This window comes from Rhipicephalus microplus, chromosome 8 (genome assembly GCF_043290135.1).
Source record: "Rhipicephalus microplus isolate Deutch F79 chromosome 8, USDA_Rmic, whole genome shotgun sequence".
In the NCBI taxonomy this organism is placed as follows: Eukaryota; Metazoa; Arthropoda; class Arachnida; order Ixodida; family Ixodidae; genus Rhipicephalus; species Rhipicephalus microplus.
In genome coordinates this window covers 17,033,914-17,322,271 of record NC_134707.1, presented here as the reverse complement: position 1 = coordinate 17,322,271, position 288,358 = coordinate 17,033,914, and the positions used below count along the sequence as shown (strand labels likewise).

Sequence of the window (288,358 nt, the reverse complement as noted above, 5' to 3'; positions counted from 1 at the left end):
TCACAAAATTCAGCTGCCGCAGCCGGGATTCAATCCCGCGACCTGCGCGTCAGCAGTTGAGTACCTTAGACACTAGACCACCACGGCGAACCGAACGTCACAGGTTGATCTCAGCCGTGGTGGTCGCATTTTGGTGAGGGTTAACTGGTAGAGGTCCCTGCACTGTGAGATGTGAGAGCATGTTAAATAACACCAGATGGCCAAAATTTCCAGTACCCCCCCCCCCCCCCCCCCTACGGCGTCCTCCATAACCATAAGATGGTTTTGGGACATTAAACCCCAATATTCTGAACCACAAACCTTGAAGAAAAGCTTTTTTTAAGTTCTTGAAAATGATAAATAAGCCAGACTGACCCAAAGAGGTAAGCTTCATACAAACGTAAACTTGTCCAGGTAATGTGCGTGTTTGATCTCGCACGCGTACTTTAATGGAAGGTGAAGTTTCATCTTCTGAGCTTTATTATCTACATCCATAATAAATTGCAGGTAAGGAGCTGCAGATGCACATAAGACGGCCTTCGCACTCTACCGGTGCAGAACAGGTGCCTGGTAAGAGATGATGTCAAAATATACAAACATTGCTGGTCAACAGACGCAGTGCCCACGTTGCATGCCTCAACGACTATATACTTGCACGTTTGGCTAACATCTTTATTTTTTTGGTTTTTAAAACATTCCCAGTGGTCTGCGCAAAATGATTAGTTGCTTGAATTTGATATCATTCTCAACAAGAGGTTATCACCCCACCCCCTTTTCTTTCATTGAAAACGAAAGCAATCTTGTCACTACTTGAGGACTGCCGACACCAACTATTTCACGATGCTACAGAAGACGTAATTTCACTGTTTTGATTCTTATAGTTGAAGAGAGGTCATGTGATAACAGACAATGCGGCCGCCTGCAACTTAGCAGATAAGCTTGCGGTGGCTTGCTCAGTATTTTTTTATTTCACTCTACCTACGCGTTTGATTTGCTCCTAGCTTATAAAGGTAGGTGATTGCAGGTGGAATTTCACGAAAGCCTCTATTGAATTTTCCGGGACCTGGAAGTGTTACTGCAGAATGTGTGGTCAATCATTGTAGCTCAGATCTATCGTAGGTGAATTCAAATTGAAAAGAAATTAGATTCTGATGTTCTTTGGAGCAAGAGATGTGAGCGGCCTTTGCGAAAACCACAGGGGTCAATTTTGGGAAACAGCTCTAAGTGTTCTCGGCATTCCCATTCTGGCACTTATATTTTGTTTTTATTATTTTTGTCGTTGTTGTTCCAGTTTTTGTTCGATGCAAAGGGCAAAGCGTTACTTTTTCCGAAATACCTAAGTGGGATTCAGAATTCAAACCAGATCCTGCGTTGTTCGAAAATAGTTGTTGTACCGAGGATAGAACCAGAAGCAGGCACTCGTAATGGTTGCTGTAGTTGCAGTTCTTGCTGTTGTGCTTGTTGTTTTCAGGTGTAAAGGGCGAAGCATTGGGTTTTCCAAAATACCTACCTGGCAATCACAATCGAAATAAGCTGCGGGCTTGATTTGAAAATATTTGTTATAGAGTCGACAAAAGCACCAAGCAGGCAACAATCGCCATGTTTCGCCACCAAATACAAATTCAATTTTCTTGCACTGATGGTATATTTGTCCCACACAACGAAATGTCCTTGCTAGATAGATAAAACGGAATAGAAATCTGTCTACAATCTATATTGGAACAGGAAGAAAAGAATACTGGCATAAAATTACTCAAAATATTAACCTTTGAATGTGAGGAGTGAGGATAAAAAAGTAGCTGCGGAGTAAAATTTAACAGCCGATCACCTGAGTAGTAACCATCTGTTCTATATATTTGAAGGTATCACTTGGATGCAAAATACCTTCAGACCTGTTATTATAACAGAGTTTTTTTTTACTTGTTCACCATAGTTTACTATGGAGCGTTGAGTAGAAGGAAGGAAGAAATTATCTCCTGTTTCTTGTGTTTTTTTTTACCTAACAGCATTCGTTTCTGCCTTCCTGCCAATTGAGCATAAAGCAGTGGGAAGTCCCCGGTGCCTTTGTGCTGTCACTTTTTGCGAATTATGCAGTAGAGAGTATAGGAAGAAATGTATGAAATGTCAAAAGACGTCTTCATAAATTTGAAAGATTTTTGGTCAGTCCAAACATTTCGAAAAAACAAAGAAAGAGAATGTTAATAAATAATGCACTATCAGATTATACGACTAAATTACATGTTGCTTACTACATAGTGAATAAATATGCGTTTTGTTTGTTTATGATGACCTGCATAGCATTTATTTAGAAACACGTCTGTCCTAAATTTTTAGAAGTTTTTATTTATTGAAGTTTATTTGTTTATTTATTTAGACACCAATATTCTGCTTAAAAAATTTTTTAGCTTGTATGCTCTTGTTCAAATTTGTTTATTTCTTTGCAAAGGAATGTTTTGGTCACTAGGTATAAGGAGCTGTGAACTTACCGAGCTTTAGGGATGAATAACTTTAGGGTTTAGGCTTGTCCATTCTGTTGTTTGTTGTCAATGTCCGTCGATGACGATGACCCTGAAGATGATGAAAAATGAGAGTGTTTCGGATTACACAATTCTCTTTTTGCCATCATGGCACCGCGAATGCAAGATACCCACTGTGGGTCATCATGATGACGAAGATGCTGACGACGATGAAGAATAGGGGCGTTTGAGAAGAATCAGAAACTATTGAACAGTTTTTGGCTCATGTCGGAACTATGCAATAATTTGAAAAATACTTCTAGCTATTTCATTTGTGAAGCTAGGTTTAAGTTTAACCACAGAAAATTCTCTAAATTTTGGTGCCTCTGTTTTGGGAAATTGCCACAGAAATGCATTCGATGCGGTGTGTGATTTCATTCAAAACTCTAAATGTTTTTCAACATAAAGCCCACGTTAACAAATACTGAAAAAATAGCGGTTCGAGAAAAAATTTCTGAAATGTTGTTAAATCAGCGACATACCAAATTAATCAGGTTTGGCAAAACCAGCTGTCTGGTCGGCTCACAAAATCAAGGTATAGTTATTAGAGTCTATTTTGTCGAGTTTTTTCTGACTCTCCGAATATTTTTTTTAATATGCTGTCTTCATTCTACAACTTTTTTTCTTTTTTGTTGTAAGCAATAGTTCAATTATCGTTCATATGAGACTATATGTTGTTTTGGTCAATCCCCTAGAGTGGGTATGAGCCATGGATTAGAGGCTACAAACAAACAAACAAACAAACAAACAAACAAACAAACAAACAAACAAACAAACAAACAAACAAACAAACAAACAAACAATCAAACAAACAAACAAACAAACAAACAAACAAACAAACCACACATTATCCTTACACCATGAAGGAAAACGATAGAGCAAGCGCGCTCATTCACGAAAGGCAAAGCGGCAACGCCGACAATTCTCTCTGCTGGGAATGATGGTTGGTACATAATTTGCCGAATCTTCGTTGCTTTGGCTCGATTTAGTATTGCGTGGCCTGAAAACGCTTTGCCTTGAGACAAAACTCAGCAAATTTTCAGTGATTTGCACCTCACCATCTTAACCTTTTAGGCTTATTCATTCAAATCGGGTCAAGAAATTCACAGCGGTCCGTTCCTTTATTAGAGACAAAACTAAAATACAGGAATAAACAATGCCACAATTGCGTTGTAAGGCCACAAGTACGAAGACTTGGCTATGGTGTGCGTGACCCATAAATCCCATGGAGGGTGAACGATCATATCACCAGAATCCCCTTCACCTAATTTTAGGAAGCTCAATGCTTTCTGCACCTCAACTTGTTTTACACTGCCTCCGGAAACCACCCACCGTTAACCAGGCAATGATGTAGTGCGATGACATCATCATGTGTCTCGAAATGATGTTACGATGATGTCACAGATATTTAGAATCTGCGGTGTCGTGATGGTGACGTAATCACGACGCCATGTTACGTCACGACATGTTGACGTCACATGAAAAATCACGACATAACGGCTTCACTTGATTACGTCAGATGGTGCTGTAAATACTTGACGTCACCAGTTTTGCATTACTGACGTTGACACCACTGACGCGGGACGCACACTGATATTGGCGTTTGATGAGGCATATATTACTTTTGCTGCACAGGTAAGTTGAACCTCGCTCACGACCAACCACGATTAACCGGGTGGAACCACGACAAGTGCCAACCACGGTTCGCCGATGTTACCCTGCGCAAAAGCGTCTTCGGTTAAGGCGGCTAACCCATCCTCCACGGACGCCACAATTTCCTCGGTTCCCCACCATACCGAGGTTGCCGAGCTCGGTTTCCTACAACCGTAGTTACTTGCATATGCACGATTTCACGTGCCGTGTAACATACGCAAACCACGGTTACACCTAACCACGGTTGCGTTAACATCGGTATAGGTGGCTTGTCTAGCAAGGGTATGATGCGTTCGCCTTAAAAAGGTCTTCAGGCTTACTCGGACGTGTCAATGCGGTCAGGATAATACTTTAAAATATTCTTCTGCGTTTCCGCCTACAACGATTATAGAGGTTGACTGTACAAGGGTAGATGCCTCCATGACCAGGATTTAAGAGATGCGGACGGAGCGCCACCTATTGTCGGCTGCAACGGTAGCTTGCCGTAACTGAATGGGATATAGGCGAATAAAGAAGCTATCTGACGAAAACAGCTAGGTATCAAAATCAACTCCCGGTTTTATACAGCAGACGCTTATTTGAAGACGCTGGAAGAGTTAGTGCTGCACTACAAACTGCGTGGATTTCCACAGCGTTCAATATTTAACAACGGATCCAACGGGTTTTTATGGGCGGTGTTCAATTGTCCTGCGAAGCTACACACTTTGTCATGCGATGCTGCGATTTCACCAGAATGTACTAGGGGGTCTCTTCTACACATTAAACGGAGCCATTTTTGATATCTAGCTCTTTTCAAGAGATATGATTTTACTCACCTATTTCCCATTCAGTTATGACAGGCCCCCGTTCCTGAAGCCGAGAGATGGAGCCACGTACGTTTAGATGTCCCCGATTCCTGGGAATGAAATCAACCGGCTTGTTCCTGTTCACACAATCGCTCTAATGGAATGTTTTCTATCGCGTTAAGGCTTGATCTTGAGGCATTTACTCTTCGTTTATGTGTATAGGATTTGCAATGGGACTTGTTGCATGCGTATTTAAGCAGTCTCTCGTGGAATTAGCCATTATGTATCCAGTGGGAATAGCTGTTCGTGACTCGTGTCACTGATGTGGTTTGGCTAGCTTGCAGCTCCCATTGTTAGTTCGAACAATGTTAATGGATTGATCAATAAAGCCGGTAGCCCACATGACATGCCAAAAATGAAAGCTTTAGTTTTACAACCTCTTCTTTGGAAGAAAAATTGAAAATGTTGACAATGACTCCTACATGTCCTTAAACTGATTTATTTGAGAGTTCATGAGATCTTTAACGCTGTGCTTGCCGCGATGTAATAAATTTTTTGTCGCAAGTTTGCGCGGTCCACCACTTACATTAGCATTATGACTTGGAAAAGCAATGCAATAAAGATACGCATTCGCACATATCACTCACCTTTAATTGTTCATATTTGTTACTATTTTAGTAGGAAACGGAGCTAATGTAATGCATGGACAATGAATAAGTAATTGAACGTGTTTACTTTGTCGAGGATATTGCCATAGACTGATTGCTTAAGCGTGCGATGAATTGCAGTGACGGCTTATTGGAGCATGCTGCCGTTGCATTTTTTTCCGCTACGTATTGACTCTCTAAAGACGTAAAAGAAGTCATTCATTGCTGTATAGGAGGGCTCATATATATGACAAAAGTTGCTGCACCGCATCATTAGGGGGCTCTATCAAGGCATTGTGGTGGCAATATCTTTCACTAAGCTGCAGCTGAAGAACTTTGAGGTTAGACAAAAAAAAAATAGATGTCTCCTAATCAGCACAAAATTGAGAGCACAACACGTCACAGGGATATCGAAACAGAAACTGCATGGAATAATACGATCACCAGCTGATTAAGAAAGCCGCGTGAAAAGCAGCACAAGGAACTATATGAAAAGAAAAGCAAAAATTAAAATGATAAAGTGTAGGCTTTGTCGAGTTCATGGTTTAATATAGACGTGATTGCACAGCGTAAATAAAACAGGAAGGAAAGACAGGAGGCAGCAAGAATCAAATATTGAAGAGTAAAAGTAAGAGGCTAGGAGCCAAAAATGGAGAAGAAAACGTGTGAGAATGGCAGAAAACATGTGAGAGAGACACCTCACAATTAGTAGCTTTTGTAGATATTGTTGGCCAAGCTGTTTTTATAACCTCAATTCCTCTCATGAGTCTTCCCTGAGATGCTAGGATACAATCAAGGAGAATGACAAAAGATTCGTTAAAAATGAACAACTATTTTCCTTTAGAATAAGAAAGCAGCATTGACTGAGAGTTTCTCACGGGGGCTCACAAGTTGGTTTAGCATAGCGTTCAGACAAAATGTTTGAGAGGATGTTGAAGATTTACTGCCCGAAGATCATTAAAAGCCATAAAGTTGTGCATAATAGCCTGCCCGACAAGATTTATGTGCCACGGTGAAATCTATACCGTTTTCAGGTAATGTTGTTCGAGACAGTATGGTTCAATCAAATGCATTAGGTTTGCGCTTGTCTGTGGTCGAATTTTTAAAGGTCATATATGATTCATCTTGTTGATAAATTGACGGAATGTAAGAAAAACCCAGACAATTTTTCTTCTATAATGAGAAAACGAACGTGATGGAAAAGCCGATCGAGAATTCACTGTCGCTGATAAAACATTTACGTCTTCTTAAATGAGTACTCTTGGTCTTTGTTTTTGTTTTTCTTCGGGTCTGAAATATTGAAGTACGCGCAGGAATTCAAGATGATTTTTGTTGTAACAAAAATTTGCAAGCAAAAAAAAAAAAAGTCCCGATGCGTAGATGTTTTCTGTTCGTACATTGGTTCAAAGCGGTGTTGTCCTTACACTGAGATACATTGAAATACATATACTGGACGCCAATTAACAAAATTTTATTTCAATAATTATCTATTTTTAAGTTTACTTTGTTCATCATATTGTTCCATACTTTAGAAACGCTCATGGATATATTTTGGGCAAGCGCACTAGATTCTTTCAGTTTCTTCGTTCGTGGAATAATATTTGACTATTATTATATATCTGCTTCATTTATTTATACACAGGTATTGTGCAACATTTTCTGTTGCCAATTGTGCTTCATTTATATATTTTTGTTTTAAATTGCTGTGTTTGTTCGTTAGTTTCAAGCCTACACTCATTATTCTTCCACACCCCTACTTACAACATATTAATAATTAGCGAAGGCCTCGCTACAGTCTTTGACTATGGGGTCATGGTGTGTACACTAACTGTATGTAAATCAATCCATTAAAATAGCAGAAAAGCATTTAGAAACTTTGAAAGAATAAAAACTCACAAGAACAAGGCTGCAAAAAGTGCGTGTAACTAAGTGCATTATTCTTTATATCATCCACTAAAATAAACATCAGAACAATAACGGGGTTTGAGCAGGCTTTAGGGGATGATAATCATCGCTGGACTTGGCATTTCACTGGAGCCACTGTAAGGAATAGATCTTAGCGCAACCTAGATGCAAATACTTAACCGAGTTAAAAACAACAACAAATCTCACTGTGAGAACACCACAAACTGATGCCGTGACAACAAGATTTCTGTGTTCTGGCTACTGATTACTGATGCAGCAATGAACTTTTCGGCTTTTCAAAATACAGCATAAAATATTTCTATAATAATTTGTAGTGCAAGGCTACATTTTGTCATTTCTTTGTTCCCCGTCGCAACAACAACAACAACAACAACAACAACAACAACAACAACAACAACAACAACAACAACAACAACAACAACAACAACAACAACAACAACAACAACAACAACAACAACAACAACAACAACAACAAAAAATAAATAACGACTTAATGCATGATAAGCGATGATAAAGCTCGCCAACGGTACGTTGTAGAAACGACGATACGATATAGAAAAAAGCAACCTACTCGCAGAAGACTCACAATAGCTTCGCCAGAGCTATTCAGATGCTATTACGAAATACATCCACGCATGCCGGCAAAACAAAACCCGAAATAGACAGTGTGTTTACGCGGCGAAGCCAGAGTCACTAAGTGTGTTTACATGTTAATGCGTGCTCTTCCATTACCGTGCTTATCGCGACGGCTTACGGGGATCACGTCGTATCTGGACGATCCTCAAGCGTCATTAGGTGCTCATGTCGAGCGACGGCATTCGGCAGCGGGGACGTCGCCAAGCGTTTTTGTATGTACGTACGTACATGAACTCTCAAGAGAGATAATGTTTGCCGAAGGATCCGTTGTTCGGAGAAGATTGCGTAGATACGGGACGTGGCGGTGCGTTTGTAGGTGCAACGCGCGTGCCATCTTCGAGTGCGTTCATCTTTGTGGGTGATCCTCGTATGATACAGTGAGTAGCCAGTAATTATTGAGAGCGCCCGTCCTGAAATACACTTAAAAGGTGAAGATATGAGTGCGAACGAAAGGCTCAATTCGGCCCTTGTTCTATATGTGAGCGGGAAACTGCGAGCCCATTAGACTGGCCTTTAGGGCACATTAGGGTACGCTCAGCGTTGATTCTGGCTTGCGGTGCAGTCCGCTTACCCAAGTAAAACGAAGTGATTTTGTTCCTGTCAAGATAGCACGTTCATAAAAACTCCCGTAATGAAGGTCAAACTACCACTGTGGTACAAAATATACCCTGCCTGCATAAAAAAGCTTTCATATATTTACATCGTGAGCATATGTTTGTATTGTTCTTCTTTTCACTATATGGTGCTGCTATTTATGTATGGAGTCAGTCATGTATATGGTATGATACAATGGTACAGTGGCTACGAATATGGAACTAAGGCAGGGTATGGTATGATATGGTGTGCTTTCGTATAGTGCAGTGTACTGATTAATTTTGCAAATGCTATACTGTTAACTGATGCAGTTAGGAACATGGAAAACGTCTGCGACATTTAAAAGTCACAATGGAGTTGCGAATTTAGACACTTAAGTCAAACTCGCGTGAAGGTAGGCCTCTGGGTGTAAAGAAAAAAATACTTACTCCTGACATGGGCAGACGAAGGGGTTTGTGCGAATACACAATTATTGTACCGATGCTGGGGGATACAAATTACTTTGAAGCCATCGTATAATAAAACGTTTCAAAATATGACCACGAATAAAGTCAGAAAGACAATTATCATGCGTGTTCATGGTCATTTGAAATTTAGGAGCCTAATTAGGTTTGCCCATTGAGACAAACTTATTGAATGACATTCATCTAGTAAGACCGCAAAAGTTCTAGAAAATATATGTTTTTTGCTTCTACCTTATGGTTTTCTCAAATATTGTTGATATCTGAAGTTTAATGCCCGGAACTTTGATAGGATTATGAGGCATGCCTGAGTAGACGGCTCCGAAAATTTAGACCATAGTGTGTTTTTTAACGTGCACCAATAACACGCAGTACACAGATCTCTAGAACTTCGCCTCGATCGGAATGCGACCGCAACGGCCATGAATTCAATTTTTCGATTTCAATTTAAACTTCAATTAAAAATATTTTATTGTTTTCTTGTCCAAGAAACAAAAGGATGTTGGGGCTAAAGGCATGACAATCCCCCTACTCAACCTGCTATCCGGATCAAACCTGCTACGTTAGGGTCGGCAGCCCAGCACCGTGACCAGTATTATACCGAATCGGACAGCTTACTCAACTGTGAAGAGGGATTGCACATGCTATGTACTATGTGTATATATAGAATTAAGCAACATTCCCGCAGCAAATTTCGTGTTCACTGTAAGTGAATGCCAAGAAAGCACTTACTCTATTCGTGTGCTTTCTTCGTACGCCACTGATTAGTCTCCACTCATGCAGAAGGGGAGGCACTATGCTGTTGCAAAAAAATACTGCGGAGTTCAGAAGTCCCTTGACGTTAGTCTTGGTGAACCATTTCGAAGTTTCTGGGAGCATATTTTCATACTCCCTAAGATGCCTGCATATGAATTCGTGAAACGCAAGGAAGGTTAGCCTATAGCAGCAATTAGCTAGTGTAGATTCAAAGGTGCTGGTTTAAGCTTTGACGAGCCTTGAAGTATGAAAGAGGATTCCTACTGCAATAATTGATTGACCAATTAGGCTGCGCGGCTCCTGAATTGGGCGACAAAAGCTCGTACGCCTGTGCACTAATTACGCGTTTTTAAAAAAATATTGAATTCATTACCTCTGGAGGTCTAATTAGTCTGCTTGGCATTCTGAAAATGTGGACGAATATGTCGGCTTTGAAGCTTCTTCCACCTCTGTCAGGGTGCGGTACAGAAAAAAATTATTTAGGTCTGTCGGGGCCTGAACTAGCACGTAGATGGCTGCTCCCATGTACGGACAGATAGGTTGTCTATACGCCACGTCGTGGGCTGGTTCGACTGCTTATAGTTGTCTCATCTATCTCTGCAATTGATCCGAACAATCTCATCCAGCTAAATACTCGGGTTGCAGTTAAATATAGTGCTCTAGACAGCAGTTAAAACACAGTTAATTACTTTAGTTAAAAGGTATAGTGAGATATAGTGCTCTGAATGCAAAGCCTGAAGTTTTGAAACCTATGCCTACCCTTTCTAAGTACATATTTTTTGGCTTCATCTCGCTCGTAGCTGTATACGTAAGTTGCAGTTAAATAATGTACCCTTGGCTGTAGCTAAATACCGCCGTTATACCCACGTGGTTGAGTTGTGTTTGGAGTTCTTAGATTCTTACCCTAAAGCAGCGGGTTCTGTCCCAAACATGACGATCACGTTGCGATGTAGGCAAAACGCTATATTGTCGTTTACTTCGAAATCTCAAAGCACGTTAAAGAACACCAGATGGTCTATATTCTGAATCCGTCTACTATACGGCGTCTTCCATACCTCTATCGTAGTTTTGGAAGTGAAACACCCGATAATGTTTTGAAGTACCATTGTTAAGTACTTTACGTAAAGACTGTAGAGAGGTGTAGTTCTGGGAGTGGAAAAGCTAAGGTAGTTTTCAACTTAAACTTACGTAGAGTGAGGAAATTGCGCACAGGTGGTTTTCTAACGCAATGGAGGTACTGGGGAAGATAAAGTATTGAAGAAAAAAGTGTTCAAGAATAGAAAGTTGGTAGACTAACAAGCAAAAAACAGTTTGTGTCCAAGGTATATTTAGAATATTGAAAATGAGGGCTCATTGGTCTCACCCTGTGAATAAGAAACAGTGCCCATGACATGACTAGAACACATATTAAGGAACTGAGATATAAGGAAAGCAGAGCCCTCCTTCCAACCCTAATGTTTTCTACAATATTTACTAAATAGAACAGTGGCACTGTGATCGTTCAGCCTCCATAAGTAGAATAGGTAGCACGTGGATTTGCCTATCTTTCGTGCTTGCGGCTTCGCACCCACTAGTGGCTTTGTTTATTATTATGTTGTGGCATTCGTTTCCAAAAATAAAATATTCATTGCGAACATTGCGGCCCGATTTGTACTAGTAAGCATAATTAAAGGTCGTGGTGTTGAGATGAAACTCCTGAACGTCGTCTTGGGACAAAGCACCTGCAGGGGCCATGGAGCTGGGCTGAGTCGAGAGAAGAAAGCTTAGAGAAATCCATGTGCTAATAGTCATTCCCGTACTCGCTCAGCTGCTATGCGTTGCTGCTCCCATTTACATCAGTGCCACATTTCCCTCTAGCTCATTATTAGGGCGGCTTTATTACTTTCCCAAATCTGGTTGCTGGCTGCGCTCACAGTGCGACTGGCAGCCGAAGACCGGCCATGATGTCGTGAGCCATTGCCGTAGCCAGGGGGGGGGGGAGGCGCAGGGTTCATGTTTCTACCCAAATTTTATTTCTTCATATCATACAGGGCTTAAAATTACCCTCGACAACATTTGCCTACCAGGCCTCATTTTGATATCAAAACGAACCCCCCGCCCCCACCCAAAAAAGGTGTGCCTACGCCCCTGTCAGGGACCTTCTGGACGTCCTGTAGTTGACCGTGGGGATTGCTGGTCTTTCTTGATGGGTGAAGAGGCGCTAAGGGCTCGGCACAACTAGACATCAAAAGCGCAGGAGGAATGACCATATTTGGGACATGATCGTGAGTGAACAGTGTTTGGACCGACGTGTGGGGTTCGAATGGTTTTGCAGATTTCCGAGTGCACAATATCGAAATAAAATATCGTGCCATACCTGTGGTGGTGGCGTTCCTTCTAGTCTACGTCGTTAATGTGCTGTGGCTTTGTTAACGGGGCAGCTCTTTAAGCTCACCGTAATTCGTACGTGGGAAACCATCTTCAGTCCGAAAACTGTCAGAAACCATCTTTATGAACCATCGTGTGTGCTCTTGAATCTTATTCTTCCCAGAAAACGTGCGCCGATGTCCACTTCGCGAAATACGGTTACTGTGATGGACAAGCTAACGAGCTCCAGAGACACGAAAAGATAGTGAAAAAATTTTCGGCGAAGGGTTCACCGAAGGTTACGATATTTCCAAATGCGATAAGCGAGCGCAGTTTGATGTTGGGGCAAGGTCATCTGGGTTTGTAGCTTCGGCTTTCCACAGGGTGTCGATGGCACCACCAATCACACTTTTAGTTTAGTAGGACAGCACCGACTACGCCATAGTTGGTCTCTGAGCGGATAAGCAAGGCGCCCGCTGGGAGACATCCGTAAGATATTAAGTGCACTTTGTTGATGTTGCATGCAGTTGATGAGGATGAAGAGTTATAAATGAACACTTTGCAATGAGTAAGAATCATCAGACAGAACACTCGTTGTGCAATTAGCATTGCGTAATGACTAGTGGGTGTTCTGCTCCTCTTTCATGTTAGTTTAACTTGCCTACATCTGTATAGGGTCTTATTAAAAATGAGTCTCTGTCACCAACATCAGTTATTGGCAAAATACTCTACATCCTGCAGAAGTGTCGAGTTCAAATCCCATTTATTCCTCTGTACTTTTTTCATTTTATTTCTTGTGTTCATCGATTACGTTTTCATGAGCCACCAGAGACCTTTGCTCTAAATATTTATTCACGACACAGCATTTGAACTAAAGTGCTTGTGATCCAATTGCCTACCCGCCAATTCCCCACATCGTCAAGCCAACAGATCATAGCATATTCTTGTACAGCGCAGTGCAGCAAGTGGGTCAGAAAGAGAAATAAAGACGAGGAGCAAAAATGTGATGGTGAGGAGGAGGTAAATTAGAATCACCTCGAGTTAATGAGAAAAAGAGATATAGAAAGAAATTCCAAAATAGAAAGAGATAATGAAAGAACATTCGAAAAAGAAAGCGATGAAAGAGGAGATAAAATAGAAACAGAGAGAAACAAAAATAAAGAGACAAATCAATAAACAGAAAAGAAGGATCCGGCACACGCCTGACCATGCGGTAAAAGAATGACAAATTACGGAAAAAGGACCCAGAAGATACAAAGATAAGCGGAAAAAAATACAGGAGGAACTATACATCAAACTTTTAACACTTAACAAAACAGCCAAAGCTAGGACTCGATAAACGCTACGGCTGGTCTAAAAGAAAAAAAAAACAACAACATCGAAACCGGTGAGACAAGCAAGACTTTCCAGAGGTGCAGCGCACATGCGATCGATAATTGGCGATGATAATTGCGGCTCACGCGAGTATGTATTGCTTATCTCAGCGCCTGTTTTATAAATCTCCAGTTTTTTCAGGAAACCAATTTCTTTCGTATGATAAACATCTTGAAAACACACTGCCGCCGTGTACTTCTTTTGTTGCGGTCTAGTTTTGGGCCTCTGCTACACAAGGTGTTTGGCCACAAAAAGCAGCGATTTCTACAGACAAGCTTGATTTTGATTTATTCATTTTCATGCACACAAACTTCTAAACTTGCACGAAAGAGCGGCAAATGAAGCTGAATGAAGGAAAAAGAAAACAATAGGCCTGCGTGGACAGCGCATCACTGTCGCAGCGAAAGCTAGAAAAGTGGCATTTCTGAGCACCATCATTGAATCTCTCGGGCCCATGATACAACGGCGATTGTGAGGTGATTATTACGCTACAAATTATAATCTTGTCAAATCGGAAGCACCACACTATGCCACTATTGGTACTTATGCGGAGAAGTGCATTTGCAAAGCCTTCTGTGCAATTTGCTAATGCGGTGACGGATGTCTGAAAGACTTTGTCTGAGCCTTTTGTAATAGACATGAAGCGTACGAAGACCAACTCGTTATAATATTCCTATTTCGTAACGCCCAGTTACGTAACCGGCAGTGTGTGACGCCTGGTTGTTATTTAAATCGTCTGCCACGCTGTATAACGCATATTATGGCAGGTTTCATGCCGACATAATGCCTGTATAGCGTGCGTTACAGAGAAAGCTTTATGAATTTACTCGAGGGGTATCTTAGATGTGCGCTGCCGCCATCGCCGCCCGAGTTTGTAACTGCTATCGCGAGGAACGAAAAATAATGCCCAGGATAAAACGGGGTTGGAACCGGGGTCCTGTCCGTGCGAGTCTACTATTTTACACAAATAGCTCCATTGGAGCAGGCCACCGTTATCTGGCCCTTTAATACGGACCCCTTAAAATATACGCAATGAGTAATGACGCAAGTATAAAAGTAGGAAGATTATTTTCTGGGACGTTTCCACAGGGGACTTATACCTTTTAAACAAAGACAGCCTCAACCGCGGTTCGCGCATGTTACAGGTTACGCGATACCATGGTTACGCCATTAACAGTGGTTGTAAAAAATCGAGCTTGGCAACCTCGGTTTAGCGGGGAACCGAGGAAATGGCGGCGTGCATTAAGGATGGTTAAGCCGCCTTAACCGAGGACGCTTTTGTGCTATGTAACACCGGCTAATCCTGGTTGACGCTAACCACGGTTTTACCGGGTTAACCGTGGTTGGTCGTAACCACCGTTGTCCTGCGCGTGTAACATACTCCCATGTGTTGCTTTTGTAAACATCTAGACTTACACTTTTCATTATATATAAATATACGCTCTTCCTTTGGTTATGATTCTGTTTATATACATATATGTAATGTAGGCCTAAGCTATGTATAAGTGCCAATGCGCCATATGCACCCAATCTTTCTTTACAGCTTTTCTCTAGAGGCACAGCTAGATTAATGTGTGTGTGTGTTTGTGTGTGTGTGCGTGTGTGTGTGTGCGCGCGTGCGTGTATGTGTGTGTGCATGTGCGTTCGTGCGTACACACACAGCATTGCGTAATGAATTGTTTATCAATGAAGAATACCTTGCACTATCTATCTATCTATCTATCTATCTATCTATCTATCTATCTATCTATCTATCTATCTATCTATCTATCTATCTATCTATCTATCTATCTATCTATCTATCTATCTATCTATCTATCTATCTATCTATCTATCTATCTATCTATCTATCTATCTATCTATCTATCTATCTATCTATCTATCTATCTATCTATCTATCTATCTATCTATCTATCTATCTATCTATCTATCTATCTATCTATCTATCTATCTATCTATCTATCTATCTATCTATCTATCTATCTATCTATCTATCTATCTATCTATCTATCTATCTATCTATCTATCTATCTATGTGCGTTCGTGCGTACGTACGGGTGAATCAGTGTTTGTGCATGTGTAAGTGTGTGTATGTAATTGAATTACAAGTGATAGCATGCTAATAGGATTAGTAGCGTTTTCTTGTTTGTGACGAATGTGGCGCGACATGAATACGGTGTCGGTTGTGAAAGTAATCAGGTTAGTGCGACCTTTTTGATAGTCGCTGATTTCATAGTTACGCATTACCCTGCACTATCAACTTCCGTGCTTTTACAATGACGATGTATATGACTAAATTGGTTGTATTTAGAATGAAAGTGCCAGAAAAAAATCCCGGAAGAGTATTGACTTTCTTTGCTTGCGTACAGTGCCAAAGAAAGAAAAATATCAAGTGTCATCCTCCTAACTATGACCTGTAACTTTTTCAACTATCTCAATAAAAGCTTTTGCTTCTACTGTTCAGATAGTCACCATAGGGTCCTCTCATAACACTTGCAGTTTAAGGTCTTCGTGAAGATTTTAAATCTTTCACGAAACCGACACTGGTTGCTTGGTGCAGTTCATCAAGGGACCACCTTACCAAACTTTCTGTTTACTCTTTCTTTAAAGCACCACAAATGGCTCTCTTTTCGTGCTATACTTCATTTTGGTGTAATGTTGGAAATCATGTCAGGAATTCGCAAACAAGTTCGGTGCTCTAACTATTTATACGAGCTGTCGCGTGCCCTCGTGGCATCATAAAAATTAGATAATGGAGGACTGAAGATTAGTAGCAATCTAAAAAAAAGAATTGCGATTAGCGTAGAGTTTGTTAATCCACGCTTTGTACTAATTGCTCTTCTTCTCTCTCTAAATTAAAAAAATAGATTTTTCGTCCGCGGTTGCGTAGGTCTGGCACGTATACGCATATTACAAAGACCTACTTTGTCGGCGTCAGCTTTTAGTAAAGATTAGCACCCCACAAAACAAAGGATTAGGATGAGCTTAAAGCACGCCAGTCATACGGCGCTTCATGCTAATCACCCTATAGCCCTGCGTACCTTCAACTTTCACGAATTGAATTGTTTACCAATGAAGAATACCTTGCACGTGCCGTATCGAAAGCTAGGTGCGTGGGCGCTCGCTGTAAAATGCGTTTCTGTTTTCCTCCAAATTAGCTTGTCGGGTGTTTGCATAGCGTCGTTCGGATATACTATAGGTAGTTGGGTATGCGAGACCATGGAGTATTCGTTTAAATAATGAAAAATCGTGTGCGGAAGTGTGGGATGAATTGACAAGAAGCGTCCCATGAATTTAACGTTGCGCCATTCGATAATTACCGCACTTCGTTCGCGAAAGTGCGTGATTGGGGTAAATATACGTGTATTTCAACTTCCTGAAGTAAAGACGGAGTTAAGATAAGAAAAAGTGAAACCTCACTTATTAGCAGAATGGGTAGAATCCTATTCAAAATAAACTAAGCGAACAATGGTTATTCGACCAAGAGATAATACTTTAAAAATGCGACTTTCAGCTAAATATGGCCGCATTATATAAATAGAACTATGTCTTCTTACAATACATAATACAAGGCCAGATGTAGAGAGACTTCAATTATTACGCCAGAGGAAACACTGGCACTAGCATCTATGGGAGCTGTGACGCATGGCGCTTCATCATAGATAAGATTGGTAGGTAGTAAAAGGATGTGTCTAATTTTCATTATTTCTGGTACACTTGGCTCCATGTGGCCTGCATCTGCTTTTTCGCAAGACGAAGTTCAGGAAGCGTTCAAAAGTTCTACCTCTCCACCTTTGCCTCTTTAGGCCCACCGGTCCAAATTGACTGATGGAGTTGGAAACAATTCATCCCTTCAACGACAACACAACAATAAACAAAGCCACAAGTGCGTTCGAAGGCTTCAAGCACGAATATAGGGCAAATATGTGCACTACCTATAATTCTATCTATCTATCTATCTATCTATCTATCTATCTATCTATCTATCTATCTATCTATCTATCTATCTATCTATCTATCTATCTATCTATCTATCTATCTATCTATCTATCTATCTATCTATCTATCTATCTATCTATCTATCTATCTATCTATCTATCTATCTATCTATCTATCTATCTATCTATCTATCTATCTATCTATCTCCAGCCACTTCCTTCTGGGCGCTCTCGTGGTCATACATGTACTTCGCATGCACTAAAATATGCATGGAAGAGAATTAGTGTATGGCGAATACGATTGCAGAACAGATAATTACATGAATAGCGTGAGATACTGCTTGCGTTCGTCATGAAGCCCTTTCTGTCAGTCACGTGTGGCTCATACTCACATACCACGGCTCAAGAAATTCGTCTACGGGCCATGCCCGACTCTTGGCCCCTCTCCATAAGGGGGCTGGTGCCAATATACCAAAGTCATTATCATCTGATTATTTACAGTTTGTACCAAACTGAAAATGACGAAAACAAACTTCGAAAAGACTTCGCGTGATTGCAGCATGGAGCTTGAATTGCAAATGATGCAGGCGCAGACCACGTTGTCGGCGAAAGAAAAATCGTAGGAACAGAAAAAAATAAGTAACTCCATTATCTAAAATTGAGTCTATGACTTCTCAGTCGTAGGTTCAAAAGCTGGTCCTATGAGCCTAAAGGGCAATAGGCTTATAGGGTCCTATGAGCCCCTTCCACCTCCAGCGGGTTGCTTCTTCCAATAGGCACATTGCTCAGATAGTTGAAGCCCTCATCAAGGGGTTTCTTGTGGAAGATTGGATAGATTGGTGAATGAATTAACTTTATTGGGCACTTGGGAACATGCCTTAGCATATTTCGGGCCACTCCCGCGGGTCGAAACAGAAAGAGATGTGTCGTTGACCCATTGACTGCCCATAACTGTAGTTCGAGTCTGGAGCTGTTAATAGCACTTTCCCATTTGGACGGCGGGATGACTTCTCCACAGCATAACGTGGAGCACAGCTAGAGCATGTGTTAATTAAACATTTCATGCTACGGGCGTGCCTACGTCATACACGCAACTACTCGAAATACACAAAAGTACCTTCACAACTGCATAACGCGGGGCACCGCCAGAGCATGTGTTACTAAATATTTAATGCAACGGGCCTATCACGTCATACGCGCAACTACTCAAAATTCCCAAAAGTGTCTATCCAACTCGAGATGCTTGGCTCAAAGATATAAAAAAAATGTTATATAGGGCACTACTTGCCTGCTTCTTCGAAATACATTGACTCCCAAAATGAGTGGGATTGGCTGCATTAATCTGTGTAAGTTAGCAAGGACACACATGAAAAAGCAAACAAACGTACAGTCATCAAGAGTTTCAGAGACCACTAATTATCAGGAAAAACGAAATATTCCTGTTGCTTTGACAGGCAGCCTTCAATTATGTTTTCTAGGGTGTTAAAAACATGCTGAGCACAGTTTGACTGAGCACCATCTAAAATCGTTCATAAGTTTAGAGTTATCTTAAACTTAGTAGTCTCTAAACCTTGAATGCCAACCGTAAACCCATCGGCAAAAAAATTGGGACACGTGGGTGGTGACTGCAATCAAATGAAACTGCATCGCCACACCGTCTTTAGCTGGGCGTTTGATGTCGACATATCACAGTGCGCGTGCACATCCTTTCGCACTCGCAGGCATGTTTTGTTATTTGCTTGTTGCAGGCTAGCTGATCACATGCAGCGTTTTGTAATACGGGTTGCTTTTGTCGTTCAATAGGTCGCATGCTCAATTCGACGTTGCGTGCTGGTGGTGAACGATACGCCCCTCGCTTCATCTCTATTGGACATAGATACTAGCTGCCGGACCTTCTTATCTTATGAAAGTAATCTGAAGATTATTCTTTTCACCTCTACACCTCCAAGGTTGCGTTGGTTTCGTTCGTGTTTTCAGACCTCACGCTGCCTTTTCACCAGATAGAAGATGCCCAGAAAGCCACTAATGATGACTATGAGAACGCTTCATCACTGCGGCAGAGTCAACCCTAATCGAGTGAAGCGAGCAACGTACGATTCACGCCAACCGTAGCCCTGTCGAATGGAAGGCGTGACGCACTGAGAAAAGAAAGTTCTACTTGTAGCTGGCACGCTGGCGGCAAGTGAAAAAAACATGGCCGCAGGCGTGAAAGCACGCGCATGCGCACTGAGGTGTCTTCTCAACACACGCTCAACGTTACACGACGCAGCGACGCGGTTTTATCTGTGGTCGCACCTCGCACATCCCGACTTACTTTGCCTACGGGTGTACATTAACGAGCTAATAAACAAATACAAGTGGACCTCAGTGTCAATATTCAAGCGTAGGAGGTTGTACAAAGATCTCGCAGGTTTAAATATACGTGTGTTGTAAAAAAGTCCTCATGACTTCTGCAAGGATTATGAAATTTTTTTATATTAATTTCACAATAGGTTCATTAGTACAAGAAGCAAATAAATTTCATAAATGAAGTAAATGAAACCTAAGACAATTATTGAAGAATAATGTTTAGGCAAAAAACTGCCTATTCGGACTAATTCACCATCTCCAACAATATCACCATAGCTAAACAGCAGGTTGGCTTCTCCGCAGTAAGGATGCAATTGCAGTGGTGCACGCTCTACAGGCAAACCAACCACCAGAGTGTGCCGAGTGCAATAGTGTAAGATTACCTTCGATGTCAACAACAAGCTACTACTACTATTAATACTGCTATATTTAATAATAATAATAATAATAATAATAATAATAATAATAATAATAATAATAATAATAATAATAATAATAATAATAATAATAATAATAATAATAATAATAATAATAATAATTTTAATAATAATAATAATAATAATAATATTAATAATAATAATAATAATAATAATAATAATAAGAATAATAATAATAATAATAATAATAATAATAATAATAATAATAATAATAATAATAATAATAGTATTAATAATAATAATAATAATAATAATAATAATAATAATAATAATAATAATAATAATAATAATAATAATATATTTCCTGGTACTGAAACATCCTGGTCGTTAGCACCAGACGTGCCAGAGTGCCATTCAGGCACTTACCCCTTTTTATAAACCTTTCCATAGCTAATGCATGGTACGTCTTGCCAACGAGGGGCCAGAAGGTTTTGGTCACGCGGCAAGTTTAGAAATGCGTGTTTTGCTCCTTGCAGTGCAGGCACTGCTTCGAGCGGCGTATTGCCATCTTCACGATGGAAATCCACGCTTATTTATGAAATAAATGCAGAATATGGGATGGTGCAATGTGCATCAAATCATGAATCCCGACTTTCTACTTTGTTTTTGTTACCCGCCTTTTGTTTGGGTCTTGTTAACCTTTTGTTTTGTAATGTACTTTAATAGTTCGGTGGTTGAATGTCGCTGCTTTTCCGTTGTTGTATTCTTTTATTTTGTTTGTTCTTGTTAACAACCGTTCGTTAACTTTTTTATTTACGAAAGCCTCGGTTTTGATATCTGCTGTGGACCCGGTGCGGCGATTACTGGACGGAGGGACATTGCGCGTTTAAGATGCTTCGCCCCTATTAATAGCGCATACCAATACGCATGATACTGGCGCATCACCGGGGACTGCCTTTCTGCACTTTTACTGGTACCGCTCTTTTTCGCGTAAGACGCCGACATTTATGAGTCATAAAGGCTTAGCCTAAAAAAGAAGCCTTTAACCTTATTTGCTCCATTACGCAACATGTTCTACAGCTAAACACACACGCAGCGCACATTACGTGAGAGATACGTGCTCATCAACTTTCCATAGGTGGCTATACTGGCAATACAAGATGAATGCTGTACGGGCCATCAAATTCAGATCCTCCATTCCATCGAGGCTTATTGGGCAAGCGATCAGCCGTCTTGTGTACACGTGTTTCCCGAATGGCTGTCCTATGTGGGGCTAACCGAATTACCTGCACGACCGTCGGAACGTTCCTATGGGAGCTTTGCGGAGGGAATGCAATACAACGGGGATCTAATCGCCTCATGCGAGGGATCCGTATGGATAGCCTTTTCTATAGCAGCCCAAATGCGAGAGTGACTTCGGGGCGAGATTAAAAGACAATAACATTAACGTTCCGAGGCGTTTTATGGCTTCTTATTTCGCACACTGAGCTTACGCACGTGCTCTACCTACAATTATTTTCATGAAGGCAAACGTCCGCCTCGGTGGATCAGCGGCTAGGCTGCACGGCTGCCTACCCGAAGGTCGTGGGTTCGATTCACGTCTCTGGGGTTGCATTTCGATGTAGGAAAAATGGTTGAGGCTCATGTACCTACTGTGTGCTGTTAGTGCATGTTAAGAAAGTAAACATGATCGAAAATTTCTGGAGTCCTCCACTCTTATATTTTATCATGGTTTGCGGACGTGAAACCCCACAGAAACCAGAAAGAAAGGAGTCTGAAAAAGCGACATGAGAAACGAAGATTATTTTGCAAGCACTTGAAGGCAGACTGTTATTAGTCCGGTATATAAATGGCAACCTTTTGTCATTTACAGCCCGAACCCATGACATGGTTATGTGGCACGCAGTATTGAAGGGCTCCGGAAATTTCGTTCATCTATTTTACAACATAAATAGCATTGGAATCGAAGTACACGGACGTCTATAGCTACAGCCTATCGCCTTCATTTACATGTCACAGCCGCGGTCTAAATTGTACCCACGTCTTTCCAGTAAGCAGCCGAGCTGCGTACCCGTAGATATAAGGGATTAAGGCCTGATAATATAGACCGAAAATTAAGGAAAGTTCCTGGTCAGCGCAATGCAGCAGGCGTATACTTAATTTTAACGGAGACTCAGCGCAATGGCAGCAATGTTGCGAAGGTAATGCCACATTATCAATTCTTTCGATGTTGATAAAACTGTGCTCACTACCATGCCGACCTTATTGTGCAACTAACTGAAACACTCTGAAAGCAATTGATGGCGTATCTGCGTGGTTTGTTGGCAAAGGTCGTCGCATGACAATAGTATTCTGTCTGGCAGGGAGAATAAAATGTTTATTTGACGCTTTGTGTGAGAAAATTGGTGTGGTGGCACTGCGTGATAGATGGATGCCCTCAAGCAGTATTTGAGAAAACGAAGTTCTTGTAGAACGCAAAATCAATGGCCACATGCAGCATTATGTAGTTCTAATTAAGCGTAGGAAACATTCGTTTTTTGTTCAGTCATAGGGTCGCATTTCCAGCGCCGCGTAATAAGCACTGTGGTCTTTAAAACAACGTGTCTATGCACTTTACAAATAAAGTAACACACAACCTAAAGACCCCGTACTGACGTTGTGCCAAAATATGCATAGTATTTTTTTTCCTGGTTGACAATGTCATCACGTATGAACGCAGAAATCAGATCAAGAAAGCTGGTCGCCTAGGAAGAGGTTAAACAGGTGACAGACAGAAAAGGAAGAGAAACAAAGCTACAAACACGCAGATATAGATACACACAGACAGGCCGAAAGTTCTGCGTTGAGGTATCCCGAGAATGACTATCGTCTTTAAAATCATGAAAGGCACTCACAGAAAGCACAACTGTGATCCTCAAAAGGACTGAGGGCTCACCAAAACTGTCGCCTAAGCAAGAAAACGTAGGCAACAAAACAGTAACACCATCAGAAAGCGTTGCCCCTGGGATTGTATAAACCTAGCCCCTGAGGCAATTACCCAGAGCCCCCTTTGATGAACGGGCAGTCCTGGATGTCTTCGATGCAAGATGATCAATGTTATGGTCTCAAGAGGGTACTGCAGTAGCCAAGTGCTGCCGCAGGCAAAGCTTTATTGATGCCCCACTGGCTTCTGACAGTGTGGCGCTTAGCTTTCGGATGCATTAATGTCATCTTCTGTATACCTTGGTATGCGTTGGTGTTTCTAAGTGGGAGAGGACGGCACGGGAGTTGTGTTGCCTGCAACACCATTGCCTAACTTAAGTGGTTGAGAAACATGCTTTGACACTAAAGCATGACGCTATACGAGGGCTCACTGATGTGATTCTGGACGATCAATGCTGAAGTTGTTGCCTTTGTGCATTTTTGATTTGGTTTGACTCCTGTACCCGCTGGAGAATGACGAATTACTCAATATCTGAACTTATAAATACGAGAAGGCCATTGACCTCTACCTGCAGCTGTTAATAGCGAAAAAAGGTGACATCAATTCCATCTGTCAAAGTAGTCTCTCGCAAAACAAACTTTGAAAACAATGAGGCAATAGACGCGACATTGTCCATAATGGCTTGCACAATGCAATTTTTATACTTATGAAGTATTTCACGCCATCTAAATCGACACTGCTAAGATCAAGGTAAGCACCTAGCCCCATTTTAAGAGGGTGTTATTGCTAGAAGTTTGTACACCCTAAAGACATCTTAGAGAACAATGTATTTATTAATTATGTGGACAGAAATTTTGAAAGAAATTATCGAAGGATTCCTGCGAATAGACAGAAACATGAAAGAGACATCAGTGTCGAAGTTTGTTTGGTACTGAAATTATATCTTGCTGCACCTCACTGGGTAATGGGAGGTGGCAAATATAAATAGTATAATATTAAAAAATTTTCTTTGTGCTCAGTGAGCTGAGAAAAGCTGGGAGAAGCTGAAGTTCGTTAGATTTATCGGTTATTGCTGTAAAGGTTGTAAGTGTTGAGTTACGTTCTCCTGTCCCGATACCGCTGGTCTTAAACAATTACAGTAAAACTTTTCGTTGCGTATGGCTTACTTTATATAAACCATACGCGTTAATATAGTCAGGAGTGTGGACGAAGTATCCCCTCATTCCCCCCCTCTTTCTTTTTGTGCAACATGAAAGACAACCGGTGGAGAAATGTTAATGAAGCGATGACATGCTTCTATTATTGGCCTACTCTCAGTTCCTGGCTTCCCGGAATCACAAACTGGACAAATAAGTAGTTCAAATGCAAGATCAGGGACATTTGGTCGCCATTAATCTCCAAACCTCGCGTCGCCAAAGTTTGCTCTCTAAAAATGACAGCATGGTTTCGATGAAGCAAATTTATCGGGCAGGTTTTGAACTCTTTCCTCCCATTGAGGTGATGAGAGGAGAGGGATATGTCGCCACCCGTCTCTCCTTCCGGTGCGTTAATCTAGGACTATGTTGGTTAGTGCGGGTTTTTGATATTACAGCTCGCAGCTTGAATTGTTCTTGACAGTGTTTCATAATAATTTTTATTTGTGAAGCTGCTAGGCAAATCATTCCTTGTGAGTTGATAACAAAGAACCATCTTAATCTTAACGAGAATAGACCACTGTGTGGCCTAGCAGAAAAACGATCATCACAAATGGGTGTGTGTGATAAAAAGTAGGTAATGTACACTACTAACTACCGATCCACTAAAAGGGAAAAAGGCAATAATTAGACCAATAACAAATGGCTGCACAGACTCATCGTCGAGAGTACGCAGCACATGATGACGCTATGCAAGGGGAAACGCAACTGCGATTATGAGAAGACTTTGTAGTGATGGAAGGCCGGCGCGACCCATGACGTAGCCGTAAACTTCCGAGAGTGGCGAACGTTCGGTTTCAGTGCGAGTTTCTGCCTCTCAAGCGTGGACAACCGTGTTGTGCCCGTTGCTGTGTGTTGTTTAACCCCGACCTCCGTGCGCTGCGAATAAACGTCGACACGACCTAGAATCACCCAGCCAAAGCCCAGCAACAACTGAGGAGCAACCAGATTAGGTTTTAGGATTTCCCAGATTCGCCGTTGCAAACTTTGCGCAGATTGGTAAGCTTCGTCATTTTTTTTTTCGTCCAAGAACTTTGGCCTTCAGTGCTCGCATATTATGGGTGACGTCTTTTTCGTCTTTTTACGCATGTATACAGGAAAATTATATCTCAGTATGTGACCTATGTAGAGCCTGCCATCTTAAACCTAAGAATGGCTGACACAGAAAACTCCGGGGTATATATATGGTAAATCAATAAAAGTTCTCTGGTTTACGGTGTAGGCATCGAGTTCTTTGTTATAGACAGGAAACTTTGAAAATTGAATAGATTTTAGGATACTTCACGCCTTAGGTCACATCCTAATCGAATTTCCATCATGTACCTTCATACAGCTATAATGATTGCCAGCTCAAACTGCTCCAGACTTCAACTTTTTCGCAGAACCCAAGCTACGCAACACTCTGGCGCCAACGATAGCTTACGCAAAAAATTGTGCTAACATTAACCCGTACACACACAAAAAAAAAACTTCTACCGACAATTTTTCTAGACAAAGGCATTCCCTGCTTTCATCAAGCTCAACTTGATGACTGTAATAAAGGGAAGTATAAAGACGTTTCTCGGAATGGAAACTGTACGGAATATACCCTGAATCTGGAAGCCTGAGGCGGTGGTTTCGAAACATTGAGACATACCGCGTAACTTTTTCTGTTTAGCCATGTTGTGAAAGTTTTCTTGTGCAGCACTGAACGAGAAAGCGGGGCTACAGCTTTTCTTGCGCCATGGTTTGAGTGCTCATAATATATGTTTTTATAACAGATTGGGGGTGGGGGGTCTACAGCAAAGTTGATAGAAATGTGGCGCAGCTGGCTTGAGCTTGGGCATACAGAAAACGTAATGCTGAGGTAGCCTGAGAGAACATTAAGTAGAAGATGAATTCATGCAGCCTCCCAACTCGATAATTTAAGGGCCATTGATTTCGCCCTTACTGTTTGATGCTTTAATAATAATAAACTCGTGGATTTTATGACAGTGCATGTAAGTTGCACAGCGTCGCATAATTTATGGTTTTTTTGTCTTTGCAACTTCTCCATTTTGATCTTGTTTTATTTAAATCGTCTTTTCGCCTACTGCAGTTTGTTCTCATCTATATCGCCATTACTCATATATATTTAAACCATGCAGTTAACGTCCCCTACTCCTTCCCTTGCTTAAGTATCTGTTGGCTTCCATTAAGAAGAAAGCAGAATGGGTCAGGCAATGAACACGTGTGAAGGACGTCTCAGTCGAAGCCAAGAAGAAATTGGCATCGGCAAGGCAAGATGACAAGAAGGCAAGATAACCACTGGTCATTAGGAGTAAAAGAGTGGACTCCATGAGAAGGCAAGTGCACAAGTAGGAGGCAGGGAGCTTTGTTGAAAGATGAAGTAATGAAGCGTGCGGCGATTAAGTAGTGGCAGGAAGAGCGGCACCAATTTAATTGGGGAAACGTTGGAGGTATATTTACCATGCTATGTGCACAGCCAGGCTGATGCTGCTGATTATGATGATGATGATTGTTTCCTCTTCGTAATTTTGTAGCCTTTCTTTTCCTGCCCCATGCTAATTTAGGGGTTGGTGAACTAGTTATTATCAACCAATTGCAAGCTAGCATCGCTCTTTGAGTAACACCAGTCTCTGCAAGACCTTGGAAATGTGGAGCTTCTTCTTTTGTTAGTGATATCAAGTTTTTCTTTTATTAGCCAGTAGAGATGGTGTGTAATGATTTTAATTTTTTCTTTTATAGGTAAGGGCTAGTCGGTGGTCGTGACTAGGCAATACTTGGCGTTAGCGCTGTGTGGTATTTTTAATATTTTGCATATTTTTTTCGGATACTCAGGGACCGTAGATCATATTCAGACGAGCGAAAGGGATTTTGCATAAGTCCCAGAGGCAGACTGCCAGTACCAAATTCATGACTTGGGGTTACATTATTGAACATTAATTACTTTTGCCATATGCGTAACATAGAATGGTAGTCACTTAGATTTTCAGTCTTTTCATTGAAAACACGCAATCGTTTACATGGAGAATCAGGGAGTGTGTTCAAATAAAATCTGATAATGAACGAAAGCTAGGAAATTACCGGCAGGGAACTGCGTTTCGTAGAGAATAGTGAAATAGGTCACTGGGGATCACAAACCACTTGCTCAGCCTGCAGAACAAAGATTGACCAAACGATCAATAGATCTATCAATCAACCACTGAGTCAATCTGATGAATTACGTAACATTTAATTTACAAGGCACAACATAATAAAAAGTGGGCGAGGATACTGCAATTGGTGGCAGTGTTCAAGCAAAGTAGTTGTTTGCAATCTTTAAAAGGTCTTCTGTTACGATGACTGTATGTTCATTAACAATCGTACAGAACGTCAAATGTCTTGTTTGTTTTTTTGTGGTGCCTCGACCAGCCGCAAGTACGTCTAGAAATTCCGGGAATCAAAAAGAAAAGCGATCACTCCAGAGTAGCATTGAAGCAAGCAACACTGCTATTATTACATGAGTTGTACTTAGACCGAACGCAGATATACACTGATGGGTCCATCTCGTCCAGCAGCTCATCAGGTGCCACTGTAATTCCGGCTGCAGCAATGACAATCAAGTTTAAGTTGTCGCATATGACTACATCTACGGCATCAGAGCTTGCTGCTATAAGGGCTGCTTTACAATATCTCGTTCAAGAACGTCCAGGAAAATGGGTCATATTCTGTGATTCGAAGGCAGCGCTTCAGAGTTTGCAGTCTGCCATGCGTAGGAGGAGTCATGACCAATTGGTACAAGAAATAAGACATTGCCATCATGAAGCTCTAGCACGAGGGCATGATATTATATATCAATGGCTGCCTGGACATATCGGTATTACCGGAAATCAATTAGCCGATGATGCAGCCCGCTCAGCCCATGAAGGAACCCATGTGGTCCCGATTCCTCTATCAAGGAATGATGCAGCAAGACAACTTTACCTGCTGGCTCGAGATCTCACACGTACGTTCTGGTCGTCTACCAGCTTCCAAAGGTGTCAATTTTATGAACTGGATCCTTCGCTCAAGCTAAAGCTACCATCACAACTTTCCCGCTCCGATGCGACACTGTTATGCCGCCTTTGGTTGGGTGTTGCATTTACAAAGGTGTACTCCTTTCGCATTGGTATGGCAGACACCTCTACATGCGACTTCTGCGGAGCTGAAGAGACCATCGAACACGTCCTGTGCAGCTGCGCTTGCTACGACACACAGCGATGCCAGCTCCGGATGGTTTTGAATCAACTTGACCCCGGACCATTTTGTGTGCAGAAGATACTAGGACCTTGGGCATCCGCCTCAGTTGCGCAGAAAGCAACTAAAGCACTGCTACTTTACCTAAAGTCAACAAACCTGAGCGACCGCCTGTAGACTGTGTGTGCTCCCCGAGTGTGCTCCTGATTGTGTGTACCTTCTCATCTCTCTGCAACCTCTTTTCTCCCCTTTATCCCTTCCCCAGTGCTGGGTAGCAAACCGGATGCGCGTCTGGTTAACCTCCCTGCCTTTCCTTGCATCTTTATCTCTCTCTCTCTCTTTCCTTTCTTTCTGTAAAAGAAGCATAAGAAGCACAACAGAGGACCCGGACACACATTGTTATATTATTCGAGAAGTGTTATTACGCTTTTTCTTCAGTATACTCATACACATCTCCGTATTTCTCTCGTATCGTAGAAAAAAGACAAAAGCTATGTGACTTGACACTGAGTTTCGTCATCTGAAAAAGCTTGTCAACACCGCCTCAGACGGAAGTCTTGTGCGTATGTCAAAGACGTGTTTCTCCGAAGCTTCAAACTAAATGTGGGATGAGAAAAGAGGAGGACTTTTTACACAGTGTCTACCTGTCTTACAGGAAACGTTTTGCTGAACAAGTGAAAGTTTGACATGTACCTATGTATACCTACATTTGTGTAGGCAAAAATAGTTTTCAACATATTCCGATTGCGCAAAACACCTGAAAATGAAACGGTGGAGACATACCTTTCATTGCAGCTCGGAAACGAGCAGCTGTGATATTGACAAGTGACGCTGCGCGCTCGGTACACTTTCGAAAGGTTAACGACGCTCACACAACCGTCTCTACGTAGAAGTTACAAAAACACAGCAATCGCCGTGTTTTACCGCATTTTTGTTGTTTCGAGAGCCCAGCAAACAGAAACGAAAAGTGTGCAGCCCGTTGATGATCAAGTCCACAAATGACAAGGGGCTGTGGCGACCGCATTGATTTGCAGATCTAGGAAATTCTAGGATCTAGGAATAGGATTTGCAGATCTAGGATCTAGGATCTAGATCTAGGATCTAGGAAATCTTTCATGTTTGCTTGTGCCCCTAATGTTTTCAATCAAGATAATAGTTCTCGCGCTGGACGAGCGAGAAAGATTGTGTGCCATGCAAGAGTAATGGTGCTCGCTGTGTGAGAAGTAATGGACATCGTGTTTACAATCAAGCTCCTATTTGAGGCATGCGACAATGGGGTTAATGATGGCTTGTTCGGTTCTTTTTGTCTGGACCATGGCCGCTCATGTTCCGGAAGCTCCAGTGAACGGGCTTGCCTTAGTTTACAATAGAGAAAGAATATGGCGTGGTTGGAGTCGTCCTTTCTGGGCAGACTGAGGTAAAAACTGAGACCCGACATGAGATGGGCATCCTTAGAGAACAGTGTCCGGCGTTAATCTCATCGGCTCCAATTGAAAAAAAAAGGAGGTGATAAAGCTAAGAAAGAAAAACGGGAGAAGTTTGCACGACCCGTTCAGTGGTTCAGAAAGAGCGAAGCCGGTTGTTCTTACGGGCTGAACAAGCCATTCTTAGCTGATGCTATAGGCCTTTCATTGTAGTAGACACAATCTAGTGTTACCAAGTCCGTCACAGACCACGCGAGAACGTTAAAACACCGGAACTAGGGCTAATGTGCAAAGCTGGTTTTGACACCTCCGGTAAAAGAGCAGGCCTTTAGTCAATCGTACCCGGCTCGCCCGGTTGGCAAGCCCGGTGCAGTGGCTGCGCACGCTGTCTCCGTTGACAGAAGCAGCTGCTAAGCCATGCTGCAGAGAGTTCTTAGCTTTACCTCGACTTCTGTTGGATGTAGTAAGCAAGAACGTGCCCGCCAGTACCTCCACGGCTGTGCCTGCGACTTGGAACTGGTCCCATGGGTCGCTGCATGACAGTGTGTCTCTCCACGATAGAAGTGAAGCTGTGACCACAAGATTGAATGGGACAACACATTCCCCGTTTTTAAGAAATATGGGAGAGGTAGGCTGTTTCTCTCAAAATAAAGAAGGGATGCTAATAACGACAGCCTAAACAAAAAATGAACAAAGAAATACCGACGATTGGCTTGAGAGTTTGCACTATCGTTGCAGTATATGGCGCCGAGTCAATACAACGGACAACTCAATACAAAAAAATGTTAATATCCACAAAAAAAGCGATAATAAGAGCATAAATGTAGTGGAACGTGTAAGCGCTTGCAATGAACACTGCTGACACGAGTACATTAATACATACGCAAGGTGTACCATGAAATATATTAGTAAGGCATGAGCATTGGTAATAACGACGATAGTATTTCACAATAGAAGTACTTTAGCAAACACATAAAAAACAATGAGCGTAAATAGTGCGCGCTGGAAAAGAGAATTTATGAGGATTATCCTTTCATTATATTCTTACTCCTATGTACATAAATGTTCACCTTATATTTTGATTCACCTTCCTTACAGGGCCGCAGCAGTCACCTTAGATATGGTTACTTCAGTAAAACTTTATTATAAGATGAAAGTGACGCTGTATATATATTGGGGTCAAGGGGTGGTGCCATAGTAAAAAAAAAACGTGAAATGGTTTACTGCGCCCCAAATGGGTTAACCCTGGAATGTCTAGGTAGTAAAATACATAGCTGCAGTATTTTTTTTTGGTGGTAACTTATTTTTTTTCTGTCGTTATTTTTGTTAATGATGGCATTACCATTTCAAGGATGCATAATTCTTGCCCGCTGTGACTCGGGTCATTTTGTAAGACCCTTGTTTGCCGTGGGTGGTGGGAAAATCTCTCCGTCATCATTAAGGCGGCATTTTCATGATCTTCCAATGGGGTTGTGCATAGCGCACAGAAACGGAAGGTCACCATAAGTTTACACAGATAGTGGGGCTCCGTGAAAGTAATGAATAAAAATGGGAACGTCTGTCCGCCTTTCAAGATGCAAACAAAAAAAATACTGAAACAGTGTATGTGTGTGGCCTTTCTTTAACACACAGAAGGTTTCCTTTTTTTAAAAGTTGGCCTGAAACTTTGTCTGCTTCGAATAAATATATCGCATTATAAAAAGAAGTGTAAATTTAAAGACCACCTCCTTGAATATTACGGCAGTGTTTGAGTACCCCCCCACCCTCAAATTTATTTTTATTAGTTTTTTCTGGTTTTCTCGAAACTAAATACCCTTACCGTATATTCCTCATTTCTAACGCAGGCGTGTTCAGCTTTTGGTTGTTGTCTCTAAAACTCAAGGCATCAAGTAGGCTCATGCCCAGACGTACATGTGGGCGGATATCTCCCCACTCAATCAGAACGTGCTCCATGATTTCCTTATCTGCCCCAGTCTTGCTTGGCCCCAACTCCTACTGTCGGCTACGTTTACAAACATTCGTCCCTTCTTTCATACTGGTAAGTTCCTCCATGTTGTTTCGGTTAAGCGTTTCAATGGTAGCCGGATCGGCATTTCGATCGTTGTATCTATTCGCCAGCTACAGACGCGAAAATTGCAACTTCGTCATTGGAGAATGACAAGAGGAAAGAAGCGCATGATGTCAAACTTCGACATCACTTGCGAAAGCCATTTTGTACACGCGTGAACCAGGAACGCCGAGGCCTTAACGACATTCACTATGAATTCCGTCTGCTCCGAATAATACCGTATGTACCGCGTGACTGATACAGTTGTATCACGTGTTGGTTAAATATATATACTTGGAACAATCAATATGCATGTTACACACCGTGACACTTTTGGTATCACATGAGAGTATGTAATCATGGGCCACAACGTTTTGCTAAACCTAGTGAAGTGCAGCGTGAGCAACACGCAGTATATTTTCTTGCTTGTATCAGTTTTTCAGCTGAAATTTATGAACACTTTGATCTCTTACTGATATGGAAGCTACCGCTATTTATTAAACGCACACACACACACACACACACACACACACACACCCACACACACACACACACACACACACACACACACACACACACACACACACACACGCGCGCGCGCGCACACACACACACACACATACACACACACACACACACACACACACACACACACACACACATATATATATATATATATAGTTTTCAAACACACACGTACCAAACAATTTTTTTAGTTCAATGTTCAAAATATAAAAAAAGGTCTTTAGATAGCTAGTAACTAAATTTTATTTGCTTAAAGTTAACGTTAAGCACGACGCCGTGAAAAGGAATTCGTGAAATTCGGAAGCCCTCGATCCTGACAAATCGCCCTTCACGCAAAGCAGTTCGACCAATAGATGCGTGCATCTTTGCCCGAGAAAGAGTCATCATTTAAGGTCACCGCCATGAACGAAGTGAACAGAATTTATTCTTTTAAAGCATCGGTTACAATAGGCATACGAATGAGTGTCCGTTTATTCAAGCACTTTCTACAGCTGCATATCCTCCCCCCCCCCAAAAAAAAACGTAGAAGTAGCATCAGCAGCAGCAACGAATGAGGAAGAGGGGGGGGGGACAGGCATAATAATAAGCAGACCTTTATTCTGCTGAATTCAGAGCCTGACGATTTTCATCACTTGGGTGAGCAGTCGACGCTGTTGTTATCCTTTGGCGCCGATCCAGACGAGTCAGGTGGTGAAAGAAAAAGAAGGGGATGAGTGAAAGCTGGATTGGTTAGCACATAAGCAGCAGAAAAGGCAGTGCCACAGCTCTGCATATGCAGAGAGAATTACGCTTGAGTACTTGGTTGGAGTTGTCTGTTCATAAAATTGCCTGAACATAGCTTTTACGTTCCACTCTAACTTCAACAAAAAGGAAGGGTAAGTGCTGGAGTGACTGCAGATGTACAGCCGGCCCGACCTATCATCTGCAGCGGCCACTTTTGCATCGGTCAGAGAGATCTGATGAACGAATTTGTAAAATATTGTTTTGTGGACATGTGCTTTGTGAGCATGCACTTGTCCTCACCATTTTTGGAACTTAATTCCATTATATGGCAAAGATACTTAGAAAGATCTGCCCTTCGTGCACGATAGTTTCGCCCACTGTACAGTACAGATTTCGCCCACTGTACAGTATGTAGTTACACAAGATGTAATATAATTCATCAAGGTTTGTGCCGCATGCCTGAGCATTGGTGTATTTGTTTTTTTTTTGTCATGCCGTACGGGAGGCTTGATGTGGTGGTACACGCTTAAAAGAACATATCTATGAATTGCTCATGAGAGGCGTTTTTCCAAGTGACAATGTACAACAGAGCCCGTGAGAAAAAAACCGATGATATGCACCTTTAGCTTTCAGAAAAATGAAAACTATTACTCTAGATAGACATGAGGAATTAATACAAGAAAATTGTTCGAGGCTTGTGCGATGAGAAAAATAACCATATAGGTGAACTAGTCTCCACTTCATTGGTTTTAATTGTTTAGTGGGAGACAGAGTCACGCGCCGACATGGTTGTGAAAGCAGCGTAAACACAAACTTGGGATGTCCACGGAGCTAACGGCGTTTTTTTTTTTTGAACTGTATTCAGTACGCCATCTAGAGCCCAATCAAATGCAGTTTTTTTTGTCACGCCTTTTACGCTTGTTGCTTCTAGTTTGGCTTAGTAAAATCTTTTCTTTTTCAAGGTAAGTATCTATACACAATCACGTTGTGGTGCTTTACAGGTTTAACATCCAAAAGAATAATATACCTTACCAAACGCGTAAATCAACCTTCGGTATCAAAACAAGTACTACAAAAGGTAATCATGGTAATACGGCGTCATATGCCGTCATCGTGGCGTAACAAACTACTATAGTTTGTGACCGCATGATGGCGCATTCATAAGCTTTTACAAAGTGCGATGTCAATGAAGATGTCGTTATATGACATCGTCGCTTGCTCAAAGGTGGGCCGACTTCTACGACAGAGTGGAACAAGGTGAGCTGTAGAAAGTTGGGTTGTTTACGAGCCCTGAAGCTTTCACTCTAAAGTTGTCTTAGACAGATGCATAAAGGATTCTTTGGTTCGAAGCTCCTTGCGCCCGCACACCGCAGTCGCCGCCAACGACACGTTTTCGGGTGCACCCACTCTCAAATATGTCCTTCTCCTTCCTTATTCGCGTCTGCCTTCTCCCCTCGAACCAGTGAACACGCGAAACCATCGCTGGGCCCTGTCGTCCGAGCAGTGGTTGGTCCGTTGCCTGGGTTGGCTCGCACCTCACACTCACTCGCTCACTCCTTCCCGTCAACGAGCGCAGCAGACGCTCTCCCCATCCGCTCTCCCCATCCACTCTCTCCATCCGCTCTCCGCCCTACCACCTTCGTGAAAGCCAGCAGCGAGTTCAGGCGCAGAGCCGTTTGCGTCTCATTTCTAAGGAGCTCTGCTACTCAGTTCTATTTGCACCTAGAACTGGTAATTTTTGCAACGAAAGCTGTTATGGGATCAGAACACAGCCCACATGCAGCGCCGTAGTTGTCCGCTGCCGCCGCTACCGCCACCGGTGTCCGTAACAATATCGCAAGAAACTCAGTAAATAAAGACCACAAAGGACACCATTGGTTTCGAACCCGGGTCCGCTGCGTGCCAGCACAGTAATCTACCACGGAGCCATGTCAGCGCTTCAAACTCATTCCAAAACTGGCCTTGGGCAGGCTTGATGTCGGGAAAGAAATCGTGCCAATATGAGTGGTAAAGCGTTTTAGAACATCAAGGGAACACTCAGGCATCACACATTGCGAATTGCGTAAAGAAGGGCTCGTGCAATGGTCCAACCCGTTACGTAAGCTTGTTCTTGTTCACCCGTCATTTGTGGCGCATACCCACTTCTGGCCGAAATCGTCGTCAGCCACTGCATGAAAATATTGCACATTATTGCTAGCAAGTGTGCAGCGGGCACCACGCTTTTCCTACGAATGACGAAGGATTCCTTAGTGAATGCCTGCATACAGACAAAAGTTATAATTATTTATGATGTAGTAAGTACCCAACAAGTGTGCTTGTAGCAATTACTTAAACAGTGCTAAGAGAGGCTCCGAAAGGCCCTTCCGTGATTTCGCTGTGACATTACTGGGCGTTCAGCGCAGGCCTAGCGTTTTTTTGTAAGCACTGGGTAATAGTGAGAATGATAATATTATTGGCAAATAATAATAATAATAATAATAATAATAATAATAATAATAATAATAATAATAATAATAATAATAATAATAATAATAATAATAATAATAATAATAATAATAATAATAATAATAATAATAATAATAATAATAATAATAATAATAAAGTAGGATTCAAGTGGTGAGGTTTCACATAATAAAACAACGTATGATATGAGAGATGCCGTAGTTGAAGCCTCCTAAAATTTTGGCTTTCCGGGGTTCTTTAACGTGCACATAAATCGTGGAGCAATATCTTTCTGGCTTGCTTCTCTTGAACATTACGACCAGTGGGTAGGTAGCTTAGTGTCCAAAATGGTTAGCCACTGACACAATGACGATGCCCATGCATCGCTCGGCAGGCGCATCTAGACTCAATAAATGCGAGGCCCGTAAACTTTATCGCACCCAAAAAAGCGCGGGCTAACTTAACGAGCCAGTTTGATGACTGAAAGGCAACCGACACCGTACGGGAAACAGCCAGCACTACAATGTTAGCCCCGCCGTTACTGGGCATTTCTTGCAGCTCGCCTTGTTGCCTGCATAAGAGGTCAGATCCTTTATTGCGTACTTTTACCGTGGAAGACTATGCACACTTGTATTTGCCGAGAAGTGAAGCATCACAAGCGCATAAGCTGTTCTTCATCATCTGCTTCGTGCTCAGTTCATGCGTTTCACACATAACGTACGCTCCTTGCTGAATAACTCATAAAGCCGCGTTAAAGTTAATTACATCCCTAGGTTGTATTTTCCTCTGTTCCTTTACTGGTTGGCTTCATCCACGCGAAGGCAAAATGTTAATTCTGGTATCTCTCGCAGCAGTCAGAGTTAATAGAGCCGGGAATGAAGAGGCCTGCATGGTTACGCAGTACGCTTGCAGCCTAACTTTTTTTTCTCTCGGGGAGATCAAAGGCGTTCTCCAGCGTTGCCGAGCGTTTCGCTTTGCTGAAGCAGCTCCAAGCTGCACTAGAGTTATAGAACTTAATCGTGGCACGAATTGAAGTCACCGGATCAGCTGCGTGTTTTGCTGCTGTTCTTGTTCCAGTGATGGTTCGTTACGATACTTCTAAGTGATGAAAGTGAACTCTTCCCCCCTCAGCTCAACCTATATTTGATGGTTTCACTAAATACACGAGCTTTGCACACCGTTCATTGTATGCTGCTACTGTGGAACCCAGTCATCATGTTCTGCACCGTAGGTAGAGCTGTAATAGGAAAAGAAGCTTATGGTAGCTGATAGTAAGTGCACGAAAGTTGACGCTTGTTTTGTGTGTTAAGCGACTGTAGGTAGCGGGGTTTTAACCCGACTGCTCTGTTGTGCATTTTAAAGACGATAGCTTTTGTTGAGATATGTGGACGTAGAACTTTTGGTCTGTCTGTCTGTCTGTCTGTCTGTCTGTCTGTCTGTCTGTCTGTCTGTCTGTCTGTCTGTCTGTCTGTCTGTCTGTCTGTCTGTCTGTCTGTCCGTCCGTCCGTCCGTCCGTCCGTCCGTCTGTCTGTCTGTCTGTCTGTCTGTCTGTCTGTCTGTCTGTCTGTCTGTCTGTCTGTCTGTCTGTCTGTCTGTCTGTGTACACACACACTAAACGCACACACTAAAACACACAGTCACCAACAATGTTGTGGCGTGTTCTGAAGTATATCGCTGTTGTTAGCGCATCTTCGTTGTAGATTACATGTCTTTTATAGTGGTTAACACATTGCTGTAGTGGTTAACAAATAGTACGTTTGTCGTAGTAAACACGATATTGCTATGTGCAAAGAGAAAACGCTTTGAACAAATAAGATGACGTGTGTAGGAAATTCATGCACCTAAACACTGAAGATTTATGATCATTTTCAATGATGTTCTCGAAGAAGTTAATCTGGTTTATCGCAAATTGCGGGATTGAATCCCGGCTGTGGCAGCTGCGTTTTCGATGGAGGCGAAAAATACTGTAGGCCCGTGTGCTCATATTTGGGAGAACGTTAAAGAACCCGAGGAAGTCGAAATTTCCAAACCTTTCACTACGACGTCTCTCACAATTATATGGTGATTTTGAAACGTTGCTCGTCCAGGTGTTGAGTGATGACTATGTTGTACACAATGAACACTTAAACTCACAAGTAATCTGTGCAAATTTCATGCTATAGAATATTACCCACACATAGAAAAAAAAGAAACGAAGTGTGAGATAGAGAGAAACAAATAAATAAAAAGGAGAAGGGAGCAAGGTTTACCTGGTAGAAGTGCCGGCTTGCTACCATGCACAGATGCGGGGAGAAAAAATATTTTGCTGCATAAAGAAAATGTGAGAAAAGTGTGGCACTGGCGAAGGTGCAAAAAATAACACAAATGGAAGAAAGAAAAGGATCATGGTAAAGAAACAGAGCGGAAAAAAAGGACACACATAAAAACAAAATATATTCATAGAATTTGAACTGTGATCAAATGTGACGCATAATGTCGTTCTTACAAGACATAAAATTATATGTTCATTCAATATATACCTTACAAACGTGAACATGAATCATCCAAGCCATCTATTCTATTCCCATTAGCATTTTTATTACATTTTGCCAAGGTTTATCCAAAAATGATGCCATTCTTAGTGTCATGCGGGATATAGATTTGTGTATGGTGGTATTGTTGAGGCTCTGGGATAGGTTTCACCATAAATCTGGCTTGCCTGTGTGAGATTCATATTGTGGCACACGTTTTGAAGTTGTGTGCAGCGTTGGGGTTCAAGTGGGGGAAATAAAGGTGTTTTATTTCTGTCTCATTGGGTTTTTTTAGATCAAAATGTCGGCACTGTGCTTATATCGGTGCGAAAATTTTGAGTCGTAGTTGTTCGGCATTGCCTTTGGCAATTTGTTGAACAAATACAACGAATCGAAAACATTTCGCTTTTGTATGAGTAGTGGCGTTGATAAAGAATATAAATTGTTCGTATTGGTCAGTCGTATTCAGAGATGCGAAGGCTAAGAAACGTGTCATCTATCGAAAGGTTCATAAATTAGCTAATGAACTGCCAAAAAATCTGCTCGGTGATGCGTATTACTGTGGCAATGCTAAGAGAATTAACACAGGTGGTACTATGGGAACCAAAAACAAAGTGTCTAACACATTGTTTAACTAATGGTTTTTTGCTTAACTAAATATTTATATCTTACAAGCAAAAGCGAGCTCTTCAATGTACAGTTCTTTCCTTGATACAAGCTGCACTTGTGCTATCAGACGATCATTACAGTTCACACAATTAATAAGCACTCTGAAATGTACATGCGCGTTTACGTAATGTCTAGGATAATGAAATTAAAAGCAGGTGCTAAATAAGTTGTAGGGGTCTCGAGCAGTTCATTCCTAGAACACTGCACGCTGTCCCCGGCAAACTGATATTCTACTGCCTGTTGCGATTTCAGCAAATCCTTTCATGACGTTGCGTAAGACTGTCGTATGATTTCATTCTAATAGTTATATACATTGTTCCATACCTAAGTTTTATTGTCATTTCAGTCTACATTACATCGAAACAATGCGGATCTCATTATTTCGCATGACCGACGGAACATGTCTGCTTGAAAGCAGTCTCTCTAACATGCGCGTCTGTTTGAGCTGCATTGGCCGCACAAGCCTAATACCCATAAAATATCTCGTCCGAGAAGTGTCACATGTCACCCACTCACTCACTCACTCACTCACTCACTCAATTAATCAATCAATCAATCAATCAATCAATCAATCAATCAATCAATCCGTCAATGAACGTTTCATTTCTGCATCAATCAATGCCGCTCTGTGGGTAAGGACAAAAAGTCATTAGGTGTCAGAGGATCTCTACTTTAGACCTTAGTTGTGGCAGACAACTATTGGTACAGAGTTAAACGAAGCACATATATTCACGAAGGTCCCTGGAAGGTCATAAATGGGTTGGTAATAGAAAACTTGTAATCAGAGAGATGTGAAAGCATCAATCAATAAAAAAAATGCACGCACAAAATAGTACAGCAGCTTCTCACTAGTGGGGCCAAGCCTGACGAAAAAAAAAAAAAAGGCAACTGGGTGGCATTCCTAGTTTGTCTAGTTTCTTTCTTCTCGTTTTTTTCTCTCTTTAATCTTTTTCTTGTATGTGCTTATTTCTATTTATTTCTTTTTAACCCCTTTCTATCATTATTATTTTTTGTTTTTTGTCTTTTTCTTTGTCGTTCTTCGGTTTCTCTTTGCTGCTTTCTTCCTTTCTTTTTCTGCATTGAACTTTTTTGTTCTCTTTTTAGTGTCTCTTTCTCGTTTTCTCTCTCCGTGCTCTTCGGTGTTTTTACCTTTTTGGCCTTCATTCTCTTTGATGCTCTATCATTTTCACTTTTTATTTCTTTCTATCACTTTCTCTACTTTCTAGCTGTCTCCTCCTACCTCTTTCTCAATCTTAATTTTATGTGCCTATTTTCGTGACACTCATACCTACTGTACATGGTAGTGATGCTTGCCTGATACGTGTGATGCATATCCCCTTGACAATTTTTTAACAGGACTGTAAAGAAAATGAAGCGAAGACGTGCCTGTTCATGTTTGTTTTAATTTTTTATCGCGGGCTACAAGTTATCAATAGTTTGAACAGCTTTGATTAAAAAAAGTAGCCACTTTTACAATTGAAAGGGGATCTCAAACACGCCGCTCGAAGACCACCTCTAGTGGTCTGACCCACACATGACTGTCTCCGATCTATACTTTTTTTTTCTTATTAAGCGTGCTCATGTGTTACACACAGATGACTCATGTCAATCATTTCTTTCGCGATACACTTTAAGCGATCCTCACGTGTTAAATCCCAACTGTGCAACGCGAACCCCATATTTCAGATTCACCGTCAAAATTTTAGTAGTTCTGGAGATTAGTGTTGACATGTTTTTCGATTGCGGGCTTCATATCTCCTTTGCGAGTTTTTCATGTGGGAAAGGCCTTCAGACATCTCTCGGGCCTTTTGCTGCGTCTCCCAAGGCCATTCTAAATTGTATTGAATAAAGCCTGAATAAACAAACGAACAAATGATCGAAATAAATGAAAATCTTAGGTTACACTTCATTCACCCCCCTTCCTTTACTATCTAACCTTCTTTACTTTACTGGTCCTTGCAGGAGACCGAATTTATTACTGTGCCAAATTAGCCGAAGTAAGTTTGAAATTTCTTTAAAAAAATGTTGATTGAAATGTACTAAACATCGTCTGCTCTACCTGTTTGCTGATACATGTTTGTATAACACGAACGAAGCTAAGCTGCCCAATTTCATGTAATAGGCATTGATGGCGTAGGGCGAACTCATGCAACAGCAACAAAAGAAAAACATGACGTCAGAAGGTGCGAATAGATGCCTGATACGCGCAATGAAAAGGATAACAACAGCAACAATACCATCCGCATACTGAAATAGACTTTTGGCAATGTCACACACACACACACACACACACACACACACACACACACACACACACACACACACACACACACACACACACACACACGCGCACACGCACACACACACACACACACACACACACACACACACGCACACACGCACGCACGCACGCACGCACGCACACACACACACACACACACACACACACACACACACACACACACACACACACACACACAAAAGCCTCCGCAAAACCACAAGAGCTTCGAGTCGTCCTACACACTGCACGAATTTCCCATTATCTTCGTCCATCTTTCCACCCCGAGCAGGAAACGACAAACCCCTACGTGACTGGGTTGGTCTCGCTTCAATCTTCTCATTTTTATGAGCATTTACTCGCGAGGCGTGAATGGGCTCTCTTCTTATCTTATCTTTCTCTTTCCCTCCTGTCTGGCCCTTTATGTGATCTCCTCGCAAGATGCCTTGGGCACTTTTTATTTTCTCACAGACGCCCACTAATACCTCGGTTCTGTTTTTTTTTTCTTGTGGTAGGTCTGGCACTGATCCCCTACTTTTTCCTTTTTTTCCCATCCAGAACTCATGTTCATAGCGGTTTTTGGAGAGGCCATCAGGCACAACCTACAGCTTTACTGCGCCTTCTCTCATACCCTTCTCTCAACCCACATAATTAATTTTCTTTACTTCGCACACGAGAGAATTCAAGGAGCTGAATTAGGCTAGCCACTTTAAGTTATTTTTCGTCATTACAGGTTCGTATTGGTACTAGTATACCACAGGCTAGTACCAAGGCCTGACGTGACGAGAAAAAGGACATAAAAAATAGCAGTTAGCGATATATTAAGCGTCAATGAAAACAAATGATATAGAAACACAGACACTTTATAAACTTTTCTTCTTATGTCTTCTTGTCTTGTCTACATGTGATAGTTCAAGTGTCGGACGTATTTGATGTATTAACTCAGAAATATTTCATCATCTCATCTACTTCTCGTATTAAATCAGAAATAGAATCAGTGCGTATAATGTATTGGATGTATGTCATCAGCAGTATTTGAAGCGCGTTATGTACTCGATAGACTCCATCAAGAATATTTGTCGTATCAAATGCATATTTAGAGCATAAAGTGTAATGAATGCGTGTCATTCACAATATTTGGAATATCTGACGTATTTGGGTTATGGTATTAGTAAATGTTCAATTTCTGATGCAGTTGATATGTTCTATAGGTAGTGTCGAATGCATTTGATTTATTGCACCCATAGCGATATCTAGACAACCTCTTATGATCGTATGTATTCCATAAGCGGTATTCATAGTATATTCCTGTATTACATGAATAAAAGTAGAGAATGTGACGTGTTTGTCAAATTCCAACGTAAGATTTTCATTGTTTATTGTATTACATTTGTACTACTTTTGAGTACTTGATGCCTTCCACTTGTCCGCCTCGGCGGATCAGCGGCTAAGGTGATCGGCTGCTAACCCGAAGGTCACGAGTTCAATCCCAGCGGCAGAGGTCACATTTTGATGGAAGCGAAATGGTAGAATCCCGAGTATCACGTGATGTCATGACACAATTAGGAACACCAGATGGACAAAATTTCTGGAGTCCTCCACAACGGTGTCTCTAATAATCATATCGTGTTTTGGGACGTGAAGCCCTAAATATTATCATAACAATGCCTTCCTTCAGTGATCTGAGTACCTAATATATTTGTCGCATTGTCCAGCAGCACGCAGAAGATAAATTGAGTATTGCGAACCCCCGGCGCACAATAGCACCGAAAATAAAAATGAAAAACACCCTGCAGCGCTCAACTTACATCCAGTTTGCAATAAAGTCCCGCACCGTGGTGTGTCCTTCGATGTCGTGGTTCTGTGTGCATCGTACCTACGTCACTCTCCCCTTTCATTATTTACGAACCCTTCGCAGTTACTTCTGCTGCCTTCCGGGTCATACCTAACTTCCCCTATGCAACTTCCTGTGCGCTACCTGATATTCGTCTAAACCCATCAGGTCATTCGTGCAACCTGGCTTTCCCTTGGGGTCATAAATTTAGTTCTAGGTCAGTCTTACTGTAATAAACAGATGTGGTCCGCAACTCGCGAGCACTGTTCGTTGTCCTGTGTTGGCATTTGACTCCAATTCGTCTTATAAATAGCTTCCGGCTAAAGCCTGGCCGGAAAAGAGTTTTGCATGATTAGCCAGAGAATTAATGCGCAAAGAGACGAGGATGAAGGATGCACTGGCAGAGCACTTTTTATTCAGTGTGCCACACTCATAAGCGCTCGTTCAGGCAACTGTGTCTCCATCGGCTTTTCATTTTCTGGCTGTAATCCCACGCTACTTGTGCACGAACTCACCCAAATAAATATCTTACTTGTACACAAGACCACCTCTACTGGTTCAGTCTGCGCTACTTGATATTGATCCATGAGTTGAAGCAGTGTGGATGGATCCCGCACTTCAAAGATCTATTAGCCTTGACCACGCACTGAAATTGCTCGAGGAGCTCATGCACACTCTTAGGAGATCAGTCTTAGGCGCAGGCTGTCGAGGCGTACGTCCAGCTGCTCCTTCCTGCTCATACTAAATGCGTCAGTAGGCGGGGGAGAGGGTGAAAAGGGAAGGCTTGCCGTAACCTCACCTTGGAGGGTATAGATTTCTTGAAGAACCAAACAGGGCATTTGTGGCCGCACAATGATCTACTGCGTTAAGGTCATGAACGACACGTTTACTTCCAAAAAAATGAGTGAGGAGAAACGTGAAGCTGTCGAAGAAATGAATTGAAAATGAAGGCATTCATAGAAAGTTAACAATAACTGTACTTTGCCATTTTTCACCACTCTATGAGTCTCACAATAAAACAAAGCAGCCTTGATTTCAGCGAGACTAAAGATAAGATTATCGGTAAAGTGAAGAACTACTTTTTGACACGGTAGCAGGAATGCTCTTCGGTTCTGCAGCTTCCACAGTGCTGTGAAGAGAAGTTGTTGCTGAGTACATCATGACTGTCTGAGAAAAGAAATGGACAGGTCCGTCACGGTTTTGTGGATGAAGCTGGCACTTTTTCTTGTGAACTATTCGAGCGTAACGTGTTTTTTTGTTAGCCATCATGTTTTATTATATATTTATCGAGGGTGGGTTATATTATATATTTATCAAGGGTGTTTCAAAGAGTTCCCGCTGTAGATTGGAGCTAAGCTCCAACCCACAGCGGGAACTCTTTGAAACATCAAACAACCTCAGGCGTCACAGACTGGTCATTTTGGAGTACTTACATTGTCCGATTTTCAAGAGTTACATGCACCTTCGTTGTGCTTACCAAGCTAGCCAGGGCATTACCCAACTCATGTGCGCACCGAGTGGCCGACTGAAATGCATTCAGCGATTTTCCATTAAGGTTGCCAATGGCGAATCCAGCTCATACGTACCATGTTGGTCAGTGCAGCCGCGGCCTTAATGCCGTGTATGTTAATTAGAGTGTGCTTTCCCACGTGACCCTGTTCTTAGGAAAAACACCACCGGGGTTCATGGGTCTTTACTAGCCGGAAGCCTAGTCTGAAGTGACGAGCGACGTACTTCCATTATTTCAAAGACCACTGCGCTGTCGGGTAAATGAGTTTGTATACAAGAGGAAAGAGTGCGGGTTGGAATATATGTATAGCAATTCACCATGTTTACCCTCACAGACAACCGCATTTAACGTGCGTGAGACGAGCTATGGTTTCATAATTACCTCTGTTTTCAGGTAATCAAAGTGTGAAAGTTTGTGCAGCATAATGTAAGTCACGCGAGGCTGTGTCACCGCAGAGTTGGTTGGAACTTATCTGCTCCTGGCATAGCTAAGCTTTCTCCTTCTCACCTAGCTTTTTCCTTAATCTTGCTTAGCTGTAATATACGTAGTTATACGAGACCATAATATACATAATATACATAGTTGAAATCAAGAAGACGAAATGGACATGGTCCGGGCATGTAGCGCGTAGACAGAATAACCGCTGGTAATTAAGGGTAACTAACTGGATTCCCAGAGAAGGCAAGCGGGTTAGGGGGAGACAGAAGGTTAGGTGGGCATATGAGATTAAGAAGTTTGCGGGTATAAATTGGCAGCAGCAAGCACAGGACCGGGTTAACTGGCGGAACATGGGAGAGGCACTTGTCCTGCAGTGGACGCAGTCAGGCTGATCATTATTATTATTATTATTATTATTATTATTATTATTATTATTATTATTATTATTATTATTATTATTATTATTATTATTATTATTATTATTATTATTATTATTATGACATAGTTACGTTTTTTATAGTGTTATTGTTTCTTTATTGTCTGTTTACTTTTACCTGCTTCTCCCAGTCTATGTCTTTCTTTTTCTATCTCATTCGTTCTATTTACTTTTTTCATTGCTGTGATTCTCTTTCCCTCTCTGTTTTCTTTCATTTTTTTCGCTCTAGTTTTCTCTTTCTCTTCCTTTTCGGTGGTCTGCATTACTCCCTCCAATCACCCATTCCCACCCTTTTTGCCGTACATCTCACTTCTATGTCAATTGTATTGCCCATCCACTTGCTATGCAATGCTATCCTATACAAGGTTATGCTTACACCGCTAGCGTGCCCAGATAGCCTAGTGGTTCGGACGCTGGCCCACTAATATTAGGTTCACGGATACGAATCTCACTTGCCAAGAAACTTTTTCCAGAATGTTTTTTTTATCTCTTTCTCAGTGTCTCATCTTTCCCTCTTTCTCACCTTTCTCATATTTCCCTCTTTCTCATCTTTCTCATCTTTCCCTCTTTCTCATCTTTCTCATCTTTCCCTCTTACTTTTTCTCTGATGCTCCTCCTCTCACCCATCAGCATTATCACATCTCACGCTTAAAATCTTCATCTTCTGCTTCGATGGTGGTGAAGGAAATGAAGATTAAGAAAAGGAATGAGACGAAAAGTAGACGTGCCTGTTCGTGAAGATAATAATTTTAGCTCTACGGCACACACCGAATCTCAAGCGTGTAAAGCTCTGCTGAAAAAAACAAAAGTAATCATACGTGTCACGCTTGTCAAATCAGCCAAATATTATCCTGAGTCATCTGCAGTATATCGTAACAAAATAAATGTGAGGCATTTGTAGTGAACCAGAAAAAGTCAGTGTCATCTATCTATCTATCTATCTATCTATCTATCTATCTATCTATCTATCTATCTATCTATCTATCTATCTATCTATCTATCTATCTATCTATCTATCTATCTATCTATCTATCTATCTATCTATCTATCTATCTATCTATCTATCTATCTATCTATCTATCTATCTATCTATCTATCTATCTATCTATCTATCTATCTGTCTATCTGTCTGTCTGTCTGTCTGTCTGTCTATCTATCTATCTATCCATCTATCTATCTATCTATCTATCTATCTATCTATCTATCTATCTATCTATCTATCTATCTATCTATCTATCTATCTATCTATCTATCTGTCTGTCTGTCTGTCTGTCTGTCTGTCTGTCTGTCTGTCTGTCTGTCTGTCTGTCTGTCTGTCTGTCTGTCTGTCTGTCTGTCTGTCTGTCTATCTATCTATCTATCTATCTATCTATCTATCTATATATCTATCTATCTATCTATCTATCTATCTATCTATCTATCTATCTATCTATCTATCTATCTATCTATCTATCTATCTATCTATCTATCTATCTATCTATCTATCTATCTATCTATCTATCTATCTATCTATCTATCTATCTATCTATCTATCTATCTATCTTTCTATCTGTCTGTCTGTCTGTCTGTCTATCTATCTATCTATCTATCTATCTATCTATCTATCTATCTATCTATCTATCTATCTATCTATCTATCTATCTATCTATCTATCTATCTATCTATCTATCTATCTATCTATCTATCTATCTATCTATCTATCTATCTATCTATCTATCTATCTATCTAAATATCATTCTGTCTGTCAGTCTGTTTGTCTGTCTGTCTCACTAAGCAATCCCAAGATTCTGCACCCAGTCACAGAACTGTACTGTCAAGTAACAGCTTTTTTTTTGCATAAAAAACTAAAATTGACGTAGACATGCTCGCCTTTCAAAGGGCTTGTGATCCAACCAACAATAAATTTTGAATTCCTCTGACCCTTCAGTTTGGGTGATGTGAGGAAATGCTTGCGAAAGCACCTCTGTTCTGCTGGAAAGCAACTTTCCTTGTCCAGAACTTCAACAAATTGCCGAGTATGTTTCCTATTTATCTCTATTTTTTACGAAGGGGCTTCTCCACGTCTCCTTCTGAGATTGACATGCGTATTCAGCAAACGCCACTCCGCTGTTTTCGTTTTTCTGACTTGCTCAGAAAGGGCGGAAAAAGGGAATACCAAGCACTGTCGTCACTCGCTTTGGGATTATCGGGGTACAGGTGCGAGCAGAATGGTTGTGGAAAACTTTCTCTGACAGGTAGACAGAAGCTGCATTGAACGTGCTTCGATTACAAAGAGGTGAAAAAAGTAAAAGTTCAAAAACAAGAACGAGACGTGTTTGCGTGAATTGCATGTGCGTCTGCTTATTCAATATTCAGTGATATGGTGCCATTCTTGTTTTATTTGCGACCTCGAGTAAAGTTTAAACATAAAATTAAAAACCAGCGAGGCAGGCGAAGTCTAAGAACGCACGCTTTCAAAGAACCTTTTGCTAGAGAGAGAGAGAGAGAGAGAGAGAGAGAGAGAGAGAGAGAAAGAGAGAGAGAGAAAGAGAGAGAGAAAAGAAAAGGAAGACAGGAAAGGCAGTGATGTTAACTAGACTATGTCCTGTTCTTTACCCTATTCGTTGGGAAATATGAGGGGGGGGGGGGGGTAAAAGAGTGTGAAAAAAAAGCATGAATACCTACGAGCCACACCACACATGTACAGCGTGCACAGAAAGTTTGTACACCAAGTAAAAAAACACGAAAAAACGAAATATTCTCGCTGATGTGTCAAGAAGCATCGTATTAACGTCTTTATCCTTTTCGAGAACACTCTAGCTACATACATTGTGCAGTTCGACAAAATACAATTAATATTGATGATAAGTGCTAAGTTTATTTAAAACCTATACCGGTGTCTAAAATCTTGATACTCGAGCGTAGAGCGGCCTTTAGCCGGAAATTCGAAATGCTAGTCGAGAAGGCGCTAGCTAGGATCACCCAGTACGGAATTATTGTTGCAAAACTAAGGCATCGCTTATCCGCATACCTTAACAGTTAGCCCAGTGATCCTGAAACGGTGCCCGTGAAATCATATTTGGTATCACGCGAAACCCATCCTCGAACACCTAACAACCACAAAAATCTTGTTGAAGCAATAATTTCTTTTTTGCAGACTAGTTGGCTCATACTTGAAAAATCGACTTGCTGCGCAAACATAAAGGAAAACGAGAAGAGAGACAGAAAAAGCACAGTTTGATGTGCTGTTTTTTGCCTTCCTTCTCGTTTTTCTTCAAGTCTGCGCAACTTCCCTAGCCGTCACTTATTCCTTCCTAAGTTGAAAGCTTTCGCTGATAACTTCTCATCTACATAAAGTTGATACGAAAGCTTTACAAGATAAGATCCTGCACCCGTGGTGTGGGAAGAGGAGCATGTTAATCTGACTCGGTGTATTTTAGGTCCCGTGTGCCATCGGCGTGGTTTATACCATCGCGCTTTCATGTGGCAAGACCTGCATCGGCCCAACAGGAAGATGCGTCAACGAGCAGCTCGGGGAACACCCACAAAAGGTTAACAAGAATGCTGATAAAGGAGCCAATCTTGTGACCCATGTTAACTTTCGCAGCAGTTGTGACACGCGTTTTGAACGCATGTCAATCTTAGGCAGGAGCCACAATTGGCATGCACGGCTGGCTTTAGGTTTCCATTATATGAAAATACACCACCTCAGATTCAGCAGGAGAATCTATAGCTGGGCCTGTTGGTACATACTTGAAGAAACAGGGAAACCAGCTTAAGGACACGTTCACAAGAGGAAAAGACGACACGCACACGCTGGAACTTGCAACAAGGTTTAATGAAACCAAAACACATAAACTACGCAGGAAAACCAATCGCGCATGCGTCGTACAAAAAGTAAACAAACACATGATGCACCAGAAAAGAGAATGAACATCAGTACTCAATTTTAGGGGCGAAGCTCTTTATAGCGGCACCCGTTCGTCTCCCGTAGTATGTAACAAGTATAACATTTTGACCTCCAAGGTGGTGCCGGTGAGAGACTTCTGTGCGTTGTTGAACAATAAAAAAATAGTGCTCAATGTACATGTCAATGGCTGCTAATGGGGAATGAGAGACAGGAGCATTCGGCTTTTAGTTAACGCGCAGGCTGCGATCACCCTTAGCAGCCATTGGCATGTACATTGAGCACTATCTGACAAGAAAGGGTTGCTACGTTATACTCGCTGGGTGTAACCTCCTTAGCTTTAGAAAGGTTTAGCGAGCGTTGAGCCGCAGTGCCATGAATACAATGAACTTGTATATACCATGAATGAACTCGAGGTGGTTAAAAATGGGAAGTAGATACGAAGCGCAAGCCGTAAGAAAGTAAAAGCCGAATTCTCCGCCTCTCATTTCTCATTAGCAGCCATTGGCATGTACATTGAGCACTATCTGACTACTGAAAAAGTTTGCTACGTCATACTCGCTGGGCGTAACCTCCTTGGTTTTCGAAAGGTTTAGCAAGCGTTCGGCCGCAGTGCCATGAATACAGTGAACTAGTATATACCATGAACTCGAGGTGGTTAAAGGTGGGAAGTGGACCCGAAGCGCAAGCCGTAAAAAAGTGTGCGTGTGCCACCCCTCGTTTAGTCCTTGGAATGTCCGCTGGATGGCGGTGCTTCTATATGGGGAATATATGATGAAAAGATGCGAGATGGTGGTACTTGGAGTGTTGAATAGATGGACGAACGGACACATAGACAGATGCATGGATGGACGCATGAACGGACGCAGGGACGGACGCACGAACAGACGCACGCACGGACGGGCTGGTGGACGCATGGACGGGCACACTGACGGACGCATGGACGGACGGAAGCAAGAACGAATGGACGGACGAATTCTTCGCCCCACTCTCCATCATTCACTTCGTGGATATGCTGCCATTTTTTTAAAATAAGTAATCTCTTTCTTTTAGAGTGGCAGGAATGGTACACTAATGCATTTTTTAGCCATGTTGCCAAATATAATACGCTTCAATCACTTCACGTTCGCATTGCGTAGTTCCTTTACCTATTATTTGCGTACCTTTCTTGTGATCCCGGTTGTTCTCCTGATCTGAAAAGTATGCAAATAATAGGCAAAGGAACTATGCAATATGAACTTGATGTGATTGAAGCGCATCATATTTGGCAACATGGCTCAAAAAATGCATTTGTGTGCCTTCACTGTCAGTGTCAAAAAAAGAGATTGCTTATTTAGAAAAATGTGGGTACTGATGTTCATTCTTTTCTCTAGTGCAACACGTGTTTTTTGTTTTGTACGACGCATGCGCGATTGGTTTTCCTGTGAACTTCGTGTTTTGGTTTCTTTAAGCCTTGTTCGAAATTACAGCGTGTGTTTGTCGTTTTCTCCTTTTGTGAACGTGTCCTTTAGCTGGTTTCTCCGTTTCTTCAGATTTAGGGATACCTTTTTGTCCCAGAGCTAATATGAATACTCTTTCTTGTTTCGAATATTTAATATCTGATGTCACATCACCGTGGTTTCACCTGTTTAAAAGTTTAGTTGTGTACGCACGTGCGGTAAAGCTGTCTTGGACTTATATATGCATCGACAAGGGAAATAATCAAGAGGCTTATAGTCAGTGCTCGTATATGCGATGTCTTTTGTATGTGGGGCCTCTCGTGTGTTTGCATTGTGGGTTTTCAGTTCAGGAGTATAAAAAAAAAAGTCATGGCTTAGTCAGTCGTATGGCCATATGCTTTTGCCAAACACAATTTGTAATTTACATAGTGTCCTTAAATTTTCACATCACTTCGCCTCGTTAGAGCTTGCGTTTTTAACAACATTTTGTTCTTTGTGTTTTTGCTGCTATTTGTTGCCACCGCGATACATAGATGGCGCTGATTAGCACTGTGTGGCTACTTAAGTGTGAAAAGGGGTATCAAGAGGGAAGCATCTCTGGACAATTATAGAGGAAGCGATTTATTGTTTGAAATGAGTTCGGGTTGCCTTTGAGCGCATAGGCACAAAGCGATATTCAGTAAAGAAAAAGAACAATGCGTATGCTACGGGAAAGCTTAGGACATAGAGCATGCAGCTTGTTCTGATTTAATGTGGAGATATCCACCCAGCTGTGCGTTTGGGCACGAACGTACAGGTGCAGCCTTATGTTCTTGAGACCACAATAGAAAGCCGGATACGTCCAAGATATAATTATTATTCCAAGACACATTATTAGGAAAACTGCAGTGTTATGGAATTCGTGGTGTAGCCTTAAATCTGATCGAAAGCTACCTAACAGACAGACACCAGTGTGTATCTATAAACAGGGAAATTTCGTCCGTGCAAACTGTTAAAGATGGTGTTCCCTAAGGCAGCATATTGGCTCCCCTTTTGTTCATTATATTTATAAACGATATTGTACATATTGACCCTTCAGCCCAATACGTAATTTACACAGACGATACGAGCTTATTTTTTTCAGGTACGAATGTTAGTCATCTAGTAAATACTGCTAACTCAACGTCACAAAAGATATACAGCTGGACCCCTGAAAATTCTTTACTTATAGATTGTCTAAAAACAAAAGCTGTTCTTTTTCGTGCCAAATCTCCCCTCAATGAAACCACTGAATCCTACAATCTCATGTTAAATAGCAGCATAATCGAATTTTCTTCCACCGTGAAGTCTATGGGCGTTGTTTTCCATGAACACATGAAATGGGATTATCACACGGAATTTTTATACAATAAGCTTTGCAAAGTCTTGGGTGTCTTGAGAAAATGTCAGGGTTTATTGCCAGTTCCTCAAAAACTTCTGATATTTAATGCGCTCTTTACATCACATCTGAGTTACTGCAACCTAATTTGGGGTAATGGAACAAAGCAATCTATTAGTAATCTTATTATCTTACAAAAAAAGGCGCCACGATCTGTTGCTAACCTTCCTTTTAATGCCCATACTTCACAATTATTTGCTAAATACAAAATAATCAAATTAAACCTGCTCTACGAATATTCTTTAGCAGTCTCTTTTAGATCTGATACCATAAAAAGTCGTGGTTATATACGTAGTTTAGCTAACTTGCAATTAAATCCTTCAACCCGCCTAAACCGACACTCAGAATATTGGCATGTGCCGAGACCGCGCAAAAATAAATAAAAAATAAATTCAATCATAAATAAATTAAATTAAATAAATAAAATTATTTTCTAAATAAATGAGGAAATAATTATGAAATGTTCGTGAGCTCTCTAATATTTTTATTTTAAATATGCTTTATTGATTTGTGTGTACTTTTATTTTTTGTTTGATTACTTCTTTCGATGTATAGCATGTGCGTTTTTCGGTTAGTATAGTTTGTTTAATTTTTTTGTTCTGATGCAAAGCGTATGCATTGCTGGTTGAAACTGTCCTGTCTTTAATTTGATTTTGCCGTTTTTGTTGCCACAGTTGCCATGGGGATATGGGGCTTTGTGAAGCTGTTTTATACAGTTTTTTTTCCTCTGTCTCAGCCACTTACTGTACACCTGTGCGTGGTAAATAAACTAAACTCAAACTCAAACTCAACTCATAAATAGGTAAGGTACAATTAGAGTATTGGCCACAGAAGAAAAGCGAGAGAGGGCGAAATAAACAGTGGGCAAAGTAAGAACATATGCCGGCGTAAAGACTACAAAACTTACGTTTCTTTATATAACAGTTCATTAATGCTACGTGAACGATGTCATTAAACCAGTATAAAAAGAAGACGTTTTTTTTTGTCGAACCTTCTGTTACACACATCACCCTCTCGTTATAGAAAGGAAGTTTCTAGCATTCCTCGATCTATTGACACGTTCTTGACACATAGGCTGTTATAAATGCTTCACTGCCAGTTGACGTATAACTTGTTATAGCTCCGGTGGGCGCTTAGTTGATCTGCACTTTCACCATTTTTCGTGCACGTGCACGCATCTTCCTGTACTTTCGTTCCGAAATGCTTCTTTTCCGTCCTGACCAGTGTTTCAGCAATGCAACGAAACTACCGAAGGCGCACTACGTGGGTTGAGAGTGGCATCAATTCCAGAAGCAAAACTTCGGGGCAAAGGTGTTCTCAACCGAATGAAAGGCAAGCATGTTTTCAATGCTGTTAATATTATCAATAACAAATCTTGGTGTTCACCATCAGGGAACTGCGGTGTCACATGATAGACGCTGTAGTGAAAGGGCTACGCAAAATTTCGACCACGTGGGGTGCTTTACGTGAACTTTAAGATAAGTACGCTGGGCTCAACAAGTTTCGCCTCTATCACACCTGCTGGCTTGGGTTTTATACCGTGGCCAGCGCGTTAGCACTCTTGCATCATGCCCACTAGACGCAGTCGCTTTCGTATGCCGATTGAAATGGCTTGCCAAAGGGCACCTCTTCTATAGTGGAGAGAGCAAAATATGTTGTGGTTGTCGGATTGTTCAACAGACGCCTGCTCCGTTCTCAACAATAAAAAAAAACGCCCCTTTGAAACGTGCCCCTTCACGGGCAAGTAAGACACAAGATTTATCTGAGATTACACTTTTAAACGTGCACGTAAGCACTACCTTTTGCCAGCATTGAAGTGCAGGACCCGCTATCATCACGGTTAGCAATCGTAGTGGCAAATCACGGTAAAGTGAACTAACGTTTGCGTTCTTCCTGCTTCCTTTACGCAAGTTAGACGCGCTCAGTATACATAGCGTCACTAGAATCGACTGGTTTGGCGTCAACCAAAACAAAAGGGATCGCTTAGATGATTTGGGTGTCTTGCACAGCATCTGTGCCGCGTCGCCAAAGCGTGCCTCACCGGATCTTCTTGTGCTGGCAACGCACTATAGGAGGTGCGCGTACTAGCAAACAATTTCGTTCGGCACACGAAAAGGTGCGAGCCTCAACGCGCCACGATGACAGTGGGGTGAACTGCAGGCGGGCTCGTTGGCGACCAGAAGGAGTCATTCTACCGCGTGGATGTTCTCTCACTCGCTCCATTCCGCAATGCAACACCTTGGTTCCACCAGCACCCTCGAGTGGCGCTGCATGTACCGGCGGCCTAGAGGCTTTACGGCGGCCACGTGGCCCGAGTGTCCGATTTGAATCATACAGTGCTGTACGGTCTGGATGACACATAATAAGAGTGGTTGTTTGAGCCACCAGTGCTTTTTTTTGCAAAATTACAGACAGAACGACATCGTAATGATTCTAGTCGTAGTCACAACACATGCTAAGTTTTAGTGCGATCATTGTGTGGCCATCAGCCTTTCAAAATTTTCAAAGCTTTTCAAATCTGTCATATGTTTCGTCAGTGCCTCCAAAATAGGGGCCATGGACCTCTTCAATCTTCAAGCCTTGTTGGCTTTCTGTTAATGGTCCGCAACATTCTTTGGGCGAATGATGAAATATTTTGTTTGGTATTTCACCTCATAATTCAAGCATAAAAGAAAGCTTTTAGCTCATGCGAGGTTGCGCGCACAGACGATGTAAGCGTCCGAAACAGTGCAGGTGACCACTCCAGAAAAGTCTCATTTAGATTTTACGTAGTACCTACTCATGACGTCACGAACTCAACTCTCTACTGAGATGGTATTACGACATCATGACTTGAATGACGTCGGTGCAGGTCACTTGTTCGAATATCTTTACATCACGACACACCGAGCTCAGTATGTGCTGTTACATTTAAAATGCGCATCGCGCCATTTTTGGCAAGCGCGGCGAAGTAACATCCTGAACTGCCAGGTGAATAGACGCTCCACAAACCAAATGCGAAACTTGACAACCCGAGTCCGACTGTATAAAAGTTTCGCATTCTTGCACTGCTGGAACTTGGTGCTACTTTCCCGTCAAACGTTGAGAAGACCTACGTCGACGGTCCGGAATGTCTACAACAGATGAATTGCCGACTGTGGAAACAGCTTCATCAGGTATATACAATTGCGATGGCCCCACCACGGTGGTATAGTGGCTAAGGTACTCTGCTGCTGACCTCTAGGTCGCGGTATCAAATCCCGGCTGCGGCGGCTGCATTTACGATGGAGGCGGAAGTAGTGTAGGCCCGTGTGCTCAGATTTGGGTGCACGTTAAAGAACCCCAGGTGGTCAAAATTTCCGGAGCCCTCCACTGTGGCGTCTCTCATATTCATGGTGGTTTCGGAACGTTAAACCCCACATATCATCATCATATTATTGTGATAGAAGCAAACGGGAACAGGAGAAGGCGTTGCTTTCGACAAAGTTCAACTGTGGCATACCTTGGCTGTGGCAAGGTAAAACGTGTGCCGTAAGACATCGTCATGATAACGCTGGAACCCCGCTCTGGCACTCATACACAGCATGTGTTTATTATGTGCAAATCATGCCTGACACTCGCAACACACGCGATACGAAAGCTCAAGCCAGAGCAAGATTTTATAGTGCTATGGCAACGCCGGTTGAAATCACAGATTGGCCTAGCGGCAGTCAAGGCATGTCGCAGGTCATCCGAGTCAAAAGCCACGCTTTCCGGGGTTCACGCTTCTTTGCATCGTGTAGTGCGCCGTTACAATTGTACTAAACGTGCGCAGAGCGTGCATTCACGTGCGGCTCATAATATATCATCTTAGCATGCGGCGAGCTAAAGAGTACGCCAACGATTTAATTCCACATACTACAGATATATTGCACAAAAACACTGCTGCAAAGCAATACATTTGGCGTCACTCTTGAATAGATACAGGAAGTGCACTTAGTCGTACGCTTTTACTGGGCTTGTAATTTTTTCTTTTGATTGCAATTATGCACTGGTGGCGGAGCAGAAGCTCTGATCCGAGCAATACCAAATTTCTCCGCATACTTTCATTTGGTGCGATTGAAATGTTCTTTATTGAACAGTTCCAAGTTAGGCTGGCAAAAGGAGGCACAGTTTGTGACAGAAGGACTGAGGCGGACAGTTCACCTTAAAGAGCGAACAAAAACATTCGGGGAAACTAAAGCTTCACTTTTAGGAGTTGAACGTGATAGTGACATCATGTGCCTAGTGCGTATTTCAAAAACATAGTGCAGGAAATCTTTTCGAATTGGCTATGCACCCTCTATACGTGGCTTTAGGGAGTAGGCACAGTAGCGTGTGAGCTGGTGCTGGCTTTCAACCGCAGAGCCTTTATGATAATTACATATTCTGACTACCATCGGCAAGTGACGCTTTTACCATGTCATGTCGTTGATGCTTTTGCTATGTTTTACTTATGTCATAATGCATTGTGAACCATGTATACAGGACGCGTGTGTTTTTGAAACATGAAACCTACTTTCACCGCATTTCCAAGAAAAGGAAGTTCTTTTCATAATTTAACAGGGAGAGGTGTGGCCGTGTGGTAGAACATCCGCTTGCCACGAAAACACGCCGGGTTCAATCTCCACTTAAGCCCAAACAACCCTGGCTCGCTCTCCACTGGAATCCAGGATTCTTTTATCATTCATTTATTTCATTTGCATCGTTCTAGATTTTTCGGTAATGCATAAGATGATGATATTTCACTCACAACCAACGACACTGGCGCCGACAGCAGAATTTCTGCGAAACAAGCCTTTTAACGCTATCGCGTTAAAATGGGGCACAAGAAATAGCTGATGGGATGAGTGCTACTTGAAACTGATGTTTATTCAGAACAATCGAAGCTCAAGTTTCAACTGGATACACACTCTTTCTACCAGAAATTGAACACAGATGAAGTCCCGAAGCTTACAGGAAAAAAGGCAAAAAACTTTGAAGCCCGCTTCAGCTTCACCTACAAGGGTAGGTCCCACCGCCTAACCGGGACTCGCGCACATCGCCTTCTGGACCGCTAATCTGCTTCACGTCTCGGTGCATGTCTCAGCCATGATGCAAGGGAACAAACACATGTGCACGTAACAGTGGTCATATTAGAGTAACGTTGGGAAGTTGCCACTGCGCCATAATTATTACTTTTGCGAATAAGTGAAGGACCTGCTACGCCGCCATGGAGCAACAGGCCAACCTACGCAGATGTTCACTTTGCTGATGATTCTGTGGCTGTCGATGAAGAAATATGACATAGTACTTTGTAATAACTGGGCTTTCGAAACATCCACGCATTGCTCAATTGACATGTTTTGACGTCTGATCTAATTCTACGCTTCTGCGACACAATTTATGATCCGTTAAACAGACTCTTTGCATTATATGACAATGAAATAGTGCTGCTTTTTTCTTCAAATTACTTTCAAAATTTGGGTAGTTCTGCGCTAATGCACCTGCATTCTTTGCAGGCGGCTTTGGCTTGACACTCACAGGGACCCAAAATGTATATATATTTATTTCATTTGCATCTCTCTCAAAATGTTGGTCATAGACAACATAATTTTTTCCTTACAACCACCGACTCCGACGCCAACACCTATTCAGACGCGGCAATTTCTGTGAAACAAGCTTTTTTGCGCTGCCGCGTTAAAAGAACTTAAACGGGAGCATTTACAAGCAAACATTTTGAAAACACCTCCCTCCACTTCTTCCTCCTCGATGCACTTGAGTGAATTCCTAGCGTGCTCCTGTTTCATTTTTTGGCTAGTCTTCAAGATTGATACATCATGCTCTCTTCCTTTCTTTGAATTGTAGCTAGAGAATATAAGCCGTGGTGACAGGTAGTGCAAGCAGAATAATTGCTGAGATTAGTGACAATTGGTTGTCGTTACTGAGGTACATGATTTAGGAATTCAAAAGTACCATACTTTCTTTCATTGCGTAGCGCTGCTTCGAAGCTAGATTCTCATTTGCCGCCATCTTGAATTTTGCTCTATCGGCCGAACAAAACGCCCATATCTTGCATGATGACATTTTCTGTGAAAGTGGTGGGGGTGCTACTGCGGCACTTTACAGTAATGTTGAAAATAACTGACATACACACGTGACTTATTCTATTCTGTGAAAGCACATCTTTTTTCGGAACTTCACAAAATGTGCAAAGAAACTGTGACACAACAGTAATGTCTGCAATATTTGAAGATCTATTTACTTGTTACCCTTAAAAACTCAAACTGGAATATTACGTTCGTAAGGTCCACAACGTACCTTCAAGAACAGGCCTATGAGACATTCCGCTGCGAATACTACGACTGCGACCAGCTGCAGAAAAACGTAATGCTTCACGAATTCTCCAAGCTCGGCTCTATGCTCATTGGATGCTCTGAAATGGGTTTGGCAAGAAAAATTCTCGTCTCTTATCAAGGATCCTTCACGGACCGCAAAGAGCAGCTTCCTTAGGGCCGGAAGGTAGGCGAACCCGTGTCTTACAGGAATCCCGTACGGCACTGTTGTCATGGGTTGCTCGAACGGCTGTATTCCTGCGGAGAACTTCTGTACAGTGCAGCGTGGAAGGAGATATAAATAGCAGACCCTGTCTCGTCGCCCAGCCGCCAGAATACAGTCTGTGGGCGTTGGTACGACTAGCTGTTCTCCCTGGTGCTGTTTGTAGACTGCGCTGAGCTTTCGTAGCAGCGAGTAAGGGTGATCGGCTCCCCCTTTCAGGTTGGCATGATTCCACGTGCTTTCAGCGACCACTGGGGCGACACGTCCAGCATCCACAGCGTCTTCTAGCTCATCCAGGGTGTCCAGATGATTGGCGGGTTTCGTCGCTGTGACCAACGCTGTCATCTGGCTGCGAATGTAGACGGAGAGTGACAATATAGTGGCCATCCAGGAAACGTAAATGAGCCGCCGTGTCCAAGGATGCTGGCGATGCCACGGTTCGGGTGTCGAGGTGGCCAGAATTGATGCCATCAGAAATAAACTTTCTCTAGCTGCGCTCTGCAGAAAAGCCTTGGAGATTCCGGCTGAGTTGAGCGAAGTCAAAACAAGGGTGCACGTGAGCATGGACAGGAGAGTCAAGGCCAAGCCCCAGGTAGAGTAGGACAAAACAGTGAACATCGAGACGGAAGTGGTGTCATTTGCCAAAGCATAGAAAGTATCGTAATGGATGTCCGTGTCGGCAAAGGAAAAAGCATCCACGATTTCGTCGCCAAGGTGTGTCCGGCTTGGAAAAATGTCAGCTTTCCCACCTACGAGGAACGTCGTGGCGCTCTTAACGCTCACATGGTGAGTGTATACCAGCGAAACGTTCTTGTGTTTCAAGAACCGTCGCAGGTAAATGAAGCGTCTTTCGTTGCAGAGAGATAGCCTTCGTGCTATTCCATGTCCCGACGAATTCCCATTGACAACGAAGTGTAAACAAACAACTACGAGGCTTTCTCTTGTGAATTCCTTCTGTCCGGGTCTCCAGAATAAATCTACCAGTGAGCCACGGTCGAGAAGCTCTGACGCGCTGAAAGGCACAGGATTTCGCGACCGGTCCGAGTAGATGAGCGCGCTACCTACGCCGCGTTTACATCGACCGATAATGGAAACCTTGGCTGCAGGCGATATCTTCGCGAACAATGCCATTTCGTCATTGATCACCGCATCGTCTCGAACAAGGACCCAGTAGACGGCGACGTGGTACGACAAGTTGCTTCTCACTAACTTGAGAAAGTGGTCCGCGTCTATCTTTAGGCTTGGCACAATGGCCAATGTCTGCATTCCTTCCCTCGCGTTGACTCTCAGAAAACTACGCAAGCCGTCGTTGGAAAAATGCCAAAAAGTCGTTTTATACTTGAGTACTCTGGACCACGCTAGGTCCTCTTCGTCCCAGTGAGACTGGAAGGACACCACTGCGACGTTTGTTTCTCTCGAGTACAATCGGTGAAGCACTTCTTCGTTTTTCACGTACGGAGTACATCTTTCAAAACTACTCCGAAGAAGTGTGCACTGAAAACAGAAGCAGAGAACTGCAAATGATCGACGGATATGTGACATCTCACACTGTGTCATCCGTTTTGCCCAATGCAATGTTCAGGGTTCCTATGTGCTGCGTAATTTGGGTAGAGGCTGGGCTATCAACGTGGTGTTGCTAAGGCTCTGTCAAGAACAGTACTGAGCACTGTCTTCATAGAAGGTAGTAAGTAATAATGGCGTCACCACACTTTAATGAAGAGTGATTGCCACTTGATTTTGTGTTGTTGTGGCAACGTGGTGCCACTCTGTAGTAGTAGATGCCGCGATAGCAAGATTGAAGCATTTCTTAAAAATGAAAAACTGCCGTTTATGTAATTAGCCAGCGTTGCTGTAAGGACCCATAATAAATGAGAACGGGGGATGTTTGTCATCTATGCTTTTGTCAGGCAACATATGAAGCGAAGCCCAATTAGTCTGTCTTTTGAGAACATAAAAGCAGTGACTTGCTTCTGGGTGCTTTCTTCAAGGTGTGCATGGATTAAGCGTCCAACAGAGGGCATAACCACTCTGCACAACAGTTAAATAAAAGATACAGCCACATGTTTTTCATTACCCGGGCAAATAAGGCTGGAATTAATCAGCGCCATCAACTGAAAATTTCTGCTTAGCCTTTTTAGAAGCAACTCAACAGTTGCACAAGTGCACGTGGATCAATATATTCGACTCTCGAGATCTACACAACCAATAGTGGCACGATGTGGTTCAGAAAGTGGAAAGCATGAGACGTCGACCAAGGTTTCGAATTCAGAAAAGAGTAACTCCTTATACCTTCAAAAAACATGTGGGGCATTTTGCATTCGTCGTACATGACTCCAAAAAGAGCACTATCTGCTTTCTTTTCTAAGTCGGTTGTCTTGATTTTACCCCGATGAAGATCGTTGCACCTAAGGGAATTTTACATTGCCACTGAGATCAAAGTCGTTTTGATTTCTCTGAAGCTCATGTCATCTTCGAGGGCCTACTGGATCGACTTATATTTGAAAGCGCGATGACGTACTTAGGGGAGTAAACGTTAGAATAATTTTGGCAATAAACATCCATAACGAAGATATATAACGCCATCAAAAACATTTTTATACATTACGGAAAGAAATAGCCGTGGTGCCATTTCACGTTTGAAGGGACATCTGAAGCTGTCTCTTTAATGCCAAAAAAGCGCCCGATAACGTCAAAGTGAATGAAGATTGAAGAACTACCTTGGAGACGATCGAGAAAACTCGTGAATTCTGCGTACAAATTGCTGTACCGTAATATGAAGACGTAACCACGAATCTTCCGCACAAACTCCTCTACCCTCATAAAGACGTGACCATGCTGTTATTTATATATACAAAATATTTACACCATGTTTATATATTTACTTTTTGAAGCAGTATATACGGGACCTCAATGCCGTACACCTTAATAACACTTGGCATCACTTCATATAGTATCTGTCTATCCATCAAGAGAGAGAGAGAGAGATAAAGATACAAGGAAACGCAGGGAGGTTAATCAGACGCACATCTGGTTTGCTACCCTGCACTGGGGAAGGGATAAAGGGGAGAAAAGAGGTTGCACAAAATTTATTCATCCTTCTACCGGCGAGAAGAATGCTCGCCAAAAGCGAGTGATTTATATAGGCGAGTGTTTATATATGATTAACATGCAGAGCAAGTGGCAATGTCTAGGGCATCTGAAGAGGACCATCTACAGGAAGTAACAATACAGCCCGCTAATTTTCAAAATTAGTCGCTGAGGGCACGAAATAGATAAACGGTATTCACCTGATGGAGGTTGGCTAAGGACAGAGAAGGGCTTTCCGGAGGCAATACATGAGGCGTACAATTGAAACATTTCGCACAAGGTGGGTTTATTTAACCCAAAACGTTATTTAAATACAGGAGACGTGTGGGCTCTTGCAGAAATACCGCTTCACTTTTTACAACAGAGCCACTTTTTTCTTCCTGGACGTAGCGAAGAAAGATGCGTCATGGTGACAGCTAAAGCAAAGCAAGATAATCGTGGGGTTCAGTAAGAATGAGCAGGCGTTAGGGCACTCCGTGATTTAGGAATTGAAGAATAACATGCTTTGTCCGACTACGTAGTACTGCCTCGAAGTGAGCTTTTCATTGGTCGCCATCTTAGCTTTTGTCGTACCAAGCGAATAAAGAACCAATATCTCGCAATAGATACACACTTGACTTATTCTGTATACTTTTTGAAGATTTGAAGAGTTACGCAGCATCTCCGGCGTGATCGAGTACAGCGAAGTAGGGAATGTTCGCTGTTTGTTCAAAGCAAGGCGATGCAATGTCTATGTGGAACGTGACATAGAACGCAGCATGGCAAAGGGAAGCTGATTCCAGTCGACGCACGAAAAGATTAAATATATCTGTCCTCCTTTTAAAAAGTATCTGCACTGTGTCAAACGAAAACCTCTAGAAGGAAGGAAGAAAAATAGAAAGAAAAGAACGGCGGGGAGGTTAACCAGTCTATAGGCAGCCGGTTGGCTACCCTGCGCATGAAAGGGGAATGGGGGAGACGAAAGATAGAGAACAGAGAGGGAAGAGAGATAAACACAGCACATTCGGAAGCACACGCGCGCACACTGAAGTCTTGTCTTTCGCGGTGTGTGACATTGCTGTTACAGCCGCTTGTTTCAAGTCCGTGTCGCGTAGGAATTGCAACAGAGCTTTTGTCCCCTTCTATTGCAATGTCTTCTCTCAGGCACTTGACAGAATATGTTTGTCTGAGACATCCTCCGCCGCTCATCTGCGCTCCCGAGGCACGCCGCTTACCTTCGAGTTGATTCGAAACATGCGTCATCGGCTCCTTCTCTAGAGGTCTTCTCGGCAGGTTTGCGGATGGCAGCGCACCTGGTTGCAAGTCGCCTACTTATAGCCTGCCTGCAATAGGTATTTAAAGCACTGGCTAGACCCTCGAAAAATACGCCAGGCCTGTGCGGAACGCGCGACACACACCGAAAGCTCGAAGAGCGGCCTTTCAAAGCCTTTTCTAACCACTCGTTGGTATTGATACAAGCACACTGCCGGCACCCTCTGCGCCATAAGTGATCACAAATTTTGTGTTGTATGTAGACGTAGATCCTAAATTTTTTACTCTCGCCCACCCCGCGGGACTGGCCAAGAATTGGGTAGCATTCACAAAGCCACCCTTTGTCAGTCTTTGGAGAGGCGCGGTATCCGCTGCACACATGATGGCAATTCTGTGCAGTCTTTCTATGCAGTGGCTGACGACGACGAAGAAATATGCCGGGAGTGGGTATGCGCCAAAGTTAATAGGTAATAGAGAACAAGTTTTCTATTGGATTTGATGCTTTACGCAATTCACATTGTGTGGCGCCTGGCTGTTTTTTTTTGATGTTCTAAAATGCTTTATTACTCATAATATAGTGATTCCTTTCCCGACATCAAGCCTGCTTAAGGCTAGTTTAGAAACAAGTTACATGCACTGGTATCGCTCAGTGTTACAATACTGGGCTGGCACGCAGCGGAACGAGGTTGTAATTTTATTGTGTCATTGGTGTTCTTATTTACTGAGTTTCAAGCACTGGCGGGGCTCAGTGGTGAAATACGCGGCTAGCACGCAGTGAACTCGGATCTTAATCCTATCCTATCTTAATCCTTAGTCTTAATCCTATTGCGTCATTGGTCCATTGGTCATTGGTCCGTCATTGGTCCTTAATCCTATTGCGCCACGCGGTACCTGTGTTCTGATCACATGACAGCTTTTGCTGTAAAACATTCACAACCTCACACAAGAGTGGTGCGTACGTTGGATAGAGGAAGTCACTGTCAGTGAAGTGCTGCTGAAGGCTTAATATGCTTTCCCATTCTAAGCTTGCTTATCCACCATTTCTTCAGCTTGAGGTCCTTAGTATAGTTGTGGAAACTAACGCCCTTTTCACGAGTAGACAAAGTACGATGAGGCGAAAACCTTCATACTGCCGCACGCGTCGCTGAGACCAGCGACCGCAGTTCTAGAAAAAAAAAATAAATAGATTTGATTCTAAAAAGAACATCGAAAGCGGGAACAAGAAGAGCAAACATGAATTGCATCATTGCATAAGCGCACGTCGTCATGTTTGGCATTTTGTGTTTTTAATAATAGCAATCTTTCTTGGCGTACTTCAGCGCAGAAATTTTGTCTGTTTAGAAAAAGTGGGCAACGAATAATCATTTAAAGTACTAGGTACTCTACTATGGGAGAGCTTAAAGCCGCCCCGCGGACTTCACATTTGAAGAATTCACCTTGTCACGTAAATGTGTGCCTACAATTTTTGTCTGTCTGTCTGTCTTTACCACAAAATGCCTTAGCGAATGGGTCAAAGTTTAAGTTGTCGCTGAATGCCTAGCGTCCTTGAACTTGTGACTGTGCTCATAAATGTGAACCTAGTCGAGGAAAAAGCAATGTTTACGCACACCTGATGCACAAAGTTAGTACACAACCATTATGTGGTGTTTAACTTCACGAGAAAATACGTAAATACGTGATTATAAACCTCTTAGGGCTTCTTTTGCTGTGCTGAAAAAGCGACGCTGCGCACGGATGAAGTTTGGTAGCAAACTATTGTCATTCGACGACATTTGCAGTGGAGCACGCAGACACGTGGACAATTTTTTTTGTGGACAAGCGGCTTACGTCAGTGTACTCGCGAGTGAGAGCACGAGCACCTGGGGCCATCTATCTGGTAGCATTCGCGATAACCCTACATATCACAATACTCAAATCATCCTATGTCCGCAAACATTGTGTTTACAACGTGGTCTTTTTGGGGATGTGGCAACATATGTCCAGGGAAAATAGATATTTTAAGCTGGCTTTCAGTATTATTGGTCCATTCCAGGTCGCGTATTGCATGGGAATGTTTCGGTTGCGTGTATTCAGAACCGTCGGCTGCCGACTAACTTGCAGAGCAGGTGGTGATGTCTGGGGCATCTAATGAGAGCAGCTTACAGAAAGTATCGATAAAATCTGCTAATTTCATAAATAGGTTGTAGAGGGAGCGAAATAAATAAACGGTGTTCGCTTGATAAAGGTTGGCTTGTTGCAGAAAATGAAGTACCTACGTAACTCATGGGGCGTAGAATTGAAAGAGTTAAGCTAATATGAACAAGGTGGGCGTATTTTTAGACAGTTTCTTTTCAAAAATACACAAGACTTGCCTGCTCTTGCAGGACTACCACTTCATTTTTTAATGGGAAGCCGTTTTCTTCCCTGGGTGCAGCTAAGGAACATAAGTCGCCGTTACAGGTAATACAGTTAGGATAATCACGGGGTTCAGTGATGGTGACTATAGCTGTTAGTGCACTCCGCCCTCATTCAGAATTTGAAGAATAATATGATTTATTAGATTTCGTAGCGTTACTTCTATGCGACCTTTTTGTTGGCCGCAATCGTGAATTTTGTTTTATCAACCAGACAAACGACAATATATATATAGAGAGAGATAAAGATACAAGGAAAGGCAGGGAGGTTAACCAGACGCACATCCGGTTTGCTACCCTGCACTGGGGAAGGAATAAAGGGGAGAAAAGAGGTTGCAGAAAGATGAGAAGGTACACACAATCACGAGCACACTCGGGGAGCACACAAAGTTTACAGGCGGTCGCTCAGGTTTGTTGAATTAAGGTAAAGTAGCAGTGCTTTAGTTGCTTTCTGCGCAACTGAGGCAGATGCCCAAGGTCCTAGTATCTTCTGCACACAAAATGGTCCGGGGTCAAGTCGATTCAAAACCATCCGTAGCTAGCATCGCTATGTGTCGTAGCAAGCGCAGCTGCACAGGACGTGTTCGATGGTCTCTTCATCTCCGCAGTAGTCACATGTAGGAGTGTCTGCCATACCAATGCGAAAGGAGTACGCCTTTGTGAATGCAACACCCAACCAAAGGTGGCATAACAGTGTCGCATCGGAGCGGGAAAGTTGTGATGGTAGCTTTAGCTTGAGCGAAGGATACAGTTAATAAAATTCACACCTTTGGAAGCTGGTAGACGACCAGAACGTGCGTGTGAGATCTCGAGCCAGCAGGTAAAGTTGTCTTGCTGCATCATTCCTTGATAGAGGAATCGGGACTACACGGGTTTCTTCATGGGCTGAGTGGGCTGCATCATCGGCTAATTGATTTCCGGTAATACCGATATGTCCAGGCAGCCATTGATATATAATATCATGCCCTCGTGTTAGAGCTTCATGATGGCAATGTCTTATTTCTTGTACCAGTTGGTCATGGCTCCTCCAAGGCATGGCAGACTGCAAACTCTGAAGCGCTGCCTTCGAATCACAGAATATGACCCATTTTCCTGGACGTTCCTGAACGAGATATTGTAAAGCAGCCCTTATAGCAGCAAGCTCTGATGCCGTAGATGTAGTCATATGCGACAACTTAATCTTGATTGTCATTTCTGCAGAAATACCACGTTTTCAGTGAAGGTGGTGCGAATTTTCTGCGGTATGGTTTACGGTAATGTCAAATATAATTGACACACTTATTTTCTAAGCAAGCGCAGTCCCTTGGCAGAGCTTCAAAAATGCGCGACAAAACTATGACAAGAAAAAAGGTTAGCACGTTTTGAAGACATATTAACTACTGACCCTCAAGAGGAAATCAAAACGACATCTTCTATTCATAAGGTGCATGACATACCTTCAAGTACAGACCTACCAGACATTCTACTGCGAATACTACGAGTGCAACTACCTGCAGAAGAAAGTAATGCTTCATAAATTCCCCAAGCTCGACGCTATGCTCATTGGATGTTGTAAGATTGCTTTTGCAAGAAACGTCGACGTCCCTTATCAACGATCCTTCACGGACCTCAAAGAGCAGCTTCCGCAGGGCTGGTAGGTACGTGAATCCGCGTCGAAGAGGAATGTCGTGCGGCATCGTGGTCATGGGTTCCTGGAATGGCTGTATTCCTGGGGCGAACTCGCGGACGGCACAGCGTGGAAGGACGTAAGAATAGCAGACCCTGTCGCGTCTTCCAGCGCTAAGAATACAGTGTGCCGGCGTTGGTACGACTAGCTCTCCTCGCGGGTGCTGTTCGTAGACTGCGTTGAGTTTTCGTAGCAGTGAGTAAGGGTGATCGGCTCCTCGTTTTAGGTTGGCATGATTCCACGTGCTTTCAGCAACCACTGGGGCGACACGTCCAGCGTCCACAGCGTCTTCCAGCTCTTCCAGGGTGTCCAGATGATCAGCAGGTTTCGTTGCTGTGACTAAAGCTGCCATCTTACTTCGGAAGAAGACGGAGAGTGACAGCATAGTAGCCATCCAGCAAGCGTAAACGGCGCGTCGTCTCCAAAAGCACCTGTGATGTCTAAGTTCTGGTGTCGAGGTGGCCAGAAGTGATGCCATCAGAAATATAGTCTCCCGCACTGCGCTCTCCAGGAAAGTCCTGAAGGTGTCTGCGGAGTTAAGCAAGGTCAAAACAAGAGTGCATGTGAGCATGGACAGGACAGTCAAAGTTAAGCCCCATGTAGAGTGGGACAGAACGGCAAACACCGAGACGGAACGAGTGTCGTTTGCACGGGCGTAGAAGGTGTCGTGGTGGAGGTCCGTGTCGGCAAAGGAAAAGATGTCCACTATTTTGTCGTCAAGGTTGGTGCGGCTAGGAAGAATATCAACCTTCCCGCCTATGACGAAGGACACGGCTTTGTTAACGCTGAAGTAGTGGGCGTATATGAGCGAAACGTTCTTGTGTTTCAAAAAACGGCGCAGGTTAACGATGCGCCTTTCGTTGCACAGAGATTGCAATCTCGCTGTCTTCTCTCTCGGAGACTTCTTGTACATAACAAAGCGTAAACAAGCAACTACAATGTCTTCTCCAGTGAACTGCTGCTGTCCGGGTCTCCACATTACGTCTACCAGTGAGCCACGGTCAAGCAGCTCTGACGCACCGAAAAGCACTGGACTCCGTGATTGGTCGGAGTAGATGAGGGCGCTACCTACGCCACCTTGACAGCGGCCGAGGATAGAAATCTTGGCCGGAGGCGATATGGTCTCGTATAACGTCATTTCATCATTGATAAGGGTGTGATTGCGTACAAGGACCCAGTAGACGGCGATGTGGTATGCAAAGCTGCTGTTCACTAACTCCAGAAAGTGGTGCGGTTCTATCTTCAGACTTGGCACCACGACCAGCGTCTGTATTCCTTCCCTCGCGCTGGCTTTCAGAAAACTTCGCAGGCCGTCGTTGGGAAAATGCCAAAACGTCTTTCTGTACTTGAGTGCTCGGGACCACGCTAGGTCCTCTTCGTCCCAGTGAGACTGGAAGGACACCACTGCGACGTTCGTTTTTCTCGAATACAGTCGGTGAAGCACTTCTTCGTTTCCCACGTATGAAGAGCATCGTTCGAAATCACCCTGAAGAAGTGTGCACTGCAAACACAAGCAGAGAACTGCAAATGATCGACGGATATGTGACATCTCACGCTGTGTCGTTCGTCTTCGCTTGAGGCAATGTTCAGGAGGCTTATCTCTTTAGCAGTTTGGGTAGAATCAGGGCTGTCGACGCGGTGTTGCTAAGGCTCTGTGAATAACGATATTTCGCACTCTCTTCATATAAGGTGGTAAGTAGTCATGGCGTACACGCAGTTTAATGAAGAGTGATTGCCGGTTAACTTTACGCTCTGTAGAAGAACCAGGGCCCTGCGGCAGTTATAAATACCGTGACTGCGAGATTAGAACATTTATTTTAAAAATAAAAGTCGTTCATGTAACGAGCTAGCGTTCTTGTAACGACCCATATTAAATGAACACAGAGGATGTTTGTCCTCCATGCTTTTTTTCACACTTTCTTCAGACAACGCATGAACCGAAGCCAAATTAGTTTTCCTTTTCGGGACTCAAAAACAGCGACTTGCTTCTAGGTGCTTTATTAGGAGCTTGCGTGGAAGAAGTGCCCAACACAGGGCATAATCACACTGCACGACGTTTGAATTAGAAGACACACCCAAACATTTCTAATTATGTGGGCAAATAGGGTAAGTAATATTCAGCGCACATCTGGTTCAAGTGGAAAGTTCCGCTTAGCCTTTCTGAGAAACAACTAAGCAGTTGCCGAAGTGGACGCGGTTCAATATATTCGATTGCCTACGCATGCAAAATTACCACGTTGTGGTTTGAAGTGTGGAAACGAATCGACGTCAATCGAGGTATTTAATCTACAAAGCAGTAACACCTCATATCATAAAATGTACACATGGTGCTTTAGGCTTTCGCCTAAAACGACTGACTCCAAGGGATACGCTATCTCCTTTCAATGCTAAGTCGATTGTCTTATTTTCCGCCAAGAATGTTTTTTTTTTCACTTAAGGGAGTGTTACACTGCTCCGAAATCAGAGGTGTTGCTTACGCTTTCTGTACTCTCATACCCCACCACGGTAGTCCTGTGGCTAAAGTACTCGGCTCCTGACCCGCAGGTCGCGGGATCGAATGCCGGCATTGGCGGCTGCATTTTTGATGGAGGCGAAAATGCTGTAGGCCCGTGTGCTCACATATGGGTGCACGTTAAAGAGCCCCAGGTGGTCGAAATTTCCGGAGCCCTCCACTACGACGTCTCTCATATATATATATGGTGGTTTTGGGACGTTGAACCCCACATATCAATCAATGCATTCTCATGTAATCCTGGAGCACCTCCGGGATCAGCCTACATCACCAGGAGGGCAACAGTGACGTAAATAATATTAGTGATATCTGCAATCGCGATGATGGCACGTGACGTCCGCACAAGACAATTTTATCTATTATTTCGTGTTGACGACGCTGACGCCGACAGTGCCTTACCAGTTTTAATGAGGAATGTGAAGTGGTTGCCTTTAAAGCGGAATTCGCGTTTAGAGTAACAAATTTGAGAGTTAGAACGATCTATGCTTACGAGGTGTTAAGAATAGCCTCCTACTCGACGACTTTCTGGTGACGATTGTAACAATCTCAGACGCTGGGGTTCGAACAAACACCCTTTTAAAATGAACAAATCGGAGTACCTCATGGCTACGTAAAAATGAAATGGTAAGTTCAAGACCTTTTTTTTTTCTGGTATTACGCACAGTATTATGAGAACAAACAGATATTGATGCCAAGTAAAGTATACGGAGTGTTATTGGCTGTAAATGTAAGATAATTGTGACGCTCGCCGTCATGGCTGCTAGCGGCACTGACTGACATTCACTGGTATAAATGCACGCGTACACTGCATAAATAAGCAGGGGGCGGGGGGTAGATGCTTTTAGTCCCCTTATCTTTTCTCACGTTTACCTCACAGTCGCTAGTGATAGTATCCCCAAGATTTCTTTTTTTGTCATCGTTGTTTGTTAATTCTCATTTACTTATACCAGCGTTATTGTGGCTTTCCTTCACTTGTCGTCGTCGTCGTCGTCGTCGTCATCATCATCATCATCATCATCATCATCATCATCATCATCATCATCATCATCATCATCATCATCATCATCAGCATCATCATCATCATCATCATCATCATCATCATCATCATCATCAGCAGCAGCAGCAGCAGCAGCAGCAGCAGCAGCAGCAGCAGCAGCAGCAGCAGCAGCAGCAGCAGCAGCAGCCGCCGCCGCCGCCGCCGCCGCCGCCGCTGCCGCCGCCTAACTACTGATGTAGTCAAGCTGATGTTGTCGCTTGTTGAGTCACTTGTTGTAGATTAACGTTGTTCCACTATCATGTACTTTAAAATGCAAAATCTTTCAATAATTCTTTAGCGTGCACTTCACTGCGGCTTTTCCTGTTCATATTAATGAACTTTACCTTTAGTGTGCAGTGTTTTAATTTAAACACTTCATAACACCTCACAAGGCTGAACTATGTTAGAGAAGCCGTAGATAACCGTTTCTTTGGCTGCTTTCACTGGCATATGGCCAGGTTCCTGTCGCCCTTAATATTAATAAGTGGTGCTTTACGTCCCAAAACCACGACATTATGAGAGACGTTGTTATGGAGTGAGCTGGAAGTTTCGACCATTTGGTGTTCTTTAACGTGCACTGACCTGGCACAGTACATGAGCATATACCATTGCGCCTCGATTGAAATAATGCGACAACCACGGCCAGAATCGAACCCGTGACTTTTGAGTTAACAGATGAGCACTGTAACCCCTACACCGCCGCAGAGAACCTCCTGTGGACCTTCGAAAAGCTTATTCTGGCAGCCTACGCAACGATGCGCTGCGGAGTGGACGTCTATAAAAAGGCCTATTTCACAGCATGGTGTGCCTATACGATGGTTCCAACGTGATTGGGCAACAGGCCCCACCGCGGTGGTCTAGTGGATAAGGTACTCGGCTCCTGACCCACAGGTCGCGGGATCAAATTCCGTCTGCGGCGGCTGCATTTCCGACGGAGGCGGAAATGTTGTAGGTCCGTGTGCTCAGATTTAGGTGCACGTTGAAGAACCCCAGGTGGTCAAAATTTCTGGAGCCCTCCACTACGGCGTCTATCATAGTCACATGGTGGTTTTGGGATGTTAAACCCCACATATGAAGCAGTCAATGATGGGGCAACAGGGTGTTTTTTACCTGTTGCATTGTCATTTTGGTATGCCGCTGAACCATGCATGTTATTATACAAAGCACTTTGGCACACCCAAGTGCCATATTCAGACAATAAAATAGGCCTGCTTATCAAATCCTCCTTTTGGGTCTTCTTGTTATCTCGCATGCGGATATCGGAGAGCCTTCAATACACGAAAAAAAAGGAAGTTCTCATGAATATTGAAAGCAAGTAGAACAGAAGTCTCTTCAAATCATATTGAACAACTTCGCGTCCTTACCGCTTTTCGTACTGACCTATTATTTTTGTTCTTCGTGTTTTGGCTGCTGTTAGTTGTCCCCAGGATATGTAGATGGCGCCGATAACCGCTAGTCGCCACTTTCTTGGCACGTGAGCTTCTGTGAAAGCGTCACTGCCAGTTGACATACCTAGTTATACTTTCTATCGACTGCTGGGTTCATCCACGTTAGGTGGCGTAGCCATAGGGCGGGGCATCTGCCCCGTGCTCCCCTCTTCTCCTCTATTTTTTCTTCCGCCGTGGCCTGCAAAGCCCGAAATGACACCCAACCACATCAGCCAGCCCAGCCACCAATTCAGGAAATTTTTGTCTTTGCCCCTGTTAGGGTTCTGCCGTTTGCCGAGTACAGAGGTGAACAACTCTCGTGTCTATAACGACGGAGCATCGCTCGTGATACAGCCTGAGCGACAGCTGCTGTCGCAAATACGCCGCATCTGAGCATGCGTGGTGCCAGCGATCCACCTGCCTGATTGTTTCCAACCTTTTTTACCTCCGCGGTCGTGATGACTGCTTTGGCCGTCGAACCACTGCCAATATTATAGCACCGAAAAAAAAAAAAACAGCAACTGCCGGGATAGTCACCTTTTATACTCTAAATGTATTCTCACTTCCTGGTATAACATCACGGCGAGGACAGTTCACTTCCCTTTTTTTTGTGCTCACTTTTTGTTTTTTCACTATATCATTCAGAGCGCTTTCGACGGCCAATGCAGTCATCGTGGCCACGGAGATAAAAAAGGGTGAGAACTGCAAGGCAGGCAAATTACTGGCACTGCGCATGCTAAGGCGTAGCGTCTTTGCGGCTGCAAATGTCACTCGAGCTGTTCCGCACGCAACGCTCCGTAGTTCTAGACACGAGAGTTGACCACTGTACGGGCGCACTTACCCTCCGACTGTGGACCCAGAATGTTTGGTTTCTTTACCGACTGGCGCTCCAGCAAAGAGGTGGAACTACCGAAGGCGCACTTCACGGTTTGAGCATTGCGCCCACTCCAGATGGAGAACGATGGGACAAAAGTGTTTCTGGTCGAACGAAAGGTGAGCGTGCTTGTATAATGCAGTTGCTAAGATTATAATGACATATGGCCTCCTAAAGCAGTGGCATACTAACATAGTGGTTACGATGGCGTTAACAGAACGCACTGCGGTTGGGCACCCCGCTTCTATGTCACTACCCTACGTGTGAGAGTAGCGGCAGAACACACGTACGATGGACAGTCTATCACAAAAGTTTATGAATCACGTGAGAGTTAGCCACACTATAGTTACTGTTTACGCTATTTTTAGGTAGCATACAAAAGGATCTATGCACAGGTACTCAAAAACTGCGCTGTTCGCTCAGACTTAGCGGGAACAGAACTCGGTCAGCTTTTTTTTTACTATATTATACAGCGTTGGTGTTATAGCGCCCCATTAAACAGTGTCGGATCAGTCTGTAAGGTATTTGAAAATAATAAAAACAGGTTTAGACGCGTACGGCCTCACGTTTGTAAGACTAAATTGTAGATAGTTTTTAAAAGTAGTTTTCTGATTGGTAGGACACAGTATCATCATGCTCCGAACGTGCCCCATGTTTAGGCGACGGGTCCACCACGGTGTTGCAGTGTTTATGGCACTCGGTAACCGAACCGAAGGTCACGGCTTCGATCCCTGTAGTAGCGGTCGCATTTAGATGGGGGAAGAATGGTAGAGACCCGCATGCTGTGCGTTGTGAGTGCGCGTTAAGGAACCACAAATATTCGAAATTTTCGTTACCTTACATATTTCACATATTTGCACAGCGCATGACTACGAGTAGTTACGACGTAACTACAGAAGAAGAGGCAAGGACAGAAAGGGCGCTCCTTCTGTCCTTGTCTCTTCTTCTGTAGCCACGTCGTAACTTCTAGTAGTCATGCGCTATGCAAATATGTTGATTCCCAATCACCAACTAGCCCAAGCATATGTCTTATCACGGAACCCTACTCAACGGCGTCTCTCATATTCACACCTTGGTCTTGGGACTCGAAACCCCGGATATTGTTATGTTTAAGGCGGGCAGTGCCCGTAGCGGGCAGACGATGTCGGCCATCAGATGACGCTGACGCAGATGCTTCCAAGGCATGTTCCAGACACCAGCGTGCTAAAAAAGGCTGCGAATGACTACTCGGGTGCGGAAGTGTGTTCACCGACCGAACGCGGATGATTAACGCCTCCCTAGTTAGCGCGTTAGTTACGGGCCACAAATTTGCTTCGACTGCTCTGGACGTCATCTTCATATATTCTCAGCTGTTTGTCTTTCTTTCTTCTTTCTTTCTTTCTTTCTTTCTTTCTTTCTTTCTTTCTTTCTTTCTTTCTTTCTTTCTTTCTTTCTTTCTTTCTTTCTTTCTTTCTTTCTTTCTTTCTTTCTTTCTTTCTTTCCTTCTTTCTTTTCTTTCTTTCTTTCTTTCTTTCTTTTCTCTTCTTTTTTCTTTTCTTTTTTGTTTATATCTGTTATTCGGCCAGTGTCTGATTTAATGGCTGTGACGAGTAACTGTTTTGGCTAGTAGCGTCGTTTTTCGAGATAACGAAAAGATATTTTTAGCAGAATTTGAGAATTCATTCATAACTTCAGACCGCTTGCTGCGCTATACTCTTTGGCTCGCGTGGTCTGAGGAGCCTCGACTAGCGATCGGCAGCGTTTTGTGGCCGTGCTCAAACAGTGTTGTAGGGCCCCTTTAAGAAGTCTTGGGCGGCAAAAACTCACACAGCCCTGCCCTATACGGCGTGTTTTATAATTAAACTTCGTTTTACAGACCCAGTATCTCGGACGATCCTCCCATATTTTAGTTCAATTCGTGGAGCATCGGGGGCATCATTCAAAAGTCGTGGGTTTGATTCCTGCCGACTCAAAGTAATTTCTTCATCCTGTTCACTATATTTACGTTTGTGTCATAATTAGCACAATATAGAATACGAAATATTTACCTCTTGAGGAATATAAATAAGACCCCCTATACTGTCCTTCGCTTTATTGTCCACTGGATTTGATTATCATTGTGTCACTTTTTATTGCGTAGTTTTTTTACATTCTTTCTTGAGTAGCGCACCGTATTTGCTCGATCGCAACGCGGTCACAATTGTAACGTTAGGGGTAACTTTTCATTACGCCCAAGAAGAAAAACAACGAGACAAATTAAAAGGAGGAGGACGAGGAAGAAACTTTATTCAGAAAAAAAAAATTGAAATGCAGGCAGTTTGGTCGGGCCCTCAGTCCAGGGCTCCGCTGGCACGAGCGGCTCGCTGGACCTGGTCAAGCAAAGCTATTTGGCTCTGCCTGTCCTCGTCCGCAAGCCATGCCTCCCACTGCCTGTGAAACATGTGTGGTTGCTTCGTGATGTGTGGGCTGTCGAAATTAAAAGGATTGTGCCCAATGTTCTACGTCCTAAGATAGCTTAACTTCTGGCATTATACATTAGTGCGAGGGTCGCGTCATGCAAGCAAAAATCTGGAACACAAAATTCTCGTTATTTAGAGTTAATATACGTATGCTAATTAAAGAAAAATAACCTGCAAGACACATTCATGATGAAGACCGTGCTAGATTTTTATCACAGACTGCGTTGAAGGATTAAGACACAGGCGTCGAAGAGAGAGAGAAACAACTCTATTGATAGCACAATAAGGTCATTGCACTTAGCGGGCCGGTGTTTCGAAGGGTGGTGGCCAGTAGCTCGCCACGAGCTTTTCGGCCCAGCTAATGACTTCGGCCTCCATACGGTGGCCATTCGGTGACAGGAGCGACAACCCCATTTCGAGGGAGGAAGCTGGAAGTATTGCTTTGTCGACAAGGGTTGGCGTCCCTTAGATGGGAAGCCACGGCTCGAGTAACTTCCCTCTCACGATGCGTGTATCTTGCCAGAAGCTAACGCATTGTTATAAAGAGCACACATAAGAAAGGCGATTGCGCGGGAGAAGGTGGTCTTGGTCTTGTTTAAGAAACACATTGTTTCTCAAGCATGTCGGGAGCATCCACACAAAAGTGCTTGTAGGCTTAGCGCAGGCTGTAAACAATGCATTATTAAAGCGCGCGTGAGCTTCGCGCCTGGCCGACTCTTGGCACGCCTGTTTCCGACTCTGGAAAAGAGAGGTTGCAGCATTTGGAGACATCGCGAACTTTATTTAACAATTCGTAACTGCGAACGTATCTCTTCGTATGTTTTATGCGTTCGTGAAAGCAAGGACAGCAATGTTAGGCCTAATGAGCAAAGTTGGACCCAAAGAGGAGCTCACATTGGAGCTGACGTCGAGGTGAATGGCAGGCGGTGTTTCAATGTCGCTGAAGCTGCAATGGAAAGCTTCATATGCGGTTATTCGCTGCAGTTTTAGAGCCGTTGTGAGAATGCCGTTTGTTTGTCTATTTATTTACTTGTGCTTTTTTTTCAATACTATTGCCTATCTCACTTCAAATCCTTGAAGGAGGAGCACGTTGTAATGTGTCACACTCAAAAGGTCATAAAAAAAAGAGTGCTAAACACAAATTGAGTAGTACACTGAAAATTGGTTAGAACAGGATAACCAATGGACTGCTGAAAGAGCTTCACAATAGCATCCGTGGAAAACAGCAGCAGCGCGGGCAACAGCGAAAATAAAAGTATCTCGTGCGATTTTGTGCGTATTATTTTGCATACAAAAAGTACAAAAAAGTTTATTCAGTTCCAGCTGGCTCACAAATACAGTAAAACATATTTTTCTTATTATCGCAACTCGTTAATAAAAAGCATCCTCGATGCATGCTAGTGTGGTGCAGATGAATTGTGAGCAGTGAATTGCACTATTACGGCTAGCTTTTTAATGGCCGACGTTCAAGAAGATATTGTGTACGGGGGAAAGTACGCTATTGCAGGTTTAGGGAAGTACTTCCAATGCCACTATTACACAGCCTCTGTCCTCCTGACTGAAACATTGTCGGTCATGGTGCCATTGCAGCCATGGTTGTCGACTGCTAAGCCGTAGGTCACGGAATCAAATCACTGGCGTGGCGGCAATCAAAATTCAAGATGGGAGGCGAAAGATGTAAAAACGCAGTGGGAAAATCAGGGTGAACTGTGGAAGTGCCACAGACAGGCTGGCCAACGTTTCGATTGGAAGACCTATCTTTGTCAAAGGCGCCTTGTCATCTTTGGCGTGTTAGTTTTAAAGGGGTTAAAATGACACGCTAAGAATGGCAAGGATCCTTCGACAAAGATAGGTCCTCCTATGCAAACGTCAGCCAGCCTGTCGCAGGCACTTCCACTTTGCACCTTGTCATCTTTGGCGTGTTAGTTTTAAAGGGGTTAAAATGACACGCTGAGAATGGCAAGGCTCCTTCGACAAAGATAGGTCCTCCTATCGAAACGTTGGCCAGCCTGTCTCAGGCACTTCCACTGTTCACGTTTATTATCCCACGACGCGGCGGCAGGATTTTCACCTGAAGCCAGAATGCTTGAGACCTGTGCACTTGATTTCGGTGGACGTGAAAGAACGCCAGGTGGTCAGAATTTCCGGAGCTCTCCGCTATAGCGTACCTCATCCGCATGTCGTGCTTTTGGGACGTTGAACCTCATCAATCGACAGTTTAATAATAAACAAGGGGGCTTCTACGCGCTCATGTTAACCCTACTAAAGGCTGCGCTTCGCCTGCTTCAAGTGGAGATGAAACCGTACTTGCACGTGCTGGGGCAAGTCTGTTATGCGTGTTTATGTCGAAAGAGCTGAATGTACATTTTTTTTCTACGTCATAGCGCAACTCTGCGCATGAATGCACCATGTGCTGTTATTGGCTAGCCGCCATTAGTTTGGCGAATCACATAGCTGGATAGCCAGCTTCGAAATCATCAAAGAGGTATCTGATTGTTGTCATAGCACTTCTGGCTCCCCAAACACATGTAAAACTGACGAGTGATTGTTTACAATTTGAACAGTTGTGCTCTACCACTCTTGACTAGACAGAAGTTGAAGAAAAAATTGAGGGTTTGAGTTATGGAAAAGTTCTAGAATAGTCAACGCCCCTGAATTTGACATTTTGAATGACTGCACTTCGTAAGAACCGCACATCTTAACACGAGATTCGCCTACGTACATGCAGTAATGTTTGGGCGTTTCAACAACAGCGAAAATATTCCAGCAGAAAACAACCTAGCATCGCGTAGCTACAGCTTAATGACAACGTAAAAGCAACTTGAAAACAACTTAGCATCACCAAGTCAAGCAGAAACCTACAAAAACTGTCAACAAACCTAGCATTTTCTATCTAAACCCTAGCAACAACCTAAAATAAAGTGAAAAACAACCTAACAACGTCTAGCTTAAGCTCACCAAAAACCTAGGTGCAGCTTAGAAACACAATAACATCACTTAGCTAAAGCCTAGCAACAGCCTAAAAGCAACTTAAAAGCAACCTATCATTAATATCCTGAAGCCTAACAACAGCATATAATTAAACCACTATGAGACTTCAGAATCGTCCCGTCTCTCTGCTTAAAGTTTAGCGTGATACAGAGGAAGCTTCACCATTCTGTGAAAGTGCCTCCCTCATGGAAAACCTCCAGCGTCAATCGATGCGCTGCACTTCCTTCGACAATGAAAACTTCGCGTCAGTCTTTTAGACACCCTTCGAGCGCATGTGATTCGCTTACTTGAGCTTTTCGAATCAAACCGAGGGACACCTGAAAGGAAAGTTCTGACTTTGCTCCATGTTTCAAGACCCGCACTCAGTGGCACGGCCGCTCACCGGGACTGCCAGAATAGCAAGCGCTTCCTATCACTATGAGAATACACACAAGAAAAAAAAATATGCTTGATGTACTGAACTGGGCTGATGAACATGGCAGTACACCTGATTGTCCATTTGTGCGCTTCCCTGTTGATTTATTTATTTATTTGTATATTTATATGTTTGTTTTCTTCTCAGTGTGCTTGTTTATTTGCTTGCTTGTGTATCTAAGCTTTTTTAATGTTTTTGTTTGTTTCTCAGTCTAATGTTAATTTGTTGTCTTGCCTCATTGTTTTCCAGTCTGCCCCACTGCCTGATTTGCGGCTTTCTTGCTAGTTTGTTTTTCTTTTATTTTTTTTGTTGGTTCTCTTGCTTGTTGGTCTGTCTGTCTTACATTGCAACGCAGCTCTCGTTCGTACCAACAGATGCCCGCTTTTCAGAGAACGGCACGTAACAAAGAAAAGCCTATTTTTAAGGCCCCTAGTCAGACGAACCAATGAAAAAATTTCCGCTCAGCCCGGGTCTTTCGTTGCGACAACATTGGCTTGGAGTGCACGAGAGATTGGGACACCCGTTTCCGTCGTTATGACCGGGACTTCGCTGGGCTGTCGCTTTCACAGCGGGACCCGCTTGCACAGCAGGTTGGCGGGTAACCGCTTTTAACTCCATTTGTACCTGTTAGGGGGGCTATGTTGAGATGTTTTTCGCCAACGACCTCACTTCAACCTCCGCAGTGCGTCCCCACATCTTCAGATTTGAACGTGCTTCAAGTTTCGCTTGCAGTCATCGCCAGCGTGGGTCGGTAAGAAGATAGTTTCGTAAAATTAACTAGAGAGTACTCAGGCGCTGCGAACGTTCGGACACCTTGGCGATGATGGGTAGTTCGCAGGGTTTTTTCTAGTCTTGGTGCTTGCGAACTTTCACCGCACTTTTGCCTTTGTTTCTTATTGTGGTACAGCTGCGCAGGTCCGCATGTCACCATCAAGACGTGTAGTGAGAACCTCGTCCGCTCGCAGAAGGAGGAATTGTGGCGTGAGGGGAACTCCACCATGGCACTAGGCGTTCTAGAATAGTTTGAAAGGGCAACACTGCAGACGCATAGACATCACTTTCCTTGCAGTAGAAACACCAGATGGTAATCATTTCCACAGCCCTGCACTGCGGCACCCGTCTTAATCACATGGCAGTTTTGAGACGTACTGCTACAGGTAGCATACCATATTCATTTCCTTGCACCACCTTTACGTGCGTACAAAACGTCGAAGCTAGATTACCGATTGAGAAAGCGATTCGGATGGTTTCGCTAAGCTAACATGTAATACTCTTCATGAAAAAACTGAACCTTCCTAGGAGTTCCCTATAGAGACCCACCGTGCTTGACTACTGACCCGCATGTTGGCCGATCGAATCCAAGCCGTGGTGGCCACTTTTAATTCGAGGCGGAGTGGTATACAGGTGCGCGTGAAGGGGCACCAGATGACCGCCATTTCAGGAGGCCTCTATTGCAGCGTCTCTTATAATTTTATTCTCGTTTTCAGACGTAAACTCACAACAATTCGTAAAAGTATTGCTTTGTCAAGCGCAACTGTACGTACGTTATTTACGAAGTGTTTTGCCAGGTCGCAGTGGTTGCATGAAATGAGTGCTTGCTCAACGCTTCACTAAAAACACTTTAATATTTATTTTTGTTTTTATTTTGATTAGAGTGTAACTGTGAATACATTAGAAGTTAGCGGCACCGCTTTCTACAATTAACGCAGTGTTATAGGACTGCGTATGGCTCATTCTGCGACATCTGAAAAACAAAAACTAAAAAAATAGATCCCTCCTTGTCGCATCAAAAATTCGAACCAGGGACCCTATTGAACCGAACCTTTTCAGTTTTTGTAACAACTAGAAGTTACATCGCTCCAAAAGCCTGAGGTGACACGAAGTTGTTCCGCGTGCAATTGACGTCACCCTACAGTTCATCCTGAAGGCAACGCTACACAAACGCAACCCTGGTTATTCAATGACGACCAAACGATCTGGCAATCACTTGGTGCCCGCCTAATTTATGCAAATGCTGTTGTACGTATGCAGATAAGGGCCGAGAATGACTGGTTTCTTTGTCTCCAGAATAAATTATGCCCGCAAGGTACCCCGTTATGGGAGAATGCCAGTCTACCTCACCTGCCAAGCCGGATGTAACAGTTGTGCCCCACATTCGCGTGATCACGCCCGCACAGTCATTGCGCTCGATCTGTGGGCGCGCTATCGAGCAATCTTTTTCACCAACATCGCGTTGTTCCGAGGGCGGAACACTTCAGCGGGACGGGCTGTCGTGGGCGGCGATCGCATGCGGTCGTCATCGCTTGGCATACCACGGCAAAGCCACATAGAAGATAGCCGTAAGAGCGCCTGCTAACGCCAAGGATAAGTCGTCTTCCTTTTGGAAATCCTTGACGATTATATCAAGTGCTGAGTACATCAGGAGCCCGAGCTGTCGTATGCTGTTGTATACTGCAGTGGCTTAGCCTAATGCATGAATACAAAATAAAATGGAAGGAAGCTAGATATGAAGAGAATGTAAGAAAAAAATAGGAAAAAAATAAAAATAAAGCAAGAAGAAAAAAAAACTACAGAAGTTTAAAAAAAGAGAGACGAGGAAAGAATGAAAGAACAAAAGAGAGTCAAAGAAGACAGCCCGGCTTCACCCATCTTGCAGACTTCGCACCTCTAAGTCGAAGGTGGCTTAATTTTGCAAGCGATCTTTTTGTTGCTAACAAATTTCGGTGCCGTACGTGAAAAGCCCGGTGCCGGTGAATGTTCAGAAACCGTCTTGTGCCGTGCACATTTGTATACATTTTTTTCAAGCCTTAACAATATTACCGGATGTTTCACGTCCCCAAAACCACGATACATTGATGAGGGGCGCCATAGTGGGAGGCCCCGGTTATTTCGTCCACCCGGAGTTCTTTAGCGTGCACTGACGGTCCACAGTACGCGGGCATCTACCATTTTGCCTCTACCAAAATGCGACCGTCGAGGCTGAAATCGAACCCACCACCTTCGCGTCAGAAGCTGACCACCCGCAATCGCTGGTCCACAGTGGTGCACAACCGATTTTTTAATAATTGATACTCCCCCGATTGTGGGCTCGTCGGAGGTCATCCGCTTCCAATATGGCAATCTCATCTTTTTTCCGTGGTGGATCGCCATTTGATGTTGGCACGATGCACTGTTGCCTGACGATCAACACGTGACCGTCGTTACTGCCCGTAACAACGCTTTTGCTTCGCTAAGCACGTGTACGACAGTCTGACTTCTGGTATGAATGAAGGAAACAGTTGGGAGAGACGATGTTCTAATGCCAGAGAACAAAGATAGATATATGGATAGATAGATACATAGATAGATAGATACATAGATAGATAGACAGACAGACAGACAGACAGACAGACAGACAGACAGACAGACAGACAGACAGACAGACAGACAGACAGATAGATAGATAGATAGATAGATAGATAGATAGATAGATAGATAGATAGATAGACAGACAGACAGACAGACAGACAGACAGACAGATAGACAGATAGACAGATAGATAGATAGATAGATAGATAGATAGATAGATAGATAGATAGATAGTAAGATAGATAGATAGATAGATAGTAAGATAGATAGATAGATAGATAGATAGATAGATAGATAGATAGATAGATAGATAGATAGATAGATAGAAACACTCGAAGTGTGCCTACATGAAACAAAAAAAGTGAAAAGCAGCACTTCCGGCACGCACACGTCAAGCTTCGCTTGACCCCCGTTTCTCGGCCACGTCAATGGCTCCTGAACAGTGAAAGCTAGTAATTCATTCACTTCATCATTTTCTGGAATAGGCACAAGTTTGAATTCATATCTTGTGAAACTGCGCATGAACTGTCCCCAAAGTCTGAATAAATTGAACTCGATTCGTTTCGTGTCCTGCTCTCGTGATGTTAGGCATTTCGGTAGACCGTTCATTGGGTGCCAAGTTTCCTTGCATATCGAGTCAACTAGATCCCCAACAAACAAATTTGTAGCCGGAGTTTACTCGGAAAACGTCGTCCACTGAACTCAGCAAACACTGCGAATACCCTGGCCTTGAGTCGACACGCTTACGCCAGAGGGCTTGTTGGCTCACAACGTACCGGCAGCATGCGATGCTCCATTGCGCCAAATAAACGATCTGGCGTGTCCATCTGTTTACTGAGTTCAGTCATTGAAAACAGCGCAGTGTTTTCTATGATTGAACGACGATAGTTTGCGGAAAGATTGGTACTCTGGCCAATAAGATTGCCCACACGTTTTTGACACGCCAGAGTGCCAGTGGAAGCCGTGATGCAATTTATGATTCAGCTAAATGCGAATTGTACAATGTTTACATGCTTTTCACGCCTAGTTTCAGTAATATCAGTTTGGACTGATGTCTCTAATATTTCAAAGTCCCTAAACAACTTCTAACCTAATGGCGAGGAAGCGGTTTTTTTTCCCTGGCATCACTGCCCTTCCTACAAGAGATATCTTGGCCTCTCCACGTATTTCTTCATAAAACACGTGAACAATGTAAGTTCTGAGCATCGAGACTATCAGGTTTACATGCTTATCAGCTACACGCTGATATTTCTGTTCGCGCAGTTGAAAACGCATGAAATGAATTGAAAGTTGATATAGCACACGACTGGGATGGGAGACAAGGTAGAACTAGCGCGCGAATGCAGGGCGAAGAAGTGTGGGAGACGACCCACTCCTGTTGTGCCTCGTACTTGGTACACTTGAAAGCTAACTCCTTCATGACGTCACGTGAACTCAGTCGTGGTGTCATGGGTTGTACCGAAACGACAGAGACGCCAAGAGATGGAAACGCGTTCGTTTTTTCTTTGTACTTGGGAGTTTTTGGTGGCCCTTAAAAGGACACTAAAGACAAATAAGAATCAGTTTAGACAAACTCTACTCTTTAAAAACTCTGGGTACTCTAATGTGGTTATTTAGGCATAACATGGTGATTGTTAGAGGATAAAATGAAGTTCACTGACACGTCCTAAAATTTAGCACCACAATAGCCACGTGTGGCGCCAGGAATTTCAAAGTGTGTTGTACTTTGGTGCCCTTTCTTTTACGAAATTTCATCATGTCTGGCTTGTTAGGTCTATGGCCACATCAGAGGACAATGTACTTAACTTTTACTGGTTAGAATCTACATATGCCCTAGCAGGCATTGTGAAAATACATGACGTCATGGTGAATGATGCGGAAATTTCAAACTGGTGTCACCACCCACGTTTTGCTTTTGTGCGTTTTCTAGCTTACCAAGAACAGCCACAAGCGTGCTGTTCTTGGCATTGTGAAAGGCTAGTTCACTAATACGACAAAAATAGTTTTGCTCTTTACTGCCCCTTTATGCTCAGACCAACTCTTTAACGCTGGGACTCAGCATGAGGTGGACTTACCTGTTTAGGTCATTCCTTTACTTAACGCCTTTGTAACTCCGTGTTCTGATAGCTCGCATTACTATCTTTTAACGTGTACGCTTGACGTCTCTCTGCAAAGGTCTGTGGAACGTTACTTGCCGGTTTCCTTTCTTTTTTTGTGTGGTGTTCTACGCCTATATGCTTCCTTGAATAGCAGTAGTTATGTTGTGATAGAGGTTGCTTTTTTGAAAATATTAACACTATTGCTGCCTCCTCTAGTTTCAGATGAGTTAAGTTTGGGGATGTAGAACATTTGACCTCCTGCAGTGCAGGCAGAAGGGCAGATGACAAGTGCAGAAAAAGAGGACAAGTCAATAAAGCAAAAAAAAAATCTTAAGGTGTGAGTCGAACCCGGGTGCCCACAATGAGAAGGAGAACGTTGTAACATCACGGCTGAAGAAGGATTTATGGGAGCCATAATATAACGTTTTTGTGAGCGAGACAACTAGAACGTAATAGAGAGAAGTAAAACGTATGATATAAACAATGAAGGAAATATCTAGAGTGAGATAAAAAGAAAGAGATAGAAGGAGAAAGGGTGGGAGAAAAAGCATATCATAGCTAAGCAAGGGGATGAGAAAGGGAAGTGATAGGAACTTCGAGGAAAGCGTGACTTAGCCATGTATATTGCGCTACAGAATATTGGTAGGAAACGTAGATAGAGGTGATGGTGAGGGAAATGGGAAGGGCGAGGCCTCAAGATAGTGCTTAGTCAGCCGAATTTTTTCGCTGACTAGAAATTATTGATGTGTTGTGCTAAATGCAGGCATTTCATACTGTTTCGACGAAAAAGCAGACAAGTGACAAGCTCTTCAACACATGATAAGACATTTTATTTCCTTTTATCAACTTCGCCATCGTGTGTGCGACGAAAAAAATGGTCAGAGACATTGTTTTCATGAACAAATGAACACAAGCATGTACATATGTATTGACACTTACTGCTACGTATTGATAAGTACCTCTCACGTTTTCCACGAAATTTCCTTCTCATCATAGATGCGTGTTCAATTCACATGGCTTGCATTTGATCATTTTTGAATTTTACAAAAAGTGTTCAAAACAAGTGACAAAGGCCGAAAGCGTCAATTAAACAATATGCAATTGCATCAACCGAACACACTGCGGTCACATCCGGGATCACACTGAAAAAAAATAGCCAGCAAAAGGAAAGATCAAGCGCTTCATTGTAACTTTGTAGAAGTTCAAATCAGTAAGCTTCTTCAGTGTGCCTAATAAAAATTTTCAGCACGAATTATCTCTTCATGCATAGGCGGGGGCATTGTTTGGGTGTAGGCGGAAAACACAAGGATAAATACGTCCATAGATTTTGTAATGTATTTTGTTATTGGCCACAGTTTAGAGCCATTGTAAAATCATTTAAATGGTAAACAAAAATTACGTGTTCGTGTCAGAAAAAGGAATGCAGCTTTGTTTCTGAATAACTGCGAATTTACTTAGGCAAGATAAACACCGTAAATCGAATAATCTGTTGGCACAACGTAAAATGTGGCATATTTGATCGTTGGATCAGTGATGAAAACAAATTTCTCGGTGAACACGAAAAAAATTGTCTGCCTTGCGTTCGTTGATGCTTCACGTTCATAGAGCCTTTAGGGTTTCTTCACTCTCAATATTGAAGATGGCTTCATAGAAACACACTACGAAGGGTTATGTTGCTGAGTCTACCATCACTAAGGAACAAATACTTTAAATTAATTGGTATTTTTTATATATTTAGAATGTCTCATCTGATGCTTTCCTAAATGAGCATTTCTTTACTTCTTGTTCTACTCAGAATGGTTTCACAATGTAGGAATACAGTAGCTACATTCTGGGTGTTCTGGAATAGCGGCAAAGCCAACGCAATATACAGTACACTCTATTTACAAAGGAGTAAGAAGTGCAACCGGAAGGTATACAACTGTCTGCAAGTGAAGCGCACATCCAACATTCATATAAAGTGGAATCTCGTTAACTCGATTCTGTCCGTATAATAGATTATCTAGGCTTTTTTTTGCCAGCCGATGTGCCATAAAAAGAAGGCGCTTTCATGCGGTTAATTTATTGGCTGTTTTCTGGGAATTTTGAAAATGCGACTGATGAAGAGGCTTTTAAACGTATTTTTAAATGTCATAGCTTTTTGTTTGAATAAAGCGCTATATGACGGTAATGACAGCTTCTTTAACTTCCCAAGCAGCTCTTTCAAGGACACGGAAATTAAATAATTTGAGCTCAAAATAGTCATTTGAGCATTGCTAATAAAAGCACGCTAGGTGTGGTTCATAAAACGTTGAGTCAAGCTGCTCCACATCATATGCGTATACTCGAGCTTTTTGTAGCTTGCGTCAGATACTACGAATTCTGACGAACATGATACTACTTTTCGGTTTCCTTGTAGAATAAATCTACGAGATTCCACTCCACTGGCAACCTTGGCGCCATTTAGGCCTAATTTCTTCCTCTAACCGTCTTCTCGCAACGTGCTAACTGGAAAGCAACTTTCGTCCCTGGTGACGTCATATCCGGAAGCATGGGCTAAGTAAGAATGGAAAGGTACAGACAAAAACGAGAAAGTAACGTCACCACACACGGAATATACACACGCACACGAAACACCAGGGGGATTCTGGCGTCGCCATTTTTCTGCGTTGTCATGACGACGCCATCTCCGTCCCCTCCTGATTGGGCGAGAAGTGATTGTCCGTGACAGTAGCGTAGCGAGGCAGCGAGGCCAGCAATACAGAGAGGGTTAGTAGTGAACATTATGAGAGGGCTAAACAACACGTGTTAATACGAAGATTATAATAGTAAGAGTGCGAAGCATGGCGTATTATTCAATAAAATCGATAACTTGTCTGGTACAAACTGGAATTCAGCTGACCAGTGAGAGATTCTTGAAGTTTATTTGGTGTCAAGAGCAAGGCTTGCACTCCACAGATCTTACTGAGCCATAGCATTGGAGCTCTTTTTTCCAGATTCTACGAGAATATATGGATCCGTTAACCGAACTTCTTAAGTAGGGTTAGTGGTAATTCTTGGTTCCCTTCTATCTTGGCCATGAGCAACGTTAAGCTTACAATTGTCAGTGTAACGTGACTGGTAATGAAATTCCAATGGTTTTCTTGTGCCTGAAGACAAAGCCAGTTAGCACAGCATGTTTTAAGCTTTGTTCTGTTCAGCTCATTCACACCACACTTTCTGGTCCTACAAAGCAGTTATTTCACACTGAAAATAAAAATAAATATTTATGGTATATCATGTGATACGCTTCATAAAACCAGCCTGACATTTCGCTTTTCCAGCTCAATGCACACTGAATATTCGGAATCACAGTTTAATGGGAACACGCATCTTGTCTACCAACTTGAACACTGGGTAAATTCAACAAACTGCTACCGAAACTGACCATAATGCGATCAATAAGTTCACTACACAGCTGTACATAATTGTGGTTATTATACTTACTTGAATCAGAGTGGTTGACATCAGTGCAGCAAAAAACTACAGAATTATGAATTATACTTGACATGCAATAAGTGCGCACGCAGTAAGATCTCTTCTCAATTCGCCTAGGGGCTCCAGTTTGAGGCAAGCAGCTGATCTGCTGCTAAATTTTGTTTTCATGTTTACTACTATTGATTGACAACGTATAGCTCTGATTTGTCAATGCAGTAAGATTGTTTTTTTCCGAAATTCACAATGAGATAAAGGATAGTTTCTTAACGGACACAACGTTTTTATATTGTTCAATGCATATATGCGTGATTCTTAAAAAATAATAACATTATTTCTGAAAGACTATCCGTGTATATTGAAAGTCTGGTGGGTTGATTGTCCTTCATTTTGGGGAGAGAAATATTTGAAAAAAATGTAGGGAGATGGACCACGTCTCCGGAAATTGCAACACTGGGGGATTCACCAAAACATGACTAATTATAAAACATAGTTCTACTATTTTAACATAAGATGCTCCAAGTGGCCATGTCTTGTAAAAATGAAAGAGAACGCGAACTTCCATGCCTCCGGATACAACGTCAATTCACTTAAATATAATTTCTTGCTTATTTCGACAATTTCGTTACAAGATATAATGAAGTAATCAGCATTTTATGCAAAACAGCAACAGTCCTTAAGTTGAAATATTCGCCTTTGTGCGTGAACTACAGAAAAACAGCAGAGTGGACAAAAATTGTTGATAGAAGATATTACAAGTAAAATTATAATGAATGTTTTTGTTTACTTCAGTATTGTAACTACTTATTTGAAGAATCAATACTACGTTATCTTGTTATCTTGTGAGAGCACAGTCAACCAGATAAGAAAGAATATATAGGAAAATATGCGTTGATGCAATAGTTCAACACACCTTTCTTTTCGTTATCACCCGATGCTTGATAAGCTTCTTAATTCTCTAAACATGAACAACTGCTGATATATAGCCTCTGATAGAACTGTAATCGCACCATAAACGTTATCACAAAGCAGCAGAATGCAATGTTTCGTTTAATACCACTCACAAGTGCTTCCGTCAATAATTGTACAAAAATATACAGACTCGGCGTGATGTGAGAAACATGGACCATTTAATAAGTTTTTCTCAGCTTATCAGTAATACAAGCTTTCATTGGGCCGCATAATATTAATTAAGCAGTGATCTCCACGCGCGCCAGCTTTTGCATTTTACTAGCACAATTTATTTGACTAGATATTCGCTAGATGCCTTCCAAGCTACACGTACCTAAACATTACTTATTGTCTTGCCAATCAATATACCTGTAAAGTATTTCTTTGTGTTTTGGCTTATATTTCAGCTTAAAAAGCGATTTCTCGGCCGCTATTACAGAGCAGCCAAAGATATTAGAAGACTTACACGCCGAAGAAAAAGTTCGTTCTTCAATTCCCAGAGTATGAAATTAAGCTTTAGTAACGCAATAATTGTTTTGGCCCTCATCTTCAGATTTGAGTTGTGCGTGCCGTAATGGAGTTTCAAGCGGGGACCGCCTTCCGCGAACTTCAGCAAATATTGCTGCGTTTGATATCAAAACAGAGTGTGTAGATTTATAAAGTGTCGAAGAATAGGTGATGAAGTGCTCATAAGTAAACACCGCTTACACGTTGAGGAAGCCTGTTTACTCAAGACTTCTATCTTTCTACGTGGTTTTACAAACGTTGCTGATCAAGCATTAGAATGTTTGGACAAGGCCTGTTATAGAGCTGACTTGCCGACGAAAGTGTATGCCGGTGTATTGTTGTTTATAGCACAGCATTCACTATTAGATAAGATAGCCATTAACATTTGCCAGTGAAAGTGGGCGAATTAAACAGTGTAGCAATGAAGAATTATTGCATGCTCACATAAAAATTATGAAACGCAAAAGGGCGATGTTGTTTCCTAACTGTCGAAACTGTGGAATAGCCATCATACTATTTCGCTCGACAAGCATGTTGGGGCAAAAGGTTTTTTAATACTTCGCAAACCTACATTGAAACAAGCGCGATACACAAAGTGTTGATGGCAAAATATTCACAACATTGACCGTTAGCTTCCTTGCAGGTAATCAATGTGTGTTACTTGCAGATATACCATTCTTTGGGCTGTGAGTCAACAGACACAACAAATAGTTTTATGCGAGGACAGTTTACTTTCTCGTAATATTTATCTGTAGACATTCGTTTTCTACACGTTTCCTATTGTTTTTTACGACAGTATCACTACAATACTAAAGTAGTAGATAATACAAAATCCCATTGTCGACAAACATACAACGGTACAGATTTCTCGGAAAACAAGCCTTCCGGTAACAAAATTGTGTTCTGACAGTCGATAGCATTGTAAACACATTTTCATTCTGCGCACTTATTTCAAGGTTTCCTTAACATCGCCTCTTCAGCAAAAAAAAAAAAAAAAAACTCGACGAAAATTGAGCTCCTGAACAAGCAGAATAGTATGAATAAGTAAGAAGCACAGCATGTTCTCCAGCTGCAACCAGCAATTTTTTTTTCCTGTTATGTGGAATCGCCAATTCTCACGTGTTATGGTACACGGGAGCTTTCAGCGAATTTTTTGCCCGAATTGATAGTTTTGTTCAGCTCATCAACATGCCACAACACAACATATTTGCACTGCATTGAAAATGATTCGCTTTCCTTCCGGTTCCTTGTTTAGTTTCCTCATACCATACCAAACAAATAAAAGAAAGCATACCACGCACTCATCTCAGCAGGTCAGTGTCGCTGTTGATTATGCCACCATAGAGAACAGCTATGCAAAAGAGAGAGCACTCAAAAAGCGGACGTGCCTACATTTTCATCCCAAGTGGCACGGGGAACATTTCCAGCTTATGCCACCTTTTCTCCTTGTCGTGCATACATTATCGCTCCACAACCAACTCAAGTTGGTAATGTGTAAAGTATTTCCCGTCTTACACTACCACTAGAGATACGAACATCAAAACACCTTTTCTTCACATGAATAATTTTAAAGCCATTTTTTAGTTACAGTGGGAACGACGTACAAATAGCCGGTCACAACCTGAGCAGAAAACAAACAAACAAACAAACAAACAAACACAACCATGTTTGCTTTGCTCAGATCCAAGCGTTTCTTCTACGAATAGTATTTTCACCCGTGATTTATCCAATCACTTCTACTCTGTTTGTGGCGTTACGATAGCTGGTTTTTGCAGTATCATTTTTCTCTTGTTTTGTTTCAGCATCACTCCGAGGCAAGTTTGTGTAGCAAAATTTTAGTCTAGAAATTGGACGTCTATGTCTAGGTGTATCGTACTTTAGACTGAAACAACGTTCTTTTATTTTTTGATGTGTTTGATATATACAGCTGGCGATATAAACTGTCTCCCGAAACAGGCATCTGTTGTCAGTATTCTTTTGCAAAACACAAGGCCAGTCTCGCCAATTTTCTCTGCGGAAGGAGCCAAGTTGATTTGCTAGGTCGTAACCGGGTATTCGTAGAAAAACTGCATGCTGTGCAGATATCCCTGTTGATGGCACTGTCATGGCATGGCGGAGACGCGAACGTAACAGAAGTACGAACAAATGAAACTCAAGTCTTATGAAAGGTTGGCGTAATGGCGAAAGGTAGAGCAGAATGAAGAAGGGGAAGGCCTCAAAATTTGCCGCGCTTGGTAACGAACGGGTGTGGCAATATGGACGAGGGATCTTTGGATGATGGGATTCTGTGTTCAGTCGAGCGGCGTTCTTTAATCCATGAATCCCGTGGCAACGAGTTTGTCGAGGAAAAACTTGACGTCCGCCAGCTCGGAGTCCCGGATGCCGAGAGAACGCAGCAGGCTGATGTCCCCACTCTCGACGGCCATGAAGACGCTGCGAAGGTGCTCCAGGTCGGAACGCATCAGGTGTAAAGCTTTGCCAAAGTCTTCAAGCGTCTCACCCTCTGCGAATGCGTTCACAAAGACACACACACACACAAAAGAAATTGAGCCTGTCTCTTTTAACGTTCTTCACTTTTCACTATACACCCTGACCAGACACATTTATCTCTTTTGATTTTGAACTGATACGTCACTGATGTGTGTTCATTGCATGACGCACGCTGGATAGCTATTCTAGAAATGTTCATTTCTGAAATGTACAAAAGATACAGTTGCGCAAACAAGATAGAGGCCAAAGGAAGACATCACGACGCACTTACCGCAAACTACCAGCCGTGTCTATGATTTCATCCTTTATTCCCTGCCTTGCCTGCGCGATTGAATACTTTGAATCATGAATCAACATTGCTAATCGTCAGCTATGTTGATTCCCGTTCAGTGGACTGTTCGTTTTGGCAGCTGCTGATTGCTCGAAGCTATAAGACCAGTAGCATGATCCCTGATTCGGGTTCTTCTTCCGAATCTTCACTTTGACTTCACGGAGCATTTACAAGTTTTACCTCAATCAGAAAAAAAAAACGGAGCGTTCATCGTGGTGAACGCTGTTTCTAAAATACCCTTTCGCCCGCGCAAATCTCGAAGGCCTTGCATTAAATCTGACTTTGCGACCGCCTTAGTCCTCGAATGAAGTTTGTGTGGCCTCCCATTTGAAGCCCTGGTGAAAGTCGATACGCATTCCTGGAGTCGTTCGCAAGCATCTAGAACCGGCTCATACGCAAGGATCGACTTATAAAAGCTTGCGTATGCTCTCTTTGACTGTGCAGTTTGCCCTCTCTTGCCGTTCGACACTGTGAGCGTGCTGTTCAGATTCAGTGCAGCGACGTGGTCAAGAGTGCGATGACGTAATGGGTCCCCGGTTTCTCAATCAAGTATATGTGCTCTGTCGAAACGAACATGCCCACTAAACGGTTCCTCGAGAATTGCTCCAGTGATCTCCATCTTCACCCCCCTCTTTTTTATTCAACTCGGTCAAAGATATTTCGGAGCCTGTGTACGGCTCCGGGTAATCTTATTCCCATACATGGTAATGTGCACCTTCTCAGTTAGCGTTACACTTATACATTTTTCTTGCTTAACACAAAGTTCTGTTGAACACGCCTAACGAAACTCCTAACAATCCACCTGAGGAACATCATTGCAACGAAGAACCGCTAAAGATTAATCACACACACCATCTCCACAAAAAATGCTAAGGGCACTCTGAAGCTTGCCACACCGCTCTTCGAAGAAATGGTGATGTCTATTCGTTATGTGCTAAAAATAATATTATATTTTATGGGTGAAGTTCTTTAAGGCACGGGTCGTGCGTCTTCTGTAAGTAGTAGCCGCCTCTCGTTTTAGTCCTTGTAATGTCCGCTGGATGGCGGTACTTGTATATGGTGAATATACGTTGAAAATATGGGAGATGAACGTACATGGAGTGTTCACTAGAGGGACGGACGGATGGATGGACAGAAATACAGACATACAGACTGCCTAGCTGCAGTGGTCTGGTGGCTGAGGTAGTCGGCTAAGGTACTTGGTTGGTGACCAGCAGGTCGCGGGATTTAATCCCGGCTGCGACCTTAAACAGACGGACGGACGGACGGACGGACGGACGGACGGATAGACAGGCAGATAGACGGACGGACGGACATGCGGACGCGGCCAGCGGACGAATCACAGTTTTCGCGTAAGACCATGCGAAGCTTCACACCACTCATCATCAGTCACTCCGTAAACATGCTGCGATTTTTTTTTCTGACTTCGTGCTTTGCATGCCTCAAGCTCAGCCCTTTCGAGCATGCATCCAGCGCCGGGCCGATGACACCACGGCAAAAGAGGGTCATCGCTTGTTTTTCTGGCAATTAACGGGGCATCGAAGGAAGGCTTCCTAATTAGGAACACGCAACAAAGGTTATAAAAAAGAAAAAAAGAATGACAAGCTTCTTATCCAGTGAAAATATGTCGGGCGGCGTCCCTGTGACGCCCGCACGTGCCTAATCATAAATATGCCAAGCTCAGCGACTAGTGCCGGAATTAAGATTAACGAGATTTCGGTTGCCGGGGTCCCGCTTAGCTCAAACGAGACCGTTCAGGTTTTTTTCGTTCTATACATTTTGTTATAATATCGGGATGTCGGACCAGCCGATGCTGTTTAGTGCGCTTTCAAAAAAGCTCATTCGTCGGTGTTTCTTTCAGTTCTCTTTTATTTCGTTTCTTTTTTTTTTGTAGTCCACCATCGGTAAATTAAGGGCAATGGTGATCGACTGCTTAACGGAAGATCACCTGCTCGATCCCGGTGGCAGCAGTGGAATTTCGGTGAAGGGGAAATAGTTGAAGATCTATTCTGAAGGAGGTCACTGTAACCTAAAGAGCACCAGATGGTAAAAACTTATGGCGCCCTCCATGACGTCATCTCTAGAAAGCATATCGTGGTTTCCGGAAGTACAAATTCAGACATTATTTCTTCGTTTTGTTTATCTCCTCCTATACACGCATGTCGCGGTAGCTTAGTGAGTAGGTTCGTTGCTTCAAGTACGCAGCAACTTAACTAATCTAACTCGTGTCCATTATGATCGAAGGCGCAGCTTTTATTACCTGTCATTGTGGCCGCACGTAGTTGATGGTGAAAATAAGAAAAACCCCTGGAATTACGCATAATTTCACGTTAAGAAACCTCAACTGGTCGAGATTAGTTCGAAGTGACCACTGCGACATTCCTCATAATCACGTCTTGCTTTTTGCAAATAAAAAACACCGAAAAAAATCAATGCCTAAGCTCTCTTTGCAAATGGTTAACCAGCTAAAGCTGAAGCATGAGGCCCCTGTGCTTATCAGTGGGTCACCGTTCCACCCGACATGGCACTGAAGCATTTCAGAATTATTTGTTACACGTTTGTGGTTCCTAATGACGTTAGACACACGTTTGGCTTGGGCTCATACCAAAGAGCTATGGAGCGTTGGCGAGCAAGCATCCGGAGCCTCCTAGCAGCGTCCGTCCTTGAGAGAGGTATTGACTGGTCGTTGTCTTTTGTATGGGCTGAACGGGCAGCTTGATCAGCTCGTTCGTTACCGATAATTCCACAGTGCCTCTCTTTACGCATGCTGGATTACGACCCCTTGATCCAACGTTAAGCATGCAGCTTCCAACAAAAATTCGACGAGGCGACGCTACTGCTCTGTACAGACTATTGTTGGGAGTCGCGTTTACCCGTGCGTACGCGTTCCGCATAGGTATGGCCGACACCACCGACTGTGCACACTGCGGAGATGAAAAAAACAATTCGACATATCCTGTGCGACTGCCCGAAATACAACCTGGAAAGACCACACCTTTCTAATAAACTAAACAGGTTAGATGACCAGCCACTGTCAGAAGAAAGTGTACTGCGCCATTGTCATGACTCATCGTCACAGAAGAAAGCCGTGCAAGCGCTACTGGGATTCTTACGAACTACTGGCCTGTCGGAACGCCTCTGAGTGGACTAATTTTGTGTGTGCGTGTGTGTCGGTGTTTTTTTCTCTTGTTTATTTTTTAACTCTCCCTTTCTCTTTCAACCCCCTATTCCCCAACCCCAGTGTAGGGTAGCATACCGGATACTAGCATCAGGTTAACCTCTCCGCCTTCCTTTTTTTCTCGTTTTTCTCTTTTTCTCTTGGCTTGGGCCTACCACAGTGTTTATTTCACATTCCCCACATTGTGCCTCGCACAGTCACGGTCATGGAGGAATGTAATGAGTGGTTAAGCGCATTTTGCAATGCCTTAAACACAGAGGTTGTTCTGGAACTACAGGCGGCCACAGACGTCGGATCTTGAGCCAATGTGCTGCTGGAGAAATTTCTGGCGAAAGTGGCGTTCGCACTGGCGAACGCGCTCCCACAATCATCACATTGACGCCGCAACGCCGCGTTGTTGCAAGCGTCTGACATCACGAGTCAATTAGACGGGGAAGTCTCAACAGACGCTGTTGTGCGCGGGCTCAGCACCAGGGCTGGGATGACGTCATTCGCAATGGAGCCAATAGCACGCGTGCACGGGACCGATGTAACTGATAACATAACCGATTGAGACCACTCATGCCACCGCTGCCAAAGGGATTTCCGTTTCTCGTTGTCATATACAGATTTCGCATGTAGTTGTCTCGGAAGAAGCCTGGCGAACTCATAGGTGCACTATCCTCATAATGTCGCTAACAGGCACTGGCGTTGCGGGTGCCTGACTCTCGACATATTATTGGCAACTGGCATATTACGTCCCTATAATCCGTGGTGAGGCTATGAGGTACACTGTGGTGCGGGGTTACGGAAATCTTGGTCATATGGTGTTCTTTAATCTGCAATGAAATCGCACGGTGTACGGGCCTCTACCTTTTGACCTCCACTGAAATGCAGCCGCCGAAGCCGCTATCCAACCCACGACGTTGGGGTCAGCAGCCGAGTGCCTTGATTGATTTGTGGGGTTTAACGTCCCAAAACCACCATATGATTATGAGAGACGCTGTAGTGGAGGGCTCCGGGAATTTCGACCACCTGGGGTTCTTTAACGTGCACCCAAAGCTGAGCACACGGGCCTACAACATTTCCGCCTCCATCGGAAATGCAGCCGCCGCAGCCGGGATTCGAACCCGCGACCTGCCAGTCAGCAGCCGAGTACCTTAGCCACTAGACCACCGCGGCGGGGCAGCAGCCGAGTGCCTAAACCACTTGGTATAGAAGGTCGCATTTCATAAGTGACAGTGAACAGGATTACAGCATATTATTATTATTATTATTATTATTATTATTATTATTATTATTATTATTATTATTATTATTATTATTATTATTATTAGGAGCAGTAGTAGTAGCAGTAGTTATTTTTGTTGCTGTTGTTTTATTATTTTACCGATGATTTTTTAGCGGAGGTATTGTATAACAAGCTGAGGACCCATGATGATCTTCTTAATGTCACTGGTTTGAAATTGACAAGGAAAAAAACGAGACCGTTCACTTACCAGACAGTGCAACGGCTACTTTTTGCACGCCTCCTAGTGGTGCCAGCGCGTCTCGTGCCTTGGGTCCGAACAGTTTTTCCAGGTAGTTGGGCCCGTGGTTGCTCAGCAATGTGTGCAAGAAGTTCGCAGTCTCCTCCACTGGGGGCCGCTTCGCTGCGCGTAAAAAATTTGAAAAAAAATGCAATCACTACGTTTACAAATTTCACCCTACCCGTGCTTTCCACTCTTTTAGTATTCGCGAAATAACTGTATTGTCATCTTAATTTTGCTCAGGCGAAAGTCTATGGACACAGTCGGCCAAATTTTTAGCCATCGTGCATGTGTGGCAGTTTTTTTGTGTGTGTATCTTTGCCATACAACTGAATTAAGTTTCAATTGATTAAAGGAATAGCGTATGCCCATAAAGGGCATGCCGATGAAGCAATTTTTTCTAACTTCATTCGATAATATGGTACTGACAGATAAAAAAGTCGCTGCTGCACACAATGCTGACTGTGCCTCATCAATCGTGAAAAAATTGTCTCTCAGCGCTTTGAAGGTTTGGCGAGATCTAACGGCACTTCGCGAGACCGGTATCGGAGACAACGAGTAATGGCTTCATCATGGAGTTTTCTGAAATTACCTAGAGGGAACTCTGGCGCAGCGATTGTTCAGTCCCCATGAGAATGATGGGTAGTACAAGAATTTGCCTATTCTTTGTGATTTCGGGCTTCAAACGCACTTGTAGCTTTGTTTATTGATGTATTTTGGTTATATTGGGAATCAAAGAACCGCTCATTGTGAACTAGATTTGACTTGGTGAGTCTAAAAGTCAAGATGGGAAAACGTAGCTGCTAAAGCTTTTCAGAAATTCGTCGTGCGGAAAACCTTACTCAGGCTCACGGAGCTAAACGATGCCAAAACAACGAATAATAGACAAATTGATCTATTACCCACCATTCCCATACTGGTTGCAGAGAGTCGCGTGTTGCAGCTTCCGTAGATGCTAACTTCAAAGTTCACTCTAGTGCATTTATATGAAACTTGATGGGTTTGATGACGCCACCCTATGACGACTTCTTAGCGTCACCGAACGCCAAATTGTGTATGGCATATTATGACGTAATCACATGACGTCAATCCTTAGTCATAGGTGGACCATTGTGAAGGCACTTGAGGTGTTGAGAACTTTCGAAAGACTAATGGAACTGGCTCAGAAACACGAGTATTTTGCCTGCGACTGATTTTAGGCGAATGTATGAAAGATAACGTGGTTTTTTTTAAACCCGGAACTGTTTCACGCCTGATTCCACCAAATATCTATTGTCACTTCCGTAACGGTAATGATGACGTCATTATGGCGTCAGTGCGAGGGCACCTTAGTCTTCTGCATCTATGTAAGACGTCTTCTAAGTTGTTCCTGTTTTTTTTTTACAGGTAACTTTGCGCACTCTTGCTTTGAACTTCCAGTAATTTTGATGTTCATATCTGGTTTCCTGTTTTACTTCAGGCTTCTAGTTGCAATGTTGCTATAACGCAAATTCTTGTAGTTAAAAAGAAGTTCGACAAACATGTCTCAATTTTTCAGCTGCCCCCGTTTGTAATTAGAAATGTGTAAGTACAGACGTTTTACAGGGTCGACGTCTTTTAACAATGTAACGTAACATTAGTGCACGAAACCCGCACTCGGTCGCTCTCAAAGCACCGCCTATTTGATTTTTTGATTTTGGCTACATGCGGCTTACAGCTTCCAAATTATAAGTGAGGAATAATCCATCAACGAAGATTTCGGCATGCGCCAATTCTTCAATAAGTGGGTCTTTTCTTTATCAAGACAACTTACTATCTTAGCGTGTGCATGCGTTTTTAACGATCCACGTGTTTAGATTTGCCGTCAACAGTGAAACCGAATTATGTTATCGGGCCCCGTGAGCCAAGTGCCAGCTTGGCTTTGGTTCTTGGCGTGTGCCTCAAGCGTACCGTAAACAAATGAATGACAGTACACGTAACATTAGCCATTTCAAGCCATTCTAGAATGCTTGACGCAGGTACAGTTCTTCATTTTGCGAATCATGAAAGGGTCCACTACGCTTCCGTAAAGAAACGCACGAGCCAGCACAGCTGCTTATTTCGTTAGAGCTTATGCAGCTGATGATCATTAATTAAGTCTCAGCACTTTGTCAGTGGTGGGCATTTAAAACACCCACCCGTTGCACAATTCGGGTGTTTTGATGCTGGGCACAGTTCTGCGCCTCCATCCCGCTAAATTACATTTGTTATAGATTCTCCTTCCCATCACCGCATGACATTATTATTGTTTTTGTTTGTTTGTTTGTTTTTTTGAAGCAGTTTCTCGCAATATCGTCGCCTTGTTCTAGGACAGCTGTCTGCCCCGTTTACGGCTGTGGTTCGATTCTCAGTCGGAACAAAAATGTGTATAATTTGTTTGCATCTTGCTAGACATTTCGCACTCATACAAGATTACGATTTTATTTTTGCTGTCAACCAACGACGCCGATGCCAACTACGGAATTTGTGCGAAACGTGCCCTTTAGCGCAACTGCGATAAAATCCTTAAAGGTGCTAGCTCTTGATAACTCAAAACGCAGTATTCATGAAGCGCAAGTCTGAACGCCTTACCCAGCGACATTTCTAGCAAGAAACATGTGTATCGTTATTAACCGAAGTCAGTTAGCCAGATTTTTTTTGCTTAGTATAAAAATAAGAGGACATATATCACGGATGCACGTTCCCAAAAGGGCAACCCACTGATGTAAACTAGATGCGCTTTCTGTAGATTTTTTTTTTTCAGCACACGAACTTTCAATATCACTAAAAAAGGCAAGGCTGCTTTCCGAAACGTAAGAAGTTCGACATCGCTTACACTATGAGTGGTGATGCCAGGCGCACATCTCAAACCAGCACAAGTTGATTGGTGCCTGATTTAGCAGCAGGCACAGCTTTCCTGTCCCTCCTTATAAATAATTAATAAACCCCTGGCTTGTCATTCGAAGCAACGGGAAATTTTTTTAAATTTAAGTGTGAACGATTCCGATTTTTAATTTTTTGCCATGCGGGTTCATTGAATGAATTTACACTGCGCGCCAACAGACCTGGCCACCTGTTTATGGACGGTCTTTTTTTATTATTTTTATTTATGTTTTTTTCACTCATACTTGTCTAAGTCTTCGTCATTTTTTCTTTACTTCCTCATCTTCTTTCCTCTTTCTCTCCTCTTATCTTTGCTTCCTCTTTTTCATCCCTCCTCCCGAAAGAGTGAGCAAAAGTTGTGCCCCTCCAGGTGGCACTTGCCAGCTTGCTCTCTCCCTCTTTCATCTGTGTCCTTGTGTATATGTGTAGGCAAATCAAATAATAATAATAATAATAATAATAATAATAATAATAATAATAATAATAATAATAATAATAATAATAATAATAATAATAATAATAATAATAATAATAATACTTTTTATAACAGGCAAACGTGGCACATCGTTATGCGACTCTATTTCTGTATCGTCAGTAACAAAATCTGACGAAAAAATGCTGCTCCAAAACACGGCGAAAACAAAATGCCTAGCGGCATGGTGCGAAGATTGATAATTTATACTTGAGGCAAAACACGACGCCATTTGACCTTCCTCGTTGAAATTGCATTATCATTTTTCACCCCGGTCTCTGCTGCGCTAACATAGGAGTTCCTAAAATACGAAGCCGAGAAGATGTACATTTTTGTGCTGCTCTTCTAGTGTTACATCCGCTTTGAAATCTCGTTTGTTTTGTAATGTATTGCTTCGTTTACAGCAGTCGTCGCCTTTTTTTTTTTGGCTCTACTCTCAAAAGAAAGCGCTTCGCCAATCGAGAAAAAATATTAAAGTGAAGTTACAAAATCAAAGTTATTTGCCAGTTCTAATGAGAAACATTTATTTTGGGTGCTATTACACCTTTGACAAAATTTTGAAATGTCTCTGAAGACGCAGATCAGAAAAGCAAATTTTCCCGATGAGCCAGAGTAATGTTATTTTATTTTCTTTCAAGTAACTGTGCAAATAAAATTTTAGGAGTGCCTGTTAAGTTCATTTGTGACCATAAATATATCAATAACTTCAAAGTGCCATTGTTGATTGTAAGACAGCATTGAGCAGAAGCCTCTGACTGCTTTACACACCATAAATAACCGTAAAGTTTATCGCTTTAAATTCAGTATATCTACTTCAACGCTCGTAGGTGCGGCTGTGCGACCAAGTAGCAAATGATTTGCATAAATTTACAACGTAATTAACTCTGGTCTTTTACATTGCGAAACCATGGTATGACTGTGAAGCAAGGCGTAGTTTAAGGCACCGAAAATTTCAACCATGGCGTGTTCTTTACCATGCGTTCGCATCGAAGAGTACACGTGCCTTGATCACTTCGCTTCCTCCCAACTGCGCCCACAGCAGCGGGAATCAAACCCACAACTTTCAGGTCAGCAGCTGAGCATTGTAAGCACTGTACTACCAAGGCCGATCCCTTTCGGGCTTTAGCAGGATACGCATCTTGCCAGGTTGGTCCATGATATCCGTGGAAAGAACAGTGCCTCTCCTTTTTCTTCGGGCCTCCTTCGTATTTTCGAGTGTACGTATAGGTAAGTAGAACAAATATTTATTGAATGGAAGTTAACTTCTAATATGTCTGTCTGATTTCTTCATTCTGTCGTTTCTGCGCTCTTCTCTATCAGTAAACGTTTGGTTTATCAGGAGAGGATATTATTGCACATATTGCTTGTGTGGCACTTCGCTTTTCACAAGACAAGCATGCGATCCGATGAGAAATAAAAAAGCAATATCAACCTGGCATTGCGTACTTAGTCACACGTTTCGTACTCAGTCATTGCGTTTCGTACTTAGTCATTGCATACTTAGTCACACTTGGCAACTTATAACTAACAAACTCTCGGGTTCGAAACTTACCTTTGAGTTAGAATACGGTATTCTGAAAGATTAGTTAGTCTTTATAGGTATTGCCCCAGTCACCATAACGGTTTATTTGTCATTTCTTTGCCAGGTTTAAATTAGGCGTTCCCGTTTCGTGGATGAGCGTTAACAATGGCTCGTCATATGGTGTGTCCCAACGGTTGTCGCAGTTGTGCTAACGAGTTTTAGTCCTGTGTCTCCAAGGTAGGTGTAGCTGTGAACTTCTAAAAATGTTTTAGTAGAAAGAAGTCCATATGCTTGCAAAATTACCATGTTTTCAACATGACCTACAAAAAAAAAGTTGGTTAGAGTGATGATTTAGCCTTGTTGGTATATGGTAGCATGATAATTGATGATGTCCTAACGTACCTTCGTTGTTACATGTAATTAGTCGGCGCTACTGTGAATTATCAAGGCGTTTCTCATAATCATATGATGGTTTTGGGACGTCAAACCCCAGATATCAATCAATCATCAATTATCATGCTACTAGATGGGTAATCGCCTGCATATCTCGCTAGGCTGCGTCTCCCTGTGATCTGGAATATCAATGTTCTCCTCCTCCTAAACTGACAATAACCGTTATATATGCGTTCCTTTTACGCCTTGATTAGAGTTAAGGCGCAGATTTTGCGTTATTGCTAACGCACATATCATTACGGTGATACAGAACTTATGTCGTTCATTGCAGACTTCAACAAGGCTCATCCCACCATCTCTTTTTCAGAATCATACTCAAGCACAGCAATAAATTTTCTTGACGGCACGGTTGCTATACTTGCTAATAAAGTGACGACTAAACTCTTTAGAAAACCTACGGATAGGCAGTCATACCTACATTTCAATAGTTCACGTACAAAGCACTGCAAAACGGCAATCCCATATGGTCAAGCACTGCGTTTTAGGAAAATATATTCAAACAATTCAGATTTTACAGACAACTGCACCAAACTTCGGGAGGCCCTACAGAAACAAAAATATCCACCACAAATCAATAACGATGCTATTAAACGGGCTGAGGACATTGACCGTAAGGAACGTTTTATTCACAAGAAGCAGGCCGCACCCTCAAGCACGAGCCTGTTTATAACACACTCCGCATCAGCACCATATCAACAGCATCGTTCAGAAGCATTAGAACGTACTAATACAGAGTGATCACCTTGAAAAAATCTTTCCTGATCCCCCACGTGTGGTATATCGCAGATCGAAGAACTTCCGTGGCATACTAATCTCACTAATCTCATCAAGGATTAACCGCCACCACTTTTTCTGGTTGTCAACCATGCAACAAACCCCGTTGCAAAGTTTGTAACCATATGACGATGACCACTTTGGGTGAGGGTACAGCATCAAACTTTCATCTAAAAATTAAAGGGGATTTCGACTGTGACACAAGCAACATTGTGTACATGCTTGAATGTTCTGTGTGCAAACTCCAATACATCGGACATACTGAATCGCTTTTTAGACTGCGATTTAATAACCATGAGTCACATGCCACAAGCCTACCCAATCTACCTTTGTCTAAGCACGTTAACACTCCTGGTCACTCATTCAATAAACTAAAAGCTACTAAACTGGAATCAGGTTTCCCTTCACACTATGATAGGGAACTGCGGGAGTCATTTCTGATACACAAGCTCAACGCGATCTTATCTGGTATAAATGAAGATCCAGGCAAACTGACGTTTCTTTCGGCGCAGAACTAAGTTCTAGTTTCATCACAGTCTGTTCATAATCACTGTACACGCAGATGTGTACTACACGTTTTCGGTGCAGTGAATTTCTTGACTTTGTGTTATCAATTCTGTTTGTGCCCCATGAAATTCTTAATTACGCATCTTGTTCCATATGAACGTTTTCTGCTATACTTTTTTTGTCTTTTTTGTGCGTGTAATTTGCTGTATGGGTTTGATAGTTTTGTTTGTAGATATTACTGTACTTTTCAAACTGCTATTCATGTGATGTACTTGACGTAAACACCGTTGATGCATTCTCATAATCTTTCTTTGGCATTGCTTTGACATTCTCTGCTGTTCATTACTCGCCACGTCGCAGTAGATAGTGTATGATAGTGATAGTTCACGTGTCAGGGGCCCTTGATACTATGCCTACTTAAGAAAAGCGCATTTTTGTATCGTGTTTTTTCTGATGAAGGCCGGTTTCCGGCTCAAACGTAGGAAAAATGAGAAGTTTTCGTTTTGGCCGTCCTCCATTTTTTGGTATTTTTCCAGTGAATTCAAAGACACCTTCCTTCTTTTTCATATATATATATATATATATATATATATATATATATATATATATATATATATATATATATATATATATATATATATATATATATATATATATATATATATATATATATATATATATATATACAAAAAGAGAGAGAGAGCACCAAATGAATGTTGTGTGCAATGTGTACGCTTGCAGCTTTAAATATGGTGCCAAAGCACGCTACGGGAGCCACGAAAGAAAGCTGCTGCGAAGTACGCAAGAAACGCTAACCCTAAGCACTAACAAGTACAGATGCGAAAGAGGTGTCTGCTCAGCGCGATCGTGTTCCATGCCACACCACTAAGAGGACGCCCGGGCAGGCTACACACATACACACCTGCGTTTCATCGATTCACCCTAAGTGGAAGCGTCTGGGGACGCCTTGGTAATCCTCGCTTACTTCGCAAAGTAGGTTCTACCGAGGCAACACAACCAGCCGTGCAAGCCGAGCCACTTGAGTGCGGTGCTTATAATATCGTGCCCGAAAGCTGTTTCATTATCTTGTTCTCGGTACCTTCCTTGTTGGGCCGAAAACGAAAAGCACTTCCCATGTAACGTTAGCCACATATCTAGACCAAGCATAAGTCAAGCCAAGCCGAACGGTGTTCTCAAGCAGCGTGCAATAATATCTACTTTTACTGGGCAAAGAAAAGTGTGGAATAAGCTCCCGACAACCAGAGCATACTTAAGTGCAAGTGGATGCGTTAGGGAGGATCCTATAGCTAGCCCTGTGAGATGTCAGTGGTGCGGGAGGCTATTTTTGGTGTGGGCGCGTATGAAAACATAGACCACGCAGATGAAAAGCATTATGCTCGAAAGCAATCCTGGAAAAGCAGGACTAAAAACAACAAGTTTAATAACGTGGTGGCATTCTCGAACAATTCTTCCAACAGTAGCGATGAACGAAAGGGCAACTATTGTAATTATTAATTGGAACTAAACCTTCTACGGTTACACCTAACTTCAAATGGTTAGAAGGTAAGAGAAACGCAGTAAAACTTGGACAGACGCTAAATTCATGCTGCATTGCTCCGAGCAAGAATGGGCTTACCCAAGTCAAGTTAATATTGGAACAGTTAGTGCAAGAGAATAATTGCCAATGCATGGTAGACACAGCTGAGGACTGCCGTATTGGGCCGAGTGAATAAATCTACAACTAAAACTTCATTCGTAAGATGGAAAAAGCCTGCGTGAGGCATCGCTTTTTGAAGATCGTTAGGAAAGCTGTTCGCCCGGCACTTGAGACAAAATAGGCTGATGATGAGGTTGGTGGCGGTGATGAGTTATGGTGATGAATTATCAAGCGAAGTTTGATATGTGTTGAACCGGTGTCTTTTCGTTGTGATACCGATTGCTTGCTTTCTCTCAAAGAGTTTTGTCAGGACCCTTGGCGTTTGTGTCACCATTGTCATCATTTTCAGCATGTCTTTATTATTAGCTTCACCTCATGCATCGTATGCTATATGCGCTAGAGTGAAAGTTCGCGAGCAGTGGGGATGAACATGTCTGAAGCAGAGACGAAACGAGCTGCCAGTCTGCGTCGCACGGAGGGCACCCGCGATGACTATACCCGACATGCGAGGCCTGTCATCGCTAGAAAGCATAGAAGAAGCACGTTTTTCGTAAGAAGCGTGAAGTGACGAGAGGGGTTGGGGTGGAGGGCTGCATTGCCCGAAGCGTTTCGTCGCTGGTGCGCGAGCTATTTCGGTAGGCAACAAGAGACTTCTCTTAGACTTGCTGGGCTCCAGAAACTCGCTTCACGTTTTGGGAACTGACAGCATGAAATTCGGTTTGGTCCCTAGAGCAGCCGCGTTTCCTTAAACCAGGGTTCGATTGAGTTACAGAAAATCGAATCCAATTAAGCTAGGTTTACGTCGTATAGCATTATATTTCTCGAGGTTGTATCGATTTCTCTGGTCCTAATAGAAACAGATTTTATTCCCTCAGTTGTGTCACGCCTTGCTCTCTACTGATTTTCACTTGACTCTGTTGGGGGAAAGCAGAGAAAAACGGGATAAAATGGTAAACCATTTCCAGCAACAACATTGTGGACGTGTCATCACTGATGATAACATGATTAGCAGCTGTTAGAGAGACTCCCACTTTGGGCGCCATCGGCGACCTGCTCGGTGATGCGGCACACCAGATTTTCTAAGTAAGGCAAGCGGAACGTCGGGCGAGGCAATGAGAAAGCGTATATAACCCGTTTTTCTCGCTAACTCAGTCGCGAGGCAACCGATGGTACCACGTGTGCCTGAGAAAGACGCCACCGACTCATTTGGTTAAGCTTGTCAGCAGCCCACTCTGGAACTTTTAGGGTTCCAAACCCCAGATTGTGGATAAACAGGATAGATACTCTGTATAAGTGTTTCTCGGGGGAATTCTAAAGCTTCAAGCTTTGCTTCTGAGGCACTGTGTTTATTTCATTTACTTTTTTTTCTAGTAAAAGCTGTTGTGAGGTTCTAAGAACCGTTGATTTTGTGGTGTAGTTTTCTTTCGCCACTGCCGTTGGCCATATCCACTATCGCTTGAAAGAAGACAAAAGATATCCCGTATGGGGCTCCATTCGGCCTGGACAGCCAGCGTCGCATTTGAGTATTCTACCACATAGCCATGCCAGGACATGAATCTTATCGCAAAAAAAACCCCGCGGTCATATCGGTAGAGGCATCACGTTAGAAGGTGTTAGTATAGAAAGGTAGAACAGTGTAATGACAAACAGGCGTCGCACGATGCTAATCACGCAACTAGTGGGTCGTTTAAAACGTCCCAGCTATTACAACGTGCTCAGTCATTCTCTTTCATCGTCATCAGACATAGCACCAACAGAGCGCACGTAATGCCGTGTAGATGTGTAGCACACTCCTCGCTTCTTTGCAGCATAGGAAATATTTGTATGGTGAGGGGCTTCCCCCTCTTCGCGAGAACTTGCCAGAGCCAAAGACGGAACTTGTGACCCTAGAACTCAAAGATCGCAAGTTTGGTCGCTGGCTGTGACCAGTGATCTCTCTCACTTTTTTCTTCTCAAGTCGGTTATAGCTAATAAACATTCGTTTTTATTTACTTGTTCGTAATACTGCAAAGACCTCTGTTTAGGGGTCTTACACTTAACATCTCCGTAATTTCCTTGCCATCATCGCCTGGTAATTCTCATCGACACTTTGTCTGACAGAAAAACGAGCCCTCAAGTTTTCATTTTTTATTCATTCGTATATACGTCATCACACCTGACGAGTATCATACATTTGTTGCTTGTACGAATAAGCCCTCATAATTCCTTTACGTATTTTAAAAAAATTCCGCGTGAAACAGTTTTGAATGTAAGGTAGACGCACCTGCAGTGCAGAGCCTGGGGTCTTCGTCGTAACCGTCGGGACAGTCGGGCGCCCCGTCGCACAGGTATTGGATGGAGATGCACACAGTCGTCGACGCTGGACACCGGAACGGCTGCGTCGGATGGCACCTCTCGGTATCCACTGCGCATGCGCAAAAAAGAGGAAGCGTTTAAGCATCTTCATCACAAATACCGCTGATCGATCATTCATTTAGTCAATATTTTGATTACATATAGGGTGCTGCAGGGAACTTGAGCCTGGTGATACAAAAACAAACATGCATTGTGCGAGCATTGCTCCGAGTCATGCTCCGCCTGTCGGTATAATCTTGCCCGTAAGGCGACCTGGCGAATCAACAATTATTTCTCAAATACATGTCTGAATTACAACTTTTAGTGAGAAGTATATATTGAAAAGGCTGTATGAATCGTTCTGAAGCGTCTGAATATTTCATATACGCTAAAATATCTGCCAATTCGATAAGCCTAGTGACTGACCATGAATTCTGAGCTAATATTTTAAAAGGTAACTCTAACAAAAATATTTCAGTATAAAATTTGTAACGTTCGTTAGCAACTTCTCATTATTTCTTCTATGCTTAGAAAACCGATCTGTTTAGGAGACTCCAGAAGACTCTTTCTTGTTAGAATATTGCCGCGTCACTGGCAGATTATCCCTGTTTAAATTTTCCCCCAGGTTAAAGTGCGCAAAATAAGAAAGTATGATTGCCGCAAGCTAGCGTAAAGCTACCAGTATAAGAATCTCGGTACTGTGGGTAGAAGAAATGAAAAAAAAAAACGCGGATACGTGGCTTATTAAAAGAATGCAAAAACATAACAGCTGTTGCCAGACGACATTGTTAATATTGATAACTATCGGGAAGAGAATAGTTAAGCCTAATTACCAGCAGTGATTATCGGTAGTAAAGTAGTGGGCAATTAAGAAGACTGTGATAAATGCAAGAAGCATCAGGAGAGCGCTGGAATGCAGATGACTCATAATTGCAAAAATGATTATCAGATTGATTGAGAATTAAAAAAAAATTGACAGTCTAGCTGGCAGCGTCGTTATCCTTGTATCACCTCAAAATGTTTCATAATGTTTGCATTCTTAACGTTATCGTTAACGTTAACGTAAATGGTTAAAATGTCGCCGTTGCTTTTTCGTGTTTTTTTATTTCAATAAAGAGTAGCATAAAAGGAAGAATTAAATTAATAAGCGTCACTGTCCGGGTTTTACATCAAAAGCCACGTTAGGGTTAAGAGAAGAGAGGGAGAGAGAACAAAATAGGGGAAAGGCAGGGAGGTTAACCAGAAATTGGAGCATCCGGTTTGCTACCCTGCAATAAGGGAAGAGAGAATGAGGAATAAAGATGGTAAATAAAGTGAAGAACGAAATAGACGCGCGAAAAGAAAAAAAAGTGAGCTGGTGTACTATAGGCTATTCATTAGGCCACTACCACGCAAAATGTTCAAAAAGGCCTTCACTGATTTTCTATGCGAAGACAGATTATGTTGCCTTTCAAGCATTGACTGTTCTGAGAAAGGTCTGTCCTCAAGGCGAACTAACGCAGCAGCTAGTTGCCGTCTTTGCACGCTGTAACAAGGGCAGTGACAGAGAACGTGCTCTATCGTTTCATCGCTGCCACAATGATCGCAAACAGCGCTGTCTTTTATGGCGATTCGGAAGGTGAAAACTCTGGTGAAAGCGACACAAAGCCACAGTCAGCAAAACATCGCTGTCTCAAGTCGTGAGAGTCCGGATGGAGGCCGAAGTCGACGAGACGTGTCCAGCCTTCGCAGTCGCGTGAGCCGTAAGCACTTGGTGTTCCAGAGGGATTTTACTTCTTCATTAGCAATTTTAAGATTTCTATTGCAGCATTAGTCCCTGAAAAAGGAATAGATTCTTTTTCACCACCTCCGTATACTGATCGAGCAGCTGCATCGGCATGTTCGTTGCCCAATGTACCGCAGTGACTTGTAAGCCACTGAAACATGATTTCGTGTCCTTCGTTGAAGAGGCGGTGAAGCAGCTTTCTAATTTACAGCACTAGTAGTTCATGAGGTCCCCAGCGTAAGGTGAACACCGAACACTCTAGTGCTGCCTTGGAGTCCGTGAACACGCTCTATTTATAGGCTTCTTGGTGTTTAATGACAACTTGCGCAACGTAAAAAAGCAAGTTCTGAAGCTGTCGATGACGTCTGGTGAGGCAACCAAATTTTCGTCGTTGTCGCTGTTGGAGAAAAGGTCACCTACCCTGCCGACCCATTTACTTTAGTGGATGCGTCAGTACATAGATGGTTATGCTCACTGTACTTCACATACAACAAGAGTTAAGAAAGCTGCTCTGGCGCTGGAGACGAGAGCAGGGCTTTCGACCATATGCCTGGAACCATAAGTTCAACATGTAGATGAGTCATACACCATACGGGAGTTGCAAGTCTGGGCGAAGTTGTATATCCCGTGGGTGTGCGTGTGTGATATGACAAGACTTTCGGGCAAAATGATGCACGAGGTCGGTCTTCTGGCAGTGAAGCTAGATAATGGGCAGGGGCACGAGTAAGATACCTGACGTGTGCTCGGAACACTTCCATTAGGATATTGAGTATTGAGTGGGTAGCCATTTGCAATCGCAATTGTCTCAGCTATTGACGAACATCGCGGTAGCCCCACACAAACTCCCAGAGCCGTAGCTTGGATACTTTCGAGAGTGCGAATGCTGGTTCTGCAGGTATTGCTCAACACAGGCAAGCTGCATCGCAAATAGCCGAGAAAAGTGTCGTGTAGAATTGCATCATTGCATGTACTGAAGTCCCCCAGGTTTTTCCTCCAAGATACTTGAATACGTTAGCAGTGTCTGTCAGCCTCTTCTTCAAGTGGGCCCCATGTGGGCCCCAGCAGAAGTCTCTATCAATGAATACGCCTAAAAATCTGTTGTCCTGACATGTGGCATGTCTTGGCCCTTGATAGATATAGCGTATTGTCTCATTGGCTTTCGACTAAACGAAATCAATGCGCATTTCGCTGGCGAGATCTTCATACCCTGTTAATTGAGGTACACTGATACCAACGTCGCAGCTTTCTGAAGTCTTACGCGTACCTGAGGTCTTGTCACGCCAGATGCCCAGAAACAGATGTCGTCAGCGTACATAGATAGCTTAACCACACTGCGTAGTCGTTCCACAAGAACAACCAGAACGAGGTTGAAGAGGGTTTGACTCAAGGCGTCACCTTGCGGAACTACGCAATAAGTGGGGTGTTGGGAGGTTAGACCATCTGCAGTGTTCACAAATAAGGTCCAGCCTTGTAAATAACTGCGCGTCTAACAACCCAGTTGTACACCTAGGCCCACTGACTCAATGGCTTTGAGGATGGCATTATGCAGAACATTGTCATATGCTCATTTTACATCAAGAAACGTGGCAGCAGATAATCGTTTACAAGCTTTTTGATGCTGGACATACGTCACAAGTGGGGAAGGCTCGGGAAATTCTAACCATCTGGCACTATTTAGCGGGCACACATATCTATGTAAACAGGCCTCAAGCACAGCTCCTTCCTCGAAATGGGGCCGCCGCGACTATGATTCGGTCTCGCGACCTTCACGTAAGCGGCGGAGCTTCTTAGAAGCAAGTGGAAAATTGTAGTGATGATGATAATATATGCAAGCTAGCGGGAAGTTATGCCTGCTGCTGAAGTTTTGTGGGTACTGCGCCTACAAAGTTTAATTGCTTTTACACACAGCTCACTGTAACGAGAATAATTCAGTGTGCCCTTCACCTCAATCATAAAAAACAAAAGAACATCGCGTACGTGCAAAAATGTAGAAGAACTTCATGATTTATAAACATAAAACTCTTACAGTGTGCAGTTCTGGTTTCGCAATCCACAGACGTCAATGAGAAAGCCTGTGTTTTCGCTGGCTGTACGCAGCCGAGCAAGGCACCGTCACGAAATGAACCGCACACACCCTGGCGTTCTCTACAGGATCCCCGTCCTTTATTATTAATTACTCGCCATTAAGTGTTTCTTTCTCTTTTCCCTACGCGAAGTACCACGGGGTTAATGACGTCACGCATCAGCTGCCAGACTTCAGCCAACACTGGTTGACAAACGAGCGTGCGCGCATGCGTAACCACCAATTCATGGGTTGCGCAAGACTTCTCTGTAAGCGGGTTGACATGCGCAGCTGGTTATTAGGCAAATGCGCCCACCATACACTGTCTCAAAGCGGTGGCGAAAATGAGAACCAGGTCAGAGTCGAGAAACGTGGTGCAGCAACTTTCGATTTGTTGTTGTTGTCGCTGGCAACAAAATAGTGTACGAGATTCGCTGGCATGCATGGCCTCATGGCTGAAAGAAGTACTGACTTATACTCCCAGTGGTATAAAGACATAAATACCCGATATTGTGGGCAGGAAAGGGGCTGTCAGATCAGTTTGTAGGAAATCGGATGCTTCATCTGAAGGTTGTAGGTTCTCTGTAACTTGCGAAAATTTGTTTTTCATCCACTTCATATCACTTGTAACTATGTCATATTTACTCAAATACAATTATAAAATGGCCTTGAAAATCATGAAGATGATGTTTTAGTGTGTACATCAGCACGCTTACAGTTTCACCACCGCACGTTTGTCACAGTGTGAAACTGGCTGCATTCTCGTTTAACACCATGTTTTTTGGGCGACTACTTATCTTTAACAAATGCCACCAGCCTTCGTTAATTATACTTGTCCTCATGTATTCCTGCGAGTACCGCAGCACTTGTTCTCAGCTTTATGCGCCAGTTGCGACATGTGGCGTGAATTATTTAATACAAGCCCCATTCGACTCAAGGTGACACCCTGGTTAGCGCGTTATGGCTGACTACGGCGCTAACAGAGCGTTCGAGTGCTAGGGTGCTTGCAGCTCACCCGCATCAATTTCCTTCCGTGGGAGAGGCGCCACGTAGAAGGCATTTGTTTTCAAAACATTCTGAACTGCGTTGGGTTCAAGCGAAAAAAATGGGGGCAGCTTTGTACTAGGTGTGCTAAGACTAAGAAAACTGCGATGCTGGTGGCCTTTTCCTACACCTTTACCTCATTCTTCCCCTTTCACCGCTATTGCTAACCCATTATTTTTTCCACGCCGCCTTGCTATGCTATTCCACGCATAGCTCTGCTATACTTCGCGTTTCCTCTGGTTCTTGATCTCCTCCAAACCCTTAGTTCAGACCTTACCCTCACTTCCCTTTACAATACACTTTCTATACTATACCATACAAAGCCATGCCGCCCCCTTGTTGTATTATACCCTGCATATAGATGGTCATACTCACTTTACTTCGCATACAACAAGAGCAGAGCTGCCTTAGCACTGGAGACGAGAGCCGGGCTTTCGACCGTGTGCCTGGAACCGTTAGTTCGACATGTGGATGAGTCATACACTCTGGGGGAGTTGGAAGTCTGTACGGAGTTGTATATCCTGTAGGTATGCGTGTATGATATATCAAGACTGTCTTGCAAAATGACGCAAGAGGTCGTTCTTGTGGCAGTGAAGCTAGATAATGGGCAAGGGCGCGAGTAAGATACCTGACGTGTGCTCGGAGCACTTCCATTAGGATATGAGTCTTGAGCGGGTAGCCATTTGCGATCGCAATTGTATCAGCTGTTGACGAACATCGCGGTAGCCCCAGACAAACTCCCAGAGCCATAGCCTGGATGCTTTCGAGAGTGCGAGTGCTGGTTCTGCAGGTATTAGTCAACACAGGCAAGCTGCATAGCAAATAGCCGAGAAAAATGTCTTGTAGAATTGCATCATTGCATGTACTGAAGTCCCCCAGGTTTTTTCTCCAAGATACTTGAATAAGTTAGCAGTGTCTGTCGGCCTCTTCTTCAAGTGAGCCCCATGTGGGCCCCAGCAGAAGTCTCTATCAATGAATTCGCCTGAAAATCTGTTGTCCCGACATGTGGCATGTCTTGGCCGTCGATAGATATAGCGTATGCTCTCATTGGTTTTCGACCAAAGGCAATCAATGCGTATTTCGCTGGCGAGATATCCACATACCCAGTCTATGGCACATAAGCTATGCTACACAATCATATAACATGATTTATTCTCTCTCCTGCTTCTTTCTTTCCTCCTCTACTTCATTTCTCTTTTCCACCCCCCTTGTATACTTTACTCTGCATGTCTATGCTGTGCTAGGTGTGGCGACCACTATTGTGGCGCATACTCATTGACAGCGAAAGACCTTGTATTTGAAATAAACCAACTTTTTACTCGCATCATGCGCTGCTGCAATGATGATATTCCCCCCCTCTCTTTATGCCCAGTTTAAAAATATATTAGTGTGTTCTGACAGTCTTACAAAGCAGTCGGCAGCCAATGCTGGTGATGTGTGTACTTTTCCATGCTTAATAATACATTTGAAATAATACGTCTGAAATTCGTACGTTTTGTTTAAAAAGCACAAGGAAAACAAATAACACAATTGCAGACATACGAGAGGAAGACCGTCTTGTGGGTGATAAAAAGGGGTGTACAAAACTCTTCTGTGCATGTTGAGGAATGACTGAGCCTTGCATCAATACGGCACTTTGTTGCATCTACCCGAAATACATTTGCTGAGACGTGGCATTTCTGATGACATGTTCGTCATGACGCATGTGATGGAACAGTCGCGACATTACCATGACAGCCCGGCGACGGCACTAATCTGTCTATAGCTTCCATGCAGTCGCTGTCGCAGTAACGGAATCAATATTCAATAGCCACCTTCTTCGCAAGTCAACCATTCAGAGACCATACGAGAATAGCGCAATCATATTGTAAACACAAACACCGGAACAGCGGTAAATTAGATGGTGGCGGGAAACCCCAGCCACATACATGCAGCAGAAAAGAGACCCTTGCTGGGCTCCTTGTCGTGATTGGAAATCTATTATTCAGAAGGGACTTGCTCTTCTTGCCTTTGATCTTCTCTTCGCGTTCCCTGTTCGGAAATAAACACCCCAAAAAGAACTACGAAATTACCGGTTCGTTGAAAGAACCACAGATTGTTTCCTCCACTCAACGCCCTAATTGATGGGTGGCTGAATAAATATACACGATATTGTTCGTGTGCTCTCTTCGTTGTAGGGCGGGTCGGATGGTGGGCATCCAGGGTAAGGCGTTCGACTACCTACAGCGATGTGGGCAATCGAATGCGCACAGCAAATCAGAGCACTGACAATGTAGAGCCATAGTCACTAAGTGGCAATGCAGTAACACAACAGGACGAAAGTTATATGCGGACAAACTGGTGCCAGAATAGACGAGACAAAGTGATAATGTGGAGACATAGGACAAGTGACAGTCTTGTGATAGAGAAGAATTGGCAAAGTACCAATGTGGAATGGCAGTTGTGTCCACTACAAGTGTGTGTTGGAGGCCAGTTGGGGAGGAATAAGTGCACGTGTTGGGGTCCAGTTGTTAAGACATAATTTGTAAACTTAAACTGTGCTACCAATGATACAGGCAGAATGAGCCCAATTGTTGCTCTGTGTTCGTCCTGTCTGCTTTTACTCTGGCACATCATCCTTAGCGCAGTCTAAGTTAAAAAAAAGAAAGTAATGTAAGAACAACGTAGCCATAGCGATGAAGTAGTAAAGTGACGATCCTGCGGAAAAGGAAAAATCACAATCAAGTCACAAATAAAGTGATCTAGTGGCAATATAGGATCACCGTACTGATTGAGCAGAAATGCATTATTTAACATATAGTGAGAAAATACCTTTAAAAGTGACAATCTAGTGACGACGTAGTCATGGAGTATAAGCACCAAAGTGTCAATCTGGGCACAGAGAAATAATGACAATGTGGTGACTTAAAATGACTAAGTCAGTGTAGTGGCAAGACAAAGTGACTAGCTACTGATGAAGTAGAACATTGCCTAATCTCCTCGTAAGAAACTAGAGATCACTAAAGAGTAAGGCGTCCAAATACTGGCTAAACATAAATTTGACAAAGACAAAGGAAACCAATGGCTTTGTCACGCGTTTCGTGCAGCCGTATTTTGACTCTTTTTGGGTGCTGTAAGAGAGCTTTACTTCTTACTGTTTTCTATATTGTTAATGTTATGAATACTAAATTCTGTCACGATGACGAAGCAGGAATGGTCCTGACTTAATAAAGACAACGAATACTGCCGCCGTGCCAACTAGGAAGATTCGCAGGTGAAGCGGGCATCATTTTTTAGACGCCCATTGAAGAAACGGAGTGGCCCGTGTACTCAGATTTGGGTGCACGTTAAAGAACCCTAGGTGGTCAAAATTTCCGGAGCCCTCCACTACGGCGTCTCTCATAATCAAATGGTGGTTTTGGGACGTTAAACCCCACAAATCAATCAATCAATCAATCAAGAAACGGAGTTCTTCAAATGTAGTTGGAATCTAGTTTTTCATTGTTACATCTCTCCAGGTGACTGTTTTGGACTATTATTGTTGAATAGGTTGCGGATCAGTAAGGAATAAATCAGTCAAAACGCTTAATAAAACAAATCAGATTTTCACAAAAATTCTCTGCAGCAATGACCATCATATTATGGTGAAGCTCTTGCATAGCTCAGTTAATCATTCAATCTTTCAATCAGAAATTTAATAACAAGAAAACAGGTATTTGTGATAAAATTTTGTGGATGGATGTCATTGGGATCTTGCATCACTCAATCAATCGATTGGTCAATAAGGGAGTCTAAAAAGTAGAAAAAATGATTTTCAACATTATGACAGGCATTGATAGCATTGGAGTAGTTATGAAGATCTTGAATCAATCAATCAATCAGTCGTCGATCAGTTAGAAATTCTAAAACTAGAAAAAACGGTTTGCACTAAACGTCTTACATCGATATAGTGGTATTTTAATAAGATTTTTGTACCTATCAGTCAACAAATCAATTAATTAGTCAATTGATCGACCTGGAAATAATAGACCTGGATAATTGTGTGTATTCGTCTTTTTGATGGTGATGAGACTTTTGTATGATCTGAACTGGGGCCTATACACACACGCTAACATCCCATCTATTTTTGGTCTGCTTCATGTTTGATGAAGTCGTTTGCGAGAAAACGTTCACTCGACTTGGGCAATGCTTTAAAGAAAGAAAATTGATTCCTTTTCCTTGTGTATTTGAGAACACGTGTGTTTTTCTGAGTCTCTGATAGCTCACCATATCAAGCTAATTAAGGCATTTAAATGCTTCTTTTTCCTTTTTTACCAAGATCAAGATAATCACCTAGCCTACTCTAATTGACCTAACTCTTAACGATCTTGTATTTCTCCCAACAAACAAGCAACTTCTTCTATATTGAATGACTCCCACTGATTACGAGGGCATTGTTCGTTCCTCGTTCGCTAATTTCCAGTTTGAACAATCCCTGTTGCCCGAACTATTATCATAAAACTTGTAATCTTACTTCGCTTCTCTGTGCTTGTTCGCCCCTTATAACCGTAATTCGATAGTAGCAATTAAAAGACTTTATGCAATAAACGCTTTTTCGCAGGCATATTTTAGGCGTAGTCCTTTCACTTAGACGCCGCGCGCTATCTCACAACAAGAATGGTCTCGTGAGACAGAAAAAAAAGCTGCGCAGAAGAGAGTGAAGATACCGAAATGTGCTATGTAATAGCCATTCATAGGAGACATGTACATTTACTTTTTATGTTATGTTATTTACTTTTATGTTTTTATGTTAGGCTATCTTATACTAGCGAAAAACATAATTATCGAAGAAAACTTACCCAAATGTAAGCACCTTCTTTTACCAATCTAGGAAATTACTTCCCGAGCATGGTTTACAAATTTTCTATTCGTTTTGATTCGTCATTAGAGGCCGTAGATAGCTCTTGCTGTAGTTGCAAGAGGCAGAGTTTTCTTCTACTCAAGGAGCAAAAAAAGTGTCCATTCGTGTTTGGAATACGGCCATCTACGTAAATGGTGGTAGCGGAACGTTTTATTTTACTCTTTTTTTCTGTTTTGGCAAACTCATGTTCTCCAGCGAGTCGCTGCCTTGCTCCACAAGAAGCCCATTAAAATTTCGAGTGTGGATTAAGATTTCCATTGCTTATTTTTTCGCCTCACTGGAAGCACATTGACTTTCGCCTCACTAGAAGCACATTGACTTTACTTTCGACTCTCCAATCGGCTTCTTTTTCAGCCCAACATAACAGTTTTCCTCCGGTATGTGACTTTAAAAGCTATACGCTACAGCTAAATAAGCTTATCATTTTAATTGGAAAGCAACGCACGTGTACGCAAAGCTACAAATAACTTCGAGAAACAGCATCGTTTCGGGACTACGTGGTCGCTTCAAGAAGGGTGGCCTATCCTCGCTAATGTGATGCATTTAGGGCATACATCGTTTGGCACTCGCTGTTCCGATTCCGAAAATTGGCGTGCGCAATCGGTTATGGTGTGTCAGGTTCGCTATCGTGTTTTATCGGCGTAGCTTCGTATTCGATATTCTTAGTGGAATTAGCATTCACACGAACGTTATCCCCTTAAGGAGTAAGTAAGTAGTTTGAGCGAACGTTCTGAAAGATATACGCCGTGTAATCAGCGAAGGTTTCACTCGAAGATATGGATTCGATTCTCGGTGGCAGTGGGTACATTTTAATGGGCGAAATGCAAAGACTACCCGTTTATCCAGAATTAGGTGCACGTTAGAGAACGCCAACTGGTCAAAATTTAATCTGAATTTCCCCGATTCGGCTGCCTAATAATCATTTTGTAGTTTCAACCGGCAAAAGCCCAGCAACTAACTACTCCATCCGGGAATTTCAAAGGTGGTGCTCTGTTTGTAGGTTTTAGGGAAGGGAATTCTCGAGGGGTTTTTTCTTTCTTTGAGAAGTGCACCAAGCAGAGACATAAGGTTAGATGGGTCGATGAGACGAAAAAGCTCGCACTTATAACGTGGCAGGAGAAATCACAATATCGGGTTAGTTGGGTGATCATGGGAGATGTCTTTGCCCTGCAGTAGGCGTAGTCAGGCTGGTGATGATAATGATGATGATGATGATGATACTTTTCCCGGCTACCTTTTCTACTGGTTTGTCATTACTCAGTCTGTAAGTGTTACTGACAATCGTTTGCCTAACAAGCTTCACACATTTAGGATCAAGAGCCTTTTTTCGATTCACCCTTTTTATAATGAGCCACTCTAAATGTCCCAGTTTTTTGGTGTTTTGCACCGTTATGATTTCTGCGCTAAAAGAGTATTCTGATCTCTCTCTGCTTTTTTTCATTTTCGTGGTGATCCATCTCCCACGTATATCAAACTTCCATTTCATCAGCCCTAGGTGATACTTCAAAATATATATGTAGCCTTATATAACGTTAACGACACGTCATTAGAGGGCTTAACGAGCTCCGTGACATTGTGAACAACTGCTTGAACTTCAAAGATGTTATTCTAAACAAACTGCTCCAGCTGTCGCAGTATTACCTAAACCCCTCCATTATGACACTTCCTTGTTTATGCGAGATATCAGTGATCAACCTATCTATCTATCTATCTATCTATCTATCTATCTATCTATCTATCTATCTATCTATCTATCTATCTATCTATCTATCTATCTATCTATCTATCTATCTATCTATCTATCTATCTATCTATCTATCTATCTATCTATCTATCTATCTATCTATCTATCTATCTATCTATCTATCTATCTATCTATCTATCTATCTATCTATCTATCTATCTATCTATCTATCTATCTATCTATCTATCTATCTATCTATCTATCTATCTATCTATCTATCTATCTATCTATCTATCTATCTATCTATCTATCTATCTATCTATCTATCTATCTATCTATCTATCTATCTATCTATCTATCTATCTATCTATCATCTATCTATTATCTATCTATCTATCTATCTATCTATCTATCTATCTATCTATCTATCTATCTATCTATCTATCTAATCTCTGTGTCGGTATTTCATAAGCATTTCTAGCGAAAGCTGCGCGCGTAACCTGTCTCGATCAGTGGACCCGCCACCCTTAAAGCCTTAAAGGAGACATCACATCACTCACTTCCCATAAATAAGACCCCCTCGTTTACCAACCTCCTCGATCCCTTTAACGCCTCTCTTTTTTCCTCTCCTTCTTTTGCATTCAGGTCATCCGAGATCTCGAGGCGCCAACAAGCGAACGCCTTCACCTCCGGCACTTCTCAGGTGAGCCGGTGCGACGCAGGCCACCTGTTCAGCGCCCAAATAAACCCCTTTCTTCAGTCACGCGCGAAACAAGCGCTTTCCTCTTTGGTGCGGGCGTCTCTCTAACAGGCTCGCGCCCAGTCGACGGCGCGCTCTCGGCGTAGAACACATACGTTAACGGTGTGGCGGCTCGGCCGTCGGCAGCGTCATCGAGATGGAAGGCCATCGATCGCACCTTCCCGGGGAAACCATGGCAACAGCCGTACATAACTGCAACATTTACGGGGAGGGGGGGGGGGTGCATCAATCGTCAACCACACCGGCCTGTACATTTGATCACAGTGAGGCCTTCAGGGACAAGGGTGTTGGATGAAGAAGCAGTCGGATGGAGCGTGACAGGGAGAGCTGGATAAAAGTCTCGATTGGGCTCCTATTATTTTTGCGCTGCACTTGCCTGTTTAGTCGTAGAGTTAACGATAATTTCACTAAAGCAAGCTACGGTGCTACTGTCTATGGTAACTGCAATGCCTGGCCTTTCAGCCAGCATGGGAATAATGGGTATAACGCGGATTTGTCTAAACTTCGTTCTTTAGTCTCCGTTTGGCTACCCGTGGCATGCAAACGATTTGTTGCAAGACGAAGTTCTGCAAACGTTGGGCAGTTCCGCTTCGCCATCTTGACCTTTTAGTCTCGCCAACTAGAGTCAACTCTCAATTTTCCCAACGAGCGTTTCTTTTATACGAAACAAACGCCAGATAGCAGCAATAAACAGCCCCACTTGTGCTCTCGAAGCCACAAGCAGAAACACTAGGCAGATCCACGTACTACGCATCATTCCAATGGTGGCTGGATGATCTCAGCTCCGGAGTTCCCTCTTGTAAATATTGTAGGGAATTCAAATGGTCCACTGAGATTTGTTGATTGGGGTGCGAACAAGTTTTCATCTGTGCGCTTTTCCATCCTTCGTGCTGTTTGTTTTAAACATATAAGAATGATTGTTGTGTGGCCCGAATCCCGGAAATATTAAAAATTGGAGGAACTAGCCAAAAAGTAGAATTTCAGTTTATGAGCCAAAAACCTTGTCAAAAAGTGTCACACGTGTTTGAGAACTGTGAATTTTTTTAATTGACCGGAAAAATTATCCTATAGTGGAAATATATATATATATATATATATATATATATATACAGCAAGAACACACTTTAAAACAGCATTTGCCGAGATTGAAGTACAAATTATAGGTTGTAGGAAGGATTTCGTCCAGAATGGCGAAGTTCCATAAGCCTTTTCAAAAAGGACCCACCCTTCCTGCATCTTGCGTGTAGATGTACCAGCCTAATAGTGACAATAATTATGAACGCTGCGTGAGCGTGCTTGAAGTTCATGGTGTCTGAGATTGAAACATAAATTAAAATCGCTCTTGAAATAGTTTCCCGCGTGACAGCGTAGTCTGAGAAGTTTATGTTCTTAAGTATAGTCTGTAGCAAACCATGAAAGTAACAAAGACTTCATTGAAATGGAAAGAAAACATCGCAACAAACGGAACACAGTAAAACAAGACAAAATGAGAAGCTCAGGCTTCTTATTTTCCTTAATCAATCAGCAGCAGGCGTTGCCATTTTTGAAATGCTTTTAATAATGTACATGTATAACACTTAGCAAAAGGCACGTTGAACGAGATGTGGAGTGCATGCCCGGGGCGATTTTGTTTTACCTGGCTTTGACCTTGAATTTCAGGCAGAAGGAACTCATTACAATCACACAATCTTTTCAAGTTCAAATCGAAAGCAAAAGGCTTTGTGATTGCGAATGCTCACCCTTTTTTCTTTTTTTTCACGCGCTTCATACGTGTCAAGCTTTCTTTTCGCGGAAATACTTACCACGGGGGTAGGTGCTAGAACAGAAAATGTATACGAGTGGCAGATGTGGCGCGAAGGAACAGTTTAAATAGCTATCCTGCCAGATCTAAGAACAGCTATGTTCCTTTTGTTTAAGGAACGATGTGGTCTGGCCTTATGTTGTGAAAACCACCACTCCAGATTTTTTTAAAGAATAACTGTAGTTTTCAGTTACCGAAAAGGACCACATCTGAGTTTTCTGGAAGGGGGGGTGAGGCGCACTTTAATTATAATGAATATGTGCCCACCCTCCGGAAAACTCAGACGTGGTCGTTTCACGAAGAACTCTATAGAGGCCTCCGAGAAAAAGAAGCAGCCTAATCATGATGGACATTGCAATGGCACGTATTCGATTCCACGAACGCAATTAAGTGCTCTAAAAACCGCCCCTGACAGCTTAGTGTAAGACTTCCCTCTATATCCTTATGTATGAGAACGAGGATATCAGGCATTACATGGTGACTTTAGCAGAAGTCGTGAATAATACGAAACGAAGAACTTGTAGAAAAGCCAGAAAAAGCGCGAGACATGAGAAAGAAAGAGACGCACCTACTCGTGCGTCTTGTCCCGTGCTTTTGCTGAATTTTCTTCAAGTAACATGAATTGACCGGCCCAGATACCAACTCTTATTGAAGGAGAATCCGCAGCCGGACAGACGCGTTAAGGTAAAAAGAAACGAAATATTGTGTCTGGACTGAAGGAATCCTTTCTCCACTGATCTGAAGCTTTCATGAAAAACAGCGACCGGTCGTCCTGTATTGTTGACACCGGTTGCTTCCAGAGGAAGCCGCTTCTCCAATTGGATCTTGGGAATGCTGGCATAAAAAGGCATCTCGGTGAAACTCTTTTGAATGCTTTTCTCACGGAGCCATCGCTGTCCGGTTTCTATCTGGTAATGCTGTCGGAGACGCCCTCTAATAACGAGTTTACCTCCACGAGGTTGCTGGAGTTTACTTGATTATAAACCCGCGAAAAGTCGACTGTTTACTGAGCCTTTGTATCGTTATCGGATTAAAGGTTTACATGTCTGGATTACAAAGTCCGAAACCCTAAGCTGGCTTTGGGTATCATGTGCAAGTTTGTGGGTGGAAAGGTCTGGATGACATATCCCTTATCACCCTGTAACTTAACAATGTCACGCGCCATGTCATGGGGAGTGAATAATATGCAAGAAAAAACGCAAGCTTTTATTTGCAGCTGTCTTTGAATGTCCTCGTCTTCGTGTGGGAGGACATATCTGGAGTACACGAGCCTTCTTGGCACGGAAACTTGTTAGGCCCACAATTGTATGAAGTTCTAAGGCGATATTCTTAAGTGCCTCACCAAACGTTAACACTTACTGTCAGCGTCCTTCCGTTTCAGCGTTAACCTGAAGTGTGCAAAAATATGAAGTTCTAACTTTTTTGCCACATCAATGCAAAACATACGTTAACAGCAAGGATGGAGGGATAAAAGCCTCACTGGTCCCACTTCCTCGTACGATAACAACCGCAGCGTGACGAGAATTCTTAGCGAGTACAGTTGCTGCAATATCAAACTGGAAATACACAAAACGAACTGATAAAGCTCGTCAAGAAACCCACATTTTTTTGGAATACAAAAGTAAGGTAAACGAATTAACAGCCAAAATCGTACCGTAACAACAACATTCCGTACAATCATCGTGTTTCTCATAGCGGATATCCCCCCATCGAATCAGAAGGTGACAGACGCATATGGGAAGGGGAATCCTAGATTGGTATGAACAAATTATTATATTAAGGCAATAAAACTATACATTCCAATAAAAATACGCCATCTGGCCACGCACTGCCAGAAATATTTTGTGGCTCAAAACGATCAAATGCATGAACCACTAAATATTATTCAAACTTTTTCCAGTGGACGAAAGGAGCGGCAGGCGACAGTCGTCAGAAACGTAGCTTAAGTGTATAGCTATGAAGGTATATTACAAACCTGATGGGACAGCATATGATCCTCCCAATATAACACAACTCTAACATAAAAATCTGACACTATAAGCACACCGAAAATAAAGAAAAAATGATACATTTTGCTAAATTGCATTATCAAAGCATGACTTAAGTTTTTGGTGCTTAGCTCAGCACATATTGCATTGAGGCTACAGCATAATATTAGGTAGTCATTCCATGTGTGATAAATTATGAAAATTGATTCATTTATTGGTTAACGGACTTCAGAAGATATTAAAATAAACAAAGTAAAAAAGACTAGGTTTTAATGTCGTGTTGGTTATACGAATTGCCAGCTCTTCTGCAGTGCTTGCTAAAGAAAGTTTCGGCTTCATGACCAAGCCTTGCGACATGTTTGAACTGGGAAAAAGTATTTTAACTCCAGCCAAAGTAAAGTACTGGAAAATACGTGTGAACCTGACATTTTGGAACCAACTTGGTTCCTTCCCTAGGGTGAAGTGTGGCGGCGTTGCAGCGGCGTCTTGGTGGCACTCGTGAAGGATTTAATGACCCCCCGTTTTGCCACAGAGCATAGCCCGTGTGCATACAACGAGGGAAGAGTTCCGAGAGAACGGTTTATGTTTCGGGCCTTTCTCTGTATATGCCATGGCTCTAGCAGTAGCTTTCTCCTACAGTTAGTCTTGCTTTCCAAGATGGTCGTTGCGCTTATTTTTATCTGGTGGGCAAACGTCTCATAATCTTTGGTGACGACGCTGCACTCTTCGTTCAACTTCCGAACGTCGTTGGAGTGTTGATTAGGTGATGCCGCTAGGTTTTTCGTCACGCTAGTATACGAAGAAGGGCACTCGGTGCACGGGGTTTCGTAAATGACACCGAGCTTCTACACATTGTTTCCCGGTCTTTTGGGCGGGGGAAAAGGTGGCCCAGCGTGCATGAAGGCACGTGCGCGAAGCACATCTCTTCTTTTTAGAAGATCCAGGGCAACATCTCGCTGGTGTCTTGGACGGAGGACTGCCAGTTAATCCTGATCGGGGCCATTCTATTCCCTGTTGCTCTGCGCGGCGGGTGGCGGATTGTATGAAGTTTTTCGGGTATCTGATTTTTCTGAGGTCCGCAATAACACGAGCCTCTTCTTTCTTGCGTTCCGTGTTATTGGAGCTTATGTTCTTGACTCTCTGGAGTAACGTGATTTCAACCGAGGGCTCGAGGATGGTGGGTTGAGATGAATCATGTTGACGGCATCGTCGGTGTGCGTTGGCTTCTTGTAGACGAAGAACTCCAAGCCGTCGCGCTTTCTTGCCACCTGAACGTCAAGAAAGGGCGAGCGCTGCAGCCTCGTTCACAATCAGCACTGAATTGCATCGTCGAGTGCACGGGATTGAAGTTTTGTCTTTAAGTTTTCAATTTCGAACGTCTTATTGATACAAAAGCAATCGTACATGTAACGAAAGAAGAGCTTGGATCGTAGCGAGAAGGAGCTGAGTGCTTGCTCTTCTATGAGCTTTATAGAAGGGAATGCTACGGCGATGTTGCCACAGTCTCCCCCCCCCCTCCCCCCTTCTTGAGGAAGGAACCAAGTCGGTTCCGAAACGTAGGGTTCTTAAGCATTTTCGCTTACTTTATTTTGGTCGGAGTTGAATAGTTTTCCGAGTTTGCCTACCCAACTAGGCAGACATCTGTCGAATGTTCACATTCAAACATGTTTGAATTAACTGGACACTTGATGTGGTGGAAACACAAGTGCAGCATCCCCCTAGAAGTATAGCGTGTGCGATCCTGCTAGAACTACAAAATAAAAAAGACAATCAGAAGATGACGGCACGCCACAGCTACTCATCATTTTTTCACACCCATTTTTTCAAAATCAGAGGATTATCACCTTGCAAGGTACGCGAAACTATCCAAAGAGTGGACTGGACCAAGTTTGAATCTCTCATGGAAGAACGCTGTCAAGAGAACACCTCATTTGACTTAGAAGAGGTGATCAAGTCCACAGTGCAAGGCACAGTGTGCCTCATGTGCTCTTCGAGAGTAACCGAATTTGATGTGGAATTAGAACGACTTCGGGCTCTCCGACGGCGTGCGGAACGAAGGTACCGACGCACGAAAGCAGTCGACGATTTATGAATCGCTAGACGTCTTCAGAAGAAGATACAACGCCGCATAGACAAGCTAGAGTCACAACGTTGGGCAGCCTTCTGTGCTTCGTTAGATCCTCGCAAGCCTTTATCACAATTGTGGAGGACAATAAGAGGGCTCCGGACAGCTCCCATTCAGTGGTCTCCATTCAAGGCTCTAGCCCTCTCTCAACAGAGATCTGAGGTCCACGTGGCAGAAGAGTTCTGTGCCAACTTATCTGGTCAACTCGCAGATCCCAACATCTCCACGCTCTCACGTGGTGGCACGACATCACACGATCACCACATGGACCAATTTTTTTCTATTCATTAGCTTAAAGCAGCACTGGCTTTGTGTAGACGGACATCAGCACCCGGGCCTGATGGAATATAATACAGAGCACTGTGTCACCTTGGTGAGTGTGCGAGGAGTGCCCTCCTCGAGATATAGAACGATTCGTGGCGAGAGGGCACACTCACAGTTAACTGAAAGATCAGCCGTTTGGTTCCATTACTGAAGCCTGGCAAGTCACCATTGGTGCTCACATCATACCGCCCGATTGCACTGGCTAGTTGCTTGGGCAAAGTGATGGAGAGGATGGTACTTTGACGGCTAGAATGGTTCCTGGAGCATCACAACATCTACCCGGACGCTATGACGGGATTTCGCCGTGGCCGGTCATCAATTGATAGCGTCATAGACCTGGTCAGCTAACACGAAAAAGGCCGTAAGCGTCTCTGCGCTTCTTTATTTCTTGATGTTAAAGGGGCGTACGATAACGTCACACATGAAGCGGTCCTCACCGCTCTCAAGGAGGTAGGAGTGGGTGGTCGGATGTTTCAGTGGCTACGCAGCTATCTCTCGGAGCGATCCTTTTTCGTGAGAACCAAGGATGGTGACACTTCGCTACATTACAGCCACCGTGGTGTTCCCCAGGGTGGCATACTTAGCCCTGTACTATTCAACCTGACGCTAATAGCTCTCAATGAGCATCTGCCAAGTACTGTCAGATTGTCAATGTACGCGGACGACATCTGCGTTTGGACGTCTGCAGTAACACGTCTACAGCTGCGAGCGCGAATTCAGAGAGCTGCCACTCAAGTTGCTATTTACCTCCGTCAACGAGGTCTGGAAATTTCCTCTGAGAAATGTGCACTTGTGGCATTTACGCGCAAACCAATGCAGAACTACAGCGTTCTGATAAACAGCGAAAGGATACGTCACCTCCGATCATACAAGTTCCTAGGTGTTATAATTGACAGAGACCTCTCATGGAGCTCACATGTATCATACATGAAAAGGCGATTGACAGCCATCTGTCATTTGTTCAAGTTCTTCGCTGGAAAGAACTGGGGAATGTCCACAACTGCTATGTTGCGACTATACAGGATTTTTTTTCCTTGGATTCCTTCGGTACAGCCTACCAGTGTTAACCAACGCAAGTAAAACAAACATACGAATGCTTCAAAGTGTCCAGGCTCAAGCACTCCGGATATGTTTAGGCTTGCCCCAAAGTGCGTCAACAGCGGCAACTATCGCCATCACAAGGGACAACCTCATCAAGACCCACATTAATGTGGAAGTGCTGAGCACACATATACGACACCTTGCTCGAGCCCCTCGACATCACCTAGCCTCTCTACCAGTGGTCCGACCATGCACATCTTACTGCAAAACAGTGACCGCACATGGTGAGTCGATCCCAACTTCGTTCTCTCCTGTCGCTAGACCTGTGACTCCGCCATGGTGCCTCGTTCAACCAATGATTAATACTAACATACCTGGCGTCCAGAAAAAGGCCAATTTGTCGTCACCGGCTCTCAAACAGCTCACACTACTTCTCTTGTATGAGAAATATCAAGACTCCACACATATATACACTGACGGATCGGTTCAGCTGGACAGCTCTACAGGAGCAGTAGTGATACCAAGGTTGGCCACGACAATTAAATTCAAGACATCTCACGCAACAACATCAACGGCAGCAGAATTGGCAGCACTTCGTGCCGCATTGCAATTTGTAGTTGATCAACCTACACGCAAGTGGACTATTTTCTGCGACTCGAAGGCGGCACTGCAGTCTCTACTATCAGCCTTACGCCGTGGACCACACGAGCAGCTGGTACTAGAGAGAGCAGAGGTTATACACCACCTGACTGAAAAAGGGCACCAAATTACATTTCAGTGGTTGCCCAGTCACTGCGGAATCATCGGCAATGAACGGGCCGATCAAGCTGCCCGCTCAGCCCACACAGAAGATCATAAACTGCGACTACCACTTTCTAGGACAGATGCTGCACGAAAGCTCCGCAGGCTTGCTCGCCAGCAAACCACATCACAATGGAATCAGCCTCACTTCAAGCATGCCCGACTGTACTCGCTTGAGCCTACGCTAAGTCTTCAAGTCCCGTCGAGGCTTTGCCGAGCAGACCAGACCCTGTTATGTAGGCTGTGGTTGGGCGTTGCGTTTACCAACGCCTACGCTTTCCGCATTGGGATGGCCGACACCGCAGCCTGTGGCCACTGTGGCAAAGAGGAAACAATCCAACATATTCTTTGTGACTGCATAGCGTATAGTAAACAACGACTATGCCTTCGCAAGGAACTCAACAAATTAGATGATCAACCTCTGTCGGAGCAGGGAATTCTGCAGTATCGTCAGGATGAGACTTCACAGAAGAGGGCCCTGAAAGCGCTACTACACTTTTTGCGATCGACCAGCCTTACTGAACGGTTGTAGCTAGGACGCCTTTCCTGTGTGTGTGTTTTTTTTTGTGAGTGCGCGCGCGTTTTTTTTTCCTCTATCTACCCCCTCTTTCTTGCCCCTACTTCCCCGCCCCCAGCGCTGGGTAGCAAACCAGATGCCAATATCTGGTTAACCTCCCGGCTTTTCCTTTCTCACTCTCTCTCTCTCACACCCTGCCATTTCGTTAGGAGGCAAGTGCAATCCCCGATTGATCCTATAGCTTTTTTTATTCGGGCAGGATCACGAAACACCCGACAATGGCGTATTCTTTTGTCGTTTTTTTCCCCGAATACAGAGCGTAGGCTAACGGAATTAGCGGGAATACTCGCGTGGTATCCCATAACTTTCCTTTGGGCCAAACGAATGAGAACTTTCCCTCATTACTCTGAAGGAAAACAGATAAGTCACGACGAAATTGGAGGACATCTCTGCAACGTTGTTGTATGGCTTGCGTATATCGATCCACATCGTATAGGATGTGGTGAGGGGAAAAATAAGTTTGTGAGGTGGGCGCGAACATTTATATCCATTTGACATATGTCCCAGTAAGCCAAAACCAATCTGCAGGTTTCAGGTGTTTGATTATTGCAAGCGGTTTTTACGAATGTAGGCCATGACACCCATTTTTTTTCTCATAATCCGGGAGATGGAGGTTAGTCTTTGTGCGTTCACAAACAAGCTGTCTAAGCTTCAGCGCGTTTGACCAAGCACTTATAATATAGCTGAATATTTTCGAAAACTTGAAGACGCAAGTAGCGTGTCGAGTGTCGTAGTATTTGTATGCACGTATAGATGGATATATAATTAGGAAAGCAGACCCCGCCGCGGTGGTCTAGTGGCTAAGGTACTCGGCTGCTGACCCGCAGGGCGCGGGTTCGAATCCCGGCTGCGGCGGCTGCATTTCCGATGGAGGCGGAAATGTTGTAGGCCCGTGTGCTCAGATTTGGGTGCACGTTAAAGAACCCCAGGTAGTCTAAATTTCCGGAGCCCTCCACTACGGCGTCTCTCATAATCATATAGTGGTTTTGGGACGTTAAACCCCACATATCAATCAATTAGGAAAGCAGGAGGTAAATGCAACTAAGAAAGCTTGTTTATGACGAGGATAATGGCTATTCGCGCTACCCGGTGAATTAAATGGCTTAGTGAGTTTCACTTAAAAGAAAGATAGCTTTATTTTCTAGCAATTTTAGGTAAATGCATAAAGAAGCCCTGTGAGGTTTTTTTTATAGTTTGTTTGGCACTGTCACCTTATGCGCAGAAGTATCCGAGATAGCATAGAACATGTCATCAAAATTTAATTTCGTCCGATGAGGGGTATGGCGGCTAATCAAGTGTACTAACCTCCTACGTCAATCCACAGTTAGAAAACCAGAGAGCTCTTCTTATGTTAGTCAGTGATTTTCGGACCGATTCGAGCGCAGTCAGGCCAGTTAGATATCCCCCTGGGAGTTCATATCAGCTGGCTAACCGCACCTCCGGAATATTTTTCTTCTGTTTTTTATATATCCATCATATGGCATACACCAAGAATGGCTATAAACACTATAGACGCATACGTGAATATTTTGCGTCGCAGTGACTTCTAATGTGCAAATATCACAAGCTAAAATATTCAAAGCAAAACAAAACTGCAGTTCCTTGGTTTCTGGAAGCCAAAAAAAAAAAACATACACGACCGAGTTGATAAGCACTCTTTGTTATACTAATAAGCAACACTGCTTAGTCTCGCTATGTCAGTCCAAATCACTGAAGCGAACGAGCATACAGTAATCGTGTCAGTAACTGGACCAATGCCATTGGAAGCTTTAAATGTGCTGACTCGGAATAATGAGTGGGCATTTCTACATCACGGTCATAATGGGCGTAAACCTGGCAAGTACATATGAGCACGAGCACTTACACGTCAATGTGGACTCCAAGGCAATTACTAGGAGCGTTCCTTTGAGAAGGAAGGCCCTGAAATCTTACCGATATAGCCCTGAAATTCAGAATCTAGATTGGAGCCGACAGAAGCAAACACGTAGTGGGATAATCAGGGGAAACAGTAAGGTGCCTCAGACAAGCTGGTCGACGTTTCGATAGTACTTATCATTGTCAAAGGCACCTTTTTATTCTTGGCGTGTTAGTTTTGATTGGGTTAGTAGTTTTAAGGAGGTTAGTAGTAGTTACTACTAACCCGCTTATAAATAACGCGTGAAGGATGACAAGGTGCCTTCGACAAAAATGGGTCCTCCTATCGAAACGTCGGTCAGCCTGTCTGAGGCACTTCCACTGCTCACCCTGATTATCTCACTACTATATAGCACTCAGAAACTTGGTTGCGTAAATGCAGACCAGCTGGAGTAGGCAAGCAACCTTCACTAATGTACATATAGCTTTGCTTATGATGAATCGACCATGTCATTGGCTTTGGATGGTTCATGTCGTTAGTGCACGCGTGCATGTGTGTTGTGTGCATGAGTGAGTGAGTGATTGAGTGAGTAAATAAATAAAATGCCGCATACGCTGGTTCAGTGCTTAACCGATTCGCTGCTCTTTTAATCATGGCCGACCATCCTTGCACTTTTGATAGTGCCGGAATGAGTTCTTCACAATGTGGGATGGCTTCGGAATAGAGAGTTTATGGTGTGGTGTCAAAGGCAACGCAATTACCCCTTAATAAGGAAAACAAGAAAAATGGAAAGTCATCAGCCTGAATAGAGCTAGCTCTAGAAGCATCTGACGTTCCTGGCTTCTGACCTCGAAGTGTTGTTCTAGGCACTTTAGAAAGAGAAAGTGCTAGAGCTTGGGATAATTAGGAAAATAATAGCATGCGGGGCGAACTCAGTTCCTTAAGGCCCACGTAGGAGCCTACAACTACATGCTGTTAAATATAACGCGTGGAGATAGGATGTTTTTTTGGTGTTAACTCGGTTTGAAGACTTTTTTTTCGCGAGAGCCCTCAAGTGCCATTAGTCAAATAGCCTATTAGCCTCAACTATTCTGCACTCTTCATTGCCTTTGTTATCTGAGATGGACGACTTCTAGCGAAATTTACTATGGACCCCCTGTGCCCTCATGGCAACCACATTAACCGTGATGTGCGAGCTTACCAGGGCAGGTTCTCTCTTTCTTAGCGCCTTGGCTAAATATAATTGCATCACTCGGCGCAATTGCTTTGACACATGTAATCACATTTATGGAAGTAATTCTCTCTTGATTAAGAAATATGGTGATGAACTGTTTACAAGAGTATGGCACGCCACGAGAACATGTTGATATTGTCACGGGGTCGTGGCAATATACAAAGCCTTGATAGCATAAACTACTGTAGCAGTATTTAGTTAAAATGGTTTGGTATTGACACATTTTAATTGACAGATACGGTGACGTAAGTACAAAATTCGAAGATCCCACGTAGCTGGGAATAGACGTAATGGGAAGCATGCAGAGGGAAGGTAACCGTGTTGTCAATTTTTTTTAGTGAGCGACACGGCATGAATTGAGAGTAAATATATGTACAAATGTTGCGCGCACAGACATATGTTGAAGAGTTGCAGATGTTTATATAACCAGTTGTTTGCACTTGCGCAACGATGCCAACTGGAACATGCGTATTACAACACCAGAAGCTGATATGAAGCGCTCGTGCTCGCGAGGATGCTGGCCCTGGACACTGCTACAATAAATCAACTTCAAACCGACGTGAAGGCTGTATCAAAGGAGTTCATATGGAATGTTTATAAAATTGGGCAGGCAGCACTGCAACCACTATCAACGTTTCGCGAAGATTAGCGTCCATTTGAAAAGCAGTTCCGAGACGTGGCGTAGCTCTGTGGTAGAACGCTTCATTGCCACGCTGAAGGCTCGGGTTTGATTCCATCTGGGGTTCGAACATATACACATTGCATTCGTCGGGTCGACGCTACCGATGTCGGGTGTTTCTTAACGCTCATGCGTTCAAATCACCCACGTGTGTTCTCGTTGTTCCTGGGTAGATACTAATTGTCAATCACTTGTGGCACATACTCGCATACCAGTGGCACATACCAACCCGTGGGTACGTTTTACCGTCTGGCGGGAAGTGTTGGACGATGTACATGACGGGATTGTGTCATGTTTCATTGGTTGACCAGTGCGTTATATTCATCAAACCATCTTACACCTCCCATGCTAATTTTGGCTCACGCTCTCGTGGGGGACCTCGAAAGCACCCAAACGCAAGCGACTAGATAAGAGATAGACCGATAGATACGCTCAAAGTCACTGAAGTTCACTAAAAAATGCTTCGCATTAATATAAACTTAAACAAGTGAGAAGATAGATAGATAGATAGATAGATAGATAGATAGATAGATAGATAGATAGATAGATAGATAGATAGATAGATAGATAGATAGATAGATAGATAGATAGATAGATAGATAGATAGATAGATAGATAGATAGATAGATAGAATCTTGCATTTGGCGACTTCCGAAGTTCTAGTCTTAGCATTGCCCACACACAAGCACGACGCATAATTTCGATGTAATTTCCTCAACGCACATCACAAATGTTAGCTGTCCTGCAAGAACTGTTGAAGCAGTTTCAGTGGTCGAATTGATTGGTTGGTGGATTGAATGATTGGTTGATTGATTAGGTGATTTCATTCACGAATTCATTATTCTGTAATTGATTCAGTCGTGCATTCGTAACGTAACGCAGTATGAGGCCGTGAAAGCGACAAAAAGGTACCTAAATATCTCTACAAAAGCGACAACGTTTCGGTCACTATGGAGTGGTTTCCACTAGGGCTATGAAGAAAACGAGCTTCACGCTCTGAAACGATGACGAAACTAAAAAGAGCATTTTCTGTGTGTGCTTCTTTCATCGGGGTATCACAAAACATGAGCCATGGCATGCCCGGTGGTAGTATTGAATATGCGAACATTGTATAGGCGGCGCCAGTTGCTTCTTGATAGTCACGCAACTAAAGCATCACATTGTGATGGCCAGCTCGTGACCGTCTCATGCAAACAGGATAGAAGATTATGCCGTGGGCAGCACGCTCGTGATATTTTTCTCTTCAAGTTCCATGAAGTGAACGAAAACATCACGGAGAAATGTTCCGCTGAGTAAAAATGAATTCGCATGGCACCAAAACAATTGAGCCCAGCTACGTCATTCGGTTTAGTTCCTTTCAACCACTACTGGAGTATCACTGCAACTGGTTGTTGCACGCAGTTTTTATTAAGTGTATCATTCTTTTTCTCAAGAAACACAGGGATGAAAAATGAGATGGAAGAGGTATGAAGACATGCAACCCTTCAAAATGCAACTCACTAATAGAAACAACACTCATAAATGAAAGTTTATTTTGAAGAAACACGAATATATATTCACAATCACGACTGTTCACCCTGCTTCATACCAGGGGTTCTTGCGTATGATTTCATGCAATTTTCTAACAAGCTTTCACTTGTGACATGTGTCTTCTGTGTGTTTTTTGTCTTCTTAATTTAGCACTCCTCACTGCCTTTTTTTTAATGTCACCAAGCACCAAATCTGCTGAGTTTCCATTTTGTTGAATGTTGGGACATGCTCCACTCAAATTCTAAAGACGATACCTGCGTGATCAGGTTGTTCTTAAACATTGATTTTTTTTTCAGTCGAGCTTGTTGCAAGTGTGACCACACTTCACTGCCAATTTTCGCCTAAGACTGTGATTGTCGAAGGAGCTGCAAGTCGGCAGTGACAAAGCAGCAAATCAGGTGCGACCTCCTGTTGGCCAAGAAATAATATATATATATATATATATATAATATATATATATATATATATATATATATATATATATATGAGTTATAGGTAAAATTAGGGCCGAGGCACAGCAACCACACCCTGTAGTTTAGTCACCCTGTTTAACCATTACCACAATATTTGAGCTGTTAAATTACTCACTTTTTGCGAAAGAAGCATCCCGTATATTGACTAACACGTACCACCGGCGTTATTAATACGTTTAAATATTATTTTTACGCTGAGATTCGAGTGAAGAAAAAAAATTGCTTGACAATGTAAAACTGAAGATGAGACGAACTAGTTCATCCTCCAAAACGTAGCCGAAGTATTGTCTCACACCACAGGGTATTTATGTTCATGCCTAACGCATAAACTGCCCCGCGTTTTGACCATTTCGTAATCGATAAAAATCAAAATGCATTGATTGCAGACGCTGATGTCACTGCTAATTAATCAAAAAAGAAAAACGGCAACGAAACTTCACTTCAAACTGCAAAAAATTACTTTATAAACAAAGCAGGAAACCGCAAATGTGCCACAACCAGCAGTCATCCCCAAATTTTCGGTTTCGCCGTATCCGCTCGTAGGGTAACCGGCAAAACTCGATGACGTCAAACCGTCTTTCAATCCGACCCATTTCACTGAACTTTTGTTGCGGGCCCCCTTTTCGTGCGAATCCGCCAGTGCGTCAGTCACTGCGTGTTGTGTTGTTATTTCGATGGATTTGCAACGCCGAAGCATTGAATGTGAAGCATTGAAGCATAGAGCCTTGAATAATGCATAACCTGCTCACCTATAGAGCACGATTTTAGTGCACCAAAACGGCCGCCCCGACAAAAGAACGTGATACAGGGTTCCGCTCACAAAGTGCGTGGTCTAATAATCTGACTGACTCGACTACAATAGGTGCCCTTTGCGAAATTGGTGCACGTTTGGGTGTTATGCAACACGTTATAACTTCTCAGGATTGGTAGGCATTGCGCAAAGCCGAAGCGAAAGAACCAGCCGCTACTGAATGCGTTGCGCCGAATTATCTTTAGCGTGAAAGGAAAGTATTCAAGCTTTTCGTTGAGACTATCGTGGAATAATGCACCTATATGTATCACTGCTGCTGAACAAAACGGTCAAAAGTATTCATAAACAGGCTTTTGTTGCGTCCTGAGACTCATGAAAGGAAATGAACATTCATTTCAATTAAGGTGACATAAACGTACAAAAGAATAGTACAGATTCTCAGATAGAAAAAAAAATAATAATAAAACTTTCAGGTTGAGGGCGAACTTATCGCAAGACATAGCTGCTAGCAACATGCTTGCGTGACTGAGCATGACAGAGATTGTGAATGACACCTAGGTATAAAGGGCAATCTGATATCGCAAGTATTTGTTTCAAGTATGTTGCATTATTTCAAATGCGTTGTCGTTTCAAGTGTGTATGTATCGCAGTTTTCCATAATGAAATGAAGGAGAAAGTTATAATTGTACACGAGTCGCACACCGAATGCTTATGAATACGTTCTTTTGAGGGCAAAAAAAAACAATTTTACAACCGGGGTTTTGGAGTTGTGTTTTCGAGCAACAATTCCGCGTATTTCCATCAAAACTACCATGACCAGGATTACATGCCGGAACCTTCGCGTCGACAGTGATGAACCGTAAGCACTAGGCCGCAGCGGTGGTTTTTTTTTTATGTCTCGCTTATAGAGAAAGCTTCGATGGCGTCTACGGATAAATGGTAGTTCAAGAATCGTGAACAAGCGTGTGCCTCTGACAGGTGCCGTTCATCAGCTCTTGCCCCTGCACTTTTGCAAAGTACACTTCTGGAACCTCCTTGGTCATTGCAGTGTTAGAACTTAGCTGCCCAAAGATTGATTGTTTTCGATAGGCGAGAGACGAATCTCTCAGCACGTCATCTGTCTCCTGAAAACAAACATGGACAAATGGAAACCCATTCCTGCGCACTATCCAGAGAGCCCAAGACATGGCCGAGGAGATGCATCTCCTCGTCCCGTACTAGGTGCGATCCGCCGATGTCGCCCCCTAATGGGGAGTGAGCATAGTCTCCGGATCAAATAAAGTTCTTTGCCTGCCTGCCTGTCCTGCGCAATATGGGTTGGACAAAGGATGCTGACTACCCTTTGTGAAATGCGGGAATGTTTATGACGTGTCAGAGCCTCTTCAAACAATGCCACTTCATCGGGCCCCACCCGCTGCACTACCGGCATCGTATGTCTTCGCTGCTTCCTTGGTTTGGACATTTCCCAAATGAATGGGTGCCTCTATGATGGAATAGAAGCCTTGACAACCGTCCTCTAGTATCTAGTTTTTCTTTCTGGTCCTTACGTGCATTCATGTTTTCACAGCGCAGAACTGGCTGTCTGCGGGACTGGGACACGTGGGAGTTCCCCAGTCTTCTCGATAAGGAGTGTCTCTGTGATGGAATACAAGCCTCGATAACAACTTCTCTACCAAATTTTGCCATACGTCCTGAGGTACATTGATATTTCGCCGTTACCAGGGAATCGACCATCTGTAGAATAGGAAACCCCAACCAGATTCTTAGTCTTCTTGATATAGGACAATCCTTGAGAACACATCCCCATACGCAGCCTTAAGCTGAGTACCTTCCATCTGTTTTGTCTTTATGATAGGTAAGTCCTTCTGGGGAAACAAACTAGTTTTTTCCCGTGATTGCGTTGTTTTTGTTTTTGGTGCTGCAAACATGCTCCAACAATGATGTGCTCTACTAGATCCTTCGCGCAATAACTCACCAGCACGGGTCCGCGCCATCCCTCTGACACCTCGATAACGAAGGGTCATAACGGTGAACCACCTGAGTGATTATGTGCGCAGTTGTATAGAAATTATGGTGGCAATATCCAGTCTTCGTGTTGTTCTGTTCACTTTTCTTGATGGGTTTTTTGACAATGTACTAACGTAATCAATCATGGAGAACTGGTACGTGTGGGGAATTTCCACCTGTGTTATCGGGAACAACACACTTCTCTTCTCGTGAGCAATTTCTTTCGACGGGCACCCTGTACTAGACTAATGCTACTCATCTCACTTATCGATCAATCTGTATTGTTTTCACCGGCAGTCCAGCCATAAACTTTACCTTTTTTACATTTAACATTGCTGGTAACCTCCAATCATAACAAAACTGGGATTGCACATCACGTGAAACTTCAAGGCGACACGTTGACACTATAGCATCTGTAATAACAACTAGGCAAGTGATGCTTACGAAGTTAAGTTTCACAAACACTTCCTGAACTAACGGGCTAGGCCGAGTGAGCCATTGGAGATATTATTTGAGTTTTAAGCTGTATTGTAAATACCACCTAAGTCGAAATCACCATAAAGTGAACAAAAAAGTACTGTTTTTTATGTTTTTGAGCTCCCAACTGTCAAAATACGCATTCGATCTTGTACCATGTGAGCTACATTAGAGAACAATCACTAATGCACATTGTTCGTAGTATACGTGTGCGTTTAACCATTGGGACTGTTGGACAGCGCCACTGGTAGTAAATGTGGAGATTGTGGAACAATTTTTTTGTCACAGGGTGGTCTACTAATTGAGTTGCGGTCGAGGACAATCACTCATCTAGATTGTTGGTTCTGTATGTGAGTTTATTCATTAGATGTGTTAGCCATCACCACTCGTAGCCAATGTGCCGATTCTGGCACCGCCTTTTTGGCCAATGGACGGCATGTGGTTGTTATCTTTGGATATAGTAGCCGCTGACTAATAAAGCCTCGCGTAATTAAAAAGGCTTTTTTTTCGGATTCTAGCGACAGAAAGAGTGGTTTTGCGTCCTCTTTAATTTATTTTATTAGAGGTGTCATATCTATCAAACTAAAATTGAAGGCAAGAAATGTCTCGTAGGCTTTACTTCTACCTATTTTTGATGATTTCGTTGGTTGTTTCTAAGGAATAAATACGTCCCTCGTGCAATCACCATTTTTCGTGCAGAAAGCTTGTGGAAGACTATTGCAGCACTTGTGTTTCTTCACTGGTGCTTCATTCACAACAGCAGAATTCTTACCATGAAGGATGTCTTCCGCGAATTTTGATCTGATATCTTCAGTAACACGATTACTAAGACCGATACTTTATTCATTGAACAATTACGCGATTATTTCGCACATTATTTTCGGGCAAGAGCACCAAAAATGTAACTAGAAAAGATACTTTGGTGTCACTACCCATGTAACAAATAAAAAACTGCCATGAAATTAGCTCACGTGTTTCCTCCACTATATAATACATAATCATGACACGTGCACTGTTTTGTATTGGCTGACTCTTGAAAAATATTGTCACCAAAAATAAAAAAGCAAAAAGGCTGATATGTATGTCGTGATTTTCAATCTGGTCACGTCTCGGATGGTACCTCTCCACAAAAAGTGTCGCCCTGTTCAAAAAAAAAAAAAAGGACGCAAGCATTAATCGCAAGCAGCAAGGTAAAGGGGTACCAGAAATATTAAACACACTTACACGCCCAAGAACCTTCCTTTTACGACAATGAAGAAAAGCAGGGACTGTCATAAAATTTAATATATTTTCCATAGTTATATGCTATCGCTGTTTTGTGCAAAACTCGCAAGCTATAGTGAATTTATTTTGTTTTCACGTTTGCAGAAGCTGGATTCAACTGAGAAATAAGATGAAATAATAGGGAAGTCGTAGATGGTTCAGAGAAATACTAACAATACTCTCCACCCACCCAACCTCCAGGAGTCATTTCGTATGCATTGTCGTTTCTGTGGAGTATTGCAAAAGAACTGAACTTATTAGTTCGCAGCGATCCTGATTTACATACGGAGACATTTTTGAAGAAAAATATGCGTTAGGATAGATTGAAACATGCTGTGAAGGCAGCGCACTTCATATTCAGATGACATTTCATCTTCCAGCTCCTATTTCCGGCGCAAATGCTGTCACCACTTTAATAATGAGGACTCTCGGAGTTCGGAGGCACCTAACGAGCTTGTGTCATGAGTATTGCTGCGTAAGCAGTTTCACATCTAAAAGTGAAAGGTGGTGTAGAAAACGCCAGACGTACAAAAGGTGCCCGAAGCAAGCGAAAAGTACGAGGATTTATTGCATTCATCACAATGTTTGCTCATGGCATTTCTTTATTTTCCCCTTTCTTTCCTTTTTTCCTTCCTTCCTTCCTTCCTTCCTTCCTTCCTTCCTTCCTTCCTTCCTTCCTTCCTTCCTTCCTTCCTTTCTTCCTTCCTTCCTTCCTTCCTTCCTTCCTTCCTTCCTTCCTTCCTTCCTTCTTTCTTTCTTTCTGTCTTTCTTTCTTTCTTTCTGTCTTTCTTTCTTTGTTTCTGTCTTTTTTTCTTCTATTTTTTCTTTCTTTTTTCCTTTCTTTCTTTCTTTCTTTCTTTCCTTCTTTCTTTCATAGAGGTTTTATGCAAGATGCCTGTGTATTGTGCGATGTCAGTCCACGATAAGAGAAGAGCAAGTGGTCGAAATTTCCGGAACCTTCCGCAAAGGTGTCTCTCATAATGATATCGTGGTTTTGAAACACTAAACCCGAAATATTCTTTCTTTTTTTTCTTTTTTTCTATCTGCTGAAGGTCGCTTCAGCGTAGGCGTGTTGTGTTTCACAACTGCGTTATTGCTTCTTTGTAGACGCCTGAAAATGCATACATCTGCGTTCATAGGACAGGCCACTTCTTTCCAGCAAGCGTCTTAGTAGAAGAAGATATGAAGCTCGTTTTGGCAAACGTCACTTCTTTTGAAAACACACATAGTTACATTTTGGCTCCTATTTTCATATTTCTACGTCAACAACCTAGCAACCATTGGTGACATCAAGAGAGTACACCCTTGGAGCACTTTGTTTATTTTTATTTTTCGCTGACTCGCCGCCTATGATGCACCGTTAGAGCAAACATGCTCCCCGGAAAGGAAAGTTGCAGATTTGCGTAAGACGACACCAAAAAGATTTTTCTGCTTGTTTTTAGCTTTTTTTTCAATGTTTATTCTTGTTCCTTGGCTTTTTGCGTAACGAACACTCAGGCTAAACGTGTATAACTCTGTATTATAAAGAACGAGCATACAGCGATGCCCAAGCTCACCAATTCCCGAAATTAAAAACGATGAAATTTGAGGCATTGCCTCGTAAGTTAGTAGGTGGTGCTGTCTCGTGTTATTGACTAGTTTTGTGTTTTCTATACGCTGCACTAAGAGAGAGAGAGAAACTAAACTGAGATAAAGGCTGCGAAGTCAACTAGAATGGTAGAATCCAGTTCGCTACACTGCACTAAGGGGAGGAAGAATGGGAAGAAAGATGGAAAGGAAAGCGGAGAGAAAAGTAGACGTGTGAAAAAAAATGAAGAAGAGCGGGTGTGCTATGACCTATTTATTACGTCAGATGCACGAAGAAAATTCAATGAGGCCCTTACTGGTTTTCTGTGTGGCGACAGTTCTCGTCATCATTCGAGCCCTAACTGTTCTGTCAAGCGCTTGTCGCCAAGGTGGGCTAATGCCGCACCCATGGGCAGTCCATACGCGCTGTACCGAGAGCAGTGACAAGTAACGCACAGATGGCTCATCGTTCTACTGCTGCCGCCGTGGCCGGAAGCAACACCAAAAGGGACTCCTACAGAAACGACGTCACGGGAGGACGTCGGTGACGTTTTAAAGGCATTACAACCGCTTCGTTGCGTCCTAACGTCTATTTCTAAATGAAATATGACTTGATGGAGGGCTGCGGCTGTGCAATATTTAGTTCAAATGTCTAATATAGTATTCTGAGTTCTAGGTGCGGAGTCAAAATGAGCCGGTGCTATGGCCCAAAGTTTTAATGACTTTCGGAATCATCAGAGCAGAATGCGGAAAGCAGCATGCGGAAGCATAAAATCATGACTGTCACTTTATGTTATGCTATGTTGTGTTTTAGTATGTCGTATTGTACTACTTTTTGGTTACGTTAGGTTATGTTACGTTACGTTATGTTGTGTGTTGTGTTCTATTCAGCGATGTGAGCATTTGTTTTTGTTTTAGCAAATAATATCAATGTATTTGAGAATATTGTTGTTTTAATGTCATGGTGTTAAAATAGTACGTGAAGGAAAATGATACTTTTGTTCCACAACAATGAAGGTCGTCTCGCTTGTTTGCAACAGCCCCGCGATTGTCTAGTGCTTGAGGTTCTCGACTGCTCACGCTCTGGTTGCGGGATTGAATACCAGCCACGGCGGCCCCGTTTCCGATTGAACCGATGATGCTTATGGCCCAAGTACCTATATTTAGGTCTCCGTTAAAAACCTCTAGGTGGTCAAAATTGCCTGGTAACTGCAATACTACATCCCTCTCACAATCACGTCTTGGTTGGGAAACGCTGAGCCTATAGGCGGTCGTGTATAAACAAGGAATGGACAGAGTGGGACAATCTGTGGTTCTTTAACGCGCACCTGGAGTCAAGTACACGACCATATTGCATTTCATATTGGCATTTTCTCAACAGCATTTGCGTTATGGTCGGTGAAGTGAAGGATCGGTGATGGGGCGTAGTGGGATGCTTTCAAGGACGAAGTAGTGAGCAGTTGTCAAAGGTGGAACTACACGTAGGGACGTCGTACGTGCGTACATACATACATACATACATACATACATACATACATACATACATACATACATACATACATACATACATACATACATACATACATACATACATACATACATACATACGTGCATACATACATACATGCATACATACGTGCATACATACATACATGCGTACTTACATACGTGCATACATACATACATACATACATACATACATACATACATACATACATACATACATACATACATACATACATACATACATACATACATACATACATACATACATACATACATACATACATACATACATACATACATACATACATACATGCATGCATACATGCATACATACATACATACATACATACATGCATACATACATACATACATGCATACATGCATACATACATACATGCATACATACATACATGCATACATGCATACATGCATACATACATACATACATACATACATACATACATACATACATACATACATACATACATACACACATACATACATACATACATACATACATACATACATACATACATACATACATACATACATACAAGGTATGGACAGACCCACGCCCTTAGGAGCTTCGCCCCTAAAACGGAATTCTACATTCGTGAATAAAAGTAATTATTTTAAGAAAAAATAAACACACTTTCTCTCATCGTGAATGAGTTGCCAGAATTTCCATTCACTTTCGAATCCGTACCAACGACGAAGCCCTATTTATGCCACAACCAGCAAACATTCACAGTGCAGAGCGAATAGACTTCAAGAGATTCACCACTTTTTCAGAGTACCGATGAAGTTTTCCAAATATTGTACACTGATAACTTATCCGTCCTATCTTGTGTTTTTTTTGTTGTGTTTTGGGATCGCCTTAGTTAAACCAGGATCATCCGATGCGAAGCTTTTCGAAGGAAACTCGCTAATCTAACGTCTATATGTCAAGTTTGCTCGTTTAGTTCCGAGTCCCCTTGGGCATCTGCTTTAGGTCGCATCTGGTTTTAGTACCCTAAGGGCGTCTGTTTTAAGTACTATGAGGTACGGTCGCCTAACCCCGAGGGAAAATGTGAAGATGCGGCGGGTACTCCCTAAAGAGCGTTGCGTTCCTGTGAGGTGTATATAGGTCACACAACACTTTTATTGCCACAATTAAAAAAAAAGCAGATGCCAAATAGAGGGTAAGTCACTTTCAAAAGAAGAAATATGAGAGCCTGGAAACTTCTGTTACGATTAGGTTACATTTGAAAGGCCTTCGATTTCATATCCTCAATTCTTGGCCAATACCCCTGAGTGAGCAAGAGCCATAGTGGAGGCATCATCATCATCATCATCATCATCATCATCATCATCATCATCATCATCATCATCATCATCATCAACTGTGGCACACATCCACGCTCTGGAATTGGTCAAAAACCGGGTAGTCTTAACGACATACTTTTATTTTGATAGCTTACGGCTTTTAGGAAAATGAGACGGATCAAGAAAAAAAAATAAGTAGTAGAACTTGACAAAAAGAGTTACGGATAAAGGAATTGAAGCAGATTACTTCACCAGCAATACATGAACTAATGAATTAAAAGAGCTTGAAAACAAGTAATTAGGGAGTAATATTCCGTTCTGTAGTTGGAATTTCTTTGAACCTTTAATAAACTCCTGCAATGCATCGGCAACTTTGCCTTCAATGAATCCTAGGGACCAAGCCCCCAAAGAAAGTACAATTAGAGGGTTTAACTCCAATTTTATGAGACGAAAGACAGCATCTAATGTATTTGGCTCAATGTGGCGTTTATTTTACGAGATATTGGATAATTGCTTGTTGTCTCTGGGACTCCGCAAAGCCAACAGTTAGGGGAAGCAGCCAGACCAGCATTGCATAATAAACAAAATGAGACGAGGAGTTTGACATTACAGCCTAGTGGTTGCGACTTTAACTGTACTCTTGTGAAAAGTTTTATTGTTCAAACAATAATTTAGGTGTTAATTCCACTTTGTTCGTTGCGGACAGTAAAGAAATTTTTTGTTAGCATCATTTTCTTCCTAAATCTAGCTCCTTATTGAGTTTAGATGAAGGTAATAGGTATATTGCAGGTCATTTATAGATGACTTATGTAATGCATCCGCCATTTCATAGAGCAAAAGATCCATATGTCCTGGAACCCAAACCAATTTAAGCAACTGTATATGTGGTAGAACTAATGAATTTCCCCGCCGCGGTGGTCCAGTGGCTAACGTACTCGGCTGCTGACCCGCAGGTTGCGGGATCGAATCCCGGCGGCGGCGGTTGCATTTTCGACTGAGGTGAAAATACTGTAGGCCCTTGTGCTTAGATTGTAGGCCTTTGTGCTGTAGGCCTTTGTGCTGTAGGCCCTTGTGCTTAGCAAAACCTCGAAGTAGTAGAGAAAATGACCTATCTTTAAATGCAAAAAACTCGAAAAAACACGTCCTTTTTTCTTGCAGCATTTGCTCTTCGTGATCTCGCTCCGCTGATTGGATGTGCTATTTGCTTGCTTAGACTTTAAACCGGCAACTGTTACAGAGGCCATGGCATGGTCACCCAGAAATTTCAAGTTTTCAGTGAAAACAAGAAGTAGATGGTGTATATGCCAATATAGATATAATAAATGGGCTGTGAAAGAACATTTCCCTGCCAAACATGCTCTAGTGGTCACCGGCTGTGAAACCCGCCAATCGCCAGCGACAGCCATTTTGAAATGGCACCTGTGACGTCACAAGCAGGAATTCGTGGTGCCGTAATCGTCAACCACTGTTTGAGCCGCTGCAAATCGTTCAATGTGAGTGCTTAGCAGACAAAAGCTCAAATAATTGAATTTGTTAAGCAGCCGACGACAGAACAACATGGCACTCAGGAATTCAGAATCTCGCATAGCCAGCTGCTTGTTACGTCCTGATGGTTCACGAGTGTGCCCGTGTTGTCCGACTCTCAGGTCACTCACCTGTTTGTCAAAATATTCAAAAATAGAGAAATGCTGCACCAAATGAAGTAAACGTCTTCCAGCTTATTTTTGAATGCTGAATGATTAACGCGCGTAAAACAAATTTGGGTTGAACATTGCGTTCGTGGCCCAATTTGGGTTGAACATTGCGTTCGTGGCCCCTCTCAACTCTAACCTAACAGTGAATTTGCTCAAATGCGAAGCTGCTTAAGCTCGCAGTTAGGCCATAAAGACTAAATGAAAAGCTATCATGATCATGATGCGCCTCTATAGCTTCTAGCGCGTCGCTCGGCCGGCGCATGCTCTCGTTTTCGTTTCAAAAGGTCTGTTATTAAAGTAAATAAGGTTTGTTTTTAATTAGGGTGTTGCTAGCCCAGGCTGTTAAGGAATATTTTTCAAATTAGTACTGTTTATTGAAATTATGCGAGTGACAGCCTTTCTCATTGAGACATGTTAAGTAATACCTTGTTAACAAAGGTGTGTAATTAAAATTTGTTAATCTGATCATAATATGAATAATTGTTACTGTGCTAATCTGAATAATTGTTCTCATTATACATTATTGTTACACAATTCACGAATTTAAACATTTTAATTACCATGTTTTTGAGTCGGATGCGGATGTGTTGTACAATTTTAATGTAACTTTCATAACACAATTAATAATGTTTTTCGTGGATTTCTTCGTAATGTTAATAAAAGTTGTTGTTATTAGTAAAACTAATGACCTAATTATTGATGTTGGTTGTTTTTATTGCATTTGTGTTTATGTTCTTACTGTGATTACATTACTACTTCATGTTTATTACTGTTATTAAGCTTTTACTGTAATTGGTGATTATATGCTTACTATAATAATGATTATGTCCTTGTTGATTCGAAATTTTCAAAGATGAATTGTTGTTTTTAAATCTGTTGCTTCTGCGGCCCCAGTGTGGTAGCAACCATGTATACGTGTCATGCCAAAATTATTAAATAAAAATAAAAAAGTTCATGCTAATCAAGAACGTACTGAATCATTCTTCACTTCATGAACTCACATGACACTTATCCGAGAAATATAGTTCTACGCTTTACATTCACAAACTTTGCTATGTCTAGCTAAAACATGCAACCACTTAGACGAGCGTGTAGAGGCCGGCAGGAGGTAGGCCGTGCACAATATTCGCTCAGTCCTGAATAGCGCAAGCTCCTAACGTTTTTTTGTCGTTGCTCTCAATTTCACGAGTTTTATGACCTGTTAAAAAGAGTAGCTGGCAATTTCTAGAGTGCGAAAATCTCCTGAACAATGTAAAAATAAAAAAAACGCCTTTATTGTTAAACTACATTGCCTAGTATGGTGTAAATAATGAGGAATGAGCACAAAGAAGTAAGTACAGAATTGCTAGTCAAATAAAAAAAATGAAACTTGAAGAAGCTAATGATATACAGTGGATTCTTACTCAGATAGATGAACAGAACTAGCAAAAAAATAACTTTTAAGTTCCAATGTATCTATGCAGAATAGGCTGATCAGCAGCGCTGTTTGCCAATGAAATAGTTTCAAACCCTATGAAAAGCTTGCTTGACTTAGAAGTGGTACATGACGTTAAACAAAAAACAATTTCATCGTAGATTAGCCTAGGCAAGATTTTTTTTAATTCCGAGTTGTAAGATTGCTTAGTTTTCTTTTCTAAAAAACGAATTCATCGTACATTTTCTGTTTACTTCGGCCTAAGCCATCCTGGTCCAAGATAATTACACAGCAAGTAGACAAGCGTAATAATCAATTACAACTAGAACTTCACGAACCATGTTCTTCTGAAACGCATCTACGAGCTGCAGAGAGAGATATACCAGACAAAAACTGACAAATAAAAGTCGTGATAATCATGGCAGCTATAATCTCGAAAGTCAGGCAACAGGCCTGAAAAAATATTTTTAAATATTCGTGAATCCTCGTAACTAGAAACACCAACTAGACTTTAACCAACCACGTTTTCCATAAGTCCTACTTTCTAGGGAGAGATATTTAACAGAAAACAATACTGAAAAAAAGAAGAAGATAATCATGCCAGGTATAATTTTGAACGTCAGGAAACTGAAAGGTGTACTTAAAAACCATGTTTGGTGCACGTTAGCTTCCAAGTGCATGAATGCAAATGCGTTGGACACGCAATCATCATCTGCATACGCAACTCCATTTAAGTTCATGCCGTGTTTGTGTTCCTAGGAAAGGCGCAATAAAATATTGTTAAACTTGGTAGAAGTATAGGCATGATGTGTTTCCCTCAAAATGACATCACCCTCACTTTCGCCTCTTTTCACAGCCTGTGACATTTCACTATGTTAGCCAAAGGGAGCTTCTATATAAATGAGCTCGGCGTTCAAGTTTTTTTTTAACTGATGAAGTTGAAAATGACGCATGTTGCCTCATTCAAACATTTACCCGGGAAACAGATAGGAAAATGGTGAGAGGAGTGGAAGTGCGAAGATACCTTCGCATTTATTTTCGTTAGGTCTCGACAAACGAAAGTCTCCATCAAAAGTCTCTGGCAAGGAGAACGAAACCCGACGTCTGGCGCTTCGTATACAAAACTGATTCAAATTTAGTCGCGTGCGGCTTCCCGAAAGACGGGGACTGAATGGTGTCTCTCTGCGCCGACCATGTACTGAGCACATCGAGACGTTCTGACTAGGTGAATCAAATCAAATGATACCTTCATTTCGTGGTATAGTGACGTCATTAAAAATGTACAGCATATCGTCATACGGAAACAAGAGTGTACCAAGTAGATTATTAGGAGGCATAAGTTACAATATAAGCCGAAAAATGTAAAAGTATCTGAGCCAATAAAAAGTATGGGTGAAGTACTTACATGGACAAAGTAGTACGATCACAGGGCACTCTAATAATCAATGTTACTAAGCGCTGAATGATCTCCCAACAAACATAATGTACCCAGACTACGTTCCCTTCACAGTAGAGTCTTGGTTATGGTGTTAGAATGCCGACTCAAAGGTTGTAGGTTCGAATATCGGCCGCATTTAGATGAAGGCAATATGGCAGTGGACCATGGGCTTTGACTCAGGTGCGCGTTGAACAAGCATGAGGGATCATAATTCATGGAGTATTCCACTACGCCCTTCCTCGAAACTTCATCGTTGTTTTGGGACGTAAAATGCCAACAGTTACTGCTGTGAGAAGAAAATAACGAGAAAAGTATTGTGAGAAAAAGTACTCACAATAGCGCTGAGACAGATAGGAAGAACTCTTTGAACGAGTTATTTAGATGAGACCGATAACCTTGTAGCAAAGTCAAGATCTGCCGATTTCTGTCACTCACGGAGGCCTCTTCTACTTTACATGCTCTACATATTGATTCTAGGTGAAGTTCTGGCAGTGTCCGCTGTATCTGAACAGAGGTAGACTGAGAATCGGCTTTGTAATATTCTCCACTCTGTCGCTTGTTTTCTTTCTTATTTTCGGTGAAGTGGAGACAAAATCCGCTTCAGGTTCCAATTGCGCTTTGTGTATCCCACGTATCTGGCTAGTCTATCTTGGAATATTAGTTCATTTCCAGCAACGTCATTTCTCCACGTCGAAACATTCCATCCTCACTCCTCACCGTCACAGATTCCTCAAAAGACACTTTCCTTAGTTAGTGAACGTGCATCATAAGAGCTCGTGCAAGACACAGGCACACGCGAAAAACTGAAAACGACTACAAAAAAGCGCATTGAAAACGTTGGCGGGGCTATACGAATCTCTGCTCGTTGTTGAGAAACGCGCGACATCCGGTATTTCGAGAACGTCCCGTCGTTTTCTCTCCGGCGCATTCCCTTTTACATGGGGATGAATACCGGAGTCCTTGAGAATGCTTGAACGAAACACCCCTCTACACATCCCTCCCTGTTGACTCAATTCCGTCGGCGTGTTTGACGGGCTTCTATTCAAATGCCAACGCCGGTGCCAAGTTTCTTTTTTTCTTTTTTTTGCAGATACGAATTTGTTTTTGAGGCTGAACGTTGTGTCTCGCCTTCGGCGTTCGTAAGTTCAGCCTTCTTTACGTAACTTTTACTTTTTTTACTTCTGCTTAAATTTGTAGCATTGCCCCGCCGCGGTGGTCTAGTGGCTAAGGTACTCGGCTGCTGACCCGCAGGGCGCGGGTTCGAATCCCGGCTGCGGCGGCTGCATTTCCGATGGAGGCGGAAATGTTGTAGGCCCATGTGCTCAGATTTGGGTGCACGTTAAAGAACCCCAGGTGGTCTAAATTTCCGGAGCCCTCCACTACGGCGTCTCTCATAATCATATAGTGGTTTCGGGACGTTAAACCCCACATATCAATCAATCAAATTCGTAGCATTCTGTTTAATCTGAAGTTACGTTCAAGGATCAGATTTTTCGCAAAAGTGGGCCACTTTTAAGGGACCGCCTTGTCGTAGTCTCAGGCCTCGTGTTGTTACGCGACGTCTCTCGTATCTAATTCATGTCGCGCAGCGGCTACGTCTGATACAATGCACGCTTGGAATGTCAAGCTTGCTTGCTATTGAGCGCCTGCGTCTTCAAATGCCTTGATTTATACGCAGCACGCTTGGAACACAAAATAGTCTCTAAACAGTTCAAACGAGACGGAAAAACAGGAAAGAGGTAATCACAAGGCAAATGAGATGTTCATATGAAAGAAACAAATAGGGCATGAAGTTTACTTTAGAGTTTTATTTTGTTTTATCGTTCAGGGCCAGTCAGTAAAGAGCATGCGAAAAAAATAGGAGAGAGAGAGAGAGAGAATAGAAAGGAAAGGCAGGAAGGCTAACCGAGCTTAGCTTGGCGAGCTACCCTACACTGGAATGGGTGGAAGAACCAATAATTCAGAGGAAAGATATAGAATGAATTGAAAAAAGAGCAAGAAACGGATGGATAAAGAGGCAACTTGAGACAACACAGACTGGTCTCCCGCTGTTCTTTCACAAGTGCTCGTGAAGTCTGCCGGTCTTTAAACAGCTCAAAAGAGCTTTCGTGGCTTTGCGCGTATGTGAAATCGTCGGCCAAGGGGGTGTCAGAATCTCCTTTTCTTTGAGCGGTCATGAATCCTATGGAGGTACAGCAGAAACGTACAAGGAATCGAAAAGAGTCTCAGCGTACTGTAATAGCTAGAGAGTCACGGAGTTTTTCGTAATGAATATTGTTCACAACATCCACGGGAAGGCCAATTCAATCGCAAAAGGTTCGTGGTATAAATTATCAATAAAGGTACGTAGTTATACAAGAAGTACATCTGGCTTCATGGTGATGGTCAGAGTGACGGGACACATTTAGGGATCAGAGAATCGCGTAGTTCAGGGTGAGGCTATAATTTAAGAAAAGAAAACAATGTGTGACACTTTACAACGCCATGATCGTCATGGGAGCGAAAGGTGTGATTTTATGAAGGCTATACCAGTGGTTCATCGTTAGTTAGCGTGGTTTAAACGCGCAGAGTTGTTTTGGACCATCTCTATAGCAGTAATTGTGTTTGGTTATAACCTACTGTAATATTGTATAACTGCGTTAAAGGAATAGGAAAAAGCAATAAAGTGCTTATAAAAACGCAAGACAGAAGAAAAAAAACATGAACACAAGAAAAAAAAAACGGGTAAATCAGCTCTCTGCAGTTTATATGGCCTTAACTTGGGATGAAAATTTTCTAGGTCGTTTTTTTCTTGACGAACAACAAAAACAAAATTGGTTTTCCGGTCAATTAAAACAGAGTGCGTGAGAGATAAAGAAAGGCTGAAAAAAGGTAGGGAAGTTAGCCAGGTGGCACTCGGATTGCTACACTACACGGGCGGGGATACAGGTGAGAAAACGAATACATAAAGCAAGGAGAAAAAATGAAACGTCTGTGTCATATTGTTTTTTGTTTGTTATATTTTCGTTTTATGAGCTGGATGTGTTATTTCAGTGCTGCGCAATTTTTTCTATCTGCCTAATGGGTGTACTGAGAGCCTTTTTTCCAAGCAGTGATAGCTTATTTTTATTATTATATTCAATCAGCCATTTCACTGAGGTAACCCTATAGGCAATCTACACGCTGAGGGCTCATTAAGGGATTTCATACCCTTCGATAACACAACACGTATATAGCATAGTTGTGCATGCAAAAACACACTCTTATGTGAAACAATAGTAAAATTTTTATTCACATGCTCACTCCCGCGTAATTTAATTCGGGATCGCAATGAATATCCATCTGATGTTTCCTAAATGCCGGTTATTCTGTGTAGTGACTGGCTGACAAAACTTGCTAAAAATGAAAGAACAAATGCTGATTCCACTGTAATGCGATAATTACTCCATCCGTGTGTTTGTCTGTGGGCTACGATTTGTTCAATCAGTAAAGGTGTCGTCAAAGGGTATATTGGGAAAATTGTTTCATGAAAGCTGACAGGAAGGATAAACATTTAATGAAATGAAACATGTTCATCCAAGTAGCGGTTAGCATGAACTGACAAATAAAGCCCAAGTGCTTTTCCCAGAAGTAAAGCTTTCAGATTGATGAAAAACTAGTTTGGCTTCGGGGTGGAAACCAGGGGTAAACTTTTCAGAGGGCTTTCTCGAAATGACATTTTGCTAGGTTTTGTCAAATAATATTTCACTTAAGAGTGCGTAGAAAATTGAATGCTTTTATTGTCTGGTGTTCAATACAAGTACAAAAATATGCTTTTTAGTTGCTGCGATATAACTTCTCTGTTTGCCTGACCACATGGGATTTCGATGTCTCTGTATTTGCTTACCATGTTGCAGTTGCTTAAGCCATTAAACTGTGCACACTTAAACATCTTCGTGTACTCCTTTTTTTTCATTTCCCTAATGAGCCAGACTAATACCAGATTACTCCAGCTCATTAAAATTGTGGAGTGTTGCGGAAAGAAGTAAGTTTTCAGATGATGCCAAAACAGATTTCGCCACAATTTTCCCCATGTCTTTTGTATATAGATGAAGAGCCGTGTTCAAGCTTTCTGCAGAAGTCTATATTATTGAACATGTCAATTTTATTATCTTAGATATACATGCTTACAAGACGGTGGCCTCAGTGATCTAGTAGCATTGGTGTTCGTTTGCTGACCCGCAAGTCTAAGAATCGAATCGCATTCGTTGCGTGTGTATTTCTATCAAGACAAAAAGCTAGGAGCCCCATGTATTGATACTTACGGGCTCGGTATATAACGCGGGATGTCAAAATTTTTGGTGCCGTCCACAACCGCTTGCCTTGTATTCATCTGGCATATTTTTTTGGGCTTGTCGGCCCCCAACTTCCGAAGACAAAATTTTAACGCTAAGGAACACAAAGCGAAAATTTTTAGTGTTCATCGTCAGTCCTTGTGCGGCTCAGCGCTACTATATATTCTTCAGACCTCAAAATCATACGCGGCTTTCCGACGTATGACCTCACCAATAATAAGATGACAAAATGATGTAAGTGCTTCCTGCGTAATCATAATTTTCTTTGTTGTGGGTGGAGGGGGGCAGGAAAAGTTATAATTTTGATTGATATATCGGGTTTAACGTCCGAAAACCACCATATGAATATGAAAGAAGCTGTAGTGGAGGGCTCTGGAAATTTCGACCACCTTGGGTATTTTAACGTGTGCCCAAATCTTATTATATTGGCCTACAGCATTTTCGCCTTCATGAAAAATGCAGCCGCCACAGCTGAGATTGGACCACGCTGCCTAATAATATTATTAGTAGTCGTCGTAGTAGTAGTGGTTTGTTGTTGGGGACATCGAAGGTACTCCTACACTATTCCATGCGCCACGCTCTCCTTGACGATTTGCCTGTAGAGCGTGCACCTCTGCGAGCAAATCCTTATTGCGGCAAAGCCAACTTGCTGTTCAGTTTTGCGGATATCTTACGGAGATGCGGAACTAGTCCAAATTAGTAGGCAATTTACATTAGTGAATAATTTTTCATGCTAATTTTAGGGTTAGGGAATTCATTTACGCAATATAGTTGCTTATAACAGTATTTAACACACTGTGAAATTACTATAACAAACTTTCATTATCCTCACACAAGTAATACAGACTTTGTTTACAACACACATACATTGAAACCTTTCGCCTCTATACATTGAAGCACTTTCGCCTCCATTGAAAATACAGCCACCGCAGCCGGAATTCGATCTTGCTACCTGTGTATCAGCAGCCGAGTACCTTAACCACTAGACCAACGCGGTGGGGTGGGGAGAACAATCAGTTTCTGCGTTTGTACGCATGCGCAACTATTGTTACGGAAAGACGACAGAAAAAGGATCTGTTATTTGAGGGCTTAAATCTATAAAAACAAAAGGAGGGATACGCGTCATGCCATGGCGGCTATTGAGGTGTCATACAGTTTGCAGATTTTAGTTTTACATCTGTAAAAAGTAACCTTGTGTCTTGAAGTCAAAATAAAAATTAAATAAGGTTTCCCAGCTCGCGTAAGTGAACTATTCTTTTGCGTCTTTTCTGATTATCATCAAGCGGTAGCTGAGGTTTACATATTCGCAAACCACTAAGGGGTATTAAATACCGGTACTTTATAAAAAATTACATGAGACACGCAATAGAGTTGAACGCGCTATACTTAAATGTCAAGCTATTCAGACAAACGATGTGGGAATGAGAAATTTCCAGGGCGGACTCTTGCAAAGGCACACTTGCAAACGTCACTTCCACACTGACAACTAGGAGGTTTCAGACCCTCCTGACCTTCCACCCTCCATCATTTACGTCACTGGTATTTGTTATATTCCCATGTTCTCTTTGTTGGCGTGTAAGAATGTACACTACGCCGTTGGTTTTCTCACACACATCTTTTCTGCACACAACATAATTACATGGCATATCTCTCCGTGGTAGTCAGCTTGCTACACAACTACATATACTAAACACACTTCCCCTAATGCATATATTATATGTTCCGTCTGCTCGAAACTTTGCGTAGGCTGCATTTTGAACCAGGCAGCCTGTACTTTCGACCTATTCGGTACATCCAACTCACTCTTTTGCCACGTCTGTCTGAGATAGCCCGTCCAAGAAGGCATTTAGCATACAATGAGATTGGCCTCACCAATGAAAGAGACGAGAGCGCATGTTTTCAGAATTCATACATCTAGGCACCTATGCTAAAAAATAAGTTCTTTAAAAAGTCAAGAACCCCCAAAAATCATGACAAAAAACAGACACCGTTACTTTTACCAACAGAACGTTCTGACTAGCCCCCAAACGAACTTCTCTTAAAAAAACCTACCTTTACCCGATCGGCCAGGCATTTCATGCACTTGAAACAGCACGTGCACATTTTTATTCGGCATGATGACATGTCCTATCTCAAGTTAGCCCTTGCCGAACACTATGAGTAGCATTCGAAGCTTTTGGGGGCATCTGTTCATGGCGCCATCTCTGGGCAATGGCAATAGTGTCTTGCCTTAACTGAATGGAGAAGAAACAAAAAAAGGTATAATCTTGCTAAAAAACGCAGTTACAATAAGTGTCTCGTAGTTTGTACAGCAGATATATGCTGGATCATATGAGCAAAATTACAGTATCAAGTGACTTCAAAGCGCAATAATTGCCCGAACAATTAACAGCATCCATTAGACCCACACAGGACCCCACTGTGGGCTATAAGTATTCTGGGTAGCTACTCGATGTTTTATGGGATCTATGGCTTTCTAGTCTCACTTTGCTAACTTCACACTAGACGTGTTATTCACATAGTAGTGGCTCGATCGATAATTACTGGTTGGACATCAAGACTGCTTGTCACCCACTGTCGCAAAAATTTTGCTTGTACACACTGGCTTTTAAACAGGCTTGAAACTACGATGCACTCCTGTTCTGACTAGTATTAGACTCCTGGACTTCTGAACACCATTTTTAAACAGCCACTGTGCACTGCTAAGCGATGCAACTTGACCATTAACGGCGTTCTCTGAATACGGAATAACCAGTGGCAAGCGCCAACCTGTGGCGTTCATGTTCTACCGGTTACACTTAAACTAGTTTCACCTAAATATATCCCGATCATTTGACGTGTACATTGATTCTGTACGCTGGGTTAACAAAATGCACTTCTAATCTGAGGAAATCTTTTAAACAACGATTATGCCAATTTATTCGGTAGATCTTTAATAAATAAGTAATGGCCAACGTAAGTGTCTTCGCAGTCGTGCTGCAAATTTTATAATCTCTCAATCAGTTTAAGGCATGAAAAGCAAACGAGCAGAGATTGAAGGTATACAAAATGAGCCGGAAGGTCCCATTTTTTTAGCTTAGCAAACTTGATGTATACGTTCAGTTTGCTGCCCCACCATGGTGGTCTAGTGGCTAAGGTACTCGGGTGCTGACTCGCAGGTCGCCGGATTGAATTCCGGCTGCGGCGGCTGCATTTTTGATGGAAGCGGAAATACTGTAGGCCCGTGTGCTCCAATTTGGGTCTTGGCTAAAGAACCCCAGATGATCGAAATTTCCGAATCCCTTCATTACGGCGTCTCTCATAATCATATGTGGGTCTTGGGACGTTAAACCATACATATCAAATCAAAAATTGAACTACCAGTTTGCTACGCTAAAAGAAGGCATGCCAGTCCAGCTATCAACGATGGTTCTAAAACAAGCCATGTACTTGTTAGTTGAAGTCCGTTGCTCAAAACGCTGACACCATGGCTCAAGAGTTTATTGTCTTGGCAGCCTCTTTATTTTAGCTGTGTCATTTTCAGTCCTACCCTGTTGCATTCTCTCGGTAAAGCTTGGTACAGTGTTGTCTCGCAAGTAACGTTTGGAAATCATGAAGGAGCCCAAAACAATCCTGATCCCCATAGCAAGCACTAATTCTTGTTTTAAACAAAATATCCATGCACACATCGGCAATTATTGTTTGAAAAAAAAATTACGACCTTTCGATGACTTTGCGTGTTTCTCAAGGAATGCGTACACTGCAATCGACCACGCACGAAGTTTGTCAAAAGGTCTTGAATGAACACAATTACCCTCCATAACATTAAAAACAGCGCACAATAAAGAATACGACAGGAATTCGAAAATTGCAGGACATGTCCTTCGAACCAAGACTTCATGAAACCAATCAACATGCAAACCAAAGTAACCTGCCCACCTATCTGTTATTATGCAATATAAAACTCAAAACTCTCTTTATAATGACGCCAACGAGCATCACGCATTGAGTAAGGCTCAAGCTATCATGAACTAAACTGTCAAGCATAAAGTGTCCTCTGCAACGCGTTATACCGATCTCCACGACAGGTTTCCTTGCAGTCGAAGAAGGGCTAAAACAACAGCAAACTTGAAAATGAAGCGGGAGATAAGTAACTCAAATCACGTGACCCGGACAATTCGGTGGTGTCGCGATAAACAAACAAAAGCCAACATGACACCAGTGAAAAAAGTGCGCGAACCCGAAGAGCAGGTGACACGTTTTCACAGGCTTCGCATTTTTGTGTTTCACAGGCTTCACGTCTGACAGCTTGGCGCTCACGATGCGGCCGCTTCAACGCCCTCTGTTCTGAACGCGGAAACGGGCTTCCACTCTATGCGAGATGGCGTGGCTGGGAAGTACAGCGCAAGCTTTTCCATTAATCTGATTAACAGTCCATTCTTCAAAAGCGACAAGCACTTTCACCCACCCAACTGACGCCCGCCGTTGTTGGACGGGATCACGTTCACGATACCACGTTCGCGTGGATTACAATACAGAAAAGCAAATCTAGTTGTATATACCGTGATAATTTTTGCACTTTCATTCGCCTGTTGTTGCCTATAATCTCGCATGCCATAGCGAGGAGAAAGTGATGATACATCTGTTTCTGATATGGAGCTTGCGACAGAAAACTGGAATGGAGCGAAGGTATTTGCTTTGAGATAGCCTACATAGTCTTTTGAACCGAGAGTTTCAAAGGAAGGAGAAAAAATAAATTGAAGGACAGGGAGGTTAGACATTTCTCACACAAGCTTGCTACCCTGCGCTGAGTAAGGGAGAAATATGATGACGGAAAAGTATTTTACACAAAAGGAAACAATATGAAAGAATGAGCAAGAATATGGAGAGGAAGAGGCCGAAGAATAACAAGCTGAATATCAAGACGAAAAAGAAAAGGTGAGAAGAATACGATGCTGAAATCCAATTGAATCTGCTTAATATCTCAGTCTAGTGCTAACTTGTAGAATCAAAATGATGAGCTTTTCTATGTTGACTCTGTGAGAAAGACTGTCCATGTGTCGCAGTCTCATGTGAAGGCCATCACGGCCACAAGGAATGGTATCAAACTAAATTTTCTGGGAAGTGCTGGGTTCGGCCCCTAAGCACCGTGCTCCGAAAAGTGCCACTATACTATGCAACCACACACCGACACCCCTTCAACGTGAATTCATTTATATGATAGACTTCTACGCACATTTGAAAACAAGTATACAACATACAGTTTTCAATGAACACTTTTTATGAATGTCGTGGTAATCTTTATTTCAGCTCGTGCAAAAGCTTTACTACCACATATCAAAAGACTTCACTAAAGATATTTTGGGCATCGCAATTGGCTGAAAAATTTTTCCATAAACAATCGTGGCATCAAACATTTTTATTTTTTTTTCTTAGTGTATATAAAGGTTTCCGACATTCTGTACTATATAAAAGAAAAGACAACAGTAGTTACTATAGTGATCTAGAACTTTGTATAGTAAAATTAAAGCAGCTTCATACTAGAGCTGCCAAGCCTAAACGAAGTGCGAAGCTAGTGAGTCTTCGTTTCTGTACGGTTTTCTGTCTTCCCTGCCCTCTTTTCTCTTTCCTAATTTGGTGTTTTTTGTATCAAGGTATATTTGATTTTCTTCCCATTTCTTTCTTTTCCTGTTTTTCTCTGTTAACATGAAAGTGTTTTAGGCCAGAGTACACCTCGGCTCCGCTTACGTATTTCTTTCATGGACATCACGTTGTAAAATATATAGTAGCAGATTCCGAACAAAAACGATAAACTCAAAAGCTTATGTCACATGGCGCCGAATCAGTGACCTCTGGATCCATAGCGCGTGGCGCCAACCTCTAGGCCACCAAGTGTACGTTCTGACTGTTGCTAGCGGCAAGCTATTTATATACAGCATATACAGTTTGGTGGCCGTATGCTCAGAGTTGGGTGCACGTTAAATAACCCCAGATGGTCCAAATTTTCTGAGCCCTCCACTACGGCGTCTCTCATAATCACGTGGGGATATCACTAAAACCATCAGTAAGGTTTGATGGTCTTCACAGCTCCGCAACTTCAGTGCGTTTTCGTCATCAGTAGCGAGATGGCGCGACCGACTCGCGTTGGGTCTAGTTTGCGCACTCCTACGGTCGTCGCTTCTCGCGTTTCGATAAGCGCAGCTATTCTCGTAGCGTGTTCTTTCCTGTGAGCGCGCTTACCAGACTCGTGCCTCGGGAGAGCACGAAGGTTACTTAATTAGGGCTGAAGGTCACTAATTAAGTGACTGCGTCAGTGATGAATTCCACTAATTAGGTTACCACGCTAGTGACGAAGGTCACTAATGTGGCCGCGTCTGCGAAAGGAGCACACTGCTCACACGCGAAGTAAGAGTTGTAACAGTTGTTCTTGATTGCCCTGTGTACACTTCCGCGTTCGTTTTGTGCGTCCTTCTTTCTGCTTGAGCAGCGAGTACTAAGTGTCGAACTGAGACAGTTGACTGTCCGGGCTCGTGCTGTGTAGGCTCAATTCGTGCGTGCTTTCAGCTTGAGGTGCGCGCTGCAAGTTTCGAGCTGCTTCTCGTTCTTAACCTAGTTTGCGATTTTGTTGCTGCAGCAATTGTTCCTTCGCCTTTGTGGCAAATAAAATGCGCAATAAACGCTCACCTAACTCTACGAAGACACGTTTCACTTTTGTGTGGTACCAATCTCTAGAAAAAAGGATCAGCCACGATCTCTTCATTTATGCCTCGTTTCCCATTTTTCAAGTTTTATGCATGATTGTGTCCGCGTTGCGCCAAGCGACGACAGCAAAGCCAGCCCGCACCCCTTAACTGCATCACACCTAACATCACAGTGCTAGTATAACAAGAGGGAGACGATAAGTGGCTTTACCGGCGTTAATATCATTCTCAAGGTGCTCGAAAAACAAGAAGACTTTTATTTGTGCCAGTTATGAATAGCAACGCTAGATGTGGGTTTGCCTACGTACAATCGGAACATACGACGGCGAAACCATCAAGAGTGTTCCACACTGAGAACTTTCAAGATGTCTCGAGCTGCTCGCGTTGACAAAGCAACACTACGTACCAAACCGTGACAGATTTCAGCGATCAAGACTATAGCTAGAGAATTGCTTTTTTTTTTTGAGCAACTTCTTTCAAAGAAGACTGCTGAAAAGACGGCGTGAACACGTGATGAAAGAAAAGTGTACTACTTAGAAAAACACAACAAAACACTTCATTTTTTTGCGTACATTTCTCTCCCCAGTAAAGCGAAGCACTTTTCCTCAAGGGGAACTACGTTGTCGAAAAGAATGCTCCGGATATGAATACGAAAAGAGCTCTTTTGATGTATGCACATATGGGTTATTCACTCACAGTTGCTACGACCGTTCTAAAGACATCACCTCAGAAACACAGGTCCCCCACGTACGCATTTCAAATATTAGAATCTCATGCTAATGCATAGAAAGAGCAGAGCCCTCACCTTTACGCACTCAGAGCGCTGGTGCGTCCCCTGAACTACTGCACGCATATCCATAATTTCAAAATTTCCATATTAGAAACAGTCTTAAGCTTTGAGAGGGATGATTCAAACTCTAACAGAGCATGGAAAATATTCGTGGGCTCGTGTTCGTTATCACTTCATTATATGGTGCGTTAGTTCAAGCAGCTGAATTGGAATGACATTTTTTACCGACGTTCACTTAACAACAGTCTGCTTAATTCTGTTCGCTTGAAGAAGGTAGTTGGAGTAGGCATTACTAGTCTGAAAATTTTGGCGACAAAAGTATTTTGGAGTAATAGGCACTTCTGTAATGAAAAGATAACCTAGCCAAGCAATAAGAAGGCAAGCCAACTGGCAGACATGTTTATTTTACTGGTGCAAGCTACCAACGAACAGACTTCGCCTTTGTTAAAGAAAAAAAAGAGAGTCACAATGCCAAGTACTTTTTGATTGTGCACTTTTGGGACATAGTTTCACACGCGCCACGATAGAAACATACAAGAGTTACGTGTGGTGGCCCTTGTGATATTCGGCGTTGGATTCCTATGTGAAGTTGCTAACTCAAAATGATAACCTAGCTATTCTCTTTCCAAAAGTTATTCGGTTTATTTATTATTTATTTCAAGATACCTTACTGGCCTCGTGGGGGGCATAGAGTAAGAAAGACAATACACAGAATGTACCTATGCATCAGAGAAAAATGAAAAAAAGACAATTGCGAAACAATACGGTATAAAGGGAGCATTATACATTTTATGCACAAAGGGCAGCGTTAGAGAAGTGTTAACAAAACGACCACAGGTTTCTTGCGCGAAAGAAACGGAGTGGCTGCAGGGCACAATCTTGGAGCACAATATAGCTGCGACAATCCTAAAAAACAATGTCATATAAAAATTACGTAGGGATATACATTTGCAAATTCATTGTTGAAGGTCAGCGTGAACTGTATTTTTTTATTTCTCTACGAAAACGAGGGAAGATAGGTAGTAAGAGCCGTCTATCCCAATATCATGACATTGACACTGAAAAATACAACACACACACACACACACACACACACACACATACACACACACACACACACACACGCACACACACACACACATGCACACTCACAGAACACCTAGAAGGTACGAAAGAATGGACGAGTATGAAAAAAGAAAAGAAACAGTGCACCACATGTGTTTTGTTCATATAATATCTCTGGCGTGAATAGAATACAATAAAGAGCAAAACCAATGCAGGGTGGCCGCACATATAACCACAGAATATGTCGGAACTGTATAGATTTCCAAAAAATAATTGGGAGCCTCATCATTCGTCGACGCTTGAAATGAGTGAAATTTCAGTGCATTCAAGCTCAGCTCTGCACGTGGGTCCAGTCGGCTTCTGCTGATTGGTCGAGCGTTTCGGTAAGGCTGACAGGCCTAAGCATTGTGATAAAACTGAGAGTTCGACAGAAGTCGTCGGGTCGGGGAGGAAACATGCTGAAGGAAATGAAGTACACAGAGCTCATAGAAGCTTTAAAGAAAATGACGTTTCGGCTTTTATCCTTCTTCGCAACGCTTCCGTAGGGAAGCCGTAACGCGTCGTTTTTTATGTTTTTCAGTACAGCGGAAGCTGTTAAGAGGTCAAAACAAGCGTCTCGTGCGGCGCAGTAGTTGTCCGCCACCGCCGCCGGTGTCTGTAATGACTGTCGCACGAAATAAAAAACAAAAGCTCAGCAATTAAAAATACAAAGCACACAGCGAGATTCGAAACAAGGTCTCCTGCGTTCCAGCCCAGTATTCTAGCGCAGAGCCATGCCAATGTTTTTTTCTTTAATGAATAACATTATCACCAGTAAAGTACACAGAACATACTTCATCAGAAGTCAGGAAAACACACACAAGCGTCAAGAACGGGAAGCCACTCCGGAACGGGGTCAAAAGTCTCGACAACACTGCGCACTTGAGCAGCTGCTTCTTGGAAAACAGATCTCGTCGACCGTGGTGGCTCGGCATGTCTGTCGATCATGCGACTTTTCCATAATGAATAAAGTCCCAACAACATAAACAAGTCGTAAGGAGTACTATCAGTCAGACTCTTTTTGAACGGAAGGAACCTAATACCATGGGCTGTGATTCTTGAAACTCCGCTGCGAATTTGCCTCTTCAGGCTTAATGTATGTCGTAGTGGGTACCCAGCAAGTGTGCTTGTGGAAGTTACCTAAGGAGTGTTTGGAAAAGGCTCTGAAAGGCCGCTTTTTCATCAATCGCTGTGACTGTGCTGCGCGTTCCGTGCCGGCCTGGCAGTTTTTTTTTTTTGGTCGGGGTACTTCTTTTCGTCATTAAACCTTGTGATAGATGCAATATACATTAGAGAAGAAAATGTAGCACGCGTGAAAGAAAAGAAAATTGGAAACAATGACTTGAGGCGGGAAGTTTAGTGAGAAATGCGTCTGGTCGACTACCCTATGCTGGGAGAGAGGAATAGGTGCACAGAGAGAGGACAGAAAGAGAGAGGGAAGGAAAAGAGCATTGAATTCGCACACGAATGTGCGGACCAAGAGTGGGGACACCATGGCTACCAATTAGACAGATCACACACTAACATTGAGGAGAAGGAGAGAGGAAAACAGAAGGATTAACCCGACGTGCGACCAGTTCGCTACCCTACAAGAGGAGAAAGGGGCGGAGAGCTAAAGAAATGAAAGCAAAGACAGGAAAGCGCTGTCATGCTGGGTACATTTGACCTCGTCCATTACACCCCTACAGGCAATCACCCAACCTGGTCAACTTTCAAACAGTATCAATGCCCACAAAGCTTTGCTGGCGAATGCCGCGTTTTCACAATCTTTTCTTTTGGAGATGGTCTGTCGTCCATTTAGTTCAGTGAGGTGCAAAGAACGTTTCGTTAAGCCACAAAACAATCAGAGAAACATTGCATGTGTTCTCCAGTTCTCTCATTGCTGCACGAGTCGCATCTGGAGGTACCTGCCATTAAAAGAAACAATAGCTAACATTGTGTAACCAGGAAAATTTGTAACGTGTACTTATTGCTCCTGTGAATTTAATTTTTTCTCGTAATAACGTTTTTTTTTGTATGATCTGAAGAAATGTTATGCTAGATGAGTTCACTGCATAGTTATATTTGTATATTTCATGTATTTATCCACTACCCTTTGAATGCCATTTCGCCTTTGGGGTAATATAAGTAAATAAACAAATAAATAATAATATGTGAGAACAGCACTCATCGGTCAAAGCCCCATAAGTCGCAGGTGTTTGCAGAAAGCCTGCCGTATTAAAAAATTATGCGTAAAGGGAATGTCTTAAGTCGCTATTAAATTATATGTAAGGCCATTTGAGCCCGCTTTCCAAGAGAGAGATAAAGATGCAAGGAAAGGCAGGGAGGTTAACCAGACGCACATCCGGTTTGCTAACCTGCACTGGGGAAGGGATAAAGGGGAGAAAAGAGGTTGCACAAAGATGAGAAGGTACACACAATCACGAGCACACTCGGTGAGCACACACAGTTCACAGGCGGTCGCTCAGGTTTGTTGACTTGAGGTAAAGTAGCAGTGCTTTAGTTGCTTTCTGCGCAACTGAGGCAGATGCCCAAGGTCCTAGTATCTTCTGCACACAAAATGGTCCGGGGTCAAGTCGATTCAAAACCATCCGTAGCTGGCATCGCTGTGTGTCATAGCTTTCCAAAGTTTCTGCTCAGCCAACGTGCTTTCAATAAACTTCAAATATGGAGACACTTCTACAATAGTTGCGAACTAGCACGCTATGCCTAGTGTTCTTTTTCTTTCATTGTAAGATCACCCAGTTCATATAGTTTGGAAGCTTTGAAAGGATTGCACGATTTCAATTGCTGTTGCATGCTTAAAGTTAAAGGGCCTATTACAAACTTTTATTGTCGGAGTTCCAGAGCGTGCCATCATCAGACTAAAGGAAATTTAGGAGATAAGAATTGTTTCGGAAGTGGCAGAGCTGTTTTTATAACACTTGATCGCCTTTCAGTGTTGTTGAATAGAGGCAGACCGGCAGATGTTCGAACACATCATGATCCCTTACTTAACCATATTTGGGTGCACAATAAAGAACCCCCAGGTGTTCGAAATTTCTGGAGCCCTCCACTACGGTGTCTTTCATAATCATATCGTGGTTTTGGGACATTAAACCACACAAATCAATCAATGCTTTACTTTACGAAACGACTTTGTTTTATTGTGCACACGGGCCTACTACAAGGGATGAGAACCAGTCATTAAGGTTATCTACCACTCAAGCCAGCTCGATCATCACTTTATCTTCGATCAAGAAGATTCTTTTTTCGGCCGCTAAGAAAGCCTATCTAGTCATTCATCACTGCTAACGTGCGTTCGCACGTGCTCTCAGGGCAGACTGATTAGTTAACGAAAATTATGGAAAAACAGCAGAAAACTATGAGACATATCAAAAAACGATCACCACGAAGTACTGCCCTCGTCATTATTATGCCAGTCCCATCGCTAACATTAGTACTTCAAAATGCGTTTGTGAAACTTCGGCAGTCGATTTGCCGCCATTTTGTCTAGCATTTTTAAAAACTAATTGCTTAATTTAGCACAACTTTGTTCTGGTTGAGCTGCAAAGACATCTGTAAAAGGAAACAGCACAAAAGACGCAGACGAAATAAAACACACATAAAAACACAACTAAACCACAAGAAAAACGTACGTGTTTTAGTGTCTTTTTTCTTCTTATGTTATTGCCCTTATAACCACTCATTATTTGTTCGTTCTTCATATATAGGAGAAATAGTGCGCATGAGAGGCGTAGCCGAAGAAGATGTTTGTGGATTTTTTTGTATTGAGGAGGGGGGCTGCATGAGACGGTTTCACTGCCTCTTATGTATGTTCGTGAGTGCGTCTGTGAGCGCGCATCTGTACCCGCACATGCAAAACTGTAAAATGTCAATGGGGAAAGGGACGCACCGATGGTGCACGCTTATATAGATAGTAGTATTCATCAGGTTCTTCTCGGACCTACGTTGCCGGATTCACAAAGGCTGAACAGTTGGAGTACGAATCCCACTTAACAAATAAAAAGGGTAGCTCGCAGAGCACAGGTTTAGGGGGGGTTGCATGATAAAAGAAAAAGAAAACATGGCGTCTGGTTAGTGGCATACGCTTCTGTAAACATGGACTCAGCGCAAGGCGGCATATTTTTTTTTCGTGGTGTGATTCTCGCGATTTCGAAAGCTTCAATTGGGAACTGCACTTCTCGTTCAACATCGGGCGTACAAAAGTGTGCGATATCACTGCTGGCGTGATTCGCATTCGGACGACCAAAGCACGCATAACGGTTTAAAGACTTCGTTTTTTTTTTGCTTTTACTATTTGAAAAGTAGGGGATGATCTCCCGACATTCAACTTACGTTAACGTGCTAGAACTTTTTGGGCTGATAACCACTCTAACAGAGTCGAAGCATCAGTGTAGAGGCATTATTTATTGATTCAAGGTTAGGTACTACAGAATTTGGCACGAAGCTGTTGTCATAGACCGAAAGTAAGGTTTTTTAGGAGCTTTTTTTTAATATTCAAACATGAGGTTAATAAGAATTAAAGCACAAGAGAGTAAAGGACTTTCTTGTTGCTTAGTTTAAATTAATTTTCCTTTTGGCAGTCTCTTCAGATGCAATGCTAATCGCGAGTAATCCCGATCAAGGTCGCATTCCTTATAATTCGGCTGGTATTAAAATAGAATATGAGACACGTTGACTCTAATTTTGGGCACCTCAACTCTCCCGCACAAGTGTTAGAATATCTTCTTTAAAAGGCTCATATACGTTTCAAACTAGAATGCTTTAAAGGGAGTGACAACATTTTTTTCATCTATTAAGAAGACAACTGAAACAAAATGGTCCCTCGCATATATCTTCCTAAAAGCATCAAGTTTCTAGAGAACTTCACCTATCAGCAGTCCAACCTATATTACCCGACAAAAGTTTGGGGCCGTGCAACTCTGAACGAACGTTTAAGACACATTCGACGTTATTTCCGCATCAATAACAAAAAAATCAAAGGAGCCCCGGTGTAATGACGCTATTTTGCCTGCACAGTTACGAAGGTTAAACCGATTGCTCGAATATAGTTCTTGCGAAAATACAAATCTGGTGTTCCAGTGTGCATTGCCTAAGACATTTTCCAAGGCGAAAGCTATTCTCTTTTTCTTTTTTATTCTTAGTTCACTTTATTCACCCCATAAGCAACGCACGAGTAATGCTAATTTCCGTGGGGGAGGGAGGATTGGAGATTCTGGGCAGCACCCCCCCCTCTCTCTTATCAAGTCGAAGTATGTGGCTTACATTGTGACCCACCTCTTAGGTGACCAAGAGCATGACCATCTCCAATACGTCCCTTCCCGTCCGCATGTTCATGTTGCCCCGCACCTTTTTCCCATGAAGCATTGTGCAACAAACGTGGTTCTACGCCGACTCCATGATCGGCGACATTGGTAGCTTCCCGCCATTTAGATAGTATTGCGTGCCCTCAGAGACCGATACACCTTCGAACTAGAGATGATGTCATGTTATGACAACACAGTCACCCCAATATGTAGAACCATAACCAAATCTTAGTGATTGTGACTTCAAGATGACGTGTAGGGTGACGTCAGCAAGTGATGATCGTTTGCATCGCTCATGTTGGCCCCGACGATCGTTTCCCGTGTTTTATGAAGCGCCTGAGGCTCCAACCTTTTAGTAACTTACAGAACACCTCCTTCCATACAGCAGAGATAAAGGTTAAGCAGAAGGAGAGACGTTAACAAGAGCTATCAGGCTCGCTATTCTACGCCATGGGTAACATGCAAGAGGAGGCAGAAAAGTGTGAAGGAACTAGGTTACAAAGGAAAGCTTAAAAGCATAATGGAAAGGAAAGCACACCCTCAAGCACGGGAGTTTCATAGTTGTTTGGTTAGGCACATGCATGATACGGTAATGCACATCGCTTTCGCCGTGAATAAGACGTAACGGCAAAGTGATGTGTCGGCGTTACTCGGCGTACCTCGCTGTTTCGGTTGCTTTCCAGGCTTTCCAGGTCGAATGGTCTTACGCCGAGCAATCGATACGAAATAAAAGAGTGCGCTAAAGTCGCGAACACTGAGTCACTCGCTGTGTCGCCCCTGGAGGTGTAGTTCCTGTGTACGGTCTCATCGACGTAGACTCTCACTTCGAGTGCATTTGGAGCGAATGTTGTCAGGGTTTCGCGGTCGTAAAAGGGCATCGTCTTTGGACACAGAAATTTCGCTTTGCGTTCTCTGTCTCCTTTTGTGCATCTCACCCGATGACATTGAATATACAAGCAGGTAATGATTGTTCGTGTTTCACGTCGGAAAAGCGAGATGTGGTTTTGAGGGCCGCCGAGGTGGAGTGCTCCCGAAAATGTCGTGCACCTTGGGTTCTCTTTAACATGCTCCCTATTCTCAGCACACGGGACCCAAGAATTTTCTCCTCCTACCACGACCTTTGAGTTCGTAGTCGAGCACAAGAACCATTAGATTACCACGACGAGATAAGCACGTGCAGGCTATCCTCTGCTTACTACGGGCTTACCACAGCCATAGACAAAAATGTCTGAAGCGTCATGGGGGCTCATGGAATGTTATGGGTACTATATCTTTCCAAACAGTACTATGAAACAAAATGATTGATTGAGTAATTCTTTGATTGATTGAATGATTGATTGATTGGCCGAATGATTTTTTTGTGTGTGAGTGAGTGAGTTTTTTATGGGCTGGAAACGATAGACATGTCAAAGAGAATTATTAGTTTATAAATTTCTCAGATGCTTCTGGGCCATAGTATTATATGACGGCAATCTAGTTGTTAGATTTTTGTGATATATATAATGAAGGCTTTAAAGTCTGCCCGAATTTGAGCAATTCATAGTGCCTGTAGGCAGGCATTTCTCATGTTCACAATTCCGTTAAAAAAAACGTGGGGGGGGGGGGAGTCATCTGTCTAGTATACCGGCAGGTGATGCAAGAAATTGTCAGGCCATCACGTGCTCCGAGCTCGAAAAATCACTTACTCGCGAGACATCATAAAAACAATGAGAGGTAATTTTCTGGTTTTTTTTTTTCAGACATTTGTCGCTACGGCGTGTACCTATGCACTAAATGCGTGTTTGCGTACTTCTTGGTTGGTGACATCACTGTAATTATGGCCGCCGATATTTTTGCACTTAGATTCATCAAACAATTTTAGGCACGCTGGTGTCGCAGCCAACAATCGATATTTCCAGCAAGACCCTGGACATAATACTTAGGCGCTTCACTGTTCTAATCTGCGTCTCTCGGTGTACATGGTTGCCTCAGTATACAGACAGCTTGTACTTGAACTTTTCCATTGAACAAGAGCTCAGTTGCGTCATATGAACTCATTGACGTCACTAAAACAATAATGGCGACATGTTTTCTCTTCTTTTTAACGCATGCTCGATTGTCACGCCGCTGCTACGTTGGCCTGTCCCGGCTTATTTGCCGTGCATTAGGTTCCAGGCAGGAAACGCACGGTTTGCAGAGCGTGGTAATGCGTCACGCAAAACTCGTCGATGCGGTGCGAAGTTCCCGCGCTTGGCCGCGCAACGGTTGCTTGATTTACGACGACATCGGTGCTGGCATGCATTAGCCAAGCGTGTGGGGTACGTGATCCAGAGAGAGCTATCGTTTCTGCAGTTCACGGGCTCAATGGCAGCCGCTCTGAAGTCTTGCTGCTTTGAGGGGGTATCGTATGAACGTTTCCAGACAGCAAGTTGCCGGTCTGAAATCGTTCAGTTGGTTCATACCAAAGTCTAGAGCTCGCTTTATTTTTCTCGTCATGGGTACTGGAGCTGTTTTTTGTGCTCTTTGTTGTTTTTGGCATGGTGGTAGTAGTAGTAGTAGTAGTAGTAGTAGTAGTAGTAGTAGCAGTAGTAGTAGTAGTAGCAGTAGTAGTAGTAGTAAGTAGTAGTAGTAGTAGTAATAGTAGTAATAGTAGTAGTAGTAGTAGTAGTAGTAGTAGTAGTAGTAGTAGTAGTAGTAGTAGTAGTAGTAATAGTAGTAGTAGTAGCAGTGGCGGCAGCCGTGGTGAAGAGGGGCAGCAGTTTTGTGACGAAACGAGCGCCGTGGATATTCCCAGTTACGATCGGAGCAGTGGCGCCACCCGACGTTGCTTTGGAAGCCTATGAGACGGACGCGAGTCGTTCACTCGAAACAAAATGAGCGTAAATCAAAGGAGCGCCAACAATCACAAAGGTGCGAATGGAAGCGATAACGACGTTAAGCCACACCCACAGAACGTAGAGGCGAAAGCCACCGCCTGCGTAGCTGCACAGTAGTGGAAGCATAGTCATTTTTTTTCCTTTGTACTCACAAAATCCCATAAACTAGCCTTCTTTTCTTTTATACGAGACTCCAAAACTGGCGAGTAACATTGGAATCATGCCTTGTAAGAGACGTTCTCGGTAACAGTTAATCATATGCCCTTTCAACGGTTCAACGCTTTCTAATATTTTTCGCGCAGTCCACGACAACGCGACATGATTCGAAGTTCAAGTGGATTTGAAAATGAAACACTGCCCCTTTCCGCACTCATCACGTCCCAGTCGTAAAGTCCTACAACAATAGTTTCTTCAATTTCCCCACAAATATGTTCATTTCAATACCATGAAATATTGCGAAACAAAAGCCCTTTTTTTACCACGTCTCCTAATTGATGCTTTCGTAAGTCTATTTTGTAGTGCAAGGCGTAGTGACAGAAGACCCCAATAATTAGATAAAAACTGAAATTTTTTTTTCAAGCAGGACTCTTCGAGCACGGCTCCTTCTGCTCTAATGGTACACCACAACGCGCTACACTATGGTTGCAGCAAGCACCAACTAGGCCAACAATTCCTTCCGCAATGCACCTCAAGTTTTCTACAGGCTGATCACGCTGACGCACCTCGTAATATTCCACAATCCCATCCTGCTCCACGGCTTTATGCAAGACGTCGCTGACTCTTGTGAAATACAATAGCTACTGATTTCGAAAAATAATAAAAGCTCTCTCCTCATAGTTTAGTGTAGATGTAGTCGAAAGGAGCATGAAGAACAATATCACAAGATAAAGGTGACCGCAGGATAAGGTGCTGTCACATGGTCTTTTTCGATTCATTCTTTCGTCTTGCGCTCTTCTCTACACTTCAAAACCTAACCAACTCGCCTAGTCTTACCTCATTTTGCAGTTCATTTTGCGTGAATCCGCGCCACAGACCCAGAGAGCCCTACAGACGGGGATGTCCCTTTGAAATGAGTTTTCAACATCGCCACGCAATGCCGACTTGATCCTGGTCTAGAACAAGCACACAAAAGAACAACCTCGTACGTGACTGCAGACATCTCGAGTTAGATTTCAGCTCATTTTTTGCGTTTGGCTAAAACACGTTTGCAAGAGCGTTGGTTGAATTTATGACAGAGTGGATAGGCGCGACTTTCCAAAACGCGGGGAAAAAAATGAGACAGCAATGTGTTTTTCTCTGTCGTTATTCTGTCTGCACCTTTTTTAAAACCAATTTTTGTTCTCTTGAAAGGTGCTGTTATTTTTTTATCCATTTCGTGATAATCTTATCCAGACTTCTCTCGTTCACATTCCAGTTTCAAGGGTCTTGCTCGACGTCCGCACTGAACCATTAGTACATCGTATAGATTTTTTTTGCCTCTTCATTGTAGTTTCAGGAACATGTCATAATGCGGGAGGTTGTGGCCACTTCTGCCGCAACTTTCTAAAAGCTCGGACTTTCCCAAACAACATTCTCACATACTTCGTTTTTTTCTGTTTTTTTTGTCGGACTTACATTTATCGACTTTAGGATCCAGATAATACATTCAAAGCTATATACTTCAAATTTATAGTTCTACTCCTTACTTCTTGATTTCGAAAACGTGTCGCCACCAGAGTCATGGTAATACCAGGAATTTGGAAGTGCTTTCTAAACAATACTCCGAAGCCCCTCCCCAAATTCTAAAGTTGGAGCAAACAAAACTTGCAGAGTGCATGCCTCTACTATCTATCTATCTATCTATCTATCTATCTATCTATCTATCTATCTATCTATCTATCTATCTATCTATCTATCTATCTATCTATCTATCTATCTATCTATCTATCTATCTATCTATCTATCTATCTATCTATCTATCTATCTATCTATCTATCTATCTATCTATCTATCTATCTATCTATCTATCTATCTATCTATCTATCTATCTATCTATCAGTCTTTCTTATTTTTTCTTCCTTCTTTCTTTTCTTTTTCCTTTATTTATTTCTTTCACATCGCGCAACGCTAAGCTGTGAATCGGACTTCCGTTCACGGCCTCAGCAGCGCAAAACTTCAATTGCTTTAAGCAACAATGATTGACATGCCTTTATATTCAGGACAATGAAATTGTAGCAAGATGAAACGACAAGTGATACGTCCTCATTAGAAAGGGCTGACCAACGATGGCCCCATGATTGAGAGGGCATCACTTCTCGGACAATGACGCATACACAAACATCAAAGCATATACACGGAGCAAATGACGTCACGTGGGCGAAGCTCCGAGAGATCATTAAACCTTGTATATTGCCCACTAGATCATGCAAAGACGTGACAACACGTGTGTACAGTTTATACAAACTTATTTTCAAATCGCTATGCGCATATGGCATTGAGGTGTCCATATCAATATTCATTTGACTGTGCATATGAATACCCCTTGTCTTGAATATTTTTAGGTGCGAACCTCCTCAGGCTCGAGCTATGTCTCCTGTCCATCGGCGGGATGCGCTCTGAATATCCATGTTGATATAAATATCTATATGCATATAGATATCCATATGCATATGGATATCTATATGGTTAGATATATGGGCATCCATATGAGTACCCAAACTATCCATATTCATATGAATATGCATGTTCATGAGGATATGGGTGTCCATATGAATAACTATATGGATATGGATATTAATATCCGTATGGACATCTATAACATCTATATCCTTGCGGATATCCATATTCATATAGATATGGATATCATACGCATATTCATATGGTTATGCATATTCATATGGATATCCATAGCGTGTCGCTTCGACAGACAGGGGAGATGGTTTCGACCCTAAGGAGCTTCGTCCCTAAAATACACGTGTGCCTGTTACAACTTCGAAAGCCACATTTAAATATGTTTGCCATGCCTGAGTTTACACGTTCGATGGCACCACCGCCGGCATCTGTACCTCGTAAAAAGCTTCACTCGAATAACAAAAACTGACATGGTTCCACATGCTTTTTGCTTCGTGCCCATTATCCCTTATGTCTTAACCCCTATGTTCCGTACATCTTATGCCTCATACCTTTATGTCTTATGCCTTAACCCCTATGTTCCGTACCTCTTATGCCTCATACTTTTAGGTCTTATGCCGCTCATCCCTTACGTCTTATCCCTTATATCCCTTATGCCCTTATGCCGTATGGTACTTGTCCCTTACGCCTTATCTATTATGTCCTTATGCCCTATGTCACTCATCCCTTTTACTTTGTGCTCATTATCTCTTATCGCTTATGTCCCCCATTCCTTGTGTCTCATAACGGTTATGTCACATATTCCTTGTGCCTTATCCCTTACGACTCTTATCACTTATTTATTGTGCCCTATACCCCTATCTTTATTCTTCGGACAGCTCGGACGCTGAAGCCTTCTTTTCAGTCGATATATTAATCCCCCGCCCATCAGCAAAAGCTTTCTGCACTTTTAGTTTTGCACTGCTTTTAGAATTGGTGGCATTGCTTCTGCACGTCACCCAGCTCCACGCCCTGCCTCCGTGATTCGACCAGGCGACGGTCTAATATGGTGGCGTCATATTACGACGTCACGAATTTTTCCGATCTGTGACGTCTTCCCGTGGTACTGTTTTTTCATGTATCAGATCAGTTGACACCACCAATGCGGCACCACAACGGCCAACTTTCGTTCCTGATGGGGCATCTGACGCTTTAGCCTCAACATTCACTGCGGCGCACTTTTCATGGCGTACAGCCGCAGCCACGTCTGTGTAGAGCACGCAAGGAGCCGGTTTTCATTCTGTGGGGCGAAACCTCGTGGCAGTTTCGGCTTCTGAAGTGCTGTATCAGAAGCATGTGCAGCCTAGCTGTCACGCTGACCACATCAGAGCCCCAAACTGCCTCGAGGTTTCGCCCCGCGGAGCGAGAACCTGCTCCTCACGTGCTATACACAGACTTGGCCACGGCTTTACAAGGTCATTACAAAGCTACGCTGACTCAAAGAAAATAGCAACCTGAAGCTCAGAAAGGGGTCTCCATAGAGTAGAGCAATCTAGAACGATGTCACCAGTCACTGAGCAAGTGAACGAAGTAAACAAAGGCCTGCAATAGGGCGGGTCTCCACGGAGCAAGCCCAGGGCATCAATATTTATTAGTCTTCGATACCAGCATCTACCACGCGGCCTGCCCGAAAAACCAGAGCTCGCGGAAATGGCAGCCCAGTGTTTGTCGGATGCTTGTGAGACATTCTTTTTTTTTCTTGCTCTTTCACGACGCCCCTGACTAAGTGCCTCAATATTGTCTTTGCACACCATTTAGTGGTGACGCCATTACGGTCTTCGCTTCCCTATTGGTGTAAAAAATCAGTAATAGTATTCGTTTATCGCTGACGGTTCAGACGAGCTGAATCGTGTCTAAATCAGCCTGTCACTCGTGCCGTTTCTTGCAGCCAACACGTAGCCATGGATCCGCTTTCCGTCTGGGGCGCACACATGAATATCAATCAATAAATCAATAATTCATTATGTCCAATCAGTCAATTAGTGAATTAGTCAACCCTGTAATCAACCAACGTTTCTTTTTGTTTATTTATTTATTTATTCACAATACCTTACAGACCCAACAGGGCATTGTGTAAGGGGAGCATAAAAGAAATACATACACGAATTCGTCCAATTTTCATACAAACAATAACATGAACTAAATGTCAATTATTATACAAGTCCTAATAGGAATAACAATGAGAAAGTAATAATAATAATTTTAATAGGAATACAACGACAATGAACATCAGATGAGTATACGCGTGAGATAATGACGTAATACAAGTTAAAAAAAAAACAAGCACAAATTGTGAAGAGACTTTACATTATTCAAAATAAAACATCAGTGAATAAAACACAACAGAACTGAATGGCATGTTAGTATTCGAACCATCAAACAAAACAAGTTTAATGTAAGATAAAAAAAGCGAGATACTAGTAGTGAATAAACGCGTAGGTGCCGATTTCGATATGAGAAAAATGAGCACTTAATCCTGAAAATGGGTAAGTAGAAGGTGCCGGAATTTTTCCCGATTGCGTTCAGCTACGATTTCATCTGGAAGACTGTTCCACATGCGGATAGTGCAGATGAGTTAAAAATGTATGTTTTACCGAATATGCGTGTGAATGAACGATGATTATTTAGTCTCTTTAATGTGAATGCAGATGTTTGCAATGTCATTGATAATGGCCTTGTTTCATGTACGTATTTATGAAATAGTGAAAAGAGGTTTAGATCACGTCGGCTGCTGAAAATGGAAAGTGATAAGTTTTTTTTTTTGTACTTTGTGTTATGCTTGCGCTATGATCGTAGTTTTGTGAGATGAATCTAGCGGCTCTATTCTGAATTGATTCCAGCATGTTAGTTAAATAGCTGTAATAAGGAGACCAAACTGCAGAAGCGAATTCTAGCTGAGGGCGAACAAATGTTACGTAAGCTAAAGCACGTATATTTGTGGGCGTCTTACGTAGATTGCGGCGTATGTAGCCTAATGATCGTGAGGCGTCACTGCAGATGTTGGTGATGTGGGCAGTCCAATAAAGGTTAGACGTGAGGGTTACAGCTAAATATTTAAAAGAGTCAACACTAGATACGGGATTGCCATTAATAAAGTAAGAAAACTCAGAGTTAGAATGTTTGCGAGAGAAGGACATTACTTTACATTTACTTGAATTAAGGGACATTAGCCAACTATTACACCAATTGCTGATGAGGTCGAGGTCATTTTGGATTACTATGTGATCACAAGTACTAGTTATTGCTCGGTAAATTATACAGTCGTCAGCGAAAATGCGCACTTCTGAGGGTAAATTACTTGGTAAGACATTTCGGCACAAACAATACAAAATGTTGCAGTGAAAAGTGAGAGTCTAAAAAAAAGCTGTTTTCACGCAGCCTGGCTATGCTCTAGCTGGCCATCCCTCAGCAGGGACGGCCAGCTGACCGTTATTTGTTATGTTGCTCTTAGGTAGAACCATGCAGATGGTTCCTAAACTCACTCATTTTAGTAAATAAGTGGCTATGCAATGCATAATATTATAAAGTTTAAACATATCACTTGCTTCAAAAGCGTTCTTGTGGTATGTTTATATAACCATATGCCACAGCTCCATGACAGTTGCACAACCAGATCACCGTTTTTTGTTGCTTTTGAGGACATAAACACCCTGTTCTATCTGCAACGGGTACTCAAGGCTTTCTTTTCCACATGTAAGGGAAAGGAAAACAGAACTGTGGTTAAGGTAGAGGTATAGTAGTCACTCAAATAAACCCATTAATCGAACATTTACGTATGACAATTGATGTGCTCGAGCATAGGAAATAATCACGTCATTTCGCTAAGAATCAGGTCACATAAGCGCCTTTTTGTTCCAATGAGAACGCGCAAGACCACATTATGCTGATAATAAGAATAATAATTACTAGACATTTCAAATTATAGGTTGCTTAATCAATGTGTGCGTTTTTCTACGCCACTGACTTTTTGTCTTTTGCCGGGTGATCGAATTCGTGAAAAATAACGAATTCATAGGCCCCAATGAGAAACATTGGGTGAACTAGCTCCTAGAAATATTTTATGCACATAAGGGTTTTTCGACCAGTTGGTTAACTTGCTCGTAACAGAGGGCTACTTAAGAAAATTTGATTACTAACAAGACGAGACTCGTAGTTTACAAACTGGTCGTCAACGCCGGTGAGAGGCGAAAACTACCTACAAGAAGAGAGAAGTTCAATAAATACACCTTTGTAGCTGTCAACACCAAGTTTCAACGGCGAAGCTGTTAATGCACTGGGTAAAATGTAGGACCACTAACAGCTGTTATCATAATTAACGGTAGAGTGCTACAGAAATAAGGCAAGTCCTACAACTCACCACTGGTAAGGAATGCAAGTCAGCCTAGGAAATGGCTGCTAAGAGACGCGACACGAACACCCCCAGATCGTACAACAAGTGAATACTAGGGAACAGTAAACACCACAACATCTGTAAGAAGACCTCATAGGTCGGCAAAAAAAGTGCTGCTCACTCAAACGTCCTCAATACATATACTATATTGCGTTTAGCAATCACTGGAATTCGAGACACACTAAAATGTTTGCCAAGTGCGCTGCCACAGACTCGCTCCAAGTTTCTGTACCGGAACCCACTTGGAATCAGACGAACCAAAATATTGCTCATCCTGACTCATACTGATGGTGTGAGCTGAGTCACGTGACTCAAGAGTTTGCTGGCCGACGAATGGTAGACCCCAAAGCGGTAGCCGTTGTACGCCAAAGATGACGTGCCCGTATATCTAAGGGAGTAGTGAATGTTTTGTTTCAGCGCGAGTTTATGACTCCTAATTTTCAGACAACCATGTCGTGTCAATTACTGTGCGTGGTTTATCTTAAATTTCTTTGCGCTGAGAATTAATTCAGAAACAAAGTGATATCACCTAGCTAAAGTCTAGCAACAGCTTATAACCAACTTTGAAACAACCTGTATCAATTTATTTATTTTTTATATACCCTGAGAGTCCACAGGGGCATTACATAAGGGGGAAACATAGACACAATACAACTTTTACAGGTTATGAATAAATGGGGGTTAATACAAATCTAGGTTACAGGAGTTCATTAAACGTATCAACAATGGAATGAATACAAGAGGAGTAGGCATCAGACAAAGCATAATTGTTGTTGAAAGTTACAGGGCTAAAAATACGCTAAAATTATGAATTAAACAAGGAATTTTCCTGTACGCTCAAAGATAGGGCTCACTTTGAAAACGTGATCGGCGTGACTGGAAGTGCGAGAGGGCGACAAAATATGTGTCCGAGTAAATAATAATTTATGGTCATATAGGGTGGGCAGAAAAGAAAATCTAGAAAGTTTCTCGCGCTCAAGAAGCGGAAGCATTTTAAACTCTGCTTTCAATGGATGAACGCTTCGAAAGAGCGACTATGATGATAATAAGATAAATCATGCTTCTTTATCATGAACGGCTTCCAGTAGGTTAGTAAGGCTGGCCTAGTGGGGATGGCAAATTATTTATGCATATTCTAATCAAAGGCGCACAAGGAAATTGTATGCTTGAAGTCTGATGTCCCTGTCGGTCAGCTTTAGGCGTCGCTTCACAAAGCAAAGTTTCTTCTGCGTTTTATCACCTTGCTAAGAGCTTGGATCAACGTAGAAGCCACCAGATCAGCCTTCAGACCTATTTATAATTATCCAGCTTAGCACTTTGCAGCCTTCCACAGCTTAGTAGAGGCTTCATTTTTCATAAAATATATCTTCATGCACTAGTTGGTATAAATAAAGCTATTAGAACCACACGTTTACCCTTCGTCGGTGTTGTAGTAAATTCCTAACATTGTTTAAAAATACTCGTTTTGTTGTACTACACGTTTTCTAACAATCAGAAATGTAAGGTGGTGTAAATGTGAAGATAGGCATAAGTATACTCCTTCACAGCCACGGTTCGACTATAAACCCTCAGAGGAGTAAACTCTAATGGCGGCGTCTGTGGGGCTGACAAAGAATATCTGGCGCTCGGTACCAGTTCATCGAATTACTTACCTGGAATGCTCAGACAACTTTCACGATACTGCTGTAACCACCTGAGGTTAATCATGAAGTCAACCTAGACAAGGCGAAACGATGTTGTGTGTGTTCACTACGACGCTCAAATAACACCCACTGCAACGCTCAACTTTCATAATCTCTTTCGCATGCGTCGCTATTTTATGAGCCATGCGGTGATAAGCACACGTACTAATGCAATTTGTAGTGGCGTGCAGGTGTTTTTTTTTATCTGTCGATACTTTCCTTTCTTGAATTTTTTTCGTCGCTTTTAAGCAGGCTGCACAAGACACAGCAAGCTCAAAAGGCTACGGCATGTGCTAAAGTTCGCTCGGTCTGTTCCACAGGCTCCGTACTTTCCTAAATCATTCCCCATGACTACACACCGTCCTTAGAGGTGGCATACTTAAAAAACAATACAGGGCAGTAGAGCCACTGTTATGCTTCCTACTTTACATAACAAGAATTACAGCTTCACGCTGTTTCATTGAAAGACCACAACAAAAAATAAAGCTTCACTTGGGTACCGCAATACCCACATTTTGCATATTCGGTGAGCGATAATGTAATTTATTTTTCTGAGCAGGCGTGGGCATCTTTAACTCTGATGATTTGATGATATGTGGGGTTTAACGTCCCGAAATTACCATATGATTATGAGAGCCGCCGTAGTGGAGGGCTAGGGAAATTTCGACCACCTGGGGTTCCTTAGCGTGCGCCCAAATCTGAGCACACGGGCCTACAACATTTCCTCCTCCATCGGAAATGCAGCCGCCGCCGCTGGGACTCGATCCCGCTACCTGCGAGTCAGCAGCCGAGTACCTTAGCCACTAGACCACCACGGCGAGGCTACTCTCTTATAGGAGAGCATAAAGCCGTCTCGTGGGCCTCACACTAACATGATATTGCTGTCAATAGAGCCATCCATAAACACGTGTTTAGAAAAAGTAATTAACGATTTAGAGCAATCGGTGCTCTACTATGGGACAGCTGTTTGTTTAGAAAAATGTTGAACGATTTCGAGTACTTCGTACTCAACTATGGGAGAGCCCTAAGCCGTCCCGCAGTGTACACTTAATTTTCGTTTAGAGAATTTTCCTGTGTTTAGAAAAATGTGGTTAACGATTTTGAGTACTTGGTACTCTACTATGGGAGAGCATAAAGCCGTCCCTTCCAAGATGACTGATTCATCTGGACGAGTACTTCGACGACCGCCCCCAATTTCCGTTTCACAGATTTTACTTTAAGCGGGTGTGGTATCGGGGGCCAATGAACGTACACAAATGCGGCCCTTAAAGGTTATCTCGTTACAAGTACGTTTGTGTGCGCAATATTTCAACAGTTAATGTTTTTTACAGCGTGAAGTTGTCGGCCACCAGTTTTTCCTTATGCAGCAATCCGATCCTTTATGAGAATTACTTGTCATTTTACGTGACAGCGTTGAATTAGCGCCATTCTTACCAGTAGCAAGTGAAGTGTCGCACTCCTAAGCGCGTGATTGAACCTCCGGTTTTCGACACGCAGGAGGGAAACGAGAGGAAACATTGTGCAATTCGGAAGAAAAACCACGATAGATAGATAGATAGATAGATAGATAGATAGATAGATAGATAGATAGGTAGATAGATAGATAGATAGATAGATAGATAGATAGATAGATAGATAGATAGATATATAGATAGATAGATAGATAGATAGATAGATAGATAGATAGATAGATAGATAGATAGATAGATAGATAGATAGATAGATAGATAGATAGATAGATAGATAATGCTCAAAGTCGCCGAAGTTCGCTAAGAAAGCTTTGCATTGAACAATTTCATTTCCTCTTCGGCCCTTTCAGTTATCCTCGCTCCATCTGCCTTCCCCATGGCATCAACATTTTCGTCTTCTTGCATCCACAATGCTCACTTATCCGCTTGCAGGCACGCGGTTGGCGCTCTTTGTTCTCGCGCAGTGAGCAGGAGCACTCAGCGCAGATGACGGCCCACGAACAAGTGAGAGAGCAAGGGCTTCTGTGTGATAAAAAATTGCATGTAACTCCGCTATTACGGCAATATTTCGAATAATTGAAAGTTTTAGTCAGTACGCAAACACCTCTGCGGTGGCTCTATACCGGGTATCTTAGCTGAAAACAAGAAAGGCCGGATAGGTGATGCCATCTAGTGGGGCCAAGGGGAACAAGGCAACCATAAAATTGTTATTGTAGACCTTTTTACGACTATACGAAGCACCGTTTAACCCTGAACAAATTATTTTTATTTCCAATCCTGACCTATTCTTCTCCGTGCATTGGCCCAGATTTCACAGATTATACCACAAATAGTATTTGTTCAATCGTTACTTGAGTCTCTAAATGTACAAGGTCGTGATCTGATTCCTTTAACTGAACAACAAATTTCTCCAGAAATTGTTTACTATGATATCTTCCCAATTAACGCTAAGCTATTGCCTACAGGCATGTTATATGGTTTATTGCAGGACCATTTATGTACTCTGCCAACAAATTTCATTATTGCAATCAACAAATGTCATCACAATTAGATGAAAAATCAGGCGTTGGAATATATTGCCCCGTAATTTATTGGTCAATTTCACTTCGCTTACCAGATTTTGTTCCTGTGTTTCTGGCTGTATTTATGACAATAATGTTGGCTTTGCGAAAGGTAAATACTTCTATTCCAGTCGTAGCAGTTATAACTGATTCATTATCAGTGTGCTCTTCTCTATCCTCATCCGGTCACTCCCCCATTCTGAAACTTTTTTAATCATTGGCTCCCTGTCATCTCCGAAGTATTCATTTAATCTGGGCACCAGGGCACAAAGGTTTCTTGTTAAACGAAATAGCTGATTCTCTTGCGAAGGCATCGCTTTCGACACCCATCATTCCTATTGTCCCTCATACAGTACACATTACGGTGGCATGATTTCGCACACTTTAAACCAGGCAACATTTTTCAGACTCTGCACTTACGGCTTCTCCAGAGTACAACCACTTGTTATTTCCCTGGCGCAGTAAACTGTGTAATTCAAGGATGATGGAAGTTGTCATCCTCCCTTAACTCCCTTAACTTTTACTTGCATAGATCAGGCATATTGAATGCCCCTCTGTGCATTTACTGTACTCAAGACGAAACGATCAGTCATTTTTTATTACATTGTCACCATGTCGATTTCTTCAGGCAAAGCATACTAGCACCACCTCTTCAAAAACTGGGCTTGCATTTATCACAACCCGATTTTTTTTTATTTGGAGCCTCTACTCTGGGTTTCTGCCACAGGGATGATTTATTCGCCGTTCAGGAATACATCACTGCGACTAAATGATTTTCTTGCTAAATTACGGTTTCACTATTTTTTTATTTTTTTTCTGCAAATTTGCAATTGGCATTTCAAATCAGAATTGAATAACAAAAGTTCTTTAGGAATGACGCAAATCTGAAAGTATCCGACAAATTCACCGTATATTCGGCCAATCCCCTCCTCTGGATACAAGCCATTTGCACAGGAAAACGACAACAATCCTAGTGCATTCTACTTCCTTGGTGACGTCAGTTCGCGGCAGCGACATAACACCGACTGAGTTGTCATTCTGTACTTTTTCCCTCAAGAAGACTAGATGAAAACTAACAAACGTTTCTATAATAGCAGTTTAAAGAAACGCAGCAAGAGGTCGCCATTTTCAATCGGGAACCTGTTTTACTGTTGGCTCCTTTGTTTATAAGGAAATACTGGGTAAGCGAAAAACCTCTGATTAGACATTTTTGTTTAGGTGGCTGCGGCAACCCTGCAGACACAGTCTGCCAGCCATTTTTAATGGCTTGTGTGTGCGCAGAGGTTTTGCGAACGCTCAATTAAATCAGTTTATTCTAACGGTCATGTATTCGTTGTAGACTAGTGCACAACTGCAACACCACAACTAATATTTGCCTTTTCGGAGTTTTAGGAGTGTTTTAAATAGTGGTATCTACTGCCTCCACCTTTCAAACGCGCTTCTAAAACATAAGGCTTGATCCGGTTAGGAGCTAACTCTCTATGCGGGGGACATTGTGAACTGCAAAGTCTGAGTTAGGATTGTAGTAGAAAATGTAGTTATGATATAAGAGGGCAGCATTTCCAGTGACCAGTATTGCATGGCAGTGCTTTTCACAAAGGGGGGTTAGCTCTTAAAGCATATCTTCTTAATGATAAGTTCTTCTTGCATCAATATTTATGCTTCCCTGCCGGAATTCTCAAAGTGAGGGACACTAAGCTAGGAAAGATTTGTCTGGAGATACGCTTCTTTACAAGCAGGCGTTATTTGAACAAACTTAACTGGATTTCTATTTGCTTGCCATCTGTATCATCACTCTTGCCATTTCCCTTCCTTATCTCGCTTGTTTTTTCTTGCTCTCTGAAATTTGAACATTAAAAAGTTCGTGAGAGTTACTTTCACCACAGAACAAATAAATAAAATAAAATAAATGTAAAATAAAGAATAGAAATAAGCAACCAGTCCTAAAGGGATAATTAGGTTGTCATTAGTTAAAGGGCTAATCAGTGCAGTAAGATTCAAGATATTGATAATTGCTAAGGGATTATTTTAATTGCGTAACTGAAGTTTGAAATCATAGCGAAACGAGTAGTTGCTCATAAATGACGCCCACGGCGTGTTCTCGCTTGAGAAGCACCACCACACTATTTTCAATAAAAAACTGAGTATTTGGACGAGCCTGAGATTATTATCCTGAAATCTTCAAGTCAACAAATCGGTGTTGTTTCTAGGTTATTACGCAGGAAATTGAAACTTCCGAGGATTAGTGTTGGGGTACTTGTTTTCTGGAAGTAGTACATCTTTGGGACTTCCTAATCTCCCGGCTTGGTCTGCTGTGTCGTTCCTTGTATTACTAATATCGTATTTATTTCTGTGTTGGACATATATTGGGAAAATGCGCATGTGATAGCTTATAATCGCCCTGTTTTGTCTCTTTTATGGCTGCCAGTTTTCTGTGTATCGAGTATGACTCTTTGAAGAAAAAAGAGCATGATCAAATACGGGAAGAGCTAAGTGGTAGCTCGTGCTTTCTTTGCGCGCAGTTTTCTCATAAAATATCAATAAAAACGCGTTGGGGTAATTCGAAGTGACTTGTGTTCTCAGTTTCAAGCGGTGTGAAACGTGTCATGAAAATGAAATTAAAAGAAACGACATAAAGCAAAACGTAAGAGAGAAACAGTGGAACTTGTGTTTCCTAATACGGAGTTCCCCGGTATTAGGCTTACAAATAAACACCACAGCGAGTGTACCTGACATACGCAGCCAAAGAAGAACAATAAGCTACGATTCCCATCTGGAAAACGCAACACTTTTTAAAAGAAGCTCTTAGCTATAATGGGCATTACTTTTGTAATGGGCATTTTTCACTTTGTTTGATGAATCGGGAAAACACATATTTTTCTCGTCAAAAATTTCTTCTTGCTTGACACGCGCAAGTTATAAATACACTGAGTCAACAGGACGGTGATTCTTGCTCTTTGTATAGCTTATCTCACTGTAAATCGTAACCACCACCTACACGTATATGCCACATTAGTCGGAACACGAAGGGTCAAGAAGAAAACAGACTGTATCAGGAAACAAACTGGTGTTAAGGACATCATAGTCGAAATCAAGAACAAGAATTTGACATGCACAGGGCATGTAGCGCGAAGACAGAGTAATCACTGGTCATTAAAGATCACAGACTGAGTTCCATGGGAGGGTAAGCAGGTAAACAGCAGCCAGAAAGTTAGGTGGACAGCGGAAATAATGAAGTTGATGGGTACAAAGTGGCAGCAGCAATCACAGGACCCAGTTTACTGGCGCCACACGGGAGGGGCATTTGTCCTGCAATGGGCGCAGCAAGGCTGATAATAATAATGATTATGTACACATCAGCCAAGAAACAAGCTCACGCTGGTAATAATATCTGACGATTTATCTCCCAAAACCAACATATGATTATGAGGGACGGCGTAGTGAAAGGCTTCCGAAATTTAGATCACCTGAAGTTATTCAATCTCCACTGACGCCCGATGGTAGGGGGTGCTCTTCCGTTACGCCTCCATCTGACCGCCGAGGCCAGTATCGAACGCGCCACTTTCGGATCAGCAGTTGAGCACCAATACTAATGTTATACCGCCACGAGCAAGCTCCCAACGTTAGCCAGCCGTGGAAAATACTACCGTCAGCTATAACTATATGCAAGGTGTCGTAATGAAGGGACCTGTGCTGTATAGAGATTCACTATGCGCCGTAGCGAAAACGCACCCAATGCGGCAGATTGGTGGCAGAGTTGTTTCATGTAATGCGGGCAGACAACGTGGGCCCCGTACTCACGCATGGAAGCCGTATTTTGGTGGATGTTGCAAATTTGGAGAAGGAACCCCCAGAATAATTAATTGTCTGTTAACTTTGAGCACCCCAAGGCTGTCGATATTAGTCCAATGTCCTCTTCAGTTGTATGTATCTTCATCATATCGGAGTTGTGGAACGTGAGACCTAATAGTTTATTATTTATTTAGATTTCACCTATATCATTATTTACTTGCAAAAGAAGATTGTCCAATTTTTAACCCTTTTTCACAATGTCAAGTCACCAACTCACTACGAACGTCATGAAGTTTGAGGCAAAAAGTTTTTCTCAATGGCAGTTTACTTATTCGAACTCCTGGTGTTTTCCTACGAGGTCGTTGAGCATTGCCAGCCGCAGGTCAGTCGTTTTCAAAGAACCAGGTTCAATAGACCCCGTAACCTTTTAATAAGGTCAACCGCGTAAGACATTGACAGCAAGGTGAACATTCACCGCAGCGCCTACTTACGACACGAGGCTCATGAACCTCTGGTTGGCACACTGCGTTCTAGCCCGAACAGGTGAAAAGCCAGGACAACAAAGGCCATTGTCTTCCATGACAACCGGTTTTCTAATTTGCAATCCCAGCATTACCTGCGTTGCGCAAGCTGTATACCTTACTTTGTTGGAGCACCGCGTTGTCACTCTAACAGCTAGAAAACCAGGTCAACACACTGCGTTGTTCTGCATGACACCCCGTTTCTAATTTGCAAGTCCAGTGTTGCCTGCGTTGCGCAAGGTGTCACTCACCTCTACTTGGCACTCTGAGCCAAGGTGTCGACGACACCGAGTACAGAGCCGCTGTTATGTGACGTAAGGACTTCCTCCTAACTCGTTCGGCTGCACAGCTCTCTTGAAGAGGTGTGAGGCTGTCTAGAAGCGAAATGATGGCGTCGTGACGAGGACGCATTCGGGTGAGAGATAATTGGCTCGCGAGTGCAAGTACCGGAGAGCACGTGCACTTCCACGCGTTCCCAAGTAGGTGCATGAACTCGAATGCTCCGGTGACACAGTTCGACGACTGCTCGCTTGGGACGGCATACACGTCGCATAATTGAATATGGGAAGCCGAGAAACGAAAATTTGTGTTGCGTACGTAAGTTCGCGTGGCATCAGCAACAATGGGAAGTGACGTAAAAAATTAGGGCCTAGTGGTCTATGTTGAATACTGCACAGGAGCCAAGTTTTAAAGGAAGCTTCTGCAAGTTACTAATTTGAATAGCGGTGGAAAAGGCATACTGTAAAAAAAAAAAAACCTGAACGAGCGTATTTAGATGCTGGTCTATACATTATGGCCCTGAAATTTTTGCCGCTCAAAAGGCGCATTTTGATGCACCGTCTTTCAATAACTGATGTTTTCGCGAGCTTGGGCTTGTTGTTATTCAGTTTCATCGAATACAGTAAAGTTATCTTTTATCGACGCGTCTGATTACTTAACAATGCTGAAAGGTCATATTTGCCTTTTATGGTCGTATTTTGTTGTTTCACGTGCGAATGTCATTGTTGCTTGCACGAGCAGATGTGTTGCGCGGCTAAGCACGTAGGCCACGCTCCACTTCCCGGCATAAGGAGAAAAAAACTAAAAAAATAGGTCGTGTCAACCGATATATCCGATGATTTCATGATAGGGCAACTACACCTAATTTTTAAGAGAACAGATCGGCTGAGTTAGAGCGATCGATGTTCAGATGTGTCAGAGACACACGCTTCCTAAAAATAGATCTTTTCGAGTATTGTTACAAACGTATCAATCACCTCACCCTTACGTGTTTCTTTGTGCATAAGTGCTCCGAAGTGCAGGAGTGTATTTCAGTAGATCAACCAAACAATGAATGAGTGTTTAGTTCACCAGTAACTCTGCGTGTTCTTCTGGGCTAATTACCAATATAGATAGCTTCAATAAAAAATTGCATATACAAGTCTATCTGAGGGTGTTGGTTTAATTCCCATGACGGGCACCAACAAGTAAGACTTCCTTACCACGAAATAGAAGTATATATATATATATATATATATATATATATATATATATATATATATATATATATATATATATATATATATATATATATATATATATATATTTATATATATATATATATATATTTTTTTTGTGGTATTCAATAAAAATGTGGGCTCTCTTTATGTCACTATATCATAGCTTCAGTGAAGCCTAATCTTAGAATGGTGGGGCGGGTAGCAAACCTATTTAGCCATCTACAGCACATCACCAGTCTTGAACAGTCGTGTCATATTGACATTTGAGTTCAAAACAGATATACTGTTGCTTTATCCCCCAACCTAAATTAATATTGTCACGAGCGGTTGCAATGCACGGCGCATACAGCGCGAATGAACATTCAGAAAAAAGGTGAAGAAGGAAGACGACGTTGGGTGTGCTGTCTCGAGACCCCTGGTGGAAGTAAACGCGAACCATCCAGGCTCGCCTGTTTTTCAACCTTTTCGTGTACTTCTTGCGTGTAACATTTGGTGGAGGTGCTGGGTACCTCCCACGACCTACGACGGAGCCGTCAGCACCAGAACTTCGTAGAAGCCGTCGCCTTGCCGGACTTTCGCCATCGCGCCCCGACATGTCTCTGGAGCAAAATGACCCCCTCAGCAATGCCTCGGCAAGACCACCGCTGTATCAGCATTACCGAGAGCCACGGCCGTTCTCAGCAAAGCCAGGGGAAGACTTCGATGAATGGCTGACCCATTACGAAAGGGTAAGCCAATGCAACAACTGGAACCCGGCCAGCCAGCTCAGGCATGTCGTTTTTTATTTGACGGACACGGCCCTGGTTTGGTATGAAAACCACGCCGACACGCTTACTACATGGAGCAGTCTTATTGAAGAAATGAAGAAGTGCTTTAGCGACTCGGACACTAAGAAGAAACGAGCGGAAACAGCTTTAGCTCAGAGAGCTCAGGTGATCGGCGAGACTTGCACGACATATATTGAAGAAGTTCTCAAGCTGTGTAAGACCATCGACTCTCGAATGCCCGAGGAAGATAAAGTGGGACACCTTTTAAAAGGTATTGCGGAAGACGTCTATAACTTCCTCATTGGAAAAGACAACCTGAACACCGTATCAGACGTGATTCGGCACTGCCGCACATTCGAGGCGCTGAAAACTCGCCGAATCACGCCGAAGTTTGGACGGCTAGCCAATGTCACGACTGTGGCCAGCGTTGACGCGAGTCCGCAGACAGACCTCTCAGCTACCATTCGGCAGATTGTCCGTGAGGAGCTCCTGCGGCACGAAGAACAAACGCGTTATGCGGTGCCGCGTTGCGCCTCCGTCGCTTTCCGAGACGCCGTCTGCGCATCTCCTCCGGCTACTTGGCAGCATTCGGTGAATGCTGCGGATTGTAACAGCTACCGACACGACCCGCATTATGGCCAGACCGAACAACGCCATTACGACTCGATTGATCGGCGTTTTGATCAGCATCCACGCGACGTTCGCCCACGAAGACCCAGCACTGCCTACGACATCCAAGGGGAGGGGATGAGTTACTCTCAGCCTGTGGCCGCTGTGGAATATTTCAATCAGCGTCCGGAAGTTCGCCCTCTGCCCGTGTGTTACAACTGTGGCACGCCTGGCCACATAGCTAGGTATTGTAACCGACGTCGGGCATTCAGCAATGGACAGTCGGGATCGTTTATGCAACACGGTGGTCGTGCAATGGACACTAATAGGCCAGGAAACACCACTTTTGAAGGCTACTTCCGAGAAGAAAGAAGCCGTCACTTCCCTCTGGACAGCTATTCTGGAGAACAAGAAAGGTATCGAAACCGTTACCGCTCTCCTGCCTCCGAACGTACTCTGACACCACCACCAGCTTTCCGAGCGTCTCGATCTCCATCTCCCAGACGGCGTGTGACGTCATCATCTCCTCGACGCCGCTTCGAGTCACCACCGCCGGGAAACTAGCCAGCGCGGCCGATGGAGGTGAGGTCGCTGGAAAATCTTTGCTGCCGACTCGGATACCTCCACCTATCTTCATGCTGAAGAATAAGGTTAATGTACTTATTGATGGAGTTTCTACCATGGCTTTAGTCGACACGGGAGCAACTGTTTCTGTCATGAGTGTGGTGTTCAAAAATCTGCTGGGACGCAAGGTTATGTTTCATTGGGACCACAGCACAAGCTTTCGTGGAGTGAGTGGGGACTCATTATACCCGGTTGGTGTGTGTAACGTGGATGTCTCCTTGGGTGGTCAAACCTTTAACACTGAGTTTACCGTGCTTCCGCGTTCCACACACGATGTAATTCTCGGCATTGACTTTTTGAAATTGTGTGGCGCCAATGTTGACTGCCGAACAGGAGAACTCAGTATTTGCGGAAGTGTGTCCTCTGCGCTCTTAGAAGAATCATCCCAGCAAGAGAGTGTGTTTTGTGTTTCTGAAGACACTGTTGTGCCCGCTTTATCCGCGATGCGCGTTCCTGTTGTTTGTTCGTCTTCTGTTAGTACTTCGTTCGATGTTGCGGTGGAACCGGTCCATAGAAACTGTCTTAAGAAAAATGTGTTGGTTCCGTATTGTATGGTTTCAGTTACCGATGGATGCGCAGGGCTATGGACGCTAAATTGCTCCACTGAAGCCGTAGTGCTGTCTCAAGGCCTAAAACTTGCTACGTTTCAGGGAGAGTCATTTATACCTATGGCAGTGCTTACAGAACTACCGGATACAGCACAAACCAGTGTCTCGCACACCGCAAACGAACACATGCTCGGAATGGTAGCTACATCGCTCAGTGACCATGAACGTCGTGTTTTGATGGCCCTGCTCTCGAAACACTCTTCAATATTCGACTTTGCACAGCACGACGGCCCCACATCGATTCCTGCATCCCGTACTCGCCATCGCATCAACACAGGATCCGCTGAACCGATTCGTCAAAAACCATATCGTGTGTCCTCTGCGGAGCGAAAGATCATCAGCGCTCAAGTCGAAGAAATGATGGGTAAAGGAGTAATTCGGGAATCGTCTAGCCCTTGGGCAGCTCCAGTGATACTGGTGAAGAAGAAAGACGGCACGTGGCGATTCTGTGTCGATTACCGTCGCCTAAATGCCGTTACTAGGAAAGACGTATACCCACTCCCACGAATTGACGACGCCATCGATTGCCTCTTTGCGGCTTCTTACTTCTCTTCTGTGGATTTACGATCAGGTTACTGGCAAATCCCTATGCACCCGGATGACAGAGAGAAGACCGCTTTTGTAACGCCCGATGGACTATTTGAATTCAACGTGATGCCTTTCGGGCTTTGTAACACCCCCGCAACGTTTGAAAGGTTCATGGACACTATACTTCGCGGTTTGAAGTGGGAAGTTTGTATGTGCTACCTAGACGACGTTGTGATCTTCGGCCGAACATTTCGTGAGCATAACGAGCGCCTGGACTTGGTACTGAACTGCTTGAGGAAGGCCGGCCTTGTGCTTAATTCTAAAAAGTGCCATTTTGGTGAACGACAGACACTTGTGCTGGGACACCTGACCGACAAAGAAGGTATACGACCAGATCCACAAAAGACAACAGCTGTGGAGGCATTCGAGGCACCTCGCTCTGTGAAGCAGCTACGAAGTTTTTTAGGGTTATGCTCCTACTTTCGCCGTTTCATTCCCAAATTTGCTGACATAGCTCATCCGCTCACATGCCTTCTCCAAAAAGGTGTTCCTTTCGAGTGGAGCTCGGAATGCGACTCATCGTTTCGGCAGCTAAAGCTACTGTTGACGTCCCAGCCTATTCTTCGCCACTTCAATCCGTCATCACCGACAGAAGTTCATACCGATGCTAGTGGTGTTGGCATTGGCGCCGTACTAGTTCAGCGTGTCGGCGACAGCGAGCATGTGATATCGTACGCTAGCCGCTCATTGAGTCGCCCCGAGCGCAACTACACTGTCACCGAACAAGAGTGTCTGGCGGTCGTCTTCGCTGTGCAACGGTTTCGATCGTATCTCTACGGGCGCCCCTTTACTGTCGTCACGGATCATCACTCTCTATGCTGGCTTGTGAATCTTCGGGATCCCTCTGGTCGACTAGCACGCTGGGCGCTCCGTCTGCAGGAGTATGATTTCGTTGTTTCCTACAAGAGCGGCCGGCGACACGCTGATGCTGATTGTCTCTCTCGCCTGCCACTCCCAACGACTGAATGTGACGCGGACAACTTTGATGAATACATCGCTTTTGTGTCCACGGGATTTCCGGATATGGATACCTTCATATCAGAGCAGAGGAAAGACGACAGCTTACAGCCGCTATTCGCGGCCGCGCGGGAGTCCGCTGCAGACAATCGTTTTCGCTTACGTGACGGCGCCCTATATAAGACGAACTTCTCGGCTACCGGTGCGCGCTACCTTTTGGTTGTCCCCAAGAGCCTTCGCAGTCACGTATTATCTGCCATGCACGACGAACCAACTTCCGGACATCTTGGATGCACAAGAACACTCTACCGTGCTCAGGAACGCTTTTATTGGCCCCGGATGCGCAATGATACCGAACGGTACGTCGCCAGCTGCACCCAATGTCAGCGTTACAAGCGACCAACTGACGCGCCGTCTGGTCGCCTTCAGCCTGTTTCGCCTCCTAGCACCCCCTTTGAGCAAGTTGGTATAGATCTTCTGGGCCCTTTTCCGCGATCCACAGACGGCAATCGTTGGGTCATCGTTTGCGTAGACCACTTAACCCGTTATTGTGAGACGGCAGCACTGCCGTCGGCCACAGCAAAAGACGTTTCCATCTTCTTGCTGTTTCAAGTTATCCTCAGACACGGACCTCCTCGCATCGTAATCAGCGACCGTGGGCGGCAATTTACCGCGGATGTTGTCGAAGAGACCCTTCGTCTGTGCTCATCAAGCTTCCGCCATTCCACTCCATACCATCCACAGACTAATGGTCTAGTGGAACGCACGAACCGAACGCTTGCCAACATGCTGTCCATGTACATCGACTCCGCGCACAAAAACTGGGACACAATTTTGCCTTTCATCACCTATGCTTTCAACACCGCAAGACATGAGACCACTGGTTACTCACCTTTCTTTCTCCTTTATGCTCGTCCACCACGCTATAATCTTGACACTATGCTTCCCTACTCTGCTCATCACAGTGAGCCGATCAACGAGATTCTCTGTAGAGCAGAAGAAGCGCGACGCCTCGCTCGGCTACGCACCGTCACCTCGCAAGACCGATCAAAGATCCGCTATGACGACCGTCACCGACATGTTCACTTCAATCCTGGAGATCAGGTGTGGCTCTGGACGCCTTTACGGAAACGTGGCCTGTACCAGAAATTTCTCGCTCACTATGTCGGGCCCTACGTTATCCTCGAACGCCTCAGTGAGGTCAACTACCGCATAGCACGGCTCACAAGCACTGGACGGCGCTCGGCTAAAACAGAAGTGGCGCACGTCGCTCGCATGAAGCTATGCAATGCACGAACCACTGAGTGACTCGCCCGGCGGGCTTCGTCTGCCAACGGGGAAATGTCACGAGCGGTTGCAATGCACGGCGCATACAGCGCGAATGAACATTCAGAAAAAAGGTGAAGAAGGAAGACGACGTTGGGTGTGCTGTCTCGAGACCCCTGGTGGAAGTAAACGCGAACCATCCAGGCTCGCCTGTTTTTCAACCTTTTCGTGTACTTCTTGCGTGTAACAATATGTTATCTCTGATAAGTTTTATCTAACAACAAACATTTCTGCACTATACGTGGCTCTTGCATGGCCTCCGTGATTGGCCAATTCTTAAGCAGGCAACAATGTCATGTAAGACAGGATCATGTTGTATTGCGCCATGTGACGTCACGATAACTTCAGAATGACGTCGCACATCTTGGTGGTCTATGTCGTCATTATGGCATCTTATGAAGACGATACCACGCGATCATGGTTTTTCGCGTCTCGTATGAAGCCGCATACGGTAACTTTCGCGTTTCGTCGGCATCTAAGGCTTTCATCCTAACAACTCGACGTTCAGTAGAAACACTACAGCGTAATGTAGCGTTCCGCTCATTGCTCGTAAATGAAGTCCCGCTGTTGTTGACACGCCTACCTGTGTATTGAGTTTTCTTCTCCGAGCAAAAAAAGTGAACCGAAAACTCGCCGCACTTCGCGACTGAAAAGGTTTCGCTTCTCTCTGACTGTGAACCTCGCGGAATACAAAACGAAAAGTGGCTCAGCCCCTTGCGAAAATTTTCAGCCCACACATCACATCCAAGTGCCTTTGAGTGTAGGTACCGCCTCTTAACGATCAACTCGATTCAGTGCGCCCGTGTCGGGCGTCACATGCGTGGCACTCACAAAAATGAGCTAAACACGCATAGTGAATCTGATGTCTACCTTCCTATAGTTTAAACAAGACACACTTCCTTTATTCTCGAAAGAGTTAAAAGCAACGCAGAACTCAATTTTGTAAAAAAAGCAAGCGTGAGCGCAACAATAGCAAAACACAGAAAGCAAAAAGCAGCTCCGATTCTGCATTTCAGTGTCTGCGCTGTTTCCACGATTCGTCGGCATCACGCGAGAAAGGTTTCTACCGCTTTGGAGAGAAAAGGCAAGCTGTGTACACTTTCAGCATGAAAGCGGACATGCTCCTCCCACCCAATCCAATTTGCCAACCCACCTCCGGTGCACCCTCAACACGTCCGTGCTTTTTTGTTGCAACGCCAACATCTTAGAGTGGGGAACACGTCGAATGCCATTCAAGAAGGCGAAGAGCAAGCAGAAAAGAAGTAGAGAGAGAAGAGAGAGAGAGAGTAGTGAATAATGCGTTGCTATAATACACGGGTGGTCCATAGCTATACTTATTGATGGCAGCAGTGTGACGCACAAGTTTGCTATCTGTGCTCTAAGAAAAAAAAAGAAAACGAAAGTACCACTTCTCTTTCTTTGTGTGTCATGACTTGATACATGTATATGCACTTTAGATATGCACGTTAACTCTTTTATTGGAGTTCATCATGCTCTCTTCGTAGAGTCGCGGGAGGCGCAGCTCTCCGAAACAGTGCTTATGACGGCGCACGTATTTTTCATATGTGGCACTTCAGAACTCCCGAAAAAGGACTGAGAGCAATTCCTCTTTTTCTTAGAGTTCGATGGTCTAAGAAGCAGGGGTGAAATCTACTTGAACAGGTAGCAGAAATCTGAGCAAAATATTTTGAGCTTGTCTCGGGGGTAAAGCGTAACGAACCCACTATTCCAGATTTACTCGTGGGTTTTCTTATCAGATTTGTTTCAGCTTTTATTTTTCCTCGAGATAATAGATACCCGTGTAGCATCGACTATGTCGCATAGCTTTTTAAGAGGTATGAAGTGTTTTCTTTTATTTTACCATAACGCTGTTTTATGCCAGGGTCCACCATGGCTCCGCTGACGTATATCCATCTTGCAAATTGCATTGTGAATTATAGACGAACAGATTGCAAAGAAAAAAAAAGTAGGATTAAAAAGTTTGATAGCCACGCATCATATCCACGAATTCTCCATCCGCAGCTTGCTGCGTGAAACCACTGAGCCACGAAGCTACTTTTTTTTCTTTACTGCCAGATACCGGACACGTTTCCACCGCAGTGCACTCAGCATGCTTTTGAGATTAAAAATCTGTCGTTTTCAATCCATCATTCATCACAATCAAGACTTCTTCTCAATATTTAAATTTCTGAAACACTTTGCGTAACCTGCTCACAATCTCGGCGAAGAAAAAGTTCACTGATCACGTATTTATGTCACGGTTTCCTACAGTCATGCGATTCCTCCGGATACTGTGGAGTCCCCAGGAGAGGGAACATGTGGCACGCTGCCTCAACCTGTATGTAAATAACGCAAACAATCGATACCACGTTGTCTGAGAGGCAATGTTTTTTATTAAGTATTCTCTGCATAATACCGAAAGGAAAACCACACTCCAAGAGTTCAGAAACACATGTTTCATGTATTCAGGTTTTCTACGAAATAAGCAATCAGTACCCCATGATAGACAGTCACCTCTATCTTCTAGCTACGTTTTAGCAGGCAAGGTGTTGCCATGAAGTTTAAAAACGAATGTTTTCTCACCTCCTGGCACCACCATTTGGTCACGAGTTTTGAAATATCTTTCTCCAGGCCTCCGCTGTACAATGCCCGGTACAGAGCTTCTGGGGACAGAATGTCAGTAAAATCAGAGTTTCAAAGCTAACGTGTTACTTTGCCCAAATATTCAAAAGAAAAGGGGCAGATTAGAATCTCGGTGCCATCACTTCATGCAAGAATTTACTGTTCGCGTAACAGCCATCTTCCCTCATCAAGACAATGGCATCAAACAAAACATGGCCTAATTATACTTGAATACATGTTCTTAGAAAGGATCCATCGTGTCGCGCAAAAGCAAAAATCTAGAGACAAGGTCTTTTTAAAATTAAGCTCAGCACTTTTCATCTCTCTATTCTCAACTTGCGAAGCACTTTTACCTTATTGGTGGGCCAGTCGGTGCACGTTTAACTCAAGGAATAAAATGCATTCGAGACGGACAATATCTCTCCTCGTGTTCACGTCGTTTGCGGCTTATTCCTAGCAAAAAAAAAGTTGTTTCTGCTTGTCCTATTTTTTAATTTTTACTGCTCACAAAGACAGCAAGTACTCCTTCAAATTTCAAGCCAAGAAGCGTACGTTATTCAGCTCGACAACGGCAAGCCATTTATATACCTCACATGCCATTGGCGGTCCTCAGAGCTCAGCATGTTTTCGTCATCAGTAGTGAGATGGCACAAAGGGCCCGCGTTGGGTGCGCTATGAAGGTCGTCGCCCCTCACGTTGCTATGAGCGGGTGCCTCCACAAGGAGGGCGTTGCCCGTCCCCGCGTGCTTATGTTAAGGTTCAGCCACCTTGCAGTTCTTGTGCTTCCATCGCAAGATTGCGTTGAAGTCACAATAGCTGGACAAAGCACGAAGGTCACTGCCCTTTCTGCCACGGCAGCGTTTACGAAAGGAGTGCGCGCTGCTCCCAAAGTAAGAATTCTGACAGTTTGCGCTCGTTCATTCTATAATTGTGCGTTTGTTTCATGCGTCCTTTTTTTCTGTTTGTGCAATTTCCTTTAGGTGCCGAGCTGTGACAGTTTTCATACCGCGCTTGTCCTGTGTATGCCTATTTCGTGCGTGTTTTCTCGTTCAGGTTCGCGCTGCAAGTTTTGAACTGCTTGCCACTCTTCGCGTGAATCAGAAATTTGTTGCTGTAGCGTTCACTACTCAGCCTTCGTTGTAAATCGAGCACCATAACCGCTCAACTTTCTTTGTGAAGGCGCGTTCAACTTTTGTCCTATACTTATTTGTAGACAGTGACATCAGCCACATTTTCCTTTGTTTCCATTGGTGCCAACTTTCTTAGAGGCTGTGCTTTTGCACAGGTATATTTGCTTCTTTGTTTACCAACCAGGGCTGCAAAGACACCGTCTTTTGAATTCGTCAACCTGTTCTTTTCATCACTTTACGCCACGTGTTCAAGCTCCACCAGCTCTACAAGCTTTGTCGTTTCTTTCATAAATTCTTCGCCACGTAGAGCTAGAAGGGCGGTCAATACTCGACTATATACGATATCTCTCAAGATAACGACCATCCTCCTCCGGCACACACTCCTCACCCAACAACGCATGCAATTTCGCTTATCGACTCTATTCGTGCACTACGCGACGGCTTCGTTCCCATTCTTTTCCACCGTTGCGTTCTATTCATCGCATAGTACGGTCTCAGTTTCGCGCGCAAACTCGAAATACGATCCAGTGTGTGCAAACGAAACGCCACAACTTCCCAAACCGGCGCCTGCCCCAATCTTGTTGTTATTGTTCAAGCTTTTATCGTGTCTTCGATTGTCCCTGCTCATCTCCCATAACACGAGGCATTTGCCAATATGTTACATTCTTTTCTTTTCGTCTAGGTTTCCTCGCTTGTTTGTTCTTGTGTTCTCGGCAATACCTCCTCTCGAGTAACATATGCTTCCAGTGATCGCGTCTTCGATGTTATGGGGAACGTGGTTTCAGCACGAGAAAAAGCTCGACGATTTGTGTCTGGCACCCGAGTGCAAATAGGAGATGCGGGTTTTGTTCTTTTTCAATCCATCACTCGACAGTAGGGTGGCGAAGAAAAATCTTTTCGTAAACAACACACGGGAAATGCTGTATCGATTGAGATAGATAGATAGATAGATAGATAGATAGATAGATAGATAGATAGATAAATAGATAAATAGATAGATAGATAGATAGATAGATAGATAGATAGATAGATAGATAGATAGATAGATAGATAGATAGATAGATAGATAGATAGATAGATAGATAGATAGATAGATAGATAGATAGATAGATAGATAGATAGATAGATAGATAGATAGATAGATAGATAGATAGATAGATAGATAGATAGAGAGGCAGGCAGGCAGGCAGGCAGGCAGGCGGCCGCAGTGACGGCTATCTTTGCTTACGGTGTTCTAAAACTGCCTATCGTTCTCTCGCAGAAGCACGCCTCAAATATGTATTTATTGCATGGTTGTAAGGGCACAGAGACAAAGAAAAAATGGCTGCAGATCTACGACAAAGCTACGCCATGAGTTCATGTCTTCGTTGAAGTCAGCGACTACCATAAAGAAGAAACAGACGGACGGACGGACCGACTAACGAATGCACAGACGCATGAACGTACGGACGCACGGACGGACACGTGGATGGACGCACGGGCAGATGGAAGGACGTACGACCGTTCCACAGACTAACGGGCGCCCGACCACATGCATGAACAGACGGACGAACGTATGGGCATAGTACGGTTTATTTTCAAATCATATGCGTGCTATTACGCTCTGTAGACGATATGGCGCTCGCATGTTTCGCAACTACGTTTCGATTCGAGACAATGGTGAGCTTCCACGACAACGGTCGGAGATCATTAGGGTTGAAAGATCTTCACTCCTCAAGCGTTAAATTATGCAACAATAAAGTACTCTTCACAGAATGGAGTGCTCAGTTCAGGGTCCCATCGGCAATATTGACAGAAATTATTGACGCATCACATCGCAACTAATGTTTGTGTACGTTTTTAGGCCGCATATGAGCTTATTTTTTATGTCATTATCGTGCCAATGTATGAGCAGGTTTCGAGCACCTATGCATCATGAGCTTGTGACGCTACCATTTTTCGTGTCAAAGACTTGGCGCTATATAAAAACCATCGTGAGAGCACAACAAAACAGGACACACATCGACATACAAGGCATGGCGACACTCTGTTTAGAATCGGCGCTTCGGAAATCGTGCATTCACAGTGTAGAAGACAGTTATGATCTTCACTTGCAGAGGCCTGTTTCGGTTTTTCTTTACCCTAGGTCGGTCATTGTGTCTGTTAATGAGACGCTTCTCGAGATGATAAAGCACGGTGACTCAAAAGATCCTGCTAAATCTCTGGCGGACTTTCAGAGGCCAGCTGTGGTAACGTATCTGCACAAGATTGCACACAGCCTGAAAAAAAGTGGCTAGTTGGTTCATCGTGCCGTTGGTTTTCTCGGCCCCGAAGGAGCTCGTAATGTTAAGCCAGCGGACTACTTGTGAAGAAAAAGGAGGGCTCTCTAAAAAACAATAAAAAACGTTTTGTGAAGTACGCTAACAATGCCGTCTAGGATATTTCCCATTCCTGCGGCAAAGTCTACATAGATCAGACAGGGCGCTGCCTTAATAACCGACTCGGGGAACACAAAAGACATCCTAATGAAAAGGAGAGGAGATACCTTGTGTACCACTGATTGGCTTGCCCGCATTTTGAACCGTGGTTTTATTGTCCAAAAATCATTGGCAGAAGCATAGATAAAACGGCTCGCGAAACGATGGAAGCATTTTTCATTAAAAAAGGCAGGTGAGGAGTGCGTCAGTGAAACCTTCATTGCGCTGTACAAGGCTGAGTTCCATTTTTTCTTCGTCTCATTCATATTTTTGTGTTTGTTGTGGTGGTGCCCATAAACAAGGTGTTGGTATGTAGAAGTGTGGATCTTTCTAGAATAAACTTGGCCGAAATTTCGCGGCTGTCCTCGTTGTTCTCCCTGTGTAAGTCGTGCTTTGTTGCACTCTCACGATTGTTTCCACGTCAAAGCCAACACCCCGCACAACAGTCAACTATTCTGAACTTGGCACGAGTTCAGAGTTCACCCTTTTTTGACCCCATCTGGCCCGACCTTTACGTGCGTCACCCGCTAAAGAATTGGAGCGAGAACAACGACCTCAAGCATCGTGACGTCATGGCAGGGTTCGCTGCACTCTCTCCTGGCCTGAACTTGCCCCTGCCCAGTGTCAACGACCGTTGCATAAGGTATTGCTTTGGCTTTTCGAACAAGCCAACAGCACTCGGAGTCTGATTTCATCTGATGCAATGGAACACTGACCCGGATGAACTTCTGCGGAGAGTGGGTCTCCATGAATAGTCACATGAGAACCTTCCGGAAACGGGATCGCTCTTTGTGTTGCGTTCGCAGCTAAGGGTGTCAGGCTGCTAACCAGAAGTACACGGGTTTGAATTATGTTACGCTGGTCGCATTTTGACGGACTAGCAGCACTATGGGCCAGCGTAGTAGGATTTAGATTGTCAAAGCAAACCATGTGCTCAAAATATCCGGCGCACTTTATTGTACTGCTTGCCTGGCTAGCATGACGGGGCTTTGCTCGTTGCTTGTGAAACCTATAAACTTTTAGATAATTAGCAATGACAAATTATGTTTAGTAATATTATTATCATCATTATGTTGGTGTGGTCTGTAGGAGCATGTCACTAGTGATAATGAATATTATATATATATATATATATATATATATATATATATATATATATATATATATTTATATATTTATATATATATATATATATATATATATATATATATATATATATATATATATATATATATATATATATATATGGCGTTTCAGCCAGTGTCTGGCCTGCCAGACCCTCGCTGAAACGTCGAAAGAAATAAACTACGCTGTGACTTCTCACGGAGGATCTACTTGACCACTCTACCACCATGCCTATATATATTTATATATTGTATGAAACCTCGCAGCATTATTGATGACAGGACTGAATTAATTTTCTGTATTATATTATTTCTGGCCTGAACTCCTTTTAATTTTTATTTGTTTATCTGAAAATACTGAGGTCATGTCCGACTACCTGCACTTTTATAGGTGCTCGATCTTAGTGGCGATTTCACCTAATATTTTTCCAGTTATAGCCTCAACGGTCCCACGCCTGAATCCAGGCCTTAAGTTAAGCAATGACCCAGATCAAACTCGCTTAGACGCAAAAAGAAAGATCCATAGTCCCGAGAAAAAGTTCCCAGAAAACCATACTGAACGCTTATACAGCTAGACGGACACTTCAATCATTGGTCAGCATACGGCAAGCTTCAGTTGATAATTTAATACTTTCCCTACATATCGACATCATTCGCTATATATCCCGCTTCGTGCGTGTAAATAAAGGTCACTTTTCGTGCTTCGAACGCTGAGCGAGAACGTTCATTTATCCTAGTTTCAGGCTCCAGATGACCAGCTACTGGCTATTTATGTGGCTCAAAGTCTTGCCTACCTAATTTTGCATTATGAAGCCTGTCAGGGTTTCACGCACTCAATTTTTTGAAAAATCTAACCTGCACTTCAACAAGGTTCGTCGATGTAGCATTCTAGCATTATACCCTCGAAGTCAATGTATCATGGAGTATATACTTACAAATGACTTACGCAGAATACCGCAAATTAGTGGAAGTGCTCTAAAAGAGGTGATTGATAAATAACGGCTTCGTCCAACGAAGCTCTGTTGAAATTCATACCAAATTGTCTCCAAGAAAACCTTTTTGTTTGGTGAAAAATGCGGCCCCGCAAGAACGTTGGTCCTGAGCTCTATCCTTCTAAAGGAAAAATCTCATATGACACATACATATGCCTTGTATCCAATGATCTCGTAACGCGTATGAATCAAATGTATGTGAAAATTTTTCAGGCCAAGGTCACCTCACAATTTACGAACGGGTTGTATATATATATATATATATATATATATATATATATATATATATATATATATATATATATATATATATATATATATATATATATATATATATATATATATATATATATATATATATAAGGGAAAGAAGTGTATACCTAAGAGCTCGCGTTTCCGTGTTTTGAGCAGACAATAATGCCAAGGAATATATAGGGAAAGTTATTAGAACCAATGTAACGTAAACAAGGAGAAAGAAAAGTGAGTAAAAAAATGACTTGCCATGAGCAGCAATATGATAGATAGATAGATAGATAGATAGATAGATAGATAGATAGATAGATAGATAGATAGATAGATAGATAGATAGATAGATAGATAGATAGATAGATAGATAGATAGATAGATAGATAGATAGATAGATAGATAGATAGATAGATAGATAGATAGATAGATAGATAGATAGATAGATAGATAGATAGATTTCCGATATAGTGGCTTACTTGAAAATTAATCTTGGCTCTAATGTGAATCAGCTGGTATAGGTGTAAACAAACCACGTTAGTAATGCTTGTTTCAAAAGTATGCGCAGCATCTAGCCGCCACAAATGCAAAATGAATTCCCGAAATATCTAGGTATATTTGCTTACCAAATCAATATATTCAATAGGAATCCTCACGCTCCAGCGAGTGTTACAACGTCTTAAGATATTGGGTGACTGAATTTCTCAGTCATGGCAATCGATGGCTCCATCCATACATTCGTGTGTCAGTGCATCTGGGGAATTTGAAACGTACAGAAACTTGTCTTTTTTTTTTGGGGGGGGGGGGGGGACATGGAAGACAAAAAATGTTTCACATAGACAGACCAGTCATGCGAAGTCACGCACCAATAGCAGTTGCCACCGTATGCGCAGGATGCGTTGAAACATATTGCAATGCTTATCTTGCGCATATTTCATTTGTTTTACGTGTGGTGGGCAACGCAATCGGAATAAGCTTCCTGAACTCAGCGTCAGGAGTTTCATTACCCCCATTCTTTGATAGTGGGCTTTCTAATTGGCTAATGGTTCTCGGCTGGGCGCAATTTTTTCGGGACTTAAAAGTACCGCTTCCAGAACTTCGGTTTTCCGGCGAACGCAAGTGTGAAGCTAGCGTTAAACTTCACGTTCTCTTGTGCGCATATGCAGTAGGGATTCCTACGGTAATCAATAATTCGATGACAAGATTTATTCTAAAGTTTGATGCCAATGAAAGTCGGAAACGGACCGTCAACGGAGGCGCCAACACTAGTAGTGCAAAAAAAAAGAAATTCACTTGACGACGTCACTGTACAACTGTACAACGTCATCATGCAGCCACAGTTCCCCAAAACTGGTGTCGCGGTTAGTTCATCGTTAAATGACTATGATGTGACCTAGACGACTTCATCAAACGTCCCCGTCGCTGTGTCAAAAGTTTGGTAGATCATTGTACGTAACCGGCACCCAGATAACCTGTGATTTGTATTATGTCTCTCTTGCAGCCTGTCTGTCCCTTCCCCCAAAAGATTTCTCACGCTAATTCAGGTAAAAAATTGCGCTGAAATAGAAAGGACACCACAAAGAAGGAACACTTAAACAGATCGAGCGCAAACTACCAACTGTTTTTTATTGACTGTAGAACGTCGGTAAAATAGGGAACCCGTACATAGCTGCGCCGACGCGTCGAGGATCAACACGTGCTACTTAACGCACCTTATCAATCAAAAAGGACACTTCTGCACCGTAGAGCGATACCGAGGCCTCACTTACACAGCTATCACCTTTCATGTTGATGAAGAATGCTTCCAACACCTCACGAGCACACGTATCTCTGCTATGTCCCAGTATCTTAGTCTCCTGAAATAGTGGTTCACATCCACATGCTGCGCAGTGTGCAGGCAAATTTCCCATTTCACTATTTTTGATCGACAGCTGGTGTTCACGTATGCGATCGTTAACGCAGCGGCCTGTTTGGCCCACGTAAGATCTGCCGCAGGAAAACGGAGTCGCATATACCACTCCCACATCGCATTGCACCACCGGGTTGGCATGCTTCTTGTTACACAGGCTAGTGCGCTCATTGCCACTCGAAATGTGGGCCAAACAGGCCGCTGCGTTAACGATCGCATACGTGAACACCAGCTGTCGATCAAAAATAGTGAAATGGGAAATTTGCCTGCACACTGCGCAGCATGTGGATGTGAACCACTATTTCAGGAGACTAAGATACTGGGACATAGTAGAGATACGTGTGCTCGTGAGGTGTTGGAAGCATTCTTCATCAACATGAAAGGTGATAGCTGTGTAAGTGAGGCCTCGGTATCGCTCTACGGTGCAGAAGTGTCCTTTTTGATTGATAAGGTGCGTTAAGTAGCACGTGTTGATCCTCGACGCGTCGGCGCAGCTATGTACGGGTTCCCTATTTTACCGACGTTCTACAGTCAATAAAAAACAGTTGGTAGTTTGCGCTCGATCTGTTTAAGTGTTCCTTCTTTGTGGTGTCCTTTCTATTTCAGCGCAATTTTTTACCTGAATAGAATGAACCAACTAGCCCCTCAAGACGTCCTGATCTCACGCTAATACCTAGATGTATATCTGGCGCCACTGTCTATGCGAATTTCTTTAATGGTGTAGTGGCTTTGATGAAAATGATGGTCTGTGTCTAATAGGATTGCGTTGGCAGGGAATGAGCTTGGCTTCTGTTCAAAAGTAGGATCTGACTGTTCCTGCAGAGCTTCACTAAACCAAAATTTACGAGTGGATCTCATTGATGTTCATTCTATTCTAGAATAAAAGTTCCCTAGCTTCTTGGTATAACTAAACGTTGAAATAAACACAAGAAAACAGTGGCAGAGTGAATTCTGGCCTTGTCGTCTACCTTCACAGTTTAGCACCCACTCGTTACTATTTACGCTTAGTAAAATTGTGCATCTGGGCAGAAGTTTCCAAGGTTTGTTAACTGAAATTCGTTTCTGTGCTACGAAAAAAAATCTGGAACAGCTCAATACGCGCTCTTTCAACACAACTTCAACCACTTTGACGCAAGAAATGCGATGAAGCCGTACGCGCCTTAGAAATGTCTGGGCTCTTCGTGGATGTTGCGAATCCGAGCCAAGTTCGGAGCGGACATATCCCAGCATTTACATGCATCTAACAGCTCCCAGCACAAGTTTTCCCTCAGGTTAAGCGTAGGAAGCTCCATGATTTCACCCAGTGCAGGGGTATCAAATTCGGACGGGCGTCTTCTTAACCTTCCTGCCTCTTCCTTATCCTCGTCACCCTGTATTTCTTTCTCGTACTTTCTTCAAAGCACGAAGCCCCACCTCCGTACACCAAGACGCCAGTAGCCCCAGAGTGAAAGACATTTATTTTCGAATATTTAACGCCTGAGATGTTAAGAGTGAGAAGAAAACCTCTGCCGAAGCGGAAGAACAAAAGGTCTAGCTAGAACGTAAGTGCGCGTAATACCCGATCTTAGAAAAAAAAAACTGAGAAAGAGAGAGATCAGAGCTCAAGACGCGGGGCGATGCATAGCGTTAAGCCATTCAACGTTCTTTAACGATGCCAGGAAAAGCCGAACATGGCTCACAGTAGAAGGCTGGCGGCCGGCTTGACTATGCAAATGAGCGCCGCATGCTTAGCGCCGAGAGTCCCGGTGCTTAGATCTTCTCGCAGACTCGGCAGAGAGGAATGCATCGTTACACGTTGGCGCAGTATGCTAAACAGCCCGCGTGGATCGTGATACGACTTGCTTCCTTTCTGAAATGCGGAATCATTGCTGGAGCTTGTCCTCTTTGCCAGGAACGACATAATGAAACCATCGAACAATTAAGCGAAGCAAGACACAGAGGACAAGACACTGTTTTTTGGTAGTAGCTTAGCTTTTAGGACCAAAATTTAAAAGAAATAAACTGGACGTAAACAGAACCTTTTTCGTCAGGGGTATCCGAAATCAAAGCGAAAAATCGATAATAAGTAACAATGAGCAGATAAAAGAATGAACGGTGAGTCTACGCCTTTACTGATACAGTAAAATATCTTGTGAAGTTTATCACCTAAGATATACAGTTCTTTTAGATTGTGTACCCTCACTTCATGTAAACTTTGAGGTAAAGGATGTTTCAGCTGAACCTTTAGCAACATCGAAATAAGCTCATCCGCAATTGTTCACTTCAACTTCCGTGTCTATACTGTAATCCTCTTGTTTCTGTTTCGTTCATTGTATTTGAATTTTGCACCATAAAAGAAATGAATCCAATGCTCGTTGCACTTTCCTTCTTTTTCACCGTCACTTGTGACTACGGCTCTGTTTACCATTAGCTTTCCTATCACTTTCAATGCAAAAGCCTCCACTGCGTCTCTCATTATCATATGGTGGTTTTGGGACGTTAAACCCCACAAATCAATCAGCAAAAGCCTCCACTGACATCTGCGTTTCGCCTAGGAGATAGAGCACAGGTGATGCCAAAACTATTCATCATTTGATTATGCCGCCTCATGACGTCATCATGACGTCTCAGGAAGCCTAAGTGTGTCACGTCCCATGATGAAGTCAATAAGTGTAATAGTAACCAGGTAAGGCGCAAAGGGCTTCCATGTCCACTATCTTGTAGGTGCTGCGAAACCCGGTTAAGTGCAGAAACGTTTTGGAGGCTGGCACGAAAGAATCACTATATCGACTGAGGAAATAAAAAAAAAACAAGTAACAAGAAGGCTTTGGCTTACGCCCACGAATTGTCTCGTGAGAATGCATGACGAACTCTGTGCATTTCGGGTACCATTTGCTTTTTTTGAATACGCCACGTGAATGTCACCGCCCCAACTCACTCTTTCGTACGCAGAAGATGGACTGCCACTCGCCAATAAAACTTCCACATTTCCGCACATCTTCTGTGGCATTTGCGTACGAGACCGTCATGATTCGTATGACCTTTCCATAATCTCTCTACCTCTGACCATAATAGAGTATCTGGAATTATGTATTGTTGCATTTCGAATTCAACATCGTACAATGAAAAGAACGTGAAAGTCTTCAAAAACTGTTCCAATACCGGAACGACAAAAGAAAAGAAAAAAAAACACAATAGCACAGAAACTCCTGGTGCACAGTAACAGTGAACGTCATCAAGCTTTTATTCACAAATTGGAAAGAAACGCTGACTCGTCTAATGATGTTCGTCTGCCACAACCATGCTGAATAGTAGACGGCATATGTACAGTTCATTACGGCACCATAATGACCCTTGCAGCGCAAACCGATGATTCGGTGATGGCACTCTCTACCTTAATAACAATACACGCTCACGTCGAGTGCACTTATGCACTCAAGTCAGGTCGGGCGCAGGAGACATCATTTTTGGCCAACAGAATGAATATCCACGTTTGTTTTGGTGGAGTAAATGTCTGGACCTGGGCCTTCGGAGCATATTGACTTTTTTTCTGCTTTCATTCCGGCTGTTTTGGTGACATGATTCGCTAGAATGGTCTAGGCCAATGCTTAGGTTTGTTTTTGGATTCTTCGATGTCTTCGACGTCTTTTGTTCGTCAAGCGTGGCTTTCGATCGCTATAAAAGCACTGCCTTCCTGTTTAACGGCCCACTGAATCCCAATACTCTCTTTGGTTGACGGACCAAGTCTACAAAACATTATACCAATAAAATCGTGCACTTTTATTTATTAAGCAATTAGCCCTCACCTTTCGATCATATGCGGCTGTCATTTGCAGCCATCATTATCTACATCCCATAGGTTTCGCTGCATACGTTATACGACTTGCTCATGGTGCCAATGTAACCAAATATTTGAACTGGCCAAAAATGAGCGATCATATACAAAGAGCCAATTAGACTACTCTCTGAAATGAGTGCACGCATAAAACAAGAAGCGGCATTCATAGACGATAAAATTGGGTGATAGTGTGTAAAGTAATAAGTAGAGCATGCTGGTAATGTACGGTGCTGCGTTAATTTAACAGTAGGTAGCCCCTTTCTCGCCAAACATTTCGATGATGTTAGTGCTCGTCTTCGTTCTTTCTCTAGTACTCTACGAAATTTTAGCGTGACGTGAAATTTTATGCAATAGGTTAGCCTAGCGTACGCAACAATGCTGTGGACGCAGCCTGCCCCTTGGAATGGCTAACTGGCACTGCGAGCACCCTAATAAAACGGTAGTGTCACTTTGCGTGACATCAAATGTGGTATTGATCGCGCAGCTTCTTAGGAGCCCAGGCGGTTGTCCTATGTTGCCTCGTGTCGTCGCTTGGCGTTACGCTCAACGTACCGAAATAGGTCAAAGAGGGCCGCCATTGCATCACAAATTAGGGTTCCTTTTCATGCCATTGAGTATGCCGAGTATGGTGCTTGTTTAGAACACCAGCAAACGCCAGTATAACCAAAGGGCTATTTCATCTTTCCGAGTAAAAAAAGCTTGGCGAAACGCCAGCGCCGGGTGGTAGTTAGACGCAGACCTTTGGAAGAGAGAAGCGAATGCAGAATGCTATCAAACACGAAGTAACACTCAGAAAAAGTCAGACGAAAGTTTTGCGCTAGGAAAGACAGGCGAATCTATAGCTTCAGTTCAAACAAAAGCAAGTTAAGTGAACAGGTGATTCCTCAACCCTGTTTTTATGGTTAGAAACTGCAGCACGATTTTATCCTATGATTGAAGTGACTACTTCGTCCCACTTCTCACCCAGTCAATAAGCGCCTATCAAGAGCGATAATATGATGATTCCCTCCAGAAATGCGCGCCTGAATGCATGAGGTCTCAGTTTATTTATGCTGCATTTCGTCAGCCGGTGGGATAAAATAAAGAAAAAAAAACATTTGCGCATCCACGATATTTCTTTTCGGCACGTAGTCCGTACAGACCCACTGATATTCGGATGTCACACTGGAGAGGGTCATCACGCCAATTGAAGGAAAGCCAAAGCGATCATTCACCGACGCGGGCGGCTGGTTTCGATCGTTCCCCTCTATCGCGTGCCCAGTCACTCACGCCTCATTTCCCGGGAATGCAGCGGCCATCGATGTAGCCTGCACATTACGGATAGAAACATGCCACATGCTGCACATTTACCAACTTTGCGGTATTATTTCTTTAATATTATATTCGTAGGTTGTTAGGACACAGTGCTTAGGAAAAATTTATCGCGCGCGTCGCTTGTGCAAATGCGCCCGTCTGAGGGTGTGTTTGTGCTTGTGCGGAAAAAATACGCATGATAATACGTCATAGTACTTTTGTGTGCATGTAATGAAAGGTACACTTGAACAAGAATGAGGCGGATGTCTTAGTCTCATGCTTTTGGCTTCCGCTTTTGAAGTCTTTGGTATTTTTGCATAGATTTTCATAAGGTTGACATTTCACGCTTCTTTGAGCGTTCTTCACATGTAAATTGGTATTTGATGTATTCCCTCTCTGTTCTGAGCCACACATTTCGGTTAACAGTATGTTGTTATAAATCATTACGTACATAATGAACATGCATCACCTTAGAAAGAATAGGATTAGCTATACAAAAAAAGAATTCAATGCTATTCGAATGCTGCCATCAAGATCAAAGCACGATAGCGTAATCGGACACTGTGCGCAAAAGCTTGAACCATGCCGCAAAGAAAACAACGTTTGTGCGCACGTTGAAGAAGTCCAGAATGTCAACTTTTTCGCAGCTCTTCATAACGACATGCCTCATAGTGACATCATTATTTTTGGGTGTAAAACCACTGATATTATTATTAGGACGTTTTAGTGCGTAACAATGAGTGTTTCAAACTGTCCAAGAATGTCTCATTCTTCCATCATTGATCAGTGAACTTGTTTAGAGAGTGAAACTGAAAGTTCACTTATTTCATTGTCCTTCTTAGTTATTCGGCGTACCTTATCTATCTATCTATCTATCTATCTATCTATCTATCTATCTATCTATCTATCTATCTATCTATCTATCTATCTATCTATCTATCTATCTATCTATAGCTTTTTGACCATGATACTGCCAGATGATGGTAGTACTCGTTATCAAAGGCACTCAGCTGCCTTCTCAGCAGTAGTTTGCAAGATGGGATTACGTTCCTTCTTTGAACTTTTCATCAGACATTGCCCACGACATTATGAAGAAGTTATAGGTTCAGAGATCTCTTCGTTGTGGTAGGCATATATATATATTGAAACTCGGAGAAGAGGTACTTGAACAGAACGTCAATCGCGCTCCTTCGTCGCTCCATTGCAGGACTGTGACGAGTCTTCTTAGCCCAATAAAGTAACAAAAAAAAAAGTTAGAAGAGCCTATGATTTTAGAAAGCGTTTTGGGAAGTCGCCGTTTCGGCCTCCGGTTTCCGTGAGGTCTTAGAGGCGACCATGCAGGCGCAGCGGTGCTCGCCGCCAAAGTCTAGTCGTTCCTTATTCAACAGTCCGCGTCATCTATTATTTTGGTCGCGCCATCGTCGACCAACTCGGGGCGAGGACCACCGTTTCCGCGGCATGTCGGCTTTCGCATGGACCGACCGCCGGTGCGAGAGGCCTATTCCAACTGTTTCACCAACTAGTGTTTCACCAACAAGCCCACATTGCCACTCTTTCCTATTCCAACGTCTTGACACCGTTCGTTATTTGTGCAAAGTCTTACTCGCAATAACAGTACAGACCAATTTTATGTTTGTAAACGGCACTAGATGCAGTCGACATATATGCTCAGGCGCCTATAGCGATGCCCAGGAACACAGCCTCCACCCAACCTCAAGCTCTCCACCGCTCTTTATGTTCACGTGACAACTGACACAGAAGCTGCAAAGGTGCCTCCAAACACATCGTGCGTGGGGGAGCCTGCCGCGTGCAGGCGTGAATGCGATCGGGACCTGGTCGGGGAGCCGACGGTCCCCCGATCGAATTCACGCGCACACCACTCTTTTCGAGTGTAGCTACAAAACCATAAATATAGGTCGACATTTCTTTAAATGTAGGTCACTCCTGGGAAGCACAGTTGAAAGATTATACGGCTTTGAAAATGTGTGCCATTTTACAACACCTGCAAAAACATCCCCAAAACTGCATCTCTCTTACTCCACGTGTGTGCGAAAATCTGGGATAGCTAAGCGAGCTTTGCTGTCTGCTTTGATCTGGCTAAAAAGTAGGTTCAAAGCGAGTGCTTTCATAGCAGTGTTAGTCTTTACTCTGCCTCACGAAGAAATGGCAGTGTGCCGCCGACGTGTGCACAATGATAAGAAAGGAGGAATAATACGGTAAACTAGTCCATAAGCGCGATGGCAGCGAATAAACAAGGGTTGCGACGTCAAATACGGGGCGATAATAATGAGTGCATTCGAGACTCGTACGTATGCAACTGTAAAGCACTTAGTTTTGCCACGCACCAAAGTGTTTATGCAAGGGGCTTTGTCAGAATGGCTCCTTTAGGTCACCTGTCTTCGGAAAAATAAACTCCGGAGGTTTTTCCCTCTCGCAAAAAAAGAGGATGAGCATAACTTGGCGTGGGCGTGCCTGACCAACTACTTTTCTTTCTCGATTGCTTGCTTTCTTTCTCTCTTTTTTACTTTTATCTTTCCTTCCTTTTTCTTTCTTTTTTCCTTTCTTTGTTTCCTTCTTTTTTATTCCTTCCTTCCTTCCTTTCTTCGGTTCTTTCTTTTTTTCTTTTCTCCTTTCTTTCCTACTTTACTTTCTCTTTCATTTTCCTTGCTTTGCCTCTTTCTCTTCTTTTCATATTTCTTTTCCCTGCTTTATTTTCAAGTTCCTTATCTCTCTGCAACCTTTTTTTCTCCTCTCCTTTCCTTACCCAGTGCAGGGTAGCAAACCGAATGTGCATCTGGTTAACCTCCTTGCTTTTCCTTGCATCTTTATCTCTCTCTCTTGGTGATTTCTTTTCTTTTTCTTACTTTTTGTCTTTCTTTCTCATAGCGCGATGCTCCCTCCCTGCTATCTCGCTGCCGGGAGAGACCTTCGTTCTCGTGCTCTGCAAGACAACGACGCTAAGTTGCTACAGAAACTAACGACGGTAATGCGTTCACATGAAGGCAAGAACAAAGCGTGGACACGTGATGGGACAAGTCACCTCGACAAAAGATAACACTGTCCTACCGATCGCCGCCATGTTCATGACAGAGAGGATATCAACTACTGGGAAACTGCGCACACAAGAACGCGTGCAAGTGGGGCACATTCGTGGGTCGCACTTCTGCACGCTTGCTGGTGCAAAGTTCCCGCGTACGATGCCGCTATCAAAATATTTGCATTGTAATAAGTTCGACAGCAACCCGTCTGAATACAACTTCACTAAACACTCGGTTTCACCTGTTTATGTAGATGGCCCCGTCATAACGGGTTCGTCTCGTCGCCTCGCTTCCGTGAAACTACATTTGGGTTATTCTCGCGATGAAGAGGTTGTATAAATAGCAATGAGCTCTTTTAGCCAGTAACGAAAATATGGTACGCATATACGGTACGGTATAACTGTAGCGTTCCTCCTTTACCAGCCGTCAACCATTTGCCAGTGAACACTCCCCAACTCAACAAAAGTCTTCTTTTAAAATGTTAATGTAGGGACTGTCAAGCCTTAATGTTGTCTGCCAGTCTAGGCATTCAGAATGACAGGCAACAGTAAGCTTTCTCAGACTTTTTCAACGTAAACACAAACCAGCGAAATTTCTAAAGACTATGAAAGCCAAAGCACTAAGATGCAAAACATTTCTTTAAACGCCGTCGCCGCATTATTATTATTATTATTATTATTATTATTATTATTATTATTATTATTATTATTATTATTATTATTATTATTATTATTATTATTATTATTATTATTATTATTATTATTATTATTATTATTATTATTATTATCATTATTATTATTATTATTATTATTAATATTATTATTATTATTATTATTCGTGAATATTCCATCTCGACATTTTTGGTAAAGCAGTGACTGAGCCTCTAAAAGATAAATACTAATTTTTGTACGATTATCCGAGTACCGAGGTGTTCTTCCAGAAAATGAAAGAAAAAACAATGCACAGCCATTAGTTAAGTTTTGCAATATGTAGCCACAGTTTGCTTCTCACAGTATTTTTTGCGCACTCAATTTTACTCTAGCTTCAGAAACTCGCGTAGGCTGTAGTTTTATTTTAAGTTTATTGGCATGCTCGTACACTAAAATGAAAGTAAGAAGGAGTCCAAGTTTAACCATGCTGAAACTAAAACGAAAGAAGAAATGTTACATGACTTTCAACAACAAATGTTAAACGTATTTTCTCAGATTATTTGAAGCTATGGGATGAAATATGCGCGGCGTGCTTTTCTGCATTGCCGACATATTTTAATCTAATTTTCAGTACGACGAGCTCCAGGCGTCTTTTATTATTCATATATCTTCATCGTGATCAAAGGGGCGAGGCGCTATATTTTCCCTGAATAAACACGTTCCCGTGGTGTAGCAAGATCTGGGAGGCGTGTTTCATCTCATACATTGAATGAAACCCACGACCACGAAATAATACTCTGCACAGAAAAACAGAAAGTACGCTTTCTTGCGTTGCAATTGCAAGGTTAGAAAACAGAAGAAAAGAAGAAAAAAAAACTGAGCGCGTTGCCGCACAACAAGCACCACCAAGCAATTTCCTGCAAGCAGCTAAGTTATACCAGTGTGCATGTAGCTTTTAAATAGGCTTATTGAAGCAGCCGGAACATTTTCGTAATATACTATCGAGTTTCTTGTGTGCACTAGTGGGCGTAATTCAGTTTGAAATATCTCTGGCCGTTAAGCAAACCCGTGCCTTGCATTCAAGAAATAAACATCTTTCTCAAAGCAAAGTCATCAATCCTTCACGAGCGGCATGGGGGTTCAGTGTTCGAAACGCTTCAATTCAGGGAACAACACAGCAAGTATTTTTCAGTGTCTGCTGACGATGGGAGCTTTTTCGCAGTCTTCCGATGCGTTGTCGGGTTTCGGCGTTCGCTCCTTTGTGAGACGTTGAATTTCAATCTATCCATTCATTCATAGGTTCTACTCACAATGACGCAAACTAGTGTTCGTCAAGTTTCGGTTTAGATCCCCTGTGCACCTTACTTTCGCAATGAGCTTTATTATGAAAATATTCTAGTGCACGGCGCCTCATGTAGAGCTTCGAAGAACCCCGGGTCGCCTATAATGGTGTGGCTACTTGGGGTTCTTTTTGACGCATATACTGATAAGGCGTGTCTCATAAGCATATTGATCTAGACCGCGCCTATTTTAGCTTCGTTTTGTTCCTTGATATAAGCAGCTTAATGAGTACTTAGCCCACTTTGAATTGTTTTTTCTTTCACTCTCTCTTTCAACTTCCTATTCCCCAACCTAGATGCAGGACTTCATACCGGACACACCTTTCTGGTTAGCCTCTCAACCTTCCTTTTCTACTTATATTTCTTTTGAATGCAGCGTTTGCAAATGAGGCCTGCGTCATAAGTTTGCTTTCCAGTTGCTTTCATTACATTACCTACGACCTTACGCGTTGAATTAAGCATTGCATTGTGCACTACATTATCCAGGCCTTTAAACAGCCCAATAGCTCCACGGCATTGCCCATTGCCACAACATTCAGCTACAGGTGTAATCGCTCCGAGTTTCTCGAAGGTCGAGTGGCTGCAGGTAAATTTAGACTCAGGACTGAAGAAAAGAAACACGAACGCAGTGTTGACATTAACAAATGGCGTTTTATTGAAACCCTTGGCAGAATTGGCCCAGATGCAAACCATTCTATAGTTTGTCGCTCTTCATAGGCTAACCTGACGTACGAACGTTTGTCCCGAGTTGACCGATAGTTCACGAAACCACCATTTTCAACAGGGTTTTCAGATATCGCATATATATATATATATATAAATGAATATATATATATATATATATATATATATATATATATATATATATATATATATATATATATAAATATATATATATATATATATATATATATATATATATAAATATATTTATATATATATATATATATATATATATATATATATATATATGGTGGCCTAATATCTCCAAAGCACTACAGAGAATATCTAAAGGTCATCTGTAGCATCTTCTACGTGGAACTGGTGACCATACGATGGCATAAAAATTGACCAGCCACAAACGCGCTTAGAAAGCGCTTCCTGCCCAATCATTTGGTGATTCCCACCTGATGGTCTCTCTGTAACAACGATAGGTAGTAAATGAATCCAATAACAGACAAGTACTCAACCGCTATGCGCCGAAGTTTTTTGGATAATATTACGAGTGAACGCTTTTTTAGCTGACGTAGTTTCTACAGCGTGAATTCGATCCAGAAGATTAGCTCCGCGGCATCATACCGGCTGCCATTGCGTAAAATAGTTTCATAAATTGAAGCCGGTGCCAAATTCAAATGAATAGTGCGTGTTACTTTTTCGTAGTTACTTCTTAATAGGGCAATAAAGGAACTGCGGGCAACACCATTACCCGTTATCGCTGCAGCAAAAGGCCTGTTACATGCAATACAAGAAACATCTTTCATAGCAACGCCTCGGCAAATTTTTCGCCGATCCTCGAGGCAACGTAAGAGCAGAAAAAAAGTGGAACAACAATTTTGTCGATGTCCAACAATTCGCAAATACGAAGCGCCGGCACTCATGAAGTCTAGCGAGTGAGGCAGAGAGAAAAGGGGAGAGTTGGGGAGCGTGGGACACATATCCCCAAACGTGGCATTTCTCCCAAAGCAGGAAAAACCATCAAGCGCCATTAACCAATTAGCCCAGTTTTTCAGTGTGCGGTACGAAACTGAGGCGCCATCCTGCGACCGCTGAGCGTCGACAACGTTTCGCGTGCCCTCTAGCGGCCGTCACTGCAGCGCGAGGTGAGAAGCGGTGGGCGAAGGTTTGTGGTCGGAAAGCGGTTTGTGGGTGGTGGTGGCGGAAAGGCTTTGTTTTCCCAAAGGGGTGATCCGGCTCCCCGCCGCGAAGTCGTTAAAAGTGACCGAGCCTCCGCAACTCTGGTCAGCCGGACTCGAAACGGCGGCTGCAAGAACCATCACCGCGTGGGCGACTGCTGATGTGCCGCATGTTTACTCCGCAAGGTGGCGATGCAATTGGTAGTGCGCCGTTATTAGGCTCGTTCGCAAGAGTAGCGTGCAGCGTTTCTGAAACTGCGGTTGGCATAGAGACAGCTTTTTGAGGTGTGAGAATTAAATTAGTCAAACTGTAAAGCAGAAAGGCGCCCACTCTGCCTGAATTGCCGTGTGAAGCCCACCGTATTTACCTCCTACCACCGCTAACGAATGTTGGCTGCCACACTGTGCTTAACTCTTCGCTGAATCTCAGTTGTGTTAGGTATACGCCTGGATAGGGTACGTTGTGTGCTGTTTCACACGTGGTGGCTGTCTTTCACTATGAACGTGATTGGACATAATTAGACGAGACTTAGGATGATAGTCCACATTTTTCACGTCTTTACCGGTGAATCACCATTCAAATTGGAGAGGTTAATTCAGTAGGTTGAGTTATGGTATAAATGTGAGTTCCGGCTTTGTTTCGGCTTCTTTGCATATACGGGCGCGTAGCCACAATTTTTTTCATGGCTGAAGGGGAGAGGGATGAAATACTCTGTATTTTCGTGTGTTTGTTTGTATATCTGCATGTGTATAGATGCGTGCTTATGTGGAAAATACTGGGACGGTTTCAGCTCTGTCGCTTTCCCGCCTGCCCCATTATGTATTACCGTTTTTCCACGTGTTTCACCAACTTACTCGGTAGAACGGGTCAATCTTGTCATATGCAGAGTGTCCACTAAAAGAAACGAATCTGCAAACATGTTTCGCTTACTCGGTGTATAATCTTGACCACCTACGTTGATTAAGATGAGGAGTCTACACAAGACACCTCTCCTCAATGAAATGATAGAAAAAGCTAGCACCTTCGCAGTATTGCTTCGCCTTAATGAGATCGATGGTAAAGGGGCCATTCGGATGAGTATCTGGGGGTTGAATGTCAAGGCTACCAGATCAAGCCACGCACTCCCGAGCATTAGGACGTGCCTCAGCGCACTAAACGTTCCCAAACGATCAGGATCTACGTGACTTTTCTGGCATGACAACTACGTGCATTTGTTGCGTGCTCTGCGTCGGCGCGGGCGTAATTGCCACGCAGGGTTTGCACTTTTATATTTCTGGCTTGCTCCTAGTTATTTTTTGTCACTTTAGAGACCTCTATATGAACACTTTTTGTGAGGGAAGACAACGTTTCTAAACAAGAAACCACCCACGTAACGTAATGTTACGCTTGTTTTTACCGCGATGGCACAACTTGACTTCCTAGAGTTTGAGACGGAGTGAATGATTGAGAGCACCGCAGCTGACCCGCATATTGGTTTCAGATTGTTTCAGTAGGCATTGGTATCTTGGTTTTAGCTCGCCACTTTGCAGGAAGAAAGCGTGAAATCAAAGAGTTTATTTTTCAATTTACTTATCACTTCTAAAGATCCTCATTGCATTACTACAAAAATTTCCTTCTGAGCACATTTGATCAAATGGTTAAAATGAATAAAGAAACCACATATTGTTTTCAATGTTTGGATGATTCAGCTCCCTTTTTTTAATTGCATAATCAATAAGAAGGAGACGAAAAACTCTAGAATATATGGCTTTTGAAGATTGGTATATAGCTCGGATAAGAGTCTGTCATCACGCAAATTTTAGACTAATGTCCAGATCCATATATGCACATTAATTAAGACTGCCGAAAAACTACGATAGGCCTTGTCGTATTAGTTTTATCTTGCACTTTTACGCAAATGTCAGCTCTGTTGACAACGCCGTGGTTAAGAGCCCTTGAACACTTCGACGTACTTCAAGCCACAAACCTTTGGAAGAGTTTGAATTTAAGCCTAGCTGTCAATTTATATATCCGGCAGCATTTAAACCACTTGTAGTGCTTTCGGTGGAGTGTGCCGAGTTTTCGGAATGCCGTTGCGCAACCACCCATAGAATGCTGGGCATCCTCCAATAAGTGTCTGTGTGTTTACAAGCACCTTTTTGTGAGCTCTCTTCGGAAAAGCACTTAGGCAAGTTCTCTCTCGGAGGTAAAGCAATGGCTGTGGCAGTAGCTGAGGTTTCTACAGCGAAAGCTGTATAAGGCGAGACGAAACGAAAAACCTTTCCCCACTCATTTCTTCATTGGCTGCGCCACCATTTACTTCATTCTCTACGTCGTGCCGTGGTAGTCGAGCGGTAATGGCCCGTGAGTGCTAAACCGAAGGTCGCGGGATCAAATCCCAGGTGCAGTGGCTTCAATTTCGATGGATGCAAAAATGCTGTAGGCCCGTGTGCTCAGATTTGGGTGCACGTTATAGAACCCCAGGTGGTCAAACTTTCCGGAGCCCTCTACTTCAGCGTCTCTCATAATCATATGGCGGTTTTGGGACGTTGAACCCTACAAGATAATACGTCAGTTCTACGTCACACCTCCACGTGCGCGTCATTGGCAGTGCCTTTAGCGACGTCATTCTCTGTGCCCTACGTAAGCGTACGTGTCTGTGGCTGCATCGTCAGAGACGTCGTTCATACCCTCGCAGCCACGCCATCAAGCCTGTCCGCCGCAGTTTCAGCTTGCAACTTCCGCATGCAGAGGGCACTGATGATGCGAGCTCCCGTACAGCTGCCAACATTTAAGAACGGTGCCGACAGGTGAACCCTGAAAGAATTCGCGTTCGCCAGGCTGATGCAGCACTCCGGGTACCAGAACAGGTTCAGGTGGCGAAGAGCAAGCAGCAACTGTGCACCGAAGATATGTCTGCCTAGAGAGCCGAATGGAAGCGACAACGGCAAGAAGTGGCGTTGACGATAGCGCACCGTCAACGTGACAATGACGGCGACACGTTCGCTGTGGCCAGCGCCTTCTTTCAGCAGAAGTTTCTCGAGGGGCTCTTTGGCTTCGGCTGTGAAGCCTGCAACCGCCTTTGGTCGCATCTTTCAGCTTTACTAATTAACTTTCTGTACAGCATGCTTAGGTGTTTTGGTTTTCTTAGGTTGTAGGCGAGTGTAGCACAAAGTAACAGCGCGCCGCATTGTCATCTAGCTTTGCAGTCTCAGTAAGTTGTTTTGAATTAATGTTATTGTAAAGATATCAGTGAGACAGTGAAACACTGCCAGTAAACACTCATGGTCTTTATAACGAATTAGTTTAATAACAACGTGAACTTGGTCTCGCTTTGTCACTTCCGATCACACACCTGTCTAGTTGGTTTAAAAATCTCGCCGTTTCAGACAGGTTACTGAAGCAACAAAACATCTTAAGTGAGCACGTCGGGCTAGCAACAGAACCAGCATGCTTCTGAGCCGTAATCTGAAGGCGCCAAGTGGTCCAGATTTCCTCTGGGCATAGCGCTGGGTTTCCGGATTGTTTTTTGGTCCCACCCTGGACTGCTCAGGTGACGTAAGCATTCGCGTCACGTACAGCTCTCTCGCGCAATGAGAGCGGAACGGCGCGAGTCAATATAGCGAGCCACGTGACCTGGCAAACTTTCACGTCATTATCGCAAGCTCTCGGTAGATCCGGGGCTTAATTAATCACTGCGACTGTTTCCGGCAACTTTCATTCAAGTACTTGATTTGGACGCTGTCAGTGGATTCTGATTTAGAGAGGGCTTTACTTTCGTCAGTGTTTATTATTTTTTTTTGGCTGCTATCGTCTGCAAAATAGGGTTTACCAGAGATAGAACGGTGAAAATATTTACGTAACCAACGAGGTTTTAGTATGCTAAGACATTGCCAAGATTAGTTTTTGGATAAGAAAGCATCCCTGTTTTTAATGTGCCTGTGTCGATCGGTAAAGTCAATAGAATTTACTTTCGGCAAACAAAGCCGCTATTATATCTGGCAGCATATAGATATTTCTTGGCTATTTTATTTCCAAGAACTGGTGAAGTGTGCGAAGCGTTTAATGAATATGTGTCATAGGAGTAGCACTATTGTTGTAATATATACTTAAGCTTGAATTTTCATAATTAGACACCATTTTGCCAACAGTACGAAGCATCAGCCGAAATTCTGTGATCCTAAGCCATTGCTGCTTTTGTGCTTCCAAATACGGTGGGTTTCACGAGCGCTATGCACTTAGCTTACATAAATAGCATAGTCGTGTGCACGTTTTCTCAATTCCTAATATATTCTATGGTCTCGATGGTCTACACTTAGCACTCGATCGGAAAGACATAAAATACGTCCTGTGTGATTTCTCCATTCACAAGGCGGCTTCAGCTACGAGCAGTGGCAATTTCTCTACCCTTGGCAGCAGCTTGCGCCACAAATAGAAAATGACGTTATGGAGCTCCAACACACTACTCTATATGCCGTAGGGAACTTAAACCGTGCATGTAGGGAAGAATAAGGAGAAGAAGCATGTAAGCTGCATTCACAGTTTTCCAGTGACGTTAGTGAATCTGACCCGCAGGTCGCGGGTTCGATTCCCGGCTGCGGCGGCTGCATTTCCGATGGAGGCGGAAATGTTGTAGGCCCGTGTACTCAGATTTGGGTGCACGTTAAAGAACCCCAGGTGGTCAAAATTTCCGGAGCCCTCCACTACGGCGTCTCTCATAATCAAATGGTGGTTTTGGGACGTTAAACCCCACAATCAATCAATCAATCAATTAGTGAATCTGAAATACCCCCTCTTAACACGCCTCGCTCGTCCCTAGCTTTTTTTTAATATTAGCGCCACAGTTTCGTTTGTTTTATTCGGTTTTAAAGACGGCGGCTCATCACCCATCTTACTGGTCATAGAATACTTTAGATAAAGCGTTTGTTGATAATTCTGATGCCATATGGCATCAGAATTATCAACATGCTCCATGTCAACTACATATCATATCTCTTATTCATATCTCATTGCCTTGATTAGACATGCATTACGCTAGCGAAATTTTTTTTCTTTCTGTAGTTGACATGGAGCTTTCCGCAGCAATTCAGTGGGCATGGTCGAGCAGCAGCTATGCAGTCGACTAAGAACCCGTTTTTTCTTCTACTCCAGTTGCTGACGATGCTGGCTTCCGCCCCCTGCAAAGAAGCTCTAACGGACGGCTTTCACCTACCTTCGAAGGGCGCTTCCAACTGGAGCGACACGGCGAGGTTCTCTTCGTGGTGCCTTGCGTCACGGGTGCATGTTGTTCAGGGCGGACCACCAACGCTTCTGCAGTCTTCTTCTTCGGCTTGGAATCATGCTTGGCAGTGCCCCGTGTTTGATAGCACAACAAGCCTGCCTGTTGTCACTCCGATAATCTCCGAATGCTCATCAGCATCGTCATCACCCAGCCACAAGTTTATAAGCAGCCGTCATCCCCCGCGCGACTTCAGTGGGCATGGTCGAGCAGCAGCTATGCAGTCGACTAAGAACCCGTTTTTTCTTCTACTCCAGTTGCTGACGATGCTGGCTTCCGCCCCCTGCAAAGAAGCTCTAACGGACGGCTTTCACCTACCTTCGAAGGGCGCTTCCAACTGGAGCGACACGGCGAGGTTCTCTTCGTGGTGCCTTGCGTCACGGGTGCATGTTGTTCAGGGCGGACCACCAACGCTTCTGCAGTCTTCTTCTTCGGCTTGGAATCATGCTTGGCAGTGCCCCGTGTTTGATAGCACAACAAGCCTGCCTGTTGTCACTCCGATAATCTCCGAATGCTCATCAGCATCGTCATCACCCAGCCACAAGTTTATAAGCAGCCGTCATCCCCCGCGCGACTTCAGTGGGCATGGTCGAGCAGCAGCTATGCAGTCGACTAAGAACCCGTTTTTTCTTCTACTCCAGTTGCTGACGATGCTGGCTTCCGCCCCCTGCAAAGAAGCTCTAACGGACGGCTTTCACCTACCTTCGAAGGGCGCTTCCAACTGGAGCGACACGGCGAGGTTCTCTTCGTGGTGCCTTGCGTCACGGGTGCATGTTGTTCAGGGCGGACCACCAACGCTTCTGCAGTCTTCTTCTTCGGCTTGGAATCATGCTTGGCAGTGCCCCGTGTTTGATAGCACAACAAGCCTGCCTGTTGTCACTCCGATAATCTCCGAATGCTCATCAGCATCGTCATCACCCAGCCACAAGTTTATAAGCAGCCGTCATCCCCCGCGCGACTTCAGTGGGCATGGTCGAGCAGCAGCTATGCAGTCGACTAAGAACCCGTTTTTTCTTCTACTCCAGGTTGGTAAATTTCACTCATGCCACTCTAAAAAGTCAAACAACCTGTGTCTGCTGCTTGTACCATGCCCAAGTGTACTTTTTTTATGTATTTGCGAATGTGTTCATGTTGTGAAACTATTGCTTTTGAGTGGTGACGTCGAATCCAATCCAGGTCCCAATAATTCTTCTAGTCTTCCTGATGAGCTGGCTGAAGTCGTGAAGGCAATTAATGCGCACGTTGACGCACGCCATAAAGAATTAAAAACAGTTCTTGATGAATTGAAGTCCAGTCAGGCGATTTTGGAGCAAACTGTGTCAGATATTAACTCAAGATTGGTTGCTGTAGAAGCTCGTGTAAATTCCTTCGACAAAATGCCTCCAAGTAACCTGCAGCAAACTATAAGTGATACTGTTCGTGGGGCGAACGCTGAATTACGTTCACGCCTAGATGATTTCGAGGATAGATCACGGCGAGAAAACCTTCTATTCTTCGGAATACCTGATGCTGCAGCCGAAACATGGTCGCAGTCCGAAGATAAGGTTCGCGAGATTATGTCCACTCTAGGTCTCCAACTGCCGACCGATGCCATTTCACGTGCGCATAGGCTTGGTTCATACGCAAATAAGAAGTGCCGTCCTGTAATTGTAAAGCTTTCTAATTTTAAGGTTAAGGAAAGCATTATGGCAAATAAGGCCAAATTAAAAGGTATCGGTGTCAGCTTAAGTGAAGATTTTTGCAAAGAAACTAGGAACACGCGTAAAAAATTGTACGAGTACGGAAAGTCGACTGGTCAACAGTTTGCAGTGCGTTACAACAAGTTATTCATTAACAAAAAATGCTTCATTTACTGCAGTCAAACCGACAGCGTTTGTGAACTTACCCGTGAATTTACTTCTTCACTTTCCCCTTCAAGTACCAATATTCCTAGCAGTGTTCTTCCCTCTTCCTAGCAATCCCAACCTACTAAACGTGCCGCAACACTTGAACCAGTTTCAGTCTTGTTTACAAATATTAGAAGTGTGCTAAGTAAACGTGACGAGTTATCTTCTATAATTGATGACTGTTCTGCGGACATAGTAGTGTTAACAGAAACTTGGTTGTCAAGTAAAATTCGCAACACTGAGGTTTTACACTGCAAAAACACCTACAATTTTTACAGATCAGATCGTATAACAAGAACAGGGGGCGGTGTTCTTATCGCGATATCAGATAGATTTTCCTCTCATATTGTTCCCATAAGTTCGCCACTAGAAATTGTATGCGCGTGCGTTCGATTTGCGTATCAGGACGTGATTTTGTGCGTTTGCTACCGACCGCCTCGCTGCCCCTCAGACTTTTGCGAAAACTTCCATGACTGTTTGCACGCAGTTTCTGTCAGGTACCCAAATTCTCATATATTTGTCATGGGCGATTTTAATTTCCCAGAAGTTACTTGGGGCAGTGGGGATGGAACGGCTAGCTGTCTTTCAGCGGAAGGTAATTGCTTTTTAAACATATGCAATGATTTTAATTTAACCCAAGTAATCCATGAACCCACGCGCATCACAGCATTTTCTTCAAATATACTTGATTTGGTTTTCACAACTAATCCTTCGGTCATTTCATCGATTCACTACCTACCCGGGCTTAGTGATCATCGCATTGTACACTTCACCTGCGCAATGCAACCACAGCGTCCTATGCACGCAACTAAAGTTATAAAAGATTATGCGAAAGCTGATTATGCATCTATATGTACTGAGTTGGAAGTTTTCACTGAAAAATACATTGCATGTGCCGCTGATAACACTGTAGAGGAGAACTGGGTATCGTTCAAAAATAAGTTTAATTCACTTATAGATTGTTATGTTCCTTTACGAACTGTTCGAACGGCGTTCCGCTCTCCGTGGTTCACATCAGCACTTCTTCGCTTACGTAATAAAAAAAAACGACTTTACCGCAGCGCTTCATCATCTGACACCACGGAGAGATGGGCGGCTTATCACAACGCAACATTAGAATACAAAAAAGCTTATGCAGTTGCTAAACATAGTTTCTTCAGCGATACCCTTCCCTCTCTTCTACAGTCTAACCCTCGTAAGTTTTGGTGTCTAGTAAATGGTCCAAAAAATAAGAACATTGATCTTTGTGACGAACTTGGTTTGGCGATTGCAAGTGACAGGTGCTGCGAGGCTTTGCAAGACGTATTTAAAAAATCATTTTCCGTTGACAACTCCAATCATTTACCAATTCAAGCCGATCCTGGATATCCCCGAATGGAACCAATCATCATTGATCAATTGGGGCTATTTCACCTCATATTAAAAATGAAAGCCTCGGCACCTGGCATAGATGGAATCGCTCCCCAATTTCTCAAACAAACTGCCACTTATTGTTCAGTCATTTTTTCACAGCTCTTTTCACAGTCATTACAAAATGCCTCATTGCCCAGTGACTGGAAGGCGGGGAAGGTGGTTCCTGTGCCTAAACCAGGTGACTCATCTAATCCTTCTAACTACAGGCCCATCACTTTGACTAGTATTCCATGTAAGCTTCTCGAACACATAATCTATTCTAACTTAATTATATTTCTCGAAGAAAATAACTTCTTTCACAACAGTCAGCATGGTTTTAGGAAACACTACTCATGTGAAACCCAACTACTTCTCTTCACCAACGACTTATTTTCAGCTTCTGACACTGGCTCCATTATCGATTGCATTTTCCTTGATTTTCAAAAAGCTTTTGACACCGTTTCTCACCGTTTACTCCTACTAAAACTAAGCATGCTAAATATTGACTCAAACACATTACGATGGATCGAATGCTTCTTATCTAACAGAACCCAACATGTAACAGCTAACGATCATGACTCACGCAATTGTTCAGTAATCTCTGGTGTGCCGCAAGGTTCTGTCCTTGGACCCTTACTCTTTCTAATTTATATTAATGACCTTCCATCCAGCATTACATCAACAATCAGGCTATTTGCCGACGATTGTGTCATCTACCGCATAATAACTAACTCTCATGATTCATCACTACTTCAATCTGATCTTGACAACATTACATCTTGGTGCTCACTCTGGTCAATGAAACTAAATATTGGCAAGTGCAAAATAATGAGGATCTCTCGAGGAAGTACTGACTGCACTAGCCCTGTTTATTCAATTTCTAATTTTCTGTTGTCGTCTGTCAATACTTACAAATATCTTGGTGTTCACATAGATAACAATTTAACATGGAATAATCATGTCAGTTATGTGATTAACAATGCTAACCGCACTCTCGGCTTCTTGCGCCGTAACTTTTCATTAGCACCTGTCTCATTAAAACTTCTTCTTTATAAAACACTAGTCAGATCTAAACTCGAATACGCCTCATCAATCTGGGATCCTCATTCTTGTTCACTTGTTAATGCACTGGAAGCCATCCAAAATCGCTCAGCTCGCTTCATTGTCGCTAATTACTCCCGTACCGCTAGCATCTCATCAATTAAAAATTCCCTAGACCTTCCTACCCTTTCTAACAGGAGGAAACAGGCCCGACTCTGTCTCTTTCACAAAATTTTTTTTATGAATCCTGAAATAAAGGGCACATTGTTCTCGTCACCTTCTTACGTTTCATCTCGCATCGACCATAACTTCAAAGTCCATGTGCCACTCTGCCATACCAACATATACTTCCACTCCTACGTGCCGAAGACTTCATCCGAATGGAACCACCTTCCTGCCTCCATCGCCAGCAACCCTGATCATGCATCATTCAAGACTGCCATCTCTAACTTGTAACCACTCCTCTCTGTAACGCCGCAAATGGCATTGAGAGTATTTAAATAAATAAATAAATAAATAAATAAATAAATTTACGATGACACGAACCCTATTGCGAATCCGCCAGCTCAATTAGGCCCCCACAGTTGTTGAACCCCGTGTGCTCCAATGTCCGGTCACAAAACTCTGTATTTTGGCTCGACATGATACGTCGATGTACTTTTAGGCCCATTATTTTGCACCTCTCTTTTCAATGACTCAGGGCCATATGCGTGAGCCGTCATTAGCGACTCAATGTGTGGCGTGCGCGCCGATCGTCTGCGAGAAAATGTGCGTCCTTACCTGAAAATAGATCGGCCAAAAGAAAGGAAAAAAGAAGGAATGATGGTACATACAAATAAAGTGGTCAGCACTCGGTGCGAACGTCGGTCGATTGTTTTTTTTTTTTCCTCAAGAGCTGCGCGTGCATCGCTACTTCCACCTTGGACGACAACCCTTCTAAATTTGTATCTGGATCAATAACCCAACGTTTCCTCTCATTTCTTCGTAGACACTATCACGTTGTCCGGATAACATTTCAAAAATGACAAGTTGTTAGTTTATAAGTGTCAGTTCGAAGATAAAGCGAAGATAAAACGTCACTTTTGTCGCATTAGTAAGTTACCTTTTTGCGATATCAAAAACACCACGATTGCTGCACGAATACTTCTCTCCTTCTCTGCAGGGTAACTTACCTGGGCTTAGTTCTGGCTAACCTCCCTGCATTTTGTCTATTCTCCTCTATTTCTCTCTTTGGTAAGAGAAGAAACTCGTAAAATTGTGTTTCATTTGGATATATATTATCGTTATACCCTTTTATCGTGATATCACATTGAATTCTTGTGTACATGTATGCCAACATTGTCATGTATATTAGAGCAAATGTCTTCACAGTAACGTAGTGATGTTAGTCGTGAAATATAGATGTGCCGAAGTGTATGTGCCCTGTTACTGGAATGGTATAAAGCCTTTGTGTTCTGTACATGCTATAAATATTTTTTTTCTAAACAAAATGAAGATGTTAGTAGTGATGCCAGCTTGAAATTTCAGGAACAAACGCCAAGACGACATGCAGTTTCCCGGCATCTACTATAACCTACGCTGTTGGTGGTAGCTAAAAAAATGAAGTACATTGCTGTACAACTCTTGTAAAAATTAGGGGTATTTTTGGCTTGTCTTTTGTATAACTTCTATTTTTCGAGGTTGGGCCTTAATGATAAGAACAATGAGAATTACCAAATCAACCTGATATGTCGCCACGAAGGTCGGCGCTGCCTTCTACGTCAGCGATGTCCCTCAAATTTAGTTGCGCGTAGATATGCGCCGCACTTGTGTATTGATCAACCAATGCCTTCCAGAATTAACACTGCCAGAAATGAATGACTGACGACATTCGATCGAAGTTCACGTTTATATGTCTTGTACAGAAGAAACAAGAATAACACTACATGAAAGCCTGCGTGTTGCGCACGAAACGTCCCGTAAGTGGAGCATAAAATATGAAAGAGGCAGTTGTGGTTAGCTTTCTGTCAACCTGGTAACGGTCACGCAATAGCATAGAGCAAGATTGATTCGTTTCTTACTCATATTTTTTATTGTGTTTGCGAACTCCCCCACAGGTGCGAAGAAACATGCCTGTGAAGAGCTCTTTTTTATCAACAAAGAATTGCCAATTGCTGCTTTGATTAGCTAGCAACAAAGTTAATAAATGTACCAGCACAAACCTAACAAGAAACTAGAAGACACAGTGCAGAGCTTTCTGCCTTGTGTTTTTTTTGCTTCTTCATAAATTTTTGTTGTTATCGGTACGAACTATGCGTCACACACAAGTCTGCCAGAGAGTATTACGAGAACTTCAGTTACAAAGGCAGTGCTCTGTTTAAACAACAACTACTGGGTAGACGCTACCATCTAAGAAATTTCTTAGCAGTGGAGCTTTTAAAGCCGTGAGTCTGTTCATGCAAGTTTTTTGTGGCCGGTTCGTAACCACCTAGTTGTTTGACTCACTCAGCAGGTGGTGCTAGTGTGAGTGAGTGACAGACAGACAAACAGACAGACAGACAGACAGACAGACAGACAGACAGACAGACAGACAGACAGACAGACAGACAGACAGACAGACAGACATGTATGAATGGATGGACGCAAGGACGCATGGACGGAGGGAGGGAGCTCACTGCCGATGACTGCATTGCGCTGCACATGCTTTCCGAATACGCAAACGCGCAACGGGATGTACCAATATGCAACCTATCACAATCCGAGGTATGTGCATCGACATAGCGTTTGCAAGCTCCCACGGCAGCCAGTACAAGAACCTCTCTCACTTTATTTCATGGGCCATAAATTTGTAATAATGAAGTTACCTCCCAACTGAGCTACCATTACAATGAAGAAATGAAAAAAAAAACAAAGAAAGAAACCAAATAACAAACGAACGAGAAAAAATTAAAGGTATTTCTATAATGTACGCACAGTCTTACGTCTTTTTATTGATTTATTGACCTAACTTCTAACAAGACAGTTGCGATTTACTGATTTTCTCTCCCTCAGGAGTTTCGCACACTTATCATCATTGATTCCGTGAATATGGCGTGAATTTTTTCTCCAATTGTAAAGACGAAACTAATTGCAGAGTGAAGTCGGTGTCCTTAGGTTGCTCGCGAACAAATAATTTTGTCGAAACTAGCTTTGAGGCGATTGCTCTCAGTCTGATTTTTTCCAACAGGTAATACTTCTTTTCTATGCCAAGTGCTTATACCTTTCGGTGCTTATACATTCTAGACGAGTAGACACAGCATTTTGTCTTCACTACGCCGTGAGCCGGTGAGATAAATTATTTACACATTCAGCAGTAGTTGAACCAGTGGTACATGAAGCTGGAATGCGATAACTTGTTGCGGCATAGTTAAGGGTGCGCGAACAATGGCGGTCCAGAAGTCAAGTCTTCTATACTCGGCGACAGCTTTTCATGAGAGCGCTGTAGAAACTACAAAAGCGAATTGTATACCTCCTCCCACGCCAAGAAACAGTACCTGACTTAACAATATTCTTTCATTTTCTTTGCCGAAATAAATGGTGCTGTATTTATTGTGACAATCAAACAGTTCGGGGAAGTCAAAGGTAAAAAGAAACTGAGTTATTGTTCACTTTGCAGGAATGCCTTCCTTTTCTTTCCATTTCGTTGACCACAGCAACCATCTTTTCAGCACACCATTTTTACAAAAAGAAAATGGTGTCTATGACGTAGTGGGTTTGTGTGTGGGGCCTCAAATTCACTGTTTGATTGTCCCAGAATACCGCACTGGTAATATGACACTAAGATGTACACAGAGGCATTGAAATGTTCCTGTCGTTTCACACTTCTGGGTACGTGTTCTTCTAAAGGCGTTCACAGTTCGAGTGAGCAAAATGAAATCAGCTGGAAGCCAGCGTACTACTTGCGGAGCAACACAAATGTGCGGAAACTCCTATCACTTTGCCTTCTTTCTAATTTCAAGATAAGTTGTCATAAAGTATACTCAAACCTTGGCCTGTAGTGACAACCTGATAGATGTATTTGTTTGTTTACTTATTTATTTATTAATTTATTTATTGAGTGAGTGAGGTGAGCGAGTGAGTGAGTGAAAGTATCTAGTCATTTTATAGGAAAGGAGGAAAGATTTTTCGACGCCAGAAAGGGGCAGAAAAGATGAAATTCCGCAAGGAAGATGCCCCGCCGTAGTACACTGACAAAGCTTACGAAAGATGTCAACGAACTATTTCTCTTTCTTTTGTCAAAGCGACGGTGGTTTCGTTGTTTCAGCTTTTGTTAGCCGAAATAGCCCGAAATCTCATTTTGCAGACAAGCATCGTCGCTAAAACTACTTGATACTTGAGACTTCAGCCGCAATGCCTTCCTTTCCTTGGCACAAAGAAATAATAATTTTGCCTTTTCTGCTTCCTTCGCTTTGTTCATCAGGAGAAAAGACAACAACATGATGCACTCCGCTGTTGCTTGTTTTTTTTTTTTGAGCGAGTTCTCCTAACGTCTCCCGAAAATCGCCTTTCTGAGTTTCCAAAGCTTTTGAGCTCTCTCTCGACATCTGCCGGAAATTGGTGAACAAAATCCATTCAGCCACAGCTGTAACCAGTGCGAGAGCCTTTTCGATACCAACTACTTTTGGGTAGACAACACAGTAACATGACACTGCCTAGTTTTGATGGCACGCTGCGTTCTGCATTACGCAGAAAGTGCGTTCCAGGCCATGTTGGTGTAAGTATGACTGAACGATTGTGAACTATAAGTAATGACTAGCAACACTGCAGTCAGCTTTTATGTGGGGACTCCACCATGTAAATACGGTGGGCAAATAATAAGAGTGTGTTTTTAGGTAAAAATATGTGAGATCACTACAACACTGGTGCACGCGCGCATGGAACGGCTACGAAGCTGAGACTAGGCACAAGGTTCCTAAAGTGCGTGCGAAATCTCACTTATTGCGAGATGTATGCGTGAAGTGATATGAAAAAAATGCTGCAAGAGGGAATGTTCAGGAACCCTGGCTTCAGCAAATGGGTTTGCATTCTTAAAAGCAGCAACTGCCTTCACTACTTGAGGTCTCTAACGATGAGCTACGAAAGAGCGCAGGTGAAAAAACAATCCTTTGAAAACAAGTCTTTCGGAAATTTTCTGCTTCCGTTATTTCATGACTTAAAGCTAGACTCGTATGAGCCTATGGTGCTTCGAATGGCTCGGCTAAGGTATGTCGGTTTATTTTGCCCAGGTTGTCTCGCAGACGCCCGTCACTAAATTCGATTCAGTTCTGTCTTACCTTCTGGATACATGAGTCACTGTCCGATTGATGTAAATCCCTTGTCTCTTACTGTGTTTAGCAAGGCTTGATTAAATAAGGTCTACCTTAATTTTATTGACTCGTCCATTTAGCTCCACTGAACTAGGTCTGATGTCATCATGGTCTTGCACATACTCTCATTCAATCCAGTATTGCTACGCTCACACGCCCAAGGCTATCCGACTGCCTCCAGCTACACACATCTACATGCACAAGGTGTGTGCTGACTTTGCCATCTATAGAAGTCACCTGTCTGGTACCATTTTTTGTTATTTAAGTGGACAAGAGGATCAACTGTCCAGTCATTCTCGCTTCCGCCTAATCTAGTTGTCTAGCTATCCTCAGGTCATTATGCATTGTGTTCCGCTTGCAGAGGCATGTGCATAAATTGTTCAGTTGCTTTTGCCCATTTTTTTGTCTTTGTGTTCTTTTTACTGCGAACGTCGAGTATAGTCCATGCTGTCTGTGCCGCCAAGCAGCTTGCATCAGATGAGTCTAGTAAGCAGTAAACAGCTTGCATGTTGACGCCTCAAGATATTTGTGTGGCGCCAACACTGCAGCTACTGCTCTGCATCCTTCGTCTCCACAAAACTTCGTGGGCCAACTTTGATAACTCGGTTAGTAGCGATCAAGCCTTGTCTAGCAGTGGTGAAACGGAGTGCTCTTCTTATCGGCTTATCGTGACTAGTGCACGTCAACATTCATGATCTTTGTGCCGAGAAGTCATAATATGGTGCAGATGATGGCTGATTCGCCTTTGGTGTCATGAGAGAACTACGATAAGTGCCTTGACTCGGCGCCTTAGCTATGACCTGTTTAAAATGGGACGTGATTAGGTTATCCTGTGCCTCTGGAGTTGTCAGTCTGAGATCTAACTAGAAGCATGACTGATCGGGCTAGGTAGTGTGTCCATAACGCGACATATAATTTTAAAAAGACTGTTTCGCTGAAGGGGAACACAACGAACGCAATAGCAACAAAATGCAATGTTAAACGAAGTAAAGATAGCAGCTTACCCTTTTCGATATTCTCTCACGAACAGTACGAAATGCTAGTTTAAGAAGCTACGGCCAGTACAAGGAGTGGGGTAGTTTTTGTGCTGTCTATCGTTTCAAGAAGAAGTAATCTGTGAGGGCCAATCCCGGATAAAAATTGACCACGTATCAGCGTGTATCAGCGTGCTTCATTGAAAATGTGTTCAAAAGAATGGTATTTTCTGCAAACTGTTCTTTTAGTGCATTTTGTTGCCTTTTGAGCCCAGCATACGAAACTATACGGCCTTAAAAATTACGTATCTACATATTTTCTAATAATCCAATGCACCAAGAAATATATTCGTATTGATCTTGCGCTCCAGATAAGCGTAGTATTTGCTTTTTAATCAACAATGTTCAAATATGAATTCGGTCCACAGTTCAAGATGGCTGGGTCTTCAGCAAGTATCTAAACGTTGGCAGGGTGACTGAATGATGTGACAGACAGACAGACAGACAGACAGACAGACAGACAGACAGACAGACAGACAGACAGACAGACAGACAGACAGACAGACAGACAGACAGACAGACAGACAGACAGACAGACAGACAGACAGACAGACAGACAGACAGACAGACAGACAGACAGACAGACAGATAGATAGATAGATAGATAGATAGATAGATAGATAGATAGATAGATAAATAGATAGATAGATAGATAGATAGATAGATAGATAGATAGATAGATAGATAGATAGATAGATAGATAGATAGATAGATAGATAGATAGATAGATAGATAGATAGATAGATAGATAGATAGATAGATAGATAGATAGATAGATAGATAGATAGATAGATATGTGCTTGTGCGAACGAAAACAACGTACAATACGCATGGAGTGAAATGCACAAAATTATGTCGCGAAGTGCATGCTTTCGTGTCCAGGGTGGCCAGTTTTTGTGATATCGGTGAAATCTTTAATATGTACATTGACATGAGAGTCAACATTATCTTTAGCGGTTACATATGCCCAAAAAAGACGTGGTTATCGCAAGCCACCTAGTCAATGTTCAACTACTTACTGAACACTTGGTCGTCTTGAAGTAGTGGTCGTATAACTGCTTGTCAACATTGTCAATCAAAAAGCAAATATTACAAATATTTGAGGCAAATGAATAATACGAAAATGATAACTCGTGTGTTATTTTACTAGAAAATACATGAATACATGACTCAAAAGACCGCTGTGTTTTTACGCTGCGCATAAAATGCGACGCTATGCACACACAAAAAACGGTCATAAAGAGACTATCGTCTTTCGACGACCTTTGCAGCGCATCGCTCAGATACGCATCAAATTCTTTTCAGGTTTACGACATGCTGGTGCAAACGCTTTTCTCGTGAAGCCACGAGAACATTTCGCGGGCAGGTCACCAGTGTCAAGCCTCGTGTTAAGAAGAGAGGAGAGTAACAAAGGTGCAGTTTCTGAGCCACGAAAAAAAAAACTGACCATTTAGGCATCAGAGAAAGCTTAGAATTGGCTTCATAAAGAAACGGGAAACCAATCTTATTCTTCCCTTAAAAGTGAAGTCGTAAAACTTGAGTTAAACGGGCTTCACTCAAAGTGCTTCGAAGGATAACGGATCAATGAACCAATGATTTTATTCGACAAAAATCAAGTCAACAACCTCTGAGAAATGTCATTTCGCCGAAGCATTGCAAGATGACTCAAACAGCATTTCATGAATTCACCTAGATGTCGTTAGCCAAGGTTAGATTAGGCTATGTCATGTAGCCTAAGCCATGTTTTGTTGGGACAGCGTAGTCAGAAACCAGAAAACAGTAAAAAAACATCTGAAGCTTTTCTTCATAATGACTTAAGAACTAAACCATTTTAGGCCAGGACAGGTCACGTTAGGGTAAATAGGAATAAGTTATACTAATTGTGGTGTGCACGAGTATGGTTACTTTCGATTGGCATGAGGGTCATTACGAATAGGATTTCTTGACCGAGATCAACAATGCTCTATGCTACGCAGCCTAAACTAACATTCGTATTGAGCTCCTTGCACACATCAGCCAAATGACGATGCGCATGGGAGCCAGATCTCGAGCGCCGCGATTCCAACAGGGCCTGCCACGGCGCCCAATGCGGATCGGAACCGATCGCGATCTAGAGTGCCCATGTAACACAGGTGTTAGGTTACATTAGAATAGGTTAGCTTGAGTTAGTGGTAATCCGTTTTGCGCATATTCATGCCTCTGCATATGCAAACATGAACAATTTGATTATCTCGGGTGGGAAGTGGGGGGGGGGGGCGCTTCACACACCAACTCAAGTTTACTTAACAGTGGGTGCTTTTGTTTCTCCAATGAAGTTGTGTTCATGCATGATCTGTATGGTTAGCGTGCACAAATCTGATATGTGGGGCTCAACGTTCTAAAAGAACCATAATATTATGAGAGACACCAGAGTGGATGGCTCGGAAAATTTCGACCACCTGGAGTTCTTTAACGTGCACCCCAATCTGCGCACACGGGCCTGCAGCATTTTTGCCTCCATCGTAAATGCAGCCACCACAACCGAGATTACATGCCGCTGGCTATTGATAATATTTGCAGTAGTAGTAGTGGTAGTAGTCGGTAGGTAGTAGTAGAAGTAGTAGTAGTAGTAATTTGTAGTTGTTGACATCGAAGGTACTGTCTCCTACACTATTGCGTGCGCCACGCTCACCTTCTAGGTTTGCCTGTAGAGCGTGCACCACTGCAAGCACACTCTGTTTGCGGCAAAGTTAACTTGCTGTTAGTTCTGCAGATGTTTGGAGATGCAGAACTAGCAGAAATAAGTAGTTAACTTGCATAATAAATATTTCTCGTAAATTTTGTTTTATTGATTTCAATCACAACCTTTATTTGCTTATTACATTAGTGAACTTTGTCAAATTATAATAATAATAATTCATCAACCTTGTGGAAATCATGTGTACTTTGTTCATAACACATAGGCATTGAAACCAGCGAGTTTTTTCTTTAACGTCCCGCACTTTGGGATTGACACTGAGATCAACTGCTCTTTGTTAATAACTTTAAGGTCGTAGCCCGGATTCGTTCCCACGACCTACTGGACAGCAACCAAGTACCTTAGCCACTAGACCACTGCGGCAGGGCGTGCGCGCAGAGTTGCCGTCCTCGGTAACCACCACATCTCTCGAACAGGTTGCAATTCTCGAGATAAACTTTCAATGAGCTCTCGGAAATGCTCGCCCACGTTATTCGCGCAGTTTCTTCTGAGCAGAAGCGAACTTACGCGACTCGCTCGGAACGCTTCATCAACGGTTACAAAAGAAATAATAGAAAGAAGCAGCTCCGTTTAGCCGTGTACTACCCGCAAGCTAGCATTCGAAACCTGTCCCGACGACAAAGCCTCGACACATTACAACGATGGGCAAGCAAAGTCGCGCTCGCGCACATTTACGACGTTCGCGAGTTTTTGGACGGGCCGTTTTTATTAAGCACGTTTCTTTTGTGTTTTTTATTCCTCTCCACCGCGCACGCGCTCGCGGACGCTACGCTCACTAATCTTCATTGTCCGCGAGACTCGTTTACGAGCTGCAGCAGCATTGGGTGACTCGACGGCAACATCTGCCTCTCTTTTCTTTCACCCTTTCCCTCTCTGTAGGCCTCCTTTTCCTTTTAGTCCCCCGCCCTTTTCCTCACTATATCCTCTAAGCTACGGCGCACTTTCCCCTGCTTTCACCCTGCCCCTCACTATAGACGCTAGGCGCTTGCTGACTCGCTCTTTCTTTTTACTTATTCTCTGACTGTAGACCCCTTCTTGCTCTATTTCTCGCACCCTTTCCTTCACTGCAGACCTCAGGGGTGCACTCACTTACCTTTCATCTTTCACTGTTCCCGTGTATACAGGATCCAGGCGCTCACTAACGAGAATCTCTTTCTTTTCCTTTTCACCCTTTCCCTTACCATACACTCTAGCTCGCTCACTCCCTTTTTTTCTTTATCACTCTCCCACTGTAGACCGCTCTTCCTCTCTCCTCACCTCACTATAGACTAGGTGCTCTTCTAACATGCCGAAGCAGTGTCTGCCTAAACGCGACCCATCCTGTCGCAGCGCAAGTGAGCTTGCCGCCACGTGCTCACAAATTACGTCTGTCACACGCTTGTATGGGTGGCGATGGAGAGTTGTGAGCCCGTAGCAACACCTCCAGCGCGGTAACGTTCCTTCCCTTTACACTCCCCAACACATCTAAGGTAATTCTAGACACATGCGTTCTCTGAGAGCACGGCGGCTTTCCGCCAACTCTGTTCGACGGCCGTATATTTAGGCAACCGTTGGAGAAAGAACCATCACCCTGTTATGCCCCCAATCTTTTCTCCTCGCCTTAATCTCCTTTCCACCTCTCCTCCGATCGTTCTATGAGCGCGATTACATTAGCACTCGCACGGCATTTCAGGACTGAGCAGGGAGATTGCGACGAATCAGCGCAGTGTCACGCTGGTCTCGTTCTCTGTGTGATTGACTTAGCGTTAAAGTGACCGGGTGTATTGTGCAGGAACACGCGAACTGTGGCTTGCTAGGGAATCAAGTAACCACTCGAACACCATAACGTGGTATGTACACCAAAGTAGGGGCTTTTAATGAAACGGGAATACTGAGCGTATTGAAAGAAAACTTGAAGGGCTCTTCTTGTATGGTAAAGACTTTGGCGAAAGCTGTTATGCCTAAAATGTTTGACCTGCTTTACTAGTTCAGCACATCATTTTCAATTATTCTCAATCCTTTTGAATTACTATAAATATTTTAAACAAAGGCGTAGAAAGTGGGTTTGCTGCCCATGAGTAACACTCTGTATTCCTCCACTGTGGCGTGATAGTGGTCACCGCAAAAAATTTAACAAGCTCAAAACTGGTAATTAAGGCACATGTGCATACATATACACACACAGTCTGATACTCTAATGGTGAACTCCATTGAAAGAACAAGAGCTCTCAAAGTCATGTTGGAAGTGCTCTTTTCAGAGAGAGCGTGTTTCTTTGATCACTCCACCGAGGCAGTCTAGTGGCTAAGGTACTCGGCTGTTGACCCGCAGGTCATGCGAATAAATTCTGGCTACGGCCGCTGAGTTTTAGATGGAGCCAAAAATAGTGTAGGCCGGTGTGCTCAGATTCGGGTATCCGTTAAAAGAACCCACGAGGTCGAAATTTCTGGATTCTTCTACTATGGCGTCTCTCATATTCATTTAAATTTTCGAACGTTAAACCTTACATATCAATCAATCATTCATGTTTCAGTGGTCAAACAGTTGTAGGAGCATTTCAATCCACTGGTAGAGCGAGAGTGCTTTTGCTACTCCTAGAGCAGGCACGAACAGTTTGCAGTGCTCTCGCCCGAAAAGCGCAGCAGGCGCAGTACGGTGACTCACGTTACGCGAATTGCCTCTGAATTGCAGCACTGTCACTGTAGCAATTACGCTTTAATAAAAATATTGCCCAAATTCGAAAGGACAAACAGACGTCAGAAATACCCGTAAGAGTAATGCGAACAGTTTTATTAAATTTAGGTAGCAATTATTTTTCATTGCTCTCAATTTTATCACTGTTGACTTCTTCCTACTTTAAATCAATAAGTTATCATTTACACGAAACAAATTTCAGTTATTATATTCTTTTTATTTCTAACTTTTTGAAACCATTCAATGACAACTAACATGGCTCTATCAGCACGCATCATCAGGTGTGCATTATTATAACAATCGCACACAAACAAACAAACAGGAAGTGCCGTTTTCATTCAACAACTTTTTAGCGCAGCTGCAAGAAAAAAAAACTGTTACTCGAGGACAGCACTAAAAGTTTCAAAGAGATGTTATAAATAACGTATAAGCAGCGTATGACTTGTAGTTTGCTCGCTACTAACATAGACAACCTGGAAAGACTATGAACCAGCTTGGCTAATGTATTTATGAAGCATAACTGGGAATGTACTGCCTAGTTCGGTGAGAGCCTCCGAACCTAGCACTAATGGTCCCTTCATGACGTTTGCAGACATCGATCAGCAACACACATTATCCATAATGCCAATCATTCTGGTGAGTTACAAATTGAATTGGTGGTTAGCGACAAGTGCTTAAGATTACTATATATGTACGCTTGAACGAAACACGCACGCAATGCAGCCGTAATAACGTTTGTCATATCGCGTAAAGATAGTTACCTCGAGTTATTGAAATGTACCATGCTTGTTCATGGTTGCCTTATGACTACCATACGATTAGGAGAGACGCCGTAGTGGAAAGCTCCGGAAATTTCTACCACCTGGGAGTTCTTTAGCGCGCAACCAAACCGGAGCATGGGCCTACAGCATTCTCGCCTCCATTGAAACTGCAGCCGCCGCTGTTGGGATTTGATCCCGCGACCGGCGGGTTAGCAGCCGAGTGCCTTAGCCACTATACCAGCACGGTAGGGCGTATGGTGCATTGTGTATGACGGAAAAAAATGGCACAATAAATTGCACCAGCTTCGGTAACATCATTTGGGTAGGATAAAAAATTAAAACCAGAAGGCTGCGGCTGCTGTACTTCGTGTAGACATCAACTGATGCCTTCTTCTTTTCTTTTTCTCTGGTGGATTGACGGTTTTGTTAATTTTTCACTTCTCAGTGAACCTATTTACAATACACGTCACAGACCTCCGGGTGGTTTCAGTTTTCGTATGTTGTAGATATTAGGGCCATTTCTTCGTTTTGGTGAATTGTGGCTCTAGTCAGCGTATTTATGTCAGCGTGAGCAACTGCTTACACAGACACGCAGTCACATGCGTACACACGTGTGCATAAGTGAACATAAATGGAATGGTTATATTTCATTTTACCACGTTGTACTGGATGCGTTGTGGCTATTTTCCCAAACAATCATACAAACTGCTTTGAAAATTATAATACTGCCCAAGCGCATAGCTAGTATTATTTAGCGTTTTAATTAGCTCAATTAAATTATGTCGGCCCAGAAAAATAAGTTTCTCGAGGGGTTAAGAATTATCCAACTGTGCAGCAGCATTTGCGAATCGTGAACATTAACTTTCGACTGACAGCTTGCGCACGGTTAAAAATAAATATTAAAAGATAACGTTAGGCGTCTACGTCTGTTCTCAGTATCATGTCTCGCTTGGCGTCCTTGTTTACATTTCGCGGTACAGTGACCAGCTCTAATTTTCCGACAGCATCAAGTACGCGCTCTTTTCTTCACAAAATAGTTTTTTTAGCTAGTTGTTTTTGTTATCAAGCTGATCTAAAAACACCGTATGGTAAAAAAGGTCCATTTTATATACTAGCTAAGATTCAGTAACGGTTTACAATTGTTAAAATTACCATAGGCATCGTATATTTCAAGTAATGTTCACTGTGTGCGGTAAAAATGAATATTCATATAATGTTACGTATTAAGGTTTGCTGTTTGTCATGTATTATTACGACTTGCGATCAGCTTAGTATTTTTCAGTGCTGCGTTTCGTGTCAGCAGGCACTGTTTGCACTTGATGCTTCACTGTCAGTACGTCGCAATTTTCGCCAGCAATGCAAATACCACGCTGAGATCTTCATGGATCTTCATGTAAGTGATCTGCTGCTTGATTACAGATTAACGTTTCGCGAACGAAAGTCGTTTTCGTGGGGGCATTTCTGGTCCGAGTCGTTCCTGAAGTAATAATAACACACGTAGTTTTACGTCTGGAAACCACGATGCGACCATGAAAGATGCTGAAGAGGAGGGCTCCAGGAATTTTGACCATCTGGTTTTCTTTATTATGAACTGACATCAAACAATAGTCTGGCTTCTACCGTTTAGCCTCTATCGAAATGTGACTGCCGTAAGCGGGATCGAACTCGCCCCCTACGGGTCCGCAGCTGAGCACCATAGCCACTGCTTCACCGCGGTGAATGTCATTCTAGACGTCATTCGAGAAATTTGCGGAAAAACATGTGCTCTTTTTTTCCGTAAAGGAAAAAAATTTCCCCATAAAAAATCTTTGGTTGTTATATCGTATTTCTTGTTGACTCATTTGAGACTTCAGCCGAAAGATGAAGTGAGGAATAAGTTATGCTGGCGAAAACCTATCGACTTGCAACATTTCTTTCTAGAAACTGTGTACTTCACGAAACGTTGCTCTTGTCTGTTCTTTAATATAAGTTTCTTCAATATTCCAACTCATTATTGCTTGCACTGTGAGTAAACTATGCACTTTTATTATATTGCAATTACAAACGTTAAATTAAGCCATAACATTATTCTAGAACAGAATTTAAGCATTCTAGCTATTTCAGCTGTTGATATAAGCGAAAGATGTTTTGCAATGTCGTGATGTAGCTCCTATGGCTGCCATGTTCAGAACTGTGACCACGTAAAAATCCATAATCCAAAGCAAGAGATTTGTGGATGGTTAGGGGGGCTATCACTAAGAAGCTAATTATATCTCTTTTGTTGTTAAAGCGACAATTCCAACTTAAGTTCATTCAGCGAATATGGTAACTGCACACCATCATAGTGTTTAGTAATGTGGCTTTTTATTTACCCAGCAATTACTCCTAAATTGATGAGTATTCAGAGAGCAGCAATACCAGCGTGCTTTTACTGACCGAGCTTCATCTGAATAATTAGAACATGCCACAGCTTAAGCGGTCTTTCATTAAAAAGAAGTCTCAGGACTCTCGGTATACTTCGAAGAAATGAAGGATTTTTTTCACGAAATAAATTACCATTTTTATTATAACGTAAATGATATGTCAGCAATGAGCGTGGTCGATGTTGGAAAACAGAACTGGAGAGAATTTCGCAGATGTGAAAAGTGTGAGCAAATTTCACCTGAAATCCTTACTACAACATCAGTAAAAAGTAATCACTTTCATGTCTATCAAGAAGCGATGACGTTATGGCTTGTACAGTCTATACCTTCCATTTCGTTTTGATGCCAACAGTGATGAGTACATAAACTGACCAACAGATAGTCATGATTTCCCTTGAGTACCATCAAAGTATTTCACATAAAATTCGCGCGCACTCCATCGACAATATTACCCATCTTTTCAGAAACTTTCTACCAATTTTTCGAAAGTTTGTGGGCAGCCATCTTTTATTTTCATACTTATGAACCAATGCCTGTACATAAAAGACCGAGCAGGTGTGGGCTTTCCGTCACTAATCTGACGTCATTCATTGTAGACAAATTATTGAAACAATAAACAGATGTTTCTATATTAGGATAATTATTTACCCTCTTATACAGTATGCTTACGCTTATACGGACACTTTATGTTCAATTTACTGCCTTAGAAGCTTCTGGTCGCAACTAAACAGCCTTAAGCTTAGCGGAGGCACCGTAGTTTGTTCACTTTTGTTCACTTAACGCTGACGACAAAATCTCGAAACATATTTTGCTTCTCCATAAAATGCAAGGGCCTGACACACCAATGCTCGAAATGTGTCGCTGTATATCACAATAGGCCAACATTTCCATAGGAAGATAATGTCTGACTTCGCAACATTCGATCAACATCACAATTTAATTTCTTCGTTTATGGACAATGAGAACACTAAACATATTTTTCATCCGCAGATAAAACTTGGAAACACCAAGCTCTTTCTTACTTTCATACGATGAAAGCTCTCTTAGTTTTTTCCAGTAAATATGACAGGTCTTTGCGAAGAGGATTCTAGCGAACTGAGCTCATTGATCCACAGTGTACACTGAAGACGAAGTTCTTGTGAATTCGTCGCAAAAGAACTGAAAAAAAGTTATTCCTACTACTGCTTCCGCTTATTATGAAAGTTATCTTGGGAAGCTAAAGCGAATAATGTGGTCTTCACGGCTAGCACCACATCAATTATATTGTTCTGGTCTCAGCAAAGCGATCGAAAATAAAACAATTACTTCAATCTAAGCTTCGGATAAGACAGGTTTGAAAAAGCCAAAGTTGTATCCCCGCAAAATACCAGCGTTACAAATGCAATATCCCGGGTGTTCTGGAATGTTGCAGATAATGAGTCAAAATATTTTATGGACGTCGGAACAAGAGGTGTTAAAGTTAATAACTGGATTCCGGTGTTTGTGAAGAATGAACCAGGATATCCGAACCGCATTTTGTCGTTTTCAATGCAATCAAGTATTGAAAATTGTTATTCGCGGAAGTTTTGTTACCAGGGCAAAAATGAAGTATTATTACGACCGCAGTCATCTGTTTCTGATGGCTGCCACTGCGTTTCATCAGGTAAGTGATATATTGTAAACACCCTTTCTTGATAAAAAATTACTTTGTGTACGGCCGAAAGACCATTGACAGAAAATACCACAAATTCTAACAGTACTGCTTGCGGGACAATGTACTAAATGAGTGTTTGGGATATACAGCTACGAGTTGTTACACACAGTCTGATATCTTAGTACGAATACTTGGGAAACAACTTAGACAGAAATGTAGCCCTGCGAGTGTTCTATCGTAAACCGAACTCCTACAAGCAAAATGTTCATTGAAACGTCATTTTTATTTGTTTCAGTTCCTTGTATTTCGTTTCATTACTTGTTCACTTTGTTTTCGGGTGAACCGCCTCCTCATTTTTTGTTGAGTGGCCGAAGGTATAGAACTGCAGCAGCCGAAGTGACATAACTAACAACCCCTGCACGGCGAGCCAGTTAGAGCAAAACAAAACACAAAATTTGCGGTTCCACTATCACAAATAAGTCATCAGAAATTACCAAAAGCTGAATACATCGCAGGCGCAACTAAGGAATGCTTTAGTGAATCGTAACGATGAAAATTATCTCGATCGGCGTTCCCAACTAATCGCGACATTATCAAAGAAAAAAATTATGAAAAATAAAACTGCATGCAGGTTAGCGGTACCGAATCAACACAACAAACTCACCTTCGCGCTTCACGTTTCCCAGGTTCCTGTTGAGCACGTGAGAAAAGTTGATCAAGTAGGCTCCCTGTGCCAGTCCGACCAGAACGACCCCCCACAAGATGAAGTGCTGCGCTGCCCTCATAAGCATCGTCTCACTCGGGAAGTAGACCACGAACCCTCTTACAATGACGTCGCTGACGACGACGACCAACAAACACCGGACCAAGAATTCGGCCAAGCTTGTTTCCCTGTCTCAACAAAAGTTCGTTCCTCTCCTCGCTGTTCCAATATCTGTCAGAAAGCTCTGAGCAAAGTCGTCGCTCTAGCTCCTTAAAAGCTTGCACTCAACCAATGCCGAAAATTCAGAAGTGAGTCCCTTCTTCCGAACATTTGAAAATGTTCTCGGGGTGTTCAGAGCGTTCACGCTACGTTCCTAGGAAGATCTCAGAGGCCGTCGAGTCCTCGGAGACCGCTACAAGGACGAGGAGCTGTCGCAGAGGACGTTCAGTTTTCGAATGATGCCAGAGGAGGCAACGTGCCGGTCCTTTTCCGTTTAATCGCTTAGTCACTGGGTTTTTCTCTCCCTCAACAGCACGACTTCTTTGCCGTTCTTCTTGTTTCTTGAATGATTGATTTTTTTTTCGGTGCCTTATTAGCGCCCGCTTGCAAATGAAAACCCTCTGATGAGAGACACTGGCTGGAGCACTGAAGCCTTCGCGGAGAAAGTGCCTACTGGGACGGCAGGCGCACTGTTGCCTTCGCCCGGCCCCTTCGATCAAAACTCGCCGGAGTGCGGAGAGGCAAAGAGAAAGTGGAGCACCCGCGCGTTCGTTCTATGCGTAGCGATGGCGCGCTGCGGCAGAGTCCAACTCTTCACGGGAACGGGGCTCTGCTTGGTGCAGCGGGAACGGCGGCAGCGGACCGGCTTTCTTTTTGAGGAGGAGCGGGGGAAAAAAGAGCGCCACGCGCATGCGCGGCTCCCGGACAGTTAGCCAATGGGAGTCGAGCGCGCGCTCCGCATGGCGCGAAAAAAGCGGCGCAACATGGCCGCGGCGTCGGAGGGAAGGAAAGGAAGGAAAACAGGAGAGATCTGAAAGCTTGCTCGATACGGCGCTCCCTTGAAGTGGGCCTGCAACCACCTTTTGCTTCCTTTATTCTTTTCAGGGAGGCGGCTCTCCCTACGCTACGTTGCGAGTCAGGGTTGAAACCTGTTGTCCTCTCTAAACTCTCTCTCTTACTCTCATCCTTGCGTACTGCTTCTTTGATGTCAGTCTCCTCTCAATCCTTCTCTCTCCAAGAGACTTCATCGCCTCTAAAAAAAGAGGCTAAGGTGTAGTGGCCCAATGCGTGGGCTAAATGTTGTGACGAATAATGACGTATGCGGTTGCGTGACGTCATGGTATAGCGTAGGCGTAGGGGAGTATAAAAAAGGGAAGTCATGAAGGTAAAGAGCAAGCAACATTTTGATATTCCCGACGCGTCACCCTGTGAAAAAGGCATGCCTTTGTCGGAGTTCACTCTCTTTCTCTTGAGGCGATGCTTTCACTTTTTTGTTTGGTTGCGCCATGCCTAAGAAGTGAAGGCTCGAGCGCGGCTCAAAATGAAGACTGATCGTTCTCAAGGAGAAACGCTGATGCCGCTGTTGGGACCTTGTTTCTCCGTGTTCTATCATTCCTTTTTTTTTCGCGGCGCCTCCGTCGTTCTCGATCCTCCGAGTATTGTTACACGCGGTGAGGATGATAACGACATTTTTGGGGTTTTGTTCTCCAATTTTCAACCATTTGAATCCCTGAGACCACGCCCTGATTCTGCAGTTCTTTAGACGAAAATGGGACATGATGCTTTTAGGTGAGATTTTATGCGTTTTTCATGTACCATTTTGCTGCGATTCATTTAATTTTATGTTTGTCTCTTCCAGACTTCCCACTCACCAGACGAGATTTTTCAGCGGCAACAAACGTATGGGTTTGCTAGATCTAGCCGCACCACCAAAATGAGCATCTTGAAGGTGGTCGATAAGAAGCATCCAACGCATATTCTTCAATGTCAGGTGTCTGTTGTAAATATGGACGGTTTTTGAGAAAGGAACATTTAGAAAGCACGTTAAGGTTTTTCCAAACACTGCTATCAGCAAATGTGTGTGTTTGTGTTTGTGTGGGTGTGTATGTGTGTGTGTATGTGTGTATGTAAGTGTGTATGTGCGTGCTTGTGTGTGTATGTGTGTTTGTGTGTGTGTGCGTGCGTGTGTGCGTGTGTGTATGTGAGCGTGCGTGCATGCGTGCATATGCGTGTAAAAAGCAACAACTTGCCGCTACCCTCCCCCTTATTATAAGAAGCACTTAAGTCGTGTGGAAAACCCCAGTGATTCCGCTAAGACTTCAAATATTCAAGCAACCTTTACGGCAGTCGACTCTTGAGGCTATAACCGACGGCACGCAGGTCACTCGATGATTACTCAGAAAAGTGTGGCAAGTCCCCTTTAAGAAATCAATACACAACTCCATTGCGATCTCGAACACGCCTCTAACATGTGCGGGGGGGGGGGGAGGTGGAGGGGGCGGTAAAATGTCTGACCCTTATCGTTACACGGTCAGGCCCGAGCAGGCTTTGTGGCTATGGTTGAGTAGATTTCCGATGACGATGGGAAATGAAGGACCCGTTTGTGAAGTTATACGAACAGTATGATTGCCTTATTTACTTAAGAGAGCAGCTAGCCACAGACACATATCTGTGAGAAACACGCCATTGCTTCATTGTAATATTTTCATCCACTATGAAGCACGTTGTGTTTCGGACTCGAATAGAGGTCGACTCCGGAACACAACATTGTGTAGGACTCGAATAGGGATAGAGGTTGCTCTGACAAAACTTTACCCCCCCCCCTCCCTAATAACGTACCCCATGCATGTCCATGGTCACAAGCCTTCACAGATGTACCAGAGATAGCTCTCAAAGCTTTCCAGTGCAGATCACTGCACGTTCTTGTGCCTGTACTGGGACAAGAGACGTCGCATACTTTCGTGGGAAATTAGGAAATGAGTACAGTGCCTCTGCGTAACTCCTAATATGCCTCAAAATAGTACATTGCGTAAGTTTTGTCACGTAACAATTTTGTAGTGCGAGAGAGTAATTATATCAACCAGTTATTGCGTGATGCATACGCAGTATCTGTCGCGTTCTTTCTTAGTTTCCGTGCCATGGTCCCATTGGAGATGTCCCATTATGTCTCCTCGAAGAGATAACGACACGGGCACCAAAGGTGGAAGTGAACATTGTTCGCTGAGCCCTAATGACCGTAGTGCCATGGTACTGTAAGAATTAATGGCACGGAAGTATCACCAAAGGAGCGCAGAGATTTTCGCAGTCTGCACGAGTCAATTTGCACTAAGATAGCATTAGGAGTGTTGCAATCATTGGGGTTCCGGTCATGAATTGGTGTTCTTGTCGACGACGTGACTATAGACTTGGCGAGGCCTAGTGAGGGCTAGCAAGACTTGGGGTGATTTTCAAGGCTCTTCGCACCTGGCATTTGTCACTTAACGAACTATAACCCATACCTTCTACGACTGCATAGCAAAAGAAGGAAGCATGGTAACCCAATAACACCGTGTATCACGTGATCGAATGACCACAAGGGCACAAAATCTTGTGATCATGGCTAGGGCCGTAGTCGACACCCTCTCCTCCTGCTGCTTAGTAATGCCACATATTAGGACCAAGCGCAAACAAGAGTTTTTCGCGCTAGATGGGGGAGCGAACTTATTTTCGACAAACATGCTGTTAAAAGCTCCTACAAACTAACAATAAAGCACGTGAGTTGGCGACTTGGCGTTCTTCAGTCTTTTTATGGAGTTGAGCTATCGACGTTTATGGTGCCAATGTGACGGTTCGGGAACCCTTCTGAAGATAGACATGCCACCCTCGAGGAGAAAGAAATGGGGCGATAATGATGACAGTGTGGATGGTGATGATGATGTGTGTGTTTTTGTGTGTGCTTTGTTTTGTTTTAACTGGCTCAGTGTGGAACAATTGAGCTTTTATACTACCTCGGCTACTCCATTCTTATAAGTTCTGCACAGCAAAGAGAAATGGTCGCCCAAACAAAAAGTAAACAACAAACAAACAAAACATAAAGCACACTGACACAAGATAAAATGGCATGTATAATGTACAGTTTGATTGCATGAGTTCTGAAGGCAACCAAGCGTCTTCACTTGCACAATCCCAGTTCTGCCCACGGTATATGAAATAAAATGACATTCTGTATATGGCTACATAAAGCTGTGCATCTCAAGTGTGTATCTAGTCTTGTTTACACTAAGAAATTTTTCAGGAAGGTGTTCGCCTTTCTCAGAAGGCGCATTTCAAACAGCAATTCGAGAAGTTTTCCCAACGCAAGGGGGCGTCTCTTCAAACTTTCTGGTTTAGTCTGTAATTTTTCTTCTTTTATTTGTGCGCTTGACGCATTCCAAAACAATGTCCACAACACTCTCATCTTCCTAACTACAGGGGCATTTCGGAGAGTTGGATTAGTTCATCTCGTGCAGGAAGCTGTATGCAATGACAAACAAACAGTCTTGCAGCTGGTGTGTGCACTCGCTGAAGGCAAGTTTTCGAGTGGTGTAGAAATTGCGGTGGCTGCTTGCGCTCTAGCATCTCGCTTGGGAAAACGTTATGATGAGACCACTGCTCTTTCTTTTTACCCTGTAGCTCACGCAATCTTCCCGTGAGACGTTCGCACAGCAAAGTTTACGAGAGAGCCCGTCTTTCTTTTTGAGGCATCAGCAGTTCTGAACTATCCCTTGAAAACTTTGGTACACTATACATTAACTACGTTATACCCTCATATGAAATGCAGCCACAATATCTTTGTAAACTGAATTCGTGGAATCACAAGCGTAGTTTCAGCTACGCGGTGTTGTTGCTAAGTGAGCTATTACCAAATTCACATTACGAAACTCGGAGTCTTGGTCTGGTATGAGCTGCTGTAACCTCGCTATGCTTCCTTGATATTGCCCGCTAAAAAATGTCACGCTTAAGCGATTACGTCCTGGAGTAATTGGCTCATTGAAGCTGAACGCAGACTTAAGTTTGAAGCTGTCGTATCTCTGCCAGAAGTCGTGCTTCCGAAACTGAACAATGAATACATAAAATTTCAAGAACGTCATTATCTGTTCACTATTGTGCTGTGACAACCGGGATAAAATGATTTCTGTCCGGACTGACTGCCTCATGTACCTCTGCTTTGTTTTGTTGCAAACTTAAAACCTGTTTCACTAGTTTTCGCTTAATGACAGTCGAACTGTAGGGGGCGACCAGCGCTCAAACTTGGCACGGTGACTGAAGCATCTCAATGCAGCGTAGCGAGCGAAAGCAGATATTTCTGGCAGCGCATGTTGCCTATTTCGCATCGGAGATTTCAAAGCGCCATTTCTGTGGCACATTCGATCCGTTTTTCGAGCGGCTGAGCATTAACACGCTCGAGCATAGCCATGCATATGGCTGTCTCACTACGCGGGGGGAAAACAAACTTTGATTAAACGGTCCGCTTATAAGGAACTGTTGTCGCAAGTTCGCATCTGTTGTCTTTTCACATGTTAGGGAAAAAAAGAGGGAGGGGGTGCGAGTAGAAGTGCGCTGCCTAATTAGAACTGTCCGGCTTCCTTCTGCATTCAACTAAGACAACTCGAAAGCGAAAACCACTGACTTTTAAAAACGATATCCTTTCTTGCAGAACGTCGACGCAAAAATTTTCGTCTGTCTGTCTGTCTGTCTATCTGTCGGTCTGTCTATCTGTCAGTCAGTGGACTTGTCTGTTTGTCCTCCAAAACGATACTGTAAACGGCAAAATCCCCCCATCCACAGCACCCACCAATATTGCTCAAGTTTCGGCTTTCATACTTATGATATTGTCAATTAAAAACATCAGGCCTGCGCGGAAGGCACAGCACAGCCACAGCGAAAGCTAGAAGTGCGGTCTTTCAGAGCCTTTTCGAAACGCTCATCGGGAAACTATGGCAAGCACACTTTCTTGATACCCACTAAGTTATTATTAATAAATTTATTTGGATAGTAGGCAAGCATTCGCTATGCTATTTTTGTCCTTCTTCTGAGAAGCGTGGTATCCGCTTAACACTTGCTAGGAATTGTGTGCGAATTGTTCATGCAGTGGCTGACGAAGATGAGGAATTATGGTTGAAGTGGGTATGCGCCACAGTAATATGGGAACAAGAACAAGCTTTTGTGATGAAGTGGAGGATTGGACGGTCCACTTGTTACACTATGCATATTGTGCGATGACTGGTTGTTCTTTCACTATTTTAAAAAGCTTTAAAAGTCGTAATAACGCAATTGCTTTCCCGACATCAAGCCTGCCTAAGGCAGGAAAGAGGAGGAAGAAAGTTTAAGCGGAAAGACAGGGAGGTTAGCCAGTTCTTAGACGTGCTGGCTACCCTGTGCTGGGGAAAGGGGTGAAGGGAATGAAAGATGTTAAAAAGAAATGTTGCGCAGAGAGGGAGAAATTACAAAAAAAAATAGCGACAGAGGAAAGCAACATCAAAGAGTATAAGACACTAAAGTCTGTCTCTGAGGCCAGTTGTCCGCAAAAAGCGCAGCAAAGCTTTCAAAGCCTTTTGGGCTGAGGATGGGCTCGGCCAATGACCCAGAATCCTTTGTTCCGACAAAGGCCGATCGTCTAGTCTATCCAGAGCTGCAGTGAGTTCTTGTCTTTGCACTTTGAAATGGGTGCACTCACACAGAAGGTGGGCGATGGTTTCTTCGCAACTGCAGTAAGTACATGTAGGAGAGCTGGCCATCCCAATGAGATAAGAGTATGCGTTCGTGAAGGCCACTACAAGCCACAGGCGGCATAAAAGAGTCTCCTCAGCTTGATATATTCTTGGGGGAAGACGAAGCTGCAGATCGGGATCCAAGTTATGCAGGCAACATCAAAGAGTATAAGAAGGCAAGTTTAACAACAAGCTATAAGCACCGGTGTAACTCAGTGGTAGAATACTGGGTCGGCACCTAGCGGACCCGGTTCGAGCCCCACTGTTTCATTGGTGCTAGGTTTTTTTTTTTTTTTCTAATTTCGCGCGATGTGGCTACGGACACCGGTGGCGGCGGTGGCGGCGAACAACTGCGCGTGAACCGAGTTGTGATCTCGCAACTGCTTTCGCTGTAAAATCAGATATTGCGCATATATGAGACACAACATCAACACGTCAATATTCTCTGGCGTGTCTTTTAGGGGCGAAGCTCCTTAGGGCGTGGGCTGTGCGTCCCCTGTAGCCTGTATGTAGCCACCTCTAGTTTAGTTCTTGCAGTGTTCACTAGATGGCGGTACCGTCCCCTGTATGTAGCCACCTCTAGTTTAGTTCTTGCAGTGTTCACTAGATGGCGGTACCGTCTCCTTTATGTAGCCACCTCTCGTTTAGTTTTTGTAGTGTTTACTAGATGGTGGTACTTGTAGCTGATGATGAAAAGATGCAAGATGTTATAAACTAGAAAGCGGTACTTGTAGCTGATGAAAGACGCGAGATCTTATAAAATAGGAATGATGTCACATATGGCGCGTGTCATTCGTTGAAGGCAATCGTTCGATTTAGTGCGGTGACGTACGCTTGGGGGAGCGTTGTAATAAAATCCGTTCGCTGTTGGCGCGCGCTCGGAGTCGCCGGATGGATAAGGCTGCACAGCGGAAAGAGCGCGAGGCGGCAGCGGCACGCGCACACAGCGTTTCTCACGTCTTTACATGATGATCGACTGGGCGAATTACACGGAAGATTCACAGTTTACCGATGAATCCCTCCGGAGCTTCGCCCATTCATCATCATTCACCCCGTGAATATGCCGTAATTTTTTTATACTACAGAAGGCATACGTAATTAACTTTAAGGACTATAGCGTACATTTCGTTGCGCTGATGCTATGCGCGAAAGGGCAAGTGTTTCCTACGCTTTGCTAAGACGACACGGTGGTGGCACCTGCCCGTCGCCTTGCGTTCGACAACTTGTCACCTCCGAGATGGGCGCGCACACCGCGCACTTCGTTTTCCAAGATAACTGCCAGATAGCACTCGTGTCTCACGTGCCTCGATGCGCTCGTTTGCCTTTGTTTCACGCATCTAGACACTCTAGCGCAGTGCCTTCAGAGTAACATTCACCGATTTTCTCGCGCATCAATAAACATTTTGTTCACTCTACGGACGCAAGACTATAGTCTTTCAATGACATTTGCAGTGAAACATGCAGATACGGGGTCCATTTTTTTATTTATTTGGTAGAAGTAATACGAGCAGTATTTTTATCAGTAGTAGCAGTAGTAGTAGTAGTAGCAGTATGTTGTTGTCGTTGTTGCCATTGAAGGTACTCTATTGCAGGCGACGCGCTCTGCTTGTCAATTTGCCTGCAGAATGTGCACCAATGCAAGCATACTCTTTTTGTGGCAAAGCCAACATGCCGTCCAGTTTTGCGGATGATATTCGGAGACGAAGAACTAGTCAAAATATTAGTTAACTTGTATAATAACTATTTTTCAAAAATTGTCTCAGGTTTATTGTCATTCATTTAGAAATTATAGTTGCATATTACAGTAATGAATGTATGGTGAAATTGTTATAACAAAAAGTCATCATCTTTGTAGAAGTGATGTGGACTTCGTTTACAGCACACATATATTGAAACCTGCTCCAACCTCCTACGCTTTAAAAGCTACACTGAGATCAACTTGCTTTTGTTAATATTTATTTATGTACACCCGCAGGCAAATTAGGCCGGGACACGTGAGCGGTGACCACAATCAAATAAAACTGTGTCCCCGCGTCGTCTAACGTTGAACGTCTTCTGTGACGACATCAAAGTGTGCATGCGCGTCCTTTCACGCTATCAGCCATGTTTTTTTTTTTCACTCATCGCCACCGTACCAGCTACATGTAGCGCTTTACGTACATGTATTGTTTGTAGCGCTTCCCCTTTTAAGACCGTCACGCCCTTTGTTCGACTGTGCCATGGTTGCCGAGAATCGTACGCTGCTCGCTTTACTCGATTAAGTATAACTTGGTCGCAGTGATGAAGCGTTTTCACATACAACATAAGTGGCTTTCTGCGCATCTTCTTTCTGGTGAAAAGATGCTGCGTGGTGCGGAAATACGAACGAGGCTACCGAGACTTTGGAGGTATAGAGCCGGAAAAAAAAAAGTCAGGCCTTCGTGTAAGGCGCAGCACAGTCGCAGCGAAAGCTAGAAAAGTGGCCTTTCAGAGCCTTTTCAGCACACTCATTGGGTAACGACTGCAATAACACTTGCTTGTTACCCTCTAGGTTATTAATAATAAATTTATTTTGGTAGTAGGCTGGCATTCTCTATGCTATAATTCGCCATTCTTCTGACAAACGTAGTATCCGCTAAACACCTGCAAAAACGTTTGTGCCAATTGGTCATGCAGTGGCTGACGATGATGACGAATTATAGCTGAAGAGGGTATGCGCACAGTTTGTAGGTGAACAATATCAAGCTTACGTTACAACTTTTCTGAGCACTGCGCTTTCTCTCGGGGTCCTTAAACTGAGCGATTAATTAGGCTAGAGTATACTACAAGCGTACCTACTAGAAGCGATGTAGAAGTGTTTGATGGGGATCACCGAGAGGGCTGAAAGTGAGGTGCCGTCTGTGGACATAGCAGAGATGGCTGTGATCAAAGGGGACCGGCTGGGTACACGTACAGTGCACCTCCCGTACCGAGGAACACGGAACACCACGGTATTTACGAGTGTGCCGCAAGGGACGCCCATCAGCATCTGGGCCATACGCGGTCCATATTCCTCAAGAAAGGTTGGCGAGATGCCTGTGACTCACATCCCACGCAACGCAACCCTATCCACCTCGCATGCAGCACTACCGTAGTATTTTCTACATGGACCACCTAACTCCCAAGCAGGTGCTGAACCGGTTGTTAAGCCCAATCGAACCCCTTCTGGTACACTCCAATCAAGTTGACGCTTCCACCAGCATTCTGAGAACGACTTTACAATTGATGGAGGTGCGGGGTATAGATCCACCTACGAGATGCCACTGGAGAGGGCTACTCACTAAAGCTTTCGCTCTTCTTCACTTCACAGTGAACAAATATTTAGTAGAAATTTCTATGCTAAAGCCATGACAGGATTGTGAAACGCGTCATTTTAGGTGATCGCGGTTTAATTTTGACTATGTGGGATTGTTTTTTGCTCACCCAAAGCGAAGTGAATGGTTATTTTTTCGCAATTCACCGCATCAAAATGCGGCCGCCATGGCATGGAATCGAACTCAGATTCGATTTGACTCCACAGCGAAGTTTTTTTTTTTTTTTTGCTGCCAAGCTACATCAGTTGCTCAACATGAACAGTTCTTCATTTTTAATCATTAATTTATTATTTACAATATGTCTGTACTGTACTGAGTCCGTAGCAGGAGGAACTATGTACAGATACTGTGAATGCTTATCAAAGAAAGGAATCAGCAATACAAGATAAATGAAAAGAGTAAAATCAACATTGTACTTCATACATAGGCACTTTGCACGATAGAATATATAAACAAAATTCAAGTGCGCATAAAATAGTAATTTGAACGTTATAAGCTGTATACACGACTATGTACACAATATATATATACACGCAAATAAATCACGGCTTGAACGAACAGCCATCTCATCGGGAAATATCATCCGCCACGGTGTGAAGAAAATGACCGAGGATCTACAAGATCATTCTTCCTCAAACTACTCATGGACACATTGCCTATGAAAACGTGGGTTAAAGACGAAAGCTTATTAGCACTGGGGACGGCAATCTGCTTTGTGTGTTACAAACCGAAGATGGTCGAACACCCATTTATTGACTACTCGGATCGAACATTTTTTATGGAATACAAAAAAAACACTGGAGAAATATCTACCGATAGCGCTTCATGATATACGTTTTCGTTACGTACAAAATGAGGTGCTCTGTATGATATGATATTGTTATGAGTCTTTACAGTCTCTGGGTTCACACGCGTGGCCGTGAGGCGTATGGATCGTAAAGCTCCATCTGCACGGGAAACATTATTGCATGCAGAACGTTTTTGCGCGACATATATTGATGGTCGGATGAACCTCCGGATCACGTGGAGGTGCTCGATGTCTTGGTGAAATTGAAGCATTTTTAAGTCATCACAATGGTCGAGTAGACCAGTGTAATTTTTATGCAGATGAAACTTGTTAGTTCTGAATAAAATGGTTTAAAAGAAACGTATGGTGGTGTAGTAGTTATGGGGCTCGATTGCGAACCCGCAGGTCGCGGTATCTAATCCGAGACACGGGGGCCGCGTTATTGACAGAGACAATAATGCTTGATGCCCGTTTTCTCAAATTTCTGTGCACGTTAAAGAACCCCAAGTGGTCGAAATTTTCGGAGCCCTCCACTATAGCATCTCTCATAATTCATGGTGGCTTTGAAACGTCGAAAACCGAAAATTATTATCATTGTGATCCGGAAGGATTATTGAATAAAAAAAATGAGGACCATGACCACTATAGAAAGATGTGTCACGTATCAGCACCACAAGCGGGAACCTCGTTCACAGATTCCAAACCTGGCCCCGTTCTATAAACCATAACGTTATACATATCTTATGGTTCTCTTGTGGTCCATGGCATGGTCCGCGTTTTGTTCTGCGCATTCAAGGTATATATACACACACATATATATATATGTGAGTCATGTAACTGATGATTCATGTAACTGGTAAATGAAACATGTCATAACTTCTTTTTTATTCTTTCACTCAAACTGGAGAAAAATGAATAATTATCAGGGGCGAGAGGTTGTAACGTATTTCATTCGCCAATGATAACCTGCAACCGCAAAAAGGCGTAAAACTGACATTAAAAGCGCGCTTCGTTAACCAGTGCACAAGTGCCGCTTTTCACAAGCACACAAGCACACGTTTCCTCCTCTAATTCCTTCAACATACCTTCGTCCAAAGGTAAGCATAAATATATAAAAATCCCAGCGCTGTATCCGGACCAGTTTATAACGCCTAACTCACCAGCGGCCGCAAAAGCAAGCGAGATAATCCCACCGTTGATTGATTAGGCACTTGTACGCGAGTACTCTCATTTCATTTTGGCAGCTAGGGCTCATTTTTTTTACCGTTGCTTTTTGGCGGTCGCGTAATGACGTAATGCTTTCATCGTGCAAAGGGCCTCTTAATCTCATCTGGGTACGAAACATGCAAAAATATAAGCTACAATGAGCGATTATTCAAAAAAATGATTGGACATTTGTTTTTCTCTCAGCTATTTTGCTAAATACAGCTGCGGCTTCAAAGATAGATATTAAATACGGGCTAGGATTGTCTCTAAGTTTTTTACGGTGCCCTTTTTTCTATTTTGATCCATGGAGAATAAGCTATAGAGAAATCTTTAAGAGAAATCACGAATGAGCGGTGTTACTACTTCAACTTATCGCCAGAGGACGTACACGTAAGATAAGGCAAAATATGATAACTCCTATACTTCATTTACATTCCTTTATTACATCGAGCATCGAGATGCTAAGCATCAAGCTTAGCATCTCACCTGCTGCTTTAGTACGTTATATCTTATCTCTCTCCTTCCTGCTACAACGACATTCTTCGTTCATATTCTTACTTCCTTTATTGTTTTCTCTTCTAGCGTGGTTTTCTCTCATAACAGCTGCCAACATTCTCAATGGTTTGACCTTTTGCTGCGCACGATTCAGGTGAACCGAAAGACAGGACACAACTTTGTTTTTCAAGCTGTTATTTGTGTTCTTCTTCCTCGGTTATTCATGACAACTGATTCCAACGTACTTGTTTAAGTAGCAACCCATCTAGTGCACTGAGAAAATTTGCCCATAACCCTCCATGGTTGTCTCACTCTTGTGGAGGTTGACTGATGGCCCTATAGTTATGGGATGGAATCCCAGCTGTGGTGGTCGCTTTTCGGTAGAGGTGTAATGCTAGACGTGCGTGTACTTCAATTTAGGTGCATGCTAAAGGGCACTAGAAGCCGAAAACTTCCGGAGTCATCTACTACGGCGTTCCTCATTAACATAACGTTTTTGTTTTTTTGGAAGAAGGCAGTAGTTAGGCCAACAAATGACGTGCGTGTTACCATCATCACACATCTAATACGTAATGCTTTGTGGCTGTTTATGATGGTGGCTATACTACCACTTCGTGTTTCAAAGAGAGCAGTGATACTACGTGTCAGAGCATCTTAATCAGAAGGCTTCTTGTAAGCCTGTGTATAAATCTGGTATTTTCAGCAATACATCTATACCACTACCTGAAACCTTACTGAAGAATCTTTAATCAAGAGGAATGGGACAACATGTCACACAGGTTCGCAAAACATAAAAAGGAAGGCGTTAGCCTGACGAAGGGAATGCAAACAGCTTCGTTGTTTCATCGCTGTCCGCAGAGCGGAGCTGGTTAATTTTTTTTCTACTCGGAGTCGGCCTAAATACTATCGAAGCCACGGCATGGTAATACCCCTGTCACACGAGAAAGTCTAAAGTCATTTGCAGCCAATGACATTTACATTTATTGACAATAGTTGGCAGTCAGACAGGGATGTCTAATGTGCTTAAAAGAAAATGACTTCAGAAAACGAATGAGCTAGCCGAACTCATTCAAATGAGATTTCGTCGCGAAGATATACTCACGCCGGAAGAGGGCCGTGAACATAATGTATATAAAAGGGTTAAGAAATCATAACAAGCATTAATAGGGTTATATTTTTTAGGTATTGCTTAATTTATTTGCATACAATCCAACTGAGCGGTTAGGAAAAATTTTAAGATTCTCGTTCACAGCGACATTCTCAAAAGCATCGCCAGCCATGTTGGCCATGTCCGCAATGTGCTCAGTGTTTACGCTAGTCTCGGAGCTGTCAGGTAGCCTACAGCTGACTCGGAGACCCCATGTCTCCCACGTCGTCAACGTAGGTGGATAGCGGCACGCAGCTTGCGTCGAAAGATAGGCTCCATTGGACAGAAGCTGAAACTTTCACTCTGATAAGATTATGGGAGGACCATTTAGGAGAGGCGAGACGCGCCATACGCAACGCGAATGTTTACGCTTCTTATCCGATCGGCGCGAAAAGTTACAGCGGCTTCCTCGCACTCCGCCATGTCAGCCATATTGAACGTTAACCACGTGGCCCCAAGAGCGATAGTGGCTCCAGTCTCGCCTCGACTTCGTATGAACTAAGAGCTTTTCTTTAAATATTTAAAAAAAAACTGCATATTAGGCTTTCATCCTCAATCTCATCCATGTGGAAACATTGTTTATAAACTTTAGTATACATAATAAAGTTCTTACACACGCTGCGACTGTTTTTCGCTCAGTCCCGTTTTAGTGACTTCACGATTGCCATCGTTTACAAATGACATTACATCTTCCCGTGTAGCAGCACACGTCTCCTAATGTCATTCAATGGGTCGAATGTCATTAGAATAAAATAAAATTCAACTTTCTCATGTGTCAGGGGTATTACTCGCTAGAAATGCTGCCCTAGTTCAATGTGTTTTTCTACTCTTATTTTAAAGTGGAAATTTCACTCCGGCGGTACCGGCATTTTAGCTATTGCTCTCTGATGCACTATTTCTACTGCGCTCATCGTAGTGATGTGATTTGTATTTTATAAAGCTTATGTTCTCCACTTTCTAATGGCACCTAATATTGTAGCCTCGCCTGAAGCTGTATTGAACAGCAGTGAAAACAGTGTGGGCAACACCAGCGTTTTTGATGTACATACCTTCAATGTACTGACTGTGCGGCAAAACTGATCAACATAACCAAATGAAATATGTTGAAGCTCCTAATGAAGCGTTATACAAGATTTCTATGAAGAGATATTGCCTGTAGCACAATTATAAAGTGATGCAGCCTTCAATTATTTTTGTAAAAACAATGTGTGTTTTAAGTAAGTAACGTTTTCTTTTTGGGTAGAACAAAATATCGAATGGTTTTCCAGGCTACATTGTACTCAATGTCTACGCAAAGTTATCCTGCGTTTTGACGAATAGTTTGCGAATTATTACTACTTAGATCCGACAATTTATGGCTCCACTTGTTCAGGCACAACAGAAGGAGACCAAAACTATCCAAGCTGAAACTGAAATCTTTCATATTCAAACAGCAAGCCTTTCTGTGAGTTTCTATAAAGACAAAATGTTCGCAGGTTTTTTTTTTCTCATTCATTTAGGACAATTGACTAATGCATTACAATTCACGTCAATACAATGAGCGCAGTAAGTGCAGTGCGTCAGCAAACAATGACTGAAATGCGGAGCGGGGGCCGCCGGGGTGGAAGTGCCACCTTAAGTGATTTGCGCCAGTGCAGTCGACTTCCCATACTGTTCGGAAATAGAAAGGAGTGATCACGCAAGAAAGACAGCAAACCTAAATGAGATTGCACTAACACGCTTTTGAACGTCCGGCCATAGAAATTCTTACGAAGCATTCGTGTAGCATGATCCTGTTGCCATTTCTTGAAGCTGGTCCTTGCAAGACAAACCTTTACAGTAACTGATCATTCCTAAGCCTGGAGATAACATTAACTCGAGTAAGCTATTGTGGTTAATGGTAACTTATAGTGCTACAAAACGACACAGGAAAGACGACAAGACGCGGGGCTACTCTCAAGTGACCTGAATTGTCAGTAGCGCTGTTATCCCTTTCTTGTGTTGTTTTGTAGTGCTAAAAATGTCCCCCCTTCTCCGAAGAGAATGGTGAGAAAATGCGAATGCATTGCGTAGCGCCCATAACGGCGTTTCGCTCGTGAGAACCCAGCGTAAGAAGATTAATGTTTTTTTTACGCCATACAGCCAATAGCGCCGTTTGTCGCACGTGGCGTTTTTCTGTCGCGAGAAACGGGGTATGCATTTCGAACTCTAGTAGCTAGCGTGCACTGTTGAAAAATACTGTCAAGGGAACAAAACAAACAGCGTTTTCAGCTCGGCGTTGGCGTTCCACACCGGCGTCTCGAGCACACATATCAGGATGTTTTTGAGGGGCACCCCGCCAGCGAATGGATGGGAAAGTGAAACACAGCGAAGGAAGAGAACAAACTGCGAGAGACGAAGAGGCGAAGCACTGCATCTATCCTCTCCTACACCCTCTCAAGCCACTCACTCCGGTTTCTGCGGGTGAGGATAAGCGTGCGTATCCGCAGCTGTTGCTATGGCAGAGAGAGTGAAAGCGGAAAGTGTGAAAGGCCCCGCGCACGCTGCGGACAACGCCAGATGCCTGACATAGCCCGACTAACAGATGCATTCGCATTTAAAGGTTACTATGTACAAGCACCATTCAGCCCTTCAACACGTGGTATTAAAGGTACACATCGTCAATTAATGTTGAAGTTTACTCAGACTCACTCACGAAATATATTTTGAGCTTACGGCTCACTCGAGCTCTGACTCAAGAACATTTACCTCAACTTCACTTAGTCGGACTCGTACTCACGAACGTTTTTCTCTACCATGCTTACTCGCACTGAACACACCAAAGAGTACTAACTTAGACTCACTCAGACAAACACACCCATCTGAGTCTAAGTGGGTCTGAGTGTGTTTCAGTGACGTGACTCACGAGTGAGTTTGCCGACCTACGTCTAAAGGGCCCCTCTACATCCCCTGAATATAAAAAAAACAAGGTCGTCATTCTCTTGTTGCGGCATTTCCCCTTTTTTCCAGCACAATTCGTGACGCCAGCGACCAGTACAAGTGACGCAATGGGGAAATCGCCCCTCCCCCATCTGCCTATAAAATAACGTGATAAACTGGTCTAGTTGCTTGAACTTCATGGTAAAAGCGGCGCGAAAAGACGAAGAAACGAGATGAAAAGCGTGTTGCTCTTGTGTTTTCAGCTTTTTTTATTTAAACTGATATTACGAGGTCTAGTTGCGTCGGTATATCAGTTGTAAATTGTCTGCTACCTCGCTTTGCCACGAAGTCTTACGCCAGTTCTGCCTTTCCTCGTATAGCGGTCGTGTGGGATCAACTGTTTACATTGCGTTTGGTGCTGTTTAAACTTCGCAAGCGGATATAATAGGAGCGTGTAGCCAAAAAGTGTTCAATCCTGAGAGTCTCAACGTTTTAAGCTAGTATTTTCTCCGCAGTTTATGAGCACATAAGTGGAAGCAGAGGATAGCGCCTGTTGGAAAGAATGTGAAAGCTAAACAGGAAAAAAAACTGTCTTGTATTTGGGCTTGGAATAGTTTAGGACCGAGTCGTTTAAGCTATCGTGGTTTCTCGTGGTCTAGCCTTTCGCGTGACGTGTTCATTTCGCTCACTTCGTGTAAGCTCGATTCTGGCTGCGGCGGTGTCTGAAGCATATCGGGGAGATTCCCTGCCGGACGTGGGGAGCATGTAGGTTGGAAGAGTCTAGGGGATCGGGCGTTTTCTTGCAAACCTTCGCAAATCGTGAGCTGAATCTATTTATTCAAAGCCTCTAAGCTTACTCGGTGTCGACTGGTGGTGGCTTATGAAAGCGAGTACCGTATCTTATCAAACAAAACAACAAACACGCCGACATTCAAACAATCATCACGCAACTGCAAATGAAAACAAGCAGGCAGGCACACTGGGAATGTAGTTGCGGTAATGCAACTACTATATTTGTCCTAAATTGATGTTTCTTACAGCATATCTGTTCTTTGTGTGTTCATGTGTTTTGTAAGTGAGTGGATCGTGGGGGGAGGGGGGCAGGGGGAGTGCTCGACGTGTCAAGAAGAAGGAAGTTTAAAAACTTTGTAACAGCCAGGATCTTTTTTTTTGGGGGGGGGGGGGGGGTGTTATTACCAGAACACTTTTTAGTTTAGGTATGTGTTTGTGTGCGGAAGGAGGATTAGTTCAGTCTTCGAGGTGCCGTGGGTCTTTTTTTTTTAGTTAGTATAGAATAGCTTTTGGGGATTTGTCGGCATCCCCTGGAGGAGGGAGTTAAGTATTAGGAGGGTATTAGGGGCTGTTCGAGGACATGGGAGCTGTCGAAATTCCTGTGGGTGATTATTGCTGCAGATCCGACAACCTCTGAACAACAGAAAACTTGTACCTGTTGGTATGTGTTCATTGGGAAGGACGTATGGGGTGCATTGATATGGTCACATTGGTATATTCTGTTCCATTTTCTTTTATTTGTGCCTCCACGCTAAACTTTTCTTTTTCAACGATGGATACGACAATATATTCTTTCTTATCTTCTGATTACTCGCCGCTATTGCATCTACTTTTTGGCTAGACTTTCTTTAGGCGCTCATTATTTTTGGCAAAGGGCTAATAAAGAGCCAACGTAGCACTTTCTTGGCTACGAAATATATTTTCGGCCATAGCTCACATATAAGCATCAAGTTAAAAGCAAAACTATGACTGCACATGTTCATAAAAATGACACATCACCACTGAAAGTTTATAAAGGAGAAACCGTAGAATAACTTGTGTATCTCGCAAGCAGCGGTCGACACATGTTACAGATGTACTGAGAGTTAGTACATGTCATAGTTTTCTGTAGACGCATACGTTTTATGAATATTAACAGCTCTTCGCATCAGCGAAAGGATAAAAAGAAAACTACAACGTACGCATGAAGCATTTTTATCATGGCTGAACAGAGTGGGATTGGGTTGGCTCGTCAGACAGCACCACAGTCCCGCCGCTACTGCGTTTCAAAAAGCCAATGTTAAAACTACGATAAGTAAATATCAAAAACGAAATTTAATGAATATTTTGCTTGAACCTCAATGTTTTTGTTTCAAAACTTTGTTCTTTCGTTCGCATTGCTTTGTATCTCAGAAGGCATATACAATATTTCCACACGTCATAAATAGTTTAACTAATATTTACTACTTATCCAAATAAAGTGCTACAGATAAGACCCACCCAAGCTTCGTCATGTGTTTTATTTTTATTGTTCTGATATATGTGCTAGCGGGCCGATTCCCTAGCCACAAATTAAAAAAAAATCAATTTCTCAATGATCAAAAGCAACATTATAAACTGGATATGAAGTTTAAACTAAAGGTAAACGTGATGTTTATAGCACAGACAGCTATGACGTTGGTGCCAAGAAGTTCATCCACTTAAGCGCTCTGGTAGAGACTATAAAGCTCAAGAAGAAGAGGATAAAAACGAATCCTTAAGAAAATAAAGAAAAAAACAAAAAATATATATACGAGCTATCATCAATTTAGCAGTATTCTCGCGAATCGCACACTCTGCACTTCAAATTAGTCGACGCGCCTTACATAGTTTTGCCCCCAAGCACAGTCATAACAAGAAAGCAGCAAAAGAACATGCCAAAACAAGTTATATATTAGCCTTTTCATGGTTTCTGGAAAACATCTACATCTGCGAGCGAGAGAAATGACTGGCGAAGGAAGGAAAAAAAAAGCCTTCCAAGGCCGAGACAAGGCGTCTCAAAAGCACAAGCAAAAGAACGCCCGAGAAGCCAAGGCCATACCAAAGCGCAGTCCCGTCTTTGCGGCCGAAAGCTTCTTTACGAAAGCTATGAAAGAAACAAATATGAATGGCTTTAAGTCATACCGACGGCTTCTGGCAGTTTGAGCTATGAAAGAAACAAATATGAATGGCCTTAAGTCATACCGACGGCTTCTGGCAGTTTGAGCTTGAGAGAGCATCCGCGAGGAGGCGTTGCTGATATACGTACGCAGCTGGAGTGATGCGAGCAGGCATACTTACGTAAGGGGACAACGTAGAGGAAGGGGAATATGATTCGTCTGCTTCGGTATAACGGTGAGAGTACGGTAGCGCCATCATGTAGTTCATGATTTATGTAGACGCAGTGTGAGCACGCTGTTGCGGGATGGGGACTACATTCCGAAACATCAAGGTTCCTCACGTCTACGCGAATTACGTCAAAATAGCTGAATTTGCATGTATTAGAAGGTGGAGCAAGCTGGGGTGAGTTATTATTTGTTGTTTATGTACTGTAAACTGTGTGCCAAACATCGCATCAGGCTTACGCTGGAGGGTACAATGAGTACGTACCCAAGGGGGTGTGTGTAATGCCCCCTTGGGGGCCTTTAGCTGTATTATGAAATAAAATGAATAAATGGTGAATTTCGCAACAGAATAACATAAATAGTTGCCATATATCAAAGCAATGATTTATGCGACAGGCTTGCCTACATGGTAATCTGGAAGTGGCAGTTTCTGGATTAACCGAAAGAGCACCGCATTCAGGGTTGAAAAATAAAGAGAAATTTGACAACGTGTTACAAAATCTGTGACACTTAAAGGCGTAAGCCTGCTGTACACTAGATTATCCATAAGGGACATGGTCCGGTACAAAACTTCCTGCAAAGCAAGACAAGCCGCTGCAGGAGAGGCCCGGATTAAATCACACCGGCGTTTTCAGTAGATTTTGTTGTTTCAGACGCCTGAAGTTACCTAGACTTCACAGAGCACTGTACAACCTCCGAGATCCATCTACCTTTGACTAAGCGCCAATGACTTTTTAAGAGGTTATCAGCCGACACGACGTGACGCCATTGTGACGTCATCGACGTATGTGAACCATTGCGTCTTTCAGCTGACACTAATCACGTCACGCTGTGAGGGTGGATTGTGATGATCTCATGAATATCTATGAACTGATAGGGGGTATGTCACATGCACACCGTCACCACGTGATGTCACAGGTGGCAGCGACGTGGGTCACGTGTGTTTTGGTACCGCTTCGTTCGCCTTCCGTTTTTCACTCAAGTTACCGCTCACTTGCAACTTCTGCCTTAACTGACACTAGAGAAGTAGAGAAGACTCAAGTTAGTCAAACTTAAGCAAAACAAAAAATAACCAAGACAAAACTTAAGAAACCACACTAAGCTTGAAGCAGTTGTACATCAACACACTGTAATATGAACTGTAAGTGATGAGTCGCAACCACTTAGACACCAATCAGGACTGTCTGTTCTCGGTTAATATCGTCTAGGCCCTTGTGCTTAGAATTGGGGGCACGTTAGAACCCCACGTGGTGAAAATTTCTGGAGCTCTCCACTACAACACCTCCCATAATCTTAAGGTGGTTTGGGGACGTCAAACCCCACATATCAATCAATCATAATATCGTCTGCTGCTCACTTAAGGTTCACCTGTGTGGGCGGTTGATGGCTATAGTTTTGCCAGCGGATATTGCATAAGTGGCGAATGGGTTTCATGCAAGACAGTTTCGCAAAAACAAACTTTCCCGAAAAGAAGATGAAAGGATGGCCTGTACTGTATCTTTCTTGATGTTATTATTATTATTATTATTATTATTATTATTATTATTATTATTAGTAGTAGTAGTAGTAGTAGTAGTAGTAGTAGTAGGAGGAGGAGGAGGAGGAGGAGGAGGAGGAGTAAATGCTTGTAAAGGAGAAGCTTTTCATTCTCGCGTTCCATTTTCAACAAATATCGGCACAAATCGCTCCAAACTTGTTTCTTTTTTTTTTCCTTGCAATGTTTACATTTTACAAACTCGAGCCAATGAAATGCGGCAAAAATTCACCTGATGTATCGCATGGCTGCACTTTCGTTAACGGGATGCACCTTGCTCTCTTATTCAATTTCAGGGTGCTTACATCTTCAAAAAGGCGTGGAACTTTTCTGCTCACTCTTGTCTTTATTGCGTCGATAGGTCGGCGTGCACCCTCCGAAAGATCAATTATCATGCGCTTTGATCTTCTCAGAAACTCTACAAGCATAGAAAACTGCGTACAACTGGTGCAAACTGAGTGACATCGGCAAAGCTTGAAACTGCCTAAAAAGCTCTATGTTCTAGTTTGCAACCTTCAAGCGTAGCGCAGTCGATATTAATGCTCATCGTAAAGTTCGTGGTATGATGACTCGATTGATGTTAAAATTTTGCTTTCGGCCTATTGAACCGTTATGACGAACATGACGAAGATAATGCAGTCAGCTTCTTCTGTCTTTTACTACAGTTCGTTGGCGAATTTCCAGTCTTGTGGCTTGAATCGCGTTGCTTTTCGGTACCTGATCTTCTCAGCAACTGTCGCTAACAACGCAATGCATTGTTTTATTTGTCTTATAACTGCAGTTTTGTTTTTTAGAGCGCATCTTATGTTTCCAGCCCAAACCAGTCGCAGTAACTGCTTGATGTCCAATCTGTTTGGCTTTATAAATTATGCACGCTCGGCTGACCTCACGTATTCTAGGTAATGTAGTTTCCTCTATTAATTCCTAATGGTAGATTTTTCTCTTTAAACACAACCTACTGTACACTGTTCTTGTATCGCTTATGGATATGCCAGGTCATTGATGTGTGTTTTGTTTATGTGTTTGCGAGGCAGCAGCGTAAGTCCACGTAATGGGCTGTTCTCATATTCACTAAAACAAGAGTTGTGGCACTGGGTAACTCAGCAGCTTCACTGGCACCAGGCAATTTAAGATCGTTTAAAAAAAGAAGGAAAATAGAAGGAAAAGAACGGCAGGGAGGTTAACCAGCCTATAGGCAGCTGGTTTGCTACCCTGCACATGGGAGAGGGATGTGGAGATGAAATATAGAGAGCAGAGAGGGAAGCGAGATAAACACAGCACATTCGGCAGCACACGTGCGTTTAAAAGGTACAATGTTGCAAGCATCTTCATTGCCCTGCTGCATGGTAGAGGTGTCCACCATGAACCGAAGATTGATTACCCATTGATAAGGCTATGCTTACGGGGGCCAAATACGCCGTCGCTTTTCACTCTTGAAGGAAGCTCAAGCATCCAGCCGTTTTTTTTAGCAGCGAAGCCTTGAATATTCGGGATTTGTGGTCACGCTTGTGCGCGTCATAAATGGGCAAGCGCCAGAGACATTGGGTGAATTCCACAACTCATCGCTGCTTCTCAACGGGTATGTGCCACAAACTCAGCGGATATGTGCCACAGACAGCTGTGCGGCTTTTCAGAAAACTATCGCTATCATAATTTAGTTTCCTAAAATTACCTAAAAGAAACTATGGCGCTGCGCTCGTTTAGTGATTATGTGAATGATGGGTAGTACATCGATCTGCCCACTCTTCGTACTTGCGGGCCTAGTATCAAACTTGCAGCTTTATTTATTGCTGTATATTGATTTCGTTTCGAATAAAAGAACAAACCGTTTTGAACTTTGTGGCTGGATTTGAATTGATTAGCCTAAAAAGTTAAGGTGGCGAAGTGCAACTGATCAACTATTGCTCAATGTTGTTTCGTGAGCTTCAAGCCAGGCGAAGCAAGAACGAACGTAAAGTACGAAGACCTATGAAATTCACGTCATACGCGTAATTTCCATGCTCACTGGAGCACCACACGTTGCCACTCCTATAGACACTCGCGCCAGAGTCACCCATATTATATATATAAGAAACTCTATTGTTATCATAAATGCCTATGTGTGGCAATCATTTTGTAATTCACACTGCACACAGCTTTTCCTGAAGAGAAACAAGGCCACAGTCCGCCCAATCAATGGCGCGCGCATTACAATAGTCACAGCACTGTCACTTGATACTTCATGGTTAAAAAAATAGAGGCTATACTACCACCACAAAGCTTAACAAGGAGTGTTTAACGAAGGGGCCGTGATTCAACACACTGCAGCATCGTAGACGAGTCGTTTTTTTTACCCTGTGTACAATAGTGGCATGTTCAGGAGGCAATGAAACTATACTACCAGCTCCAAACATAACATAGTTTAACAAAGAGCCGGTATCTAACATCTCGTGGAGACTCGTGAGACAGAAATGCGTTAGGCTGACGAAGAGAACGCGACCACATTCGTCGTTCCCTTATAGTCCCACGAAGTGCAGTTGTTTGATTTTTTATGAGCACAGCTAGTCTACGCGTCCCGTAGCGTGATATGACGGTGCTCATCAGAATATTCATGTTTAAAAAACAAGAACGGGTGGCACACTGTATCGCTTACAGCCCACACTACGAGGTATTTTATATACGCTATCACGAACGTGGTCCTCATTATTCGTGCTAACAAACGCCGCCTACTCAGCATCACTGGTAGCGGGAGCAAAGAGCAAAATTTAGAACCGCCTGAGACGTAACGAGAGACCTTGTTTCGCCTCGAAACTCAGTCTTGAAAGCCCCCCTCCCCCCCCCCCAAAAAAAAAATAAATGGTTTGCTGCGCATACTGTACGACATTTTGCCGGGAGCGCACCCTAACGAACCTGAAATGGACACAAAGGGTTGAGCTGTAACGAACACAGAAATTGTAGTATTCTTCTTTTTTTCAGTTATTTAGTTCAGGTTGGTGGACTGCGACGCAAAGGCCTTTCTGGACTACTAGTCTGGTGGTGGAATATTTCACGCACCTTTGCTTGTACTTATACTTTTCTTTGAAGCTGCGGGAAAGGTTCCTCAAGCATACGTTTGCTCGAGCACAGGCCATCTGCTTTGAGAAATAAAATATTTTGAAACGGATACGTGCAGGTATATTGCTAGAAGACTGTGCGCTTAGAATTCGGTGTGGGAAAGGAAAAACTGAGGTCACAATTAGTAGAGCCCTCCTCGTAAGCGTCTGCTATCTATATTATCGCAACGGCAACGTGACCCCATCTTCAACGCAAGGGTGCCTTTTCATTGCGTCGATTGTTGAATATATGAGGCATAACGTGCCGAAACCACCATATGAATATGAGAGACGCGGTATTGGAGGGATCCGGAAATTTCGACCAGCTGGGGTTCTTCAACGTGCACGTCACATGTGAGACATGAGCGCCATCTAGCACTTTTCTTGGAAAACGAAGTGCGTGGCTCTGAGACGAGTGTGCGCGCCCGTTTCAGAGGTGGCAAGGTGTAGAACGCAAGGCAACGGGTAAGTGCCACCACCGTCTCGTCTTAGCAAAGCGTTGTAAATACACGTTTTCGGGCAAGCGTTGCATGATCAGCGCAGCGTGGTAAGCGCTACAGTATTCAAAATTCCCTATTTATTCCTTTTCTAGTAAAAGATGCACATGCAGAATATATACGTGTTGTTATAGTGTCCCAGACATGCGCAGTTATGCTTAATAATTGACAATTGCACAAGTATGAACGCTAAATCTTTAGCAACATTGGTGGGCGCTGCGGATGGGGTCGGCCGTTTCAAGGACCCGATGCCATTAAGAGTACACAAACAGACAAATGTACAGACAGACCAAAGTTTTTGCGTTGAAGGTCCCCAAGAAAGACTATCGTCTTTAAAATGCAGCCGCCACAGCCAAGATTAGATCCCGCTGTCTAATATTAGTAGTAGTAGTAGTAGTAGTAATAATAATAGTAGTAGTAGTAGTAGTAGTAGTAGTAGTAGTAGTAGTAGTAGAAAAGGAAAAAGTAGTAGGCAGTAGAAGTAGTAGTAGTAGTAGTAGTAGTAGTAGTAGTAGTAGTAGTAGTAGTAGTAGTTGTAATTTGTTGTTGACATCGCAGGTACTCCTACACTAATGCACGCGTACAATCTGCTTGCCAGTTTGCCTGTAGAGCGTGCACCACTGCAAGTACATTGTTTTCTGTGGCAAAGCCAATTTGCAATTCAGTTTTGTAGATGTTATTTGGAGTTGCAGAACTAGTGCAAATAAGCAGTTAATTAGCAAAATATTTATTCTTAAAAAACTTTCCTATGTTTCATTGATATCATTTACAAAGTATATTTGCCTATACAGTAATAAGCTTAGAGAAAATATTATAATAAAAATTCATCATCCTTGCAGAAGTCATGTGGGCTTTGCTTACAACACACATACATTGAAGTCCGTAAGTTGTTTGTTCCATCTTCTACGCTTTAAGATTAATACTGGTATCAACTGACCTTTGTAAATAATTTTAACGATGCAGCCGGGATCGGATCTCGCAACCTGCGGGTCAGCAGCCTACTACCTTAGCCACTAGACCACCGCGGCGGGGCGGTTTTTTTTTTTTATCACTGCGTCCAGAAAAAAAAAACTGTGAATTTTCGCTATTGGCCGACTGACCGCTTACCTGAACTGAATTAAACTAACTTGACCTGACCTGACTAATCACCCCACCATAGTGGTCTAGTGGCTAAGGTACTCGGCTGCTGACCCGCTGGTCGCGAGATCAATTCCAGGCTTCGGCGGCTGCATTTTCGATGGAGGCGGAAATTTTGTAGGCCCGTGTGCTCAACTTTGAGTGCAAGTTAAAGAACCCCAGTAGTCGAACTTTCCGGAGCCCTCCACTACGGCATCTCTCATAATCATATGGTGGTTTTGGGACGTTAAACTTCACATAGCAAAGCATGACTTGACTGATTCCGGCGCTACCAACGCTAGGCAGTGGTTGCACGTGTAACGAGCCAGTTGCATGTAAGTGGAAGAAGAAGCGCTCGTGGCAATGAGCTAGCTCAAAAATGCTTTCGGTGAAGTGGTGTGACAGTTATTATCAGCTCTAACGACTACTGTCACCACATGCCTCGGCTTGTGCTTGACCAACAATATGTTCAGACCTGTGCGAAGATTTCACAATAATAAAGACACTCCTTATTCTTGCTGCAACGTAGCCGAGCCTTTCCGCAATTACTGGACACTTCATACGCTATGGAGTGTCGCAGGCGTTGGATTGCGTGCACTTAAACAAAGATCACGTGCTCATTTTGTTTTGCTTCTGCTTGTTTATGTTCGCTACACCTACTAGGGCTTCGAAGTCTCAGGTTAAGACACATTAGGATGGCAGCCCGTCCTGTCAAACATGTTTTTTTTTCAGTAGTCTTATTTTCACATCAGCGCATCTTAAGTCTTTACATGAACGAAGTAACGCAACTCACTATTCAAAATTGGGAGTACACTTGCTAGTAGCGTGGACAGGAACATTTTCGGAAAGTAATTGGGGAGGGAGGAAAGGGGTCTACCAGACTTTTGTGTGTTCTTGCGTACGTTTTTATGTGTTCTTGTGTACACGCTCATGCAGAAGTAAAAATATCAGTGGGGGCTCCCAGGCTACGCCAGTGTCATGTTGCATACATGATTGAGCTTAGTAGCTCATTCAACTGGTTGTTACAGATAATCAGACTTCCGGAGCTGAGAAATAGTGTTTCCTAATGAGATAATAGAAGTTGCTACAACTGAGCCAGATGAGACACTTAGGTTGCCCTGTGCAATTTATTGATGGATCGATATATTTTGATCAACTGCAACTCCTCCCCGTCACCAACACAGCATTGCCACTTCACTGTGATATTCTCATTCGATTCCTCTTATTTCCGGAAGGTTCAGGGTTTATCCCTGATACATATAAGCAGTAACAGCGCACAAACTCACAGGACGAAGAGAAGATACAGAAACAAGCGCTGCTTGTGTTATCCTGCTTGAGTTTATCCATGACCCGAGAGAGTGACCACCTCATTTGAGCCTGTGTTTGGTTTCCGCAACAAAAAATATCACGCTGAGCCCCGTGCTCTTTCAGAACTACCGGATAAAGGTATCAATAGCGCAATCGAGTTTTGGCGCCCACATCCAGCGTACACATCCGTCCTCGTACGCGTGCAGTGTAGCAGTAGGGAAACGAAGGCCCCCCCTTTGGGGAGCTTTTGTCCAGCCCCGACACGCTCTGCCCCGTATATATATATATATATATATATATATATATATATATATATATATATATATATATATATATATATATATATATATATATATGGTCTTGCGTAAGTTATGCAAGACAACATGCAAACAGAGCGAAATGTCCTAGCACGCTTGCTTAACGACGCATGTCGCAGATGCACGCCATTTTGGCAAAATCAATGAGGGCCCACGTGATCTAAGCGCTGGCAAAACCGGCGGCAAACAGAGACGTTCCCCGGACATACACCCTATACGAGCAGGAGGTCAGATGCTGCTGAGCATGGCGTCTTTTAGTACAGTGCAGTGGAGTCAATGGTGTTGCATCAAAACATTCATTAAAGTGCAACAAATCACAGCTACTCAAACATACTTTATTTTATATTGAAGATGTTGCTGGTGACTGCCACTCAGGTGCAAGAAACCCCAAGCTACTCTAACATGCAATATGGCATCACATCATTCATGAACGTCATAGAAATATTCATATGTACACGAATGACTTCATGTGCAACAAGCCAAAGAAACAAACTGCAATCAGAAGCAACAAGTCACAAAGACTTGAACGTGCATTTAAATATGAGTGAATCAATGAATCAGTTCATCGAAGTTTATTTGACTTGATAATTTTGGATTGTGTTCAAAGCTATAAGTTGCTCCAGGCAGATTGAATGCGTTCGCAGCATACAATGTTAGCAGCTTGAATATGCTTAAGATATTGTAACTATAACGTCAGTAGTCTTGTGCACCTTGAAGTAAAGATTACAGCAAGCAATAAATATAGCACACAGTGAATTACAGTAGGACCTTGCAGTCACATTGAACACCCTCTTGTTTAGTTGTACAGGGCAAAAAAAAAGGGGGGGTGGTGTATCAATCACGTCGTTCCACATTGATTGTTCGCAGCCACTTCAATGAACAACCAGTAAATGCTACATGCATGACTGCAGTATTTATGTAACCACAGTGGTTACAAAGTCACACGCAATTTGGCATCATGGATCTCTCAGAGTACAACGAAAATAATTTGAAGAATACTTCATAATAATAAAACTATTACTCGTTAGTTCAGTGTAAACTCAGACATTGTCACTTCAATGTGAACATGGAAATTATCTATAAAACACTCGTGGAACGCAGACCCACTAAATATACTGTTGTAAGAATGCCTGTTTAAATACCTGCTCTCTGTCGCTTTCATTGCTCCTTTTCTCTTTGTTTTTTTTTTCTTTCTCATTTTTATTCTCTCCACTTTTTTTTGCTTCGGTATGTTTACACTATCTTCTACTCTTTTACATCCTTCTCACACTCGCTTCCGTTTTCCACCCGTTCGCTATAGTGGACTAAGCTATGCGGTTCTTTGCTAGTCGTTCACCTTAGAATGGTATGTATGTGGGTTCAAATTTTCGCCCCTGGAACTTTTCTCTCAATGTAATTTCTTTCAATGTTATTTCTCCGAAGAAGACACCCATGCGAACGAGGCAGAAAAGAGTGCGCTCCCAGTTCACGATGTTTGTTCTCGTGACAGCGCCCAAACTAGGGGAAGCTATAACCAAGAATGCTTATTTCGAACCTCCTTGGCTATAACAGCTTCGCAGTTTAAAAATGTTTCTTTCTTGTGTTTCATTACTTATTAAAAATAATATTCCCACCATAGACGTACCTGGTATTCCGCATTAAGGCAAAGGGGAAGCGGCAAGGTGTGCCACAACGACCCTCCCTCATACTTTATGTGGGTGAACCCCACAATGAACAAGCTTCAGGGTAGATAAATGATGAAATTGAAGAAATGGCATACTGTTCACAACAGTCCATCTTGGTCACCGGTTTTACAGAGCTTAGAATAGAATACAGCTTAGAATATAATCGTTCTCAGAAAGATGTATCAGTGCTCGACAACGTTGGTTATTGAGCGACTCGGAACTTGTCGTTCATAATGGTGTTGGGCGCAAACACACCACACAACAGGCAAGCGAGAGGAGGTTTACGCTGTGCCTACACCCTCTCGTTTGTTTTTTGCTTAGTGTTTGCACTTCAATAGACCATTATGACGGACATCAGCGCTCCTCGGTCGGCATTATTGTCAAAAAGCGGCATGACCAGAACCTAAAGCATTAAACCACGACAAGACAGGTTCTAGCATGAAAAGGCATGTTGGTGCTCCGTAGTTTCTCTTGGATGATTAGGAAGGGTAACTGCCTCATCGCCGACCTCTGAGTGCCTGCCTGCGATAACTAAAATGACCACCATCTACTGAACAATGTCAAGTTATCAGAACGTTGTGTGCGTAGCTGCGAATATCTCGCTTAAGCTTTGATCTATCTGTTATAGACAGACGTCAAAACATTTTGGCAATGCCTTCATCATTGTCTTTTGTTACAAGTTTCTATATTTATTCCACAATCTCTTCATTCTGCTTGAGCAGGCGTTTCGCCCCTAGTGGTCATTGTTGGCCTGCTCTTACCCAATTTTCTGGTTTGTTGTGTATTGCTATATGCATACCGTATAAGTTAGTAATCATTACAAAGTTCATGCTATTACTAGAGCGATTGTACCTCTGATCTAAATAAAGTGCAGCTAGCGAAAACCACCGAATAATTTACCAGAAAGATGAACTTGCGTAACACCAGAGACCATCAGACGACGCTATTGGTTTAGAAAGTATCCCAAACGTGCGGCATTTGTATTGTGGGCTATTTCAGAAGCCTTAATCAGGTTTTGTGACACGTAGAGTGCATAATGAGGCTAGATTTATGTGGAGTAACAAGACTGTGGAAACAACGGACATTTCACCAATGACAATGCTGTTAGCCATAGTGATGACCACAGACCAGGAAAGTAAAGAATTAGCTCGCACTAAACGTCCCCATTTATTGATGTCTGAAATAGGTCTTGTAGTAGGCCTCCGAGAAAGGTCTCTGGTAGACCTGAAATAGACACCCTGTAATAGTTAGTGTAAAAATGGCACTTGCGTGAAAGTTCGGCGACTATATTTTGGGGTGCTAGCTGTTTTCGGTGAAAGCGTTCAGGCTCTGATAATATTTTGTGTATGAACCGGAATTTCTCCATAAAGTTGAGCAGAAGTTGAGAATGAATGAAGTTGAGAGCCTGATGAAACCTTCAGTGGTCTGCAAAAACTTTCCAATGACGCTGACTTAAGTGAAAATATGTTTACTTTGATGACACGGCTTAAGTCTTCTGAACTTTTTTTCCCAATATATTGCCAGTATTTGTTCCGTCGTTTCTGCACTAAGAGACTACCTTAGGCAGCAAGTCGCTTTTATGTAGTGACAAGTCTTGTAATTGGTGACCGAAATAATTCAAGTTGAGAGACATTTAGTAGACGTCTGAAACTTAATATGCTATAGATGTATGGTTTTGTGTGCCGAAGTCTTAGATGCAATGTTATTCACGGTGTGCCACCGTTTGTATCATTGTTTCGGCACTAAAACACTACTTTAGGTTGCAGGGAAAGTTTGAAGTAATGCATATAGGTTGTTGTTGTCTGTCTTGGGCCATATCATAGCCTAATGTCCCGTTGCAAACGTGTAGAAGATATTTGAAAGTAGAGGTTTGTAAGGTGTATTGCTTCAAATGACGCAATGACAGTTGCTTTTCACGCTTTTTTTGTTAACTCACGTGTGGCTGTGCCTGTGTTAAATATATGCCAAAAATTAATGAAGTTTGCCCTCATGGTAGGCGTAGGCCCGGCCACGTAAACCTGCTGGTTTCTTATGATAAAGTTCATTCCTCCACCTCTTCCTATCCATTCATCTATAGATCTAAGCATGTCGACTGCGAATGTTGTCATGACATCACTGTAGCTTGCATAGCGCAACTAATTCATGAGGCACAAGAAATACTCTCTCACGGCGAACTACTGCAACGCTTTCTTGCGTATGAATTTTAGCCTCATATGATACACTTCTTCTTGACCTGTGTGTTGATTGATCAATCAATCAGTATAATCTATTTTTCTGATAATCATCGCCATATCCGGGTGTGCGCTTCATCTTCACATTCTTGGCGCTTGTTCACTCCCTAGTTCAAAGCCTAATAAACCTCATTCTAGCCGAGACGTCATACGTGGTGAAGTGGCTTTATCGTGTCGCGTCTATTCGTATCGGTATACAGTTCACATCTGTTATATTTTCACACGTGAATGACTTTGGCCAGTTTTGTTCGCGACCAAGTAAGGAAACAGTCGTAGCTTCAGCCTAGCTGCATACATTTAGGCTTCGGGAAAAACGTAGCCCCGAGCGGTAGTGGGCGGTGGTTTACCCAAGTCTGTTTGCTCGAGGACAATTCCGTACCACGGCGTAGACCCTTCGCTAGTAGGGCGTTAGGGACACCAGCAAAAACTGAACTCGAGACACGGACACACGCAAATGAATCCACTCTATTCGCCCGTACGGCGTGTCAACATTGGACAAACAGTGCGTGGCGTACTCGTTTGGCTTCGCCTAGCGGGCCTGTTGTGACAGTTCAGTGCTTTGTTCAGCTCGGATAAAGGGCGCGGGTTTGATTGATGTGCGTGGCGATCAGTGATTTGACCAAGATGGAAAAACAACGGAAATGCTTGTCTGTGACGCGTGCCTGCACATTACCTCTTGCATGCACAGAACTTCAACTTTGGCGGGAAACAGTTCCATGATAACAATAGCAAAATATTTTGTAGAAGGCTTTTCAACAAAAAACAAACATGACAGTTTTAGTTGAAGAGAGAGAGAGAGAAATAATTAAAAGGAAGAGACAGGGAGGTTAACCTAGACGAACTGGTTTGCTACTCTGTACGGGAACTGGTTTGCTACTCTGTGGGGAAAAGGGTCGGAAAGAGAATAGATATAGAGAGATATAAAATAAATTAGAAAAAAACTACATGCGCACACATTCAGGGAGTTCCAATCACAGTCGTTTGGACAGGCCGGTTGAACGCAAGAAGCGCAGAAGCGCCTTCACAGCCTTCTTCTGCGACATACAGTCCTGTCGGCAGCGCAGGAGTCTTTCTTCCGAAATAGGCTGGTTGTCCAGTCCATCTAGTGCATTGCAGAGTGACTGTCTCTGCGAGCAGTATTGTGTGCATACACACAGAATGTGCAAAGTTGTTTTATCTAGTGTTTTGGTTCAAAGTATATGAGCTGGTTACCTGAAGTGGCCACTGTTGAAAAAAAAATTGGCCCGAATCTACACGTTACACTGTAAATGTAGTCGAAAGACGATAGTCTTGCGTCTGGAGAGAGTGAACAAAACGTTTATTTGATGTTCTGCGCAAGAAAAGCGGTGAATGGTAATCTGAAAGCGCTGCGTTAGAATGCCTCGAGCGTGTAGCGGAGGCGAACAAGTGCATCCAGGCACGTTATACACGAGCGCCATCTGGAAGTTATCTTCGAAAACCAAGGCGTGCGCGACCGCGGAGAAAGATGCACGCCAGTCTCGGAGGTAATAAGGTGTAGAATGCAAAGCGACGGGTAGGTGCCACAACCGTGTCGTCGTAGCAAAGAGTTGAAAAAACCTTATTGAGCATCGCGCTGCACTGTCAGCGTAGCGCGATAAACGCTGAAGTCTTTAGAGTTACTTGTGTGTGCCTCTTCTAGTATAAAGGCAGACTTACAAAACATATACGTGTTGTTATGGCGCCTCAGATATCCGCAGCAATTGCTTTTTTAATTGACACAAGTATGAACGTTACACCTTGAAAAATATTGCTTGGCGCTGCGGATGGGGTCGGCCGTTTGATGCCGTTTGAGGTATCGTTAGGGTGGACAGACAGACAGACAGACAGACAGACAGACAGACAGACAGACAGACAGACAGACAGACAGACAGACAGACAGACAGACAGACAGACAGACAGACAGACAGACAGACAGAAAGACCATAATTTTTTTGTCGAAGGTCCCCAAGAAAGACTATGGTCTTTAACAAAGAAGTTGGGCAAAGGGTTGGGGGGACGCGCGACAAACGTAGGGAGAGAAACGAAGAAAGTAGAAATGGCGGAGCTAGCCCTAATCGGGTGAACGTCGTCTTCTTTATCTACGACCACGGGTCCTTGTTCTTAACAACCACCATGAAGTAAGGGTAAACTGGTCACCTTTGGTGCAAGTCAGCTACTCATACGACATGCTCTCCAGCAGTAGGATCATAGTGGTAACAGCACATACCTACGTATACCTATGAAATACAGCTTGATTCCACCGTTAAGTGCACATTCAAGACGACGGCAGCCGGAAGAGAGCAAACGTAACATGTCCCATTTAGGCCCAAAGAAAGTTGCGTCATCTCTCTCAGTTTGCCGAAACTTTCGCAATATGCGCCATACAATATCCAACACGCGGGGCTTACGTGTTTGAAGAAGATAAAACGAAGAAAACGAAGGAATCCGGACTTAGCACAGGGGTGCATAGAGTTAAACACAAATTAGCTGATCGAAACTAACGCGAAGCCAACCACTAAGGCGTCTATCGTAGCATGTAATAGATTTCAAGTTAAGAATAAATGTAAACTTCGCCTTCTAAACAGCAGCGCACTTTCGATACCTTGGTTGTTTCCGATCTCTAGATCGGAAATGGGTACAGTTCCACGATGAATGTGGGAACTGCGGATGCTAAAAATTTATATAGTTCATCATTAGTACTTCATAGGGAAGACGATGGGGAAGGACTTTTGATTGCCAGAATTATTTTTGGAATTTTTCAATTACATGAAAAGCAATTCATTTATTTTCATGAAAGTTTTCATACTTGACCACCTGTGGTTCAAAAAACACTTCTTGGTCGCTTTTCTTCAATATAAATGTGCATGTACTCTTGCGTGAAATTCCCGTTCCTCTAATAACAGTGAGATACTCTTACAGCGCAAACACGACACACCCAAGCCTTTGTGTGAGTCGTCTCTTTCTTTGTGGTGTCTGTGTTTGCGCTGTAAATGTACCTCAATCATGAACCAACCAGGCCGAAAAGAAGTTTTACTTTCATCACAACATCTTCGGAAGTAGTAGCTTTCGTGCACTTCTACTTTTTTGTATAAAAAACATTCATAAGCAGCGCTCTTCACTAATCGAAAAACGGAAAAAGCATAGCAAATCAAGTCTACGTTCTACCGTCACATTTCTTTGTACACTTCTGTATAGCGTTTGTGAACTTCGGTAATCAATGAGAGCTAATTTGGACGCGCAGCAGATATGAGGCCCTATTAAGAAAGTGTATACTGCATAAAAAAACTAGGAAACCAAATATCAATGTACAATTTACAGAAATGAAAACTAATGTTTAGCTTAATACTATTCTTGCGACTTTTAAAATACCTTGGAAATCCGATAGCCATAGCTTTCATTGCCGCTGCTGAAAAGCCAAATTTGAAACTGATTTCAGTATCTGATTCCACTTTATATACAGGGTGTTTTGTGAAATCTGTCCAATATTACTTGGAAATTGCAGAAATAAGTCAGCTGCATGCTACCTGCAGTGTTCCTTGTATTTTTGAAGTAATTGGGGTTCAAATCACAGAAATTAAAACAATTGGTAGTTTAACTGTCGAAAATAGCAAACTGACTCCAGTGGACGAATGCAAGTCCTTGCTGCGAATAGTCAATAGCTACTATAAAACTTCAGAAAGGTGGCCACTGGTAATCGCGAGGCGATGAAATCTGGCTAACTTACCAGGCGAAACCGAAACCGATGCACCAAAGAGCGCATCTACCATTCACCTCGAAAACGCCCTGTATGACGACTGAATTGCCGTCGGTCACCTATACTGTACCTAAAGGTCTCATAAAGGAGTCCAATTTTACGATAAATAAGTGCTTTGTTCATCTCTTGTACTAATATTCTTACAGTAGCTACCAATTTATCACCACATATTTCTTCATAAAACACACGGACAGCACCAGCGCTAAATGTTCATACTATCCGGATTTGGCGCTTATTGGCTACGCGCTGCTGTCTGCGTTTTCCCAGTCGAAAACGCCCGAAACGGATCGAAATCACTTGGTCATGCACGATATTCGCGCTATACAAGACCGAATGGCTCCACGACTGCGTGGCTAAGCAGTATAAGAGATAGATCACAGCTTTATATCTTTGATATATAGACGAATTGAGAGCTCATTGATAACTTCCTAGGAACAGATTGCTAATCTCGCGAGTTATATCAGAAATATATATAAAAAAGATAGATAAAAACGATAGATAAGATACATAGATGGAAAAGATAGATAAGAAACGAAAAAAGAAGATAACGCCTGAGTTCGTCATCTTTGCTGAAGTAGTTAAGGGTGTCACCTAGTGTGTAGAGAGGCATACGAGCCTATCAGTGGACTGAGTTATCTTCTGCCATTTGATCCCAGTGCATACTGAGGATGCCAGCCACATTAGTTCCTGAAACGTTTGTGTAGTTTTTGATATATTTTTGTGTTAAGTCTGAGTGTATATTTTTATCAAGACTAGTGTAGACGACAACGCCAAAGACCGTCATATTTTGCGTCGGGTGAGACATGGTAAGGCTTTCTTCTCGACATTTCAAGATGTTCGTGCTATGTCGTCGGTAACGTTCATGTTCTTATTATCAGCTTCAGTGAGACCCTAGCAACGACAGTAGCAAATGACGAATTAAACCCGGATCACCAACCGTAGCCTGTTCTCTGCTGCACCCGCCGCCGCGGCAGAGACGGGCGGCTTCCCAATGCTTCGAATTTCAACTAAAACCATTCCTTTTTTCTATTTTTTCGGACCACCAGAGCATAGCTTTTGAAAATGCAGTTTCCGTGGAGGAGAAGTAGCCGGATGTATACCGCTGGAAAGGTGCGCACAATACCGGAACACGGAAGGAGAAGAAGGAACCGTCAGAGCCTGTTCAGAATTCATACATTCCGGGCAGGCGACAGCGTCTAAGAATCGGCGGAAGGATTTTCGCCTCCATCTTCACTATCGTATCGTATCGAGACTTTTCTCTATTTTTGCCGACCTGTCTCCAAGGAAAACCCATGCTCGTTGGAAAGACCCTATAGTATCGTTGGTGGCTGCCGTGGCGACTCAGGGTAAAAAGTTGAAAGCCATTGAAAAAAGCCATTGAAAAAAGCCATTGTGGTCTTTTAATACCTTTTTTTTCTTGTTAACTCGAGGTGCATGCGAAAGCAAGGAAGCTTTTCCACCCTTTTAAGTGACAGGACAGATCAGTTCTTCAGTTGCCGAAGTTTTGTTGCAACTCATTACCTATTCGGTCCATATATCGGATGGTGAAAACGTTGAATGAACTGAGGAATCTATTAAACAAGGGAACACACGCTACATGCTGCAGATAACGACATATAACTACCGTTCTACTTGCACTGACGCTAACGTGTTAACGGGAAGGAAAGATTCTTGAGGAGGGCGCGTGAAACTTCCAAGCCACTTCTGACCCACGGGAGTGAGCAAATCATATTAACAACGCGTTGTCAGTGTCTCCATTAAAATCTACAAAAAGGCGTTGAAAATGTTCAGTCCGCCGTAAATGATGCTACGTAGCTTTGTACTAAGGAGAATGTTTTATATGCCTCAGGGTGAAAACAGTGAAAAGCGGAAACTTACCGTAGGCGTTATCGGCGTCTCGTAAACAAGAGCAGTAAAAAAAAAACGTTGTTTCGACGTCACGAGTGAAGTTGTGCCATCACCGGTCACTTATAGAACTTTGGCGTAAGAAAGAAACAGAAAGCCCAAAAGATACAATGCAGGTGCCCAGCTTCGCACTTCTTTCAGTCTCGGTACTTATAGTATACATTCCACAGCTACCTTATTCTTTTCTGCTGAAAAAGTGTCTTCTCCTGGTTCTTTGAGTATTCATTGTCTAGTGCAGTTTTACCGTAATAATTATGCCCGAATACCCTTGCCAACCTATCCGTAATGCTGCAAAACTACGCAGCAAATACCAGAGCGCCGTTAACGCGAAAAGTAGGTACATTTATTCAAAGTGAAAGCAAACACATCGATATCTTGATAAACTGTGGAGAGCAAATTAGGTGCGACACATAGAAAAACGCACAGATTACCAGACAGGGGCTGTGCTGTGTGTCTTCTTCAACATCCCATACGAAACTTGAGCTTTTTATGAACACGACTGTCAAAACAACGAATTTTTTAAGATATATTTAAAGTCATACCTTCAGCTTTTCTTACATCAAAACTGTTGGGTCTGAACTCGTGATTACTACCTGCCTTCTTGAGTTCGAAGTAACACACATCACTTACGTTTGATTGTAAGGTGATCCTCCATCTACCCAGTTCTAATATATGTGTTTGTCCTATAATCAAAATGATTTCCTAAGTTCAATATTTCTGTCACTCTTCGTGTTCTCGCCGTAATGATTTATAAACTTCTCTTTTATGTATGTCACAGTTTAGTTCTTCCTGACATACTGGACGCTTGGGTTATGATGCTGATTATTATTTTCCTTCCTTTTCATGCACTCTCACTCGCCTATGTAACGCCCCTCACAGAAGGGCTCTTAGGATAATCGTGTGAATATATCATTATACCAGAACCTCGAAACTTGGAGTTGTTCTGCGCATTAGACGCCGAAGCGAAAGAGGCGCGACTGATATTATCCTTCAAACTTTCTTCTCGACTGAGAGCATCGTTTTAAGAATCGCAAGCTTTCCTCACAAATTACTACAACCAACCATAAATTCATAGCACTACTTTTTTTCTATTCTCAAGTAGTTCACTAAGGACGCGTCATAACTACATAATAATTCCGGCGCTGCCCTTTCCTAAAGTCGTAATTTTTCGTGTTCAGAGGATAATTCAGTATTGCTGGAAAACTGAACACGCCGGCAATTTCGTTGATTTGTTTTCTTTTTTTTTGTTTTGTATTTTTTGTACATCAAATTCTCGATAAAGCACGGCTTGCCTCATGTGTGTGCTGCCTACCGTTCAAAACCACGCACCAGTCGAGAGCCTTTACTTAACAACCCACCCGAGTTTCGAATAGCTGTGTTTCCGGCTTGTGCGAAGATGAAATCATACTTCGCTCCAGCCTTAAACTTTCGGGCCGCTTTACGATCGACAACCGAGCTGAACCTTTGCTTTAAAGATTATATATAGACAGTACTCAGCTCTCGAATCTACAGAAAGCTGTGAGGTACTTTCGCCTACGTAGACCCGACGAGTGAGTCTCCTCAAGAAGTCCATGAATCTCATAACACTAACGCGTTTTGCAGAACGCACCCGAAATTCTCATCAGTGAATCATCCTGTAATTGGATACAACCTCGAAATAATTAGGAACGCCATCCTCAGCCACCGCCCTCCCACGCAAAGCTAATTTGCATAGGTGCTCGATCCGATTAGGTTCGCTCCCGTTTGTGGCAACTAGGACTACTCCGTATCTAGAATGGTTTACATACAGGTTACTTCTAGTCACACGTTTGAGATTTTTTTTAAAGCTTCTCTTCCTATAGATAGTAAATCAGCGAGGCTAAAAGATGTGGTTGCCTGTGCTTATCACTTGTTCTGTATTTTTCTTTAATAATTTATTTCTCTATCTTTATTACTATCTATCTATCTATCTATCTATCTATCTATCTATCTATCTATCTATCTATCTATTTGTCTGTCTTGTCTGTCTGTCTGTCTGTCTATCTATCAATTTGTCTGTCTGTCCGTCTGTCTGTCTATCTATCAATTTGTCTGTCTGTCCGTCTGTCTGTCTGTCTGTCCGTCTGTCTGTCTGTCTGTCTGTCTGTCTGTCTGTCTGTCTGTCTGTCTGTCTGTCTGTCTGTCTGTCTGTCTGTCTGTCTGTCTGTCTGTCTGTCTGTCTCCGCTTAGTGTGGCACACACGTGTTCATGATATAACTTTATTCACGCCTCGAATGAACTTGAAAACTTGATTGTCCCGACAAATTTATTCAAATATGCCGATGCTCGTACGCTGCTAAAATTATGTGTATGCAAAAACAACGCACTCTTCCTTTCCGTGTGCTTAGTATACAAATTATACAGGTCAATATAAATACGCATTGAACGAAAACCAACTGGTACTTCAAACTGAAGTTAGTGGCCGGTGAAGCGCAGATTTGTGGGCGGAGCTTATATTTTTTCTTGACTTGTAGTAGAACAAATATTCGATGTGTGGCTCTGAATAATAGCAAGGTTTCTGCATTTATTTATTTATCTTTGCTATTTTGCCTTTTTCTCCTTTTTTTACATTTTTGGCGCTGAACCCTGAACTCACAACCGTCCCGCAATAAACGTACCTTGCATCACTCAATGTTTCTGTGATTCGGACCTCACAAAAACCTGTTCGTGCTGTGCTCCATGCTTCTTTTATGCTGTGTATTCTTAGCAGTAATTCTGAATATTTCATTGACAACGAATGACTTTTCATGCTTAAGAGGCAGATGTTGCTTGCTGGACTATATGAAATTCATACTTCGCTGACGATCTTTCGACAAGTGTTAATGTAATGTACTTTAGGACAATTCACAGTATTTTGAGAGTACGCTTGCACTGTAATTTACAATATCCGAAATTATCTTTATCGTTTGTCAAGCTGATGACGAAGACACTTTGAGTATATGAAAATAATCTTGCACCATAACCTCTAAGGGCCAAAAATACCTTCATGATCACTCAATGCAGAGTATCTCCAAAAATTATTTTGTTAATATTTTTGCACTGAATCGACTAAAGTAGGTCCAGCTCCCAGCCGAACTGCAACTTAGCTGCTTCTGCTAGCATAAATGGCAACGTATCCCACGTCATACAATAAAGCAGTACACATGAATCCTTGCTATTTGCTTTCACGCTCATCATTTGAGTAGCTAATTAACTGAACGGCGAATCAGTTGATCCAATTTTTTTTTCAGAATTTAGTTTTTAGTAATTACGCATACAAGCATCAATACATGTAATAAACATCACATTGTTCAATAATTATTCAATTATTGATGGATTGATTGATGGATCGCCCAAAAAATTCAAACAGTGCAGACAGACACGAATGCATCAAAATAGCACTGACACGAACAAGCACCGACTCATTGATTGATTTTTATTGATTCTAATTATGAAATATTAGGGATCTCAACAAATATTTATGATCAGATGGAGTTGCGAACCAGAATAACTTCATTCAGATATTGAACTCTACAGGGTGGTACTTTACTTTAGCCAGATTTTAAAGATATGCTGGAAGACGTAATCACGACGCGACCAAATGCATTTACTCACCATTGCCTCAAGTTATTAAGACCATTTTTTGTGTTCTCAAATATTTTTATTAGATATGTTTAATTACCTAACTTTTCAAGAAACGAAGATAGATAAAAAATTCAATGAGAAAATTGTAGATCGATTTGCAAAACGTCTGATTAGAAAGTTTTGAACTCTATATTGGTTAGGTATTAGTGTTTTTCTGCTAATTGCAAAGACCCACGAAATACCCCAAAAATATCACGTGACAAACCCGTTCGCACATCAGTGCACACGAAGATCCTATACTCCCTAACGTTACGCGTGGGTGTTTGTAATGCATAAGACGCGGTTGTTTGTAATGTATAAAAGTAGCTTTCAGCACATTTACAAGCAGAGGAAGTTGTTTTCACTTTTTTTACCAGCAGAGGCGTGCCTTCCTGGTAGAACACACGATTGACACACAACCGATCCAGGTTCCATTCCCACTCGAACCCAAACAATGCTGGCTGGGTCCCCACTGTGACTCGGGATTTTTTATCATTTATTTAATTTACATCGTCCTCCATTTTTCGGTAACGCATTAGCTGATGATTTCTTGATGACAACCTACAACGTCGACGCCAATACCGGAATTTCTGCAAAACGAGCTTTTTAACGCTGTCGCGTTAAAAAAACTGTGTTGTAACACAGCGCAGCGTATTGTCCACTATTTTGTCCGTGGGTGCCCACACTAGTAGTACGCTGTCGTTAATTGCCAAGAAGCCCAAGCCATCACCACTGCGATGTTTGCGGGGCATGGATTCTGTAATGTACGTAACAAAAGTCGGCATTTGACAAATTGCGTAAGGACATAAAATGGGTGTGCCGGTGCTATAGCTAGTGTGTGTGTGCCAGGTCACACGAAAATACGTCGTTGATCTTTGAATGTATCTATCAAATCCTAATTATTTTTTGGTATTTCACATCATATGATGTCATTTTGAGATGCACCATAGTTACCAGCCTCGTAAACTTTAGCTAAGTGCAGTTTTTTCACGCATGCCTAAATCTGAGCCCATGGGCGTCTAGAATTCAGCTTCCACCGAAATGTGTCCGCCACTACCGTGATCCGATTCTACCAGCTTTGGTTAAAGAATTGAGCACCAAATAACCACTTGACAAACAGACAAAAAACTTTATTTGCAAGTACCTCTCGGGGTTCCTATAACCACTAGTACACAGCAATGGGTCGACTCCATAGAAAAATCAAGACAGCTTTGGAGTTGTGGCATCAAGCCTGAAAAAAAGTGTGCAGCTTAGAAGCCTTTACTAGTCATCAGATATCTTTTTGTTTCTTTCGTTTTATTGTCTTCTTGCCACCTCTATTCATTTTTTTTCTATTTTTTGTCTGTCTTCTTTTCGTATTAGTTGTCATTTTCATTGTCGTCAATGTGCATGAAGAGCAAGAAGAAGACTTCTATTTTGCATGAACAGACTCTCAGATGGTTATATGAGGTTTTGCCTGCGTTAAGCCAAGGTGCAACGACAGCATACGGTTACAGCCTACAACAGCCTGGCTATAAACTGTACCTCGCTTAACATATGTCACCTGCGTTCATTTTCTGATCCTGCCCAGAAGGAGCTGTCAATCCTCGATGGTAAATAATAACAACCAACTGCTATGAATGAGTCTCAGACCACGCGGCGTCATAGACGCGGGCTTCATCTATAAAATGATCCCACAGTTCTTTTCAAGACGTTTCTACAACTACATCCAGTCATTGACTATGATATGCTGAGACAGCAGCAGTGCACAAGTTGCGAAATTGGAGCGCCAACTGTGAGGACATGCCGTGTCTGAGCATAGGGCCATTCGCAAAATTGATCTTGACATAGAACGCAGCGTCGTGGCCCTCCGGCGCGACGCGTTATCTACAAGCCACTGTCGCTCAGAGTCATAACTATGCGGCAGCCACTTGCTTGTAAGCACACGTCGCGACATTTGTGGATCGAATTGGTGAGCGTCTTGAATCAGGCCAGACAGACGACGGCCGACAGAGCGGCGTGGGCTTCCGCTGTCGGCGACTACAGAAGGCGGTGGTTTATCGAACGGCGTTGCTTTCAACTAGGACAGCTTTTTCGCAAGAAGAGTTAACGTTTTCGCGGGAGAAGGACATTGAGAAAATATGTTTATGCGGAGATAGGTTTAGGTAGAAGCAAAGAATATTTAATGCCTCGAGTAAAAGACTGGCTAGTATAGTTTCTGGCAGGCGTGTATGTGCCACTGAGTAAAGTACGGATGAGGCCAAGCTCGTGATAAAGATGATAAAGTCGCATCACCTCTGATCGGATGAGCTTGTCTTTGCTTATTTATGGGAGTGGGCAAGCACTCGCTCACTACCATAAATGTCATACATGACACATTTTTGATAAAAACGATCAATCGCTGTTTATAAAAAAGATCAATCGCTCCTTGTACTATGTACTCCAATGCCACTGTGACGCAGTCACTTTGATCGCAATCAGGTCGAATCTGAATGGGATTTTCGGATCGGTCTTGGCTCCTTTACGCAATGTGCAAATAGTATCTCAACAATTCTGAGAAATTCAATTGTTATCAGCCTCGATCGCGATCAGCAGTGCACCGTCTGACACTAGCACTCTTCTGTAAAGCCGTATACATGTGTCGCCCGAGTCGCTTATGTAGGTCAGTCAAGTAGCCCGTCAGAGCCACTCATACACGTAAGTCATACAAGGGTGAGGTGTCAGCACCAATGTGCAAAAATACGAACTTTCACAAGGTTACGGGCTCCACGGGCTCAAACGTGCTGCCTTATCTCTTCCAGTAACCGCACTATGAAGAACAAATTGTCCAGTACCCATACTTCGGCACTTGCTCTACCATAGGGACTAGAAGGTGTGCCTTGATTGCTGGTTACACCTAAGCTTTTATATACTCTTCTGTTAGGATACCAGTTTTTAGATAACATAAATGCTCTCTTATGCCGTAATCTCAAATGAACATATTTTTTGATGCCTTAAATGTCTTTTCGTACGACAATATGAAATTACTGTAAAGGCAGCATATGTGTCATAGAATATTCAATAGGGGGACCTTTGAGAATAAGATCGTGTTTCGCTACTACCAGTTTTTCAACTTGTGTTTGGTCAATTTAACTGTCACGCGTGTTGATTCTCTTGTCACTTAAACCAACTCCATCCCATGAACGCGGTTCAGTAAGTGGCGTCTAAAAAAGTTCAATCACAAATACTGGATTTAAACCTATACTTCCACAGGAGGATAGCAAAACCAAGAAGAATTTTAATCAAGGGGTGGGCGAAGGCTCTCACTACTAAAGGCACCTATTAAGTCGACATTGATTTTGAAATAGTGGTCGAGAAACCTCTTAGTGTTACTTTTGTGCCAAGAAAGTTCTTATTTTGAAATAAAATCACGTTTTTGTGGTATACATCAAGTTAACACACTTCAAACTACCCACCTGAGACGGAACGGAACGTGTCACGTCACTGTTTCCGTGCAAAGCGTTGCCCGGCTTTACGGCACAGCTTCCGACTTTACTAGCAAAAAAGTAAAAGAAGTGGCAGCCACAGCAGCACCAACAGCCATTCAACAATTTCTAGCCAAGGCCTGCGAGATGGAAGACGTACTTCGTTCAACTGGGTTCCACTAGATGGCACGACCTGTCGAGTTTAACAAGGCGGAAGGTCAGCTTTTCAACCACTCGCACTGTTCCGCGTGGTAACGACCAGCAGTTCTTTTTTTCATGAATCAAACAGAAGCCAACAAGCGGCATATTATTACGTCTATTGGTGCACCGAACGTTGTTTAGTGCAGCTAGTTCTACTTCTAGAGATTAATTGTAGGCGGTCCCTATCATGTCATCACAATCATTTTGCGAATGTCCTACGCGTAGCGCATGTGTTCTCGTGCATTTATTCTAACTTATCCGTAAGTAGGGCACTTCAGTCGGTAATATTGTCATTTTAGACATTTTATACATGTAGGTTTCCCACTGACGTAAATTGTTATTCAATTTTAGAGCCCCTGTAACAAACAGTGTGAAGACAGTACTTACTAATATTTCATGTATGAACACCATAGCGTTTTCGTGCACTGCCCCACTAGACCTCTAGTGCTTATTATATATATATATATATATATATATATATATATATATATATATATATATATAACATGTGTTTGTTTTTTATTCAGGTTCATCTAAAGCAGTATAGTAGCCATAATACACGGAAAGGTCTCCAGAACAAACGAAGAACTTCCCTTTTTCTTTCTATCCCCCTTTCTCTTCAAAAAGCAAGGCTCATTCCTTTTCATTGCAAAACTTACGCACACTCAGTGCAACTATCGCGCGCGTGTCTCGGATTCTTCTTGTGAACTGGTGCCCATTCAGCACTTGGGCCAGTGCATCTCTCTCCCTCTCCCTTACAGCTCACGACTGTTTTGCACGTCCATCAGTCCTTGCCTCATTTTTTTATATTATCAACCAATTTAGGTGTATCAATTTCAACTTTATTAGTTTTGCGGCACAATTGAGCTACCCCTACAAACTGTATATTTTACACTGGGTCGTTGGTTCTCCTGTAGAGCATGCACTTTCACAAGCACATGCTTGATGCGCCAAAGCCGTACTTTTGTACAGCAATGCACATTGAACCGTAAACTTCACGTTTTTCTTGAAAAGCATGCACTGTCGCAAGCACAGCGTTTCTGCGACAAAGCCATCTTGCTGTCAAGCTTTATTGGTTTTGCAAGTGTTGTACGTCATCAATCGTGGGATCACTTTTCGGGGTCCTTATACTATATAAAACACACGTGTGGTTTTGCATAGTGCCAGCTTCATAAATATAGACTAAATAAGTAGAACCAGTGAGAGAAACTTTTCCGACCAGCAATCACTGCCATAATATTCTCATACATATACACGAAGATGAACTACTTAATATTAAATGTCGTTCTTTTTTATTTGGACTTTTATTTAGACAAACGAGGTATTTTTATGTTTCTGACAACTTTACACATACACACGCTGTATAGGTTATTGCACTCTAAGCAGGCTCTACCTTTTATTTTCTTAGACAATGCAAAAACAAGTTCAGATTTAAGTTGGGAACTTTTGTGGAAGAGTTCTTTGCTCTCCTACAAAAAACTGAGAGAGTGCACAATGTGACCACAAAAGCAGTGAAACAAGCCAGTGTTACTTGGCAACGTGCCAACGTAAGCTTCGTCGTATGTAAGTTAGAAAGGGAGCTTAGAGTTTACATGGCATATATCTCTCTACGCAGGATTCATTGAGAAGTTTGCTCGCAAAAAAGGGGTGCCTGACGCCGAAGAGCTGTCATCTTCGATCGAACGAGCCTTGCAAGCCGGCGGCTTTTGTGATGAGGCAACAGCGTGAGATGCAATTCTTCTACTTTCTGTCGGCTATGCTGTCAGCGGAGGCGTTCTCTAGAGGGCAAGTTGCCGTACGCTCTGTTTCTGCTCTGCTGTCAAGTTTCGGTCAGCTGAACGTGAATGTGAAAGGTCAGAACTGTTTCGAAGCTCCCAGAGCACTTTTGAGTGTTTCGACGGAAGTTTGCAGATTTCAATGACAGTGCAAGGGCGATCTTCTACGAGAGACTATAAGATTGAAAACGTAAAGTCTGGGAACAGCATTAGAAAAAAAAATTAGTCTGAGTTCCATATCCATGCGTCTAACACGAGTGGAAAATAAAAGGCATTCTCTTTTTTTTTTCTATCTCTCTTAACGTGTTGACATTTCCCCATACCCCTCCGCAATTCCTATGCATCTAGCGTGCTTTTGCACGACATCTGTGATAGGCCCACCGTGTGGCGAGTTCATGCAATGCCGTCATTATGCATGCTCGCGATCACGTCACAGATATCGGTGATCTGTGACATCATGATGATCTGGCCACGTACGTTAAATAAACAGAATTGGCATGGCTACTTTTTCCGCTTGAACGGAACTCTTCATTTTTATGAAGCATAGCCGTTTCCAGACTTAAACCCGAATCTGCCGTTATAACCGGATAGGAGATTGCCGCATAACCCCCTGTTGGTCTGACGCCAGGCGTTAGGCCACGCCGTCTTCAACCATCATCGAGTAATTTCTTTTTCGCTCTTGGGCCCAAGTTTACCTAAAAAAATTTCCTTAATGGCCCCCTCAACTACTCGCGTTGAAAGAAAAGAGGGTGGTTTCCTTTTCACCTTCGCTGCACTGTTTCAGGCAATATCTCCTCCTCGTCACTTATTTCTTAAAGGCGCCTATACAATATCAGCACAAAGCGTTCGGCCTATCAAGATCTTGTTATTTTCGGCTACACCATGTTATCTCCACGTGTGCTGTGGGAAACACTATATATAAAGTGAAATCAGTTCATCGCACACGATAGTCGTGTGACATTAGAAAGACAATATTTGTGGTTGCATGGCAAAGCAGTGAAGGAGACAACTAACATCTTATATTTCTCGTATACGGACCAATCTAGAGTATGTACTGTGCAGGCGTCACGGGAATCACTGCACGGGCGTCACTAAGTCCGCAAGAATTACGTGAAACGCCAGAACTGATTAGCGCGCACTTGGTTTTTTTTAGTTCTTTATTTGAGAATTTGCTGAGGAGTCTTGTAAGTTTGTTGCTGATGTAAACTCTGTTTTTGTCCCCCTAGGCACCGGTCAGCTCACCATCCTATTATATCGTGATGCCATTACATCGGGATGACTTTTGGCATCACTCATGTAGACGCCAACAGTCATTTGTCGTTGGAAAAGACATATAAGGCTTAATTCTTCCACCTTGATGAAGCCTATCGGTGGACTGGTCAGTACTGCTTGTCGTAAGGGAGTCCGCACCGTTGGAACAATAGCCACGGTGCTCGGCTACGTAACCGAAAGTCGCAGGTTCGATACACGCTGCTGTGGTCGCATTTCAATGGAGGCTAAATGGTAGATGCTCGTGTACCGTGCACTGTAAGTGCACGGTAAAGAACACTAGAGGGTAGAAATTTCCGGAGCCTTCTACTATGTCGTCTTCTATGGTGGTAGAACCGCAGGTAATTTAGTTATTTTTATCATTAGGTTTAGTGAAAGCAAACCCGAATGCACAAATAAAGACACCCTTTCTCCGTACTTCTTTAAAAACTTTAACAATCACAGTTTCCTTTTAGGTCCCGGCTCCCAAGTAAACTTTCACATTTTGTGTGGATTTCTGCGAAGAAGAAACGTTTTAACAATGTTGTATTTGGAAAAGTGGAGGTCGTTAGACGCCTTACTTTGCACGGAAGTCATAACAAGTCATTGAAAGTTTCTTCAGCGCTCAATACACCAACATTCACTTTTCACATCTCACGGATTTTGTGAGGGTAAATCAACTCGA

At 42.9% G+C, this 288,358-nt stretch overlaps 1 protein-coding gene across 1 annotated transcript; it reads right to left on the bottom strand.

The window, feature by feature from the left end:
- Positions 1-85,107: 85,107 nt before the first annotated feature.
- LOC119164184 (IDLSRF-like peptide) lies at positions 85,108-241,092 on the bottom strand. The gene is made up of 4 exons (XM_037416309.2): positions 240,223-241,092; positions 107,246-107,386; positions 96,688-96,840; positions 85,108-91,713 (listed from the first exon to the last, which is right to left on the bottom strand). The coding sequence occupies exons 1-4, from the start codon at positions 240,347-240,349 to the stop codon at positions 91,520-91,522; spliced, it is 615 nt and encodes a 204-aa protein (XP_037272206.2). The 5' UTR covers positions 240,350-241,092; the 3' UTR covers positions 85,108-91,519.
- Positions 241,093-288,358: the final 47,266 nt, after the last annotated feature.

Bases quoted from the DNA above. Each gene is read 5' to 3' on its own strand.
- LOC119164184 (XM_037416309.2), bottom strand. From the start codon at position 240,349: ATGCTTATGAGGGCAGCGCAGCACTTCATCTTGTGGGGGGTCGTTCTG. The intron at 107,387-240,222 runs GTGAGTTTGTTG...GCGCATGCGCAG, and splicing joins GGGAAACGTGAAGCGCGAAG to TGGATACCGAGAGGTGCCAT. The intron at 96,841-107,245 runs GTGCGTCTACCT...TTTTACGCGCAG, and splicing joins CCCCAGGCTCTGCACTGCAG to CGAAGCGGCCCCCAGTGGAG.